General features: G+C 46.0%; 2 protein-coding genes, 1 long non-coding RNA gene, 1 other non-coding gene and 1 pseudogene across 7 annotated transcripts; 2 read left to right on the forward strand and 3 right to left on the reverse strand.

Annotated features, from left to right (window-relative positions):
* Positions 1-11,148: 11,148 nt before the first annotated feature.
* LOC116895009 lies at positions 11,149-11,291 on the reverse strand. The gene has a single exon (XR_004387197.1). It is a non-coding gene; the product is annotated as a small nucleolar RNA SNORA48 (small nucleolar RNA).
* A 9,776-nt stretch (positions 11,292-21,067) lies between these two features.
* On the forward strand, positions 21,068-125,397 carry Shtn1 (shootin 1). Of its 3 annotated transcripts, XM_032892230.1 has the most exons (17): positions 21,068-21,282; positions 36,521-36,573; positions 46,636-46,696; positions 55,423-55,517; positions 59,140-59,308; positions 62,699-62,796; positions 65,136-65,217; positions 68,883-68,977; positions 75,030-75,176; positions 77,927-78,080; positions 81,590-81,689; positions 86,933-87,015; positions 94,999-95,108; positions 99,465-99,518; positions 104,526-104,646; positions 108,151-108,343; positions 123,688-125,397. In XM_032892230.1, exons 1-17 carry the CDS (start codon positions 21,225-21,227, stop codon positions 123,914-123,916), a joined length of 1,902 nt encoding a protein of 633 aa, XP_032748121.1. In that variant the 5' UTR covers positions 21,068-21,224; the 3' UTR covers positions 123,917-125,397. The 3 variants fall into 3 exon arrangements, with proteins under 3 accessions (XP_032748121.1, XP_032748124.1, XP_032748125.1); XM_032892233.1 differs by lacking the exons at positions 104,526-104,646; positions 123,688-125,397 and having other exon boundaries at positions 21,071-21,282; positions 108,151-108,289; XM_032892234.1 differs by lacking the exons at positions 104,526-104,646; positions 108,151-108,343 and having other exon boundaries at positions 21,073-21,282.
* Positions 125,398-128,044: 2,647 nt separating this feature from the next.
* Eno4 (enolase 4) lies at positions 128,045-150,923 on the reverse strand. 2 transcript variants are annotated; one of them, XM_032892236.1, is made up of 14 exons: positions 150,738-150,923; positions 148,904-149,032; positions 147,669-147,859; positions 143,332-143,474; positions 141,270-141,439; positions 141,044-141,175; positions 139,552-139,605; positions 138,472-138,528; positions 137,477-137,644; positions 135,123-135,248; positions 133,534-133,729; positions 130,433-130,500; positions 129,817-129,934; positions 128,045-128,400 (listed from the first exon to the last, which is right to left on the reverse strand). In XM_032892236.1, the coding sequence occupies exons 1-14, from the start codon at positions 150,900-150,902 to the stop codon at positions 128,309-128,311; spliced, it is 1,809 nt and encodes a 602-aa protein (XP_032748127.1). In that variant the 5' UTR covers positions 150,903-150,923; the 3' UTR covers positions 128,045-128,308. The 2 variants fall into 2 exon arrangements, with proteins under 2 accessions (XP_032748127.1, XP_032748126.1); XM_032892235.1 differs by having other exon boundaries at positions 128,119-128,436.
* Positions 150,801-165,093, forward strand: LOC116891319. The gene is made up of 3 exons (XR_004386828.1): positions 150,801-150,903; positions 161,944-162,031; positions 164,758-165,093. It is a non-coding gene; the product is annotated as an uncharacterized LOC116891319 (long non-coding RNA).
* Positions 165,094-207,797: 42,704 nt separating this feature from the next.
* On the reverse strand, positions 207,798-208,181 carry LOC116891317 (annotated as a pseudogene).
* Between the last annotated feature and the right edge of the window lie 23,409 nt (positions 208,182-231,590).

Consider the following 231,590-nt stretch of genomic DNA (forward strand, 5'->3'; position numbering starts at 1 on the left):
AACACTGCATAACATGCAGTAAGACCTCCACCTGCAGTTTTAAGGCTGTAGCTTGTCACTTACTAATTCTTAAAATACAGCTTGAATCTTCCTAACCTCACTCTTTTCTCTGGCATGTTCTGTTCCTTGCTTATGTTCCAATAAGCAGCAATTCTCTGTACCCACTTGCTGCTCACTGACTTGGGGGTGGGAGTAGAGTTTTCTTTAGTGTCTCAGTTTCCTGGTGTGACTACATTTTTTCCCAGTTTTTTCATACAGATAGATGAATAATTTTCAAGCTTCTTACATGCTAAATCCCAACATCTCTTTCATTGTGAAGGGACAGTTGTGTTGGGCACAAAATTCTTAGCTTTGGTTTGTTTTAGAGACAGGGTTTTCTAGCTTAGGCTGTTCTTGAACTTGCTGTATAGGAACAGGATGGTCCTGAATTTCTGATCCTCCTGCCTCTACCTCCCAAGTGCTGGGATTATACGTGTGCAACACCATAACTGCTTTATGCAATAGTAGCAGTCAAACCCAGGCTCTCATTTTCGCTAGGCAAGCATTCTAGCACCTGAGCGACATCCCCAGCCCTGGATGACAGTACTTAGTTCAGCAGTTTAAATGTACCTGGCCTTTAGGGTTCATAGAAAGAAATCAACTGTTAGTAACAATCTTTTCCCAGAACATAGTGCTTTTTTTTCTTGCTGGTCAAGATTCTCACTTTGTGTTTGAAGTTTCACCATCTGACTTTGACAACTCTGGGCCTAAATTTCCAAGTTTGTCTTACTAGGAATCTGTTGGACCTCTTGGATCTACAGACATCCATTTCATCAAATTTGGAGGCTTTTGCCTTTCCTTCCTTTCTTCCTTCTGTCTGTCTGTCCTCCTCCTCTTCCTCCTCCTCCTCTTCTTCTTCCTCCTCCTCCTCTTCCTCCTCCTCCTCATTTTTTGAGACAGGGTCTCACTATGTAGCCCTTGCTGGCCTAGCGCTCACTAAGTAATTGCCCCATGGCTTCTTTACTGAAAGATCAAAAACCAATTAGGGAACAGGACCTCAGTATCAGAAACACTCCTACACCTACATCATGCTGGCCTTGAACTCATAGAGATCTGTCTGCTGGAACCAAAGGTATGCACCACCAGGCCTGGCATTTTTTTCTGTAGTTCAAAGCCATGGTTTTTCTTGCTACTGTAGCTTAGTTTTCTTCAAACTAATACCCTAGAGTAACCTAAAGCATGCAGCAATCCTCCTGCCTCAGCCTCCCAAGTGCTCGGATCAAAGGCTTGCACCACCATGCCCAGCTCCCTCTAGGAGCTCACACAGACTCTCACACATGTGCACACACAAACATACATGTGCACAGACTCTGTGGTGTCCTACAGCAGCCTGATGTCTGTTTGTTTATATTCATTCCCATTTGAATACTGTACAAGCTCAGCACACATGTATTCATGCTCTCTAGTTTTTTCTTCTGTTATCCGAGACTTCAGTTTGAGCCTAACATTTAGATTTTTGTCACTGTGATTTTCAACTCCAGAATTTCTATTGGTCCCTTTTAATAATTCCTATCTCCTATTCAAATTTTGTACTTGGTGATACACGTGTCTTTAGACACCATGCTGCTGAGTTCTCTGAATAAGCTCTGAATTGACAACTAACAATCAACAATGGCTTTCTATGGGAACAGAACACCGACTGTTTCTGTACCTTGTGTGTGGTACTTTTGTGATTGGCTGTCTTGTAGCAGTCTCTTGAAGCTTGGGCATTTGAAATACGTGTGTGGGACTGGAGTTGTAACTGAGTAAGCAGAATATTTGTGTAGCTACGACACTATGCATCCCCACAACTATATAAAACCAGGAGTGTTGATACGTGCCTGTAATCCCAGCACCACAACAGAAGGATCACAAGTGTAAGGTCATTCTTGTACTATCTGAGATCCCGTTTCAAAGTAAATAAACATGAAGAATGAAATCGCTCACTATCATCTTAGGAAATTGAATGCTGTCTCTTCCGCCCCGGTTTATCGTTATCGCCACTCGTGGCTGTTGTTTATTCTCGATTTTAATCTGTGCAGGTTTCATTCTTTGTAGCGTGTGACTGGTGAAGGTGCTACTTGATTACTCACTGACCAGCTAATGATTGTAACGACTGCCTCACAGGACTAAAGCCAATAGGCCTCCCAGCCTCTGCAGGGAGGTTCTCCGTATACACGGAGCCATCAGCTCTGAACTTTCAAGCGGCTGTTTATAATGCTTTATCTTTCACTTCCTGCTACCCTGAGCCTGGAGGCTTTGCAGGAGCTTTCTACCTGGGGCCCTCTCCCAGTTTCCCCATACCTATACCTGGCTCTCTGCATTCCTAGGGATGTAATGAACTTTGTGTCACTTTGGACCTGTCAATTACTCGTTTGGGTGATGTTTACATGGTTGCTGATTGATTCTGAACATATATATATATATATATATATATATATATATATATATATATATATGGTTTCTGTGGTGATTGTTCAGAACTCTGGACAGGCCAACTAAAATTATCTCTGGGAAGGGTTGTGGAGGAGCTAGGACCCATCTCTGTTCTTTCTAGAGCAGCTGCTCTCACTGTGATTTAGGGCTTGTGGTTTTGAAGGGCCTTGGAGGCTACTGTGGGGCTAAGGAGAGGCCTGGGGGTGGTGTGAGTTAAACTGTGTCAAAGCACATTGCTCTTCCCAGGATGCAGGCAGTTCTCGTGAACACACACCTGCCATTGCTATACACTGTCGCTTGTTTCCCAGTATTCTACAGGGGGGAAATGTTTTACCACTTTCCCTGATGACCTTATTTTTCAAAAGGGAGGTTTCTGGGCTTGATCACTTTCATTTCTGCTGACGGTGTTCTGGATTGTCCTTATTAAGTGGCTACTGCTAAACTGCCATGCAGTTTGCAAATAATACAATTTCCTACTGAATTAAGACATGAAGACATTGTTCCGAGGTGTGGTTAAGGGGAAGGTTTACTGTAGGCATGAGGGAGAACACAGCCAGAGTTATCTGGAAGGGGTTAGACTGAACATGGCCAGCAGACTAAACAGGTCATTGGAGGAGAGAGAGAGTGGGGGTGCGATGGGGAAAAGGGCACAAGAGAAGAAAAGAGGAGAGAGAATGAAGCCAGGAGGGGAACCAGAAGTCAAGAGTAAGCCAGGAGACCAAGAGGCCTGGTAGCCAAAATGGCTCAGGTTATATAGGGATCAGAGGTTGTGGGGGGAGGGAAACCAATGCTCTGTGCTGGAGAGGTTTAGGGTATGCGCTGGGGTGAGAAGTGCTGAGAAGAATCACAGGTACTGAGACTTGTCCCAGGTTTCTTTGAGGCTGAACACCTATGCCGTCTCTTATAGAAATGCTTGGAACTAATAGTTCATCAAAAATATTGTTGCAAGCATCGGAAGTTGTCAATACATCCTGCTGATCTTCACCAATAATTGCTTATTGATTCTCTTTTCCTCTCCTTCTCCTTCTCCCTCCCCATTCTCTCTCTCTCCCTGCCTCCCTCCCCGCCTCCCCCCCCATCTCTCACACACACAGAGGAGGTGAGGGGGAGGGGAGAGGGAGAGAAGGAGAGATTTATGAAATAGCTCAAGGGTGTGGTTTGGTTTTGAGCCAGGATCCCACTACATGCACCGTGAACACCAGGCTGGTCTCAATCTCCAGAGTTCTGCCTTCCTCTGCCTCCTGAGTGCTAGGATTAAAGGATACACACACCACCATACCTACCTTATTTGTTTGTTTGTTTTGAGACAAGGTCTTACTCTGTAGTCGAGGCTAGCCAAAAACTTGCATACCCCAAGTTGCCCTCAGGTGCGTTGCAACCTTCCCACCTAAGCTTTCCAAGTGCTAGAGCGACAGGCGTGAGCCGCCACCCTCAGAATTCCGAGACAGAAATGGCCAGAGTCCCTCAGAAGCAACTTTCCTTCTTCCTTCCATGTGATTAAATGAAGAGTCCCACAGGTGGCTAGAGCGATGACTCAGCAGTAAAGAGCAATCATTGCTCCACCAGAGGACTCGGGTTTGCTTCCCAGCAACCGTGACCAGCTCACAACTGAGATTCTGGGTCTAGGAGAGTCAACCCTCTCTTCTGGACTCTTTGAGCGCATGGTGCACGGACACACACACAACTTAAAAATAAGTCAGTCTTTTTCAAAGGCATCTTATAAGGGAGCACTGAGACCCCGCTGTCTCCTCTTGTCCAGTTTTACCACAATAAACTTGGACTTCACTTTCACCTGTGCCCACATGTTTCGGACTCCTGTTCTCAGCTTTTTAAAGAGCATGGGAGGCAAGCGCTTCAATTCTGGTGTGTCCCACTCTGCTAGCTCAGAAAGATATCCTGAAGGTATAATGAGTTTGCGGTGTTGCTTCTAGGCTCCACACTAAATGACTTGTTTGATTTCAAATTCATAGAGAAAACGCCCAGCACACATTTTAAGAATGAGTGCTCCACACCGTGCTTACTACGGTTTTGAAAAGAAATCTGGTGTGGATTATCTTACTCAGACTCAGATTATTATCAAAGTAGCTTGTGGCATATTTTACTTGGTTTCAAGGTCTCTTTTTTTCAGTATCTAGATATAGGTAAGGTTTGTACATGAGTAGATTTTATATATTCATATATATATATATACATATATATATGACTCAGACTCAGATTATTATCAAAGTAGCTCGTGGCATATTTTACTTGGTTTCAAGGTCTCTTTTTTTCAGTATCTAGATATAGGTAAGGTTTGTACATGAGTAGATTTTATATATTCATATATATATACATATATATATATGAATATATAAAATTTCCAAGAAACTTTAAATAAGACAAATTAACATGAAAATAAGGGAAACCCACCAAGGTATGCTTTTTAAAAGGCCGATTATAGATTAATAGAAATGAACTGGGGATTAGAGAGGGTTGGGCAGTTAATAGCATGTGTTCCTTTCGCAGAGAATGGTAGGTTGTTTCTCAGTACCTTTAACTCCAGCTTCTGGGGATATCTGACCTGTCTTTCCACTTTCCACAGGCAATTGTACTCGTGTGTACATCACCTGCCCCCCACATATTCCAAATTAAAAACAGATTTAAAATGCCACTCCTCAGCTAGGTGTGTCCATTTCTTAGACAAAGTCTCATGTATCCAGGCTGGGCACAAGCTCATTGTGTGGCCGTAGAGGAACTTGAGGATTTGACCACCGCCTTCCACCTCCCAATGTGCTAGCATTACAGATGTGCAACACTGTGTCTGCTTTATAGTGGGGGTCGAACCTAGTGCCTAAGAGGCCAGCATCCTACCAACTGAGTCACATCCACTATTGCAGGATATCTGATCACACTGTGATCAGATATTGATATCTGATCACACTGTGAACCTTGAGATTGTGTTATTTACTGAAATAAAATTTCTAGTTGTGGTGTGGCTCAGACCCTAGCTCACACCTTTAATCCCTCTGGTTGAAATACAGACATGCACTTAGCACACACTCTATTCCTACACAATGAAGGTAAAGTTAGTTTGTGGAAGGACCCACCCATGTTTAAAAGTGATGTCTAATTGAGTGGCAAACAAGATGATGAATCAGAGAAAGATTTCACAGAATCGTATATGCCTCACTCTCATGAGAAGAGGGAAGAAAGGGAAACTACTTAAGAGGGAGCAAGGGAGAGAGAGGAAGAGGGAGAGAGAGAGAGAGAGAGAGAGAGAGAGAGAGAGAGAGAGAGAGAGAGAATGAATGAGTTGGAGCCCTGGGTCAATCCAGGTATAGTCTTTCGGTAGTGGTTTAGTCCCTGAAAGCTCTGGTTGGTTGGCATTGTTGTTTTTGTGGGGTTGCAAGCTCCTTCAACTCTTTCAATACTTCCTCCAGTTCCCTCAAAGGGGGTCCTGTTCTCAGTTCAGTGGTTTGCTGCTAGCATTGATCTCTGTATTGGACATGCTCTGGAGAGATCTATATCCGGTCCCTTTCAGCATGCATTTTTAGCTTCATCAATCTTATCTAGTTTTGGTGGCTGTACATATATATGTGCCACATGTGGGGCAGGCTCTGAATGGCCATTCCTTGAGCTTCTGCTCTAAACTTTGCTTCCATATACCCTCCTATGGATACTTTTTCCCCTTTTAAGAAGGAGTGGGAGCATCTGCATTTTGGTCATCCTTCTTCTTGAGCTTCCTGTGGTCTGTGGATTGCGTCTTGGTTAATTCAAGTTTTTTGGCTAATATCCACTTATCAGTGACTGCATACCAAGTGTGTTTTTCTGTGATTGAGTTAACTCACTCAGGATGATATTTTCTAGTTCATTCCATTTGTCTATGAATTTCATGAAGTCACTGTTTTTAATAGCTGAGTAATATTCCATTGTGTAGATGTACCACATTTTTGGAATCCATTCCTCTGTTGAAGGGCATCTGGGTTCTTTAGCTTCTGGCTATCATAAATAAGGCTGCTATGAACATAATGGAGCATGTGTCTTTGTTATATGTTGGGGCATCTTTTGGGAATATGCCCAAGAGAGGTATAGCTGGATCCTCAGGTAGTGCAATGTCCAATTTTCTGAGGAACCTCCAGACTGATTTCCAGAATGGTTGTACCAGTCTGCAATCCCACCAACAATGGAGGAGTGTTCCTCTTTCTCCACATCCTTGCCAGCATTTGCTGTCACCTGAGTTTTTTTTTTTTTTTTTTTTTTATCTTAGCCATTCTGACTGATGTGAGGTGGGATCTCAGGATTGTTTTGATTTGCATTTCCCTGATGACTAAGAATGTTGAACATTCCTTTAGGTGCTTTTGGGCCATTCGATAATCCTCAGTTGAGAATGCTTTATTTAGCTCTGTACCCCATTTTTAATAGGGTTATTTGGCTCTCTGGAGTCTAACTTCTTGAGTTCTTTGTATATTTTGGATATTAGCCCTCTATCAGATGTAGGATTGGTAAAGATCTTTTCCCAATCTGTTGGTTGCTGTTTTATCCTAATGACAGTGTCTTTTGCCTTACAGAAGCTTTGCAGTTTTATGAGGTCCCATTTATCGATTCTTGATCTTAGAGCATAAGCCATTGGTGTTTTGTTCAGGAAATTTTCCCCAGTGCCCATGTGTTCAAGACTCTTCCCTACTTTTTCATCTGTTAGTTTCAGTGTATCTGGTTTGATTTGGAGGTTCTTGATCCACTTGGACTTAAGCTTTGTACACAGTGATAAGCATGGATCGATCTGCATTCTTCTACATGCTGACCTCCAGTTGAACCAGCACCATTTATTGAAAATGCTATCTTTCTTCCATTGGATGGCTTTAGCTCCTTTGTCAAAGATCAAGTGACCATATGTGTGTGGGTTCATTTCTGGGTCTTCAATTCTGTTCCACTGATCTATCTGCCTGTCTCTGTACCAATACCATACAGTTTTTATGACTATTGCTCTGTAATACTGCTTGAAGTCAGGGATGGTGATTCCCCCAGAGGTCCTTTTATTGTTGAGTATAGTTTTCGATATCCTGGGTTTTTGTTATTCCAAATGAATTTGCAAATTGCTTTTTCTATCTCTATAAAGAATTGAGTAGGAATTTTGATGGGGATTGCATTGAATCTGTAGATTGCTTTTGGCAAAATGGCCATCTTTACTATATTAATCCTGCTAATCCATGAGCATGGAAGATCTTTCCATCTTCTGAGATTTTCCTCAATTTCTTTCTTCAGAGACTTGAAGTTCTTCTCATACAGATCTTTCACTTGCTTGGTTAAAGTCATACCGAGGTATTTTATGTTATTTGGGACTATTGTGAAGGGTGTCATTTCCCTAATTTCTTTCTCAGCCTGTTTATCCTTTGAGTAGAGGAAGGCTACTGATTTGTTTGAGTTAATTTTATACCCCAACCCTTTGCTAAAGTTGTTAATCAGGTTAAGTAGTTCTCTGGTGGAACTTTTGGGGTCACTTAAGTACACTATCATATCGTCTGCAAATAGTGAAATTTTGATTTCTTCCCTTCCAATTTGTATCCCTTTGACCTCCTTTCACTGTCTGATTGCTCTGGCTAGGACTTTGAGTACTATATTGAATAAATAGGGAGAGAGTGGGCAGCCTTGACTAGTCCCTGATTTTAATGGGATTGCTTCAAGTTTCTCTCCATTTAGTTTGATGTTAGCTACTGGTTTGCTGTATATTGCTTTTACTATGTTTAGATATGGGCCTTGAATTCCTGATCTTTCCAGGACTTTTATCATGAAGGGGTGTTGAATTTTGTCAAATGCTTTCTCAGCATCTAATGAAATAATCATGTGCTTCTTATCTTGGAGTTTGTTTATATAGTGGATTACATATGGATTTTCATATATTAAACCATCCCTGCATCCCTGGGATGAAGCCTACTTGATCATGATGGATGATCGTTTTGATGTGTTCTTGGATTTGGTTTGCAAGAATTTTATTGAGTATTTTTGCATGACTATTCATAAGGGAAATTGGTCTGAAGTTCTCTTTCTTTGTTGAGTCTTTGTGTGGTTTCGGTATAAAGGTAATTGTGGCTTCTTAGAAGGAATTCGGTAGTGCTCCATCTGTTTCTATTTTGTGGAATAGTTTGGATAGTATTGGTATGAGGTCTTCTATGAAGGTCTGATAGAATTCTGCACTGAACCCATCTGGACCTGGGCTCTTTTTGGTTGGCAGACTTTTAATGACTGCTTCTATTTCTTTAGGAGTTATGGGGTTGTAAGAAATTAAAGACTTCTTAGAATTTAATGAAAATAAAGATACAACATTCCCAAAATTATGGGACACAATGAAAGTGGTACTAAGAGGAAAACTCATAGCTCTGAGTCCCTGCAAAAAGAAATAGGAGAAAGTATATGTCAGCAGCTTGAAAGCACACCTTAAAGCTCTAGAACAAAAAGAAATAAATAAACCCAAGAGGAGTAGAAATCAAACTCAGGGCTGAAACCAACCAACTAGAAATGAAAAGGACTGTACAAAGAATCAACAAAACCAGGAGCTGATTCTTTGAGAAAATCAAGATAGATAAACCCTTAGTCAGACTAACCAGAGGTCACAGAGAGTGCATCCAAATTAACAAAATCAGAAATGAAAAGGGAGACATAACAACAGAATCTGAAGAAATTAAAAAAAAATCATCAGATCCTACTACAAAAGCCTATATGCAACAAAACTGGAAAATCTGGAGAAAATAGACAATTTTCTAGACAGATAGATACCAGGTACCAAAGTTAAATCAGGAACAAATAAACCATCTGAACAACACCAAATGACTTATAGCATCATAATATTAATTATAATAGTTTGGGGCCAGTGAAATGGCTTACCTGCTGGAGGTGTTTGCTGCCAAGCCTGACAACCCAAGATTGATCCCAGGACCCACACAATGGAAGGAGAGAACCAGCTCTTGTAAATTGACCTCTGACCTCACATGTACATTGCGCCCCTCCCGCTAAAATAATGCCACTTAAAACTTTAAAACAATACCCTGAGATCATTTAGTCTGAGCGAATCTGCTGTTTCCAAGGAGTTTTATCATGCCTAGTGTACTGTGGGGGATGTTTGGAGAGCTTACCTGCAACCTCATCCCCTGCCACCGCCACGGTATTTATTGTGCATGTCTGCACAGTGCAATTTTTTTTAAGGACACATAAAACCAGGCTGCAGCAGAGTTGGCTGTAGCTCACTCTCTGTGAGAAAGCAACTTCTGTTATTGGCAGCTTATTGATTTATTTATTCACCCCGACTACACCTGGAGGGTAGTGTTAGAACTGCAAATCCATATTCCCATGTGAGGTAAATTCATCAACTTGATTCACGTTTCCCTACAGTCTCTTCTGCCTTTAGCCTTACAGCATCCAGTCAAAATATCCTTTAAAAAAAAACTTTTTATTGATTCTTTGTGAGTTTCACATCATGTGCCCCAATCCTGCTCATCTCCCTGACCCTTCATATCTGCCTTTCACCCTTGAAATCTCTTCCCCAAAATAAAACACACAGGCAAGCGAGTGAGCAAGCAAAAGCAAGACAAAGCATAGAAAACAACTCATCATGGAAGCTGTAGTGTGCCACAGTGTGTCCCACGGTCTATCCCTGTCCCCACATCTTCCCTTGTAAATGTCCATTGCAATGTGTCATTGGATTCGAGATCTCTGGCTTCTGTGACACCATCAATATTGAATCCTCATCAGGACTCCTTCCAGCTATCCTCTTGTCGCCCTGTGTCATGGAGATCCTGCAGCTTTGGAACAGGATCCAACTGTTTGCAAATGATGTAGATTTTGGGATAGGCCAGTTCAGAGCCCTGGATCTGGGCCTGGGTGGTAGCTGAGCTGGTCATTGTGCTGGCTCTCCCTGATCTGCACCACCAGGGTGAGCTCTCCAGCACTGATCCGGCTAGGCCACCCAATGTCAACATCAGTAGGAGGCTGCTCTCCAGCTCTCTAGCTCTCAAACCCTCCAGGCTGGCTCACCCATGCCTTCACCATCAAGGCCAGCTCCGCTGTGCTGCCCAGGTGAGGTGCAGGGCCTGCTTTCCCAAGTGCTACCACCAAGTGCTACCACCGAAGAGAGATGGGGCCAGTTCTCCCAAGTACCACTGCATCCAGGGAGGGCGGGGCCTTTATGCACAGCTCCTCGATGGCTACCACGCTACCACGTGCCAGCTCCCTCCCCGATCCCCTGCAGCTGCCCCGACCAGGTACATCCCCATGTTCTCTAGTGATAATATGAGCTAGGGATATTTACATCAAATCCTACCACGGCATAGGCATGGACTCAGACATGGCCCTCAGTGGCAGCTCAGGCTGGGACCTCACCGTGGCCCCAGGTAATGGAGCTGACCACTCACAACAGGTCACTCCTCTCCACCCCAAGTCTCCAGCTCCACCTCTCCTCATGAAGCTCAAGATGCTCCATTTCTCTTTCTCTCCCATCTGACCACCATATACTCCCACATTGTGGTGGCTCCCGCTGTAGGCTGGCCACGCCCCTGGGCAACATCCTACATCCACGCACGCATCATGGAGTGGCGGGAAGTGGGTGTCTACGGCCTGCCTGTGCCATGTGCTGGACGGCGAGTCTGTGGTTGGCATGGAATCCCCAGGTCTCTGTGTATCTTCCTCCTCTTGTGCTGTGTGTGTTTGATTTGATTTATTTGATTTTCATGAGTCCTAGGCATAAAACGGCATTGGCTACCAAGCCAGGCGTCAAGCTAGGATGAACAAACGGCTACCATCTGCGCTGCCCGTGACGATATAAGAACACCACCATCAGCAAGGTGACTCTTTGCCCATTCTCAGGGGGGTCAAAATATTGTTATTCTGAGTTACTTAGATCAAGTCTTTTTTGTCGCTTCCCTTGTTTTATTTTTACTTTTATTTGATTATTTCATTGCATGGGCATGAATGTTTTGCCTGCATGTATGTCTGTGCACTATGTATATGCCGTGGATTCGCGAAGAGGATTTCAGATCTCCGGGAACTGGAGTTACAGATAGTTGTGAACTGCCGTGTGGGTGCTGGGAACAGAACCTAGGTACTCTGGAAAAGCAGCAAGTGCTCTTAATGGCGGAATCATCTCTCTAGTATCCCCTTTAACACAGTAACGTGATGCATTATCAATATATTTGGGACTTGTGGTTATTTTATGCATTCCTTTCTGGGATTTCTCTATCACCACTGAATGTTTTTTAAATTAAATTTCTATTTGATAAAGTCCATTTTTATTGGTACTCATGCCCCTGGATTTTGCCCAGTATATACAGCCATTTATCTACCACCCTAAACTTCTCCACTGTAGCTGGGTATGGTAGCCCATGCCTTCAACCCCAGCATTTAGGAGGCAGAAATAGGCAGATCTTGAACCCAAGGCCAGTCTGGTTATCATAAAGAGTTCCAGGTAAGTCGGGGTTGCACAGTGCAACCCTGGCTAAACAGAACAAAAGTCTGCAATACAGTCCCTTTGTGGCCGGCCTCTTCCTCTGCCTCAGCACCAAGGGAACAATTTATAGGCTGTTTCTCACTCTGAAGTTTTGGATTTTTTCCAGGATGCTGCATAAAGTTGAGCCAGTCTGGGTTGTCGAGCTTAGTGAAGTACATTTCAAACCTGTGTGTTTGGGGCTGTGGAGATGGGAGTGTATAAAGTATTTCCTGTACAATGTAGGGATCTGACTTTGGTTCCCCAGTGCTCATACAAAAGCTGGGTGCAGCAGTAAGTCTTCTGTAACCCGAGAGAAGATTCTAGGAGCTTAGACAGTCAATCTATTTGAGAAGATGAGCTCCGGACTGAGTGAGAGGTGATATCAGCAACAGCATCTGACCCTCACACATGGGCATGCACGTAATACACACACAGGCACATGGCACAGGGCACATGCATGCACAAATACATGCACACACACACATGCATGCACACAGAGGTGTGCACATGCCTGCACACACAAACACACATGCATGCATACACATGCACACACATGCACACACACATTCACAAATACACACACTCACATGCACATACATGCACAAATATACACACAGAGGCACACACAAACACACATGCATGCACACATACACATGCACAAGCATACACAATGCAGAAATACACACATGCATGCCCCCACACATACACACACAAACACAGTTATTCACACTTTCCACACATCAGTAGTTCAGTCTTTTTTATGATGAACATATTCACACATTCCATTCTGTGGCTATGCCACAATGCATTTATTCATTCACCTGTTGAGGGACATCTTATTTCCAGTCACTAATGATTAGGAATAAAGCTTTGGAAACATTTACATGTAAGTTTTTCTGTGAACATTCATTTTTTGTTCACTTTGGCAAGTATGTAGGCATGAGTCTGCTGGCTTGTAGGGGAAATATATGTGTAATATAACAAAGAACTGCTAAGTTGTTTCCCAAAGTGTCTGTGCTTTTAAATTACTCCAACAATTCAGAATTCCTGTTGCTCTGCTTCCTTGTGTGCACTTAGTTCATTCTTGTTTAAATTTAGCCATTCTAATGGACTTGTAATATTTCACTGTTGCTTTCTTGCTGGGACCCAGGGACTTGACTCAGAGGGTAAAAGCACTTAGTGCACCAGTACGAGGACTTGTGTTCAGATCCCAGCATCCATGTAAGAAGTTGGACAAAGACACACTTGCTTTTAACCCCAGAACTGGGTGCAGAGGCAGAAGAATGGCCGAGGAAGACCCTGTCTCAAGGGAATAAAGGAGAGAGTAATAGGCAGCCCACTAGATATCTTCCCACGGCTCCATGATGCACAGTTATGTGAAATCACACATACACGTGCACATATAACACACAGAAGCTTAGAAGCAAATGAAAAGGAAATTTGTAAAAGCTTTTAGGGGTCCGGTGACATCACTCAGTGCTAGATGGCTGCCTGTTATACATGAGACCCTGGGTTCAATGTTCCACACCACAATTTTAAACAAATGAATTTAAGAGGAGCAAGGAATATGTTAATATTTTTTTGTAAGTGAATAAATTTGTTTTAAAAATTGTTGAGTTTTGAGAGGTTTCTTCTATGTTTAAGGTACGGATATTTCATCACCAAGTATGTGACTTCTAAATATTTTCTAATACATGACAAGTCTCTGCAAGCTTCTATTGCCTTTAATCTTGATCAAACCTAAACTACACACACACACACACACACACACACACACACACACACACACATTAATAATATTTTGGGAGCTGTATTTAAGAATTCTTAGACCTAAGATTATACAGATTTTCATTTCTTTTTAAAAGTTTTTTTTAAGTTTCACTGTTTTGAGGTTTAACTTTAAAAAGTATCAAATTTGTGTGAGTACATTGTCTTAGGGTTTCTATTGATTCAAAGAAACACCATGATTAAAGAGCAAGTTGGGGAGGAAAGGGTTTATTTTGCTTATATTTCCATATTGGTATGCATCATCTGGGTAAGTCAGGACAGGAACTCAAGCAGGGCAGGAACCTGGAGGCAGGGGCTGGTGCAGAGGTCATGGAGGGTGCTGCTTACTGGCTTGCTCCCCTGCTTTCTTATAGAATCTAGAACCACCTGCCCAGGGATGGCACCACCCACAAAGGGCTGGGTCCTCCTTCCTTGATCACTAATTGAAAAGCACCTTACAGCTGAATCTCATGAAGACATTTCCTCATGAGGCTCCTTCCTTTATGATGACTCCAGTTTGTTTCAAGGTGAGCCACAAAATCAGCCACTGCATACATGGTATGCATGTGTGTTTGTGTTTATGTATGTATGTACATGTGTTTTTGCGTGTGTATGTGTGTTTATATGTATATATGTATATGTGTGTGTCTTTTATATGTGTGCATGTGTGTTTATGTGTATGTGTATATATGTGTGTATGCGTTTCTTTATGTGTGTTTATATGTGTGTTTATATGTTTGCACTTATGTGTGTATATGTGTGTGTGTTTATGTGTGCGTGTTTGTGTTTATGTGTGTGTTTTTTTTTCTTTTCTATTTTTCAGAGCTGGGGACCGAACCCAGGGCCTTGCGCTTGCTAGGCAAGCGCTCTACCACTGAGCTAAATCCCCAACCCCTATGTGTGGTTTATATGTGTATATTTATGTGTGGAAGTGTGTGTGTTTATGTGTGTGTACATGCACATGTAGAGGTTAGAATGGTTCTGGTCTTCCTCCTCTACTGGGTTCCAGGGTGTGCTGCTTAGTTCTTTTGCTGCTGTTGTTGTTGCTGTTGTTTGACACTAACGAGTCGAGTCGTCTGGAGGAAGGACTCTCTATGGGGGAATTTCCTCCATTGCATCGGCCTGCAAGCCAGCCTGTGGGACAATTTCTTTTTTTTTTTTTTTTTTTTTTTTTTGGTTCTTTTTTCAGAGCTGGGGACCGAACCCAGGGCCTTGCGCTTCCTAGGCAAGCGCCCCACCACTGAGCTAAATCCCCAACCCCGACAATTTCTTGATTAATGACTGATGAAGGGGTGCCCAGTCCACTGTGGGTGTTTCCAGCCCTGGGCAGGTGATCCTGGGCTGTATGGAAAGAAGGCTGAGCAAGCCGTGGGCACACAGGCCAGCAAATGAATCCCATGCTCTCTCTGCTTCAGGTTTTGCCTTGGCTCCCTCCGTGGTGGATGGAGGCTGGAGTTTACATCAGGTAAACTCCTTCCTTCCCCAGCTGCCTTCATGGGTGTTTATCTTGGCAACGGGAAAGCTAACTAGGATCTGAGAACTGAGCTTGGGCCACCGGGCTTGCGTAGCTTGCCATCTCATCAGCCCTTATTTTTGGTGTTATAGATCAGTTCTTTCCTCATCTACAGAGCCGATGTTGACGCTTGCTGGTTTTGCATGTGAGTTTCCCCATGTTCTGGAGCCATTTGTTGAAAAGGCTACAGCCTTTTCTCATTCAGTTGCTCTTAAAAAGTTTACTCTGTGTATGGCATGTGTATGTGTCTATGTGTGTCAGTGTGTGTGTGTGTCAGTGTGTATCTCTGTGTGTGTGTGTGTATGTGTGTGTGTGTGTGTCAGTGTGTATCTCTCTCTATGTATGTGTGTGTCTGTGTGTGTGTGTGTTGTGCGCACTTGCATGTGTGCATGGGTTTGGAGGTAGGGGCTGACACCTGTGTTTTTTTTCGTCCGTTGCTTTCCACTTTATTACTTTCTTGTTTTGAGACAGCCTCTCACTGACCCCTGAAGTCCACCTACTGACTAACTCGCTGTCAGTGAGATCTAGGAATCTACCTGTCTCCACCAACCCGGCTTTTAGGTGGGAGCTGAGGATTAGAACTTAAGTACTCATGCTTACACAGAGTAAGCACTTTATCTACTGGGCCATCCCATGCCCCTTCTGAATATTGCTTTTGAGTAACTTTGAAACAGCTCAACTATTTTCACAGAATATTCTTCTGGGATGTTCACTGTGTTCAGTGTCTGTCTAGTGCATCCTTCTTTCTGTCTATCCTACGTTGCCTTGGTTTCCATAGCTTTACAGTTAGTTTTGGAAATGTTCTGGGTTTTTTTTTTTGTTGTTGTTGGGTTGTTTTTGTTTTTGTTTTTGTTTTCAGAATTGTCTTGACTTTTCCAGCTCTTTTGGATTTGACTTAAATTTTGGAATTAGCTGATTGATCTTTATAGACTCAAGGGTATTTCAGGCAGTGATTGCGTGAAATCTACAGAACAAATTAGGGGAATGGACATTTTGGAGTGTTCTAGTTCATGAACATGGTATAGCTATTCATTTAAATCTTTGCTCTCATCAATGCTTTGCACTTTATAGCATCCAGGCCTTCCAGAAACTTTGCTAGATTTACACCAAAGCTTCTCATTCCGCAGTGCTGTTAAAAGCATATGCAGCGTGTCTTCTGCCTTTGTTAACTGGAGGGAAAGGAGGGAGGACTACTGGGGAGCCAATCAGGATGCACGCATGCACCGAGCAGGTGCCTGTGAGACCGCCGTACCCTCAGCCCTCTTTGGTTACTTTGAAGATATGAATGTCATATTTAGTTTAGCACTGGAACTGTGATATGCCCAGATGTGGTCCATATAATCCAGACAGCATCATTTATAAATAGAAATGTACTAATAACAGCACAACTAAGAATTCAAGAATTGCTAATTATTCATTGATATGCTGGAATGATGTAGAATAGATATTAAACTGAGATAGATCAAGCATACATGAAGTGCTGTTTAGTATAAGTTTTCTTCCTCTGGAAATTGTTGGTTTTGAATATATATATATATATATATATATATATATAGAGAGAGAGAGAGAGAGAGAGAGAGAGAGAGAGAGAGACAAAGACAGAGAGGCAGAGAGAGAGATGAGAGAGAGAAGAGAGAGACAGAGAGACAGAGACAGAGAGACAGAGACAGAGAGACAGAGACAGAGACAGAGAGCATCTCTTTATGTATTTCTGACATTCTCTGTGCAACCAGCCTGGCCTTGAACTCAGGGAGCTCTGTCTATCTCTGCCTCCCAAGTGCTGAGATTTAAAGGTCTGTACCACCACATCTATCCTGTTTTGGAACAGGGTGTTTCTTTGTATTTCTGGCTGGGTGAGAAATATGTAACTCAAGCTGGCCTGGAGTTTAACGCTGATAAAACTGCCTCTCTGCCTCCCAGATCCTGGAGTTGCAGGTGTGTGACAATACAGCTGGCTCTATGAATCTTTAAAAACAAAACAAAACAGAAACGTGGGGCTGCAAAGATAGATGTTTAATGGTTTAATAGATGTTTAATGTCTAATGGTTAAGAGCTCTTTCTGCTCCTGTAGAAGACCTGGGTTCATTTCCCAGCACCTACTTTGGGTGGCTCACAATCACCTGTAACTCTAGTTCCAGGGGATCTGATACCATCATGGGTCCCAGGTCACCTGCAAATACATGTGTCCCCCCCCCCCCGCCACAGTATACATATCATCAAAAATAAAACAAATCTTAAAAATTAACAGCTTTATTGAACTGTATTTCACCTGCCATCAAACCCTGGATGCTAACAAGGTATACAGCGTCACCGATGAAAACGATCAAAGACTTTACTAAATGGGTGGAATGTACTATTCTACTTTTGAGGCTATCCATAGTTATGCAACCTGAAATACAAGATATTTAGTTTAGTTTATTTAATGCACATGCCTGTCAGGAGCCATTCCCTACTTTTTCCTCCTCTTTATCCCCAGTTCTATACAAATCATTAATCAACTTTCTTTATGTGTTTGCTTGTTGTGAGCATTTTATATAAAGGCAATCACACACTAGTTAGGTTTTTCTGACTGCCTTCTTGCACTTAGGAAAAGCTTTTCAAAGTTTGCCCACAGTGGGTCATGTATCACAACTTTGTTTCTTTGCACTGCCAAGTAATATTCAAATGTTACCATTTTTATAATACTGTTAACTTTATGGTTAAAAAAAAACCCTGCAGGCCAGTCTTTAAGGATTGACTCCCTAACACAGAATGAATGGATTAAAGAGGACAAATCTCTACTTCACAATTTTATCTGCAGAGTCCAGAAGATTACATACATTGTAATTACCAAAAAGCAAACAAGTACTAAATAGCCTCACTGTGCTTTGATCTCTTTCCCTTGAGTCAGTTTTTTCTGCATTCTATCCCTAGAGACAGCCATAATCCCATGTTTGTTACAAGTCTTTTAGTTCATCTTTAGGAGGTACCTCCTGGCCTCATATATGTAAATACAAACATTTTAAGATGTTTTAAATTTGATGTTGTTTGATGGTTACTAACAGCATCAACACAATGAAACACAAATCCCCATATGTATTATTAAGCAGAACAAAAACTAATTATATAGCTCTATCCTTTCTATCAATATTCATGTCATATAAATAAGTCATTGTAACAGAAGCTCTGTATTCCAAGAAGTAAATCTAATAGGCAGCCTAATAATTCATTGCGTGCCCTCAGGATAATAGGGCATCGTTTTCCAGGTCGCTATTTTAATTCAAAGAGGATACATGGGATTCATTTCAATGAGCTACAGATTCAGTGTGAGGTCAAAACATTTCAGTTTGAGACTCTCAAACTCCCCAAACATCATATCCGGTCCTTGGAGCTGACAATTCTATCAGCCATTTAAAAGAGTGGGCATTTGTAAACCAATCTAAACATCAAGGGGGCATCCTGCTTTCATGTGGTGGAGCTGGAGAAGATACTTCTGGTTCCTTGGGTGTCAAAGGCTGGTCCCCTGGCTCTAACAAGTTCCATGGCTGCCCTACATGGCTGCCCTACAAGAGATAGGTAGCTATTGTTGGTCACTCGAATCTCCCGTGTGTGCGTGCATGCATGCGTGTGTATGCGTGTGTGTGTGTGTGTGTGTGTGTGTGTGTGTGTGTGTATGTTTGGAAAAAAATTATCATTCATTTCACGAAACACCTGGTGGCAGCCCATCCTCACATGGTCACATTTAGCAATTGGTTTAAAAACTCTCAGATCTCCTACCTTTCAAGTCTGAAAATGGCAGCCTCGGGAGGAAGACCAAGCGGTTATCTTTCGGGATCACTGAAGGGACTGTAGCTAGCCTGGGCATGTCAAGCACGGCTCTGGCAGACCTTACTCTGCTCCTTCAGTCCTTCTGTCTTGCTAAAAACCATTGAATTACATTTACATTCCTAAAGATAACCATCAAGAGCTATTCCCTTATTTGGCCACTTCCTCCTCTTGAGGCTGACGATCAAGGTTCAGGTATCTAAGTATCGAAGTCCAATAATTGAAAACCCCTTTGGCTCACCTAATTAACATGCCCAATTAAAATTAAACACCTCATCCTAACACAGGGTTTCCCTTTTACCTTTATAAACCACCATTTTCCTATGGGCCATACCTGACTCCTATCCAGAGTCTGTCCGTCCTTTGTCTCTCTGGGGCAAATACCCCTTCTCCCTCTCCCTTGATCCCTTCCCCTTCTCCCTCATCCTCTATCTCCTGTCTTTGTCTCTTAGTCCCTGCCCTTTGTCTTTGTGCAGAGAACGTGGTCCTGGGTGTCCTAAGCCTATACCAATCTTTATGACCATCACTGTAGCTGATTGAAAAATATTCTTTTTTAACAGTCTTATAAAACATTACAGGAAGGACTGAATAGCAAAATCCATCCCCACACTGAAATAAATTTCATAAAATTCCATTTTTCATTCTTTTTTATTTAGAAATTCACATTGCCACCTCAGACCACCCGACCAATTAAACTATGCATTCTAAAATGTGGCATTGCCATTTATTAAAAGGGAAAAGCCGTTTCCAATTTTTCAAAGGTCATCACGAGGTGCTATGTATAACGGGTACCAGAAAGGTACTGGTAACAGGATCTATGGGAATATCAAACACGTCTCCATCTCCTGGCCAGGGCCACTACCAGCCGAGTTGGGGCGTTTGCCTAAACTGTGGCATGAGGAATGAAGTCCTGCACTGGTGTTCTACCTGAGTTTAGAGATGATGAAGAAGACGAAGAATGTGCAGAAGGCTTACTTAACCTGGATTTATCTTGAGTGCTTAATGATTGGAATAAAGAAACGTGCTTTTCTCAGCTTGTAATTAGCAACCATAACGCCTGTAATCATAAAAACAAAAGTCCCTCGGCGCAAAGCAGGCGGCATACCTAGCCATCTGGTCCACCTTATTGAGGTGGACCGATGGATTGTGGGGCCTTAGTGCATGCTAGACAAACACTTCTATTCTTTAGTCTGGATTTGATGTTGTGGTCAAATTCCTCTCCCTGTTCAATTTTTTAAATTCTAAAAGAGTACGCATTATTATTTCCATTCTTTAGACTGATTCCAGAGTGCGGGAGATTCAAGCAAATGTTAGTAGAACTAGAGTTGGAGAAAGCAAGCCTTCCTGGATATGTTTGCCCGGGTCTACCCCAGAGTTGGGTGTAAACACCACCGAGGGTCCTTCAGAAGAGCAAGGACTGTGTTCCGTCGGTCCTTTCACACTAGGCTCCTGCCATGCAACAAAGTGACCTTGGGCATTCAGAGTGCAGTGCCAGCCTCCCCAAGATGGAAGATCGTCCCACCGGAACCAGATGATCTTCAGGCCTGGTGAGGCACGTGAGGCAGGGCCCAGGTTCTGACACAGCCTCTTCACGCGCTCTGGAACTGAGACCATACTACCACGCCCCAATCACCTCCCCTTTACCTCCCCAAGACTGTGCCGTGACTCAATTAGCTAGACAGCCCTCAACATGCACTCGCTTGGTGGGCAGGTGCTTGGTGTAGAACAGTGGGTTTTCCAGCCCTGGCTCCAGAGAGCAGTGCGTGAGAGCTGGGACAGGAACCTGATGCTCTGGGGTCTGACCGCTCCTGCTCAGATCCGCTGTCCAGCTCTGGGGTGGAACCCCGGGAACCCGGGGTTAGTCTTCTTGGTGCGCGCCTCCGGGGTGGGAAACCGGGCGCAGCAGCGGCCTTATTAGGGCCGCTTACCACAGGGAGGATCGCAGGCGCCCCAGGGCCCCGACACCTGACCCGCCTCCAGCGGCCCACGCCCCTCCCGGGCTCCGCGCCCAGGCCCGCCCGCCGCAGGTGGGGCGGCCGGGGCCCGCGAGTAGGTGCGTGGGATGATCTCACCGCGTGCGGCGCGCCAGGAGGAGGAGGAGGAGCGGGAGCGATCCCAACTTCCGGGTAGTGCAGCCGCACGCCGCGCCACCGGCATCTTGCTTTCTGCTCCCCCTCCCCCGTGTCCCCCTCGCCTCTCCCTCCTTGCCTTTTATCCCCAGCCCCACCCGCCAAAATGAACAGCTCGGACGAGGAGAAGCAGCTGCAGCTCATCACCAGCTTGAAGGAACAAGGTAGGTGGGCCGGCTGGCACAGGTGCGGGGCAGCGGCCTCAGGCGGGACAGCTTTGGGTGCAGCCGCAGGTGCCAGCCGCGGCCGGGGACCGTGAGGCCGCCGTGGTCACCTCGCAGCTCCACGCGCCATGCAGCGCCCTGGGCGGAGGAGCTGCAGGGTCTTCCCGCAGTGGGATCCCACGCCCCGCAGGAGTAGGGCGCCCGATCAGGGCGAAGGAACACGCGTCGGGCGTGGACAGGGTCACGGCACGCACCCAAGTCCACTCGGGAGTAGCGAGAAGGGCAGAATCGCTGGGCTCGGGGTAGTCGCTCAGCTGACCTAGCTCCTAGCTGAGGCCCCACCCTTGCACACTTTGGTGTTTCTGGGCCTGCAGCTTTCCCTTCTTTTGGGTTCGGTCTAGTTCCTTTTTTTTCACCCAGATGGAATTTTCGGGGGCACCGACGCGTTCTCATCACTTCCCATTTTTAGCAATTTATTAGTCAGTGAGTCGACACCCTGCCTGTGTGGGGCTTAATGAGGGAGGGGGAGCTGGAGCTGGAAAGCCAGGCCGTTTTGCATGCTTCTCTCTACTGCTTGGTAGCTAATGATTGTCATCAGCACATTTGTGAACAAAGCAAGATCCTAGAGACAGTTAACTCGACACACTTTTAAAAAATCACAATTAACAACGATCCTGCTCAAAGGGTGGTTTGAGAATACGGGTCAAGAAAGAGGAACTGCCCTGGTTTGGGAAGTAAAAGTGTGCAGGTCATGCACTTTGCTGTGGGACTTGCTGACACTGGAAAGGCCTTGCATAATGGTCCTTTCCCTCTTCTTGACTGGCTCTCCAAGAAGTTGGTGTCTGCCCATCGTTGGGTCTTGTGACTAAGCCAGATGGCTTAAGAGGTCCTACAAGAACTAGAGATGCTTGCTGTTCTTCAAATCCATCAGCCATACACTTCTGTGGAGAGGTCTCAGCAGTCCTGTACTGTGTGACCTCAGGGGAGTTACCTAACCTCGCTGAAATGGATGTAGCACTTTTCCCTAGGTGGCATCTAGTAACCGGGAATGGGTGTTAATTGCTTTCTTTCCCCCTCTCATCCACAATTAGCCTGAAGTCAGCCCACGTTGTTGCACCTGTGATTCAGTGGATGGACAGAATGCCTTATTTGGAATCCCTCAAGTATTTTTATGGAGAATTGCATTCACTAGAATTAACTTTTAATAACACTTTCCTGTGTCTCACCCCTGAAGACCTGATTCACTACTCTGGACTTGTGAAACTTTCCATATTAGTTAATACCAGATCTTTTGATGGATGGTCATTTTGCAAATGACTATAACACAAAATAAAATATTTATTTCCTTTTATTATTATTATTATTATTGTTGTTGTTGTTGTTGTTGTTGTAATCCTCGGAGTGCACTAACAGTGACCACATCCACATGCATCTTCTTGGCCCCTTTGCTGGACTGATGTTTGATGAAGGGAGGGTTCCAAAGGGTCTAGCTTTTTCTGTTGTGTTGTATTTGAAAGCAAATGCATGGCCTCGGTATTTCCAAAGGTTCCATCTTCCCGATGAAGGGCATTCGAGGAGTAATTGAGTTTAAGTTTGTGTTTCTTGAGAGTTCTTTTGGCATTGTCTGGTCACATAGGCATTGTTTGTTCAGACGTTCCTGTCTTAAAACCAGACTGCGTTAAAGACTTATTTAAGAGTGTTTAATGGCTGTTTTACCTGCCGAATTAGTTGGGAAGTAGGGATATGATGTGTAAACATGGCAACAAGGTCCTTGGGTACACCAGTATTAAGGTCCTTGGGTACACCAGTATTAAGGTCCTTGGGTACACCAGTATTAAGGTCTTTGGGTACACCAGTATTATGGTCCTTGGGCACACCAGTATTATGGTCCTTGGGCACAACAGTATTATGGTCCTTGGGTACATCAGTATTATGGTCCTTGGGCACACCAGTATTATGGTCCTTGGGCACATCAGTATTATGGTCCTTGGGCACACCAGTATTATGGTCCTTGGGCACACCAGTATTATGGTCCTTGGGCACACCAGTATTATGGTCCTTGGGTACACCAGTATTATGGTCCTTGGGTACACCAGTATTATGGTCCTTGGGTACACCAGTATTATGGTCCTTGGGTACGCCAGTATTATGGTAGTCTTTTATGGTGATGGTGGGCTGTTTCCATGGTGGATCATAATTTCAATCTCCCAATTTAATGTGAACAAGAAGAACATTTTTTGGTTGGATGTTCTGTTTCCCTTGTTTACTGCTAACATGTTGATGTTTTTGCTCCTTTAACAACTACTGGTTACTTAACCATGCATGAGGCCCCAGTTCTAGATAGATCATCCTGGCTCTTAGGAAGTTTCTCGTCTGGTAGACAGTCATTGATTAAAGAGGCGAGCAAGTCAATAGACTATTACTGTTTCTAAGATGGGTTCCTAGGAATGGACTGTTGGATTTGGTGGCATGCATGTTATGATGTTATGTCATTCAGTACGAAGCACCCCTCTGTTGATAACTGTGCCAGTTTCTGTTCTCCCAGCAAAGCCCTCCTCCTCATAACGATAGTTAACACTGGCTGACAGTTGTCATCAGCTGGACAGCCTGAATTTTTGGCATCGGAACTGGCAACGGTCCTCCTTTAAAACGTGCATTGCCATGGCTACTAGTGAAGTTTGAATCTTCACCTATTTATTGGCCATTTCAGTCTCCTCGTGCGGTTGCCCCCTTGATGAGTTTTAAGTCTAAAACTCGAACCCATTCCTCAGGAAGGGTGTTCAGGAGGGAGGCTGCTGTGTGTACCGCAGAGCTGACAACAGCCTTCTCTACTGGGAGCCTTCAGTGTTGAGAACAACGTGCTTGACAAACGTTGTGAAATGCAATGACGGAGCCTGTCATAATACGCATATGCGCAATCTCTAATTTATGTGCCCCATTCCCCGGGCTCTGTGTCTTATAAGTCACACCCACTTCTGAATTACTCCACAACATTGTATGTTCCTGTCTACTGAATGCTATAATTAGGTATATTATGTCTTTCTAGAAAGTTATATTATGTCCCTTAAAAAAAAATTAGCCAGTGTGTGATTTTTTTTTATGTTCTAGCAGATGCTGAGGTAATGAGGTAATTCTCCTTTTGTCTCCCCCCCCCCTCAGGCTTTTATTTTATTGGGCTGATTGACGTTGTTAATGCATGGAGAAATGGCAACTTGGGATACTATTTCCCAGCTATCAAAGTGGACATTTCCCTTACAAAACATCGTACAATTTTCTCTCTCTGTAGAACTCTTTTGGAAAATGATAGACTTAGCTCAGCGTTTGTTGAAGGTGCATGGCTTTCTGGGTGATTCATTCGACATGCACACACTGAATATTCATAGCCAGGCACGGGGCTAGGCAGCCGAGACCAGCGGATAAGACCCGGTCCCTGATGGTGATGACTTCTGGCTCTGGAGACAATATTTAAATCTAGGAAGTGTGTCTGATTGGCTTATATGGGTCATGGGTGCTGGTCTTTCGGTCAGGGAGCAGCTTGAGGAGAGTCCTCCACACAACACACACACACACACACACACACACACACACACACACACACACGCACACACACACTCCATGGATTACCAATGCTGTGCAAAGCAGAATGGGCCACCAGCATTGAAGGGCCTGATCCAAACAGCAGGTACCTATTAGACTATTAGACAACGTAGCAAGGTAGTGCTGTTTGGAACTTGGTGATGTGTGGTTGTCATTTCACAGTATGGTTGTGCCTTTTTTCCATCTCTTCCTTCCTTCCTTCCTCCCTTCCTTCCTTCCTTCCTTCCCTCTTTGCCTCTTCCCTTTCTTCCTTCTCAGGGCTAGGGATGGGATCTAAATATGTTAGGTGAGGATTCCACCCTTCACCCTAATAACAACACTCTCAGAAAGGACCGATGACCACAAGAACCGAAAGCTATGGCTTGGGTAAATATTACTTCAAACAATTGTTCTACGGTAAGGTTTTTATTTTCACGTAGGCCTCAGACCCTGTGTAGCAGATGACGACCCTGAACTTTCCCTTCCAAGTTCTGGGACTGTAATACAAGCCCGTAGGCTCGCATCACCACATCCCAGTACAGGTGGTTGGTTAACACAGAGCTGCTTCCTCTTAAGGTTCAGCTTCTTCCTAGAGCAAGCTGGTGACGCTTGAATGCCTTCTCCCGGGTTCCTTTGGCTTCTGGGGGAGACGTCTAAGTGGGTATTTATTTAATTCTCATGGTCGGCTGCATGTGTAAGTGAAGCTGAGGTCCTGATACCCAGAGTCCCCCAGCAGAAGACATTTGGAAATGGCATGGGCGCCTTGGCTTAATTCATAAACTTGGTTTTTTAGTGATGTTTTCTGAGTATGGTCCAAGAGTTGCCTGTTTTTGAGTCACCAGGTGGCTATTAAGATCATAGTTTACTCCCAAATCTGTGAGCTCTGCTAAGGAGTGGGCTACTAGGCCCTCGGGAGATGGACCTTCAGGGGCTGGAGATCAGAGCCTCCCCCTCACCCCTCCCCAGGACTGGACCCATGGCTGCTGCTCAGAGCTCCCCTCTCCATTAACACTCCCAGGAAATGGGATCCTGCTTTTGTTTATAAAATATTAGCTTATAAACTAAAAGTGAAATGTATAGCATTATTTTTCTTCCAACCTGTTGTTTCCCATTCTGTGTTATTTTTAACTATCTCTCTAAAGAGAAGGAGTTATTGTATATACCATGACCTTGGGAGAGCTGAGACTTTTTCCTATTGAAAATAAAGCCTTTGGTAATGGACTAGAATTAAAGGCATGTATATCAATTTGTATTAGCTTATGGTAGACATAGATCGTTACATGTAGAAATAGGTATATATAGAAAGTATATATTCTGAATTTATTTATTTATTTATTTATTTATTTATTTATTTATTCATTCAGAACAAGGGTGCTAATAATGCCCTCTGATAAAAGAAACAGGGTCAGTCCCCAAGAGATGGCTGGTTTTCGGGATATCCAAATATGCCAGATGCGCCCAGAACATGCTTTAGTTCCCAAATCTAAGGAAGTGCTCCAACTAAATAGCTCACATGATAGGACTGTGTCCAAGAGTCACAGGAGCCACTGGGAGAGTTGTCCACTGGCCAAAGCTGGAACAGTTAAAAGTAAGCAAGATAATAACGCAGAGCACAAAGCGCTGTGTGTGGCAAATTGATGAGTACAGGATATGATAAAAAATGACATCTCCAGATTTCCCTTAAAAATCTTGAAGTCTCATGTACTCTTAAGGAAAACATCGGATTCCATAAAACTGTCTGGTATCCACCTAGGGAAAGGCAGCAATCTGGGTGTGGCCATGTCAAAGGGTCATACAGGGCCAGAGTCAACCTCAGCTACAGAGTGACTTTGAGGCAAGCCGGGGCTACTTGAGACTGTATCCCTCTCATCTTACTGACCAAAGAGAAAGAAAGAAAGAAAGAAAGAAAGAAAGAAAGAAAGAAAGAAAGAAAGAAAGAAAGAAAGAACCCAAATGAAACAATCCAAACTTCCAAACCAAAAATACTTACTATACCAAGAGGAACTTGTCAAGGTCATAAAAGTAGGGAGGAGCAGTGCCTAAGGATATAGCACATTTAAATGGAGTGAGATATCTTAGCAAGATACTAGGATACAAAAAGAGACAAAGATAAAACTAAGGGAATCTGAATAAAAGTGGGCTTTGCCTTATCAAGTGTGTCCATAACACAAAATTTTAACAAATTTTAGAGCAAAATGCATTGAGGGGGTATGTAGGCACTCTCTCCATTTGCCTACAGTCTCCATGGAGTTCACATGTATTCATCAATACAATCAACTTCCGACTGAAAATATCCGATGTTGTTGTCTGGCTTCTGTGGGCATCAGGTACAAATCCAGTGCACATACACACATGCAAGCTAAACTTACGTGTACATGAAAGTAATAATATAGAAATTTAAATAGAAAATACTTGAAAAATGAGCATGTACAGATACTTTTCCATATAATTTGTCTCGAATAATGTAATATAATGACTATTGCATAGGCCTCACACAGAACTGGGTGCTCTAAGTAATCTATATGTAATATCTATTACATAGACTTCACACTGAACTGGGTGTTTTAAGTAATCTAGATATAATGTAACCACTGTTGCATAGACTTCACACTGAATCAGGTGCTCTAAGCACTCCAGATATAATGTAACAACTGCTGCGTAGACTTCACACTGAATTAGGTGCTTTAATTAATCTAGATGTTTTATGTATTATGTAGACTTCACGTTGAACTGGGTGCTCTAAGTAATCTAGAGATGACAAAGGATGCAGGAGGATAATTGCTGGTTATAAGAAGATAGCAGGTCATTTTGTGTTCTCTCTCTCTCTTTCTCTCTCTCTCTCTCTTTTTCCCCCTCTTTCCTTCCCCCTCCCCCTCTCTTTCCCCTTTCCTCTTCCTCCCCTATCATTTCCTCTTGTTCTTTCTTTCTCTGATAACAGGGTCTTACACTATAAACTAGGCTAGACCAGTACTCAGTGTGAAAACCAGGTTGACCTCATATCTGCTGTGACTCTCCTGCCTCTGCCTCTCCCACAGTAGAATTGACAACAACAGTTGTTGAGTGACAATAACCAACTACAAAAGGTATTTTGGGATCTGAGTGTTCATAGTGATCGATCCTAGAGCAAATCGCCTGCTGCCTTTGTGGGTTTTTTATGTATCTAAATTTTGTGTGTGTGTATGTGCATGCAGGTATGCATATGCAGGTGTGCGTGTGTAGTTGTGTGTGTTTGCAGCTGTGTGGGTATATTGTGTGTGTGTATTTGTAGATGGAAGTGTGTAGGTATATTGTACAGATGTATATATAGATACAGGATGCAGGTATCTGTGTGCAGGTGTCTGTGTTTATGTTTGGGTGTGTTTGTAGCTGCAGGTGTGTAGGTATACATGTGCAGGTGTGTAGGTGCATGTGCACAGGTATGTATAAATGCAGGTGTGTAGGTGTACATGTAGCTATAGGTGTATAGGTATATTTTGTAGGTGTGTGTGTGTGTGTGTGTAAATGCAGCCATGAAGATATATGTGTGCAAGTGGGTAGGTATGTGTGTGCATGCATGTGTGTGTGTGTGTGTGTGTGTGTGTGTGTGTGTGTGTGCAGGGGAACATGCAGAGGACAGAGAGGTATCCTGATCTATAACTCTGCTCTATTCTCTTGAGACTGGAGCTAGGGTAGTGGCTAGCAAGCTCCAGAGGTCCTCGTGTCTCTGCTTACACCCTCACAGTACTGGGTCAGAAGGATATGGGTAACCAGACTTGGCTTTTTTTTTTCATAGGTTCTGGGGATTTGAACTCATGTCTTCCTGCTATAAGCATGCTTACCCACTGAGCTATTTCTCTAGCTTTATAGCTAAAGTGTATAAAATTCAAATTTACATTCTTATATACATTTCTGTATTCGTGTAGCTGTAGAAAAAAACTGTTTTTAAACTTACAAATAACTGTTTAAATATTATGGGGTACAAGAAAAATTCGAGGTAGATTTGAGAGATCTAAAAAGGATGTGAATCTTGAACCTTGTGCTTTAGACTTCATTATTTTTTTTTTTTTTTTTGGTTCTTTTTTTGGAGCTGGGGACCGAACCCAGGGCCTTGCGCTTCCTAGGCAAGCGCTCTACCACTGAGCTAAATCCCCAACCCCTAGACTTCATTATTTAAGTAAACATTAATGCATCAATGTTGATCAATGTCCATAGTTTGCAATAGGGTACACTATTTCTAAAAGAAATATTTTTATGGTGTGTGCGTATATGTGTATATATGTATATATGTCTATGTGCATGTGTGTATGAAGTGTGGGTATGTGTGGGCCGTGGAGTACACGTAGAGGTCAGAGGACAGCTTGGTGGATTTGGATCTCTATTTTCACCTTTACCTGGGTTCTGGGGATCAAACTCATGTCGCCAGACACCTTTACAAGCTGGTCCATCTTGCTGGCCCAGCGTTCACTTTTCATAGAGGATCTAAATAGTATATGACTGTACCCACCACTACCGATGCCACACAGAATAGTTTCCCTGATCCCTGATCCCTGATCTCTGATCCCAATATATTCTAGCCACTCATTGCTCATGTCTCTCCTGCTGACTACCACAGATCCAGAGCGTAGTTGGAATCATGCCATGGATGTGGCCATCCATATTGACTCTGTCACTTAGCAGTACGTAGGTCTTTTTGTGGCTTGGTAGTGCCCATCTCTTCCCTGAATGATACTCCACTGCATGGATGTACTACAGGTTGTTTATTGTTTATTTATCCACTTATGGAAGAACATCTTGGGTGCTCCTAAACTTTTAAGTGATTAGTAAATCTGCTGTGAACATTTGTGGTGATAAGGCCTGGCTGTCTCTATGTTCTGTGACTACATCATTGCCCTGGGATTGGGAGTTAGTGAACCTGCCCAGGGCTGTGATCTCACAAGTTCTCGGTTTTGTTTTTGTATCATGCACCCCACCCCTGACCCTCAGGGGAGCAGGAAGAACATGGGGTGGGGGTGTGAGGTGGAGGTATTTCCCTCCTACAGTCTGTTAGGCTCTGGTATTTTCTCTTGAGATCAGGTTTTAAGAGTAGAGTGGCAACCTGGGCCTGGTGGCCACGCCTTTAATCCCAGGACGGGAGGCAGAGACAGGCAGATTAACTGTGAGTTTGAGGACAGCCTGGTCTACATAGTGAGCTCCACAGCAGCCAGGAGTATATAGTAAAAGACCTTGCCTCAACACACACACACGAGCACATGTACACGCACATGCTCACATGCACACAAAACTAAAACTAAAAGCAAAAAATGAACAAAGCCAGGAACAGACTCTCTGAGCAGCATTTGTAGAGCGGCTGTTTCATCATTCATTGAAAATAGCAGGAACCTCTTAGCAGTCTAGAACGTCAAACAAACAAACAAACAAACAAAAAACCCCTTTCCCTACCTAACCTGCCTTTCCACCTCCCCAACCCCAGAGCATTTTAAACTCAAACCTATACAAACCAAGCACTTGGGCAAATACAGCCTAGATCTTCCTGTCTGGATAATAATTCTCCAGCAGCAGGGGTTTCTTGTAGGTGTTCACAGTGATAAGGTGTATTCCTCTGTTCTGTCCTTGTCTCCAGTGGTCGGCAGCATGGTGGGGCTTGCCCTGTGACCTCAGTTCTCTGGTGGATCAAGAAGATTGTTGCTGTGCCATTCATTTGCTTTTTGTTGTTGTTATGGAGAATGTGTGACAGACAAGCCTACCTGCTAGGCAAGACACCAGACATACACACACACACACACACACACACACACACACACACACACACACAGGGTATATATTAATATAGATGTACCATATGCTTATACATAATAGATATATGTACATGCCATGAAGCTATTCAGTTTCCTGTCTTCTTGATTTTAATTTGAAGCCGTTTATGTGGTTTGCTGAGAATACTTGTTCAGCATTATTCTTTATTAGCACTGAACTCTGCTTCACCTGGTGTTGACGAAGCTCAGGTTTACCATAATTTCTTTCCTGATAGGAAATCTGTCATCTTTGTTTTGTTTTTTTTTTTTCTCATCAGCTTTCCCAGTGGTTTCACTCCCCCCCCCACTTTTATAATGATTTAATTAACAAGCGATGTATAAATGGATTCCCTCTCAACTCTGGCTCTAAGTGGAGGATCCACTGGGGACATGAACAGAAGGGGAGCCTGTCCTAATTGAGCAACTCCTTCATGACTAGTCCTCACCTCCCATTAGTAAGGTTTCAAGGCTCCCTGAGTCTGAGACTCAGCCCATGCGTATGAATCTGCATTAGGAAATGTCAGGAAATGGTGACGTGGTGCTTTTTCTTTCTAGATACATTTGATTATTCTTTAAGGCTTCGTTTTTTTATTGCGTCTAGGTGTGAGAGACCCTGGGTGGTGAGGAGAGTGCTTGGCTGTTCAGCCTTTCTCCTCAGTGCAAAGTTTACTGGATGCAGGAATAAACACGGGTTGCCCTGCAAGGCTATCTAGTTGCTGTCAGCTTACGCACAGTAACTCTTAGCAATATCAGCTGCCGTGACTGACTCTGGGAGTCAGGACCGGTTCTGCCTTCAGTTCCTGCTCCTGACTTGATTCCCCTTTGCATCTGCATCTTCACGTCTAAAGCGCAGATGTTGATGTTTGACTCGTTTAGTTCGCACACAGTATCTCTGTCTGAACCTTTTTGTTTATTTCCTCTGCCTAGGCCTAGGCTCTGTGCCTGTATTCTGCTGGCATAAGGCAGGGTACAGACAATTGAGTTGAGGAGGAGGCAGATAGACAAACATGCGTGCAGATAGAAATGCATGCAGACAGACATGCGTCACGTTATACACCAGGACTTGAGCAGAGGTTTAGGATCTCTCACCTTAGCTCCTTTTGGATTTTGGAATATTTGTGTAGTCTTTACCATTTAAGCATCCCTGATTGAGAAATGTTGTCTCAAATGCTCCAAAGTCTGGAACTGTGCCCTGGAAAAGGTTTCAGAGTTGGACCTTCCACACCCTAGACTTTGGTATTCAGGATGCTTAGCCTCTAATGAGTAAGCATCTTAAGATGTAAGTGCTGGTTTTGCCCGAGACATACAAGAAGAGCTCCGTAGGAGAAATGACAGCTGAGTTGCTGTTGCAAAGGGAGAGGTTGGGGAGATTCCCACAGCAGAAAACTTTCCCAGAGACACAAGGGAGGGCTGAGTGATAGGAAGAAGAGTGGGGTTTAAGAAAGCCATGGTAAAGCCTTTGGAGACTTTTAAGTAAGAAAATAAAATTTCAATGGATAAAAAGAACAAGAATCAACTGGGAATGGAAGGGCACTAGAGGTAGATCAGCGGGTGTCACCGTGGAAAGTCTGATGCTGGCTGCTGAGGAAGAACATGTAGGTGAGGCACTCCTCCCAGACTGGAGGAGTTTGATGGGCCCTAGAAGGTAGTTAGGGCGGTCTTCCAAGGAGTAGTTTGATGCTGGACAAATAGTAGGAAACTGAATACAGGCCACAGGAGGTTTCTATGAAGGGGAAGTACTAAGTTTACAATTATAGCAGATCAGAGTTGCTCACGGGGCATCCAAACAGAGATGCCAAGAACAGTATTGGCCCATGGAAGCTGATGATGTGTTGGTGAGATTCTGTGTCCAGTGTGGTACCCAGTGGCTACCTGTCCGATGTGGCTAATGCACAACCTTTACACTTTATTATAATTGATTAAAACTCAAGTAGCTGCTTGTGGCTAAGGGCTGCCATGCTGGACCATGCAGTTACAGAAAGCGTTGTTGAAAGCTCTGATCTGGGAACAGTGCTAGAGAGGGGTAGGGTAAGTGGCCTGCCTGGTCCCCAGAGGCTTGCTGGATCTAGAGGGCTAAAGCAGGCAGTTCTGGGGTAGCCGTGATGGTGGTTGACCTTGTCCGAGGGTGGTGTGGCAGCTAATCATTAGGAAGTTGAGTTGTCACGTTTCTGAGACAGCTATGACTACCTAGTTTCTTCCTGGGCCGCCTGTGTTGTATTTGCGGCTTTGGAAGAAATGGCTTCCTTCAGCATTAAGGGTTTAGAAAATGGAAAACCAGCGTGATTCTCGAAGCACATGCTCTGCTCGACATTCTCCTTGTTTTCTCCAGCATCCCCGCTTTCTGTCTAGGTCATACTGTTAAGCGGTCGTTCCTCACACCGACTGCACATTAGGGAGCTCACTTCTTTAAAAACATAACAGTAAAGATGCCCAAATTCCACCTCGGACTTGGTAAATCAGCCTGGGGTGGGAGAGGGTTCGGGGCCCCGTGATTGCCAAGCTCCCCGGCTGGCTCAAGTGTGCTTCTAGGATTGAAATGTCTGGTTCTCAGGCATGCTTCCACACTCTTGCCAGGATTCTTCACAACAAAGGGTTTCTATCGAATTAGCTTGCCTCACCTCTCTTACTTGGTGGAGGATAGTAGTCTCCCGTTTTCAGGGATTTTTTTTTTCCAGCCAGCCATTTTTGGGGGTAAGATGTGGGGTGCAAAAGTAAGCTTGAAACCTAGGGCATTCTTGTGTTATGCACATTAACTCATTTACTCCCCAGGATAAGATTACTAAGTTCATATACTAGGAAGGCGAGGTTCAGGGAGCTGGACCGACTTGCACAGGGGTGTTCCCAGCCAGTATGTCCTCATTTAATGACTGTCTTGTCTGGCACAGTGGCATTCGTGGAGCTGGTAAACCGAGGTGTGAAGTCTTTCCACGCTGTGAGGCTCTTCCCATAGAAAGGCACTCATCACATTTGTTTGAGCCATTGCTTCAAAAAGACTCCTTCTGCCAAATTGAGCTCTGCACACTTATTTTAAACGTTTCAAGCTGCTAGCCAGTTCCGAAGCGATAAAAAAAAAAGGCTTTCTGTGAAGCCTCTTAACAAACCATTAAAGAAGTAGTTGATCAAGCTGCAGAAATGGCTCTGAGGTAATGGCCTTTGCTGCTGTCATGGAGGACCTGAGTTTGGTTTCCAGCACCCACATCAGGTGGCTTACAACCACCCCTAAGGTGACATAGTGCCCCCTCTGGCCTCTCAATGGAAACTGCACTCATTTAGACACACACACACACACACACTCTCTCTCTCTCTCTCTCTCTCTCTCTCTCTCTCTCTCTCTCTCTCTCTCTAAAATTCAGTACCCAAAACGAAGGTCACTTCATTGATGATGATGGGTTACTCCTCTACCAGGATGATACATGTTCGTGTGTATGCACTTGTGTGTGTGCACGAACACTGTTTGGGGAGTGAGCTTTGTTTCTTAACTTCAAAGAAATAAGCATTTTTATTTCCACCTGTGCCTCATCCCCCATTACTCCCAACTGTGACCAAGGTCATTAAACTATGTCTGTATTTTCCCTTAAGCACCTGCTTTTTTTGTTGTTGTTGTTACAGTCTTACATGGTTATAAGAAAGCATCTTTTCCGTGGTTTCTATTAAAGTACGATAAGTGAAGAGTTCTTAATTAACGCTTTTAATAAGAGCCAGCAATTAGGAGTTTACCATGTTTTGTCCGAGTCTGTTGGCAGTATAATGGGCACACGATGTGAATAGTTTAGAAAAGCTTCCTAAGACGTTATTTGATGTTGTAAATAGGAAAAAAAAAACCTTATTTCTTAATGTCAGTACCAGATTATATTTTTATAAGCCACTATTGCGTATGTGTCTGTCTGTAAAGTGGGTCACTAATAATAGTGTAAAATTAGTGTGTGTGTGTGTGTGTGTGTGTGTGTGTGTGTGTGTGTGTGTGTGTGAGAGAGAGAGAGAGAGAGAGAGTGGCCCTAATTTTGATTTTTAAATTGTGTGTGGGTATGATGTATATGTGAATGAATTCAGGCACATAGAGCAGTTGAACATAACATATTGGGAAAACCTTGGGTGTTGGTCCCCACCGTCTACCTGGTCAGACATGTGCCAGCTTAGCTAGCTGTCCCTCAGGCTCCCAGGGAGTCTCCTGTCTCTGCAGGAATACAGGGTTAGAGATGCGTGCTGCTTCTGTGCCCATCCTTCTGTGGAGCCTAGGGGTTCCAGCTGAATTCGTGTGCCCGTGCTGTCAGGAGAGCCACCTACCTGACTCTGCAGATACGTTCAAATGCTAAGTCATGGAGTCAAAGCCTCCCAATAAGATCTTTTTATCTCCATGTTGTTGAGGCAATATTAGGTACAGCAGTGATGTTTGGGGTCATGGCCTTAAGCTTCTTCCCAACGGCATCCATCTCTTCCTTAGCTTTTTTTTTTTTTTTCTTTTTTTTTTTTTTTTTTTCCGAGCTGGGGACCGAACCCAGGGCCTTGTGCTTCCTAGGCAAGCGCCTACCACTGAGCTAAACCTGCAACCCCTTCCTTAGCTTTTTTTAGGATTCTTCCTTAGCTTTTTGCTAAAGGGAGACACATTTCGATGATTTTCTAGGTCCTAGGGCAATCTAGCTCATACTCAGTTGTTGGGATGGGCACAGTGAGCGCTGATGAGGAACCTAGGCTTGGAGGGCTTCATTTTGTGCTTCATCAAGTCCTTCCCCCAGAAGGTGTCATAGTTTTCTAAAGGCCTCTCTCTTACCGTGTGTCCAGAGCTGCTTCACCAGTGGCCTAATTCTCGGAGCATCGTGTGGGTGGGTATGTGGCTTCTGCAGTGCGGTTTGAGCATTACCATAGCAGCATGTGTCCCAAGTCCTGTGGTTCATTGCTGGAGGGAGTGAAGCTTGTCTCTTACCATGTTGCTGGGGCATTCTCTGCGCATGTGGTAAGCATACATTTCTAGAGCTGATGGCCGGGTTATCTGGAATGTTCTTTTTATTTTTAGGTGGGAGGGAAGGTTGACACCAGGTTGTTGTAGGCCAGGGTGGATTGTCCTGCCTGGATCTTCCTAATAATGGAATTACAGGCTTGTGTCACCATGCCTGGAGACCATCTGGGATGCCATTGAAGTTATTGGCTTCAGGTTTTTATTTCTATCTTCAGATTAATAATGATAATAAAAATAATAATAAAGCAGGACATGTTTTTAAAAAGAAATCTGAGCTACTTTTAAAAGGTAAATCCCAGTTAAAATTTTTTTTTTTTTACAAAGGTGAATGTGTAGCCCAGTGATTTCCTAGCTCTCTGTGTCAGTCTTGCCCAGTGCCTGGTGGACTAGGCTGGCCCCAGAGGCTCTGCTCACTGTCAGTCTTAGGTCATGGGTTCAAGCTTCGTAGTCTCAACTCTTAGGGAATTCACGTTCCCACTTTACCAAAATGAAGAGTGCAGGGTTCTGGCCTGGCAGGGCCCATTGCCCATGTCGCCTGGAAGCAGATACCCTAAGCCAGACAGCCGTCGAATGAACGCTCAACTCTAAATAACGTAGACAAGCGATGTGGGGTGGAGCATGCAAGCCAACTTTATTTTCTGAGTATACTTCTGGTGTGAGTGCTGCAGGAACAGCGTCTACGAGGACTGCAGGGGCTTGACTGCTTCACAGGGAAGTGCTGAGCATCAAGAGGGCTTTTCGGTGGTCACTTCTGGGTCTTCCCGGTGGCCTAGTGTGGTGGGCTCACATCTGAGACCTGAAAGTAGGTCTTTGATAGCCCTTCCACTCCCCCAAACTTAAGGAACAGTCGCTGGGGGTTCAGCTGAGGTCACATGCTTTCCCACAGTGGACTTTCGAGACTTGTAATGTTGCTTTTTTCTCTCTCTCTCTCTTTCAGCCATAGACGAATATGAAGACCTTCGAGCAGAGAACCAGAAAACAAAGGAGACGGTTCGTATAGTACCCCTCCCTTTTCTTACAAGTGTGAATGTCTAGGCGGCACAGCGCATTGTTCAGCCACCAATTTCAGTTAAACGTGAATGAGAGAGGGTCCCCCAACCCCCCGACCCCCTTTTCTTTTCTCTTGCATGTGTGTTTCAAGCTAATATCAGCTCCAGGCTCCAGATGGTAAAGAATAGCAGACTTGCTACAGTAGGGAGATTGGGGACGCAGCTAAGTGTGTAGCAAGGCGCCAGCCAGAACAGGCCGGGCCATGCAAGTGCTCATGGATTGTACTTTCCTCCAATGGTCAGACTCAGGATGCTGGAGGGAGCTAGGGATCGGTGTTGAGCTAACCGCCTCCATACACCTTTTTTGCGTGTTTGCTTCTGTTATCTGTGTCAATGAGAAGCACGCATCGTGACTACAGAGGGAATAATAAACGCACAACGTGACTGTAGAGGGAGCACGACAAATATTTTCACAGGATCTGCAAGTTCTGTTTTGAGCTATTCAATAAACGAATTCCGTTTCCCTTTGTATGCTGCCCCCCCCTTTTTTGTCTCCTAAGATCTTAAGATTTGTGAGTGTTCTGCTGTGTGTGAGAGCTTCATGATTGTGTAATCCTAGCCCTTGGGAGGCTAAGGCAGGAGGATTCCCGTGAGTTTGAGGCTAGCCTGGGCTACAGACCTGAGATCCTCTATCAAAAAGCAAATGGAGATTTGTGAATGTCTGTGTGTGTGCGTAAGCACTCTTTCCTCCTGTCTACTGAGGTGGGAAACGGAAAAATAGAAACACCAGATAGAAAACAAAATGGGGGGAAGGAGAACAAGAATGAAGGGTTTGCCTTTAAAGTTCTATGAAAATTTAAAATGTCATTTTTTAAATTCAAAAATCACTAAATAACCTGACCTCACCAAATAAGATAGGCAAAATATTTTAAAACGGTATCCGTAGCAGAGGGACGGATAAAGAAGTCTGCAGTAGTTTTTAAATAAGAAGAGGACTATGATTGCTGTAATCGTGGTGCCTCATCTTTAAATTTCAGAGCAAGGGTTAGGGCAGCAGTTAAGAGTCGCCTAAATGGTTGTGAAATCTGTGGCGTATCCAGACTTAATTTATTGGTCCCTTAAGGGTTATATTAGACCTTTCCGATCATTAATTCACCAGTCGCCTAGATACAGTTTGGCCGATGATAGTAATAGTAAGTGCTTTAAGTCAGTTGCTACTGTATTTGATTTCAAGATTCTTATTTTAAATCTGGTTTTCAAGGCTCTCTTGCTTCTAACAGTATTTATTTTATCTTGGTTGTCTGTATGGCTGAATCTGTTATGAAGGTGCGTGCACATGAATGCAGGTGTTGGAGATGACTAGTGGCCACTCCACCCATCGAGTGTGCTGGGAACTGAACTTGGGTCCTCTGTAAGAGGAGCAAACCCCTTCAAACACTGTGCCACTTCTGAGCCCTCCCTCGTGCCTTGTCTCTGAGATCTCGTCTCCCTTCCTCTCTTCAACTACCGAGGGAATGGTTAGAAGTGGGGTAATGGAGAAAAAAATGCAAGTGGAAAGGGAACTAATATCTTTCTTTTTAAAGCAAGAAAGCCATGGAGAATAACTCCCCCAAACATAGAAGTCCGAGGGATGTCAAGTAGTTGAGAGGGTGTGCCCACACCCTGGGTCCTGGCGTCTCATCATTTTAGAGTGAATGTCCTCAGGGTAGGTAGTTCACTACCCTCTGTTCAGTCTAACCAGTCTTCAGCTCCACAAGGAGGTTGACGGAGTGCTGCTCTTGGGCAAACAGCAGCCAAGGAGGTCGGAGGGGCAAGATGGCTCAGCAGGTTAAAAACCCTTGCTGCAGAAACCAAAGGTCCCAACTCTGATTCCCCAGAACCCATGGTAGAAGGCAAGGACCGTCTTCCCAAAGTTATCTTCTGGTCTTCACTGTGGCACATGCAAGCATGTGCACATACGTGTGTCACACATACATACCTCATATACTCAATAATAATAAATAAAACATGTGTTTAAATAGGAAGAGGGATAGCTAACTGGTATTGCCAGAGAAAGGAAGGGACAGAAAACCCTGCAACAGAAGAGGGAGGAGATTGCCTGGTTTGTTTCGTTTTCTCTTTTCTGTTTCTTAATCCATGATTATCTGTGGACCCTGAAATGCTCTAAAACAGTGGTCTGTAACACCTGCTCTCCCACTTGGCGTGGCCGCAGCTGTTTAACCCAGAGCCGCTTTCTCTGGTGAGGTCCGCAGTGAACTGCCTGTTGTGCACACGGGATTACAGGTTGGTTAAAAGAAGGACTGGCCCAGTAAACCGCTTGCTTGCTCTTTGAGCAGAGGACAGCCTGACAGGCTTGCAGCATCTGTAGGCGTTATTGACCTGTTTCTGTCCTAATTCTTTAAAAATAACTATTAACAGAAAGGAGAAGAAAAGAACTGAAAGCAATATGGAATGCTGTGTGTTGGGTAAGACAAAGGAGACTGAGTGGTTTTAAGTCTACCCTACTCTGTTTACCTTCTATTAACAGACGGGCTTGCTTATTACTGCAGATTTTTCCCCAAGGGGGGGGGGTCGTTACAAAGGAGAGAAGTGTATAATAAAAGCCTTTTATACGACATAGAATGAGTAAAAGCAGCTTTAGTTCCGGAGGCCGTAAATGGAGACATCGTTTTCTCTGGGAAAGCACTTTCTTGTGCCTGGCTGTGTGAGCTTTATCCTGTCTACATCAACAAATACAGGCGGCCATCTTTCCTCTGTGGGGTCCCAGCCCACAGTTGAATTAAATCCATTGTGGGAAGTCATCAGAAGGATTTTTTTTTTTTTATCATAGTTGATTCAATGTAGGGAAATTTGGCAAAGTAAAGGGAAGGGGAAAATGGCAAGGTATGACTCCCGGCTGTGCTTCTGAAGTCTAGTTGTCGTCCTCGTTAGGCCAGAAACCTTGCCGATAAGAGACAGCAGATCTGCTTCCCCTTCATCAGACCTTGGTGACTGCTGCAGCCTCCTCAAAGGATACAAGTTCTGTACAGGAGGCAGCAACTCAAAAGGCCCTGTTTACTTAGAGAGCAGTACGGGGCATCTGCACCCTCTGACCTCTGTCACAATTGGTTCAGACAGTTTCAGCCTCATTTTACACAGGCAGAAATAAGAGCTTAAGAAAGTGAGGTTCCCGGGAACCCACAGGAGACTCCAGTGGCAGTCTGGATTCGTACCTGGGTCTTACGAAACTCTGTGCTCTTTTACAAGCAGGTAAACTTAAGAGAGTAAACTGACTCTACAAAGGCCCTAATTTTGTTTTAATAATAGTGTGTGTGTGTGTGTGTGAGTGTATGTGTGTGAGTGTGTGTATGTGTATGTGTACATGTGTGTGTGTACATGTGTGTATGTGTGTGTGTGTTTGAGTGTATGTGTGTGAGTATGTGCATGTGTGTGTGCATGTGTGTATGTGAGTGTGTGTGTGAGGTGTGTATGCGTACATGTGTGTGAGTATGTATGTGTGTGTTTGAGTGTATATGTGTGAGTATGTGCATGTGTGTGTGCATGTGGGAGTGTGTGCATCTGCATGTGTGTGTGAGTATGTGTGTGCATGTGTGTGTGCATGTGTGTGTGCATCTGCATGTGTGTGTGAGTATGTGTGTGCATGTGTGTGTGCATGTGTGTGTGCATCTGCATGTGTGTGTGCATCTGCATGTGTGTGCATCTGCATGTGTGTGTGAATGTGTGTATGTGTGTGTGTGTGTGCGTGTGTGTGTGTGTGTGTGTGAGTCATTTGCACATGCATATGTAAGAGGGTCAGAGGACAATCTCAGGTATCTATTATTCCTTTGGTATTGTTTTGTTTGAGTCATGTCCTCTCATTGGCTTAGAACTCCACTACTTGACAAGGCCAGCTGGTAGCAGACCCAGAGGGATGCACTAGCCTCCTCAGTTCCAGGACCTGTATATGTATGTGCCGCCATACCCAGGTATCTTGTGTGGGATGAGACTCAGGGCCTCATGCTGGGCAGCAAGCACTTTACAGGCTGAACACCTCTATCTTTTTAATGTTAATGTACGAATTTTCCACAGCAAATTTATCAGAACCAATACTTTTCCAGGTCACAGTCGTACCCTGGTTAGTTTATATAGAATAACTGAAATTTAAGTATCAAATTAATCTCTTATTAGGAAAATTCATGTATGTACATATACATATGTAAGTTATGGCACAACACTGGAAGAATAGGAATGCGAGGCTTAGGGGTGGACTGATGGGTTTTTTCTTGTTTATATTTATTTGGTGTATGTGTATGTATGTATATGTATGTCAGTGTATGTATGTGTATGCATGTCAGTGTGCATGCTGCAGTACATATGTGGAGGTCAGGTGATAACTTGCTGGAGCCAGTCAGGGCTCTCCTACCATTTGGGTCCAGGGATCTACCTCAGGTCATCAGGCTAGGAGGCATTCTCCATAACCCATCTCGCCAACTCTGGGCCACTGTTTTATCTGATCTCTTCCTCTGCAGCCCTTTCTCCTGCCCCAACAATGGATGTTGGTCATTTTGTGATTTTCTTTGAAGTCTTTGAAGATGGAATCAGAATCTATTTGAGTTTAGAAGGAAGGTGATTGAAGGGAAATCCATTGGTTGAATGCCTTCTGACCACCAAAGTTTGAAAGAAAATATATGAAAGTTTTGCCTTTTGGTAAATCCACTAACGAAGGGACACAGACCAGTTGACAAAGAGCTGTGATATCATTGTTGCGTGAGTCTCTACAGTTTATATGGGACAAGCAAAGACAAGGTGACCCGACCCCTGCTTTCCCCCACCATGTGCAAACTTTTAGTCTCTTTTAACGATGGATTCATGAATCACTTATCTCTAAGCCTCCCCGAGCTCTCTTACAAGTAGGGAAATATTTTTTAATAAACCATCTGTATATTCCTTATGTGCTTGTCACATCAACCAAGAAGATTTATTATTATCTCAACATTAAACAGGAAAGAGGCACGTACTGTGGGTCCTGTTAAAACATTAAAAAAAAACCTGAGGTGTGTTCTCTGGTCTTTTAGCAGGAGGATAAAGCAGAGGCTGTGGAATGGCCCCTTCCGTCCGTTATTTCTGCCCATTTTCCAAATCACACAGATGAGCAGTGTGCGAGAAGGGCAGAGGCCCTGTTGCATCCATGTTAACAAACTCTTCTAAGTCTGTGGGGGCAGGCGTTCAAACATAGACTGCTGCGTGTTTCAGAATCAGCAGAACAAAACATGCTTCTCTGCTGCGTCTCCATCACCGTGTTCAACGGTCAGTCGCCCTTTCACAGTCGAAGAGCCTGTTCTTGTGACTTGCTCGAAATCTTTGTCACAATCTGTTAGGGCTGGGTTTTTTCTCCTTCTTTCCTATGTTAGGGAAGTCTTATTGAGCTTTGAATGGAGTGGCATTCACATTTTTCTCAGGGGTTGTTGTTGTTGTTGTTGTTGGTGGTGGTGGTGGTGGTGAGGGTGGGGGTGGGGTGTGTGTGTGTGTATGTGTGTATGTGTGTGTGTGTGTGTGTATGCGCGTGCACACACACACGCATGCGCATGCACAGTGTGTAGAAGAAGAGAATCCATATAATAGAAGAATGTCTACCATTAAATGGTATTTATGCTTAATGTTATGTTCAGAGATTGAGTTTTGAAATGCATAAATGTTTAAGTGGCTGATTAGAAGTCCTTTGGGTGAGTTACTGTCACAGTGCATCAGGCAGTTCTGTCAGCCTGCCAGGGACAATGAATGAAAGAGAGAGAGAGAGACAGACACTTCCCAAGACTTGTTTCAAGAAGCAAGACATGTGATAGTGTTTGCATCTTGGCTCAGTTGCCCATTGTTATGGCTCCATCCTCTTGTGTGATATTCAGAGGTGAAGGTCCCAAGTCTATTACTTTTTTTAAAAAAAAAAAAATCAATAAAGAAGCCACTCTAAAGAGCAAGATCTGCTCCCATTATGTTAACTGTTCATGCATAATACATCCACATACATGCGGCTTCTTTGAGATGGAGTGGCAAGTGGTTGTGCCAGAGAAAAAGTAATTACTTAGCAGTTTGAAAGTGAAAATGAGTCTCTCATTAACAGCAATCTATCCAGAAACAAAGAGCGAGGGTCTCAGCTCTGATGACATGTGCTTCCATCTCACTCACAATACCTAGAGTTTGGAGACCGCAGCATGACAGCTTGGGTGGGGGAGTGGGGGTGGCTGCTCCTCCTTTATCGCCTGTGAGAATTGGAGGGAAAGGATTTTCAGTTGGAAGAAAGAAGAAACTCTAAAGGAGAAAGGGAGCAACAGGATTCCACGTAGAGGGAATGGCTGACTGTACTCGGTGATAAGACTGTTCAGATCCAGAAAGCACGGGCCAGCGGAGCCACGCTCACCTCGATGGAAGACAGACTCAACGGCCCTCTCTCTGTGCCACCAAAGACCGTAAAGCAGGCCCCAGTGTCTGGTTCTGATGCTGTGAGCTTTCTCATTTTCAAATAGCGTCACTAGGATAGTAAAGGAATAAACTAAGAAAGATCACGGTGCGGGGCTAAACCTTTCAGGCCGCATGATTGTCTGAATAGAGCTCTGCCTCTACAGTCCTTCAGTCTTTCCATAGTTGTAGCCCACATCATTGGTCCTTAGATCTTGTTCTTCTCATTGTTGGCATTTTTTGGTGGATCCTAAGTTTTGTGAGACTACAGAATCTAGCACGATCCCCACCAAGTCCCTGTCAGCATTGAATTCAGTGCCCAGCATTAGAGAAGCGATTTTCAACATGTGGGTCATGACCCCTTCGCGGTGGTCGAACGACCCTTTCACAGGGGTCACCTGAGACCATTGTAAAACACAGACATTTACTCTGTGATTCATAACAGTAGCAAAATTACGGTTATGAAGTAGCAGTGAAGGAATTTTATGGTTGGTGATCAGCACAACATAAGCTGTATCAAAGTGTTGCAGCGTTAGGAAGGTTGAGAACTACGGCTCTGAAGGTGGGTCAGTACACAGAGGAAGGCAGTAGAGGCATTCAGTGGTTCTAGGAGATAACTGTTCAGAATTCCACTTCAATCTCCATAAGATGTTTGCCTACTCGGCGTCAACTTTTGTCCTGTGGGTGTGTGGAGACAGCGTATGAGGACATCTTTTGGGCTCCAAACTGTCCTTTCGATTACTTGGCACTTCTTTGTGGCATGCATGTGCTGGGGATGATAAGCTATTAGTGGAAATTGGACACAATTTGGAATGTTGAAGTTTTGCTGCATAAATCACGCACACAGCAGATTATAAATCTTGTCTACATCTTCCCAGGACTTCTGATGAACCCAGAAAAAGAGACATTTATGTTGACAGTGTTGGCTGATAGGTAGAGGGGGAGCAGGGAAAATACCAGCTCCTGCCATCCCACCCCAGCCCAGCCTCCTATGCTCTCAGATAAGCCAGGAAAGCTTTTCACAGGCCTAGGTGAGCATTAATGATGATATCTGGAAAATACCCTGGGCCTCTCATACAAAGGGCTTTAAAAACCACCAAGACCAACCTCTAGTCAATCTACCACTTTCTAAAGAGTCAAACTGAGTCTGCAGACTAGCTGGAATGTTATTCATTTTCCTTAAAGCTGGCAGCACTCAGGCCGCTGGGGTCGACTCCAGCCCTGAGCTGTATAGAGCATTGTTGAGCTTTCCCGATTAAATGATGTAGTCCAAAGAACATCTGTTGCTATTACAAAGTTTTCATGAGCAATTCTCAACACAAAAAGAGACAGTCTTTACAGATGGTACAGCTGCCTAGGCAGAGTAGAGGAGAGAGTAGGAAGGGTACAGGCGTCTGTGGCACAAAGCTAAAGCAGTGCTGCATGCCGGTGCTCCCTGTAATGTCTCTGCGTTGGTTGGTAGAGAGGGAGAAGAGCTGGAGGACGTCTCTTCCTTTACCTGAGACGGTGTTGTAAATGGATGTCTGCATTCTTGCTCGGTGAGTGGGTACATCCTTCCTATCTGATTAGTTCCGGTGTGGAATCAGTAAGCTGCATTTGCAGCATGTGTAGCCCCCCTCCCACCCTTTCAGCCTTTCAGCATAGCAGATGGCAGATTCAGTGGCTGCCAGTTCTATCCTAATGTGGTTGCAGAAAATAGAAATCAAAGCAACATGAAAACCCCTGAGAGAGCACAGCTGGGATTGGGAGACAGCTTGTGACTGTGTCGGTAACTAGAGGTTAGTGTGTGCTGGGCGCTATAGAACTGATTCCCTGCGCCTCGAACTAAAATCTGTTACTAATCAGAGTGTCCACCTGGGTCTTCAGAGCAGAGAGCACCGGCATCAAGTCTCCCCTCTGGGCAGCAGGAACGGGCCTGCCTGTGAAAGCCAGGTACTAGTCCTGACAGAGAAATGTGAGTCTGAGCTGGTGGTTGGTGTGTGAAGGAACCGAGTGCCTTTTCCAGTCTGACGAGGTAGAGCGCTGAGGCCCATGTCTGTTTGCATTCTCATTGTGCAAAGTTTTAATGAAAACCGGCTACGTAAGCGGGAACTGGATACCCTGTTAATTCCTTTAAATGGAATCTTGAGAGGCACAGCGAGACACTCAAGTGATCGATGTCATACGTCATCCTTTAAGACCATCTCCTGATGGAGATGTGTCTACAGAGGGCAGACACCTCATGCTTGCAGAAATGCTGGCTGGAGAAGCAGCGCTTTGTTGTACTGGACGGTCATGACTCAAGTCTTCTGGTCTCGTCAGAAATTTGGATTCTGTTTGAGCCTCCAGCTCCATTGTGTATTGTTGGAGTGGGGTGAACAGCCTGGCAGAAGTTTGGGGGAGGTCCAAAGTAAACAGGAACCAGTTTCAGAAAATAAGAAGAACATTCAGAAGCAGCTGGCCAGCAGTGTCATGGTTACAGGTGTTGTGTGGTCTAGCACTGCCTACCCAGGTGTGACAAGTTGATTTGAGAATCCAGAACTCTGAAGAGAATTTTTAATACCCCCCCCCACAAACAACAGTAAGTGTAGTCTGTGTGTTAAATTGGAGCTAGGAACACTATAAGACAGGGTGTGTGTGTGTGTGTGTGTGTGTGTGTGTGTGTGTGTGTGTGTGTGTGTGTGTGTGTGTGTGTGTTTCATGCACGTGAGCGTATGAGCGCCCACATATTCACATCGAAGCTAGGGAAGAATTATCAAGTGTCATTCTTTGTCACTCTACACCAGCTCTCTTGCAATCTGTTTCCCTCCATCCTCCAAAGCTAGAAAAAAAGCACGTGTGGCCATGCCGGCTTTTGCATGGCTGCTGAGAATGTGAACTGGGATTCTCATGCTTGCCCCACAATCTCATCCAACACTAAGGCATCTCACTCTCCCTTGAGATGGGCTTTGATAGCCCAGTGGTTCTTTAGTGTAGCAGGCCAAACATATTCCCTTAAAGAAGGAATGCATTTTAATTCAAGGGTAGTCAATATTACCAACCTAAAGAAGGAATATATTTTAACTCAAGGATAGTTAATCAGTTACCAGCTTAGAAGGAATAAAATTTAACTCAAGGATAGTCAATGTTACCAACTTAAGGAATACATTTTAGCTCAAGGATAGTCAGTTACCAACCAAAGAGATAATGAGCAGTGAATGACTCCTTATCTCAGGAACTCAGCTGGGTAAAATGAATATGTATCAGTCTAGGCCACTTGTACTGACACCTGGTACTAATGAGGCTGTGGAAAGATTTTTTTTTAAGATTAATTTTATTTTTAATTATGCATCTGCATGTGTGCATCTATGCGAGTATATATGCACCCTAGTACAGTTCCCTTGGAAACCAGAAGGGGCTATCAGGCTTCCCTGGAGCTGGAGTCAGTCACTTGTGAGCTGCATGGCCTGGGTGCTTGCAGGAAGCTGAGCTGGCGTCCTCTGTGAGAGTGGCACATACTCTTAGCTGCTGAGCGAATTCTCCAGCCACCGAGAGGGATCATGTCTGAGAGAGAAAGGAAAAGTGTGGCCGCAGTGAGTTTATTCTTGCTTCTGGCCTTGTCAACGTTACGTTTCACCATGAGTTTAACATCTCTTTCTCTTTTCCATTTCAGTGTGACAAGATTAGGCAAGAACGAGATGAAGCTGTTAAGAAACTGGAAGAGTTTCAGAAAAGTATGTAAGCGTTTCAGTGGAGTGATAATCACATGGCTTTGGGGAGTGTGTGAGTAGACCCAGTGACTGCAGGTGTCCTGATCATATTAAACAGTCTCCATTTGCGAAAAATAAAAATGCCGTGGCATCATTGTGATTTTGAAAGAAACAGAATGAGCATTAATATCCTATAAATGTCTTAAAAATATTAAGTTTGTAATAAGAAAAGTTTGCTATGGGAAAAATCAAAGGAAAACAAAATTAATTGGTTATCTTCACTCCCTAAGAAAAGCCAAAATTTGTGTGATCTTTCATGTATGCAATATGTATTTCTATAAAAAGTGTATATCTTACATACCAACCATTTTATAGCCGTGTTCTTTCAGTAAACAGCATGTGTATTTTGGCATTTGAAATATAGATTGGCTCTAATTATTATCTTTTATATTCTATATTATATAATCTACACATATATGATAGATAATAGTATATACATTATAATATTGTAGTTATTTGCTCTCTATCCTTCCCGCCTTCTAAGCGCTAACCCCTACTACAGATATATACGCAGTCTGTCATTTCATGGCCTTATATTTTTGTTTACACTATATGGATAATGAAATATATGTATAAGGTAACTATATAAAATATTTTTTGGTGCTAAAGGTATAATTTGTCACATAGTTATAGTGACACATATCTAGAATTCATTTTAATTGCATAATAGTATATGAATATACTGTGATTTTTTAAATTATTAGACACTACATATTTTTGTTCAGCACGTCTTACACTACTGGTGATTATATATAATATGTCCTCTATGCAGTAACATGGTGATGTAACTTTGTTCTTTCAATGCCTGGCAGGTATTCATGTGTTTATAGAATCTGATGAGTATCTTGGGTTAGTTCAAGGAAAAGGAATTATGTCAGAGCACATAGCTACTGAAATGTCACTGCATATTTATAAATGTACTCTCAACAGGAGAGATCTTATTTCAAGAGTTCTACATGCAGGATGGGAATGCACAGGGTAGGGGTGGGGGACTGGGGTTCAGCCCCTGCCTTATACATGTGAGGGGGCCCTAGATCAAGTCCCAGCACTCCAGTCAATCAATCTGTGGAAACAGACTTTGGGAGGCAATGAATGTGTCTGTGGCCTCCACAGTGAATGGTTTCACGAGGGAATATTTATCCTCTTAATTAAGCTATGCATATTAACTATGTAAGCTACTTAACCACTTAGTCTTTAGCACAGTGGTTAAGGAAGGAGCAAAAGCAGTTGCCATTTTTATGGAGTTGGAGTGTTTAAAATCACTCTTGCTAAGTTATGTCCTTAGAAAAGCAATAGTAATTTTCTTCTAAATTTTTACTAGGTTATTATTTTTTTTTAATGTGACATAAATCTGTTGTTTATCCTCTAAGTCAGAACATAGCTGATCGGATCCAAAAATGTCATATGGGAATATGTCATGGGCAAAGAACCAGACATTGCAAGAAAATAACACCCTCTCCCTTGCAAGTTGGACCTTTCTAGATCATTCTGCAGGGGTTCTGAAGTCGGACAGCACGTACTGATAGTCCCACACAGCGAATCATTCTACCCTTCTGAAAAATGAAACAGTTAAAATTCAAACAAAGAACACCACAGGGTAACCTTGTTGGTATTACCGTCTGTGGAGGACCAGAGACATGATTAGAGATACTGCTTGCTTGGGAATGGATGAACGGTGGCTGCTTTGGGCGACGTCATTCTCTAGTGTAGGACTGATGGAATCCAAGTGTATTCCCCTGGAAAGAGCAAGCCTTGCTAGCGCCTGAGCTTCAGTTATTGAGAGGGGGTTGCTGTGCCGCGTGCAGTGGGCTGGTTCAGGCTTCTTAAGGTTCAGTTTACAACAGTGTGTTTTGATACAGGTAGGTGGCAGGCAGGGATTTGCCTCCTATATTCATCAAGAATGGGAACAACTCTTCCGCATTGCTTCTCTCCACCATGCCCCTTCAAAAGTGACTTTTCTTCTGAATATGCTGATCACTCTATGAGCAACTCAGATTACAACCTGAAAGGACTCATTGAAACGGTCGCACAATAGCGGCTATTGTTGGATGTGGTTAATTTTTACTTTTATTAAGCCCGGTTAAAGTCCGGGTGGCAGGGAGTCAGAATGTGAACTCTTTAAAGAATGTTTTTGTACATTAATAGTGAGTGTGTGTGCACATGTGAAGGTCAGAGGACAACCTGTAGGAATCAGTTCCATCTACTTTGAGGGTTCTGGGGATCAAAATCAGGTCATCAAGATTGGTGGCAAGTACCTTGACCCACCGAGCAATCCTGCTGGCCCTGGGATGGCTCTTTTGTCAGTCTGAAAAAGAGAGAATGGGGAATAATAGGGTTTAATTTCTTGGGGCTAGGGATGTATCTCAGTCGGTAGGGTGCTTGCCTAGTATGTGCAAAGTTGTAGGTGTGTTTCCCTAGTGCCATATAAAACTAGGCATGGCTGTGTATACCTGTATTTGCGATAAAGAGTTCTTGGCTTTGAACAGAGAGCACAGAATCTGAGATTTGGAAGAGAGCATTGCTGATATCTCTCGTGCAAGCTCTATCAGCATGAGCCCACATAGCCGGAACAAGTTTCCACACTGGGAAACCTTGCTGCTTTAGTCTGCCTAGGATAGCGAGAGAATTTCTGCATTAAAAGAGCTCACTCACTCACACTTGGGATGAGGTGAAGTCCCAAGTGGGCCTCCCATGGGAGCCTGCACATTTGAATGGCTTTAGGGACTTGCTTGGCTGCTCTCAAGTTTCCTTCATGCTTATCCAATATAGTTCTACCTCTCAAAATGTGAGGAGAACTTCAAGTGGGGCTCAGACCTTGCTTGCCCTGGCTCGGTCTTCCTCTCCTAAGGTAAATGCATCTCTGGCCACAGCTCTATGCTGTGTCATTGTTGGCTCTCTGCCAGCTCTCCCTCAGCCTGTCTCGTATGGAGTTTCTCCACACAAAGAACACTACCCCAGAGGTAAGCCATGCGCCCACATTAAGTCCCATGTGTGTTTGAGGCTCCCCCTGGTAGATCCTGGATTATGTTTGAGTTTACTCCAGTTTTCCCACAATCTTGTCTACGTCTTGGTTCTATTTGTCCCACTTGAAAGCCTCTGTGGAAGCTGGGAGTGTAGCTTGGTTACGAAAATACTGGGCTTGATCCCTAGAACCAACTCTATGAATTGGGTGTGGTGTGCAGATCTGTAATCTCAGATTTACTCATGAAGTGGAGGTAGAGGTTTCAGTTCATCTCTGGCTATGTAGTAAGTTTACATCAACAACAACAAAAAACCCACTGCTAATAGCAACAACCACAACAACCCTTTTAAACAATCTGGTATTGAAGAATAGAGTTTGTTATGCTCAGGGCCTGTGCTTCAAAGATCCCGGTGATCCCCTATTGCGGGAGGTGGGTTGTAGACAGGGCTTGCTGAAGCGGCAAGATTCTTGGCATTGACGGTGTCAACTGTAACAAGTTTTAAAAGGACCGCAGGAAACTGGAGTGTCCTAGATATGGGTTTGGCTTTATCATTCAGAGTTGTGCTTGGAATGTGGTACTTTACCGCTCTGTGCCCCCTCCCCAACCCACCCTCCATGTCTTCAGATAAAATACCAGTTACTTTGTAGGATTGTTTCTGAGAATTCCTGGGACCACAAACTTAGGACAAACAAAGACACAGGCAGGCTCAGTACATGATGAGCGGTTCTGTACCACAGAGAACATTCTCGAAGAGTGTTCACAAACTCAAACCTGGTACCTTCTTCAGCTTTTCAAGCAAAAGACCTACTTGGTAGGTAGTGTTGTTCTGGAGTGTAAGAGAACCAGACAAATGTGAGACAGAATTCATGTTTTACAGCTGGGTGTGGTGGCACATGCCTGTAATTCCAGCACCCACAAGCAGAGACAAGAGGAGAACCACAAGAGTAAAACCAATCCGGTCTACAGAGCAAGTTCTAGGGCTTTATAAAGACTGACATGATCTGGTATTGAGTGGGGGGAAAGGACTGAAGCCCTGAGGGCCAGCAGAAAGAATGGAAACAGGCGACCTTGGGAGGTAGGAGGTTAGGAGGGCCCTCCAGAATGTACCAGAGACCTGGGAGGTGAGAGACTCTCAGGGCTCAAGGGAGGGGCAGGCTTAGATGAAATGCCCTACAGTGGGGAGAGGGAACTTAATTGAACCCACCTCCAGCAGAAAGACAGGGCATCAAGTGAGAGATGGGGTTGCTATCTCACAGTCAAAACTCTGACCCATAATTGTTCCTGTCTGAAAGAACGGCAGGGATGGGAATGGAGGGGAAAATATCCCGTCTTAATAAAGGGCACATTTATTTAAGTCCCTCATGTGTTTGAGGCTCCCCTGGTAGATCCTGGGTTCTGTTTAAGTTTACACACGTTTTCCTGCAAACCCATCTACTTAGTTCTGTGTGTAGGAGACAAAAATTTGTCACGTGAAACCTCAGTACTATGTGTCTTCTCCAGGCCTGTATTTAAAAATTCAAGATTTGCCAATTTAACCCAAGTGGTAGAGATATCAGTCGATATTCTTTTCTTGCACGTGGGAGTTTCCAAAGCCTTGATTTTATTGAATTTGTCTTTTGAAATGAGGCCTAAGGCATCTCAATCTGGCCTTGATCTCCTTGTAGCTGAGAGAGACCTTGAACCTGATCTTTCACGTGAGTGTTAGAGTGGTCGTGTACCTCGTCTCCTGGATCAGGCCGTGCTGGATGGCAGGGATGGCACCCAGGGCATCCCGCATGCTAGGCAATCACTCTACCCATGGCTCTACATTCCCATCCCCGTTTTCTTACTATGATAAATTGGAAGTTGGTACCGTGACCCCATGATCTAATACTCATCAATACGCACCATGTTGCTCACATGTTCCCCTGACTGACCTGACAAAGCTAATGTTAGCCTTGGATTGCTATAAAATTTACTGGTGATAAATATAATTATGAATTTTCGTTTGTTTCAAAAGTGTAACTACAGTCTTATGACCCTTTTCTTAAAGTTTATTTATATCCATCCATCCCTCTTTCTTTTTTTCCTTCCCTCCTCCTTCCTTCCTTTATTTTCCTTCCTTCCTTCCTTTATTTTCCTTCCTTCCTTCCTTCCTTCCTTCCTTCCTTCCTTCCTTCCTTCCTTCTGAGACATGCTCTCACTATATAGTCCTAGCTGGTCTGGAACTTACTGTGTAGACTAGACTGTCCTCAAACTCACAGAGATCTATCTGTCTGCCTCTGCCTCCTAAGTGCTGGAGTTAAAGGGGTGTGTGTGTGTGTGTGTGTGTGTGTGTGTGTGTGTGTGTGTGTGTAACTGTGCTCTACCAGCCTACCTTTTCTACCAGCCTACCTTTTCTTGATAAACATTGTATCAAATAAAAATAGACTATCATAGGTAAAGTGTCCAGGGGTCATAGATATGAGAAAAATGAATAGTTCAAAGTTTTTTTACAATCTGGATTCCCTGAAAAGGACAAATAAGGCCTGGCCAGATTGCACAGTGGGTGAAGGTACTCTAAACCCAATGTCCTGAGTTCTATCACCAGGACCTACATATGGTGAAGGAGAACCAACTCCAGCAAGTTGTCCTCTGACCCCCCCACAGTGCATTGTGGTTACACACACACACACACACACACACACACACACACACACACACACACACACACGAAAACAAAAGGACAAATAAATTGGTATTTCAGAATGAGTTTTGTTCTCTGTCCCTGTGACCTGACTTCTGAGTTAGGAAATGACTTAACTCCTAACAGATACAAGCAGCCCTTGTAGATTCTTCTTCTGAACCCAGGAATGAGCAGGTCTCCATGCTGTCGGTTTGGCATTGGGTGAGTTTCTGAAACTAAAAATCACAACACAGCTTACAATGTTCTGCTGTTTCTCTTTCTGAGAGTAAGGGGGGGGGAGAGACAGACAGAGAGACAGAGAGAGACAGAGAGACAGAGAGACAGACGACAGAGAGGCCCCTCCCCCCATCCGGCAGAGCATGCTCAACGCCTGGAGAAACAAGTTAAACCACAGGACAGCTTTTTACAAAATGTTCAGAAAATAAGGGCTCCTCTTTTTTATTATTATCTTTTTTTTTTTTTTTTTTTGGCTAGGCCTAAGCCTCTCGACTACAGAATGATTTTCCCCCCTTACTTTCATGAGCAAGAATGTTATTGAATAAAAAGTCAAATTCCTATGAAAATGCAGAGTGTTTATGTTTTTGTTATGAGAGTAGAAATACCAGATTGTGGCAGAAGATGTCAAGTAGTTAAGGCTAAAAAAAAAAAAGAAAGAAAGAAAAATTCAAAGTAATATTTGATGTTGTAAAAAAATTGTATAGGTTTCTTTTCTCTTTTCCTTCACATTTTTGAAGAGCCTACCTTGTAAACATAGTGATAAAATGCCAGGAATATTAGGATTTTAAGGAAATAATAGAGCCCATTATTTAAACTACAATATAAAAGGCAATTACATTGATGAAGAGCTACATGGGCTTTGTGTGTGTGAATAAACTTGGCCCGCGTTCAGCTTTTATTTGTTTCTCCGGTATAAACACATATTGTGTGTGATTCCAGTTTAATGGGGACCCGTTTGTATGCCAAGCAGCTGCATTTTAGGACCTATGGCGTGATTTCATAGCTCTCTGAAAATTGGTTCTATTCAGAACAGGAGATAGAAGAGGACAAGGGGGGGTGGTGGTGTGTGTAGGGGGGGCTTCAACACACAATCATTTCTTTTCAATTGGAGCCAGAAAGGTTGATGACAACATGACCATTGTGTTATAATGATAAGACCACTAAGGCCTCTGTACCTCTCATCACGGCTTTCACTCCACAGCAGATACAATTTAATTCACTGCTCCGTCAGCAATGCTGACACCATTATGCCGTCTGTCTCCACAGTTATAATCACTGTCCTCTGAGAAATGCAGTTGAAATGATCTTGAACAGTCAAAGAAACTCTCAATTAAGGCTGCCACTTCCAATGTGTCAGATTGTGTCTTATGCACTTGGTACAATTTTCCCTTCCAATCCTGTTTATTTACAATGTCTACCAGTAATTACGCTTAACGTGTCATTTAGTGAGGGGGGCCCCTGCCAAGCCGATTGTTGGGTGCTGCTGTACCATTGAGTGGGAGTTTCCCGAAGTCAATGCCATCAGCAGCTTTTAGGCCTTGATGGGACGCGGTAGTCACGTTGATAATGCGAGTATCGGGCCTCATCAAGTCATAATTAGATGCCACTCAAACGTGCCACTTGTAATAACAGTGTTGATTCATGTTTTTCTCGGTGACTGCAACTACTAATTAGTTAAGTGGTTTTTGGTTGGCCCGCATTTGCAACAGATTATTACCCCTGGAAAAAATGTCAAGGTTAGAGATGTTTCTGGCCACTTAGTTCTGCTTTATGAATTTGAATATTGACATAATAAGAACTTCGGACAGACTTGGGAAGTAATACATATTTTTTTTTTGTATTTAATTTAGAGAGAAAAAATTCCCCTCCTGAGTTTAATCATAATTGCAGGTTAATTAAGCTTAAATGAAGCAAAAGTAATCTGTCTTTGTGTTATGTGAGCCCGGTGCTTTTTCTAACTTTGTTAGGTTTCACATTCGGTTGTCCTTTAATTTTTTTTCCTCCCTTATACCCAACAAATGAAAGTCAGTCTACATACACAGAGTTCACGTTTGAGAGTCTGAGACTTTTCTTCTGGCTAGAAGTGTAGGTGGGAAAACTTCACTATCTTTTTTATTTTTTTATTTTTTGAAACCTAAGCTTCAAAGTATCAGTACGGGTCAGAAGTATCACATTTTTTAAATCTCAATTTACATAAAACAGCTACCAAAAAAAAATCTACAGGTTAAACAGTTTTTCAAGTGTTGGTAAAATAACAAATAAAATTTAATTTTTTTCCTTCCCCCAATAATACTGTATGTTGCAATAAATAACTTAGGAGCACCTGTTTACCTCTCCCACGGCTTGTAAGTTTGGTGCTACCCTGTCCTGACCTTCGGTTCTTGAAATAACAGAACTGGCTTGTCGCTGCCGAAGATGAGTGTCACAGACTTAGCTAACCTCATTGTTAAACGACTGCAAGATCAACTTAAGATTCGTTTTTCCTTCATTTCTTATGAGCTCATTTTCCATATTGGATTCACGAATTATGTCTAGGCTAATCAAAAGCTGATCAAAATATTGTCACTATTTATGCATAGCTTTTGAGGAAGGAAATCCAAGGTGACCAGTGACTTCCAAATGCACAGATACAGGCGTGTATGCATGCTCGTAGTGTCCGTGCACACACACACACACACACACACACACACACACACACACACACACAGAAAAGAGACAGAGACAGAGAGAGAGAGACAGAGAGAGACAGAGACAGAGAGAGACAGAGACACACACACACACACAGAGAAAAGAGACAGAGACAGAGAGAGAGAGAGACTTTTAAACTATTACGAATGTAATAGTTGAGAAGGTTTGTAGTTTGTGTGTGTGCGTTTTTCTTTCTGCATGCATACATTAGCTGAGATTTAGTCAAAGGCAACTTCTGAGGAGCGTTTTAGTCATGGCCAAAGGTCTAGCTGTAGGAAGAATTGAAGCATTCTTCTTGGTCATGGGGCAGTGTGTGGGCTTCTGGAATACTTGACTAATTCTTGAATGCTGACCCTCTTTTTCCTCTTCATTTCTAGTTTCTCATATGGTTATAGAGGAAGTGAATTTCATGCAGAACCACCTTGAGATAGAGAAGACATGCCGAGAGAGTGCTGAGGCCTTGGCGACAAAGGTGAGCCTGGGCTTCTGTGTGCGCTAGCCATGGGGTTGAGCCTGGGCTTCTGTGCAACTTGGTCTTCTAAGGAGTAGCTGCTCTGTTCTAATTCTTTGCCCACTTGTCTGCTCTGATAAGGAGGTGTAAGGTTCCAAATCCTGGGATATGATCTGTAAGTGTCTGCTTGTGTACAAAGTCCATTTCTAATTATGAAAGTGCTCTCTCTCCCTCCCTCCCCCCTTCTCTCTCCCCCTCTCCCTCTCTCATGTGTGTGTGTGTGTGTGTGTCTGTATGTGTGTCTGTGAGTGTGTATCTGTGTGTGTGTCTCTGTGTGTGTCTGTGTGTATATTTGTGAGTATGTACATGTGTGTGTATGTGTGTGTCTGTGTCTGTGTCTGTGTGTATGTGTGTGTTTCCAACATTTGCACCCATATGACCTGGAGAAATAGTCCCCAGGGTAGATGCTACACTAGTTTCCCACAAGAACATGGACATTGTCTGCTGGGGACTGATGAAAGACTCAGCCTGAGCCCTGCGTTTCAGGTGGTTATTTATGAAAGCAGAGGAGGGCATGTGGAAGGTGACCTCCAGCGCGCTGCTGATTGCCTCTAGCTGATGATTTTACCAAGTGTGTAATTTTCTATATTCTGTCTCATCAGAATTACATTATTATTAAAGAATGTTTTTAGCCCTGTCTTATGTATTTTGGGTAAAAAGCGTCCATCAGAAAATGGATTACAGCAATTTCCAGCCAAATTTCATTAGTAATGCTGGTTGTGTTTGCCCCTACTCTTCATATCACCCACCTCCAAAGTATTTCTTTGGACGTGGCTGAAGTTCTACTATCAACAAATAGACAAATAAATAAATGTGTTTAATTCGTATGCATTAGCAGTGCACTTGCTAATGGTATGCGCTAAATTGTTTGCATAATGACACTGCACTAAAGTTCATAAGATACTGAATCAGAGCCTAAGTAGGAATACGAATTTCCACGTGAACTTCTTTCCTCCTACTTGTCTGATGCATGCATAGCATTATGGGGTTGCCATTTCGATAGAGGTGTGTACACACTGCCTGCCCTGCCTACTCATCCCTGAAGTTTTTCAGTCAGGTATACTGGATGCTCCTTTCCTTCCCTTTCCTTCTTCTGGGACAAGCAGAGAAACAATGTATTTGGTCCAGGTCGGTTTCACTGAATCTAGTGCCCAAGACGGTGTCAACATTATATCCATTCAGATGAAGATACCCCTGCCTTTCAGGATTGGCAGTTTAGGGAAAGCAAGGGCTTAGGGTTAGCACTTGCACATTTGCACACTTTATTTCTAATTGTGTCATTGGGAGCATACATGACTCTGAGCACATTGGTTCTGTTTTCCTGTCAACTCAGGTGACAGGTGGACAATAGTTAAAGAATGGTTTGTGGGGGCGACACTTCATGATACTTTGTAACTGTTGGTCCAAACATTGCCTTCTTTAAAAGTTATTTTATCTCCTCTACTCTTTTGTAGTGTGTGTGTGTGTGTATGTGTGTGTGTATTTGTGTTTGTCTATATGTGTATGTAGCCCAGAGGTCACCTCAACTTTGAGCATCTCCCTCTATCACTTTCTACCTAATATTTAGGAACAGGGCTCTCACTGAACCTGCAGCATGGGGATTTCAACTAAGCTAGCTGGCCAGCTCCAACTTGTCTCTACATCTCCAGGACTGGGGTCACAGTCACGTTCTATTCCTGGTGTTTTACACAGGTGCTGAGGATCCAAATTCAGGTCTTTATGCTTTTATCACGAGCACTTTACCCACCAATCTATCTATCCCACAGCCACAGTGTGGTGTAAGTATTAGTATGTTGTAAAACTTCCGGTGATGGATGGATTTATTTCTGTTCATCAATCACTGTGCTATCCCCTAAACCCATTCTTATAATGGGATCCTTAGTACACACCATTTGTCTCCCGATCTGTGAGAAGTCTTTTGTAAAGTAGACATAGAGTTTTTTTGTTTTTTGTTTGTTTTTTGAGGATGTATATAATGAACTCTTGGGGGCTTGAAAAAAAAAACAGACTAAAAAAAAAAGTGAAATTGAGGAAACTGGAGAGATGGTTTGGTGGTTAAGAGTGCTGCTGCTCTTGCAGAGGACCTGAGTTCAGTTCCCAGCACCCACCTTCAGCAGCTCACGTAGAACCTCAGCTGCAGAGCATCAGATACCTTGTTCTGGCCTTTGTGGGGACATTTGCTCATGTACATCCCCTATACAGATACACACAAATGAAAGTTTAAAAAATAAAATGGGAATGGTACATTTTTTTTTAAATTATTTTTAACTTGAGTATTTCTTATATACATTTTGAGTGTTATTCCCTTTCCCGGTTTCCGGGCAAACATCCCCTCCCCCCTCCCCTTCTTTATGGGTGTTCCCCTCCCCATCCTCCCCCCATTGCCGCCCTCCCCCCAACAATCTAGTTCACTGGGGGTTCAGTCTTAGCAGGACCCAGGGCTTCCCCTTCCACTGGTGCTCTTACTAGGATTGAATGGTACATTCTTATGCTATGATTTGACCGCATCACTTTCTTGCAGCTCCTCTGTTTCGCTAAAATGTGCAGGTTAAACTGATAAGTGGCCATGTTTTTGAGGCCGTACTGTCCAAAGCTGTCTAGCCTACTCCTTTCTTCAGAATGCTGCACTGTGTATATGAAATGAGTTCAGCTAGTGTAGGGAGAATGTGGGTTTGCCTCTGCCTTATGATTGAGAGACATTTCAGAGGAGCAGCACAGGATTAAATCCCTTAACAAGACAACAGTAAATGAAGTCCCTTCTCTAACATTTTAGGAATTTAAAGCCTAACATAGGCTCTACAAAAATGCCTATGTAAAATGCACTGACACTTCATTTGTATAAACCTTGTAATTTTCTTTCAACAGATGAGAATGGTCTGGAGTTCTGTGCTCTTTTCTCTGTTGCTTCTGCCTCTCTCTGTGTGTCACTTGCTTTGGGTTTTTACTGCAGGATCCCTTCTACTCTCAGTCCGGTAGCGGAAGGTGATGACATCACCTCTCATGGCTAAACATGTGGAAACTCTTTCTTCCAGCATCCACCTTTCTAGAGAAGAGATCTGATTGGCTCAATGTGGGCATATTCACTAGCTCTGATTAGCTGTAGCCAATGGCTACAGGGTGTGTGTGTGTGTGTGTGTGTGTGCGTGTGTGTGTGTGTGTGTGTGCGTGTGTGCGTGTGTGTGCACTCATGCTATGAATGTGAATGTATTTGTGCCACAGCCTGTATGGGTATGCATGACTTTTGGGTTCTTTGTTTTGTTCCACCATGAGTTCTGGGGAACTCATGTCCTCAGGTTTAAACTGTCTTGCCAGCCCCAGAATTCCTTATATTTCTTAAAGTTTATAACCAGCATTTCTACTTGCTGCTGCTATAATTCAGGATGAGGCAAACTTAAAGTAATAAACTTAATATTAAACACATGAGTAGTTTATTTATTGAGACTAAGTCTACCTATTACATCCTACCGTGAATGTTAATGAGTATGTAAGACTAAAATACACTTAACTCATTCATTGTTTTAAAATTCAAGATACTCATTTGACTGGTTGATAAAATAACCATTATTTTCTGTGTTACTTTCAGCTAAATAAAGAAAATAAAACCCTGAAAAGAATCAGTATGCTATACATGGCCAAACTGGGGCCAGACGTAATAACAGAGGAGATAAACATTGATGATGATGACCCAGGCACCGACACAGACGCTGCGGCAGAGACCTGTGTGTCCGTCCAGTGTCAGAAGCAAATCAAAGGTGGGATTCCAGTGTTACAACTGAGCGTGGTTTCTGCCAGCACAGGGTTTCCTGTCTCTGATGGAACATCAGAATTCCGTGAGGAGTTTTGAAAATACATGGGACCTGGGGAGACGGTTGAGAGAGTAAGAGCACTTGCTGAGCAATGATGAGGAACTGAATTCAAATCCTCAGCACCTACAGCAATGCCTGCACAGTTGGACATGCCTGTAATACCAGAATGGGGTTGGGGGATGGGGGCTCAGCCACAGGAAGGCCTGGGCTTGCTACAGCCACTTCAGGAAGAAAACCAGCAAGCTCTAGGTCTAGAAGATCCCCCCTCTCAAGGACGGAAGGTGCAGAATGACAGAGCAGTACAACTGCTTTCTTCCTTGGGCCTTTACACATGTGTGTGCACACACATGTACCTATACACATGTGTACATGTACACCACATGCACACACACTGAATTTTTGACAATACTAATGACTGGGTCCTAGCAGCAACATTTCTTTACACATGCATGTGCATGTACATGTACACATATGTATCTATACATAGATGTGTACACATACACCATGTACACACAGTAGAAGAATTTTGAGAATACTGATGACTGGGTCGTAGCAGCAACATTTCTTTACACATGCATGTGCATGTACATGTACACACATGTATCTATACATAGATGTGTACACATACACCATGTACACACAGTAGAAGAATTTTGAGAATACTGATGACTGGGTCCTAGGAGCAACACTTTTGACTTCATTAGCCAGGGCAGTCAGGGGAAACTGAGTCTCAGTGAGAATCACAGGGGCGTCTCTTTCTTGCTTTGTGGGTTGCTTTCTTGTTTGGAATTAGGCCTGGCTAGAAATGGGAAGTTACCATAATGTTAAGAGTTCATATCATCATTTATCTTTTTTATTGTTTAGATTTGTTTTATTTTATATGTATGAGTGTCTTGCCTGCGTGTATGTGTGCACACCACATATGTGCAGTGTTAAGATACTTTTGCTGAGGGAAAGATAACTGTAGTCAAAACTATCTCTGTCTTGGCTGCACAGTAGAGCCAGGTATAAAGAGAGTTTATCATATGAAAAGCCCAAGATTCAATCCCCAGCACAAAAACTGTGTATGTGTTCAGCCAACACCCTGTATTTATTTGGGTCTCTGTTATAGGTTCAATAACACGTGCAACTTAGTTCATGTAGAAAAGTCATGCTCATTGCTTTGCCTGGGAGATAAGATTTCAGGCAGAAGGTGCTCCCTGACCTCACTCCTCAACCCCTTCTGTTAAGACAAAATAGAGGGCGCTGGTTGGGAGCGATGGGGGCATCAAGGTCCTCCCTCTCTTCACTGTTCTCCCTTCTATGCGGCCTTGGACGATATGGCCTCGTGCTCCTCCTCCTGGAATTAGTCAGCTGGTGGAGCAAGTGACTTAGAGCCAAGTCTCAGAACTTCAAGCTGAGTTTATGAAAAAAAAAATCCAACTTATAATGATGCCATGGGTTTTTTTCCTTGCCCTTGGAGAAGGGTAGGAATTGGAAAGCATTTCAAAGCAAAACCCGGCAGAGCAGGAGGCTGAGCAGAGGCGTAAGAAGCCTGTGCTAGTCAGTGGGTACTTTAAACACCACAGTCACACGGCCCCTTTTCAGCCTGGTAACAAACTTTCCTTGAGTCATGATGGTAAGTAATAAAAATAAACGAGTAAACAGAACACCCACAACTATGGAGAGGAAATGGCTTCTTTACGTTTTCAAGTCAACATTTTGGTTTTCTTAAACTCGGAATCTCCAGGTTATTAACTATCGCCACTGGTCTGTGCCGTGTTGTGCTGAGCGCTTGTGGCCATCATGAAAGAGAAATGGGTTCCACACCTTCACTGTCTCTGCTGAAAACCTATGAATTCTTTTCTAAATGCCAGGCAGTTTCTCTAGAGTGTGGTTTTTTTGATAGACTGCAAAGAAAATTCAGTTTAGTCCCTTTAACATAGTGATATTATTGAGCCCGCACGGTGTCAGTTTCTATGTGGCTGGGGTGGGCCTTCATGTGACGTTGCCGTTGTCCTCTGTTTTGGTTTGCTTTTCTCTCTGTCAGATAACATCAACCACGAACTGTATTTTTAGTTCTTTTGACCAGATCCATGTTTCCTTTTAAAAATAAATTTATTTCAGGTGCTACCATCATGGAAATCAGCGCAGAGTACAGTATAGTTTTTGTTTTCCAAAATAAAATTAGAACTACCAGGTAGGGGGCTGGAGAGATGGCTCAGTGGTTAAGAACACTGCCTGCTCTTCCAGAGGTCCTGAGTTCAATTCCCAGCAACTACATGGTGACTCACAACCATCTGTAATGGAATCTGACACCCTCTTCTGGAGTGTCTGAAGATATAGAGAGTGTACTCACATACATTAAATAAATAAATTTTTAAATACATACATATATACATACACACACACATACTACCAAGTGACCCAGTTACACACAAACCAAAGAGCCCTGCATCCACGACAGAGACTTGCATATCCATGTGTACTGCTGCTGCTGTAATTCACAACAGGAAGGAGATGGAATTAGCTGTTCATCAAAGACAACAGATAATAGCAATGTGATATATACTCAGTGGAATTTTATTCAACTGTAAAGGAAATTTTACTTATTGGCTGAGGAGATGGCTGGAGGGTAACACGCTTGCTGTGCAAGTATGAGGACCTGAGTTTGGATCTCCAAACTCATGCCAAGATGGATAGGGTAGCATATTTCTGTAACCCCAGCACTCCTAGGACATCATTAGAGTCAGAGACAGGTGAATTCCCAGAAGCTCACGGGCCAACTAGCCTGGTCTACTCAGGTGAGCAGCAGTAAGCATCGGCTCAAACAGGTTGGAAGGTAAGAACCTACACGCAGTTATATCTGATGTGTACATGTATACTGACACACACATATCTGCAGTCACCTACATGAGCATGTGCACACAGTACGCACAGCAAAGGAAAGGAAAACAAAATTATTGAAATTTGCAGGGAAAAGAATGGAACTGGCAATATTACTTTACATGAGGTAAGGCTCAGAAAGGCAAATACCACGTGTTCTGTCTCATTGGCAGATCCCAGAATCTTGTTTTTATCTTGGTGAATTTGTAGAGGAATGAGTATAATGGGCATAAAGTTATAAGAAAGGTCCATGAATAGGGAAACTGAGGTTTTCAGGAAGAGGAGGGAGGCTGAAAGCCTCAGGGGGAGGGCTGGGGACTGAAAAGTTCAAGTGAGGAGTGGGGAAAGGAGGGGAAGGATGGGAGGATCTATCAAAACAAAACAAGGAAAACACTGTAAGGAAACCTGTCATTTTGTTTCATAATTAAAAAGCAAAACGTTGACTTTCATTCTCTTCCTTTAAAATTACAGAACTTCGAGATCAAATTGTGTCTGTTCAGGAAGAAAAGAAGGTGTTAGCCATTGAGCTGGAAAGCCTCAAGGGCAAACTCGGGGAGGTGATGGAGGAGGTAGGCATCTTAGGCCTGAAGGGCTGAGACTTTGGCATTTAAACGTACAGCTTGTTTGGGTTGGCTAAGTTACACAGATGGTATTAAAAGCTATCTTTTGATACTAGCATCTGTTAGCATTTTTTAACTATTTTATTGGGTTCTTATACATCTCCTTCCCTTCCAAACCTTGTTCCACCCTAATCCCTTCTTACCCCCCAACACTAGGTAGGAGAAAGGTTAATGGGGAAGGAAGCCTATACCTCTTTGGACTACTTCCTGCTGATTCAGGGCATTGGGTTCCTTGGGTCCAGTCCAGTCTTTGTCATCAGGATATCTCCAACTTCTTTTCTCTTTGTTCATACTTGACAAACCACAACAACAGCCTCCAGGAGCAGCAGGCGGGAACAGCAGCTGCCTCCTCTTTCTTAGGATCTCACCCATTTATGTCCTCTTCAGAGTTCTCAGAATTAAACAATCTGCAGCTGGCAAAAATCACACCCCTGCTAGTGCGTGAGACAAACCATAATCACCTGCTATGAAGTGGCCTCTTACCCCGCACCTGGGATTAAAATAAAAACATCTGTATAACATAGTTGGGTTTTTAAAGACACCAGAATTCTCACTGCAAGCATCATGTGTCAGCTGTCATTTTGCCCCTCCCTCTGTATTTCAGTCATTCGGAAAACATACGCATACGGAGCAGCAAGATGTGAACATGCATCACTCCCTAGCTTAGCTGACCAGACATCACTGGTGTAAGGGGTCCATGCTGTCATCCACCTACTGACTCCTGTTTCAGGTCACACACTCTATTGCCCTGGTGAAGAAAAAACTGAGAGTAGCTAGCCTTCAGTGGACAGGCAGCTCAATTGGGGGTGGGGGTGGGCTATTACTGTGTGTCCCTCTGCATAACAGAAAGGAGAAGTGGAGGAAAGGTTCAAGGGGTGATGTGGGAGAATCTTCTTCTCATGAGTTGTCTGTAAGCACAGGGCTACTCTGTTAACTTTTCTTTGCAACAAAGTTTCAAGAATCTGTCTTCATAGCTTCTTTTTAACTTGTGTCCATTGGTCTCAGATTCTGTAGCCCAGAGTTTCCCAACCATTGTCTGTCCCAACTGCTATTGCTTTGTTTCACCCAAACGTAGTAATAATGGGGAAAAGGAGGCAACCTTGGTGGGACTTCTTCCCTCTTGGACTTTGTTTGCGACTTACTAATGTCAGCCAAAACAAAAAGCAGAAAAGAAAAAAGAAAAAGAAAAAAGAAAAAAAAAATCTATGTGAAGAGAAACAAGTTTGTGGACTCTCTGGAGGTGGATCTAGGGCTGTGTTCAGAACTACCAGAAGTAGTTTTCTTCTTGAATGAAAGTACAGGAGAGGAGAAGGGGACATTCCATGTTACCATTCACCAAGCCTTAGGAGTACTGCTGGAAGATAATTCAGGTGTTGTTTTTATTGTTAACATTTTAAACATTTAGAGAAGAATCAAGCAGGAAAAGTGAGCTTATAGACATTGCTCAGTTGAACTCACAGCTGGCCAACACAGCCATGGTAAACCTCAGGGTACCACCCACAGCTGCCTCCTCACATAGTGCCCAGCTCCTTAAGCAGCTGTTGTTCTGAACGTGGTGTTTATCATTCCTGTGTGTGCTTTTGCATGCTTAGATCAGTACGGGTTCTTTCGAGTGTTTTTAGTAACTGACAGTTTAACTGTCTCTTCTTTCGAGTGTTTTTAGTAACTGTCAGTTTAAGTAACTGTCTCTTAAAGTCCAGCACAATGCATTTGAGACTTACCCATCTTTATGTGGGTAGCTTTGCATTTTTAAAAGACTGCTGTGTGGGATTCTTTTCTACTGGTAGGTGTTAAAAAGTTATTTCAGAAATTTAAGTCTGGGAAAGAATATCACAGGTACACTTTACTAAGTTGAAAGTCATCAAAATTTAAAGTTATCTTAAAAAGAAATCAATATATTCATCTTGTCAACATAAAATCAAAGTTCAAACTGGAGCCTAAAGTTGAGTACTTGCTGTCCTGTTAAGTAATAGGTGTATTTTGTGAGTGGTCACAACTTGGATTTTTAGCATTAAAAATATGAGTGAATGACTAGAACACTATCCAGTGTAGGGAGGGCCCAATGCCAATTGTATTATGTAAATGAACTACGATGTGGTGTGGCCTGAAGTCCCAGATGACCTCAGAGTTTCACAGAAGAGCTTTTACACTCTAGTGGAGAAGCCAATGGGTACTCTTTACACTGCAACTTGATGTCGAAGCCAAACAGCCATTTGAAGGTCCTGTGTCACCTTACATCTCATTTACAATTTTTTATTTTTTTTCTCCTTCACATTTTACATATGTAGGTAAATAAAGTTAAGCAAGAAAAAGCTGTCTTGAATTCAGAAGTTCTTGAGCAGAGGAAAGTCTTAGAAAAATGCAACAGAGGTAAGTCTCTGCGGTCTTCGTTTTCTCCAGCACATTTTGCTTACATATGTCTGGTGCTTCTTTATGAGTGTGCCCAGATGTGTCTTTTTCCAAGGTTGTGTTTTGTTCAGCAGTGACTTTATCTCACATCCGTCATTTCACCACTGAGGAAATTTAAAAGGGATTTCCACACAAGTATGGTGGTCGCATAGCTTTAACCCCAGCACTTGGGAGGCATATCTTTTGTGAGTGTGAGACCAACCTGGTCTGCATAGTGAACTTCAGTCCTGTCTGGTCTTCATAGTGAAACCCTATCAAACACACTCTCAAATAGATAGATAGATGGATGGATGGATGGATGGATAGATAGATAGATAGATAGATAGATAGATAGATAGATAGATAGTACCAGAGTATTCCTGTAATCCTAGCACTGGGGAAAGAAGACACAGAAGGATCTCTGAAGCTTATCATCCTGCCAGCCTCAGTGAATTGATGTGGTCCAGACCCAGTGAGAGACCCTGCCTCAAAACAGACATACAGATGACAGACAGATGGGCAGACAGGCAGGCAGATAGACATAGATAGATGGTAGATAGATAGATAGATAGATAGATAGATAGATAGTGATAGATAATAGATAGAGAGATAGAAGATAGATAGATAGATAGATAGAGATATTGATAGATGATAGATAGATAGAGATATTGATAGATGATAGATACATAGAGATATTGATAGATGATAGATACATAGATAGATAGAGCGAGCAGTAGACAGACAGAGGATACCCAGAGTTGACCTCAGGTTTCCATACACATACACACACACACACACACACACACACACACACACACACACAAGTGTATGCACAGTACACACACTTCAAGTTCACATAACGCATACATTGCATTAAAAAAATTCAGTAAAAGCCATTTCCTTTAGGAGACTTGAACTAATGAACTCATTTTGAAACTTCGAACATGTGCACGTCTGTCCTCCATGTATCGTGGGACCATAATCATTTTTGCCCCCTTAGCACTTGATGGACTTGCTAGGAAATCAGAATCTAGGAGAGGTTCGGAAAGCTTCAGAAACATGATAATATTTTAATTGAAGAGAATGTAGACAATGGGCCAGTGGGAAAAATGAGCATCAAGACCGGCGTACCAGCCAGGGGTGGCAGCGTGCACTTTAAATCCCAGCACGGCGGAGGCAGAGGCAAGTGGATCTTTGTGAGTTTGGAGGACAGTTCGTCTACCTAACATAGTGTGGTCCTGGCCAACCAGGGATGCATACCGAGACTCTGTTTTAAACAAGATTAGCATGCCAAGTGTCCCCTTGCTCTGATGTCTTTTGTAATTCTTCTTTGTGTCTGAAATATGACTCTGAGCCTCTAGTGGCCAGCACAGCAAGGGATCTATAACCATTTAGACAAGTTACCTAAAAACATATCTAGTGGTGCAGAGAATGGGACCCGTCTATGTAGGAGATGGCTTCCAACCAATACTTCAAAAGAAGATGCCACATTGTTTGGTCAGCATCTCATTCTGACTGTGAAACAGGACACGAGCCTCATGGGGGCTGGTTATAATGTTGCAGCTTAGCGCACGGAGCAATACTGAAGTCTCTCAAAAGTCTTTCTGGGGAGAAGGACTTAGTCTGTTTTTTGTTGCTCTCATAAACTACCTGGGCACTTTAAAATGAATCTAGGTTTCTAGCTTCAGGTGTCATCCAGGAGAACAGCTCCACCATGTGCTTGGCTCTCAGAGGGTCTCCTTGATGGGGTCCCACCACAGTGTTGGCATCACATCACAGTGGGAGTGCAGGATTCCAGAGAGAGATCCCACGGCAAGAGAGGGCCTGGTCTGCCTGGCAGTAAGCTCCTCTCTTAAAGTCCCTCCACCTCTTACTACTAACATTCTGGGGACCAAACTTGCAACATGTGTATCTTTGGAGGCCACACCACAACTAAACCACAGCAGAGAATTAATACATTTCTTGTTCTCCCTTTGGTCTGTCCCCAAGCCACCCAGTGTCCTAGTTTAGAAGACAGGACACAAACAGGACTTTTCAGGCTTCCCCTGTGATGGTTCTAATCCTTTGTGTCGCTTATTGGCTGGAGTTTTTGAAGAAAGGGCCTGGAAGGTAAGCCAGGGAGAAGGGTGAGATGGTAGGTTTTCTTCAGGTCCCACTTCAGTTTATACAAACTGCACTCTCTGTCTACGGTGCAGACTGTGAGTCACCACGCGGGTCTTGTCTCCAGGAAGCTCCTGTCTAGAAAGAAGTGGGGATACACGAACTTGCCACCAGGACCAGGGAGAGTTCCATTCAGAATCCAGGTCAAAGGAACCTAGACATGGGGAAATTCACTTTTTATTACAGTATTCTGGATAGAGAAAAAGAGAGCCTATCGTCCTGCCTGGGGCTTTAGATACTCATGGTCTTCATTGTTCTCTTCGTGGAATTTCTTTCTTTTTTTTTTTTTTTTAAATAGGTTTGAAAGTCATTTAGTCCTTGGGGACCTGTAATTCCCAGTGCAAACCGCCACTTACATTACTTTCCTTGAGTTAGACTGTTCTGCTTCTGTCTGAGGAGGCAGTATTTTGCGAAGAACAGAGTTTGAAATTCTATGTCATTACACAGCAAACCCGTCCTTAGTCAGTTAGGATTGAAGTGCCCCGGTGGAACAGAGTGTGAAAGCAGCCATTAAGAGTGTCTTGGCGGGGAGTTTATTGATACAACTCGGCTCAGAGTGAGGCTCTTCAGACGCTGTCTGCTTGCATTGTGCTGGCTTCCTAATGGCGTCACAGCTCCCTGCATCCTACCCGCATCATTATTAACAAAGTAGGCCACAAAATGTCAAAAGCAGAAATGACTGTGTGTTGCTTTTCTTTAGGACCTTTCCTATAGTAATTCTTTTTGGTTGAGGAAGGGGGGCGGGGTCTCACTAAGTAGCCCTGACCGCATCTTGCACACATCTATTGACCTGTCATATGTACCTGCTCTGGGAAATGCCTAGGATATGTTGTTGGGTTGGGTTTTTTGTTGTTATTATTATTGTTGTTGTTGTCATGAGGGTGCTGGAGAATGACTGTGCAGAGGACCCAGGAGGTTCAGTTCCCAGCGGCTCAGAACCATTTATAACTCCAATTCCAGGGGATCTGACACTTTCTGACCTCAGTGGATACCAGGCACGCATGTGGCACACAGACAAACATTTTTATACACACAAAATAAAATCTAAACAACAACAACAACAACAAAAAGCCCCAGAAATGTATTCATTTTGTACTGACTTTTACAGTACAATTTATTTGAAAGCATATAACACGTCATTCCTTATATTTTCTCTCATAATAAGATTTGATGGCAGAGTAGTATTTCTCATGCTGTATTTTACAAACCCTTTGGTATTTCCCCATTTCTACGAAGAACACGCTTGCAAGCACCTCTCTGTATGGTTTCCCGATCCGCTCTTTTAGGATGTGCATAGTTGAGTCTAGGAGTGTGACTGGTTTTAAGTTGTCCACTCACATGGCTAAACTATCCTTCATAAAGCTCCTCACTCTGCACCCGCCACAGACAGATGACAGCCCCCCTGTGCAGAACCTTTTCCACACAAGCCGCTGGTAATTTTGCACAGCCCGTTGTCTCTGTTCTCTTTTTTCTTTTGTCTCCCTCAGTGTCCATGTTAGCCGTTGAGGAGTATGAGGAGCTACAGGTGAACCTGGAGCTGGAGAAAGACCTTCGCAAGAAAGCAGAGTCTTTTGCACAAGAGGTGGGTAAGCTGCTGAGAACGGGGGAGGGGAGGGGTCTTCGCAGAACACCGGTGGGCAAAACAGGTTGAATGCTGTCAGATACGTAGGGCCATAGATTCCACCGTTCCTAGCATGGTAGGTGGACTTACTTATGACTTGTTTACAGGAGTTATTATATAGTTCGTAGGGACCTACAAGAGAACCAGGTGACACTTCCACCACCAATGACAGATGTTTGAGGAGATGGCGATGCGAGGACTTAGATCTGAGTATCACAGCTTATACACATACATCAGACTTCCCTGGTGCACCCCATAACTATGCACAGCCGTTAGGTATTGACTGAAGATTTTAGAAGGTGTTTGAATAGAACTTGGAAGTCTTAAGCACCCTAGCTAAGTGGGAGCTGCCGCGTCGTAACTTTAAGTCTACTGACATTGGGGGATGGGGGGGGGCGGTTAGATGGAAGCTGCATTGTGACTTTAAGTCTACTCACATTCGTGGGGAAGACATGGGTTGAAATTTGCTGCGTCTGTCACTGTACACAACCTCCAAGCTGTCCCTGACCTCTTAATGCTGCACTTCCAATGTCTGTAAAATAGAGGTCCATGTGAATGGAAACCGGGAGACTTTAGAATGCAGTGGAACGTGTGTGTGTGTGTGTGTGTGCATGTATGTGCACACACATAGAGGCCAGAGATCAATGTCAGGGGTCTTCCTCAGTCACTGTCCATAGCATCTCTGACTGACATGGGGATTGCTCCTATGGTAGGCTAGCAGTGAGTTCCAGGAATCCACTTGTCTGCTTTTACAGCTCTGAGATTATGAGCATTTGCCACTGCACCCCCAATTTTTGCAGGGGTTCTGGGGAATTGAGCTTAATTCCTCATACTTGTACTGCAGACACTCTGTAAATTGAGCTATCCTCTCAGCCAAAATAGAGTAACCGTTGAGAGTACTTTGTAGGCAATAAAATGCTACACAGGAGAAAGGCTTTTCATGGAGACTGTAACATGTGGTGACTAGCCAGCTCGAGTGCAGAATGCCTAACGGATACCCTTGAGAATCTGGGCTGTGTGTCACTGTCATCTTAGATGACGGTGTCATATAATCCACCTTTCTCTCCTGGCCATTGTCTGGTGCTCTCATTCTGTGAGTTGGTTCTTTCATTGCTAATGGAAGCTCGCCATGTTGTACACCCATTACCTCAGCCACTCGCCAGTGTAATGATTTACCTCTCAGGCTAGAGATAAGCTTTGAGCTTCTCTGGTTCTACCTGACCTTGTTGACATTCGAGTATTGGGTATTCCGTGGCTCTGCAGCTGGTTTCCAGGGGAATGACCTGTCGCCAGGTAGCTGAACTCAAACATCGAGCTTCATTGAGCAAGAGCTCCGTCTCTATTGGAATTTTGAGCCTGGGTGTAAAGAACCTGGTGTTGAGGGAGGCAGCTCAGAAACTGAGAGTGGTCCAGAAAGAGGTATCCAAGGTGGAGGAAAAAAAAAAACACAGGATGTTGCAAGGATGACATTTGAAAATTGGATTATGTTTCTGTTTTGTTATCATATCATATTTTGTTTTTGTGTTTTTGTGCCTAAGCATAGCAGGGTTAACATTGAAAATCTGATCTAGGCTTATCTGATTCGAAATCATTGTGATTAATTTTATTCAGAGAGTCTGAAGAAAGGTAGATGAATATTGTTCTCTGTTGACTTGTAAGAAAGGAAAAGGAATTGCAGTGTGTCCAAGCCCTCGGGAACAAAATCTGTGTGATTATAAATGGTGCAGGTAAATTGACCATGGGGAGGACAGGTGGAGAAGATGTGGAGACCTCAGTTGTGAAGCTGACAAGGTTGATTGAGGGTGACCCGACCCGCAGGGTCCTACCAAGATGTCTTCATTTCCTGCGTGTTGTTTGCATGATGTCAGAATACAAAAGTGCAATGCAGCTCAAAGGGCAACTTGGAGGCCTCACGGTAGCAGAGAAGATAAGAGAAGTGAGATTCTAGTAGGAAGGCACACATGGGAAGGATTTCTGCAGGGTCAGCTGACCAGGTGGGAGCCCTTAAGATGTGGGGACAGTGTAGGCACCATGTTGAACCAGCATGAGGAGGGAAGGCAGCTTGGGAGGCCTCTGTGACATGAATGTGTGCAGCAGTGCCCAACATCTAGATTTAAACTCCATCCCGAGGTTTAAACCTCATTACTGAGAAGGAAATCTTTGACACATGACTATGGCTAATGGCTTGAGACTTGTTTCACAGGAGGCCCACTTTTCAATGTTGTGCTCAGCACCGGATTGGTATGAGAGGCAGTTGTGTGTTGAAGATGAGGAACTTAACTGTCTACAGTTTTAGGAATAAACATCCAAGTTCACTTGCTTTATGAATTTCACTACAACAGGAATTCATGTGCTTATTTAAAAAATCACACAGTTACTTGTAAACACGTAGAACAGAAGCTGAGAACTTTCCTTGTTTTCATATTCACTTATTTAAAACAAAACTAAAGCCTGTTCCTTCTTAACAAGAGGAGTCAGTTGTCTCCAGAGCCATGTTCCTAAATTTTTTATCTACATAGTACAGTCTTTAAAAAATTTACTTATTTATGGTGTGTGTATGCGATTGTGTCTGTGATTGTGTGTGTTGTGTGTGTTCTCTATGGTGTGTGTATGTGATTGTGTGTGCTCCGTGTGTTTTCTATGGTGTGTATATGTGATTGTGTGTGTTGTGTGTGTTCTCTATGGTGTGTGTATGTGATTGTGTGTGTTGTGTGTGTTCTCTATGGTGTGTGTATGTGATTGTGTGTGTTGTGTGTGTTCTCTATGGTGTGTGTATGTGATTGTGTGTGTGATATGTATATGTGGTTGTGTGTGTTATATGTGTTTTTTATGGTGTGTATAAGTGATTGTGTATGTAGTATGTGTTCTCTATAGTGTGTGTATGTGATTGTGTCTGTTGCGTGTGTTCTCTGTGATTGTGTGTGTTGTGTGTATTCTCTATGGTGTGTATGTGGTATGTATATCTGATGTATGTATATGTATGATGTGTGTATAAGTGATTGTGTATGTTGTGTGTGTTCTCTATGGTATGTGTATGTGATTGTGTGTGCTCTGTGTGTTTTCTATGGTGTGTATATGTGATTGTGTGTGTTGTGTTTGTTCTCTATGGTGTGTATGTGGTATGTATATCTGATTGTATGTGTTGTGTGTGTTCTCTATGGTGTGTGTATGTGATTGTGTGTGTTGTATATGTCCTCTTCCTTTACCCACATGGGCTCTAGGGCTTGAACTCAGGTCTTCAGGGTCATGTAGCCTCACCTTCACTGACCGAGACATCTTGCCAACCATATTTTACGTTTTAATACAAATCTTCCTAAATAATTTGGACAACATTGGGGTATTGCTGTGAATTCTGTATTAGCATAAGATTTTTGTTCTCACTCTTATTCTTCTAATAGACATGAGAGATTTCTTAGAAATTCCAAGATCTGTGGTGTTCTTCCTCTGGTAAGAGACCAACTCTTTGACTCTAATTGAGGTGTTCTTGCCACAGCAAAACCAAACTCATTAGTGTTTGGTGACCGAACCTTCTAGCAGAGGACTCAATTTGCACTTTAAAGTTTGGGAAAGGTAGTTTTTGATTTTGTTTTCTCTCTTGTCCCATGTAGCCTAGACTGTCATCAGACTTGATAGGTAGCTAAAGATAACCTCGAAATCCTCCATATCTACCAGTCTCTGCCTCTCTGAGTACTGGGATTACAGACACATGCCATTGTTCCCAGTTTTTGTGGTACCAGGGACTGAACTCAGGAGTGTGCATATGCTAGGCAAGCGCTCTACCAACTAGGTTGCTACTGGTTGGGGCGTGCTACAGGGGTTTTGAGAAAGAAATTCACACTAGGAGGGTTTTCTAGATGTATTTTTTCTTGTTTGCCTTCAAAGAATCTACTCGAGTGGTGTTGAGCAAGTTTTCCAGAATGTTCCTCTTTCCCAAGAAAAGCAAATCTGGAGAGTCACACAGTAAGGATGGTGCCATGTCCTGGCTCATGAGTTGGTGATGAGGAGTGGGTGTCCCTGCCTGGGCTCCCAACTCTGTGGCTGTAGCCACTTTGCCAGGAACACATGCAGCAGAAAAGAACCTGGAGCTCTGCCTCAGCCACTATTTGTGATGACTCCTGAGGTATTGAGATGCCAGTGAGGGAGCCTGGCTAGCTACGTTCTAACAGAGGGGGAAATGTATCAAAATTATTGCAACAATGTAACCAAAGTAATTCATTTCAGCTAGACCCTGTTCAAATAGTCAAGACACTGTGTCAATCTTTAATTACCCTGTTGGCTGGAGTCTTAGCCTCCTATGTAGGACACTTTGGCTGTCTCTGTGCCTTTAACTCTTTCAAAGAGGAGGTGATGCTGAAGGAGTGTGGATACCATGTACAATGCAGAATTGTGTCTCACAAGGCTGGAGAGATAGCTTGGCAGGTGTCTCAAAACCACCAGTGTGACTTTAGTCCCAAGGAAATTTGTCACCCTTTTTTGCCCTGTGCAGATACCCTCATACACACACACACACACACACATAGACACACACACACACACACACACACACACACTGTACATACAAGTAATAAAAGTAAATCTTTAAAAACTGTGTTCTACCTGTTTGAGCTGTTGTGTATCTTAATTTTGCACAGCTCTGAGGCTGCATCCTGGACTTTTCACAGACTCTGTACAAGAAAAGAATGAAAGCTCAGTGGTGTGTGTGTGTGTGTGTGTGTGTGTGTGTGTGTGTGTGTGTGTGTGTGTGTAAATGGGGGGCACATTTGTGTGTAGCTCATACATGTTTCTAGGTCAGAGGTCAACACTGGGTATGTTTCCACCTTGTTTCTTGAGGGTCTCTCAATCAGAACTCACTGATTGGCTGGACTGACTGGCCACCAACCCTAACCCCCTTCTAGCCATTTTTTCCTCCTTCTGGGAAGACATTGGGAAGAAAACGTGAATGTGTTTGTATTACACAATCTGTGGTGAATTTGACAGACTGGGACTAATCTTGCAGACTGTGTAAATCGCTATCATGTGGAAATTTTATTTTGTCCAGAGTTGCATTTGCTGGCATTTGTGTTACACAACAGATGAAGTTGTGTGTGTGCTCCATGGCAAGCTGTCTTACTGTGCACACCTTACATACAGTTAAGCTATAATGTCAATATAAGAAGCCAGTAAGATCCGGACAGTGTAATGCTTTTCTGGTCTAAGACTTATAGTCTGTGAAATAGCTCGTGCTTTGAGTTGTCCACCATCCCACTTGATGTGGCGATGGAGAAAATAAGTAACAGGCAAATAGAAAATAATGCTGTTATCAATCATGTTAACATGGGAGAATTAGCTGAGTCCCAGTCATAAGCAACTTGATAAATCATTCAATAGATGTTAATATTGTCTCTTCTCCTTGGACCTCCTCTTGTGAACTGTTTCATCACTGAAGAAAACTAACTGGTCTAAAATAGTCTAATAAAGAGCAGAGGGGGTGAGTCCGGTGGTCAAGGGGTTTGGCTTGCCAATGAGCTTAAGCTCTGATCTTGATACTCGAGCATCCTTGGGGGAATCTTTGTCCTCTCAGAGCCTTGGCTCCTTTATCAGGACAATGTGATGGTCACGGTACCTACTTAGGTGTTAACCAGATACAGAGTGATATCAACCATGTTGCACAGTGATTGGTGAAGGTTTCCTAGACATATGAGAGAAGTCAGTTGAAAGTAAAGCACAAAGAGAACCCTCGGGGCATCGCTGGCACAGACATGTCACTTTTAGTACAAATGTATTTTAAACCAGTAGAAGAGCATTTAAAATCGAGGTATAGAACTATATTGTTGTACCACACCTTGCTTGGGGTAACAACTTGGATCTTGAAGTTCATGTGAACTCAGGGGACTGTATCATGGCTGCTCCAGGAGCTCCTACCTTGGGCATTTCCTTCAGTGTCCTCAAGGGCCCCACCCACGGCCATTCAAGCTGCACTGAGGAACCGCATGGGCTGGATTGGTGTCTACATTTTTGTAATTGACTTTCACAGATGTTCATTGAACAAAACAAGCTGAAGAGACAAAGCCACCTTCTGCTGCAGAGCTCCCTTCCTGACCAGCAGCTTCTGAAAGCTTTAGATGAAAACGCAAAACTTATCCAGCAGCTTGAAGAAGAGAGGATCCAGCATCAGCAAAAGGTAACTGATTTTATTCTGCAGCTGTAGACACACACACACACACACACACACACACACACACACACACACATTTATATACATATGCATGCATACACACATTGTATGTACACACCATACATGCACACACATGTACACACAGACACACGCACCCATATGCATGCACACACCACACATGCCCACACCACACTGTACATAACACACACGCACACATACATGTACACACATTTACATACACATGCATGCATATACACATTGTGTGTACACACCATACATGCACACACATATACACACAGGTACACACACTCACATGCATGCACATACCACACATACCCACATCACACACACCCCCACACACACTCACATGCACACACACGCACACACACATGCAGACAACGTGTGAGTGAGCGTACAATCTGTACAATCACACATTAAAATAATTGGTGCCACTGTGGTCTTCTAGAGTTTCAAACCTTGCCTGGCTTACTAAGTCCTAATCATCTTTGAGAAAACAATAGCTACCAAGTAAATTTCATGTCCTGCTCAGCTAAAGTTTATAGACCACCGACATGGAGTCTTTAAAATGAGTTTGAAGAAGCAAAGGCAACAATGGTAGCCTCAAAGTCTCTTCGGAAATGTATGGTTTGCAGAGATGATTGAACATACATAGGAAAGTGTAACGGTCTCACGGAGCTTGTTGGAGGGACACGGGCCTTATTCTGAGAAGGAAGGAAAGAAAAACCTGTCAGTAGTCATTGCTTTCTTAGTAACAATTTCTGACCATGCAGACTTGTCTAGATATCTGTAGGGCTTCTTAGCTCTTTATTCAGTTTCCAGTCAACACAGCCCAGGTTCCTCTGTGCCCTTGTAATAGTGGAAAGGAAAGGGAAGAGGTAGAAGAAAGACTCATAGGAGTCACCTCAGAATGATGACATCAATATTTATAGACCTTTACATCAGAGCAAAGGTCCCGACACATCTCCAGGTATTGTCACATCTAGCAGTGAGGTCAGGCTGGATTTCTGCTTCCTCAGTGGGAAGTGCTGGCAGATTTCTAGAAAGCTCTGCTCCCCAAGGTGAAAGATGAAGAATGTATTTTTCTGCTTCCATGTGCAGGAATCACCTTTCCAGAAAGAAAGGATGTGTGCATGTATGTACATGTACGTGCATGTGTGTACATGTACATGCATGTGTGTACATGTACATGTATGTTCATGTGTACATGTGTGTGCATATGTGTGCACATGTACATGTCTGTGCACATGTGTGCGTGTGCACACGTGTGTCTAGCTTATGTTAAAATCTAACTTTTGGTCCTAAGAAGACAGATTATATTTGTTGTCAACTTGGCTGGTAGATAATACATGCTCAGGGCTCACTAAATTGAGCTGGACTCTAGGCATGAGTTGTTTTCTGCCTGGCCAAGGAGTGGAGGTCATTGTGGGTGGAGCTGTAGCCATTGCCAGTTCTGCAGATGTTACTCTGTCCTAATCATTCATCCTGCATACTCTCTCCTGTGTGTGGTGCAGAATATCTCCCACCTTAACATAGATCCCCACGTAGGTTCAGCACTTATACAAATAATATCCCTTCCTTAGAGTAAACAAACTTTCTTTGAAATGTAAAAAGAATAAATGAAAATTAAAATTACCCGAGAATCTAAGACTTTATGTAAATAGATAGTTTCAGGACAAGTATATGGTCTGTGTCAGTGGAGTTATGGGATGCATGTCCTTCTTTAACCATTTTTAATTGGTAATGTATCTTCTCACCTAAGTGTGTATTGAACTACATGGTTTCCTATGGCTCGTAGTCTGCAAAGTGATAATGTTGGTAGATATATAGGTAATTCTTAGGTATTCAAAAGTCTTAGTGAGGTGTTTTTGCTTTTGCCTGAGACTCACTGATGTTGCTGGTTGGCTGGTTTTTGTGTTAGGGATTAAATTCAGGGCCTTGGATGTACTAAGCAAGCATTTGAACACTGCGTCACAAATACTGGGACTAGAGAGATGCCTCAGCAGATAAGAACATTCGCTGCTGACCCAGAGGACCTGGGTTCGATTCCCAGCACCCACACAACAACTTACAACAGTCTGTAGCTCCAGTTCCAGGGAACCCAATGTCCTCTTCCAGCCTCTGAGGAAATTGCATGAAAATGGTGCACATACATAATTGCAGGCAAACACATAAAAAAGATCGTTTTAACAAGTGCCATTTCTGATCAAAAGGTCTCTCCTTTTTGCCCTGTTTCTTCTCCATGGGATCTTTCTAAAACATTATCAAAAAATTTCCATTGGAAAAGAATATGGAAATAACACAACTGTTTTAAAATAAGTATTAGATGCTACTTTACTTTTCTCATTCATGTTTTTTTTTTATAAAAAAGTCAGTGTTTTTAGATTTTTACTATAACTGCTCAGGAAAAATAATAGGAAGTGAGATACTGATTTGCAAGTGTCAGGGTTATCTAGACACAGAATTTGTGTGACTTTAAGGTAGACTAGACTAGAATCTTCCTGATATATATATATATGTGTGTGTGTGTGTGTGTGTGTGTGTGTGTGTGTGTGTGTGTGTGTATGTCTGTGTGTATGTCTGTGTTCTGTGTGTGTATGTGTGTGTATATATGTGTGTGTGTCTGTGTGTCTGTCTGTCTGTGTGTGTGTGTCAAATGAGAATATTCATTCTCCTCCCCATTCCCATTGACAAAGGGAAACATGGCAGCCCTATTAAAGCTGTGTAAAATTTTCCAGGTCAAAGAGTTAGAGGAACGGCTAGAGAATGAAGCACTTCACAAAGAGATCCACAACCTCAGACAACAGCTGGAGCTTCTGGAGGATGACAAGAGAGAGCTGGAGCAGAAATACCAGAGCTCGGAGGAGAAGGCCCGGAACCTGAAGCATTCAGGTGAAAGCCCTGAGGCAGCACCTGTGTCCTTTGCTGTGCCTACCAGAGAGTGTGTCTGCAGCTCTAACCGCTGTAGGGAAAATAACCCCTGTTTGTTTGTTTGTTTGTTTGTTTGTTTGTTTGTGTTACTCTATGTGTGTGCATGCATCTGCATGTGGACGATAGAGACGGGCGTCAGGAACTGTCCCTTTGGTTCTTCTTTTTGAAAACATGCATTTTTATTTCATGTGTATGTGTGTCTGTGCACCATCTGTGTGCCTGGTATGTACCATGTGTGTGCCTGCCTGGTTCCCGTGGAAGCCAGAAGATCCTCTGATCTGAAATTATTGGCAGTTCTGAATTACCATGTGTGTGGTGGGAACTGAACCTGGGTCCTCTGTAAGAACAGCAAGTGCTTTTCACTGCCAAGCCCCCTCTCCGGGCCCAAATCTTGTTTTCATTTGTTTTTCTTTTGTTGTCGTTGTTGTTGTTCTTTTATTTTTTTTTTAAGGTAAGATAGCACTCACTAGTGTCTCAAGCTCACCAGTAAGCTCGGCTTGCTGACCAGGGAGCCCCATAGATACACCTGTTTGCGCTTTCACAGCACTTGGATTAGAACATATACCACCATATGCAGCTCTCTTCGTGGGCTCTAGGGAGTTGAGTGCAAGTCCTCATGCTTGTTTGCACCGTGAGTCACAAATACCCAAGTACTGCAACATTTTAACATCTCCCCTCTCCCTCTCCTTCTCTCTCTCTCTCTCCCTCTTCCCCCCCTCTGTGTGTGTGTGTGTGTGTGTGTGTGTGTGTGTGTGTGTGTGTGTGTGTATAGAGCCCTTGTGGTGAGCTTCCTGCAGAAACCAAGTCCCAGTGGTGCCATTGGCACGGAAGGTGCAAACTGTCAGCATCTCCGGGCCTTTAGAAAGGAAGGCTTACCAAACACTTACTTTGCTCTGTTTGTTTCTAAGTGCTTTCCCCAAAAGAATTAAACTCTCCTCTCTTTCTTTTTAAAAGTAATACCCTCATCTCTGGTATTTGTGTCCCCTTCATCTTTGGGGTTTAATTATACATATGAAATATTACTTTCTATGCCACACCTAACAATGAAATAGGCAACAATATATATATTAAATGGAAAAACTTTTAAAACACCAGGGATTCTGAAATCAAGGGATTTATTCATTTCAGTGCTACAAGGCTCACAAAAATGTATGAGTTGGATTACTACACAGTTATAAGTCTCTGTGAGAAGGTGGGTAATTTATGACGGGTACATTTCTCTTTATAATAGCCTCAATATTCACTTCACATATTTTCCATTAATTTTATAATAGAAATTTGAAATCCATGCAGAAGAACCATGTAGGCTTTTTATTTCCTTTTTTTTGAAACATTCGGTGCTTTTTAAATTTTCACAGTAAAATGTGATTACAATTTACTTTTTAAAAAAAAAATCAACCCAAAATTAGTAAAGTTTCTATCCTCCTTAGTAAGTCTCAGAGTAGCCTATAGGCAAAGCTATCTTTACAGTAAATGGAGGTGGCATTTGAACTAATTTAGAATCTTCTCTGTTGGCAGCCAGACCTAACAGGGGCACAGGGATCTACCCAGAAGGGGCCAGAACAATGGCTCAGGGGTTAAGAGCACTTGCTGCTCCTGCAGAGGACACTGGTTCAAATATTCCATCCACATATAGCCTCACAAACATCTAGGAGACCTGACACCTTCTTCTGACCTCCAAGGGCACTGGATACATGCAGTGAACACGGATAGATGCAGGCAAAACTACTCATAAACATCAAATAAACAAAATCTGAAAACAGAAGAAACACGGAAGAAAGGAGGCTGTGCTTTCTTACGGGGTATGGTGGCACGTGGATGTTTTTCCATCTCGAGGGAGGGAGTATGAGTCTGGGTTCTCCAAAGGAATAGAACTGATAGAATGATCGTGTACATGAGATTCACTAGGGGGTTTACAGGCTGGATTACAGGCTGTGGTCCAGATAACCTAACGAAGGCTGTTTCTCTACAGAAACGGTGAAGAATCAATTAGTGGTTCAGTCCGTGAGGCTGGATGTCTCAGCACTCGCAGTCTGGGGCTGGAGTTGAAGAAATAGTTTATAACACCCGTGCCGCGAGCCTCGGCATCCGGATAGATGAGCTTGCCTATGAAAGCAGGGCAAGTAGGCAAAAAACAGCTCCTTTCTTCCATGTTCTTTCACTGGGACTGGCTCCAGAGGGTGTAGGCCAGATTCAGGATGTGTTTTCCCATGTCAAATAATCCTGATGTTGAACTTTGACCTATACACACTCACACACACACATACACACTCATTCATACGCTTACACACACATACACACATTCACACACACATATACACTCACACACAATCATACTTACATACACTCACACACACTCACATAATCACATACTCACACTCACACACATATACTTATACACATACATAGACATACTCTCACACACACACTACACACTCACATACATACTTACACACATACTCATACACATACATTCACACACTCGCACACATACACACTCACATACACACACCATAACACACACTCATTCACACTCACACACACGTACACACTCACACACATACACACTCACACACATACATACACACACATATTCACACACATACACTCACACGCATTCACACACACCCCCACACACCCCCACACACATACAGTCACACATTTGCTGTGGAGAGTGTAACCCCTAGCTCCATACTGCCTGCTTAAGGATGGACAGGGAAAACACGACTATTGAAGGGCAGTGTGTGGTACACATCACCTATTAGGCTGTAATATATATTTCTTTCCTTTTGTGATATGGAGCCAGAGATTAAACCCAGCACTTTGTACTTGCTAGGCAAGAGCTCTAGAAAGGAGCTATACCTCTAGCCTTATGATACAAACTTACATAGAGCCCCTGGAATTCAAGAACTGAACATTAACATTGTTGGTGCCTATATTTTTGTGGCTTGAAAGAATATATAACATTTCTTCAAAACAGCCAAAGTCGGAAAGTTACAGGCATTCAGGAATTCGAAACCAGTTAAAACACCAGCGTTTGCTGGTTTCTAAGGAAATTAAGTATAGGGGAGAAAAATGCAATTACTAGACTGCATTGCAAATGTCACCTTAGTAGCCCTCGGTCTGTGTACTTTTAAAGTCCAGCCTGAATAATTTCTTGGTGTTTGAGGAGTGATCTCTGTTGTTACCTACACTCCTTCAGCCTAGTCTGCTGTTACTCTCCACTCATTAGCCACATTCCTTGGCAGTTGCTTTAACAGATGAAGGCTTAGATATTAGAGATGTTAGTGAAGGAGGAGATGACACAAAGTTGCAAGTCTGCAGTTTCCTCTGGAAACGTCTAGGTACGTTCCAATCTTAGATCTGAGAGAGGCTGGGTTTTTCTGTTATTGTCATGAACAGTGTGTAGTGAAGAGTATGGAGTTATTTATCTCAGCTCTCTCTGAATGCTTTGCTTGCTCCCTGTACAGTGGACGAACTCCAGAAGCGAGTGAATCAGTCGGAGAATTCGGTGCCTCCCCCGCCTCCTCCTCCTCCACCTCTTCCCCCTCCGCCTCCCAATCCAATCCGGTAAGTACCATTGAGGACCTTCCTGCTAGATACCGATGTTACTCCGTGTCCTTGACCCCGCTAGTCACCATTGTCTGTTTTGTTTTTCTTTACTGAGACAGTCTCATGTATCCCAGGCTGGTCTCGAACTCACTCTATAGCTGAGAATGATCTAGGATGACCTTGAATCCAATCCTCCTACATCTGCCTCCTAGTTCAGGGGCTTATAGACCTGTGCCTCCAGTCCCAGCTTCTGTAGTGTAGGGAATCAAACCCAGGGCTTCAAGTCTGCTGGGCAGGTGGTTCACCAGCTCAGTTACATCCTCAGCCCTGCGTTCATCGTTAGGGAGACAGCAGGAAGGACTATTCCCTAAAGACCAATGTTTTTCCTGCTTCTTGTATATCCTTGGGTTTTAAAATCACCTTTCAAAGAAATCCTCAGGACCCACACATCCCCTTGTGGGACTTGGATTCGGTGGCAGTGTTCCAAACTCCAAGAAGTAGATGTTTATCTTTCAACTCAGATACTTCCAGTTTTAAAATTCCAACCCTAGCAGTAGGATTTCCTTCACCGGCGAGACCGAGGAGTTTCGAGTGTGTCCAAACTGTTTCACTCTTTCCCCGTCATGATTTGAATCTGAAGACTCTAGCCTTCATACATTTCTTTTAAAGGTCATGAGCTAAAACTTAAACTTACCAACTGTTACAACTACTGATTAATCTAAAAGTCCTAAATATCTCTTATCTCCTTCTTGATAGTTAAGCCTTTTAGTAATTCTGAAAGTAGAACCTTGCACAAGAAAAATTAGCGTTTAAGATCTTGGCGAAGGAATCCTATACTCAGGCAGGGATCCGCTTTTTCCTGAAACCTGGCTGGTTTTCATCATTACCTCCTCCTGACGTACATTCTAGAGAGACTACCCACCACCATCCAGAGTTAGAGGAGTCAGGCTACTTGTCCTGGTGACTGCCTACCTCCTCATGAGGTTAGTTAGCTGCCTTCGGATAATTTATTCTTGAACAAATGGCATTTAAACTTCTGCTGGATGTTTTAGCTTTCATTAACTCGTGTGATTTGTTTAATCCTTTCACACAGAGCAGCCCTTTATCCCCGCTTTGCACCTTAGCTGATCCAGCTGAATAGAACGTGTAGCGTGTTCCTCCCACACGACCATGGAAATGGGACTTTGCTTTTGAAAACGAGTCTCATTACTTTGCCTTGCCGAGTTGGGTATGACATAATCTACTTTAAGCCATTGAAGTAGTTGAGGTTAAATAATCTTTACAAGTGATCGAGTCCAAGAGTCAATTGAAAGAATTTCAGGTATTTTAAATTCTCTCTCTCCTGGGTAGCGAAACCTGTAGGAGATATTACAAAGGTGACATTTAAAATGGGAAATGCGTCACTCTGATCTTTCTCTGGGTCTAGAATTTTGAGCTGATAAGAAAGGTCACTTCTATGAGAAGGGAGAACTATTAAAAAGCAATTACAGTCTTGCTGTCGGCCTTTGATTTTTTAGCCTTAGAAATGCCGAGAGCCCCTAGAATTTAAAGTGTAATCAAAATAGAATTTCCTCTACAGAACTCTTTACAGCTATACCGAGAAGTGAATACAAGAATCAAGACTATATGTGCCTCAACCACTGACTCTTTTGTAAGAACCTTAAAAGAAAAATTTCATTGAATACTAGGAATAACTTTTAAGATAAATTTAAATAGTATGGGCTATAACTTTTCAGAAAAAAAATCTGCGAAAAATGCTTTCTTGTCAAAGATTTTTTTTTGCATACATGTTGATTTCTCAAGGGTACTGAAGCCCTCTATGGTTTCCAACTTTGTTCTTGAGCCATTTATTTCTTTTATCCTGATTTAGATCATGGATAGAGTGACCATGGTAGGGATGGGGAAGGGACTCAGATCATCACTTTCTCAGTAGCTTTCTGGCTTCTCTTAGTCTCCTCCAGCTCCTTTGACCTAAAGGATAGATACCTTAAAGGAAGAACAGTAGGATAGGTCCTGGACAAACATGTCTCATGGGCAGAGGGGTGGAGGACAGGAGAGGGTCTTCCAGCATGAACAAGCCCCCCAGGATATATATGTAGACAAAGAAGCACATGAAACATAGGGATACTTCTAAGAAATGGGTTGACTGTTTCATCATGTGCACACCATACTTGCACAAACAAAGATGGCCGTCTACTTACTAGGCAACCTTCTCTTCCCTATTATATATGTGGCCTCTTGTTGACTGAGAGGTGACATGTGATTCTATAGATTCATTACAGGGAATAGATTCATGTGATTATAGAGGGCTAAAAAGTCCCAAGACCTGTAGGGCAATTGGCAAACTGAGTACGTAAGACATCTGCTAGGTGTTCTTCAAGGCTGAGTCCAAAGCCTGATAACCCATGGTAGAGTACTTCCCTGAAGGTTGACAGACTTGAGAGCCAGGAGGCGGTGTTGTAGTGATCCAGGTTCAAAAGCAGGAAAATACAGTGTTCCTGTTAGAAGGCAGAATGGATTCTATCTCATTGGTGACAAGAGCTGCCAATCTTTGTTCAACTCTGGCTTTCGGTGATTGGATGAGGCCAACATCTGGGACAGCACCATGCATCTCTCAGCCTACTAGGTTAATCGGGGGTAGGTGAAAGCTTGGATTGTTGGGTGAGTCATTTTACCTGAGGAGTAGCTCCCATCCTGTATATTTTCTTTTGAGTATGAGTTCTCTCTTGATTGCTCGTCACTGGTCAATATCATTGATTCTCCTCTGAGTGCCTCAGGTCTCCAGCTTGGGCTTCAACAGTACACTGACATTTTTCTCATCCACATAGGTTGATGGGCAATAAAGAACATGTGTCCTTATTCCATACATGCAAATGTATGCCAATAGTATTATTCTATACATGTAAATGTATCAAAAAAACCCCTCTGTTTTGTCAGCTCTGTGTAGAATAACGCTCAGTGTACCCAGATACGAGGTTGTTAAAGAGTCAGATATCAAGTGAGACTGAGACCACTTCTGGCAGGCAAAGACCTCCCGGTCTACCCTGGCATGGGCTCACACATGGACATCGAATCCTTTTGGGGGTGGGGATAAAAACCATTGTTTTATTCCTTATAACACCAGAGATAAAAATGTGATATTTTAAAGTCAAAATTCTATACAAATTAAAAGTCTAATTAAAAAAATGGTTCTATTTGGGATCTTCATGAGCCCACAGAAAAATAAAACAAATGGGTCTGACATTCTGAAGTAGTATCAAGACTGTCAAAGAGGGAGTGAGTGGCCGTTACACTTTTAACTGTGCTCTGTGAGGATGTTGCCCAGGGTGCTTGGTAATTTTAAGGACAGGCAACTCAAAAGGAGATTAATTAATATGGCCATCTGCAGAAGTAAAAAGAAAAAGTAAAGATTGAATAAGGAACAGTGGGAGCTGAGGATGTGTCCGAGTGTGAATAAACCTGGGCATGTGAGGTCCGAGTTAGATGCCCAGCATTATAAACAGACAGCAGATGGGGTTGTCTTCTCAGCCGGGCTTTCACTGAGCAGGGCTTCACCTGCATGTCCACTCATCCCTTTCCTACATGCTTGTTTAGAGCCTTATTTGTTAGAATTTACCACACGGGGCATTAATAACGACATTGAAAAAAATTAAAACATTTCCTTGTAAAATTTTATTTTTTCATTGTGTGTGCATATGTGTGTGCACATGCATGTTATGGTATACGTGTAAAGGCCAGAGGGAAACTATTGGGAATTGGTTCTACCCTTCTGCCTTGGGCTCTGGTATCAAGGGATTGGGTTTATGAGGCAAATGCTTTTAACTACCGAGCCAGCTCACTGGCCCTTTGTAAACATTTTGTGAAGAAAGTCTATACAAAAAATGTATAGACTTACATTCAATTTTTAAATAGTATGGGATGGGAGTCCATACTGTAAACCAAGAAGGCTTTTTTTTTCTTTTTAACTTTCTATGAGTGACTTTTTTCCATATCCATTGTTTTTCCTCTCAGTCTACTTTCTTCTGGAATGTTCTCCGTGTTATACTGTGTGGTCAGAACAGAATACAGTTCATCTTCTGCTCATCTCAAGATGTATTTACCCAGTGCTATGCTGACAAAGCCTTGTTCTCTTTGCAGGCTAGGGAAACTGTAGAGGGTCTGTGTGAGACTTCTTGCACACATGTCCGGTACACACACTTGTGTCTCTGTGACGTGGTTAGTAGTGTAGCCATGACTACAGATGTCTTAGCTCTGTGAGACAATACCAGACAGTTTCCCATGGTGGTGCTGATGACTGAGGTGCCTGCCTCAGCTGGGGATCTCTCGGCCCCCATTCTCAATGTTTTCACACTAGAATTTTTTTTTTTTTTGCAGATGTGATAAGTGAATAATGTCTGTCTTTAAAACCATGTTCCCCTAGCAATGATGAAAACCGAACACTCTTGTCTGTGTTGTTGGAAACTTGAACGTCAACTTTCATAATTTTTTTAGTTTTTTTTTTTTATCCATTTTTAAACTGGGCTGTATTCTGTGTTAAGATTTATTCCCTTTATCTGTTTGCTAATTTGTCTTTTTACCGTTCATAATGCATTTTAAAGGCACACAGGCTTCTAAATTTTAATGCGGTCCAGTTTGTCAGTTTATGTTTTATGTGTACTTTTAAAAACCCAGGCTGGAGAGACAGCGGTAGAGATCTGCTCTGTCCCAAGTGCCTGGCTTACACTGTGCAAGATAGATAATCTACATTCCTGTTTTGTGTTTATTGATGGCATACCCTGTTCTCTTGGGGTTGAACGTAGGTGCCCACAGGCTAGGGCAACCACCACTGGGCCCTAATCCCTGCTCCACACTGTTCTTTTGTTTCAAACCCACACTAAATTTTCATACTTCCTTGTGTCTGGAAAGTACTTCATAGGGAACCAGTATTTCTTGGATAACTAGTTCTGTATCTTATATACACATGATGAAAGTTCCCTCATCCGTTTCCTTCCATAAAACTGTGTTCACCGATGTTGGCAGCCAGTCCCATCCCTCTAGTGATCAGATTAGTTTTATACAGGAAATATAAGACATTTCTCCTTGTCTGTAACCTGATGAAGACCATAATATTGACCAAAGCAGAAAGCAGCTGCTTTAATTCTAGTTGAGAATTCCTGCAAGTATAGGAGAATTGGTTTTCACTGAGCTCTTAGACCAATCCATTTGGCCAGTTGGACAGCGAGGCAGCCACTAATTTCTCTGGAATCTTTTTCTTCCCAAAGGTCCCTCATGTCAATGATCCGGAAGCGATCCCACCCCAGTGGCGGTAGCGCTAAGAAGGAAAAGGCAACTCAGCCAGAGACAGGTAAGCTTCGCGTCTGTTCGGTTTCCCTCAAGCGGGTGATGGTGGGGCGGCTTATCAGTAATCAACGTGTTTGCCCAGCTCTTTGAACAGATCGTTGGACCTGTGAAAAACCACCACCAGAAGGATGGGCATTGACTTCTGCCTTAGTTAGGGTTTTACTGCTGTGAACAGACACCATGACCAAGGCAACTCTTATAAAGGACAACATTTAATTGGGGCTGGCTTACAGGTTCAGAGGTTCAGTCCATTATCATCAAGGCGGGAACATGGCAGCATTCAGGCAGGCATGGTGCAGGAGGAGCTGAGAGTTCTACCTCTTCATCTGAAGGCTGCTAGCAGAATATTGGCTTTCAGGCAGCTAGGATGAGTCTTTTTTTTTTTTTTTTTTTTTTTTTTACTTGAGCCACCAATGGTTGGCTCAAGGGCCTCCTCTTTTTCTTTTTCAAAATTTATTTATTTTTATGTGTATGAGTGCTCTATCTGCATATACTGCGTACATGCTAGAAAGAGGACATTGAATTCCATTACAGATGGTTGTGAGCCACCATGTGGTTGCTGGGAATTGAACTCAAAACCTCTGGAAGAACAGACAGTGCTCTTAACTGCTGAACCATTCCTCCAGCCCCACAGGAACCTTATTTTCAAGAAGCAACAGGACTCACTGGGAATATGTGAATGATAAATGTCCTCTGAGGATATTCATGTGACTCTATGCTAAGTATTGTTTGGAGATGGTACCAGCTCCCAGCACTGAAAGTAGCTCTAAATGTTAGCTGTGGCCAAATGATTTTCTCCACACGAACCTCCCTACTCATAGGTACAGAGATAGAGCATATTACCATGTGTGATGATACATCCTATCTCATGTGTCCCGTGGGGTGTGTGTGTGTGTGTGTGTGTGTGTGTGTGTGTGTGTGTGTTAAAGAACTACAACTAAACAACAGTGAAAAATGAAACAAATCATATAGAACCTCACAGAGCATTATAATAAATGAAGCAGAGAACCCAACAGTTCTCCTTTCTGAGGAAAGCAACACTGGCAATGACCAGACAATGCTTGTGTTTTTCCATTCCTCATACCATTTCCTTGCAGGGCTGTTATTCTGTCTCAAGGTATTCAGTGACCTTAGAAGTCAATGCCAAATCATTGTTTGCCCATTAAACCAGATAACAAAATATAGAAAAGTACTCTTAGTCGAGGAGCTTGAGATGTCGAATGACTTAGACTTAAATTGTGGATTATGTTGAATATGAAAAATGTTTAAAGAAAATACCCAATCCAGGAGATCTGCACAAATTCCAAGGTAGATAAAGCATCCTAGAATTTCACGGGTCCTGGGTTCTTCTGCAATCTCTTAGGATGAGTCTTAAAGCCCATACCCACAGAGCCACACCCACTCCAACAGAGCCACACCCACTCCAACAGAGCCACACCCACTCCAACAGAGCCACACCCACTCCAACAGAGCCACACCCACTCCAACAGAGCCATACCCACTCCAACAGAGCCATACCTTCTGATAATGCCATTCCCTGGGTCAAGCATATTCAAACCATCCCACAGCTTCTCGTCTAGAGTAGATCAAGGGAGGATACAGAACTATGCTTTCTCTGGGAATGGTCGTTTGGGACACAATGGAAAGGGGTAATCCCAAAGGAGATTTGGAGAAAGACTTCTTATCCTTATCAGTGTCAAGGGGGTTGGGATCTTTCCATGTATCTTACCAGCTGTACACTACTATCTCACACTGAACTGATAACATGCTGAAGTCACATGCTGGTGTAATTAAACATGGTGTAATAAACAAGTGGCCATGCACATAAATGCGATGTCATTTAATGCAGTGAGGGTTTGGGAAGTACCATGGGAAGAAGCATGTGTCTCTGAGACCCTGTGACGGCAGACTGCTGGTTTCACTGGGCAGCATTCAAGTTGATTTGGAGCATCAGTGACCAGCTGTTTGGGGTGAAGGATACCCAGACAGCATAGTGGTATGTTCAAAGGTCTGAAGCTGGAAAGGAGCTTCGTGTGTCAGAAAACCAACGGACTATTCGGAAGCTGCTTTGACCCAGGAGCCAGGGAGGAAGGTTGAGATGCAGATGGGAGCCACGTTCTCAGAGCAGTGGCCCAGATGCCAATGTTTTGCCTCAGAATAGAAGTTTGAAGTAGGAATGCAGTGAGATCCATTCTCTAAAGCAGTCACTCTGCCTGAAGTTTGGGAAGGGCAAAGAAGGGAAGGCCAGGTGAGCAGGTAGACAGGTGGGCATGGCAGACAGGCAGGTAGGCAGACAAGCAGATAGGGAGGCAGACGGGGAGACAGGCAGGCAGGCAGACAGGGAGGCAAACAGGTAGACAGGGAGGCAGGCAGACAAGGAGGCAGACAGGCAGGCAGGCAGGCAAACAGGGAGGCAGACAGGCAGACAGACGGATGGACAGCAGACAGACAGATGGAGAGGCAGACAGACAGACAGGTGGAGAGGCAGGCAGGCAGGCAGGCAGACAGGGAAGTAAACAGGTAGATAGACAGAGGGGCAGACAGAGAGGCAAACAGGTAGACAGGGAGGCAGGCAGACAGGGAGGCAGGGAGGCAGACAAGCAGACAGGCAGGTAGGCAGACAGGCAGATAGGGAGGCAGACAGGAAGACAGGGAGGCAGGCAGACAAGGAGGCAGACAGGCAGGCAGGGAAGCAGACAGGCAGACAGACAGATGGACAGGCAGACAGACAGACAGAGAGGCAGGCAGGCAGACAGGGAGGCAAACAGATAATAGACAGAGGGGCAGACAGAGAGGCAGACAGGCAGGCAGGCAGGCAGGAAGGCAGACATAGCAGAAGAATGTCAATGCCTTAGACTAGCAGACTCAGACCAGGTGATGGCTGTCCAGATAGAGAGACACTTGGATTCAGGATCTAATTATCTAGTGATCTAGCTAGGGAGGTAGATCGAGAGGAGCAAGTGAGGAGATGGGCTGGAGACACCACTGGCGGGTTTAGAGTCCATGCACAGAGCTCACAAGGTAGCGGCCATGAGAGCACCCTCTGGAACTGGGTTAGATCTCAGTCCGTCGCGCCTCACAGTGTTAAACTCAAATTAGAACCAACGAGCTTGCTCTGCACCTGTTACAAAGCTCTCCAGGACTTGCCAGCTGCAAATCCAGATCTGTGTAAGATTCTTTTTGATCCCTCCTTCTTGCCTTCCCCCATCTAGTTGCATACCCATTAGCAGTGTGACGTTCCGAGGTTGTCCTAGGTGTCCCTCCAGGTCTTAGGACATGTCAGTGCTTTGCATAGTGTCAGTCTGGAACCCAAAGTCTGCATTGTGCTGACCAACAGCCCTCTGATTTTGCTTCCTCCTTGCTCCTCATATGCATGCCCCACTGGGCCTGCCCTGCTCTCTGGCTGGATCACTAACTCCACCCTGGTAAACACTGGCCTCAGCAAGATGCTGATTCCACATCCCCTTTGCTTTGTCCCAGGCTCCTCCTCAGCCATGGGGAATGGTTCTACCCACAGTGGACTGGACTGGATCAATTAATAATCCAGACAACCCACCACAGGCTAATCTGATCTGGGTCATCAGTTGAGACTCCCTTCTCAGGCAGTGCTAGGTTGTGTCAGGTTGGCAGTTAAAGCTAATCTCTGTGTTGTTATAGCCCTTCCCAATCCATTGCCGAAGGATTGAAGGATTGATTGGCCCATTCCCAGCTCCTGAGTCAGTCTGTCCTCTGAGCAACATGGATAAGTATGTGTGTGTGTGTGTGTGTGTGTGTGTGTGTGATGGTGGTGTCTGCACGTGTGTGGATGCAGATGTGCAGGCCTATGTATGTGCAGAGACCAGAGGAGAACATCAGGTATCCTGCTATATCACCCCTTACACTGTTGAGACAGCATCTCTAATTGAACCTGGAGCTAGATTGGTACTCAACAACCCCCCTTGATGCTCCTTTCTCTGTCCAATACAGTGTTGGGGTCACAGACATCCTTAGCCATACTCAGTTTTGTTTTTTTTTAACATGGACTCTAGGGCTTTGAACTTAATTCCTCCTGTAGTCAAGAAATTTCCTTAAATTTATAATCCGTAGGTCAATTCTAAACTGACTCAAACATAATGTACCCTTTTGGTAGTTTTTACCATCATGATGATATATGGTGGCTTGGATTTTAAGGCCTTTTCAAATAAAAATATTAGCAGAACAGGGAAGCAAAAAGAGACTTCATTTCTTCTTGGTAATAACCAGAGATTTTCTTGAGTAACAACGTGATGGTTTCTTCCATCGTCAGCCTCTCTCTCCCTTTCCTCCCTCCCTCTCTCTCTCTCTCTCTCTCTCTCTCTCTCTCTCTCTCTCTCTCTCTCTCTCTCCTTTTAAGATCTAACTTATTTTCCAAGTGGGTCTAAAAATTTAAGCCCCAATTAATTACACGTAGCATTCTGATCCAAGACTGACCTTGAAGCCCTAACTCAAAGAACCTTTGGTTTTTGTTTTGTTGGTTTTTTTTTTCCTTTCTGCCCATGGCAGTTCGGTAACATTAGACCTGTTGTCCTCATTAGCCTCTTTCTCTAATCTCCAGCATCCTGCATATTTCTATTGTCCCCCTGATTACATGCTTTTGTGAGACAATTACCAACTGCGCGATTGCGGAAGGAATTACAAAACATACCACGAGCTCTCCGTAGGTGATTCATGCCGGTTTATTAGAACCGCTTAATAGTTCAGAAGTTCATATAGATTGCTTTTTTGCCATTTCAAAAACAGGTCGGTGAGAGGAAGAAAGCCTGTGCGACTAGCTTAGCGCTGCCCTTGTATTGCGCCTGAGTAGGGAATCTGATAAGAGTGATTTCTTTTCCTTAAGACCAATTAAGCCTTTATATTTGGGGGAAAAAGGCTGAGAAATTAAAGCTTGGTTTATAATCTGTACACAATGCAGATAGTGGTACTTCTCTGAATTATCACTATAATTTTGGCAAGCAAATATAAGGAACTACTTTAAATTCCTGCTGGTAGATGCTGTAGCAGATTTGAATGGTGTGGCCCGTAATTCTCCATCTGTCTGCCTTAATTAGTTTCTGTATGGTGTATTTAATTGGGTTGCGGTCTCTCCTTGCAGAGTGCTAATCTGTTTGTAGGCGGTGTTCCCTTTGCCTTGTGGCTCTTCCTAGTCTCTCTCAAAATGGCAGCCTTTCTGAAAAATAAAACAAAACCAAGAGGGGGAAAAATAGGTTTAAAACTGGTCTCTGAGTTCCCAGGACTAAACCACATCCCATGCCGGGTGCTTGTGTACAAGACCTGGCTCGGGTTGTGTTCTTCGCTCTCTCTCTCTCTCTCTCTCTCTCTCTCTCTCTCTCTCTCTCTCTCTCTCTCTCCTCTTTTAATTTCCTTTTGAGCAGGGTCAGGAAAGCATGTGTATGTACAGCTATTTGGACGTCAAGGGAGACAGTGGATGAGTGAGCGGATTTCTTGTTTGCCTCCTTGTAGATATTTATAGGCCATTCAAATAAGTACCTACCCCCAAATTCTATTTAGGGGCATATAATTGATCAACCCAAAGCATAAGACCTTTCTTTCCCTCTGTTTCTTTTTTTCCCCCCTAACATTTTCCTTTGTTGGTGAGTTCTAACTTTGATACTTGTGTTTCCTATGTTGCACTGTGTGATATTTGATACTGATTGTCAACTCTACAAGATCCAGAATCACTCAGGAGCCAAACCTCTGGGCATTCCCATGAGAACATTTCTGTAGTAGGTTAGTGGAGGTAAGAAGACCCATTCTAAATGTGGGCAGCTATCACAGGCCCTGGCAGTGGGCTAAGAAGAACACAAGAGCCTATCATCAGCTGAGGCCTCACTCCCCAGCAGCCTGACTCCCCTCCCCATAGTGATAGATTTACTCTTGCATTGAGCTAAAACAAACCCTGCCCTCCTTACGTGGCCCTTTTCCCCTTATTGCAACAATGAGGAGAGTAACTACAAAGTAACTAAGACACCTGTAGAAAGATGACTCTTGGACCTGAATCCTGTTCCACATTGACACATTTTAATTCTTAGTTTTTTAATAGCCTCCTAGGACAGACTTGTCTTGGAAGTCAGATTATACTTATGAATCTAGCAGTGATTCAGCCATTTGGTGCTACAGAGTTGAGGATCATAGACAGGTGTTCATTCTGGTGTTCCCTTAGGGATTCAGAGATGAGGAATGGCTACCCAGGTCCACATGAAGTCTCCTCAGGAAAGAAGCCACGAGTTAGACCTGAAACTAGCACTAATTAATTTTGGGTATACTGTGGTCCCCATCATCTAGAAGGCAGTTTTTGTGGGCTTAGCTGTCTCTCTCCAAAAGTATAAACATCATATCTGTTTAAAAGCCAGAGTTCAGAACTGATCAGACAGACAGTCTACCATGCAGCCTAGGTCTCAAGTGGGCCCTTAGCTTCTGTGAGTTCACTAGAAATCCATTAATGGTGATATGTTCCAAAGTGATTCCATACTTTGGTCAAGCAATTCTTTGAGAAAAACCAAATCAACTTTGGTCAATAGGTTTAATTCATTTGTAATCCTCCACTGTACATGCAGCAAATAAGAAAAGTCAGACACTAAGGGCGGGGTAGGTGGCTCAGTCAAGAATGCTCACTCCACAAGTTTGAGGAACTGAGTTCAAATCCATTTAAAAGTTTTTTCATGTGTCTAGCCCCACCCAGCATTTGGGGACAGAGATAGGCGGATTCCAAGAGCCACCTGACTGGCTGGCCTGGCCCAAAGAGCAAGCTTCAAATTCAGCGAGAGACCCTGTCTCAAGTCGATAAGTCAGAGAACAGTATAAGAAGACACCTGATCTCCTATTCTGACCTCCACATGTGTGCAACACACACACACACACACACACACACACACATACATACACACACACACTCACGCACACACACACTGAACAATAGGTGGTTTTGTTTTATCATACATTGTAGGGAAGCATTTTGCTCCTGAGTCACACCCCAAGCCCATGAAAGCTGAAGTTTACAGGCACATTTAATGATTTCATTTAAGTCATTGCTGGATGCATGTTTGATATTTTAAAAACACGGATAGTTTAAGTAGATTTGAAAAAAAAAAAGGGTTTGCTTAAATGTTTCCCATTTACACAATTCCTAAACAAATCGCGTTTGTCTTCTTGCTGTTCATTTCTTGCCTGGACTACTTTCCCATAAAGAAGAGATCTCTTTGATCTCCTCTTTTAGGTAGGCTTTAGTCCACTTTCTTTGACGTACAGGATGTAATAACTTCTAAAAAAAAAATCTTTGAGGCAAAGATGGATTATCTGGGAAAGGAACAGAGGATGGATAGATGGCTCAGTGGGTAAGAACACTTGGCATGAAGGCAGAGGTTCAAATCCCCAGCAACCCCTTGAAAAACGGCTTGGCTACACAAAGGTGGAGGAGGAGGTAAAGACGGTGCTGGGGTTTGCAGGCCACCAGCCCAGCCCCAGGTTTAGTGAGAGACCATGTCTCAAAGGAATAATGTGGAGAGAAATGAAGTATGACACCCAGTGCGCTTCGACACACGAGGGAGGGAGGGAGGGAAGGAGGGAGGGGAAGGAGAGAGAGAGAGAGAGAGAGAGAGAGAGAGAGAGAGAGAGAGAGAGAAGGAAGAAAGACCTGGAGATATCCCAGTCTCCAAGTTTAATCTTGTATTGTGTTTCTCTTAGGTGAAACACTATTGATTTCCATGCTACAAACTTGACTTTGATTGTTATAATGCTAAGTGTTCTGATTAGAAATTTTTCTTAATTTAAAAAGTATATTGTTTGAAGCATTGCCACAGAGTAGCTGTTACCCACAGTGAATTATTGGTGCTCTGCCACGGCCTGAAATGAAAATTTAAAAAAAAAAAAAAAAAAGACTTCTGTTATCACACAGCACAATGTCACCAGCAAGAGGAACTCGACATTTCTTACATCCGTCCTAGGATGATTTCTGTCTGTGTTCTTCACACAGCTGAGGAAGTCACAGACCTGAAGAGGCAAGCAGTGGAAGAGATGATGGACAGAATTAAAAAGGGAGTTCATCTTAGACCAGTTAACCAGACAGCCAGACCCAAGGCAAAGGTATGTGCCGCTATATACTCTATCCTCCGCTCTGCGTGTGTGTGCGTGCATGCCTGCGTGCATGCCTGCGTGCATGTGTGTGTGTGTGTGTGTGTATGTCTGTGTACTGTATTCTTATCTGCTATCCAAGGAACCCAGAAGAGGGCATCAGATTCCTTAGACTTGGAGTTATAGGTGGTTGCCAGCTGCCATATAGGTGCTGTAAGTCAAACCCTGGTCCTCTGAAAGAGCAGCCAGAACAGCTACTGAGCCATCTTTCCCTCAGTCCCTCTCCCCTCCCCCTCCCCCCTCCCATTTCCCCTTCCTCCCCTCCCTCTCCCCTCCCCTCCTTCCCCTTCCTCCCCTCCCCCCCTCCCCTCTCTCCCCTTCCTCCCCTTCCCCTTCCTCCCTTTCCCTCCCCCCTCTCCCCTTCCCTCCCCTCCCATTTCCCCTGTCCCTCCCCTCCCCTCCTTCCCCTTCCTCCCCCTCCCTTCCCCTATTCCTCTCCTCCCCTCCTTCCCCTTCCTCCCCCTTCCTTCCTTCCCCCCCCCCCCTCCCTCTCTTTCTCCCTCTCCTTCCTCTTCCTCCTCCTCCTCCTCCTTTTCAATGAGAAAGTTTGGGATTTGATGAAAGCTATATCAACACAGACTGCCAAGGCTTGGAAGGTAACGTGTCCAAGAAGTTTTCAGTTCTGTGTGAGCCTGTTTTGAGAGGGCTCTGAACTCAGGTGAGCCTGAACTGGTTCGTGCATGATCATGCATGTTATTGCCCAGTGTTGTCTTCTCTTCCAGAGGAGCATTGATGAGGGTCACCATGTCAGACAACTAGCAGTTGCTATCCCCTCCCTTTTCTTTGATCCGTTGTTCTCTTGTGGGTTTCTGAGCATCCTCTCTGTATCATACTGTTGTGGGCACTGGGGGTAAGGCAGTAAGGGACACAGATGTACCTCCCTGACGCTTCAGTCTGTGTGTAGCGGTGGGGAGACCACATGGTAATAGTGGAAGAGACCTAGCGGTAGACTAAGCTGGTTTGCCTGCATACCAGCAGTTGCCTCCCAAGTAGCACAGATGCATGCTGGGAGCCCACACAGGCCTCCTTCATCCCTTGTGTGTCTCTGTCACATTCAAACAGGCCCAATAACAGTTTTTGAGGTTTCTCTTGAAAAAAAAAAAATCCTTTCTTTCCTCGCTCTAATGAGATGTGGGCAGCCGTCTTTTCCTTCTTTGTTCAATGTACTCCATGGCTTGCTTCTGTTTTCCTTTCAAGACTGCTCCTCCTTTGTGAGGGAGCGAGTGTGGGCATGAAGGCACATCTGTGCCTTTGTGTCTGTGCGGGTTCACGCAGATACATCCATGTCTGTGTCGGGCACGTTCATGTGTGTGGGGAGAGGCTAGGGAAACCTGAGGAGTGGCCCCTCAGGATGACTCTTGCCTCTCTCTTCGCTGGTCTGGAGTCTGCTGACTAGGCCAGGCTGGCTGGCTAGTGAGCCCCAGGGGTTTTCTTAACATCCATCTCCCCAGTCAGGGCTGGGATTATAGGCATATGCTACCCACACCAAACTCTTTTCAAACGTGTTCAAATCCAAGTCCACGTGTTGGCAAGACAGGTAGTTTACCAGTGAAGCCAGCTCCTCAGCCCCAAGGCTACTCCCCGCTAAGCTAACTTTGTGAACTCCTGTGGAATAACTACTGAATAGAAGTTCTAAGGTACCTCTAAAGTTGCCACTTTGTAGCCAGCAGGCAAGACAGACGGGCAAGGTAGGAGTGTTCATGGTAACCCGATTCAGAAAGAAGGAAGTCTTACCTCACCCCTAGGCAGACAGGAATTTCAGCCAACTGCTCCTCCTACTTGTGAGCCAGTGCTCTGGAAGCAGGGTTCTAACTAGGGGAGGAAGAGATGGAAGGAAGCTGGGTGGAATAATCCTGTAATAGTTGTGGTGCTGCTGCTGGCCAGCCCCTGCTAGATGTGACTCGGAGAGGCTGTTGTAAGGATCAACTGAATTGAAATATGAAAGCATTTTAAAATGAAGGGTCTGGATGCCACCTTGCAAAGCAAATATTTTCCTGTCTTTTACACCACAACCACTATGGAAATAATAGTAAGTGAGAGCAAACTATTTCTAGAGAAAAATATAGTATCATAATAAAACCGAGCTAGTTTAGAGTAAAATATGTTGAGCTTGCTGTGATGGTTCATGCCTGCCATCCCAGCACTGGGGAGGTCAGGGAAGGGGTACCATGAGTTAGAAGCCAGCCTGGGAAAAACTCTGTCTCACAAACAAACAAACAAGCAAAGCAATGGGTGCTGAGTCTGCTCTCAGCCTCGGGATATTCCTTCTGCTTTTCTTCTCTTGCAACAATTGGCCCTTATTTCCTGGGGGCTCAAAGTCGCAAAAACACCTCAGTGAGGATCTGTGGACAGCTGGGCTTTTCGCTGGCTGCCATCAGACTGTGTCGGTGCAGCACTGAGTGACCAGGCCAATAACCTCCGTTATACATGGTCAGTGTGCACTTGAATCCAAACCTTTTTTCCAGAACCACAAGTCCCAGAATGTCACAGTCTGATAGTGTATGGTCCAGGCTTTAGAAGGCTTCAGGAGCCAGGACCACGCAAGGCATAGCAGCTCTTTTGACTATGCCTTTAGGTGGGACATTGATCCAAAAGACATGGTTGTCTTGTCAGTTTTCCTAAGAGCTAAGCCTGTATTGTGGACAATTCTTTGCTGGCCTATTTTCCAAATCTCTTGATATTCCAGGTAGGTAGAACTGACCTGGTTAGAATTGGTGGCTTAACACTTATGTCTGATACTGAAGAAATTTTTTTTTTTTTTTTTTTCAGAAACCTGGGCTGGGAAGGTTGAACATCCTAGCCTGGTTTTGTCTTTATTTTTGAAAAATGGAAAGGGGATCATTTAAAAAAAAAAAAACACAGATTTTATGATTGCATTTGTTTTGTGTGCATGCACACGTGTGTGCATGTGTGTGTGTGTGTGTGTGTGTGTGTGTGTGTGTGTGTGTGTACAGAGTCAGAGGACAACTTGGGGGACTCAGTTCTTTCCTTTCACCAGATGGGCCCAGAATTGAACCCAGCCAGGGGTGCTAAGATTCTCTGTTGGTTGTTGTCCTTTCCTCCTGATTTGGTCTTACAGATAGGAAAGGCCTATCTCCTGTCCATCAGCCTTTCTGGAACTAAGAGAGCCATAGGAAGTCTTTGCCCAGCGCCTGTTTTCTGCTCTCACAGTTCTCTAGCCCACCTTCCCTTGCTGGCAAAAGCCTAAGCTATGTCTAAGAACAGTTTACTACTAAAACATCTAATGACTTGGAACCAGATCTTTAAAATCTAGTATTTACCAAAACCTTCTGTAGCTAGGATGATACCCGCCAGGCTATGTACTATTTAGAAGAAGATAGCTGGAGTCTTTTGCCTTTAAATATAAATAGAATATCCTTCTAAGTTTTTATTCAGGGGCCATCTGGTAGCTTTGAAATAACTAACATGGGGTTGGGAATTTAGCTCAGTGATAGAGCTTGCCTAGCAAGCACAAGGCCCTGGGTTGGTCCCCAGCTCTGAAAAAAAAAAAAAAAAAGAGAGAAAAAAAAAAAAGGAAATAACTAACGTGTTCCTTCAAATCTGGAGTTGAAAAAAAAAAAACCTCAATAACAAAACTGTTGTGAAGCACAGGGCTTGCTGTGCAGTAGTGAGGACCTGGGTTCAGGTCCCCAGCACCCAGCTGAGCATGGCCACATCATACCACCTGCATAGCGTGGGGGGGAGTTGGGAGTAGAGCAGATCCAGGAGGATCAGGGGCCTTGCTGACTGTCCATTTGGTAAGAGGCCTGTCTCACAGGAGCAAGGTACAGAACAATGAAGGAGGACACTTGCATCTTCCTCCGTGCCTATGGTGTGTACACTTGTGCACAGCGTGAACATACTCACACAACCTTCCCGCCTCTACAAGGGCCACCAACAACTTAGCATGGAAAAATCTTTATATGGGGCCAGCAAGACAACTTGGTGTGTTAAAAAACTTGCCACCAGACCTGGTGATCCATTTCTGGGACCCCCGTGGTGGAAGAAAACCCTCACAGGTTGCTCTCCCGCACCACACATTCATTAAAAAGTTTTTAAATATCTACTATTTAAAAATCAATTCATGGGCTAGAGAGATGGCTCAGCAGTTAAGAGGGCTGACTGCTCTTCCAGAGGTCCCGAGTTCAAATCCCAGCAACCACCTAGTGGCTCAACAATCATCTGAAATGGGATCTTGTGTGTCTGAAGACAGCTACAGTGTACTCAGATACATAAAATAAATAAATAATTAAAAAATTCCGTTCGCACAGTAATTTCTTCTTTCTTTCTTTTCCTTTTGAATTACAGCCAGACTCTCTAAAGGGCTCAGAAAGTGCAGTGGATGAACTGAAGGGAATCCTGGTAAGAGTCACTGTCTGTGTTATGGTGAAGTGGAAGACCATTTTCTCCTCTGGCTTTTCATGAATAGTGGTTTTGGGTGTGTTTTATCTCCGCTATTAGGCTACTTTCTTTGCACCATGGCTTCCTCCAACACATGTGTCAGATGCCTTGTTGACTGTGTTCTATAAGGGTGGCCACACACTGAGCAAGGCCTTGTTTAGTATAAGAGGACTCCAGTCCCAACAGTGTAGCAGGAAGCTCAGGGCTTTGCCTTGTGAGGGAGGAAAGTGGAATTCCTGGCACCTACCTGTAAATCTTAGCTTACAGCCAAATATAATTAATGGTCTAGTACTGGAGGCTGTGGGTTCCCTTTTCCTCATATGCAGCTCTGTCTGACTTGGGACTTGAAATGCTCTTCCTGCCTTTGCCTCCCAAGGACTGGGGTTATAGGTGTACACCACTATAGCCATTTTTTATGGTGCTGGGGGTCCATCCAAAGACTTCCCCAAGGTTTCACGCCTTCTAGGCAAGCACTAGATCAGCCTGACTCCGTTTCCAGCTCCATGAAAGTCTTCACGTCACCAAGTTCATTCTCTTCATTACTTCCTGCCTGCTGGAAAATGTGTCTACTGCCCTCCTCTAGCCCCGCCTCTCTTTTCCAAGTGGGATCTGGGGCCCGTAGAATCCACAGAGTCACTTTGCTACAAACTAGCCTCTCACAGGAAGTGCTTCAGACTGAGCTCTATTTCAGACCCCATTCCAGCCCGACCCGAGTTATTATGCACAGTTAGTCAGCAGACGTGGGGCGGAGGTGCGGGAATAACCCCTCCTGTTTGTTGTTACTGTGCTAATTAAGCATCTCGTGTAGACATCCGCGTAATGACAGTAAACAACATTATTTTCATCAAGAAGGACTTTAAACAGTAGACCTCACAGAATGGCTTAATTAGTTTGCTTTAGTTTTAAGTGAGTGGGATTAGCCCTGAAGAGTGGTGTATCACTGGCTAACAGTGGTGGTCTACCTACAGAATGAAGGATTAGACGGGGCCCTGACAAAGGACTTGGCTCTTACCCTACCGATCCTATGATGGAAGATTTTGTCATCCAGGGCTCTGCCCCTGTGACAGCCCCTTTTGTTGTTTCTTTATTTGAATGCTAATTCCTGTGGTTGAAGAAGTCCCTGGGGCCTTAAGAGAGAGAAGAGCAGCTCTAATGTCAACTAGACTCAGTTTGACTTGTTAAAATTTTGGTTTATTAAGAAAATCAGATGCTACTTAATTTTGCAGGGAATTATGTCAGTGGCAGATCATGCTGAATGGTAGCAGGTTTAATGAATGTAGCATTATCATGTATGTGTGTAAACTTGTGCTTGCGTGTGTGCGTGCACATGCTAAGCTTGGGGTCAACTGTCAGTGTGTATTCACAGCACAAGTATTACTTTTCAGTATAACAATCACTGCAATTTTATATTAATTCATGCAGATTAATTTGTGAAATTATTTATGATTTTTGAAAACTGTTTTTAATAGTTCTTTCTTTCTTAGATCTCTGAGATTCATGTATCAGCAGGAATAATAATTCCAGAATTAATATTTCTTTGTACTAAGGTTTTTTTTCTTTTCTAAGCGTGGACCCCCGTGGCCCTATCCCTGCTCTTCTTTGCCAAATCCAACTTTCTTTTACCCCAGCAGGAGTTTGAGGGATGGCCCCAGTGTCTGGGGCCAAGAACCACGTTCATTCTTACGTGGGAGAAAGTGGGACTCCAGCTCAGTGTATTTCCAGGGTTTCCTTTCATCTGGAGTCCACACTATAAGAATTACCAAAGTTAGCTCCGAGGAGATCACATGACACCATCCCGGTAACCACCACATGTGACAAAGCAGATGTTAAGAGCTGTGGTGAGCCTCAAGCCTTACAGCAAGGTGGGAAAGGAACATCTATACCAGGGAGCACAGCAGATAGGTGTTCTGATGTCCCAGAGTACAAGAAACAGGAAGAACTTTGTGAGGACATTTCGGCTAAAAATGACCGTAACCCATGGTATTTTACTTTGGGCTTTGGAGTAATGGGAGAAATTAGATACAAATCTCTGGTCGAGGAGAGCTGGAAACCTTACTCCATTTTTTTGTTTTGTTTTGTTTTGTTTTTTGAGGTATACAGTTTTCAAGCCAATTTTTAAAGCATTGGTCTTAACAACTCATCTTTCCAACCTCACATCACTCAATATTTCAAACCGAACAGTTTGTATGTACAACGTACACCAGACATTTCTTGTGTTCATATAGAACTTCTAAGGTTAGGAAGTAGAGACTGTGGAAACACATTGCCATTTAAAAGCTACCATATGAACAGATATGAAGGAATCCCCACGTTTGCTCTGTACATCAGAGGGAAAGCTGCCGCCTCACCATTCTCAACAGGTGTAGCAGTGGTGGACCAGTTTTTATTTAATGCAGGAAAGTTAGTGTGGTGATGTTTGTAACAGTTGGGACATTTGTAACATTTGAAGCACAGTGGTGATTTGGAATAGTAGGATAACTATTGTGGGGGTGGGGCTGGAGAGATGGCTCAGTGGTTAAGAGCATCGACTGCTCTCCCAGAGGTCCTGAGTTCAATTCCCAGCAACCACATGGTAACTCACAACCATCTGTAATACGATATGATGCCCTCTTCTGGTGTGTCTGAAGATAGCTACAGTGTACTCACATAAGTAAAATAAATAAATAAATCTTTAAAAAATATATTTGGGGTTCTGATCTACAACTAAAACCCAGGCTTATCTCTGACTTACCGTGGTACCCGATGGTGGTCATGAGCCTCTCTGGGTTCCAGTTCCTTGTAGAGTAAAGTAGTTGTGTGTACAGCATGCACCACATGGCTGCTGAGCCGTCTTCTGACTGGTATATTTTACAAGTCCAATAGAGAAGTAAGATATAGAGGTAGAATAATCTCAGGAATAGATTATTCTATTAAGATGGAATTAATAGATGATACGGTTAAGATAGAATAATCTTAATTAGCCAAGTCCATCCTCGTTTCATCCGAGGGTCCTCCAGTTGCCAGTGTCACTGAACTTTACTGAACATTAGTGGCATTAACCACATCGGGGGGCGAGCAAACAAAAATGGGGAGGGGATCTCACAGGTCAGAACTTGGAAAATAGATTCTGCAGCTTCACAGCCAGGATTTGAGGGGAACTAACGTTTATCCAAAGACAGAGCTGAAAGACCACGCAAAAGATGAATTTAACAACAGTAGATAGCATGTCGTTTTCTTTCCAGCAGCCATTTCCATTGGGGGAAATCATACAGTGACCTTGAGAGTCAAACAATGTGACTGCTCTGTAAGTTATTTTCACGGTGAGAACCGTACAGTTTTTAAATAGCTGCTCGAAAGTGATTCAAATGGTAAGTTTCCTAGAAGCTGAAATAGAAATGACATGAGGATACTTGTTCTTTACATTCTTTTCAAGTGAGTGGAAAGTGGCCATTCATTCTCTTTAATTTCCAGGAACAATCATGCCTCACTGTGTTTTTCATCAACAAGTAGATAGAGACCTACAACCCAGTGAACCAAGTCATCTCACTTCTGAACTAGAATAAGCTGTTAAATCCCACGTGGCATGTTCCTTCTGGATATTTTTTTTAACAAATCTTTGCAACAAATGAAAAACAAAATGTCTCATTTCCAGGGGTAAAAGTATCACATGCTGGGATAAAATACCAGCCTTCTTCAAGTATGTCAATTGATCAGGCAGCTGGCAACAGCCACAGTCTCCTAACCTAGTTGGTCAGAGCCCCACCCCCCACCTTCTATATCTTTAAGCAGGTGTGGTCTCTGCGAGGACATTGTAACAACTTTTCCTGTGTGAGATTTGCAACCTTCTGATTTTCGAAAGGAACTTTTTTGCTGTCTTATGGTCTAGAGAATCACCATTTCTAAACAATAGGACCCTGAGTATCCTTCCAGAAGCTGGAAGCTAGAAGGGAATGGAAGTAAAAGCCCTTAGCAAGTTTGCAAACCTTGCTGAACAAAAGCTGCTTACAGATCCAGAAGGTTGTTCTTTATTTCCACTGACTAGATCTTAGGTCTCTTGATTGCCCCGTCCCCTCACTGATGGTACAGCTGAGGAGGAGTTCTTCAGAGGAGGGAGGGGTGGGCTATGGTCATGGAAGTCTTGTTACTGATCAACTACATGCTCACCTCTGAGTGAGGAGCACATCAGATGCTGCTCTGTTTAGACGCTCCAGTAGTAAAGGAAATAGGAAGGTATTCTCCCTCAGTCATACCTTTCAAGAGGGGCCTGGATGGGAAACCATGGCATTGGTCTTTGTCTTCTTAGAAGCCAAGGCCAGTTTCAGGAGTCCAGCTTGATAGCCTCTGGTTGTGTACAGTGTCTTCTGGGCACTGGAAAGGCATGTATCTATGTTCTCGCCTGTTAGGACGATGGAAGTCAGTCCATCTCTGTAGGACCACGGTGTTCCTCTCCCACACTGATGCCAAGGTAGCTCAGCCTGCTCCTTCTTCAGGTAGACACTGGGGACCCTTATGTTGCTTCTCAACCATAGCATTGCCCCCTGGTATGCAGCCAGGGCTACTCAGTCAGTAACAAGACCACACAGTTTCTTTAGCAGCTGAGGGCTTGTGCTGTATAGTCCATGCTGCCATATGAAGATGTTCTTCCAAGGTGAGTGGGACATACCCATCGTTCATGGATAGATATCTGCATCACCAGTGTGCAAGGATCTCCCTATGGTTTGACCTGCACAGTCAGCTCCCTGAGAGCTATTCTTGTATGACTTGCTCTACTGAGACGAAGCTGCCGTCTCCTCTATCAGCAGTGTCTTCCTGAAAAAATCCAGGACTCTGTGTCAATGAGGGTGCGTGTGCAAGTTTGAGAAACTCACATATATATCTGTTTGTAATTTGTCTTGTTTCTTAATTTCATTTTGATTTTCACAGTGTTTTATTGGTTTGCATTTTCTGTTCTTTTGCGTATTATATTAACCTTTTTTGTTTTTGTTTTAGGGGACACTTAACAAATCCACTAGTTCGAGAAGCTTAAAATCCCTTGGCCCTGAGAACAGTGAAACTGAGTTAGAGAGGATTTTACGCCGCAGAAAGCTGACAGCAGAAGCAGATAGCAGTAGTAAGCCTCTTCCAGCCCTCCACGCTCCTTCTCTTCTTCCTCTAAGCCTCTTCCAGCCCTCCACTCTCTTTCTCTTCTTCCTCTAAGTCCCTTCATCATGAAATCATCTTTCAAAAATTAATATTAAATGTTTAGCTTTTAAAAATGTGAGTGAGAAGTCCTAGCTGGGTAGAGTGTCTGCGGTACCTCAGAAGATGCTTGCATAGCCATCACCATCTTTATTTGTAGGTAACCAAGCCTTTGTAGATCAGCCCTGTTCAGTGTGAGGTACCCCAGACAAAGGCCTATGCGACGACATTTGGGTGGGTTTTCTCAGACACATATACAGAGTACCTTGATCATATTCACCCCAGTTACCCACTCTTGTTCTCTCTCCCTCACTGGTCTTCCATTTTCTAGCTAGTCACCTTTCTAAGTTCATGAAGTTTTATTTGTTTTGTAGTTTGGATATATATGTACATACATACACACACACACACACCACATACACACACACACACGCGTTTTGTTATTATATGCATAGGAGCATCTGTGAGGGTTAGTTACAGGAACATGGGCAGTTTACCAGTGACTGTACCACCCAAGGATATGTCTCCCTCTTCCCTGTTGCCTTTAGATGACAACAGCTCCTTAGGGAAGGATGGTCCTTAAGCCTTTCTCCCATAAGGATGCTCTTAGTTCAGTCTGCGAATTCTACTGATAAAATCCCACACAAGGACTCTTCCCACTCAGTAAACAACCTCAGAGGCATTCTGAGACATTTTATTGCATTAACAGCACTCAAGCACCTCCCTCATCCATTTGGTGACTTGGTGCCTTCCCAGAGTCCACCTGAAGGTGCTCCTGTAGGCCCCTCTGCTTCAGGCTTTGCTCAAGTCTTACTACTGACAAGTACGTTGTGTGCTTTGCCTCTCACCTTCTCAATCCTCCAGAAACATTCTCCACTCCTGGATTTAGCCAGACATGCACAGCGGCCACAGCTTTCTAGCTCGTTGCCAGTGGACTTCGGGAGGCACTTTGGTTTCAGTCAGTATGAAAACAGGAGTCCTTCCAGGCATGAGAGAGGAACACATTTTTCAGACACTATGAGAATATTTTTGTTTGGTTTAGTTTTCAGCAGTGTGTTCAGTGTTCCAGTCAAGGGAAGTTAGAGTAAAACATAAGAATCCAGTAGGTTTGGGGTCTAGGAATGTAGCTCAGTTGGTAGAGTGCTTGCCTAGAGCGCATAGAGACCTGGGTTTGATCCTGGGAACCACATAGACAGCATGGTGGCACACACCCATAATCCCTCTTGAGAGGTAGACGGGAGGATTAGGAATTCACAGTCATCTTCAAGTACATAGCAAGCCTGGGCTGTGTTCGGTCCTGTTTTCATTTCTTTTTCGGTAGATCCGTTAGTTAGTACATGGACAAAGAAGTATGATCTGCCATCAGAAAACTACTCCCAGTCAGAATATTCTGAGGGGGTGACTCACAATTGAGCAGACATTCGTGGGCGCGTGGGCTCGTGGCATGTGGGCCTGTGACACTGCTCTTGTACACTAATAAGACTTATAGGGAGTAGGGGAGGGAACAGGTAGAGGAAGGCAACCTCAGGAAGCAGCCAGGCTTTGGAGACCTGACCCCAGGCTCCTGCATGGTCTTGCTCAGTTTTCCTTCTGAGTCTGGCTGCCGCTCCCTTTCTCTGCCCAGCCTGGTGGCCTGCCAAACTGACATGTCGGAGATCAGCAAGAGGCTCTCAGGAAGCACAGGCTGCAGCAGTCACCATTGCAAACATTCTGCCTTCTTCATTTCCTTCTGCACGTAAGGGAAGCAGAAGCCCTGCCTGAGCCCTCTGCCCTCCTCTCTAAGTGGCTTCGGCTGCAGAAATAAGCAGTAGGCGTGGGTGTATTCAGAAAGAGATCTTCCCACAAGGACAGGCATGCTTGACGCTGTCTAGTGCTGCTGTCAAGTTACCAAGGACAAAACAGAGCGGAGGTGAGGGCAAATCCTGGATTCGACTTGATATCCCTGTTTTCCAGAAGCTTTTCGCCCTTCTTGCTGTCTTCCACATCCCCCATGTAACCTAAGGCTAAGTGTAGCTGGAAGGGAAAGGCCTTTCCGAACAAAGCACTCAGGCAACACACCACCTCTTTGTGCAGCTGGTACAGATGAAGTCAAGTCAGACCTGTCACCAGACCTGGGGGGTCTGCACCATGGAGTCGGGCTAAGGGAAGAGTCCAGTAGAATTGAGCAAATTTTCAGTTCCTCTGAGATAGATATTCCAGCCATAGTCATAGCCACAGAGAAGAATGTATCTCCTGAGCTGTTACTATTAGGGATCCGCTAGCATTTTGGATTGTATAATACCAATTTATATTATTTCCTTCCTTCCTTCCTTCCTTCCTTCCTTCCTTCCTTCCTTTCCTTCTTTCTTTCTTTCTTTCTTTCTTCTTTCCTTTCTTCCTTCCTTCCTTCCTTTCTTTCTCTCAACACTGTATGTAGTCAAGAATAACCTTGAACTTTTGATCTTCATGCCTCCATCTTCCAAGTGCTAGGGTTGTAGGTAAGCACCACCACGTCTAGTTTACGCAGTGCTGTAGATGGAAGCTAAGGCTCCATGCCTGCCGTGCAAGCACTTCCCCCACCAGAGCCACGGGACATCTTTAATCTCCCAGGTCTCTCCTCAGTGATGTCCTTCAAGCTTGTGTTCTTAACTTCATTTTGACGTTATATGATTTGCATATTTGTGAGTTGTTTAGTCGGCCTCTCTGTTAAAAGTGTTCCTTCCAAAGTTTTAATACAGATATCCTTTGAGGTATGCTACCTAGTTTCCACTCGGTGCGAGGCTTAGCGGTAGCCCAGGAGAGCTAGAGTGCTGTGCCAATAATTTCAGTAGCAAGCCTTGCTGTAGTCATTAAGTCCTGTCCCAAAGAACAGCAGAGACCAGAAGGTAAACAGCCCAAACTCTTTGCCACTTAATTTTTATAATCTTGTGTCCGAATTTCTTTAAGAGGCAATAAATCCACTTACTGCTCATTCACATTAAAATGAAAATGGTCATAAACGCTGTTTAATGCTCAAGAAGTCTTCATGAGCCTTTTAGAGAGAACCTTTTGACGTCAGTCCATTTTCTGTTTAAAACGCAGAGCTGAGTTTTTGGAAGAATTAACTCTTGAGAGGCAAAATGGTTCAAGCAGGGCAGTCAGAAAGCCCTATTCGGAAGAAGAAGAAAGTTTCCACAATTGTGGTGTTGCCCAGCACCTGTCAATGAAGCAGGGTGGCTAGGGACTTTGTGACCTCTTGTGACAATTTCCCAGTGTGATCCAGGTGCCTTTAAAAGTAGAGTTACCTCAAAGCAAAGCAGACTTCCAGTAGGGACCTTTCCTTTTTCTTTTCGTGTGTGCTAAAACTTTTTGACCAACTTGGCCTTTTTGCTTCCCGTGGGCTTTTCAGCTAATCTTTCATACCGTTGATAAGCATCACACAGAATTATTAAACTTGAGGTATGTGTTTGGTTTTAAGGTCCTACCGGGATATTAGCCACCTCAGAGTCCAAGTCCATGCCAGTGTTGGGTTCTGTATCCAGTGTAACAAAATCAGCCTTGAACAAGAAAACTCTGGAGGCAGAATTCAACAATCCGTGTCCCCTAACACCTGAGCCAGGTGAAGGGCCCCGTAAATTGGAAGGATGCACGAATTCCAAGGTTACCTTTCAGTAAGTAACAATGTTCTTCATTAAGTAGAATGTAGACGAATGAATGCTGCCTTCCTTTGACTGTCGCTCTTCCGAAAGACCTCCGTGCGGCCTGCCAATACCCCGTCTCCCTCCTGTGAGCCAGCTTCTGCTTCTAGGCTCCCATCTTGGTGATTTCCTCCAGCTCCATAGTAAATGCCACACACCCTGAACTGGTTGGTGGAGTCATTGGGTTCTCCTAGATAAAGACTTGACCTGGACGGTATTTCCGCCCCAGAGACACCCGTCTTTTACACATGAAATGCTTAGGTTCTTAGCAGCTCCCTAACACTGGAGAAACCACGCCATCTTTCAGACTCCTTTGGAGCCTGTGTTTGTCCAGACTCTTTTTCTGGCCCTTGAAAGATGTCCCCTCATCCCGTTCTTTCCAGAGACCGACTGTGTACCACATACAGGGTTCCCTCTAGAGACCGATTTCCAAGTGGCACCTTGTTAGGTATAAGCCTGCTGTTGAACTTGTTTCAGGCCGGTGCAGAAGAGGATCAATTTGTTTTATAACAATGGCAAGCTCCATTTGAAATTGGTCTACACTCGGGCACTAATTCTCTTGCCAGAATGTCAACTAGACTGTCACTTAATGAAAAGGAAGAGGTGAGGCCAATCAGATCAGCCGAATCTTGTAATCACAGTTAATTAAACCTCTGATTTCCTGTTCTGTCAGAGAAAGAGTTGCCCCCCACCATCCACCCCCTCCTTTTGTAGTTTTTCACTGTCTTGGCTTAAAAGGTGAAACCTGGACAAACGAAGTTGAAATTCATTGTGGATCTATTTTTGCCGACTGGTATTTTCTTCCTCCCGTGGGGCTATTGAGATCCTATCTCCTTTGGAATGAATAGCCATCTTTGCTGATCTACGTGTTATCTAATTTCACTGTGGGTTTTAAAGCGCATAGTCTCACAGCTCTGTCTCCTTCCTTTGCTGGGAGGTGTTTGCACCTCCCAGAAAGATGATCTGTATTCATTCTTCGCCTTTGCTATTAAATTTGTTTGAACACTAATTCGACGTCGGCAATCTGGCAGCATTCGAACCAATATCCAGCACAAAAGCAATTTGGCAGAGACAAGTTAGTTTCTGAGAAATGCTTCAGTATGTGCGTATAGATTTTCACCCCCCACCCCACCGTTTTCCACAGATAATCTTAATCAGAAAATACTGCTGCTCCTTCCCCCTTTGTCTGCCTTTTATTCTCCAAAAGTAAGTGGAAATTACATTTCCAAGAAAGGAAATGAAATAATTGCAGGCCCAAGGTCTGCAAAATGTGTGTTGAATTGACGGTGAAAGGGATCCGTGTGCTGACAGAGAAGAGAATCGCTAGATGCCAGAAAGGCTGACGTGGAACTCAATTTATGTCCCATCTTGTTCGTTCAATGACTGCTTAAGAGACACATTGCAACTTAATTTATCTACTTAAAGCACTAATCTAAGTACTGCGTGCAGCTGTATTAACTTTTAAACTTGGTAACCCAATGCTCGCGTCTTCCGTTACTCCATTGTTTGGCTGAGATCTCTAGTGCCGTGTGTTTTCACATTAACAGTCATTTAGAAATAAGAAAAAATAAATAAATCCCTTACGCACGGGCTGGACCTAGGCCTCCCCGCACATATGTAGCAGATGTGCGGCTTGGTCTTCACATGGATCCCAGACAAATGGAGCAGGGCTATCCCAAAAGCTGTTGCCTGTCCGTGGAATGTGTTCTTCTAGCTGGGCTGCCTTCCCTGCCTCAGTGGAGAGGATGCGCCTAGCCCTGCAGAGACTTATGTGTCAGAGTGGGGGGATACCCAGGGGCCCCCACTCACTCAGAGGAGAAAGGGAGGGGAGAAGATGGAAGGACTGTGAGAGAAGATAACCTGGAGGGGGGTAATGAGTGAGATATAGATTGAATAAATTAAATAAATCCAAAAGGAAAAGGGAAAGAATCCTTTCAGTAGAGCTTAGACGGGATCTGAGAACTCTGTGCATACTCAGGCTAATTATTGACTTCCCTTCACTTACATTGGAACTTAGCTTCGTGATAACTGACAGATTTAGCTTCAGGTCCTACAAGTAAAAATTCCACGTTATCAGCCAGGAACCCAGAAACTTCTAGGAACCAAAGGGGTTGTTTTTAAGAGTCATTTGGGGTTGGCTTTGACTAATAGATCCATTCAATTAGACTAACCACCGAGGTGGGCACAAACACCTTGCCCTATCTCCTAGACTTGGGCAAGTGGAACACTTAGAAATGAGGTTGTGGTAGAGGGATGGGGGAGGGCACAAGTGATAGAGAGTAAGAGAGAGAGTGAGCAGGAGAGAGAGCTAGAGAGAGAATGAGCAAGAGCAAGAGAGAGCAAGCTAGAGAGAGTGAGCATGTCACAGTATATGTGTAGAGGTAAGAGGACAAGCTCAGATGTCAGACGTCACCTTCCACCTTGTTTGAAGTGGGATCTCTGTTCATTGCTATGTCCACCAGGCTGGCTGGTCTGCAAGTTCTCTACCTTGAGTCTCACCACAGAGTGCTGGGATTACAGATACACACACACAAACACACACACACACACACACACACACACACACACACATACACAAACTACAGAGTACAGCTTTTCACACAACAAGCATTTTACCCACGGATCCATCTACCCAGCCCTTCACTGTTTTTCAGTGGACTTTTGAGGTTAGAGTCCAGAGTGACGGCTTTTCTCATGACATCTTCCTACATATGTGCCACTGTACTTGTCCCCGTTAGTTAATGTGTTTTTGCACTCTAGTAACCAACCCTTCATTTTGGTTTGTGGCAATAGCACCATGATGTTTCTCGGATGAGTGGCATTCTCCACCCTTGACAGGAATCAAGGTCAAGGGGAGGGTACCAGTCTTCATGTCCTGTAATGCATACGATTATCCCAGCTTGCATGGGTGTGCACAACATGCACACATGCACACACATGTGCACACGCACATGTCTTGCTGTAGTCCCTGCTGTCCTGTCCTCAACGCCACCCCCACCCCCTGCTCTACCCCTCTTTTACTCTTTTCGTCCAAGTACCATTGCTCTTGGGGCCTGGTGTCTGCTGTGCCTGCTTTGCCGAGAATGTCCTTCCTTCCCATGTCCTGCAAGGCAAGGTCCAGGAAACCTGATGTGGGGTAATGAAGTAGCGGAGAAAGGAAAGACACACAGACAGACTGGCTGGCCTGGGCTGTGTAAGGCTGACAGAGGCACCGATTACTCACAGCCTGGAACCCTGCTCATTTATTGTTGTGTGTGTGCAGCACGGGGGAGAGGTTGGCCAGTATCCATAGGAGTCTCTCTAGGCAGCAGTCTCAGGCTGTAAACACTCGGGAGGAGGGAACCCCAATTGATAGATCCTTAACATGGTCATGTGCATAGTAACAACATATATCCACACGGGACTTCATGTTCTTTAAACATCACTTAAGGCTTCCTTGGCTCCCACACCCCACCACGGACAGCATCTCCCACTCTCACATCCCCCCACAATACAAAGGTAGCATCCCCATTCCCATCCCCCACTCCCACACACACCCCTCCCCCTCAGGTACAAGGCTACCATCCCCCACTCCTACACCCCCCATGGGTACAAGGCTAAATGCCCCATTCACACACACCCCCACACAGGTACCAGGCTAGCATCCCCCTCAAACCCTCAGTTTTCCCCTCAGGAACCAACATCAAAGGTAGCCTCCTTGAGTGCTTCAAAGTTGTAACCCCACATATCCCCACTACACTCTACTCCATTTCCCCCACACTGGTTACTGTGTACCATACCGTATGGGTTATTTTTCTCCTTCTACGGGAATGTAAACCTTAACGAGGGTAAAATTTTTACTTTTGTCTGTTTTCCATATTTGTGATATTTCACACATCAGAAATCGTGCCTGCCACGGGGTAGGATCTCAATAAATGACTGGGTGAGCAAGTATCTTCCCTAGGACACACTCAGTCTTCTCATCGATCAGCATTGGTACTCACAGACCGCAGCCTTTCTTGGGGCTTGTTTGGTTGGACTCTTTGGTTCAGGAAAACATCCTTTTATAGGATGAGGGATTGTTTGAATTTAGCTCAGTACCACACATCTTCGCCATTGTGTCTGCTCATCAGCCTCTAAGATACACAAAGACCTCAAGATGCTCACCTGATTGGTTCAGTGGGGCTGTGCTGGCTAGCTTACCAGTGACTAAGTTAGAAGGCAAAAGTAGAAGCCTCGAGATTTCCGCACAGGAAAATGGAAACCTTCATGCTATCTCGGAAAAAACACAAGTCAACATGTGGATTTTAGGTAGTCGAACAAGCCCTTGTCTAAAGATTGTAAAATCAGAATCTATTCGTTTGTGTCCTGGGTACCTATCAAGAAAGTAGGCGCTAGTTTCAGTCTTTAATACAAGAATTCATTGAAATGAATGGCACTAGCCTATACTGTTGAGGGGCTTAAGGGGAAAAAAGAAAGGAAAAGAGCTTGGGGGAAGAGATTCTAATTGATTCTGCTTCTATTTTAACGATAGTTGTAAAAAAACAAATCTCTTGTGTTGTTTCTGATGGGCATCTTCTATCAGCTTCTGTTACCTGTAACTGGAAGAGTATAAAGAAATTTCCTTTTACGTTGAGAAAGGTAAAGAACTGATTCAGCAATTGCCAGTGTCTACCTGGTTTCTACCCCCATGTCCCTTTCTGCTGATCTGGATTAACCTTACACAGCGTAGCCGGAGTAAGCTTCCTCGACTCAACCGGATCAGCAGGTAGGACTCTCAGTACTAAAGAGAAAAAAAGGAGTTTAGTAAAAAAAAAACTAGCTTCTCACTTTCAGGCAGCTATATATGATTCCTAGAAACAGGCTAACCAAGTAGGTAAAGTCAGAAAAACTGCCGGGTGTGTTTCTGCCCTTGTTTGCAGTTTACGCCTGCAAAGGGCAAGAGAAGACTGGACACAAACAAGTGATTACTTTCCTAACCCAGGCCTTCCCCATACCTGTCTGTAGTGGCCAACAATGCCCTGTCATTTCCGAGACCTGAGCTCTGTGTCAACCAGCCAAGGGTCCCGAGGGTCTTCGATCTGCTTATTCCTTACTGACCACTGTCATTATGATTTTGGCAAGCGACAATCTGTGACAAACGTTTCCTTTTGTAAGTTGAGTGTGGTGACACCTCTTTTGTAGGGCCAACATGTAGATTAGCTGGTTTATGGAATATACAATTCCTCCCTATCTCATATTAAAATTATGTCGCTGGGATAATAGATAATCGAGGACAAAAGTGGACCTGGAAGCCGAGTTTGTAGCTTTGATCGTCGGATGGGCACCTCAAACCATGTGACTTCTCTGGGTTGGCTTTCTGTTTGGTTCATTTAAATTAAACCTGAAGCCAGTGTAATAGACATGCCCCCTGAATCTTCTCCATCTCCAACACCTCAATCATCCCTAACAAACATGGTCCCTCCTTACGTGTTTACCTTTAAGATAAGGAACCAAAAATACATACCTGTTTTCTAGCCATGACAGGCTCAATCATGCATTATAGACTTATCCTAATGTACAAACCCAAAGGTCTACAATAATGGATTCTTTTAAACACTTCTTCCGAACTTACACGTCCAAGTGAAAATGGTTTGTCTTTAACTACTGAGACTCTTAGGGCCATCTACTCAGTCCAGTTCTGTCACTATTGCCTCAAATATGTTTAGATCCACTTGGGTTAGAGATACCTGGCCACAGAGGCAACTTTTTCTGACTTTATTTCCGGTTAGAGAAAGGAGGGGAGAGGTAGGCACTGCCTCAGAGACCAGCTACTGGTCCAGTAAGAGAGTTAACATCAGTTTCATCAACAGAAAAAAATGATCTCTGTTTCAATTACCACTATGTATTTAACACATGTTTACAAAACTTTGGCTTTGGAAATCGGATCAGGCTTCTTAAAATAACCATCACGTGTATACCGGCACTGGCATATGCATGTCCAGGAGAGCACTGCGCTCTACAGTTAGACTGCAGCCTTTATTCACCACCTAGGGTTCCTCATTCCACAGGGCATGGATAGTGAAAGGTGGGCAATCTATCAGTATTTCAGAAATAGGAGCATAAGCTAAGCCAGTGACTAAGAGATTCCAAAATACCTGTTTGGGTGGCCATGTCATCTATCTGAATCCTGGTGCGGGGTGTCCCAGACATTTCAACTCTGTTGTCAACACATATAAATTCCACGTTCTCAATGGATACATGTGGACTGAACTGGGAAAACATTGTTTTGGGGAAAGCCCACACCACTCCATCATGTACGTGTAACCTCTTCATCAGTAGGCATTCGCACTAGAATAGCACCCATGGAGAGGAATGTGCCCAAACCTTAGCCGGCAGGACGTTTGTGTGGACAGGTGGCGACTGTGGGTGCTGAAACCATTTCCCAGGGGGGACTAAGGATTCTGGGATTTCCTTCTGCAGTGTTTAGTCACTGATACTGTGCCTCACTGACAGTCATTAGCCGGTTATTCATATATGTTCTTTTTAGTCATCCCAAACCTATAGGCTGGGCATTGTTCCCGTTTAGTACAGGAGAAAACAGAGGCTCAGTGGACCAGACAGACTGACCAGAATTATACTTCTGATGGATAGTTGGGTCAGATAACTTTAGACTCAATTCTTTCTGCAAAGCTCATGTCTCTCAAACCCTAGTTGACTACACTTAGTGTGGTAACGGTTAGGGAAAGGCTGAGAGGAGGTTGACAAGAGTGCGCACTGAAGCTGTGCTGCTCCTTGGGACCTGTTCTGTGCACATCCGGTCACATTGACCATACACACTCAGATAGCATCAGCTGTTCAGTATTTTACTGTCTTCCTAAGTCTATCCTGAGCACGAAGCACTTGGAAACAGCCAATTTGGTTAGCAAGCAGTCTTAGATTATAAGAGGGGAGAGATTGTTTTAATTTTTTCCATTCCTCCAATAAAAGGGCATTCGTGTGTGTGTGTGTGTGTGTGTGTGTGTGTGTGTGTGTGTGTGTGTGTTAGTGTGCGTGTGTTTGGCACATGTACCTGGAGAGGCCAGAGAAGGATATTGAATATCTTCTATCACTTCCTACCTCATTACTTTAAGATCTAGTTCCTCACTGAATCAGAAGAAGCTCACCGTTTTGCCCAGGCTGGCTGGCCAGCAAAGACCTGGAGTTCTTCCTGTCTCTGCTCTCCAGTGCTGAGTCACAGGCACATACAGTATCTACAGCCTCAGGATTTGAACTGGGATCCTCATGCTTGCACAGTAAACACCTACCGAGCCATTTCCCCAACCCGCCTTTACACATTTTATTTATTTGTTATTTATTATTTATATTTATTTGTTTGTTTATTTATTTATTTATTCACTTACTTGCTATTGTAGGTGTTTCAGACTTGCTTCATTCTTTTAAGTCAAATACATTATACACTGAGTATATCTGACTCTGAGCAGTGGGCCAGAAAGGAGCGTTAGTTAGGACATGGTAACACACTGTGGCAATCTGAAGGCAAACTGCTGTGTGTGATGTTGCTTGTTTTGTTAGTGAAGAGGGAGGACGAATGGGTCTTTTGCATGGGGGACAAACTGGGTGGACGCCATAGGCCTCTGTCCCACAAACCAAGCAGAGGTGTGAGGACCCTGCCGCTGGCCCCATTTTGCTTTGCCTTTGCCCTCGTCTGGAAATGGCTCTGCTGGTTTGAAGTGGGCTTTGTTCACGGCTTCCACTAATTACTTTCCAGAGGGTGAGTGTCCTCCACTGAGTTATGGTAAACGGTAGTCAACCCCTACAGCGGCTTTTCATTTGAAACTTTGCACTGAAGATAAGAACTGAGGAAGGATTCACTCCCATGACAATGGAGTGAGAGGTAGCAATTTCCCAGGGTGCCCTTCTTCTCTTGGTCATTTCTACCCAACACATTTCCAGTGCACCCTGCTCTTGGAGGCCCCAGACTGGAAGCTTCAGGTTCTTTTAAATATCCCTTTGAAGCACCAGGCCGGCAGTTAGCTTGCTTTTTTTTTTGTTTGGGAGGTTCAGCACAGGTCACTTTGTGCCCTTGGAGAATTAAAAACAAAAAAGAAAACCACAAACCCATGTAGCAATTACAGGACTTTGCTTTCAATAGAAAAGTGTTCCTTTCTATTGAAGCCATTTTTTGAAATTTTAATTTACATTTAATTTCCAGATCTGTGGTATCTCTAAATACCTGTAACATTTGGCCCCATGCAGATTTATTCCAGCAAGAGTTCATCTTGTCTGAGCCATCTTTTGAATACTAGAGTGTAGCTGATAAAAGAGAAATTTTAGGCACATCTTGGTTGGTGTGACCAGTCAAACGTTTCCATGACAGGGAAAAGAAATCTAAATGCCTTTCAAGTTTTTAATTAAAAATAGAATTGAGTTTTTAAATCATTGTTTGACCTCTAACTCACCTCTTCAATTTTATTTATTCTAGTGTGAATCTAATGTTTGAAAAATGAAATGGAAAAGTGGGGTCTGTATCAACTTTGCATAAAATCTTCCTCTCTAGCAGCGATCTCTGTAGGACGTGGATTTGTCTTGTTGGCCAAGTAAACATTTCTTCAGAAAGGCTCGGGTCAACCTTTTATCCAAATGGAAGCCAGGGAAGTTTCCAGACCCTGTGGTAAAAGGAGTATGCTTTTTTCTGGTCACTTTCTGTCCTCCATTTCTTCCTCACCCCCTTCTCCTTTTTCTTTCTGGGATGTGAGTATGTGAGTGTGTGTGTGTGGGGGGGTGTGTGGTGGTGGTGGTTGGGGGGGTGTGGTGTTGGGGTGTTGTTGTGTGTGTGTGTGTGTGTGTGTGTTTGGGGTGTTTGTGTGTGTGGTGTGTGTGTGCTATGTATGTGTGTGTATGTGTGTTTTTATTTGTGTGTGTGGGTGGTGTGTATGTGGTGTGTGTGGGTGGTGTGTATGTGTGTATGTGTGTCTGTGGTATGTGTGTGTGGTGTGTGTGTGGTGTGTGTGTGTATTTGTGTGTGTGTTTGTGTGTGTAGTGTGGGGTGTGTGTGTGTGTGTGTGTGTGTGGTGTGTGTGTGTGTGTGTGTGTGTGTGTGTGTGTGTGTGTGTGTGTGTGTGTATTGGGAGAATGCATTGGGAAAAGGGCAGCTCCGGTACTTAGTAAACATTTAAACATTTATTTCCGAGAAGAGTCTACTAGCAGAATGAGCTGCATGGACGTTCCTGCCTAATCTGATGCTCTTATACAATTAAAGGATTTGCTGGGCGCTCAGCTGTAATCTTAGCACTGCTGAATTGTGTACGGACACTGCAGGAAACGGCTCTGTTCCACAGAGCAGGACCACAATGGAGCCCCGTGTGTGCCGGTACATGGACAATTAAGTTTTAACAACAAAATTAGCTGAACAACTGGATGCTCTGGAAGCTGAGATTCCCCCCACTTGGTCTTTTCTTCTCCCCCCCAAGGAGTTATCCTGTGGACTGCCGGAAAGCTCAGCAGTCAGTATTGTCTCTGTGTTCCGAGGGGCTGTACAGACAGCAACTTCTTCCAGATTAATTGTTCAGGATGTATTACACCTTGTGAAACAAAATGACTGGTAAAATACCGTTGAGTAAATCTCAAAATTACTGCTAAAGGACTACCAAGTAATTCTCCATTCTCTTGAAGAATTAATTGCCTCTTAATGTTTGCTTTCAGTTACAAGGACTGGAATTTTATAGAACTTTGTCTAAAATGTATCATTTCTGCAAATTGCCCTTGGTACTTTGTAGAGTTTTTTTTTTTTTAACATTTCTTAGCAGTATTTATGTTTCCTTTTATTTGTGTTTCATAGGGTAGAGTGAAGTTTTGTTTTGTTTTAATTGAAAGGAAAGTAACTTCCAAGAGACTGGGAACGCAATTTCAGATCCTGAGATAAGCCAACCGAACTTTTTAACACAGATGAAAGACATTTCACTTGAAATATACTTTATCATGTCATGGAAGTATACAAAAGGTAACAGACTGGATTCCTGTGATTCCTGTCTTAAAAGTTTAATGTATAAAATATAGTAAATTGAAAGGAGAACTTAAAATACATACCTGTGAAAATGCACGTTGTCCACCCCTGATTTTAAAGGAGCCAGTGTTATCTCTGGAGACTTCTGTGGAAGACTGTATGTCTTTTGACATATTTCTTGTAAGTGGCACTCCATTTTTAAATACCTGTGGTCTAAATGAATTTTTATAAAGACTAAAATCTATATATACATACATACACACTCACGCATATACATAAATATATATATATATATATATATATATATATTTTTTTTTTTTTTTTTAAACAGCCCAGCCACCAAAAAGAAAGTGTCATGAGTGTTTTGTAGTGGGATCATGGGCTGCCTACATGGCCTTACCAGTGAAGGCTGTCCAGGATCAGAGTCTATCAATCGTCTTTGGTCTAGCTGACACTAGTCGAACAAACACGCTGGCCCAGCCTTGAAAGGGACCACCATGGTCTATGATGTAAACGGCATAGCTGCTAAAACACTAAAGTAAATTTCCTGAATGTGGGCCCAGGGTCTTTCCTCAGCTATTGTTACCTGTGACAAAAGGGACTCTGGCTAATCCGGACGTACGGAACACTTTCTGTACTTTAAGTCTGTCTTCCCACAAATCAAAGCAGAGTCAGACTGACGGAACCGATATAGTCCTTTGGCTGAAACGCAGTTTTTAAAAAGTAAGTACACAAAGCCAGAGCCACCGAGCTGTGTCCTGACTCCAGTGGCACGAGTATGAGACTTGGTAGTGACTAGAAATTCTCAGCTTAGGTCTGGAATGTAACGTTTTTGAAGTTTTGGACTGGCCGCATGGAAAGCTCTGGGAAAAAAAAATCAAGAGTTTCTGAAAGAAACAATGACCATCAACTTCAGTAAGGCCAATTCCCTTCAACACTGCTCTCTGTAGGGATTGGAAGGCAAAGCAAGACTCTTTTTTTTTTTTTTTTTTTACACTAGGGAAATAGAAACTGACTTCCTCTTTGGAGTTTTCCCAGAAAACTACTTTACAAAGACAAATTTAAATCTTTTCCATTTTCCGTCCTTGAAGGTGGCAAATACGATTGTGGTTTTATCCGTTTTCATTGTAAATGAAACAGAGTTCAGGCCGGCCACTGTACGTCATTTGTTGGATGGCTGCCACAGACTAATGCAGACGTCCCACTGGGAGACCAGAGAAGCGCTACACTGTGATTCACCAGATTGTGTTAAATAGTCCAGCTGTTGCGATTTGAAAGATAGTTACCTCAGAAGTGAAATAGAAATGAACTTGGCATTTATGCCTCAAACCGTTTTTATACTGTTTGGCAATCAGCTTTTCAGAGGTAGCATTTTATAAAATAACTCTCACCGCTTAAAGGTTTCATTCTCTGTAATGTTCAAAATGTCCCACCTTTATATTATCAGTAAAATTAAGCTTGAGCGATATTCAGAATTTGCATGAAATAAGCATCCCCCCCCCTTCATTTCCTGAGCTTTGATTGTATTCAATTGAGCTCAGAACCGTGTCGATTAGGGGCTCTTTGGGGCATTAGTTAATTTGAATCGCAGCCGAAATGTTAGCTAGAATGTTGTCGAATATAATTGAGATGTGGAAAGTTGATTTTGAAAGGAACTTCATTGAATGCAAACAATGACCGGGGTTTTTTTTTTTTGGGGGGGGGGTGCTTTGCTTCTGTCCCCTGGGACACAGTCTGAGAAATAACAAATCCCTTTACCAACTTCGGCTTTGGTGAAACGGCAACACTTCCGATCCTTCTTACACCGATTCGGTTTGGAGTCAGGTCTTTTCTTTTACCAGCAAGGGAAGCCCACCTACCAGAGTCCCTTGTTCTGGTTCTCCTGCAGTTGAGGGAAAGTAGCTGTCAGTTGTAATAGAGTTGTAGATTAAGGTCTCAAATTCTAGCTTTTAATCGGCTTGCTCTGGCAGGGGTGGTGGAGTAGGGGAGTTTCCTTGAAACAACCTTTCAGCACGTGATCCAGAATGATCCATGAAGAAGGTCTATTATAATGGATCTCGGATAACTACAAGATTCTGCTGTTTGGACCCGGAGACTACTGATGCAGGTTCTATCTATGTTGGTAGATGGTGGATTGTTTCACTTGTCCTCCCCAAGTCTGCATCTGACAGGGAGGGACTGACCGTGCATAGCCTTCCTCTCCCCCCTCCCCCCCCTCTCCCTGTGACTCAGCAGTTTTGCTTTACAGATTCTGCTGCATCAGGAGAAAGGCCGCCGTGGCTGTGGCTCCTTCATGAGTGTGAACTTTAATTGCTTATTGGCAGTTACTGTCCTTAGATGCTGAATTGAAGAAGAAGGTGCCACTGTGGACCTGGCCCCTGGGGTACAACTGCTTGAGCTTTCTTTGGGTTCAAACCTCTAGACCCACATGGCTTCCTTGAACAGTGGCCTAGGTTCTCAGCACTGTCCCCAAAGGATGTGGGATTGGGAATGTATTAGTTACCTTTTCCATTGTTCTGATAAAATACTCTGACACAGGCATCTTAAGGGGGAAAGGGTTAATTTTGGGTGATGAGTGTGATTGTGTATTAGTTCATTGTGTCAGCGGTGACCTGATAGCTGGAGGTCAAGGCAGCTGTGTACATTGTATCCATAGTCAGGAATTGGAGGACAATGAATGCTACAAGTCAGCTCTTTCTACTATTCAGTCCGGGATACAAGCCTAGGGAATGGTGCTGCCCACATTCAGGGTGGGTCTTCCCACATTAATTAACTTAGTCTAAATAATTGCATTGCTGCCACAGGATGCTGAAAGCAATTCCTGGAGAGCTCTAATTCCCAGCTGACGAAGACAGCTTTTGCTAGGAGATGTTAACCACCCTTGGCCTGCAGATACACGGGGGGCATGAAAACGCCCACAGTAGTCCACGGGAGCAGCAGAGGTTTGTATGGACCTATGGCAATTGCTCACTCCAAACGGCAGAGTGAGATTCTCTCCTTTGCATGTTTCCAACATGCTGGCTAGCAACAGCAGCAGGCTCACGAGCAAGCTAACGGGAGCTGACCTGCAGACTTCCATGTGGCTAAGCTAAGCTGCAGCTTCACCTCCTGGGACTCCCCGTATGCTTGTTTCCAGGCCATGAGAAAAGTGTCCCAAGCATACGTGAGGTGATGATGCTTTAATAACGTTTTTCTTTGAACCATGAGAAGGTTCATGTGTAGCTTATCTGGGATAGCTTATGAAGGGTATAATGTGCGGACTCACATGTTAACAGTGGCTGGCCTGTGGATCGGTTCTGTCGTTCCTCCCAGCTTTCTCTCCAGCTTGCCCGCTTTCCAGCTCAGATGCATGTGCAGGTTCCGCGTGGTAGGGCTCGGCTTGTCCTGTGGGGTAGGTGCGTCAGCCTGATGGGCCCTTGTCACAGGAAGATGCATCTCTAGTTTGTCCTCAGTCTCTGCCAGTTTACAGCCAGCTTGCCTTGGTGGCTGCCAGAACGCCGAGCTTCATGCATAGACATGGCCGACTCGCACCGTGTCCTCTGTTGCCCTGAATCTAATTCCCGTTAACAGCTCTTTTAGGTGGCTCTGCTTTTCTGATAAGCTATAAGATGTTGCCTGGACCAGAGAAAGTTGAAACAGGTACTACCAAGGAAATGACACCCCAACCTGCCCTCTAGGACATAGTAGTGGGTGCTTTGAGAAATGTTTCCTGGACTAAGGTAGACGGACAGCAACGTCATGGTCTCTGGCATGTCCATTCCTGAGGATCTCCTTCCTTCTGCTCCTCTCCCGTGTCTTTAACATGGCCTGCCAGCCAGAGAATGTCTTGCAGGCATTTGGTTAGAGCTTGTAGAAAACTGTGGTTTTCTGGTTCAGGCTTTTGTGCCTTGCAAGCAGGTCATGCATGTCATCTTCTGAAATAGATGTCTCGTTCTGTTTCCATGTACGGATGAGACCTCCAGCTCTACTCTCACCCAAGCTTTCACTCAGGCTCTTCTCTAGTCTGCTATTAATTATTCGTTCATTTGATTACTTTATACATGATCTATGTGGATGCTGGGGGTGGGGGTGGGGTAGAGTCTTAGACAAAACTCAACAGTCCCTGTCCCTTATGTTATCAGAGTCAAACAAACACCTAATTAACCGTGTTGAATTCAGAAAAGGAGAAACACTGCATGTAAGAGAGGAACTGTCACACGATCTGACCTGCTCAAGAAGGCAGGCCAGTGGAAGTCAGTGTCTGACAAAGGTCGGGGCAGGTAGATCAGTGAGCAGGCGCTAGGCAGTACCTCTCCATCACATATCAGGTGCGGCTGCCGTGTCCCGACTCACAGCTCTGACTCACAGTTGGTTCTCTAGGGTGAAAGTCTCAACCTGGAATGGGCCATTGGCTGGGAAGACCAGAATCATCTTGAGAGCCTTGGCCCTGCCCACTGCAGCTGCTGTGTTCCCTCTAGGCAAGCCCAGCAGCCTGAAACCTTCCCAGGGTGTGCCCACCATTACTTCTGAGAGGATTTGGGAACCACAGTTTAACACTTGGCAACAGAGTATATTTGAAGAACACCTCTGTTCCCACAAGGAAACTTTGTTGCCTACCTGGCATGAAAAACAATAGCTTCTTACATCAGAAGGGAGGCAACTTCTGAGGGAAAGAAAACCACTCTAGAAAATTCTGAAAGAAACTTCTCAAGAACCAAGTTCTCCTGGTTAGGGAAGCTTCTGGACACTTTGGCGTCGGACCCCATTCCCTGAGTGCTCTCCTCAGCCCTTTCTCCACCCACCTCCTGAGGTCAGGTCTCCCTCCTGGGTGGTAATGGCTGTGGTGGGCACAGCTGGTTGCCACTCTCTGTCTGTCCATCACTGAGCCAGGATGATCCCCAACCCTCTCCATGCAACCTCTTCTCAGCTAAGCTGCAAACAGCTGTACTGGGAGCAAGAGGTAGTGGGGGGTCTGGGCTGGCTCCTTGTTGCTGAGCTAGGCTGGTGGGACAGAGGCAGCGTGGGCAGTGTTTGGGATTGCAGAGTGGAGCCAGGGGCTGTGTACTTCCTAGAGGCGCGAGCAATTAAGCAGGTAGGTACAGTTGACGTTTTCTACTTCCGTAATTAATTGCTTTGACTCTATCTGCTTTCTCTTTCCTGGCCCTCTGTGCCTATTATATAATCAGATTATCTGCTGCTGCCTTTTTTTTTTTTTTTTTTTTTAATGGCTGGCATCCCAAAGACTTACATGTTGTGCATGTCGGTTAGACTTAGGACCATTTCTGTTGTCATTTTTCTGAATCCGGGAATCTGAAAATCAAGTGTTTTCTTTTCTTCTGCTTAGTTATCTTTCTATTTAACTGTCTTCTCACAGGCCTCCCAGTAAAGGTGGATACAGGAGAAAATGTGTGGGCAGTGAAAACCAAGCTGAGCCGGTTGTAGTTTTAGATCCTGTTTCCACACATGAACCCCAAACCAAAGACCAGGCTGCTGAGAAAGACCCAACCCAAGGCAAGGAGGAGGAGAGAGGCGAAACACAACCAGAATTCAAAGAAGACAGCAGTGGTGGGAAAACGGGAGAGACGGACAGTTCCAACTGCTGATCTGAAACCAGAGGCTGGCGTGTTTGCGGGGCCTTCTCGATGAGCACGTGGTTCATCTGTGTGTACTGTCAAGAACTGTTGGACATTCCTTTGCTCCACACACTTCTTTGCTGGTATCACTTTGTAAGTAGCAATTATGAACATAAGTAAGCCGTTTAGCAAAACGCATCTTCTGGGTAGTTTTTAATCTTTACAGGGGTAAGGGTTCTTTCTAGTTTCTATATGAAGTATGACTTTCTTGAGACTGTGGCAGAACTCAGATGTTGGTGTCTTTACAGGGAACGTGCTTACCACTCATCAAATTATTCATGGGAAAATTAAAGGTGGTTGCTGGTAACTGGATAAACAGAGACCACCAAACTTAACAATTATCTTAAGGGGCACCCTCTAATCCAAGCCCAGCACACGGGGAGACTAAGGCAAGAGGATCACTTGAGCCTGAGCTTGAGTTCGGGTCACATAGCAAGACTCCATATAAAGAAAAGGCCTGGAAGAGTCTCTTGTTTGAGTCTGGTCTTCTGATGGGAAACTGCAGCAGTCAGGACATTAGTGGGTCCTGTAGAGTCTCCATTTTGTAGGGTACACGAGACCGGCCAGCTCTGAGCTCAGGAGGTGGCATCATGGTCTCTTAGGTCTGAGTTGAGCACAGTTGACTATTGTGTGGAAAACGTGACCCTGTGTCCCAGGCTTACAGAGTCCTTCAGGGGTGATATCCTGGCAGCCTCAACAGAGACTTGGACAGATGCTCAAACCTTGAATTTAACAGGGATGCCTCAGTAAACTACCCGTTCTGTTCCATGAGTTAACTGTGTTTTCCCACACATTCACAGGGCACAAGTACCATATGTAATGCCCGTTCTTATGCACAGGGAAGATACGTAACAAGCACACATTGTTTTTCTTCCTTCACTGAGGACCTATACTACATGGGTCTTTTCTTGTTTTGTTTTTTCGTTTGTTTGTTTGTTTTTAGGGGAAATTAAGTGGTAGTTTCTAAAAATACAATGTTTCAGACTACCATGGTGAATAAATAGAAATGTAATCAGGGATTTAAGAAAAAAAAACTTATGCAGGTTTTCAAAGTTGATTGTTTCAAAATTGGTGTTTATTTAAAATAAGTGGTAATGTACTTGAGTGCACTTTTTATGATAATGATTCAGTAATGGTAATTTTACTATTAAGGAAATCGAAAGGCTTAGTTTTGTTAGCATGACTCGGCATGTAGCTGTCAGGTGCTCCCCACCTGAGGGCAAAAGAAAATGATAGTAACAATTGCAGTAGTTGTATCCTATTGTATTTTTGCACGTGTGCTACTAGTGGGCCTGGGGAGGTGGGAAGGCAGGTGAGGATACTTCCTCGGCGTGGTGACAATTCTCTTTCTGTAGGTTCACTGGGCTTGACTATTTCCCCTGTCTGTCAGTGCTGATTTTATATCCCTGTCAGTTTACTCATGGGGAATTAAAACGTGATTTTTTTTTCAACCGTGTGCTTCCCTGACTGACTAATACCGCTAGACGATATGCTAACTGCAGACAGATTGATTTGTTTAGATGGGTTCTCTTATGCTGTGATTTGAACTCTCCTCAACATCACACATTAAAAGAGACACATGGCGGTTTTTTATTAAGGGTGGGCTGTGGTTATTGACAGGTTGAAGGTCTGCAGCCTAGAGAGATACTTTGTTTGTTTTCTGGTTTCCTGTGATGGGCATGGGATTCTGTCAAGCCTCCTGCCCCTGAGCTACCTCCCGGCACACACAGCCAGCCTTGCCTCTTCCGATGGAAAAGCAGTGTGAGTGGTAGCACCAAGCAGCTTTCTTCTACACTTCTTAAATCTTCCACCAGGTCACTGCTGTGTGTCATACACTTCTAGGACAGTGAAAACAGGTGCACCAGGGTTCCATGTTACATCATCACACATATGGGCATACTAACGTGGTTTGAAAGCAGACGTTAACCGTTGGGTGAGGTGTGCTGGCTGGACTGGGTCATCTACCTGTACCTGGTATTTTGAAAGCATCTTTGCCTTTCATCAGTTAAAAATGCTCTTTCCTTCCCTGTGACCACAAAGCTTTGCAAAGGACTGTGGGATGTAAGTATTTGATGTGGACTTTTGCTCACCTTTTCCATACAGTTTTCCTGTTTTCACCTAAGCTTTAAGGTTCTGCCCTTTGCCGGGATGACTTGTTAACCCCAAGGTAAGCTTAGCTGTGTGTCTCCTGTGTGCCCGACTCATGTGCCATTGTAGTTGGGAGGGGCTACACATTTTCTTTTCTCTAGCAGGACATTAATTCTGTTTTGCAAGTGTGGGTTAGGTCTCTTTGCTCTAGCGCTCTTGACTACTTCTGACACTTGTATAACCATAGTGAGCAGAGGCATGCAGACCCTCTGTGCTGTTTACTAAAGGAGGGTGTCTCTCCTCTCTTCTGGGAGAGTAAGAACTTCATTAACATGTTCGCAGCCCTTCTGTCCGAGTGAGTTCTACACAAGCCCCCATGATGGTCCTGAGTAGTTCTCCAGCTCTGGGATGTCGGCTGACAGGGAGTTGCCAGGGCTGCTAGCACCCTACTGGGTTGCTCTGAGTTAAATGGGGCTCTTATGACTTGGCCACATAACTCCTTCCTTACTTCATGGACAATGAAAGGATTGTCACCTGTAAGTTAAGCATGATTTCCAGACCACTGTCGGTTATATGTTGGGCAAATGATAGCCTGTATCACAGTCCTAAACTCATCTGGGAGTGCTTCCGCAGAGGCCACCATGCATGGATCGCTTCTGCCAGTGAGCAACTCCAGTGTTTGTGGAGGGTAGGTAATCCACTTGTCATAGGTGTGCAAGCCCTGAAACAGCTTCACGTCCATATCACATCCCACAGTCATTTCTCATCTCCGTATAGATGATACTAAGTATTTTCTAAGCAAGGGAAGGTAGGATGGAGGGAGGGAGAGAGTGCACGAATATGAGAATGAATGAATAAGGAAAGCCCTCTAAGAAAAATCCCTACCCATTGGTGAGCACAGTCCTCGGGTGAACCACTATGACCAGAGTGCATTCTGGGCTGGCATTAGGGTGCTTACCTGGTCAGTTATTTTGCTGTGGCTTCATCACTTAAGAGTTATGTCTATCCCAAGGCACATTCGTAGCACTTGTGTGAGAGAGAAACACTGCTAAGGCCAGGTGAACATCTTGTCTTAGCCGGCCTGCCTTTAAAACAGATGCTCCTTTCCGTTTCCTCTGCCCCGCTGTTTGTCCTTAAGTGACTGGAGAGACGGGGAGCCGCCACAGACTGGGACATGTTTCCCCAAGCTTGTAGTAACATTGACCACCCAGTTCCCCATGCCATGCTCCGACTAGTCTGCTACCGGGCCGATCTCAAATCGCAGTTTTGAGGGGAAGCTGGTCTCCCTTTGCCTTTCTCTTCAAACAGACCGAGCCCCAACTGGAACAATTCTACTGCAGGCCAGGCCAGTGTAACTTACCCCGTCTCTATTACAGATAGTTGTTGTTACAGCTCACCTAACAAACAGCAGGATGATGTAAAGGACTTCGCTGTTCTCTCTGTTTGGATATTTATCCGAATGCCCTGATACAAGCCCAGCACTGGCTCACAGAGGACGAGTATCTGTCAACACGGATTTGTCTGTCATAGGTGCTGACCACTTGCTGCTTGTTTCTTGGTGCTGTGGTGTAAGAGGGCATTGCATGGTGGTAAGAGCATTCATTTATGAGTGGTTTTATTAAGTTAATCCCACTTTCATTCCAAAAGGGGTCTAAGGAAAAAATAATACAAGGATGAGAACGTCAGAGGGGTGCGGAAAGGCAGTCAGGTGCCAGTGGCTGAAATGGAGGTATCAACACAGACACAGGTAATCGTGTCGGGGAGCTGGGAAGGAAGTACAGCTGCAGACAAGGCAGTCCTTGATGCCCGGTGCTCATGAGTTGCCAGGCAAAGCACCGGTGATTAGCACAGATGTCCAAGAGAAACAAAATCAAAGGATGCCTGTGTGGCACCGCAAGCTACTCAGGCAAACAGTCTTTTGGTTGTAGAGGCTCTGACTTGTGAGGGGTAAGGCGCGTCTGTCTGGGCGTGGACCTGGCATCGAAATACATTAGCCTCTAATGAAGTTAGGTCGTGACCTTCAGAAGGAGACAGTGCAGCTAGTGTCCCCATGGCAATATAGCTGTGAACTAAAACTCACGAACTGCACGGAAAACCACCATGTATATTTTTTATCTGACGGTGAAACTGAAAAAATAGAAACCATGCACAAGTAGTAATTATGCTCGTTTACATATATAAGTGGAGTTAAGAGCAGAGCCACTGTGGAGACACTTCCCACCAGCTAGCCCACACTTGTGAAGTGACTGTCCTGGGAGGCCAGTGCCGTGAGGCTCATGCTTTGGCTGATTCTTCTATAACCTCTGTGGGGAAAATGGAGTCCAGGGGCTCAAGAGTTTCCTCAGCCGTTGTGGTAGTAGCATCCTCTTGAAATAAAGAAAAATTGTGTTCCTCACTGAAGCCTATTTTAAAAAAATAAATAAAGTTTACCATCCTGGCCCAGCTGATTCTGGTTTTGCCTATCTCGGGATCTGAAGATCATCAGACCTTTGCAGAAATGATCCAGACCTCTCAAAACAGCCTGACCCTTGCCCTGTTCTGCTTGGGTGTCACCTACTGTGGTGACAGTTGGAGGCATCTGATGCACACCAGCCCTGCATGTGAATGCAAACCACCCACTCTAAGGGGAACCACAGCAGACAGGGACCTGCTAGGAGGAACCAAGTAAAGTAAGCACCACACTTGGCAGCCGACATCTTGCCAAGATTGCCTCCTCAGAGGTGGGAGAGGAGCTATTTGTTTTGCTAATTTGGGGCATTCTTCCCTTCTCACGGCTTTAGAAAAATTCTCAGTAATCACTTAATCCATTCTAGGATGCCGGGGGCAGAGAGCTAGCACCTAAGAAGGGGTGGGTCTCTGGTCTCCCAGGTTCTTTTTGATGTTCCAAAGTAGCTGACTTTCTTAGGAACTGGAAGACTGGAGAGGTCTTTGAAGGCCGTACAAGTCAGCGGGACAAAAGATGAGATAATGTCATAATGTCGCCTATGGAGGTGCCGGGACAGTACGGCCTAACTTCGGACTGCCTTCATACAACTCAGAAACCATCTTCTAACTATACCTTTACTCCTCCAGAATCTTAGGGTGTGTTTGAAGATCACCTTTTTAGTTAAACATGACACTTTTGTTGTTTTATAAAGATAGGGTTTCTCTGTGTAGCCCTATGACACTTTCTTAAGTCACAATTTTATCAGTCTCTCTTTATCTCTCTGCTGGTCACGGCCACCGTTGGGCCAGTGGGTAGTATTAAAAATTAAAGATGAATATTTCGTAAGCTTTCCCCCAACAGGGATGCAAGCAGCTCCACATGCAGACAAAGTTTGGGTCTCATAAACCATCAGTTTCTTTCTTGAGGGACCTTAGCTCTCTGTGAGACCATGCTAGAATCAACATGCCGCCTACTTATTTGAAGTAAAACAAGTTGTTTCCAGAAGGAACACATCTGCCTTTAACTTTCAGGGGCTGTGCAGAGAAACCTTAAGTATAATTTGGGCCATAACAAAAGGCAGGCTTGGAGATTCCAATCAATTAATTCTATTGAACACCACCAAGCAGCCTATTCAGCAAGGAGTAGGGTGGCGAGAGTCTTAACCATTCAGGTAAATAGATAATCCATTAAGCCAACAATGGACATTGTGGCGAGTGCTATCCTGCTCTTGTGAGCGTTGATTTATAGTCTTTGGGTTGTCCCGCCCTCCTGCCGAGGGACTTCTATTCCCTCCCTTCCAATCTTTGTTCGCTTATTCACGGCTACTGGGAAAACAAAGCAGAAAAGCTGCACATACCCCATGCTCCACTCTGGATGAGTTCTTCCTCTATAGCAAGAAGGCGGTTGTATTTGGTCATCCGTTCACCCCGAGAAAGACCCCCCAGCTTGATAAACCGGGCACCGAGTCCAACAGCCTGAAGCGGGGGAGGAGGAGGGGGCATAACTTATTTTAAACAGTGGAGTTCTGGTTTGAAGCAGTCCTTTAGAACTGCTCCTGTGAGGGGATCCTGTGAGGGGGTTTTCTCTTCCAGAAGCAAAGTGGCTGCTGGCAGGCTGAGCTCGGCTGGCGTGAACAGATGGAGTGCCTGACAGTCCATCAGGCACTTTACCAGGCCCGAGAGTGCGCCGATTTCATCGGGGCATGGCCTGGCCTTTTGCACCCCGTTTTAGGAGGAAGATTGCAAGTGTGCACCCCCAGTCATTTTATTGCGTCCATCATTTTCCCTGGACTTCAATTTTGCCTCTTTTAAAAAGTTCGAAGATTAGTGCTTTGCAAAAGGGAGCTGTCTAGGAGGAAGCAAGTCTATTTCATAAAAGGTTACTCGACTTTCTCCACCGAAGACTGCATTTCCCTGAACATCATAAAAGCTGCGTTTTGGCAATTCTGCAATTGACCATCGTTCTGCACTTACCAAATCGACAAGGCTGTCATCAGAGGACTCCGAGTCCGTGCTTCCAAAGACTGCAAGGTGCTTCTTTCCTGCAAGAGCAGCTACTGTCACTCCTGTGTGGTTTACAAGCAATTCACGTTTGTGGAGGACTCTGATCACAGCTAGAAATGTCCTAGATTTAAGGGTTTCTGGGGATGGATTGACTATCTGACCACTTGGGCATTTCCATCCAAAATGTGCACTTTTATTACCCCAGGTCTGTTTGGTTCTTTTCCAGTACCCTGTATGCTATTTAAAAGCGAAGGGTAAGGCAGTGGGCAAGAGAGACGCTCAGTGGGTAAAAGCACTTTCTGCACAGGCATAAGGACCTGAGTTTGAATCCCTGGGGCTCCTGTAAAAGCTGTGTGCAACACCACTAACATCTGTAACCCCAGTATTTCCAAAGGGAGAGGAGACTGGAGAAACCCAGGAGACACTCAGAATGGCCAGTCTGGTCTATATGGCTGAGGTACCAACAAGGTGGTCGGAGGGGACCAGTGCCTGAGGCTGTCCTCTGACCGACACTCACAAGTGAACAGCCATACAAAAGCATGAAGACAATCCTCACTGCCCTTAAGATCCGTTGAATGTAAGATACAGGTTATCAGTACTAAAAGAGCAGATGACCTTACACGATCATAGCTGTGACACTCAACCCATTGCACATCAAGGGTATCAGGTATGGAATCCACACCTGGTATAGTGACTTTCTCAATGTATCATGGGGAAATTTATTCAAAGGAATGCTTTTCTGGATACTTGGAGTTGCTAGCCTTTATACATTTAAGGGTTTCAACGCCTCCCCCGAAACTTGCCAAAGTCTGTAAAGGGCAGAATCCCACAGTGACAATGCAACATCTGTGTTTTCCAGGCAGGAGCCTGCTAGGTGGCCAGCCTGAGGAAACAGGCCAGGCAGGGACTCTGCAGCAGGCACCTCTTAGCCAGTTTCGTTTTGGGTGAACAGCCCATGTACTGGTGCCTGGCCCATCCCCTGGCTGCCACACTGTCTCTGAGCCCTGCTCCAGGTCTGAGACTGGCCTTCTGTCTAGCTCACAACCCTGACGGGGTGGTCTCTCTGTGTCAGCACTGTACATAAGTGTACATAGAGGGCAGCTAGGACCTTGCTATGCACAGGTGTGTATCGCAGCTAGGACCTCACTGTGCACAGGTGGTCAGGGCAGCTAGGACCTTGCTGTGCACAGGTGTATAGCGCAGCTAGGACCTTGCTGTGCACAGGTGGTCAGGGCAGCTAGGACCTCACTGTGCACAGGTGGACAGGGCAGCTATGACCTCACTGTGCACATGTGGACAGGGCAGCTATGGCCTCTCTGGATCTACACTGCATTTGGGATATGGACCATTAAGTGCACAAATCTTCACAGGCATCACTGTAGAAGTTGCTGTGATAAAAGTTCAAAGCAGCACCATTAGGGACACAGATTGTGTGGACATCAGCATACAGTTCATTTAAGTCAAAACTTGAAGGACAAGGATCTGACTGATTGACAAGGCAAAGTGCATGTCTAGACTTGGAAACACGGAACTGAAGATGAGCAAGTGTGGGCAACGGGGAGCTCAAAGGGGGGGGTCTAGCCTGGGAGCACCGAGGCAAAATCTAGCCTCTGCAAGCCTCAGTTCCTCATTAGGAAATGGAGAGGGCAATGTGTCCGACTTCTGTTGGGAGCTGGAATGGCTGCCACTGCTACTACACAGAGCTGCTTCTTCTAGATCCCCTGCTAGGGACTGGCATCCAATGCCTCCTGGATGCTGATCAGTTTCGCCGTCCTCCTTCCTGCTCCAGGTCTCTGTCCTGACAGAAGAGCTGCTTCTCCTAAACGGAATCTTAACTGTTGAGATAACATCGATTCCCTTCTAAGGGTGGTCTGGTTCCTACCTCCAGACGTTCCCAAGCCAGCATGAAGTAAGATGGCTCCAGTGGGGGTGTGTGTGCGGTATCTGAATATAGTAGGGACAGTCAAGTTTCAACCAAGTTATTTACCACATTCTTACTTGGGCTGTGCCTATGTAGAAGAATGGAACTCACTCTTCCTCCTACGTTTGTGGAGGAAATGATTCTATAATTAAATTGTGTGTGTTCACATGGGGCATGTGTGTGTCTAGGTGAGCATATATGTGTGTATATTTGGGAGGAGATATATATATACACATATATATATATATATATATATATATATATACACATAGACATACATACACATACACATTTGGAAGTCAGAGGACATACTCAGGTCTTGATCCTCAGGAAGCCTTCTCTTCCTTCCTTCCTTCCTTCCTTCCTTCCTTCCTTCCTTCCTTCCTTCCTTCATTCATTGAGGTAGGGTGTCTCATTATCTTAGAATTTCACCAGGCAGGCTAGACCAGCCAGCCAGCAAGTTCAGGGATCGTCCTGTCTAGCTCAGATCACACCATCAACTCCATCACTGGGGTTATAAGCCTATACTAGGTCCTTGAAAGCCCATGCACACTGGTTGTGGTGTGGAGGGACATTTGCATGGCCTTACCCAGGTGTGGCAGACTAACATAGATGGTCCTTCTGCTCCCTGGTGGAGCTTGGTACCTTCTCTTTATGAATGCCTAGTTGTTTCTCTAAGTCTAAGCACGTCACTGTTTCTGGTGACCAGACGAAGGTAGCAGCTGTTTCCCAGGGTAGAATTCAAAGCTTTAGGCCTCTCCTGTGGCAGTAAGGGCTGGGTATCCCTTCTGAGGGGCTCTGGTATTCCTCTGTACCCCAAACTACCCGCCTAAAGCAAACAGATGGGTGTGCTCAGGTGGCTCTGCCTCTGGAAGGAAACCAGGCTTTCGTCCCTGTCAGGGGCAGAAAGCCCAGCCTGCTGTGAGGCTACGGTGGTGGCCATCAGTGAAGGGTCTGACCTTGTGGGCTAAGGCTGCCACGGAACATCACTGTGCCATCCCTAAGTCGCACTCAGTCCCACACAATGGCTGAACTTTTCTTTGCTTTCAAGATTTAATCCTCGATTTTCGTCAGCTTGGACATACTGTGTGGGTTTGGCTCCTTGCATAACCAAGCCATTACAGGTCTCACAGATCAATAATGTACTCACCATTGATGAGATGGGTTATTTCCACCAAGTCGGACATCGTGGTTTGGTTTGTGTGCTTTATGATCAGTCCGTGGTATTTCAGGGGGCTTATATTTCTGTCCTCTAGGAGCTTAGGCACACTTCTGGAAGCAGCGCCTGCAATCAGGTAACACCTGGAAGCCACAGCAGCATAGAGGCTGTCCCACTGCTCGGAGTCCTGGGCAGACATTTAAGAGTTGATCGTTATAGTGCCTTGAACGCCATCACAAAACAACAGGGAGAGCAGCACATAATCAAGTCACACACTTCTTCTGAAACATAAAATATTTTTCTTGACATCTGTGCCCTAAGGATCTCCATGTCACTGTCGGACAAATTAAAAGCCTTGTGGAGAGAAGCTTCAAGTAATTTGATTTGAGCCTAAAGATCTTGTGGGAAAAAATAAAGACAAAATCCAAAAACATTCGTGCCTCAAGTATTATCCCCACTCTGACTGTGGAGTTCTTTAAGCCCCAGGTATCACCACTCAGGTTTGTCCACGGTGCGGTTAAACACCGACTGGCTAGACGACTCTTCAGTTATTTCTAGGAAACAAAAGAACACCTAAATAAAAGGCTTGAAAGAGCCTTACCCATCTTAACCAAGTCAGGGACGGTGAGACCACCGTATGGCAGGAAATGTATAGTCAGGTACCTGTGTGTGCGTGTGTGCATGTGTGTGTGTGTGTGTGTGTATGTGTATACCTACATGCACATGACCAGATTTCAAGCCATCCCATATTTGCTGACTGTGAAGGTAGGAATTATCCTATTGACAGAGCTGTCATTACAAGGGCCAGTGAGGCCCTGAGTTCTGCTATATTTTCTGAGAGAGAGAGCGAGAGAGAGTGAGAGACAGACAGACAGACAGAGACAGAGACAGAGAAGGAGGAGTTGGGAAGCTTCAAAACTCCAAGTTAGCTCTGTGTGGCTTTCCTATTATGTAGAATGTGATTAGTTGTCTTAGATGTGTGTTCAATACACAGATGGCTCTCAAATGCATAAAATCAAGAACTGCACTACTTTGAATGGGACCTTCCGTGGGCTGTAGATGACCCTGGTTCGATGCGTTCATTTGAATACACTGCAAAGCCTCAGGGTCTCAAACCTTCTAAGAATGTAGCTGTTACTTTTATGCATACATAGTAAATGGCCTGAGGCTGAGAAAGATCTGGCCTCACAAAAGTCCTATTTCCATGAGCACGTGAAAATGATATATGATTAACCTATCGAAGTGCCGGCTGGCACAGCAGGGATGGCTTCCATCAGCCAGGCTGCTTGTAAATACACAGGTACTCCTGAAGGGATTGCGAATGGCTCGTTTCACTTCACAGACGGGCAAGCTCCTAGGTAATTGTGTTCCTGCTATTCATTTGCTTAGTAAGTGCCTTTTCATAAATGCCAAAACAAAGTAGCCCAGCCCCAGCCCAAATTACAACACATTCCCAATAACAGAGGCCCAGAAGAATGGGGTTTTTATTCTGCCTTGTTATAAAATGTGGAAGGTGAGAACGCGTACTTTATCCCGTGTAAAATATATGTTCTGAGACAGAAAAGGTGGGCCCTGCTTACCTCCTTCCTGAAAGGATCAATTAAGGCAATTATGGAAGGATACTTGTTGATCAGATCCACGTATAGTTCCACCATCTCAGCTGCGCTTTTGTAAGTGCCCACCATCACTTCGTACTTCCCTTTACTCTGAGGTGTAAGGAAGGCAGTGAAGCATAAGGGGCGGGTTCTCCAGGAGCTGCCACCCACACTCCGGCTCATACCAACAATTATAAACTAGTTCTTTCAGAGCACGTTCCCCTGCACCATCTATGTGCTTTAACTTTCGTGTGGTTTGTAACCTGGGGAAATCAAGTCACCGTTGTTCCTGATGCCCCAGGGAGCTCTTCGCACAGATCCTGGATGAAGTCTTCTGTACTACACACCGTTGTTGCCAGAGTGGGAGGAGAAAGGCTTTCTATTTAGGTTTATGACATGGTTGTGCAGGCCCCCAGTTGCCTAGGTAGGTGCACAATAGCCCACATCTACAAACTGTGTCAGAGCGGCAATGCAGACCTGCCCACTCTGGAACCCACCTTGGCTTTCAACTCTCAGGGATCAAGTCTCTCACTTCCCTTTCTGTAAACATCGTAAACAGTGAAATCAGCTGAAGCTTTTGCATACTAATATCCAACATGAGAATCAAGTGGGCCTGGGAAGGTGTTGCAGGGGGGCCACACACTGCCCTGGAAGGGAAGGTTCTGTTGCAAGCCTACTGGTGTGACTTCTGCAGAGACTCTTAGCATTAGGTATGGAAGTAAATGGGGTTGCAGCTTAGTCCTGTAAGACAGAGCAGCTTGGTTCAAGTTTGTGGTAAGGGGTGGCACTGGGGACGCTTAAGTTAGGGAGGGAGGTGGGCTAGGAAGCAGGGGTGGGGTTGGGGGAGCAGTCCGCTTTGCTAATCCACTCCTGCAGTTCCAACTTATAGACTTCACTGGAACTAAACAGGTTCCTAAGAAGTCTACAGTTCAATGAATTTCTACCTTTTCCCATTAAAAAGTAATAAGTTTTACCTTCTATAATGAGAAGCTTAAAATCCTATCTTGTCAGTGAAGAAATGCTAATGACTTATTGTAAGAATCACCTGATATCAACCTAATACATTTTACTGAATATAAGCAATAAATACCCATTCTAGTTAGCACTAGCAGTCAGTGTGTTCACAGTCCTTGGTATACATTGCTGATGAAAACAGCCAATTATTTTTCTTAATGGTATGTTCAGGAACCAATCATTACAGGAAGAATAGGAAATTACTTTAAACATCCCTCTGTGCGCTTAGTTTCTTTAGAAGTAAAATAACTTCTAGAAATCAGCCAAAACTTGGGATTCTTCTACACTGCTCAATTTTTTCTTTGTAGTGAAAGTTAAATTCACAGTGAAGTGAAATCCTGTGTGCCCTGCCTCCTGAACCTGACATTAATTACCAAGTTAGCACTCGTGTGCCTCAACACGACGGCAGTTTATAAAACCAAGACTTGGCACGGAATGGGAAGCATAGGTAAAGCAGGAAACTGACTACACTCTCTCACAGATCCCCAGGTACAGACCGGAGCCGCTCCTGTAGCCTGGGAGTGGGGGAAGGGTGGGAGGTGGGGCGGTGGGGGGGGAGCAGTTTGCATTTCCTTTTAAAATGTTTCCCTCTGTAGGTGACACGACTGCAGGTGATGGTCCAGGCTGGAGACGATTATGTATTTAGTTGAAATAAACCCACGTTCCTCGTAAACTTAGTAACTTAGGAGTGCAGCTGAGTGGTATAATGCTCCTAGCATGTGTGAAGCCCTAGGGTTTGGGTTGCAATGCCTAACAAATTCAGCATTTCCAACCAAATGATTTATACTCACAAAACATACCAGACTGTTAAATTATCTCTCAACAGCTTTCATGATTACACTATAAATTATGCAACTAAATAGGTTCCGCAGAAGTCCATAATGAAGGAATTTAAACTTTTTTCACTTAAAAAAGATTTATTTATTATTACTTTATGTATATGCATACACTGTAGCTATCTTCAGACACACCAGAAGAGGGCATCGGGTCCCCATTACAGATGGTTGTGAGCCACCATGTGGTTGCTGGGAATTGAACTCAGGACCTCTGGAAGAGCAGTCAGTGCTATTAACCTCTGAGCCATCTCTCCAGCCCCAACTCTTTTCACTTTTAAAACCATTTTATGTGTCCATTTTAATTGCAGAATTTCTGTATATAATCATGATATTTTAATGTTACTTTAAAAAATGAACAGTGTGTTGTAATTTGGCCTCTGGACTCCATTCTTATTTATGCACACAGGATCCAACTGTCCTGAAAATAGGTGAGTTCTAGTATAAAATCCCGTCCTGTGAACCCGGTGGCTGCTCAGAGGGGAGACTTACGTAGTCCATCAGCTCATGCCCAGCACAGTTGATGGCGAGATGGAAGTTCACTCCCAGTTCTAACCCCAGGTTCGAACAGATCCCCTGGAGAAGCAGCAGCGGCTGTTCTATGGTGTCGTAGTTGATGGTTAAACAGCCAAGATGAGACGCCCTGCCAGTGATCGGCGGCTGCAAAATCAAAAGGAAATGGCACAAGTCACCATGGTGTGCTGAGGTACTTGGAGCGTCCTGTGATGGAACACGGATCTCCAGAGATCTACTTTTCCCATTTTGGGATGATTTCTAAACCCGTCCCACACCCACCCTGGGCTGGGCACACAATCCCCAACACCCCCTGGCTTTTCTTTCTTCAGTGTGCCTACCTGACTGGCTCTGCCCTTGAACACTGGGCTAACCTGAGCCACAACCACTAGGCTCTCCCTGTAAACATCCATAGTTCTCTAACTCGGTCAATCCTCCTCTTTGAAACCTACTTTTTAAGTTCAGTTTTCATCTAGGTGAGCATCAATTACTGTGACACTTTTTTAATTGGGGCAGCGAGATATCTTGGTGGATAAAGGCATCAAGCCTGGCATCTGAGGGCCACATGGGGGGGGGGAGAGAACAGAACTCTCAGAGCTGTTCTCTGACCTCCAGTCCAGGAGCTTGAACTTTGCCCTTTTCTTTCTTCCTCTGTGATACAATGAATATCTACGCTGTCCCGTGCCCATCTGTCATTTATAAAGACAGTCTCTTGCCTATGTCTTTCACCTATAGGGTCACATGCAGTCCTGCTGCTCCTAAAGGCTGCCTGTGTCCTTAAGATCTCAGCTGGCTGGGCTGATGGTGGCTCCTAGGAACCCACAGCCAGGAAGAGGGAGACTGAGGCCTCTGCATTAGACAGAACTCCATAGCAGCACTCTTGCACTTGGAACAAACCCCTCCTCGTTGACTTAGGCCTGGTCTTGGAAGCCCAACCCTAAGGAGGAGAGAGGGCCCGCCCAGCGCCGGCTCACCTGAGATCTTTTGCCCCCATTGTGCCCTTTTTTGGTCTCTGGTTTTGGAGGTGGGAGCTATGGGAAGAGAAGATAAAGAACCGTGTTGCTTGGTATTTTCAGACATCCCTGTGGCTGAGCAGAGCTGTGGGCCTGCGACTGGCTATTCTTAGGGGACTGGTCATTCTACTGTGAATTTTACTCCTATAGCATGTGTATGAAGTTTGGCCAAAAATTCACACGTGCAGGTCATTCCAGTCATGTCCCCCTCAACGTCCCCAACTATTTCTCAAGCTCAAACGGCTTTAGCTCGTCCTCTCCTGCCTTCGCACTTCACATTCATGTTACCAAAGCATACACAGGCCACACTGGGAACTCCTGGTGTGTGCACAGACTCCTGGAGTGCACAGACTCCTCGAGTGTGCACACACTCCTTTAGGGCAGGCGGAGACCTAATCCTCTCCCCACCACTCGCCAGTGTGGGAGTTGCTTTCTTAGGCCCAATATTCTCAGCAGAATCAAGGTGGATTTGATCTTTCTCAACAGCCAAATGTCATGAAATACTTTGCAAATCCTAACGGATGATCTTACCAAAGAACCTGTTGTCTCAGAGAGTAAAAGGGGGCAGTTGGATATCCTCAGGAGACAGGAGTGCTGCCAGTGAGCAGTGTGTGCATGTGCATCACAGGAAGCCTCAGCTGTCAGCTTGACACAAACCCAGGGGTGCCTAGGAGCCCTCAACAACTGAAGAACTGCCCACATTAGACCAAGCTAGGAAGCAGTGTCCCCATGGTTACGGTTTCACTGTCCTGTTTGAGTTCTTGCCCTGACTCAGTGATGGATTGTTACCTGGAAGTGGAAACCAGACAAACCCTCCCCTCCCAGGCTGCTCTCCTGGCCTTGGTTGTCTGTCAAAGCAGCAGGAGAGAAGATTAGGACCAACTTGGTTTGCATGAGAAATCCAAAACAAATATGTTCTCCATAGCAACGATACCGGTTTAATTCCAAACTGAACTGCAAGCTGGATTTGAGTGTCAGCATCTGCCACAGCCCCCTTTACATACCGTCTCCATCGCTCTGTTAACTTGTTTCTTTACATACCGTCTCCATCGCTCTGTTAACTTGTTTCTGAATTTCCAGAAGCAACTCGATACCCTGTAAGCAGAACAGCCAGGGTGTACAACTGTACAGTTTTAGCTTTCAGACATGAACACCATACCCTGATGGCCAGTGTTTCCTGGGACTACTCATGGACTCCCTGTGGAGGGCTGCCAGTCTACACAGTAAGAGAGACAAATGTTAATCTTGGGCCCCCTGTTGGGCTAAGTGTGAGTGACAGGCTATGCATGGTGTCTTCACTGTGAAAACTGGCTAAGTGGTCTTATCCTCTCTTGACCAAGACGGACAATGGTGCAATGCATGGCACAGGTCACCGAGGAGGGCTGGCTAAGTTAGCTTGAATCCACAGTCAATTAAGGAATAGAACATGGTGGGGGTCGGGGAGAGTGGGCAGGGGGCTGGAGGGAATGTTCATCTAGAAGGCACTTGTTTTCTGCAGGGGACATGGGTTCAGTTCCCAGCATGCACACGGTGGCTAACGGTTGTCTATAATTCGACTCCCTTGTCTGGTCTCCTCAGGCACTGTAAACGCATGGTGCACAGGCACACATGCAGCTAAAACAGCTGTATGCAAAAAATGGAAACAAATTAATCTTTGAAAGGAGGAAGAGGAGGTGTGCTGTGATAGTGAGGGCTGCACAGGGGAATGATGATGACGGGGGACATGCAGAGCATTCTGGGGCCCCTCTCAGCACAGCGGATAGTGACTCAGGATCCTGCTGTCCAGTCTGACTATGACCAGACAGAATCTGGCAGCTAGTGTGCTGCATATAAACTCTAGTCACCTGAAATTTGTAAAGTGTGAGGTAATAATTTTGTTTAAAAAGGGCTCTTCTTCACAGAGAAAGCAAGTGAAGCTTTTATAAAACTTATCTCTGCTAACATGGGAAAATTTTGCTCCTTGCAAGAGGCATTGAGAAGGGGTCTCCTCTGCTTTTTCTGAAAGCGTTTGCCACAGTGTGACCCTTATGCAGTCATTCCTACTGCAGAGCAATGTAAGAGAGCTCCACCCCAGAGAACTAATCCACCCCGAGAGCTAAAGCTTTGACACAGGATGCATTCACTTCACGCATAGGCACTGACCTCCCCATAGGTGCTAGGCTGTAGGTACTGACCGCCCATGGGTGTTGGGCCACCTGCCGGCCTGAGTTCTTCCTAACAGAGCAGGTTGTAAGAAAGCAGGTTACGGCTTGCCACAGCCCAGAAGCAAGCAAAGGTCCTCCTCTTGGCACCTTAGAGGCTGGCTTTTCCACACAGACAAGACCTTGCTCCTGGGAATCACTTGAGTGAACCAAGGCCTCTAAGAGGGTCCGCTTCCTTTCTTCCTTTCAGTTAGTCCTTGCTGTCTTCCTACTTACTTGATTCCCTAAAATACCATTTAATTCACTTTCCCTTGATCTACATTAAAATTCACCAGAGATGGAAGTGGGGGGGGGGAGCAAGTGGGAAAATGGTCTGGGTGGTTATCCGGTACTTGTTTGGTTGTTAATCCAGGACTGGGGATACACATCACTTCTTTCATTAAATGTAGCTTCCCAGGTGACGACTTCCCACAGCTCAGCACAGATCCCATCAGCAAAGGCATAGAGAATGTCGAAGGCTGCTCCTGAAACGGGGGACAGTGAGGGCAGGGGAGGATGACAGCTCCTCTGACCACCCGGTTCCTGGTTCCATCCGTGATGGGATGTAACATCACTAACCTGATCATGCTTCAGTAGTGCAAGGGTTAAGTACAGAGGCGTGCCCGCCAAGGTCGCACTGGTTTTGGCTACTGCCAGAGACACAGCTCCTATGGCCATGCTGCCACGGAGGACTGGTTCAGGCGGTTCTGGGGGGATGATGGGCTTCTCCAAAAGAGTGTCCCTCCGTCCTGGAGAGGAGAGCATAGAGGAAGGATTCTTTTCTAGAAATCTCACTAGAATAAAACTACATTTTAATGCTGTACTCATGGGTGACCCGGCACAGAGGAAAGGGTGAAGGCCAAGGCTGGGTCTTCTTAGCTCCTGAGGATTTTCGACTTGCTGACTTAGCAGTATTCGGTCATCCTCAGCCTTGGATTCTACCTGATGACTTTTAGGCCAATCACTGTAAACTTGGCCCATAACCCTGTGAGGTAGATACAGCTACTCCCACACTTGCTTGTAAGTAAACTGGGGTTTGTTGTGGTCGAGAGACATCGATTGCCTAATATGTTACAGGAGGTAGATGCGAACTTGGTTTAGAGTCTGAACTCCAAACCCTGCCCTTCTGTTTGTCACCGAAGTCCCCATGTACCTAACACTGAGGACCTCTTCATATCTTTGCCTAATCTGCTGTCTTTCTCTCTAACCCCAGAGAGAGCCATGGTTTGTTCCGAGTTTGTGTACTATCTCTAATCAAGCCCGACAGCCTACCTGGAATCCTCAGCTGTCTTTACTCAGCCCAAGAACAGAGTCCCTCCTAAGCCCCAGTCTCCTGTTCTTCCCCACAGCTACCCCAGGTCCTCAGCAGAGCTAAGGTGCACCAGCACCCAACACATGGTTAGAACTGAGCAAACCCCTGCCTCCACCTAGTTTCTCTTCCCTGAAGCTCTCAGTTCTGTGAGTCAAAGGCAACTGCCAAATGAAGGGAGGCCATGGGCCCCTCTCTCAATCGTGTCCACCATAGCCTCTGAGAGAAGACTGGTCTACTGTGACTCCCTGGTCAGTTGTGCTCCCCTCTCTGAACTTCAGCCGCAGAAACAATGAGATAAAGGATCTCCTTCCCCGTCACCTTAGTTCCCTCCTGGTCTAGAGCTTTCCCACTAATGAAACCCACTTTCTGACTGGGTGTTCACATGTGCCTGGGGCCATGTTAGCTCTGATTCAACCGATACAGAGTGCTCCTGATTCCAGGGGCAGGCCTCGAGTTAGCAGACTGGAGGGGCTGCTGTTAGCACTCTGTTGGAAGTATGGAGCCGGGTCAGACGGAAGCAAAGCTTCAAAAACAAATGCTGATCGATAATGTGGGCCCAGGCAGAAAAAGATGGTACCTTGCAGGTTAAGGTTTCTGTTTGCATCTAAGACAGTTAAGTTTCTGCTTGCCTTATGCAGGCTAAGGTCTCTGCTTATAATTAAGGATAGTTCCTGTTTCTTAGACCTGATGTGACCGGCCTGCGACCCCATTCACACCATGTAATCCTTACTTGTCTCTTCCCTTTCCTTGTATCTACCTAACGAAGTACAACAGTGGGTTCCCTCGCCCTTGTGGATGCCTTCTCTCTCCTATAAAAAGGACTTCAAGAGCCCACAAGGGGGCGATCTCTCAAATCTCAATTTAGGGTGTGACAGCTGGCTGGCCAGTCCTGGGTGACCCCAAAGTACAGCTTGCTTTAACTGGACAAACGTGGATGTGGTCGTTTCTCCCCAAGATTCTCAGGTTTAACAGATATGCAAATAGAGTTCACCTCTGGCAAAGCAGACTCTTTATTGTGGGCTTTTTTAATTGCTTCATGGAAACTTTAGGGAGGTGCAGATTCCCTCCTCCCACCTCCTTTGTGCCCCTCCTCCGCTGCCACTGTTTAGGGAATTTTATTCAGTAAGTGCTCACCTGTGAATAAGAGCACAATCCTTTTGTTTCTCAAAAAAAAAAAAAAAAAAAAAAAAATGGAGGTAGGGTGGGATAAAACCTTGTCCACCTAGCACAGCAGCTGCAAAGGAGGTGAATGGAACTTGGCAGGGCATGGCCTGCCCCTCTCCCCCAACCCCTGCACCTAAAATTGTTAGAAGATAACAAGCCACTCACCTGCCTTCTGCCCTTTCTTTTTGGAGGGAGGTGGGGGAGGTGGTGGCAGAATTACTGGTAGAGTTATGGGAACCGGCTCCTCCTGGCTCCTCTCCAACTCTTTTCTGTCTTTATCTGCTCGCACTTTGTGTTCAAAGAAGATCCTGAATGGCAAGACGTATAAGCCTTTACCATGGGATGTCGTGTTTTACAGCTGACCCTGCTAATGTTACAACAATATGATTTTTGTAAGCTAATGAGGAGCAAATTAGCTTTAATTTCTAAGGTTAATAAAAGTAACGACAGTGTCAAAACCACTTTTCTTTTCAAGAATCAAAATTCATTTTGCCTAGAAAGCAATGCTTTATAGGTGCTCACCACTGAAATTATCTGAGCTCTTTTTATGCTCTCAAAATAAAACTTGAAGACATAATTTGATTAAGGGTGACTGGATTTTTCTTTTTATATAAATGACATTCGGGAGCCAAATTATTCAGGAATCCTTGGTGAAAATGGTATTGTAAAGATGTATTTCCCTTTCCTCTTACCGGGTGTGTGTGTGTGTGTGTGTGTGTGTGTGTGTGTGTGTGTGTGTGTGTGTGTGTGTGTGAAGGCAAGAGGTGTTCAAACTCTCTGAGAGCCAGGCTTATGGGTGAGCTGCCCGGTGTGAGTGCTGGGAACTCACCTTGGATATTCTGTAAGAGCAGGATGGAGTCCTAACTGCTGATCACCTCTCCAGCCTCCCTTTTTCCTTTTGATGAGGGGCAGGCGTGTGTGACTTAAAATGATTATGTAAAACACTGAGGAAACTCTAGTAGGCACAACTGCCCAACAGCTCACCACCCCTCCCCCATCCTCGAATAAAAAGATGATAGTTTCCTCAGACAAAAAAGGAAAATAAAAACATCCCATAGAAACATGAATCAGATCAGCTTTGAACAAGACTCTAGCCTTATTAATAATCCTGTGGGAGTTCTGTATCAGCTTAGGACTCCCAAGACCATGTTCTCAGCACAAAGGAGATGCCTTTGCACCAGAGGATGGGGAGGGGGTGGATAAGGGACACAGACAGACAGAGGACTAATGGAGGGGGAGCAGGTGAGAGAGAGGGGACAGGGCTGTTTGCCCCACATCAGGGGACAAAGGTCTGCTTCTGGATAGAGAGGAGACAGATATGCCCCAGAGGCAAATGGTGGTTTATAAAAAAGGGACCTTCAGTTAGGATGCGGTGTTTAGTTTTAATTGGGCATGTTAATTAGGTGAGCTGAGCCCAAAGAGGCCTTTGAGAGCTGGACCTCGGTAGTCAGCCTCAGGAGAAGGAAGTGGCCCAATAAGGAAATAGACCTTGATGGCTAGCTTTAGAAATTTAATCATTTTTTAGCAAGGCAGAGGGAAGTAGGGAGAAGGGCAAGGCCTGCAAAGCCACGGATGCGATGCTTGAGCTGGGTAGAGCCCCTTCCTTCCCAGCTTTTGTTTTATTATGGAGTCGCTGGATATTGGGTAAGTGGCATCATTCTCTCTGGCTGCTTCCTGCTGCCTGGTTGTTAGGGGACCCAAGGAAGCTGGGTTGTTGGTCAAGGCTGGGTTGGTCACTGTACAGGTTCAGCAGGATCATCTGAGGCTAGGGAAGTACAGTCTGTGAGGCTGTCCCCGGATGCAGATTTTGAGAAGACAGCTGGGGTTGGCACTGGGGTTGCCGTAGCAATCTGTAGTTGGTTTGAAATCTGCTGGACCAGACAGACTAGACACTCTCCGTGTAAGAACTCAAAGATACTGCAGTCACAAACTTTCTCATCCCTTTCAAAAGAGCTCTTCCTCCTCCTTTCCTCCATCTTTCCCTCTCTCTCCCCTCCTTCTGTCTTCCTCCCTTCCCTCTCTCTGTCTCTCCCTCCCTTTCTCCCCCTCCCCCATCTCCACTGGTCTCTCCCCCACCTATGGAGGAAAAAGAGATCAAGATCAAGGAAAAAAAAAAAAAAGATCCAGAAACAGAAGAACATGAATCAGTCCAGATCTGGTTTGGGGGTTGGGGGAGTGGGAGGTGGGGAACTCCAGGAGAAGAAAGGACACAGTGAAGTAGAAGCTGTGGCCAAAAAAAAATCCAAAACAACAACAAAAAAACAACAACAACAAAAAAAGAAACAAAAACAAACCAAAAGTAAGGGTGTTTTATTTAGACTCAAGAAGACCTCCAAAATAAAATTAATTAATTAATTTATTAATTTAAAAAAAGCAGCTTTTCAAGGGTCCCTACTCAAGGTCATCATCCATCTCTAAGGCAAAAAACCAGGATGGCACTGCTCGTGACTGAGTAATAAAACTGAAGCGGCTACGGTTGCCTTTGCCTCAGCAAAGGTGTGTCCAGTTGCACAAAGACAAGGGAATTCTAACCCACTTCTGAGTGTGGTGTTGAGTAACAAGCACTCAGCCCTACTTGGCTCTCTGATTTTAGAAGTTAAAAAAAATCAAAAAACCCTAGTCCAGGGCTAAAGGTCTCAGACTTGGTTGTGGCTGGGGTGGAATGTAAGCCAGCAGCCACTGTGACCACAGGGAAAGGTCTAGCTCAAAGGTGGCCTCAAACAGAGGAAAAGGATGTTCTCTCCATTAGTAACCTGATCTTTATCCTAAGAAAGTTCTCTGATGAGCTCAGGAAGTTCTGTGCAGCAGAGACCGGGGGCCCTTCATAACCTTACACAGGGAGAGTGTGTAGTGGCGACCTTTCAGGAGGGAGCTAGACTTCAGGAACCTCTGGCTGCTTAAACTATCTGCCTCCTCAACTCCGCAGTCTATAGCCCAGCTTCTTAATCTGTGGGTCACAAGTCCCTATAAATGAGAGCTGGGGGTTGCAAACTATTGGGTGAAAGCAAAAAGGTTCCTGAACAGGTTATGACTGAAAATGAATCCCAAATTAAACACATAATGAAGTTTTGTTACACTGTGTGACTTTGGGTCTGAACCCTCATGTGCACTTTGCACGGCCCCTTCAACTGTCCGGCTCACAACACCAATAAACGCAGCCTGAAACACCTCAGATTTAACACTACTTGCTGTACATTACACACAGTAGTGTTTTATTGATGAACAAGCTTCTGCATCTTGCGGAAACATCGTGGTTTAATTCTGCAAAACATTAGCCTTTACTACCTTCCCCATCAGGTAAATATGGAATCAGTGTATCTTCAGGTTGCACTGTTAGAATGTTTGAGTTTCATGAGGGTTAGGGTTGGGCTGAAGGCACGGCTCAGCAGTTAAGAGAAAATGCTGCTCTTGCAGAGAAGCCTAGAAGGGTCTTGTGACCCTTTTACCCAAGACCACTGGAAAACAGAGATGACTCCTGACAGTACCAAAACTACAGTGATGAATTGGCAATGGAAGTAATTTTATGGTTTGGGGTCACAGCCTTAGGAAGGTTGAAAACCACTGACTGGCACAGTGGTTCCCAGTCACCACCTATAGCTCTGCTTCCAGGAGATCCAGTGCCCTTCTCCGGTTCCTCTGGACACCAGGCATGTCTGTGATACACATACATATGTGAGGGCAAACGCTCAAACACATACATGAAAATAAATACAATTTTAAAGGATTTTAAAAGTCAGAGATGTTGGTAAATGAATTTTAGCTTGGGATTAGGACAGAATTTCCAACAATTTCTGATATGCTTATAAACATAATTCTGTTGTTTGAACTGTGTTCGGTGTATTTATACAAAGCAGCATTCTCAACTTTAACTATTATAAAATCAAATATTGATCAACTCTGAAAAAAGTCGAAGGCACTCTGTGTCCTTAGGTATCAACTGTCCGGCCAAGAGTTAATTCTAAATGTAAAAAACACATCTCATTAGGATGCAAACATGCTTTAGTATTTAACGAATGGTAAAAGTATACACCAAAGAATCGCCGCTATTAGTAAATGTTTGATTTGTATACCAATCTTATCTATCTGTGAGTAGAAATCTCTTGGGGTGGCCAAGCAAGCACAAGACCCCAAGCTCAGTGTCCAGCACCCATGTGAGAGGCCAGGCATGGTGAGGAATGCCTGTCACCTTAGCACCGGGCAGGCAGAGACAAAGGGGCTTACTGGCCAGCCCGTCCAGCCGAATGTGTGAGTTCCAGGTTAAAGTAGGATCCCTTGTCTCAAAATACAAAGGGGAGAGGGGCCAAGGAAGCCAGTTGGTGTTGAACTCTGACCTTCACAAGCTTGTGCACATTCGTATGCAGTCTCAGACCTCTTGTGTAAAACAGGACAGTGAGTGGTCTGTCTGGGTAACACTGTTCCGAGGGGCTATTGTATGACAGTGGAACATAAAGACAACGGGGTGTTTATAGCCAGCTGTTATTATTTTGAAATGGAAGCTGTACCTGAGCCTGCGGTCCACCTCTGCCTGGTTGGAGGGGATCAGACCCCAGAGCTCCTCTGTGATGAACTGATTGATCCACTTCACAGCTTTGCTCACTGCCTGCTGCCTTTCTGCCTCATCTGCATCCACCATCTCTGGCAAAGCGTTCTCCATGACTTCGGAGTGAGTAGGTATCGCCACGGAACAGATGTACTGACAAGGGCACAAACGTATTCTGCATTTTCTCTACCTCTCCCAGAAGGTGGGAGATTGAATTAATCTATCGCTTAACATTGGTAGTATTTATTTTATCATCAACTTCAAGGGGGGAAACAATACATATTTTTTTTTTTTGCGCTGATGCACGCCTGTTGAAACATTGAAGAAACTTGATTTTGTGAAACATTTCTAATCACTCTCTTGTTAAAATGCAGGTGCAAAGTTCCCATGGCAAGCTTTACCTAACACTACTTCTCCAAGAAATAGCTACAGATTTAATCATGATTAGTCTCCCCTCAGAGGCTGTGACAATCTTATTTGTAACAAGTATGTAACAACAAATTAAAATGTTAAGTTGTTTTTAATTCTACAGATTTAATCATGATTATTCTCCCCCTCAGAAGCTGTAACAATCTTATTTGTAGCAGGTATGTAACAACATGAATTAAACTGTTAAATTGTTTTTAATTTTTAAATTTACTTTTGTTTTCCTGCCACAGAGTATGCTGTAGCCCAGGCTGACCTTAAACTCAGTATGACTGACAGAAAGTTTCCTGAGATAGAGTATCCTGTAGCCCAGGCTGGCTTTAAACTGACTATGAATAACAAACCATAACTTGATGACTGATACTCTTGGCCTCCAGCTGCAGAGTGCTGGAGTTACAGGAGGGTAACACTACTTCCAGCTGTTAAAATTATCTAAACAAATGGTTTAAATTGTTACTCTTCATCTCTCAAACACATAAACCCAAATGTAACTCACTGTATCATAATGTCGGAATATTAAAGGTATTTCTGTCTCATTTCCTTCTTCCCCCTAAGATTATTTTCAGGCCAGCACACAGAAACAGAGCACACTGCATTGCTGATTGCTTGATTCAAGCCTTTATGAATGCCTATGAGTAAATACATACGTACAGATACACACAGCACAAATATTGAATTTCAAAACTAACTTTCTGCAATATAGACAACTTTTGCTAACTGGTACAGAGATGGACAGGGCACACTAAAGAACAAATTTTAGCTGCCTCATACCTTGGGGAAATTTTGAATGGTGCAGGAGATTTCCACCTGTAGAGTAGGAAGTCCCAGTCCATCCAGTATGGTTTTTCCCACTATTTTGCATATGGAGGGAGGCTTCGCAAGTTTGGAAAAGTAGTTTGCCTTCAACACATACACGAAAGCAAAAATCAGAAAACCACGCTGAATTTATCTACAAGGCCAGACATGTTGAATTTCCTACAAAACATCTCCACAAGTGTCCTTCCTAGATCTGAGTTAGCCCCATGGCATGTCTCAGCAGGAGCTCAGAGACCTGTCTCAATCCAGGGACTTGGTGTCTCTCTTGAGCAAACCTTTCTGTGGCAAGCCAACAAACTCCCTGATCCTTTTTTCCAAGTTGTGGAAGTCATTGGTCTCTACACTGTGACATAGTCAGATTTAAAAAATCTGAAGGGGATTATTTTTATCCCCGCCCACGCCCAGGCAGATACCTGGCTTTCAACAGTGAAGACAGAGATCCCCTCACCAACTGTCAGCTGATGCACAGTGCCACCTAACTCAGACAGGCCTCTTGGGAATCTTAGTAATTGCAATTTCCTTTAAGTAGCAGAGCAGAAGTCGCTTGGAAGAGATCCAAGACGGACATCTGAGGGCTCGGACCATTATGGGCGGTGTCACTGTTGAGCAGGTTGGCCAGGGTTGTCAGAGAAAGCAGGCTGAAAAAGCCATGGGGAACAAACCACTAAGCAGCGTTTTCCCATCGCCTCTGCTGCATTTCTCATTCCTGCCCAGGCTTCCCTTTGTGATGGACCGTGACATGGAAATGTAAACCAAATAAACACGTTCCTAAGTCGCTTTTGGTCAGAACGTCGTAGCAAAGGATAAAAGTAAACGGAGCCGCCCCTAACTAAGGTATGGGAGTTTCCAAAGAACTGTACAAAGCTGTGCCAGGCTGCTTAACAGACTGGGAAGAGACACTAAGTACCCGGGAGACAGGATGAGGTGTCCTTTTAAAGTTGGGAGTAAACAAGACGTTAACAGTTCTGATCAAAATCTTTATCAGGCCTCCACTCACCCGTTCCACAAATAGTGTGAGGGTGTCCGTATGTCCCACTGTGTGGGGTAAGGGTAGGGGTAGGGGTAGGGGTAGGGGTAGGGGTAGGGGTGGGGGATCACTTAAATCCCCAGGCACAAGTTCTTCATTTAGAAAAGGGAGATTGTTTTTGTTTTAATCACGGAGATAACAAAGAGTGGTACCCCAACTCCTTTCCCCCAAGCCAAATCTGATGCACTGGGCTCCCCTCCTCATCAGAACGTCAGCTAAGGACGTCCTAGGCGAGCTCAAGGACGCTCAGTTAACAGCCAAGTGGGAAGGGCCTCCAAGTGAAATCTGCATTTAGGCACTCACTGGCCCGAGAAGTTGGGTACCTAGCTAATGCAGGGTACGTGAGGCTTGCACACCCGGCTGCTTAGGCTTAGAATCTGAGACATCTGGTGGAAGCCAGTGGAATGGGGCCCGGGGTGGGCTGAGATCAAGACCCCCGCGTTCGTTATGGGATCCAGCTTGCTTCCCTGCCTGCAGGCGAGGTGAGTTCGGCGTCAGGTCTGTGGCTTAGAAAAACAACGGCAGGTGGATTAATTGGATAGTAAAGAAGCTCGCCAGACTCGGTGCAGACCCAAGCTACAGAACCATCAAGAGTCCTCTCGTCAACTCTCCGCATCCTCCCCGCGCCACAAGCTCGCCCAGCGCTTAGCTGGGCCCCTACGCCCAGCAGCGCGCAGGCGCGACTCCGTGGCGCAGGCGCAGACGCAGCGCGCTGCCGCAGCGTGGGTCTGAGGGAGGAGGGAGCTCGCCGCGGGTCCCTACCAGGTGCCCGTAGACGTCCGCAGGCTGGAGGTAGAAGGTAGAGTTGAGCAGCTCTTCCAGCTTGCGCGGGACGTCGTTCTCCTGGTAGTACGCCATCGCCTGCTGCTTCAGCTTCAGCAGGTCCCTAGAGATCCCGCCGCTGCGGCCGCCGCCTTCGTCCCCCATGGTAGGAGACTTAGGGCTACAGCGGGGTTTCGCCAGGGGGCCCGCTAGCGTCCTTTGGTCGCTAGGCAACGCAACGAGATCACGACCCCTAGATCTCGCGAGGCTTCCTGCCCTCGGTGGAAGGAACCTCAGCTTTCTGTTCAGGACCCATCATCTTCCCGCCCGCTCTTCGTCTTTCCTCGGTGCATGGTTCCTAGTGCTCTCTCGGCCCCGTTTGTCCCTGTTCCTTAGACAGTTTTGCAGACGCGGAGGCATTTAACAACTGTTTGAATTCATTTTGCAGAAGCTGGGGAGCGGTACCCGCCACTTCAACTCTAGAAATTAAGAGGGAGAGGGATGCAAGAGCCCAGGGTGCCCTTCCTGAGCCGTGGAGGTCCTGGGCACTCATCCACTCCAACCCACGCAGTGTGCTTGCTGCACGCCTCGTGATGCTCTCTCAGAAAGCTCCCTGAGGGTGAAACCCAGTGTAGGCAGTAAGGCTGATGGTGCTTTGGAGAGACCCAGGGCAGGGTGGAGGGCCATGCAGAAGCAGCACGTGAGAAGGTCTTGGGTCATGCCTGGTCTGCGAGGAGGGCTCCCTGTTTACTGTGACTGACAGGTACCAGACGCAATGATAGAACTTATTTCTGTGCTCTAGAGACTTGGATGGTGCAGGAGTGGGCCGAGACGGACAGGGTGTTCTCATCTTACTGTTGCCTGTTTTATGTTCCCAACAGAAAGCAGGTTGCTTAAAAGACTTGTTCCTCCATTGCTCATCTGGAAAACGTAATCTCACCTGCTCTGCCCATAAATGTACTGTTGGATGTAGGTGAATAAAATACCTGATTCTGTAAGTACGGTTATATAACCGAGACCCACTCCTCCCGGGTCTGCACTCGCCAGAGTCCAGGCGGGTTTTTTTTCCTCTCCTCTGCTCTGTCTCTTTTGAGGACGATTTCCTTTCTGTGGTGTGATGGGTCATCACGCACTTGTCCTACCCTACTGGCTGGCTGCAAGTCCTTTGATGGTGGAAGCCGAGGCTTAGTCATTCGTCTTCATGTCCACTGCAGAGCTGACTGCTCACAGCTGGGTTTTTAGAGAACCTTTGTTCAAAATGAGCCCACAATGTTGCCATTGCTTTCATTCCCGTGTGTGCCCTTTCCTCATACCCACCCACCTCCAGTGGAAGGCACCTCCTTCGACCATCCTGGTTTGTGTAGGTTGTGTCCTGTGTCTTAAGGAAAGCTGTGCTTCTCATGCTCGCCCCCAGTAGCTCGCTCTTTTTTCTGATCTCTGCCGGCTTGGAACCTGGACCACAGATGTGAGCCCTTTGCCTCTTAGGGCTGACCCATTTGACTCTCTTCTTTCCATTCTTCTGTGTCCAGCGTGGATCTCTGAGCCCTACCACCTGGATACAGCCAGTGAACTGTATCCCCAGACCTCATTTAATTTTTTTTTTTTTTTTTTTTTTTAATTTGAGTTTTGGTTTTACGTATCTTAGGATGGCCTCAGACTGGCTGTGTAGGGGAAGATGACCTTGACCCTGTAATCCTTCTGCCTCTACCTCCCGAGTTCTGGGATGACAGGCAGGAGTCACCATGCCTGGTTAATGCAGTGTTAGGGACAGAACCCTGGTCTTAGTGCATGTCAGGCAAAGTGTTCTACCAGCCGAGCTATAGCCCCCAGCCCTCTGTTAAGATTTTAATGGAAGGCTGGAAGTGTTTGGGCTGAGACCACTATGTAATGGGTCTTTCTCTCTAACCCGGCCTCTATGACCCATGAGGGCAGGGCTTGTTTTTCTTATTGAGTGCTGCACGTAGGACATCAGTATACTCCCTCATAGATTGCACGATCAGTAAACAGTTACCGGACGAGTGAGTGGAGTTTGCACACAATAAATCATGAACACGTAACTGGCAAATGCTTTGGGGTTAGGTGCATAATAAGTCCTTCCTTTCAGAAGTGAGAAACAGGGGTGGACATTTAGCCCAGAGGGAAATGGTGAGAGCATCAGAATACCATTCCGCAAGAGCGGGGCGTTTCTAAAAACACAGGACTGGCAAGACAGAAGTGGTTGGCTGGCTACGGTGGTGGGACTGATAGTATGTTCGGTGGTTCAGGAAGCAGTAAATCCAGGGGGAGAATGATGAAGAAAGGTCAGAGGGTAAAGGTCAACTGGGAAGAGACAGATAAAAAAGAGTATAAAGGGTGGCCAGGCCTAGGTAACCGATGAAGGGTGAAGAGCCAAGAAGACTGGAGGGCAGTGTAGAGGTCTCTTAAAGTTGTAAAGAGAAACACACCTACGGCCTGATTTAGGGGACAAATGCATGGGGATATACACCTGCTGGCCTCAAGTTCGGGTACCCCAGAACAGAAGGGAAGACTGGAGATACAGAGGATTTCTTCACAGCCTAACAACCTGAAGAACAGAGACGCCTGCAGAGGGAAATGGGGACAGAGTTGTCTTGAAATAGGAGCGAGGCACGGCAGAAGGAATGGATTGAGGACATGGGGGGAGGGCAGGAGCTACAAGAGGAAACAGACAATGGGCTTAGAACAACAATAAGGAAGTCCAGTCCCAAAGGCAAGGGTAGAAACTATCATCCTGTGTCAGGTGTGTGTACCCGGCGCACAGGGCTGTCTGAAAGGATGTGCGTGTGCCAGCGGGTTGGTTAATCATGCTGTCCTCAGGAGGGGCGGCCTCAGTAATTTTGTCTTCATATATGCTAGCAGTATCTAATCTTCAAAGGAATTGCCTTTATGACTAAAAACTACAGTGTGTTAGAGGAAAGGATATTTATGTCAGAGCTTAGAGAAGAGTTGACCACGAAAGGGTCATTAGTGACTCAGTTGCTTTCTTAGAGACTCTGTGTCCTCTAAAGTGACACCGTGAAGTCAAGGAAGCGCAGGTACCTCTCTCTCTGCTTCCACCGTTCAGTTCACAAAGATGTCTTGACCGTTCGCCCTGTGCCAGGCACTATTGCAGAGCACAGAAGTTAAATCTCAGTTGCACTCCCACCCATGAGTCATCAGTGCACTGAAATCAGAGATGGGAAAACTCACTTGAAATGTCCCTATGCTCTAGACTCAGTAACAGCCTGTGAGTGTGAAATAGTGCAGCCAGATTCCAGCCACAGGGTTATTCATGAATACTCCCAATTTCATTTTCCACAAATATTAGAAACAGTGGGGATTTTACTGGAAAGTATACCCAGATGTATGCAGATTGCACACAAACCTCACATAATTTGTTTTAACATCTGGTGTTTCTACTGAGATTAAATGTTGACAATGCTTCAACAGCATCAGAGCATGAGAAGGAGTTGGTGCGAGGCTAGAAATACCGAGCAGGAGAGCTGGGAATGGGAGAGGAGAGAAGGTACAGAGAGGCTCAGGAGATTGTCAGAGTGCCTGGCACATGCACACAGCATAAGGGTGGGAACGTGCTCACTAGAGAGGACGCGTACACCTACCACTGAAGTCCCAGGGGTCTGCATGGAGTGGGAGGCAAGGGCAGTTTTGAAATGAGTATACTGGGGTTGGGGATTTAGCTCAGTGGTAGAGCACTTGCCTAGCAAGCACAAGGCCCTGGGTTTGGTCCCAGCTCGGGGAAGAACTCTATGTTGCCTCTTGCTACATAGAGTGGTTTGGATTGATGCTCTTCTCCAAGTGTTTGCATATGAATACCCCACAACAATAATAATGATGGAGTGCCAGCCACCCCACAGGTAATAAATAGTAGATGTAAACACAGCAGGGCCAAGCCTTTACTCTCCTGGGTATGTGCTTGGTGGTGTACATTTAGAATTGGGAGCCCCTTGCATAGAGTTTCATGGGCCTTCTGGTGACCTTGATTGAGAACCAGAGTGGCTGCTTCCCTCCTAGACCCTCTCTACTCTGTAGTTGTGATCCAAGAGAAAATATAAGGGGCACATCAGATTTTCTCAAACTGCTAGTTAGAGGCCCTTCATGGGAGAAATGAAATGTCCTCAGTTCACATTCAGAAAGAAATCTTCAACCCATGTCAGTCATCTCTTAAATGGAGGAGGTTGAAAACAAATATATTTGTTCACTTTTTCCCTCAGTCCTGTCCTGTATTTAGATTGGAACCTATTTGCCACAACTTTTAATGTTCAAAAGTGATTGTTTAGAAGTTACCTGGGGGCTGCTATCAAGTGCTTGTTAATACTTCCCTGCATTTGACATCTGTGTTGAAACTCATTTTCACAGGGAACGAACGAACGAGCTTGCAGGTGTCTTTAATCACAGATGCCCAGAAACTGGAGACTGAATGGATGGGAAGTGGGAAGAGTGGTGCTCACCTCCCTTAGCTGTCAGGGCTGAGAAGCAGAATTGCCCAGCTAATGGCAAATGTGAACACCTCATGCTAAGTGATTAAAGTAGGAAAGATGGCGGACAGAAAAGCTTTTTACATTTTTTATCTATCAGTGCTCCCTGACACTAATCATTATCCCTCTCATAACAACAATACAGCTCCCAGCAGCAGATGCCATTGTCTTCCTCCTTTCATAGGTCTCTACCCATCCCTCTTGAGTCTGCTGGCCAGTGAATGTCAAAAGGGCCTAGGTTCACACAGTTCCTGAGGAGCAGGCATGCTGTCTGAACTCAGGCCTTGTGGACTCCAGTACCTGATCAGTCCCAGCATGCACCCTTTCCAGTGTCATAGGTTTTGGTGTCTCACGCTAGCTCTGTGGGTCTTGGTGCCCCCTCTGTGGCCTGGTCAGTTGAGTGGCTTTCCTTGAAGTCTTAGTAAAATCATGCGGCTCTCTTTGACGACCAGTTCCTGTGGTGACTGTCACACTGGAGCCACCTGTGGATTCTCCTGGTCTAGAGTCTACTCATCTAAGCAGCATTAGAATTGAGTCACCCCGAAGAGGCCTGTTGTCTTTTTCAAGTCACCGCTACACTGACTAGTGCTAACCCTCATGCTCTTCCTGAGCCTGTTTAAATCACATTCACACTTAGTATGGGGCTCATGCTGAAGTATTTTTACATTAGTAAGTCCACAGCCAAGGTTATGAACCCCTGCTCTGAATCAGACCAGAGAGTGACCGAGACTCCCGGCAGGAAGGACTGAAGGAAACAGGTGTAGCAAGGAAGCTTGGACACATTGAATCTTGGAATCAGAACTCAAGGCTTCAACTGCATGGCCTTGCATACATCACATAACCTCTCTATGTCTGTTTCCTCATCGACTAGTAACTTGGTGAGGCTCACTGAGGATCTGCAGAAACTTTACCTCTCATGCCCCCCATGGAGAAGCTGATGTTCACGGAGATCAGGGGGAGGGGAAAGGGCAGATTTTGCTGCGGTTCTTACTATTCTATTGAAAAACCATTCTTTAGCTTCGTTCAGAAATCTAGATCAAATAGACTAGAAGGGGAGACCCCTTCCTTTTAAGACAATGTTAGTGACCTTTGAAAGTAATTAGCCTCCCGGAAAAGCATCACTTTTACCGTAACCTTTAGCATTTGTGCAACATCACGAAGTTGACGTGCTGTTTCTCTCTCTTGCTTCTGGCAAAGCAGAAAGCTTAAGCTGAAGTAAAGTGTGAGTGTTGAGAGTTGGCGGCCCCATCAGAGGCTGCTTCAGAGAGCCTTCCGGCCATTTGTTCTAAGGCCTTTGACACCAAAGACCAACAGATACCGTAGGAGATGCTGCGATGGCAGTTTAATTGGTGTTTTTCAGGAAATAGATGTGCAGTTTCTGTATAGCCAGAAGCAAGGCAATTACCCACCGAGTTCAGAACATAAAGAGAAGAGGAAAAGATCAGGCCAGAGAAATCCTTTAAACAACCTATTTTGCCATTTTTAAAATAGATTATAATTTTTAAAGCATTACAGAAGTTAAATGCAACTTCATGGTATTCCGTGGCGTACGTGCAAGTCTAATAAAGCCAAGGAATGCTGAGAAAGTATTCTGCAAAGCCAGATGTTCTCATCTGAACTTCTTTTCTTGATACAAATAGCAAAATAAGGCAATTGCTTTTATTTGAGCAAAGAGAATGTTATCTTGTATGTTTTTCACAAAGCGGGCAGCAAAGAAGGGAAAGAGGTTTCCAGTGCAGAGGACCAGCTAGGTGGGTGTTTGCTTTTCTTGTTTTCTGCTGATTTTATTTGTAACTGTGTATACTGGTGCCTGAGAAGGCCAGGAAAAAAAAAAAAAAGACTTGGACACCCGAAGCTGGAGTGAGCACCTCAGTGTTGTGCAGCACGGCTTGCCTTCAGTCACCAAGCTCTCCGCAGCCTCCCAACTAAATGTTGACTCTTGTGATTCAGCCTAAGGCCCTGACTGGAGGGGTTTAACCCCCCTGAAGCTGCACTTTAGTCTAAGAGGAGTAATCTGTTTCTTATTAGAAAATCAACAGACCATGTCTGTTTTCATCATTTAACTGCTGGGGCCGCAGCTAGGCTGGGAGTCAGACAGTCACATCAAAGCTTGGGAGAGTGGAACCATTTCATTGTCAGAAGTTTGGGACTTAAGTCTTTGTATGTACTACCACGTGTTGGGTGTGTCATCGCTGTTGCTGTTATATCTTTCTGGCTGGACTTGTCTTCGTATTGTCCTTTTCAATACACAGGCACAGAGAAACACACAGACACACTGAGAGACAGAGACAGACACACAGGTATACAGACACAGAGACATATTGACATGGGTCGGGGAGAAAGGGAGGGAAGCAGCCTGTTCTGGACTTTTTAGTCTTTCTAAACTATTCGTCACAGTTGCAGAGCAAGAGTTATTTTCCGAGAATTGTGCTTTGGAGAAGTGAACTCTAGGACTTGCGGTGAATGAAATCATTTGAGGCTATTTCTTAGTAGTGATTTAATCGTGTTTTTCAAACACGCCAGTCATAGGTGAATGAATGAGCACCAGAGCCCTTCGCAGTTTTGGAGTTGAGGTAATGCACTAGATGAGAATCCTGCTCCAAAGCTAACACAGTGCATGGGACTGCAGGCCGGCAGAGGATGTGGGAATCGTACCTGTGAAGCAGGCATAATGGTCAGGACTGTGCACTCAGGAAAACAATGTTTCCGCTAATCCTCCAGGAGAAACACTGACTGAGGGTGAGAGACCAAATGTTATTTCTAAAAAGTTCGCAAAAAATGAGCTCACAAGGTGTCAGCTAGCCTCAGCTCTCTGAACCTACTAAAGAAGTTTTCCATCTTTAGAGTAAGCCTGTTTGAGAGACCAAGAACCCACCCACCCCATCTGTGTGTGTCTGTGTATGTGTGTACATGTCTCTGTGTGTGTGTCTACGTGTGTGTGTGTTTGTGTGTGTGTGTGTGTGTGTGTGTGTGTGTGTGTGTGTGTGACATCACTCCATGCTAGCACTTGCCGGGATTTATCTGACTCTGTAGATCTGACCTAAATGTTGCTTGTAAATATTTTCACTTTTTTGTACCAAACTGACAAGAACATAAGGTTTTTGAGAGTGCAAAAATCAAAGACTAATTTCTTGGGTAAAGCCAAGGGATTCTAACCATCTCTTTCTTTTAAAGAATGATGTTTAGAAGTTTTAGGATATGTGTAATCACATACTGCTCTGCTGAAGAATTTTGAATTCACAACCGAGACCTTTGTCAGAAAAGTATTATATATCCAATTAAAACGTTTGTGTATTTCTAATAAACTCAATAATAATGGAAAATTATTTTTTGTTATGGGAGACAAATCCAAATCTGCGGAAGCAGGAGATGCCATCAGCATGAGTAATGTAATATAAAATTATAACTCTTTGAAATTCGCCACCAAATAATATTTGGTAAATGAATAACTTGTGTGTGTGTGCTTCTGTAGGTACGTGTGCTTGTTTGTGTGTGTGTGCCTGTGTGTGCCTGCATATGTGTGTGTGTGTGTGTGTGTGAGTGTGTGAGTGTGTGAGTGTGTGTGTGCCTGTGTGTGTATGGAAGCCATGTCTATCCGTGTCCATGTTCCCCTTCCCTTATGAATGTTCTCTGGGTTCAGCTGAGACTCATGGATGATGGCGTGGAACTTTTCATACTCTTGTTCAAGCCCATTGTCCAGAAAATCATTGGTGTCCTTGGTGCCAGTTAGACCCTCTGTGGTGTGTTGGCTAGGCCATGCTTTCTTGACCCATCTGGGAAAAGGTTCACATGCCACATCTGGGTTTGTCAGTCCTCTGCCGCATTGTTGACAGAAACACTGTGCTTTCCAAAAGTAGAAAAGGATTTTTACCCCTTACGGCACCCTGTGTCACCTACAGCTTGTCATGTGCATTGGTAAGTCATTCCAACGAGTCATTCACACTGGTGTCTGTAACTAAGTGTGTGCCCTTTTCAGTTAGATAGTTTAAATAATCTTTAACTCTGGAAGAAAATCCCTAGTGGAAGGAGGCTGGGGTTTGTATCAAACTAAAAGGAAAAAGGACCAAACAGGACACTCCTGGTTAGTCAGGCCTGACGTCTGGAGGAAGGGAGATTGCTGCAGACTTTCCCTGGAGGAGGAAGTGAGGTTGGCTCCTATGGCACAGTCTGACTTCACCATGCACACTCTGGTCCATCCACTCATAATGCTCTCTTGCATCCCACAAAGGCCCAACAGGCCTTTCCTCCCTTAGGAATCGATTCTGCATTGACTCAGGTTCAAGCAGGACCACTAACTGGAAAACACAGGGCCTTCAGCATCTTCTGCCAGATTTGAATTTGTAAGTTGTCTTCTCACAACTTGGGTTGCTGGACTGTCAGCAAGATGGCAGGAGTTCTGCCTATAAAGAAACAAAAAGTAACCTATGACCGTGTCAACTGCCTTAGCTCCTGGGCTGCAGAAGAACCTTCAGTGTCTGGTGATGAAGGGGATTCACCCAAAGCTGTTGACAGACACATCACAGGGCACTTGTAGCCAGTGAAGAAGGAAACAAGCTCTTCTCTTGTTTACACACAAACCTCAGAGGGAAGAAACCATCACTAACAAGTTTCCTGTTTATTTAGCTGGGAGGTTCGAGCCTAGAAAAGTCACCCCATCCCAGGTGAATTCTTCCTGCTTCTCAGCAAGGCCATGCTTAGAAAGCTGTTTATGAAAACTACTCAAGTGTGTGGTCCCCATCCCCAGAGTGAGTCACTGCTGCCGCCAAGTGACAAGTCTGAAACATCAGCAAGCCCGTCCATCCTTCCTTCCCCAACCAGGCCCTACTGTCTCTGAGGGGAAGGTATTGCCTTGCCTCCTCCCTCCTAAATCAGGCTGCCCCGGTGGGGTGTCCTTTGAATACAAGGGTTCTAAGAAAAGAATATCATGAACCGTTAGGAAAATAACTTCTCCCGTTGTACCCAATTTTAGGGTTAAAGATGTTTGGGTTTTATTTCATAATGTGTTTGTTCTGTCCCAGAGTCTTATGCAAAAATCATGGCAGGCCACAAGAGGGAAATTCCCTGTCACATGTCCAAACTCTAGGAACACAGGCCTACTTGGGGTTCTATACACAGACACAACACACACACACACACACACACACACACACACACACACACACACACACACACATCCAGTGTCTTCAGCCACCCCATTCTTAAACTGGGCTAAGAGCTTTTCAATTGCCATGACATTTCCAGCCAGGGATGCTGTAGCGCTCTCTCACTCGCTCGCTGCAGTGCAATGTTTTACAGGCAATTACTTTATATGATCAATGGAGCAATTCCCTTTCCAGAAAGGAACCAAAGCGATCAAGTTAAATCATTAAAGAGAGAAAGAGTGAGTGGGGAGACAGGGTTCATCTCATTAGCAGGGACCAGAGCCTCAGGCCCTGCTGGTAGTGACACACAATGTCACTGGCCCTTTAAGACAATGACTGCACTCCCTTGCTATTGCCCGCCTCTCTTCCCAGTAGCTGTTGACGAGTCTAAACCTCCAAGCAGTCCATTGTAGCCACAGTAGGAGGCACTTGCAGAAATTGTGCCAAAACCAGGCAGGGGCTAGAGGCTTTCAATAAGCCCCACAGCTGGAGAGGAGCCACTCTTCTAAACAGCCGGGCCGGGACCAGGCACGTGATGGGAAAGGGGTCAAACCCCGCACCACCTCCTACAGGCTTTCTGAGCTCAGTGTGGTTCACTTGGATGGCATCTTCTAGCTGGCTTTTCTCTATCTGCTTAATATGCTGAGGTATTTAGCTTAAAAGCACTAAATGCAGCACAGCAAGGGGGGGGTTCCCTCCCTCCCGTCCTCCCCACTAAATTTCATTAAGAGCAGTCCCTAGTACTTTCTCCTTCTGCCCTCAAACTAAGACCTGTTTCTTCCTGCTCCTGTCTCATGGGTCATCACTGGCATTTCTCCTTCTACCACACACCTTTTGATTGACTCTACTTATCGTTAATAATAAACAAGCACGAGTCTCCTGCCCAGGCACCCAGGTAGTACCAGTCCCCATCCTGGGAGCTAGACCCACATGGTGTACCCACGCTGGTTCTCAGGGTTCCCTAACACCCGGAAGTAGGTGTGGTCTGCTTCCCGTTTATACTATGTGCGGTCTACAAGAGGGAGTAAATAACTAGTCTACCCATGGTTCTGCAGGAGTCATTTTACATCCGTGTACCCTCTTGAGAATAATAAGCAGGGTTGGGTGGCCAAGAAGGGACTTCTTGAGGATACACTGGTTGCTGTGTCCAATGTGCCTTGAGAACAAGGACAAGGTTTTTACTTTGTCCACCAAGAGAAGTGAAGGCTGAGAAGCCCCTGTGACTCCTGGCTTGGGCAGCTCACACCCACCGTAACTCCTGACCCTCAGGTAGCAGTTTCCCCGAATTCGCAGCGCTTTCTTCCTCTTGTTTCTTACTTTATATAGTGAGGCATTTTCTGTCTTACAGATGAAAACAGTGGAGACTCAGGGTTAAGAACACCACCCAAGGCCACACAACAAGGAGGTAGTAGGTGCCAAGGGATGTCCCCACACCAGGAGCCAGGCGCCTCTGCCACTCACCTCCCAACTTTAACTTCCCTTCCGTGTCAGCCAGCACTGAGTGTGTGTCTTACGAGTCACAAGGGAACAAAGCCAAGTGTTCACAGTGAAACTCTCCTCTTCCCCCCACAGATGGAGAGTGTCGGGGTGTACGGCTTCTGTGGCTGCAAAGGGAAGAGCAAAGTGAAGTGCGACTCCAGGTGGGAAATAGCAGCAGCAGGTAGGACATGAGCTCGCTGTGTAAGTATTGGCATCCGCGGTGAGGGACCAGGCACACGGACACTGTGTACCCCAGCAGCATCAGCCTGACAGCACAGTCGGACCCCCGGAAGAACTTTAGAAGAAAGTGCTTAGAGCGTGGACGGCCACGCTCACTGGTCATGGCTTGTGGAGTGGGGCCTGGCATCTGTCAGCCCTGTTTGGCTCTTGCTGTCTTCTAGCTCTGTCCTGGTGGCCCTGGAGCCCGGCCACATTCAGTGCCATATGCAGGCCAGAAGAGATGGTCTCTCTGGTGTTAGGAGCTTGTTTATGCTTTAACATAGTCTGTCTGCTCAGAGGATGGCCTTCTTACCCCTCCTTCCTCACGCCTCCCTCCAATACCAGAGAAAACAAGTGGGCTATTCATGCAAGAAGAGAAAGAGCGAGAAGGGAGGGGGTACCACCGGCCAACTCCATTGAAAGCCACTGGCTGTTCATTTACATTCACACTTTTTAAACATGTTAGCTAATGGTGTTAACTGGTCCGCCAAAGGTCCTGGCAGGTCAGTTGTAGAAGTGTCATTTCTGCCTAATTAGGGCTCTTGTGGCTGCCCCAGGCCTTCCAGTGCAAGTGGTGACAAGCAAGAGCTGACAGCTTCAATTGCTGCCAGTAGGAAGGTTGGGCTGGTTCTGTTTTCCAACTTAGCCAGGTGTTAGCTGAATGGGGGAGGGGCCTGGGGAGATCTGAGCTAGCGTCCAGGATCCTTTTCTTTCACTCTGCCCTCCCAAGTCCTTCCCCTTTGCTTGCCTTGTCCTGTGTCAAGGTCAAGAATGGGCTTTGCTAAATCAGCCCTTTGGATTATCTCTGGGAGGTCGTTAGCAGCCCCAGCCCCATTGCAGGGATCCCAGATTCCAGATGCTGGATTTCCCCCCTCTTCCTTAAAAATCAGAAAGAAGGGTAAGGGGGGTGGTGGTGGTGGTGGTGGTGGTGGTGGTGGTGATGATGATGATGGTGGTTGGATTGTACCTGCCACATAGTAGGTGCCTGCTTGGTTGTTTCTTGGTTTGATTTTTCAAGAGCAAAACAGCAGGTTGATAGACAAAAAACTGAGGAGCTTTAAGAAGCTTCTGGTTTTCATGCCCACCTGTCTTGTTCCAGGCAGAACTCGTTCTGACTTTCTCAGTTGCTTTTAAAGTAAACTTGTAGGTTAGTATGATGATCTTGATTCTTTTTTTTATCTTGATATGGTAAAACGAGCTAAATTTCATTGGTGCCAGGCACCCATGACTGCAGCAACTGCTACCCAAGGAGATGGTCCCACAGCACTGGCAGGACATCTGGGTGTGAGACTGTCATGAATTGAACACAGACGCACCTGAGGACACATGAGCACACATGCACACACATGCATATGTGAAGCACATTATTCAGTCTGTGACATAACAGCAGGATAATACATGGGGACAATGCTGTGTTACAGGGAGAAACTGAAAACCAATGCTCTATGAAAGGCCAGGACTAAATGCACAGGTCGGAAGAGGTGAGGGATGTTGGAGGATAGTGCCTACACTCCAGGCCTCCAGCCCGTTTTCTTGCCTCTCCGTTCCTAGTTGCTGTTTCTGTTCATTCTCACACTGGACAGTGAGAGTTGGGGCCTGGAAAACAGACCCCGTGCCTGGTGTTAAGTTACTAAGGTTAAACAGGATGGCATACGTTAGCGCATCTAGGCCACCTTGGCACCTACCAGGCGCCCAATACCCGTGGCCTAAACTCTGCCTTCCCAAGTCCTCCGTGACTGGAGAATGCATGTCCTTCTGCAACACTAAGCTGTTTAATTCTCGGCCTGTAGTCAGTGAACCAACTAAGTGGAGATGGAGACTGGCCACTCTGAACTATGCTTCTTCAGAGCCTGTCATAGAAGGTCCTTGGGGCATCTTGGAACAAGAAAGCTGACAGGATTGGCTATGCTCAGGAAGGAAGCATGGAGAAACTGACCTGGGCTTATCTAGCAGTTTCGTTTACCCTGCTACTCCTCCATCATTAACCAAAGGTCTCTTCCTATGCTGGTTCCTCTCCACCCCACCATGCCACAGCATATCTTTCTCCTCCTCTTGGGTGACCTTTTTCTAGGCTTCTCATTGTTCTGGGGGGCTATTGTTTACTTCTAGTGCCTTTTCCAGTGATGCGCAACTTTAGCTCCCAAGAACAGTTATAGCCTTTTCTGGGCTCTGCCTCCCACACTCACCTCCATCTCAGAGTCTTGGTCCTTGATGCCACTGCTACAGTCAGCCTCCTCTGAGGAAGAGAGGTTGTTGTGTGGCTCTCGCAAGTGTGAGGAAAGCAGCCACCTAAGAGTCTTCTTGTGGATAGGAAGTCAGGTGTTTAAAAATCCCTGGGAAAGGGTTAGTGGTAAAGAAAACCTTCTGTAGCATTTAAGTCAGAATGGAAAAAATAAGCTAATTAGCTACAGAAACTAAAACAAGCAAGACACTTGTAAAGATCTTGGACCAAGCAAGGGCTGTGTGGCTGGCAGCAGTGGAGTTTGCAGTAACCAGTCACCACAGCGGCGACCCTGGGAAGGTGACACCATGTTCAGTTAATTTTATTCTCTGAAAGGCAAACCTGGTTTGTGTTACTACATCGCTCAGGCCTTGAGCATCTTCTCCTTGAGTGACGTTGGCTGTTACATTATGTAAGCTTGACACCCCAATGAGAAGGTACTATGTAGACATTCGATTTAATAACAGGGCTCTGCAGCTCAAGTTGGATGCTGGATATCACATGGCTTCCACGGAGTGAAGCTAAGACCTGAGCCCTTGTAGCATGGGTCAAGTCCACCACTGGCTGCTCTCAGTTAGACCTCCAGAAGACGTCCCGCCTCCTCTTATGAACAGCCACCACGCTGATGGGCTGTGGATTGGGCTTTCAGTCTGTGTCCTCTCTGAATGGTGAGCTCCTTGGTCCAGGTGACACTCATTTCCCCGTGTGTTCTCAAGGACTGAAATACCACAGAGACTCCTACTGTTAGTTGAATTTAATAAAGTTCAAGCTAAATGTTTATGCACATGCATGCGTATATTTTTCTCCTTGTCTTCTTGTGTATATATAACATCCATGTTATATATACCATATGCCAGTATGCATACATACATGCATATGTATGTAAACATACCCTGCATCTATATAAGAGTGTTTGGAGTGGAAGAAAGGCTCCATTGCAATCTGGAAACAAAAGTATGGTAGATTGTCTCATTGACTTTGAATTCTGCATTCAGCTTGCTGCCCTGAGGAATGAATGGGACTGTGTGCATCTTGGCCTGTGTGTTCCTTGAGAGATGCCTGCAAACTCTCCAGTGTCTGCCACGGTAATCGTGCTATGTTTAGACCAGAAGCCTACTAGAGGATGGAGCTCAGGGAGATGGTATTAAGCTTAACCCTGAGATTCCTTCCCACTGTGGGTGGCACCATCCCCTGGGCAGCTGCTCCTCAAGCATGAACTTGATCAAGTCAGCAAGCCATGTTCCTCTGTGGTTTGGGCTTCACATGCCCAGTTGGGTCTCTGCCCTGAGTTTTCTTGGTGATGACTGACTAATTAGATGGAATAAAGCATTTCTCCCCAACATGTCTTTGGGTCAGAGTATTTCTCACAACAGCAGAGGTTAAGCTAAAATGGAGGTTCAGGATGGCACGGGCCAGACGAATGATGACCATGGTGAAGGACAGCCTTCACACCACAGCTTGCTGGACTTTGAAACAGCAGTGGATTGGGAGAGTTAATGGTTGGGTGACATCCAGTTTCGGAGCAGCAAGCCCTTCTTATTCTATGATTATCTCTTGCCTCATAATACCTCTGGCATATGGACCACATCTGTGTGCCAGTCACCCAGGATGCCTTAGCACCCACCATGCTGGTCTGTGCCATGCCCCATCTTGCAGCCTCTCCCATGCTTCTCCCTGACATGCAGAACCCCAGCAGGATGTGGAGCTCTGATGAAAACAAAAGCATGCTGGCTCTCCCTGCACTTTGACCCTTCCACAGCTGTAGGGTGCACACGATGGCTTATCTGTTCGTGACGTGTTGAGTCAGCTGTGCAAGGTAGCTCACCTGTCTGTGATGTTTCCTATTTTGGTTTGAAAATACTTGCAAATTTTTAGCATTCTTTCATAGAAATCAGAAATATAAAATGGCTTTCTAAAGTCTTTTTTTTTTTTTTTTTTTACGTCCTGCTGCAGGGACAGCTTAGATGTGAGGCTGTCACACAAACCTCTGCATGAGATCTAGCACTGTAGTAGTTCCACCGTGAGCTGATCTCAGCCCCAAACACAGTTTTTACCTGGGGTCTCTTGCATGCTGGGCAGTCACTCTAGCACTGAGCTCGATCTCAGCCCTGTTCCTTTGGAATTCCTAATGTCCTGAATGGGAAGCTCTGCATTTTTAGTTTGCTCTCATGCCTCTCTGACTGCCAGGCATGGACTTAAAGCCTTACACTTTAACGTGGATCGGTCTGTCCAGCCCACCCAGGTGGCACGAGGGACTGGGTGCTCTATAAGAGAGGAGCCTGGGGCCAGTGAAATGGCTCAAAGGGTAAAAGTACTTGCCACCAAGCCCAGCAGGTTCCAACATGGCTCCCACTATCAGCTCTGGTAGATGCTGAGATGTCTTAGAAGTAAGTTGAGGTTTTCAAGGATGTTTGATTGAGAGACTATGTAATCTCTTTGAGGAAAATCCAAAATTGGTCCAGAGTGAGGGGTAATCTCGAGGGCAGTGGCCCTTTGAATCCTCAGACTCCACCTTCACAGATTTACCCATGTATGTGTGGAAATAAATGCATGTGTGCCCAACATGTATAGACTTCTGTCCTTGTCATTGCCCCTAAGCACAGAGGTGTAAGAAAGGACCTAGCATATTGATGTTGTAGTAATGGATAAAGTAATCTACAGATGACTTGAAGTACTCAGGAGACCTGTGGGTTCTGTGCAAGGACCATTCTACTTTATGCCATGGACTTGAACATCTGCAAATGTTGGTACCCCTGGAGTTCCTGGAATGAACACCCCCAGATTTGAAAGACATCTGCTTTCCTTTTGCCTATAAGCCAGTGGGACCCAAGTACACAGTACACAAAAGATATATGCTGCTTCTTCTGACATAGCAGCAGCAGCTGTGAGCAGCAGCAGCTGTGAGCCTGACAGTGACAGTGTTGGTGGCACTTGTACTGTAGCTGTGGCACCAGCTCTCAAAGGACCTGTGTCAGCAGAACAGGCAGCTCTCATCTTCAAACTGGACGCAGTGGCAGAGCAGTTGCATCAAGTGTGAGAGGCCCCTGTGACCCCTGCCAGCAATGGCAGATCCTGGGGGGTATCTCTGGCGATCAGAGACCTTGGAAGGCCTGGAGTGTGATGGAAGGATGATCTTTAGGCTTCCCCTCATGGAATATACCACCAATAGCTGTGAAAAGTAGAAGCTGAGAAAATACCATTTACGTCATTTAAGACTAGTGACCCGTGAAGGTAGGTGTGGCCAGGCCCACAGCATTTCTAAGATCACAGCGGGCAAGCTGGCTGACAGACATGTTTGAGCCCACAGCTCGTTCACTGGCTCACCCACATACATCTGGGGGAGCCCTGCTAGGTTCTGCAGTCAGTGGATGGATTTGAAATATGGCTGTACCATCACTACTCTCCGACCTTGATGTTACACGATTTCCTCAACCTCCACTACCCATCTCTGTCCCGAGAAATGTGAGTAGTTTTAAGTATCTACCTCTTGGGTTTTAGGAGAGTCAGATGCTTGTGAGGTATCTGGCACAGTGCCCATCACAAGTTAAACAGCTAGTTAATGTGAGTTATGATCAGAGTCACATTAAAGCATTTTGTGTGTGTATGTGAGGCCCAGAAGGAAACGGTGTTGACCGTGCTATCATTTGGTAGCAAGATTATAAGTGATTTGATCAAATCACACCCCCCAGGCTATATAAACTACTTAGAGATTTGAAAACAGAAGGGAAAGTAATCTCCTCTGACCATCTCTGGTGCCCCATTTCCTGGACAATTGTAGAGCAGAAAGAAATAGTGTGCCCAGGATGGCCCATTTGTGACATCCACAGAGGGTTCTTCCATGAGCTGTCAGCTTGAAACTTTCAGCATTTGTATTTCATTCACCAAACACGCATTAAGCACCTTCTGTGGTCAGGCAATGACAGGAAGTTCTGAGGAGCTGCTGTAAATGAGACGAAGCCACTGGGTTCTCTGTGGAACTGACCGTTTAGAGAGGGGCTCAGTGCATCATCTGATAGATGATGCATTGCATGAGGGCATTGCAGATTTCAGGAGCAACTTGAACCATCAAGTGTACAACAGCTGTGTGGGGGTTGAGCTCTCAACACACCCAGGTACCTTGTCCTCTTCTGTCTCTGAAACTACTCTTTAATGAATGCTGACTTTATGATGAGGGTTTGCTCACTACAGAGAAAGCCTGTCAAGTGGGGGAAAGGTCTCAGGTCTACACACACACACACACACACACGTTTCATTATGTAGCCTTGGCTGACCTGGAACTTGTATATAGACCACACTGTCCTTGAACTCCTAGAGATACGCCTGTCTCTGCTTCCCAAGTGCTTGGAATGAAAGCAAGTACTACTAAACTCAACTCAAAAATCATAAATGTCCAAGCTTTGGGCTTCCCTGGGCCACACATAAAATCTTAGGAATACCCAATCCACAGCCAGCAATTGCCAGAGCACACAGAGGTTTATGGAATACTCAACCCACAGCCACTGGTTGCTAGAGCACACATAGGTTTATTTCGCTTGGCATTGAGTCATGACATTGACAGCATCCACATGCAAGAACCGTGTGTGTGTGTGTGTGAGTGTGTGTGTGTGTGTGTGTGTGTGTGTGTGTGTGTGTGTGATCTTGACATTCTAATTAAGTGTACAGTTTGATTCCTGGTCACATTCATAGCTATCCTTGGAGACATGCAACTCCAGGGGTCATGTGTTAGCCTTGAAAACTGAAAAGCTGGGAAAGAAGTCATAGCTTCCAATAAGTCAGAAGCTGGCAATAAAAACTCCAGTGCCATTTCCCTGGTGGGGGAATGAGTTTTCCCTTTGCTCACTGAAAAGAAAATTAATGCGAGGTAACTCTGGTTTGGTGGAAAGGAAGAACGGGCCACCTGTGGAATAGAGTCTAGAGTTAATGATCCAAATTATTCTGGCAAATTTAAGATGGAGCTGTCACAGTACATATGGAGAAGGGAAAAGACAGCATGGACATCACAACTTGCTGGGCTTGACTTCAACTCAGTTTTCCTTATGTAACTAGATGGTTTCAGTCTCACTGACCAGTTTGTAGACTGTTTCTAACACAGCTCAGGGATCTGTCCCCATCAGAGAAAACAGGCTCCATCACAATGCAACACTGACCATATGTGTACTTGAGAATCTCCTCCCCTCCCCACAACATGGAAAAGGGCGTCTTGAACCATAGTCCCATCTGGTCGTTTGAATGACAAGAGCCCCACAGACTCATATGTTTAAATGCTTGGTCCCCAGTTGATGGAACTATTTGGGAAGGATTAGAAGGTGTGGCCTTATTGGAGGAGGTATGTCATTGGTTGCCACCTTTGAGGTTTCAAAAGACATGCCATTCCCAGGATGCTCTCTGCCTCACGCTTGTGGTTTGAGATGATTACTCTCAGCCATTCCTGCTGCCGTGCCTTCCCTCTGCCATCATGGGCCCTAAACGCTCCGGAACTATAAGCCCAGCTAAATGCTTTCTTTTATAAGCTGCCTCATCACAGTGTTTTATTGCAGTGAAAGTAACTAAGGCATCCTCCAAGCTGCACTGAAAACTCCAAGCAACAGTGAACATGGTTTTTCAATATTACGAACTTGTATCATTCCAAAGAAGAGAAGAACAGCCCACCCCAGGAGCCTGGGGCAGTTTGGATCCTTCAAATTCAGTGTTAGCAGCAGTTCACACGTGCAGATGTTTTCTGTAGCAGCACTTAATGCCAGATGGGGTTCAGGAGTGTGAGTCACTTCATTGCTCTTTCCTTGGAATCATTCAGATGCTGTCAAGCCAGGCAGCCATAGGAACTGTTGAAAAGTTCAGGCCCTCCAAGGAAAGGACTCAAGCACATTGATTAAACTGTATTTGGAACATCGTCAGCTTGGCACTTGGACAGCATTAATTGATTTCGTGTTGGGCTGTAGAAACTCACTGAGCACCCCTACCTCTGGAAATGGCAGCTGAGCAGTGAGCACAAAGATTGGGGGAAGTCGGGGGAATCTGTGGTCATCCTATGGGAGGGGCTAGGATGACGGCAAATGAAAACTCAAGGATTTGGAGGAAGGGGCCACAGAGATGGTTCAAGCAGGGAAGACCAGTGGCTGGGACTCATGCTGGGATATGACTCATGTAATCAGTCAGCAGCTTCCTCGATACCTTTAAGCCTTAGTGTCATCATCCATAGAGCAAGGAAGTAATGTCTTAGCCTGTGCTATGAGTCTGTGTCACAGAGAGCAGCTGAAGGAAGAGGATTTACCTTGAATTGTTGAAAAGGATACAGTTCACAGAGGTGGGAAGGCAAGGCAGGACCCTTCACGTCCAGGAAGAACAGGAAGCAGAGAACTGGGTTCCCTAGCTCTCCTCCCCTCTTATCTATCCAGTCCGAGACCTCAGCTCATGGGATGATGTTACGCACATTCAGAGTGAGGCTTCTGACCTCAGTCAGACCTCTCCTAAACACCCACATGGCATATCTGCCAGGAGACTCCAAATCCAGTCAGCTTGACACTGAATCTAGCCGTCACACTCCCTGAGGAGATACACAGAAAGGTTGACTAAGATTCCAAAGCTGCAGAGCTCAGCACAGTATTGACCCCCACCAAGAGCTCATTTAGAGGGTCAGCTCCCTCTTTGAAGGATCAGAAACAAAATCCTTCAGGGATACAGAGGAGTCACACAGATGTGCTGCTTAGGGACACAGCCCTTCCAGCCACAGCTGTGGTCTCGAGCCTCATTAACAGTCAGGGTTATCAAGCAGCCAGTAGCATACATTCAAAAGGAGAGTTTGTTTATTTGGTTGGTTGGTTTTGATTTTTCAAGACAGGGTTTTCTGGTTGTCCTGGAGCTCACTCTGCAGACCAGGCTGGCCTTGAACTCAGGGACCTGTCAGCTTCTGCCTCCTGAGCTCTGGAATTAAAGGTATGTGCCACCACTGCCTGGCTGAAAAGAGAATTTGTAACTGGCAGTGTGGGTGTGAGTAGGAGTATTCCTAAGGAAACTGAGGGGAGTGGTGTCACCAATCACCCAATTCTCCCCCACGATTTTATTTACATGTGAAAACCTGTTGGACTTGTGGCAAAGGAAATTCACTGAATTGGGCCAGACTTACGTTATTCTGAGTTGACATGGCTGATGCGGACTGACTGGGTAGGTGCAGTGGAGCATTCCCGCAATTCCAATACCCAAAAGGCTAGAGCAGGAGGGTGGAAATACACAGCGAGTTCAAGGTCAGCCCGAACAGCCTGTCGAGACTGTCTCAAACAAACAGAACTACCCAGCACAAAACCACAGCATCCCGGGTGTACTATACTTAGTTTGGTTCACCTGCTAACTACAGAGCTGAGGAGATGACTTGGCTGGTAAGACTGCTCAGTATGCAGTGATGAGGGTCTGGGTTTAGATTCCTAGGACCTGAGGCAAGGGGAGCAGGAGTGGGTACATGTACCCCTTACCCTGGTGATGTTGGCCATTGCTGGGACTTGGTGGGTGCCATCCTACTCCAGTGGGGGAGAAAAAAACACCGTTTTAAGTAAGATAGAGAATGATAGATGAGAAGCTTGACGTCCTCCTGTAGAATCTGCATACGTGCACCTGTGCAAACTCGTAAATCAAGTTGCACAGCCACAGAACGAGGGTGGGGGAATGGCTCAGTTCACTGAAGAGGTAAGACTGGCTATGCCTTGTGGCCCTCCCCCACATCTGATGGCTCTTTAGGAAATCATGTCTTAGCTCTGGTCACACAGTCCTTATCCCCCATCCCCTCAGCAAGTCTGTATTCTAAACAAATTAACAGTCGATTGCATTCACAGTGGAGGAGAAGAGGGTTACTAGACTTAAGGAAGGTGCTGGTAGTAAGAAATGAAAAGGGAGTTCTGTGGTGGTCTCCTCACAGGAGACCTGTGCAGGGTCCCCTTCCCCTTTGTCCCTAAGATGTCTCTGCTCTAACTCCTGACTGTGACACAGATAGCCAAGCTGTCCTACTGTGTGTTAGGGATGTGGTCAACAGAGACGTTCCAGTTCAGTCGCTACAAAGTCAAGTGGAACAACCTGCCAATGGCTTTTATTTGGGATGAAAGCCAGAGCTTTTGGCTAAGATGTCCCGTCAGGTAAAGGGAAAATACTAGATCCCCACAAAGCTTCTCTGCAGCTACTTCCGTTTTCAGAAATTCTGAAATTCTGAAATGAAAGGTCTCTACTTAGATTCTATACACCTTGCAATCTTTTCTGTATATTTTTTCCTCTCTGTGCATATTTTCTATTGATGCATTCTCACATTCAATGATCCTCCCTTCTGAGGGGTCTAACCTGCACTAAAACCCTCTGTTGGCTTCTTGGTTTTATTTAACTAGGTTTTCAATCCTAGACACCAACTCCTCTTGCCCATAGGGCCAGCACCTGCTATCCTGCCCATCCAGGTGAGCTTTCCCTCCCTCAGCCATCCACCCCAGGAGCTCTTTCCCCAGGGCTCCAGGAAGCTTCCCAGCTCCTCTCAGCCTTGTCATCCCCAAGGTTGTTTTCTTAGTGTCACTAACAACTTCCAGCCACCATTTTTCTCAGTTCCCTTGTTTGTTAAAAGTGACTTCATGAGGGCAAGCCCACTATCCAACTTGTCTGTTATCTAAATATTCTTGTTTTTTTAAGATTTATTATGTACACAGTGTTCTGCCTGCATGTACACCTGCATTCCAGAAGAGGGCATTGGATCCCATTACAGATGGCTGTGAGTCACCATGTGGTTGCTGGGAACTGAACTCAGGACCTCTGGAAGAACGGTCAATGCTCTCAACCTCTGAGCCATCTCTCCAGCCCCAGTAATACATGCTTAACTCCTGTGACCCTGCTGCGTTCCAGTTCAGCGGCTACGTGAACGACCTTGTCCTTGGCCACATCACCACGGGTGCCCAGTTTTCCTGTCTGTTAAAGGGAAGGAGGCACACACACAATGGAGCTTTGATTACTGTGGAGACTTCCAAGCTTGGTTGAGTTTGTGTCAGAGTCACCAAGAGGCAATGCCGGAGCAGACTGGTGAAATTTCTGCCAGTTATCTGGAGAGAAGCTGACATTTTTCCTTCTCGAGTGTTTCTGGGCCATTTTGCTGCTGCTGTTCTGGGGCCCTACTTAGAGACCCACTAGAGAAGATCATCCGTAGGGCCCCTGAGACAGGCAGCTCTATTTACCTCATAATTGGCATACTGAATGTGAAAGTATTCTATTTAGAAAGACTATATACAGGAGCGAAGTCTTCTGAAGCATAACTTTGCCAACGAAGGGAAAAAGATGAGGAGAGGGGTTAACACCTACCCATGAAGATTATGAGGGCAAAGGTTAGTTGAACGGAGGTGCCCGTGATGGGGCTGAACTGGTCCACAGAGCAACGCCGAACAAAGCTGCAGAATGAAGCCAGTGACTACAGCTGGGGGTTTGGAGCGTGCTTCCTGCCAGCCGAACACTTAATATCCTTTCCAGAGGAAAAGCAAAGAATCAAAGTTAAAGGGAAGTTTGGAGTCTAGACCAGAGGGAGACAAGAAGAAACACCTGTAATGAGGGCCTGGTGCAGTGTGTCCATTAGTTCTGAGCAACCCTGAGGTCACATTCTTCACAGCAGGCCTCAGTTGTCTTTCACATCCCTAGTCCACACAGCCTTCCACAGAATAAACTGTCCCTTCCCACTGTGAACCTTCTGCAATTAGAGTTTAAGGTTGAAACCATGTAAGCTTTACACGTGCTCCCACCCCCACAGTTCTCCCTTTGTCTATTGAACCCAGGAGGGAACAACTCTCCAACCATGGCCTTGTTTGAAGGGTGAAACTCTTCCAGAGCAGATGGCAGGACCAGGCCTTCCGAGGCACCAGAAAGCAAACACTAGTCAAGCTTTATGAAGGAACCATCCGCCACATCGAATCCCAGGTGTCTCCTGCTGTCTTAATCACTGTTCAATTATGAGGAGACACCACGACCAAAGCAACTTTTTTTTTTTTTTTGGTTCTTTTTTTCGAGCTGGGGACCGAACCCAGGGCCTTGTGCTTCCTAGGTAAGCGCTCTACCACTGAGCTAAATCCCCACCACTGAGCTAAATCCCCAGCCCCCCAAAGCAACTTATTAAAGAAATGTTTAATAGGGGGGGGGGAAGCTTGCAACATTTTCAGAGGATTAGTCCAGGATCATTGTGGGAAACACGGAGGTAGGCAGGTACGCTGCTGGAGATGTAACTGGGAGCTAACGTTTGTTCTGTAAGTCTCAAGCAGAAAGAAGAAACACTGGGGCTGCCCTGGGCTTTTGAAATCTCAAAGCCCACCCTCAAAGCCACACTTCCTCCAACAATGCCACACCTCCTGATCCTTTCAAACATGTGAGCTGATGGGGCCCTTGCCATTCAAGCCATCATACCTGACAACAGGCCTCTGAATTGTTAAAATACACTGTCATGGTCATCGTCAGCACCACCATTGTCACCACCACCATCATCATCATCAATCATTGTCAGCAGCAGTAGCAGCAGCCATGCTGACATCAACCCAGGCAATGTGTTCACTTCACTGAACTCTTCCGTTTAACCATTTATTCTCAAAATGCTGTTTTAAGAAGAGGGGAAATTAAGACTTCAACAACGTTGATCAAACTCAGGCAGGAAGAACAAGACCTGGTGTCGAGTCTCAGAGCTTCTGTCTTCTAGAAGGTCTAAGGGGTGTGCCAGGGCAATACCACTAAGATAACCCAGTGGCAGTCTGTGCCGGTGTCCCCCTCCCGCCCCCCAAAATACTCGCCTGGTAGCTGTGTGGAAAAAGCGCCCATTGGGTTTTAAGCACAGCCTGTTAAGTTGTACCGTGATGGATTTTACTGTCTGGCTTTCCAGGGAGCTATGTTGACAAAGACAAGTCTGAGCTCAGTTGGAAGGAGCGCCATGATTGGTCATTGATGTTAATCCCAGCCCTGAAGTCCAGAGATCTGCCATTCTTTTCCTTACATCTAGGAAAGAGCCCGGAGTGGAAGTTAAAGGCTACACTGAGATCCCTGATCCCTCCAAACGTGCAGCTAAACTTTCTAGAAAGATAAAGTCACCCTGGGATCCTCACTTCATGTACTAGGCTCCTGGTGGCCACGCCCACCTCCCTCACTTCATACGGAAACTGGAATGATCACTGAGGCTTGGAATGAAGGACTGAGAATTCGTTAAGTAATCAGATGTGTAGGTAGAGTAAACCAGGCCATAAAACAGATATGAGGTGCCATAAAGCACAAGTTTCATTGCTTCTATAAACCGTGGCAACCTGGTTCTTCACAAGATAACACAAGACACACAGTGTTGCAGCTCACCAGATCCCATTACAGATGGTTGTGAGTCACCATGTAGTTGCTGGGAATTGAACTCAGGACCTCTGGAAGAGCAGTCAGTGCGCTTAACCTCTGTCCGAGCCATCTCTCCAGCCAAGAGTTTCCTGATGAGTGGATTGTCTCCCAAAGTGAGAGATGGCATTGCGTTGGGTGGACTTATCAGTGGAGCCTGCAGGCTGTCCTCCCAGGCTCTGGCGCTGAGCCCTCTTGGACACACCCCCAAGCCTGTAGGGTCGGGAGTTCATAGAGCCTACTGGTGAAGTTCAAAGTCAGGGTGTTTATGGATTTCTGCTGGATCATTCAGTCTCTGTATCTGCCTCCACACACTCCCCTCTATGTCCCTGCATTGCTACACATGTTCTTGATGAAGACATTTGTCATTGATCTTAGGATCAGGTATCCCAAGATGTTCTCCTCACTTCAAGTTTCCTAACATAATTACATCTACAGACACCCTTTCCTGAATACAGTGATATCAGCAAGACATCTTCTTGGCAGCCAGTGCCCCACTGACTCACTGGAACCTACCACCTTGGCTGATTGGTATAAAATTGGGAGGGACCCGCCTGTGTCTGAAACAGGCCCTTCACACTTCCGCTCTGTGGCTCCTTCATCTAGGAGAGTCCCTGGGGCAGGGTCCTTTGTTCTTTGTTTCACAAACAGGTAAACATTATGTCCGACAAACTGAGTATCTTCTATGGCTCGTGTCTTACATCTTTAAAATGAAGCTAGGAGCCCACTGTTGTCTGAAATAGTCGATACCCCTGGAATTCACTGTGCTGTAATTCCACAGCAAGGTAGATCTTTCTGGCAGCTTTGTGCCTACCACTTCTGGTCCTTGCCACATTTGCTGGCACTTGGATTCTAAGTCAAAACCACAGGTATCTCTGTGTACCCCCGGATCTCCCTCTGGTTTTCATCTTCCACCCTCAGTGGATCACAGGGATGACAAATCACTTAGGGCCAAAAGTGCACGGCCCAGATAACCTCCTGGGGCTCCCATGGGGCACTCACACTTAGGCTTCCTGGGTGAGTCCCGGGTGAGTGCAGACTTCCAGTCCAGCAGTTCTTAAACACTACAAAGTGTGTAGCGGTAACACCATGACACCTTTTCTAATTGTGTTTTAATTGAAAGGGCTTGATTTGATTACAGAAGCCCACACTGTGGTTGAAGGGCTTGTTAAAACACACATTAAATGGGAACGACTGCACTGTTTGCCTGTGTAATTATGTAAACACTCGCGTCAATGGGGCTGTTGGCTGTCAGCAGGAGTGCTTTCTCAGTAGCCTGGTGGCAGACTGGCATTGCTGATCAGTGACAGGTGAATTTGCTTTTTACTTTATGATTGTTATTATTATTTTATTTCAAGGACAATCACTATCTCCCCAACCCTACATCAGCCAGGCCAGCTTTTTTTTTTCCCCCCCGTTTCTCCTTTATGTCCATTTTTCTTTGAAAACAGCTTCTGTGTTCCCATCTCTGTGGAGTAAAGAAAACAGCTGCCTAGTTAAATGTTTAGGCTTCTGGGCAGCAGAACCTACCCAGGAATTAAAGGAGAGAAATCCTCCTCAACCATAGTTCTAAAATAGGCGTAGAACTCGCTTAAGATTCCCTGTGACTTTAATGAAAATGCCTACTAAATGGACTGGGGATAAAAGAGCGATTTACCACAAAACATACTGTCTGCGCCTTCCTGAAGACCGACGGTGCCTGCCGATCTTTGCTGAAGTTCAGGGCAAATGAAACATTGATCAGAGCTGTCATGGAGACACTACTTCTCTTACCTGACAGTTGTCCCACACCAGCCTCTTCAGAGGAAACAGAACTCTCAGTCACTGTTTCCTCCTGTCCCCAAGGAAATAGGAGTTGAAAATGGGCAGGCAAATTATGCACTTCCAGTGGTTTGAAAGGGAAGCATTTACTGAGGAGAAAATTGTTTTAATCTTATAACAACCAAGGAGGGGAGTTTGTAAAACACAGAACACCTACACACACACACACACACACACACACACACACACACACACACACACACACACTCAATTTTGTTGCATAGGAACACACAGAATGCCACCCCCCAACCCCCACTCCCCTGCAGCTGTGCCTGATGCCTCTCCTGGTTGGGGGAGGGGGAGTCTTGCTGTAGCTTGAGGGTGTGGGGAGGGAAAGGGAGTTGAGGATTGTGGGAAGTGAGGCTGAAGTGGAGTTTCTGGAACCCTGGGGACCCAGAGAGACCACAGCTCAAGTGCGAGATGAAGCTCTCTAGCCCCATCTGGAAGCACAGAATAGATGAATTGTCCCAAGATTTGCTTTTTAAAGATCCAACCTCTTAGATCACAGGGCACCAGGGAAGCCTGGCAGCCCTTATACAAAAAAAGACTTTAATTTTATGTGTACGTGTGTTTAAGTGCATGCGTGTGTGGTGTGTGTGTGCACATGCATATGTGCGTGTCCATGGGGAGGATGGCTAAACCGGCTAACCAGAAAGTCCTAGGGACCCTCCTAGCTCAGCCGCCTAGTGCTGTGATTACAGGTACTCTGTAGTGCATTCAGCTTTTATATGGGTACTAGGGATTATACAGGTCCTCATGTTTGCTAAGCAAGTATGTTATTAGCAAAGCCCCCCCACACACACACACACACCAGCCAAAATCCTCCTTACCATAGGGATGGATGCCCAGCAGAACTCAGCCCATCAAGTCGTTTGCTGAGATTAGTACCTACAGCAGTCTAACTAGCTTACAAGTCAAGAAATATACCCAAAGCTTCAGGAAAACAGTCCGGGAGATGGCAGGCAGAGAGAGGACAATAAAAATAGTCAGTGGTTTGAAAGGAACGCCCATCCACTCCACTTTCTGAGCGAGCAGAAAGAAGAATGGGCAGGAAGGTAACTAAAGGCTACAATGTAGGCTTCCTTCAGCTTCCTGTGTGTTCAGGAACCACGCAGGCCATGCACAAGCTCATGAACTGTTGGGGGCAGGGGATGACAGAGAGACCAGACAGTTTGCTCCACGGGCTTACTTGCTGGTCTGGATCTTTTTCTGGGGGGATTTCCAGGTGCTTTGCTTGTGTCTTTTTGGAAAGGGTGGCAGGGTGGCAGTAGGTGAAAGTCGAAGCAGTCAAGTGCCAGGATTAGGAGGACAAATGGCCTGTTTGTGTGACAACATGCAAAGACCGGGTGCTTGATCCTCCCCAGAGTTTGCTGCCTACACAAAGACACACCTCATTCTAAAGAGAAACATCTAGTTTCTGGAAACATAGTAACACTCCAATCATTTTAAGACCCTGAGCATATCATCCAAGAAGGGTTCTTGACTGGTACAAAGGGCTACCTACCTGGAGACAAAAGAACAGACCCTGTACAGAACCCCCAGATGCTGGGGGTGTCCCTGGAAACTTCTACTTGAAGGGAGGTGTGGTCTTAAACAATTGGGGATTGCGTCTGTGCTTTATTAGAATGTTCTTACATAGCCCAGCAGAAGCCTTGGGCATTAGATGCCAACACAGAGCGTAGAGCCTGGGTCCAGGCTGTGGGGTCCTTCCCTTTCACAGAACTCACTCTTCAAGCCACCTCTCATTCTCTCAGGATCCCAGAGTCTAGGAGTGGGTTGGCGTATACAGAGCTGAGTGTTGAACGCTCTCTCCTCTCTTCGAGGAATTACTTAGCCACCTGCTCGTTCTTTCTGCTGACCGTACCGCCCCACCTTGACCGTGTAGCCTTTGTACAGTGTCCCACTGACACGTGTGCCCAGCAGCATGTCCTGGAACCCTCTGCTTAGAGCTGCTGTGTTCATTCCATCATCGTGCACCTGTGGGCACAGCATAACACGTGAACCTTTAACTCCTCGTCTTGTGGAAACGGGAGTTTGTGCCCGAATGTTTTCTCCGAGATGGAAAAGAATTGACTAAACATGTGTGTCCAAGTAGTTGTGTAAGCCAGCTTCCTAGATGTGAAATGCGTGGTTTGGTAGATTTTACACGTGGACGGATATTGCCTGATTGGTGCCCCGAAAGACAGGGCCTGCCAGTGTGCACCCCACTCAGGATGCCAGTGTGCACCCCACTCAGGATGCCAGTGTGCACCCGGGTGAGCACGCCTGTCTCTGTTTGTCCCAGTCCTACAAACCCTTAAGAGGTTTTCATCACATGCTCTATTGTAACAGGTTTTCTCTTGTGCTTCTTAACTAGACAGGCGTTGCACAGGACCACTGTTGATGTCACAGGAGTGGCGGCATCTGTAGACTGCAGCCAAGAAGAGCTCTATGATAGCTCCAGAACGTTCTCTAGTAGTGTCCCGTCTCTTGGGTGATCCTGGCAGTCCCATTAAAAGCACCATTTCAGGGGCTGGCAAGAAGACTCTGGGTAAAGGCGCTGTCTCGGTTAGGGTTTTACTGCTGTGAAGAGACACCATGACCAAGGCAACTCTTATAACTGGGGATGGCTTACAGGTTCAGAGGATCAGTCCATCGTCATCAAGGCAGGAACATGGCAGCATCTAGGCAGGCATGGTGCAGAAAGAGCTGAGAGTTCTACATCTTCATGTGAAGGCTGCTAGGAGGAGACTGGCTTTCAGGCAGCTAGGATGATGGTCTTAAAGTGACATGCCCACTGTGACAGACACACCTACTCCAACAAGGCCACACCTCCAAATAGTGCCACTCCCTGGGCCAAACCTATTCAAGCCACAGGGATCTTCCACCAAGTATGCTGACCTGAGTTCAATCCCAAGGTCCTAAGTGGTAGAATGAGAAGAGTGAGTCTGGCTGAATGTCTCTCCCTCCACATCCTGTGGCACGTGTACTCTCCCCACCCAAAACAAATAGATGAAAATGTGACTTTACAGTTTTAAATGGTATTCTTGTGACTTCGTAGGCAGAAGGCCTCTCCCCCATGTGGGCTCTTCTGAATTGCTAGTTATACCGTTGTGCTACGACCCTTCCAGTTACTGGTTGTCTTGGTGATGACACCACCAGCATGTCCTGGAGACAGACAACCCTGGCTAGTCTTGGGGCCAGCATAGATGTGACTCTGCACTTCAGGGCTACAACTTTGAGCAGTTGTACTTTGAACAGAAAGGTGGGAACTAATCTTTCTTTCGAGGAAGCTCTTACTATGCAGCCCAGGCTGGCTTCCAGCTCTTGATCCTCCCAATTCAGCTGCCTGGATGGCAGGATTATAGTCTGTACTACCACACCTGGACGGATATATATATATATATATATATATATATATATAAACACAACATATATGCACACATATACACACACGTATGTACACACATACATATATATGTATTACTATAAAGATGCCTTTTTACTTTGAAGTATTTATACAGGTTGCTGGCGTAGAGCAACCAGAGGCTGCACACTTTGTCTTGTGGAAAGTAATAATCATCAATGCTCCCTTCACCCCAGCGAGATCTTTGCAAAACCACAGCGGTGGTCAGAAGCCGCTCACTTGCCACAGGAGAAGCAACCACCCTGTATTTGGCTTTTTATAGGTTTCTGTATCCACCTTTATTCTTCCCAGTTTGCTTTTTATTAAATCTCATTACTGTTTGCCTGTTTGTTTCGCTTCTCATGATGCTGGGCTGGGGTGGGGGTGGGGAGAGCTGGCCCAGGGCTTCCTGTGTGCCAGGCAAATGCTCTGCTGCTGATCTGCCGTTCCCAGCTCGCCCATGGTGAACGATATTTTAGCACAATCCCATGACGTTTTCCACAGAACTTTCACACTCAATGCAGACTAGATTCCTCTGAGAAATACACTTTTCCTCCATGCCGTTCATTTCTGCGGTGGTTGTGTCCTTCAGAGCTCGTGCCATCCTGAGACAAGCGGCCTGTTGGCTTTTGAGTGGGCGTTCACATGCTCAGGGTTCACTCACCAACCTTCTGTTGAGCTTTACACCCAAGATGCCTTTTGGTCTCTGCAGGTTGTTGGGGGGTGAAATGGATGCCCTGGGGCTGAAGTTGAAGCTGGGCCTGGGCCTGGGGCAGGGGCAGGGGTAGGGGCTGGGGCTGAGGCTGGAACTGAGGTTGGGGCAGAGGCTGGGGCTCAGGTTGGGGCAGGGGCTGGGGCTGAGACAGGAGCTGGGGCTGGGACAGCAGCAGAAGGAGGGACTGGGGCTGGGGCAGGGGCAAGGGCTGGGGCTGAGGCTGGGGCAGCAGTAGAGGGAGGTACTGAGGCTGGGGCAGGGGCTGGGGCAGGGGATGGGGCAGGGGCTGGGGCTGGGGCTGGGGCCGGGGGAGGGGCAGGGACGGGGACCGGGGCTGGGGCAGGGGGTGGGGCGGGGAGTGGGGCAGGGGCTGGGGCAGGGGCAGGGACTGGGGCTGGGCTGGGCAGGGGCTGGGGCAGCAGCAGAAGCAGAGGCTGGGGCTGGGGTTGGGGCTGAGGCTGGGGCAGCAGTAGAGGGAGGTACTGAGGCTGGCACAGGGCTGGGGCTGAGGTTGGAGCGGGGCCTGGGGCTGAGGCTGGCACAGGCCTGAGCCTGGGGCTGGGGCTGAAGCTGGGGCTGGGGCTGGGGCTGGGGCTGGGGCTGAGGCAAAGGCAGGGACAGGGACCGGGGAAGGGCCAGGGGCAGGGACTGGGGCTGGGGCTGGGGCAGGGACTGGGGCTGGGGCTGGGGCAGGGACTGGGGCTGGGGCTGGGGCAGGCAGGGGGACTGGGGCTGAGGCTGGGGCTGGGCAGGGACTGGGGCTGGGGCTGGGGCTGGGCAGGCTGGGGCTGGGCAGGGGCTGGGGCTGGGGCTGGGGCTGGGGCTGGGGCTGGGCAGGGACTGGGGCTGGGGCTGGGGCAGGGGCAGGGACTGGGGCTGAGGCTGGGGCTGGGCAGGGACTGGGGCTGGGGCTGGGGCTGGGCTGGGGCTGGGGGCTGGGCAGGGGCTGGGGCTGGGGCTGGGGGCTGGGGCAGGGGCTGGGGCTGGGGCTGGGGCTGGGGCTGGGGTTTAGAAGGTAAAGCCAGCTGGTGAGCGAGTATAGGAGTTGGGGGTTCGATCCTCCGAAGTCATGGGCATGCTGGGAGGTAGGTGTACAACCTTCCTGTCTAGCCTCAAAAGGCGAAGACTGATCTCCCGAGTAAGCTGTCGAGTAGACTAGCCATTTGGAGAGGTCTGGGTTTGCTGGTGAGACCCCGTCTTAATGAATACGGTGAAAGGATGATCAAGGATGATTCCCAGCATCAACCTGAGTCTCATGCACACAGGAAAAATAGGAAGAGGGAAACAAAACAAAGCAAACCATCACCACCTGAGCTTTCCGGGTGCCGGATGACTATTTAACATATGAAAGCCTTACCCTGGCACACTATAAAACTCTGTGGGAAATTAATCTTTGAAAAGTAAAACACCCCATATTTTCTTATCTTAAAAAGAAAAAGAAAGTTAATCTGGACGCCTGTGCTTCCTGTGTGTTTACACCGAGTCTATTCAGGCAGAGTGAGGCCATCATGAGGAGGAGGACATTTGTTCTTGCTCAAAGGAGCCCAGCATTAGACCAGAAATGGGACGCGTTGAAATCAATTTAGTGTCAACCACATCAGCCTTCCCAAAATTGTAGGTTTTACAGAACCTGAAAACGGAGCTTGTTTATTTGGTTGAATTTAACTGTGAATCATATGCTTCTGCAACACAGAGAGAAAAGTCAAAACAGATTGCAGGCGGGTCGCAAAAAGCTCCTCGGCAGGCTCACCTCGCCTCTCACCCAGCCCCCGCTCGGTTATAGAGCACTGGAGGGGAGGGGAGAAATTATAAGGGTGCCGTCTTTGGACACCACCTTTGCTGTTTGCATTTAGAAAGGCTGCTGATGAGAGCTTTCGTTTGAATGGAGAAAATATTGGCACAGACCAGAGACCTGTAAGGTGACAGCATCACGGAGCCCAGAGAACCCAGGGTCGCCAACAAGACTTGCTCTGAAATTGTCCCATTTCCTCTAGCTGAGAGAGACTCTGTCTGGGGGACACAGCACAAGGCACCTCAGGGTAACTGTTGGCATCCAAATGGGGGGAGAGAGAGAGAGAGAGAGAGAGAGAGAGAGAGAGAGAGAGAGAGACAGAGACAGACAGAGAGAGACAGAGAATGAATGAATGAATGAATGAATGAATTCGGAATGCTCCCAGGTACCTATGGGCACTGGATGCTTTTCATAAAGCCAGAAAGAGTTGGGCAGCTCAGTTCTCAAATAAGGGTTGCCACGGCTTCGTGCCAAGCTGAGACTTCTGTTCCTGGGACTCAGCAGGGCTTAAGCACTGAGTGAGACGGAAGAGCCCATTACACCTAATCCATTTGTGACAGCCTTGGTCGGTGACAGCCTTGGTGACGTACTTAAGTCTCTTTGAGTTGTCCCACAAGTCTAGGAAAACTGCTGGCTGTCAGCTCCCAGAACCGGGGTGAGTAGGTGGGAAGGCTGAGGCTGGCACAGAAAGCTTTTGTTTCTCTCTTAAGGCCACCTCATCACTGGGGAGAATGTACTTGGCTAGCACTGACGCCAGGGGCAGCTGTAGCTACAGCCCACACCACTGTGAGAAGAAATCCAGTCAGCCCCAGGGCTGGCTTTCCTTTCCCCATGGTGGGCTCGTGGAGGGAGAGCTGTAGCAGGAAGTGGAGTTCGTAAGGGGCCGAACTTTCATTTCTCTGGCTTCGTTGGGGGAAACCAAGCCAGAGAAATGAAAGATCATCCCCCACCATTGTTGTATCTCCCAATAGATTCTAAATACCAAGTGGTTCAGGTTCTAGTAAGTTCTCATGTCTTTCAGAAAGGAAGGAGAAAACTAACTCATCTGCAAGCTGACTCTGTGACCGTGCTCCATGGGAAGCACTCAGACCATCCTGCCACTCCCTTCTGGAACTTGTAGTCCATTGTCATAACGAGACAGGGAAGCACAGGAGGGTTCACCAGGTGTAGAGCCAGGGTGGGTGAGGAGGGCTCATCAGTACTCTCAGTGTGAGCATTTCTCAGAGGTGAGAGGCTGATATGTTGAGAGGCCTCTTGTTCCTCTCCCTGTAAATCAAACTTTGTAAGGGCAGAGGAACAATGTGTGTGTGTGTGTGTGTGTGTGTGTGTGTGTGTGTGTGTGTGTGTGTGTGTGTGTGTCCATGTGCGTTTGCTCACGTCATGCAGCTGGATGTGGAAAGGTTGAATTTGAATCCATACCTCTTGCCATCCACCTAATGAGCTATTTAATGTTCAAGCTAATTCTGTAAGTTTCTGTCCCAGTGGATTAAATGACAGAAGCCTATTTTTGGGGACTACCCCAGACTGGAGGGTGAGCTGAGAGCTGTTTGTCTCTGGTGTGTGTGTGTGTGTGTGTGTGTGTGTGTGTGTGTGTGTGTGTGTGCACATTGTGCACATTGGGGGCAGTGGGGCACAGAGATGACCCTTGCCTGGGGTTCATTCAGGGCAAAGCCAGTCAAGTAAGTCCATGTTCAGTAGTTGAAGATGCCTTTGAACCTAGCAGGGCAAAACGAGCTGTCTGTCCAGGCTGTAGGAGGAGACAAGCAGACCCCCAAAGGAGCACGGGTTCCTCGAGTACCAGTAATAACCATCTGGCCAGCTAGCCATAGCTCTCCTCCCTGATTGTGGTTGAGGAGCTTGGTTCTGGATGAGGCTGTCCAAGCAGGAACTCAAGCGGAAGGAAGTGGCTGTTCAGGTCAAGGTCATTTTATAGGAGGATTAGATTTTATTCAGAGACAATAATATGAGACACAGTGTGGCTTTAATCCCAGTTCAAAGAGAGCCCAGTTTTTGAGTTTCAGCATAATACATGTTGTCTTGAAGCTGGGCAGGACCTCCCACCTTCCAAGCGTTCCAGCAGCTGGCTGTCCCCTTGGTCATCTCAGAAGCTGTCCCCAAAACCAGTCCCACTTGTTACAGGGAATATTAATTTTCCATTGCTGTGATGAAACGCCATGACTAAGGCAAGTTAAAGTGTTTAATTTGTCTTATGTTTCCGGATGGTTAGAGTCCACCATGGCAGAGCAGGTAGGAATAGGTAAAACACGTAAGCAAACAGGAAGTAGGGGAAGCTAACTAGTCTCTTGAAACTTATGGCTCACCCTCAGTGGCCACACCCACTAACTGGGGACCAAGCGTCCGCATGCCCGAGACAGAGAACATCTCAAAGCACCGCACACACTGTGTGTGCTCCAGTTACAGTTGTGTGTTCCAGTTACAGTTTTGACTCAGAGCGGTGTGTTCAGCATAGTTGGCCTCTTAGGTTCTAGGAGACAGCAGCATGCGTGTTCAGTCATAACGCACAGTTGAGAACCTGAGGCATCCTAGTGCCTGAGTCTTGGACTGTGAATCCTTCTGCCGTCCCACACTTAGACTGTAGGCCCATTGGGGTCAAGACACTGACCTTTCCAATGGGGAAGCGGCCCTCAGCCAGACCCGTAGAAGTGGGGAGGACTTCCACAGAGATTTTATTTAGCAAGACATAGATGGCTCCATAGAGAAAGCTGGGGCTCCGCCTGGTGGCCGACTGCAGAAAAACAGCCGCTGTCGGAAACAGGAAAAGCATTATGCTCTGGCAGGTTTTACTTTCCTGGGAGGAACCCCTGAAGAGCCACCAAGAGCAGACACATCCTGGGAAAATAAAATAAAAACGTCTCCGTGGCGAAGACCCTGAGTACCTTTGCTAATCATCTTTAAGGGGGAGGGCTTGAATTGACAGATTGGTGACCAAATACCGTTCTGCTCAAGCTGTACGGGGGTCGGGGGATTACCCCTTGAATTGTTTCCGAATCCTGTTAGTCCTCGCAACAGAGGGTGGGCTGGACTGAGTATCTTAGTTCTTGGGGATGTCCCGGGACTAGATGCCTTGTCTCCAAATCTCTGCCCTTTAGCTTAGCTGGGACATTGCAAAAGCCACCTTAGGGGTGGAGGTTCATTTCCTGTCCTGGGTTAAGTGAGGCTTTGGGGCAAAGGGGCAGTTTTGTAAGCCCAGGCAGTCAGCCCCGTGTTCCCTACTGTGGATATGTTTGTCTACCTTGAGGTGCCTATGCTGATGTAGGTGAGGCACAGGGAGAGTTGGGGGAGGGGAGAGGACAGAGAGTGAAGGGGCGTCCAATGCATCAAGAGGCTGGGTGTGGGAAGAGAGAGGTAGCTTTGAAGCCTGCTCTACCTCACTCCACCGGGTTAGTCATTTACCTCAGGGTTATTTTTAGAGCCCTAATCTGAATTATGTTTCTTATATCTTAATTATTAAAGTATTATTACTAATCATGATCTTGATAATAGCCGACCTTTGCTAAGTTCTAAGCACCCAGGACGTGAGTTTGTAAAACCAGATCTTGAGTTGTGTATAATTCTTCAATTTGCATAACGACAGGACAAGACAAAGACACAATGACTCCCGGTGTAAACATACTTTTTTTGCCACACAAAACCACAGTATTATTTCATATTTCCCTTTGAATTCTGTCTTCTTCCCTAATACAGTTTAAAAGTAAACTGTATTTCACTGCTATAAGTGGAAAACTAGCAGTTCCTGTCTTGAGTAAGCAGAATCTGTTGTTTAATTGAAGAGCCATGTGTCAAAGTACCATTGGAACTCAGTGTTTGAGCTGCCTGCAGTGTGGGTGGGTGGGCCTTCCCCACCAGAAACCCTGCAGGGAAGAAGGAAGCCATTTTGCATTTTGCAAACTAGGCTCTGTGAAGGTCTACCTGGAGATCTTTTCCATTTATTTTGCTTTATTCAAATTCTGAGATGGATGCTTGACTTGGTAAATCTTTAGCTTTTCTTATTTTCTTTTTTTTAGTGCAGGCCTTGAAGTCCTGGTATAGCAGAGGATAACCTTGAAGTCTCGATCCTTCAGCCTTCACCTCCCCAGTGCTAGGGTTATAGGTGTATGTCCCTGCCCCTGCTCTAGGATTTCTTTAAACACACACACACACACACACACACACACACACAAATACACACATGCACACACTCACATACATGGGCACACATACACACACATAGGCACATATATATATATACATACACAGAAATACACATATACACATACATTCATATATATACACACACACATACAAACACATATATACATACACACATATACACATACTCATACATGAGTGCACATACACATACAGAGACAAACACACAGGCACAGACAAACACACAGTCACACACATATACACACACAAACATACATACATACAAGCACACACAAACACACATACAAAGACACACATGCACACACATGGGCACACATACACATAAACACATAGGTACACACAAATACACACACAGAAATGCACATATACACATACATGCATATATACACACATATACACATATACACATACACACATATACCCATACACACATATACACATACATACATGGGCGCATATACACATACATAGACACACAGGCACACACATATACACACACAAACACACACATATACACACAGGCACACATATATGCACACATACACACACATACAAACAAACACATACATATGTACATATATACATACACAAAACACAGGCACACACACAGTACACATACAGAAGCACACACACTCTCCATTGCTCTGCTCCCTGTAGACTTTAATACAAAGTATTTTCAGCATTGCCCAATCACCCTTGTTTAATGTTGAAATGCACATACCCAGAGTCCACCTTGTTCCCACACGTGCTGTCACGGAGGGTGCAAACATCTTGACACACATGTGTTCCTCTCATTTCTGTCCAGCAGTCTTCCTGAAAACTTCCAGAGAAAAGCCTTCTGACCACACTTAAAGTCTCCTATGTCTGTGGTGCTCAGCAGCTGCGATATGATAGGTCAAACATGGACTCCTTTTCATTCCCCTTGTAGTTTTGGACCAAGGACTTGACAGCCTTGGTAAGTTCTAGAAGGTTGCTAGCCACACCACTGCCATGCAGTTTCCCCTGGTCCACACCCTCTGCCTCTCACATCCTCTCACGTCCTGTGGGTTTTATTCTTTAATGGACAGTTCCTTTGCACAGACTGCCCAGAAATGGACTCTCTTGTCTGCGGACTGACCATTACTCTTTCCAGTTCTGGAAGCAATAAGTTCCTTCCTCTCCATTCTCAAGTAGCCCAGGCTACCCTCTCAGGTAGACAAGGCTGTCCTTTAAGTCCCGATCTTCCTGCCTCCACCTCCTGCATTCTGGGATTACAGGCGTTCACCACCGTAGCCAGCCATCTTGTTCTTTTTAAAATATGGCTGGACTCCTGACAGTTTCTTGTTTCCTGGACATATATCCAAACTTGCCGTGAGGTGAACACCATTTATACTCTATGACTGTCAATCCCACACAAGTGGGGGACAGATAGAGAGACTCACAGGAAGTGGGAGGGCGGGACATTCGGTTTGAGAGGTTTTCAAGACAGGCGTGTGAAAGGAGAACTTTCGAGGACATCAGCTGAGGAGGAAGGTCAGCTGGATGCTCTCTGCCTCTCTGAGCTAGTAGGCTTTCACCCCAGCATCTGGATCCCGAGCCTTAATTGGCAAAATCGAACATCTGAGATTTTGTTAAGAGCAACATTTTGGTTCCTAAGAGTCTAGCTGAAAAGGGACAAGGGTTCTCAAGCTTCCAGGGCACCTGGCAGACCCTTAGGAACTGGTGATGCCTTGGTGGGAACTGGTGGAGGACGCACCCTCCCACAGGCTAGGCCACCCAGAGCCAAGTCGAGGCTGTGCCTGGACCTGCCCTGCAGGAGAGCGCAGTGGTCAGTGCACATGACCAAGCATGGCTTTGTGTGGACCCAAGCATGTATGGAAACCCCTCTGCACTGTGCCAGGACATGAAAGTGTTTAAAAAGCACATTATCGCTATCATTCTTGCCGCGGTTACCGTGTTCCCAGGGAATGCTGGTCTACTGAGCCGGTCATGTCCTGAGTGCCAAGGGAGAGGTCTTTTCAAAAGAACAAGACCTTCCAAGCCAGAAGAATCTGCGTCTTGGGCCCAACTAATAGATAATCAAAGAGCAGTTCCTGGGCCACGGTCAAAGCTGAGGACTGAGGAGGAGGGTAAAGCCAGAGGCTGAGATAAAAGAACAAGCAGTCAGGGAAACCATGCCCAGGAAGAGAAGAGGTGAAAGTGGGGGTTGCCAGTGGGAGCGGGAGGTGGCAGCGGGGGGGGGGGGGCGGGAGGACAGGAGGTGCCAAGTTCTCAAACAGTCTTGTTCTATCTTGGGAGGGGGAGATAAGGGCTGAGGAGGCCCTATGGTGACAGCCTGCATTGGGCAAAATTTGAGGATAAGGAATTACTAATTAGTAATAAGGCGGAATACTTAAGTGTATGAAATGAATAATATGTAGCTAAAAAAATAATGATATAGCATTAGGCGTTCGAGACGTGTGGACTCCAAGCAATTAACCTCCATTCTTCTTCGGAACTGCAGTTGTACTAATTGGCTCCTTTGCTCTGACGGGGCCGTATTAACCTTTCTGCCTCTCTCTGAAGAAGTAAGTACAGTGGGTAGGGTGTACTGCTCCCCCTGAATAATAAGCTATTTGCAAATCCCCTCCCCAATTGTAACACTGAAAAGGTTCTGTCGGGTTTTCTTTATAATGCTCGGTCTGTGGAAAAGACGGTTTACTTCTCCCCGTGGCCATTAGGAGAACCCAACTTGCAGCGGCAAGCCCTGTCCCTGGGTGCTGCGGTCACAGCACAGGCAAGACACTGCCCATGGTTTATAGCTTGTGGACCGCGGAAGTGCTCGGACATGTCGGTGTGGCGTGCCTTCTCGGGCTGTGCGAGGTGGGCTAGCCTCCTGCAAGGAAGAGTCCCTACAGAATAGGGTGGGGGCTACTCCTCCGCGGTGGGGATGTTCGAACTGAGATGTAGGCGCACCGGAAAGAGACCTCTGGCTTTGGAGAGAATCAAAACTCTGAGTAATGGGGACGAACAGTACAAAGGCCCTGGGCCTGGACTGTCATTGGAGCAGCAGGCTGGCCAACACTCGGCCTTGGCCGAGATAAGGAGATAGGAGATAGGAGACATGAAGATACAGTCAAGGGCCAGACGGCACAGCCCTGCAGACCACAACTGGGGTTGGGTTGATTTGCAGCATGTAGCAGAGCCCCTGGTCGGATGTGAGCAGGGACTGTGGGGAAAGGCTCGCACTGTTTGCTATGGAGAGACCAGACTGACAAGAATGGGAATAACAGGAATAGAGGGGTGGCCAAAAGCGTTGGGAAAGAGACACCCGGATGTGGAGAGTCTGACGAGCCTGGCCAAGAGTGTCGAAGGTGAAGCTGCTTGGGAGGCATGTGGCACAGCCCTGTTACCTACCTCCCCAGTTAGACTCAGAGCCCGGGCACTTCAGAAACGCAGCGGGACAACTCCTCTCACCCATTGGCCACGTGCTGGTGGTCACTGCCATGCATAGTGTGTGCGCTTATAAACTGAGTTGGACCACGGACATGCCTCAGGGTCAGAGTGCTTGCCCCGCGCAAGCTCTGGGTCCCACCCTCAACACTACCAGGTCCCGCCCACAAAGAACTGACCTGGTGGTTTCCCACGGGAGTCCTACTTAGATACAGACTCAGGTCCAAGGCGGCTGTGAAGGTTTGGGTGTGGAATGGCGTTCGTGGGCTCATGCTGTGCAATCTCGTGCCCCAGATAACGGGCCTGTTTCTTGAGGGTGAAGAATATGTAGGTGGGGCCTCACTGAAGGAAGCGGGTCGCTAGGGGGCAGGCCTTTGAAGGCTCTATCTATGTATATGTAGTATATATGTATATTATATATAATTAATACTATATATAGTCTGTGTGAACACCAGAGAATTCACCAACAGAGGCTAGTTACATAAGTCACAGTGCAGGTACACATATATGTATATGTATATGTAGTATATATGTATATTATATATAATAAATACTATATGTATAGTCTGTGTGTCAACACTCGAGTCTTCATCAACAGAGGCTAATTACATAAGTCACAATGCAGATGTATATATTACACATATACACACATACGTGTATGTGTGTGTGTGTGTGTGTGTGTGTGTGTGTGGCTGGAGTATTCGTGAAGAAACATTTTCTCTTCAGGAACATGTGTGTGTATTCTTCTTCATATATAATGTAAAGATAAGACACATGAAACATGGATTGTGTATTGTAAAGCAGGACAGTCTGCATGTATAATTTAGTGACTCTTTGCTTCGTTACGTGACCCTCCCTGCATGTTGCTGTGTGCGTGACTGGAATAATGGGTTTGTACTATTCCACTGGGCAAACCCCATGTGTCACACTTAGCCAGTTCCCCTTGTGTTTTTGTCAAGATCACAAAGCCATTTTTATGTGTCTGCTCCTCAACAATTTAAGTAGTTGACAGGTACCCCATCATACCATTTCCATGTAGGCTGACCCTAGCAGGAATTGTCTCATACCACTGTCGATGTATACACAGTTAACTTCTGCAATTAAAACAAGTGGGTGTGGTGGCACATCTGTAATTCCGTCCACACAGGAGGCCGAGGCAGGAGGATTTTAGTTCAGGGCTACAGAGTGAGTTCAAAGCTAGCCTAAGTCACTTAATGGGACAATATCGAAATTATTTAAAAAGTAAGGGCCAGGCTGTGGCTTGGTGGAGGACTTGCCTAGCCTGTGTGAGGCCCTGGGTTTGATCCCTAGCATCACAAAACCAAAAAGCAAAAAGCAACAGCAACATCTGGACATGGCGCAGCCCTTAATCCCAGGTCTCAGAAAGAGGAGGCAGGTGAGTCTCTGAATTTGAGGCCAGCCTGGTCCATATGAGTTCCAAGACAACCAAGGATACATAAAGAAACCCTGTCCCAAAAAAAGCAGAAAAGGGCAGCAAAACAACCCCCAAATGTTAAAAAACGACGACGTTTTTACAACGTACCGCGTGTTTACTGTGCAGATGTCTGACCACACCATATTATTGAGGCAGAAAACAAGGACAAAGAATGAAACTCGGGCTAATTGGCTTTGGTAGCCCCACTTCTGTGTGTTTTCACATACCCGTGGACACATGGATTCACTGAATCTGGAGAGGATACCAAAGTCTACTAGGCTTTTCCACATACTATCCCTTCCGTCCTTTTTAGCACTATCAAGTTTTAAGTATTTTGGAGGGAAAGCTGTTTGACTCTGTGGGGGAGGTTTACTTGGGAGAAAGCTCACAAATTACGGTCCAGGGATAGACTTTTGCGGTGGGGTCTGCCCTCTTTTTACAGAGCGCTTCTTTTCACTTCATGATTAAATTGTATTAAGTTTCAAATCGCTGCAATTACGGTGTGGAGCTGTATGTAGTTACCAAGTACACCACAAGAGGGCGGTGTTGGAAGGACATTGTGAGCCCGCTGCTGCCTCTTTATCAGGGACTCGAATTTTGCATGGGGAACCTTGATTGGCTAGACTAGGGCCGACTCAGGATGCGTCCCCTGGTTTCCGTGTTTGCACCACCGCACAGTTGTTTTTCTTACTGTTTTTTCCTATCCTCTTGGAATGTTCCTTACAATGTACTTCATCAGCAGCATGGCAGAAGGATTTGGTTGCAGCCTCTGCCCCTCCTACCTCCTGCTCGGGTCTCAGCAGCCCAGTGTCTTTCTTTGGCTCAAGGACTTGCAGCTCCAGGGCCTGAGCAGGGAACTTGAGGGTGTCTGCTTCTCTCCTTGTCCCATCCACTCAGCTACACGACCCTCCTCGTCTCCCCATCTTAGTTTCTGTGCCACGTAGCTCTCTGTCTCCCTGTTCCTTCTTCTTTTCCGGCCTATGATTTTTTTTTTTTTGTCACTTTTCACCACCCCTTCCCCAATTACATCCCGATCGTATATCCCCATCCCTCCTCTATTCCCAATCTCACCCTCCCACCCCTATCTCCCTTCTCCCCCTTTCCTCCTGGGTACCACCCTGCCCTGGGCCATCCAGTCTTCCACTGAGGCCCCACAAGGCAGTCCCGCTAGTGGAAAGGGATCCAAAGACAGGCAATAGAGGCAGAGACAGCCACTGCTATAATTGTTAGGGGACCCATGTGAAGACTGAGCTGCACATCTGCTACAAATGTGTAGGGGCCTACGTCCAGTCCACACACATTCTTCGGTTGGTGGTTCAGTCTCTGTGAGTCCCCATAGTCCCATAGTTGGCTCTGTAGGTCTTTTTGTGGTGTCCTTAACCCCTCTGGCTCCCTCAATCCTTCCCCCCACTCCTCCACAAGATTCCCGGAGCTTTGCCTAACGTTTGGCTATGGGTCTCATGTGAGTGTGCACATGGGTGTATCTGTATGACCCTGTGTGAGTGTGCATACTAGTATAAGAGTTTGAGTGTGTGAAAGAAATGTGTTAGTGTAGTAGTGTTCACCTGTGTGAGTACACAAATTCAGGGGAGTGTGTGGCTACGTACATGTTGGTGTGACACGTGTGCGTGTGACCTGCGAGTTTGAATGGATGGTGTGTGAGAGAATAGGTAGGAGTGTGTGTGTGTGTGTGTAAGTGTGATGGCAAATGCCTTGTGTGCATTTTGTATGGTCATATGCTGGTGTTAAAGTGTGAATGTGTAAATGCCTTCGAGTGAGACAGTGAGAATGGGTGTGCCAGAGTATTCCTGGATGTGAGTGTGATAATGTTTGCGCTTAGGTGTTATTGTGTAGGTGCCAGTACCTGAATGTACATGCAGGTACAAGTGTGAGAGTTTGTGCGTGTATGAGTGTGAATGACTGAAGGAGTAGACACAGTGTGTGAGTGTGTTAGATTGTATACTGCTGTGTGCACGTGTATAGGTGTGCATGAGTGTGTGTGAGTATTCAGGTTTGTGAGAACCTTGCTACTGGGAGTGCACAAGAGAATGTGTAAGTATATGTGGCTGGCTGTGTTGCATGGGGAGGGGAGAGGAGCCCGCATTAGCATTTTCCCAGGAGATCGGAACGGTCAGACACAAATGATCACTGTCAAGACAGATGAAAAATACCCCATTGATTTAAATTTACATTTCTTCAATTATAAATGAAGACGGAACATTTTTCTTTGAGAAGGGTGGTTTAGATCTTGTTTGAATCCTGGCCCCAACTGTACAAGAGCTCTGCGTCCTAGCTAAGAAATGTGTCAGGCACAACGTGGACATCCTGGGAAATGGTCCTAATGCCCTGTGCTCCTCCTTAGTTCTCCAGGGCCCAAGACCCAGGCGAGAGCAAGGCTGAGTTGTTGTACAGGTCCGTTTCCCTCATGGCATCGGGCCCAGAGAGTCTCCTGGGCCCCGCCTGGACCCGGCTCACCTAGAGCCCCCACAGTTGAGATTTCTTCTCTAGAGCCCCCTTTGTCACTGCAGAATGAATGTTGTTGTTGTTGTTGTTTTCCTGATGTCAGGATGGACAGCACATAGGTGGGGGTGTTACAGAGGCATCTCTGGGCGTTAGAAGAAGGAAGGCAGGGGAGAAGGCTAGGACCCTGTGGCAGAGCTGGGCTAGTAGCCCATGTGGGTGGGAAGGACATGGAAGAAACAGGCTGATTCTTGGGTGGGGATTTAGGTCTGTGTCCACAGGGCACAGAAGGGGAGAATAGAATAGGGTCAGGTGTCTACACCTGGACTGCAGGGAGGAAGAGAGAGAATGGCAGAGAGCAGTCTCTCTCTCTCTCTCCCCTCTCTCTCTCTCTCTCTCTCTCTCTCTCTCTCTCCCCTGTGTGTGTGTGTGTGTGTGTGTGTGTGTGTGTGTGTGTGTGTGTGTGTGTGTGTGTGTGTGTAGGAGGGAGGGAAAGGGGGAGCGTGCACCTGTCAAACACCTCCATGAAGAGGAGGTTCTGAGGGAGAGCCAGATGGCAGCTTTGGCCTGAAGCCAGGCAGCAATTCTCCCTGAAGGAAGGGAGCAGGACAGAGCCACCTCACTGGCTCTCCCTGGTGCCAGGTACTGCTGGAAGGCGGGACTGGCCCAGGGTCTAAGGTTGCTCCATTGTCCTTGCTACCGTTTGCTGGAGGCCTGAGACTGACCTTGTCTCCCCCAGCCGCAGAGGTGATCCAGGGGGAAGGGCTCAGCCCACTGTGGGTGGAGCCATTCCCTGGGCTGGTGGTCCTGGGCTCCATAAGAGACCAAACTGAGGAAGCCATGAGGAGCAAGCCAGTAAGCAGCACCCCTCCATGGCCTCTGCATTGTTCACTTCCAGCTCTGGGGAGGGCAAGAGAGATCAAGGGCTCCTGAAGGAGGGGCCGGCACAGAGAGACAGATGAAAGTAGTCATGACTCCAACCAAACCTCGAGGAAAACCGAGAAGCATAACTCCCTATGTCCAGGGCTTGGCATGGCGTACATGGCCAGTCTGTGGTGGACTCCTCTGCACGATTCGTTAAGAGCCAACCACTGTAACCAGCTCTATGGCTTTCTAGAAAGATCCCATACAAATATTTATGTGTTTCCTTATGTATACACATGATAAAAATAAACTGTAAATGACGTGTATCACACCCACTATTCTCTACCTTTTTTCTCTTTCCAAGACAAAGCTTTATGAAATTTTCAAAAGAAAAAAAACTTCTGAAATTATCACCAAGTTAGTTTTGTGTTGGCCGTCTACTGATGAGCACACATACCTGCCCTTACATGGGGTTTGTATACCCAGTAGACTCTGCTGTAGCAAGCTGGTTTTCCCCCCTTTGTGTGCAGTATCAGTTGGAGATAGCAGGACCCCCATGGTGCAGGCCCTGGGCATGCTGCCTCAGTCCCTGTTCCGTGTGAATCAGTCCCACTGTGCCTAGAACTCTTTGCTTCCTTGGTGACTTTCACCCCTCCGGCTCTCAGAATCTTCCCACTTCCTCTACCGCAGAGTTCCCTGAGCCCCGAGGAGAGGATTCGATGAAGACATCCCAGGTCTCACTCATGAGTCTCCGCACTGTTCTCGGCTACTGCAGAAAGGGCCTTCTGCGATGATGTCAGAGCAAGATTGTTTATTCTACACCTTGATGGGCTATTCTGTGGCTTGTTTGTGTGTTTGTTTACTTAATATATTATGAACACTATCGGGGACTTTAGGATTTATTTTTATTATTTCTAGTTCCGTGTGTATGTCTGTGTGGGCGTGCGCACGGTGAGCACAGAGGCATTGGATTCCCTGAAGCTTGACTTAACAGGCATTTGTGAGGCAGTGGGTATGGGTGGTGGAAAGTGAACCCAGGTCCTCTGCAGGAGCAGCACACCCTCTTCACCACCGAGCCATCTCTCCAGCCCGTCATTCGAGAGTTTTAATCTCCAGGAAGGCATGCTCCAGTTTCTACTCCACAAAGCTCTCCCTGGCTGGCGGGGGAGAGTGGATTAGAGTGTGTGGTGGATTCACGCGTACGCGTATGGGGATAGCATGCTCAGGAGGCTGCTGCAGCTGCCCGACTTGAGTTAGAACTACCCTGAAGAGAGGCCTCTTTCTCCACATGCAGCCAAGTCCGCCTGCCTGTCTATGCATCAGCCATCCAGGGCAGACCCTGGGTCCCCTGAGTCAGACCAGATCCCTGCTGCCACATACAGTGTCCTGAACCACACTGCTGCCTGCTGCTTGGGGACCAAGGCGTGCTTTCCCCAACAGATCTCCTCTTCCAGCTAATTCCTGAGTATCATCCTAACCCTGTGTCAAAAGCCACCCCAATCGCCAGTTCGTCCCAATCCTCACACTGTGCAGGTGACATCTCAGCCCCAGTGGTGCTTCCTTCAGGGATGACTCACCTCTCAGAACTTCTGCTTGTCCCCGCACTGGATATGCCCAGTTCCCACTCTATATATGCTCCTGGGTTACACAGCAAGCGTGATGACTAATCTCAATTAGCAACTCGACGTCTAGGAGAAAGGCGCTTCTGGAAGGGTCCTTTGATTAGGTGAATTGATGCGGGAAGACCTGCCTGCTGTGGGTGGCACCATTCCCTAGGCTGGGTTCTCAGAGTACAGAAAGGAGAAAGTGAGTAGAGCGCAGACATGGGTTGCTTTCCTCTTCCTGAAAGCAAACACAACGTGACCCAGCTGTTTGCAGCTCCTGCTGCCTCAACCTCCCCACCGTGGACTGTACCTTGAACTGTACAGCCAAAATAAACCCACCTTACCTTAAGCTGCTTCTGTCAGGATGTTTTCCAGAGAGGAAACTAAGATAGGAGAAGTCACACATGGCACCTGCCATTCCCTTCCCACTCTTGGAGCATCTCACACTTGCTGACCCAGGGTTGCGTCCGTGTCTTCCAGTACCAGCACCAGGAGGATGATCCCCTGTCCTCTACGACTATACAGGTTGCCTGGCACCACGTACTCTGTTGAAATAAGGATCATAGTCTACCATGCAACCTATGAAGAGGGACATTATTACTACCAGTGAATCTGTGTCTAAGACTCCCTCATCAGGCAGCCGCCATCTTGAATGAAGAGCTCTTTATTACTCCCCACCCCCTTTCTAAAAAGTTGCTGGTGTGTTTATGAGCCTCCCCTGACAGTCTGGCTTCCCTTGGCTTTGGGCATCACCTATGATGTCCCCCTCAGCCGAGTTGCCGTCTCTGTTGCTCATGGCCTGTATTACTTGTTGATGTCACACTTAAAAAGCAACTGAGGGAGGAAAGGGTTGGTTTGGGCTTCTGTTTTCGGGGAGGTAGCCCATCACAGAGGAGAAGGCATGGCAGCAAGAGCCAGGCGGCTGGTCATACCGCATCCTCCTGGAGTAGAAAGCAATGAACCCTCCGGTGTATGCAGCTCTCTCGCTGTGTGCAGGGCCCCAGCCTGTGAAATGGCGCTGGCCGCCTTAATTAACCTAACCCAGGCAGTCCCTCAAGGCATGCAGAGAGGCTTGTCACCATTACAGTCCTGCCATCATTGCTGACACATCTGCAGCATGATTCCTTACGGAGCTATATGATACGTCCTGTGCAGACGGTGCCCAAATACTCTATCCACTGTCCCACGTGAGGCACATCTTGTCTTTTTCCGAGTATTGGCTGTTAGGCTGTTAAGCGCTGTCTTGGTCTTCAGTAGGATGCCCAGGTGTGTGGTGTGTCAAAGGTCACACATCTTAGACATTTCGGAGACTTGTGACTCCCTTTCCAAGACAATCAGGAATCTGCGTCAAGATTCCTGAGGCTCACCCCTGTGCCCACCACTGTGGGACTCACGTTCCTTCCTTTATGACCATCCACTGGGTATAAAGCTGCACCTTACTGTGGCTCCTTTTGCTTTCCTTCTTCCACAGCAGAGATCCGGTTGGCCCACAAAATCAGTCTGCCCTGACTGTGCCTTGGTGGAATGTGTGGCTGTTCTCTTTCTCCACAGGTTGGTTTTTTATTTTGTTTTGCTTTTGAGGCAGGTTTCACTCTGCAGTCCAGGCTGGCCTCAAACCTGACACATTTCCCCTCAGCCTCCACAGGGTGGGCAGGTCAGGCGAACACCACTGTCCTGGCTCCCCTCCGGTTTGAAATGCATCGTCTGCTGGCATTTGCAGATGTTTGTATCCTTCCTGGTCCTTTGTCTCCAACTGTGCCCATCTCCTGGTTTGGTCTTTTACTGCTCCTGGAGAACGCTGTGCTCACTTCAACCTGTCAAGACGACCTGTCTGTCCTCTCTCCGTGGTTTGCATACTCTGAGTCTCCTTTTGAGAATTCCTTTTCTGTGTTGACACAGATTTAATAACTGCAGCCCAGGGCCCACATGCAGGCCCAGCTCTATGAGGAGGACTATGGGAAGGCAGGGCCTGAGGCCATCTCTGGGGCTCCTGGTCCTCTGACAGCCCTGTCACAGATTAAAAGCTGGAGTGAGTGGAGAGAGTGACAGTCAGGAGAGACTGAGTGCTTTGAATCTGATCCTTTTAGTAACAATTAAACCATCACTAGGATGGTAAGGCAAACAAGTGAATAAGAGATGGGCAAAGCAAGGCTATCCTTGGCTTCACCTTGGCCCTGGGGCTCATCGCCCCTGCCACCCCCCACCCTTCCCCATCCCTCTGTCACCACCCCTCCCCCATCTCCCTACCCCTCTGCTACCCTCCCCCACTCCTCTGGCACCCCTCTCCCACCCCTCTGCAGAGCCTGTATTGGGTCATTTCATTGAGACATCACTTCTCTCCTGGGAAGGACAAAGCATAAAACACCGGGAGAGATCTGCACAGGTGTGCTGTGGCATCACTCAGGGCTGGTGGAGTAACGTTAATAATAGTCTGGGTTTCCTGAAGTACAGATGGGGTACGGAGAGAGCTAGCCACAGGCAGCTGAGCCCAGGGAGAAGCTCTTACCAGAGCTGCAAGTTAAGTTCTCAGTGGACTTGTGGAAGAAACATGGACATTTTTTTATTTTTGGGACTGTGTGGCTGAAATTTAGTGTGACCTTCAACAAAGAACAAAGGTGAGGAGACCAACGAATTGGCAATAGGACCTGTCACTCAAGAGATGCCTGCCGCAGGACTTCTTACCCCACCCCTCCCCCTCCTGCTGTCCTTCTCTCCTTCCTCCTCCTCCCCCTAGTCCTTCTCTTCCCCCTTCAGCTTTTCCTCCTCTCCCACTCCTCCCCCTAGTCCTCTTCCTCCTGCTCTTCCCTCTTCCCTCTCACTCCTTCCTTTTCCTCCCCCTCCTCCTCCTCTTTGGTAGATATTTCAAAATACTGACTTCAAAATTATGGGTGTCACACACTTCAACTAGATTTTCATCATCTAATGTGTTAATGAAGAAGAACCTAACACGATTTGTTTTTTTAAAGGTACTTGATCGACAAATGAGTTTCCTGGATGACGCCTTGTAATTAAACATCTTGGAAACCTCATTTAGAGATGGGATGCATAGGTTTACTTCAGGTGGCCAAATTGTGTGTGTGTGTGTGTGTGTGTGTGTGTGTGTGTGTGTGTGTGTGTGTAACAAGGTTAGGGTGGGGCCCATCTCCTGCTTGTATCCTCAGGAAGGTTGGAAGTCCTGCTCAGGGGTGAGGATGTACTTCTAGCAAGGAGGCTCCCTAGTTTCTTAAACTCGCTAAGTAGGGGAGGGTAAGGTTCACCTCAGTTCGCAGCTCCCAGTGACAGTCACATCTGGAACGCCGTCATGGCACATCCGCAGTGAAGCAGAAACAGGGGCATGCATGTTTCACCTGCTTGCTTGCTTGCGCTGCCTGAGGCTGAGGGTTGCCTAGGAAACAGCGCTGCCTACAGTGGGTTGGGCCTTCTCATATCAGTTAGCTTAGTGGAAACAATCAGTGATAGGCAGACCCAGTGTAAGCAGTTCCTCCTGACTCTCTCTCACCAGGTGACTCTGGGTGCGTCCAGTTTACCGTTGACGCTGACCACCACAGAGCTCCTCAGTCGTGTGTCTTCAGGACTGCAAGTCAGCCTCTGGGATGAGGGCCTGTTACTTGCAGGAGAGCCTGAAGTCTTCTGTCATAAGGCAGTTCGGACATGACAGCGGGTGGAGGAGACAACAGTGTCCACTAATTCATGAATAACTGCTGTCCCTAGTTTCCCCATGATAGACAACCACTATGGGAGACCTCGATCTCTGGAGAGATGGATTGCTCCTGACACGGTTTGCCTTGGGTAATTAGTGACCTCTAGTTAGCCTGGGCATCTGTCTAGTCTTGAGAGCAAGTTGGCACGCTTCGTGTTCTAGGGAGAAAGTGAACTGTTGCAGTTCCTGGAGGTGGCATGTGAGGAGCGGGGCTATGCGGATGCAGGGGCGCTGTGAGGCTGCAGGGCCAAAGCCTTTCAGAACAGGTCATTCATTGCTCTATGTTCCTGGCCTCATCTCTCCTCTTTCTCCCTGGTTACATAAACGTCCCCATTTCCAGTTCCCCCTCCCCCAGTAAAGCCTGCAGCGTCTCCCTGTTGAACTTCACCATGCCTGTTGGACTAGGATAGACTAAAAGAGCTTGGGGGGGGGGAGGCAGAAATCCCACCTCTAGTCCCACTGTGAACAAGGGCCACTCTGCTCCAGGACACCCTCAACCAGCACTTTCCCTGTCTCCCTGTGGGAGAAGGCCATGACCTTGAGGTGGTACCACACCCTCACTGTTCCCTTCAAAGAAAGTCTGCCTGCCCTTTAAGGCTCACCTGAGATAGTCCGTGCTGGTTCCTCAGTGGGATTTGTCCTTCTGTCCCATGCTTGATTTGAGTACACAAGCACACTTCATCCTAAACCGTCTGTCTCCTAGGTGTGGGCAGGAGGCCCTGCAAGCTCTCCTTACCATGGAGCTCCCATGATGTAATGATGTCACCATAAAGTGAAGCTATGTCCGAGGATTGGGAACCCTGACCCCTGAGTGATGGTGGTTGGCTTGAGAACTTGGAGGAAAACGTTCGATCGATAGCTCCTCATTTGAAAGGAGCCATCATAGTTCAGTGTCTGTGCGCCTTTTATTGGCAAATTGACAATCGAGAGTACCGGGAAGGAGGGTCCTCAGTTGAGGAATTGATTTGATCAGGCAGGCTTGTGGCCATGTCTGTGCGAGGCTATCTTGATTGATGACTGATGTGGGAGGGCCCCACCCCTGCAGGTGGCGCCACTGAGCACAAGGCAGGGAGCATCCTATGATTGCTGCTCCAGGTTCCTGCCCTTGGTGATTGTGACCCGGAAGTGTAAGATGAAGCGAACCCTTCCCAGATGATTTTGGGTTAAAGTGTCTCACCACAGCAATGAGGGAACTAGAAGAGCGTCTCTGTCACTTTGGGGCAAGTAAAGCCATCTATTCTGCTGCGATCGAAGCCGGGACAGGGTTACTAGAAAGAAGAACCCTCGGGCAGCCCAGCACAGGTTCAGGGTTGGGGAGCCGCTGAGCTTTGGTAGACATTCAACGGCTGCTGTTAGAGCGCCCCCTTGAGGTTGCAGCACTGGTGCATCTGTCTGGGGGAGTCTGCTGCATTAACCACCTCACCAGCATTTGAGGGGCAAAAACCCCCAACTACTTACCAGCAAAACCAGTCGAGTAAATAAAACGTGCACAGTTGAAGGTTATGTTTTTTGAAAATTCGGTTGTGTCTGGCGGCAGGGGCACTCTCTCCTCCTCCTTGCCTTCCGAAGCATGCCCAGGGTTTGTTGAAACCATTCTGAGCAGGTAATGAGTGATACTAATCTACAGCGATCTTGAGAGGCAACTGTTGGATATAACCACGATAAAAAATGAAATGAGACAATATTAGAGTTGATTGGATTTTTATTAAAACTGAAGCTAGTAACAAAAACTTGGCGCTGACGAATTTAGTATGTTTTATCATCTATGCACTTCCATTTAATTATATCAGTTGTAGCTAACGGTATTTATTAGCAGAGCATTAATTATCTGGTGCGAGTAGCCTGAAGTTGACTGAGGTGGGAATATGTACGAACCTCATATAGAAGATACCCATTAGACAGGCAGCTGGTGAACATGCCTGGACCCCGTGGGTGGCCTATCCTGTGGCAGAATTCCCTGTCCTTTCCGGTGGGGAAGGTGTGGTTATTGAGTTCCTTGGAGGAAGGCCCAGCATTCAGTCCCCTGGGAAAGGTCTGTGGTGACCAGTCTAGCAGGAAGGCACGGGAGCTTAGAGAGCCACCCCTAGCCTGAGGGGAGCACCTGAGTGTATAAGCACTGAACAAGCACTCCAGGTCACCTGTCATGAGACCTGCCTGTGTCCTACAGCATACCCAAGAGAGGATCACAAAATCGGAGGGGGGGGCACTAACAACAGGGGATAGGGACCAGAGAACTGGAAGCAATGACACTTACCTCTTCATTCTGGGGACCCTCTAAGGCTGAGAGTTGGGTGGATGTGAGAAAGGTCACTTAAGTGGAGAACCTGGATCCACTCAGCCACCACCGCCCAGTAGCCACATTAACAGCCTTTATAGCACTCAAGTACCCTAGGCCAGGACTCTGTGGAGTCAGCACATGGTGTCTGTCCAGGCTGGCTTTACTCTTGAGCCACACTGTTCCCAGCCCCACACAGAGCTCAGTGAATCCTCTCTTCAGCAGCTCCCTCCATCGATGTCATAGACACGGAGGCTGGCACCCCAGGGTCACAGGCTGCTCCACGACCTGGTTTCAACTTCCTGACTTTTTCTACACTGTGGCTGGGGTCGGCCTGAACCTCTTCGAGTGAGCGTCCCAGGGACATCCCGACTGGCTTGTCTTAAGTAGAACCACGGTCATCATACCCTGACTCCGGCATCCATCTCTTTGCCCAGGCACCGACCCCAGCCTCTCCCTGATACTTGACCCTTAGTCACACAGTCCATTGCTGACTTCATTGACTGACACTCACCTGCAAAGGCAGAAGAAGGCACACATGGGGAGTTTAAATGTTGTCTGGGCAGGGCAGAGGTGGCCCTGCGGCAGCCTTCCTGACTTGGAATTGGTATCAGAGTGATGGACAGCTGCTCACTTCCTAGCTTCTCAGCTCTGAGTGCCTCTGGGGCACCTTGCTCCCCTCCCGTGAGGCAGTTGCCCCAGGACCTGATCTCAGGCCCCTGGGGAACTGACAGGCCCACTCCATGTGGAGACAGGCAGGCAGGACGGGAGTCCTCATGTGGGACTTTGCAGCTGCTGCCCCATCCTTCCAGACTTATTCATTCTGGAAACATCCTCCCTGGGGCCCTGGGTCCAAGCCAGGGAAGTGATTCAGACCCAGCTCGGCCTGGCCTCTTACAGAGCTTAAAATAGCACGGTGGTTCGCTTCCTCCCTCAGACCCTGTTCAATTCCCAGTGGGGCAGCCCCCAGCGGACCCGTCCCGACTTAATGCCCATGAGGTTCACTGTTAGGCTTCTGGTTCTGGTCCCTGTCATCAGGCATTTGGTCCTCCTCTCCCTTCCTCTCCTCTCCTCTCCTCTCCTTTCTCCTTTCCTCTCCTCCCACCTCTTCTCTCTCCTTCCCTCTCCTCCCCTATCGGATGCTTGATTGTTTTATGTCTAGGCAGAGACTACTAAGGGTTCCAGGAATCAGCTAGCCTTATCTTACTTCCTCTGGGGCTGAGCCTATACTTAGAGCTGGCCAAGGTCAATGGGGCAACCCACCCATGTCCTGAGCAGGGACAGAATTGATGGGGTCTTTGAACTATGGAAGGGGGAGGTCTCAAGGTCTTTGGATTGTTCTGAGCCTGGGATAAGGCTGCCTGCATTTATCTGAAGAGTGGTCCTGCTCATTCTGATTTACCTCTCTTTCTAGGAACCCTCCCCAGGATATACAGGCAGACCCCAAGAGCATACTTGGGAATGCCTCACCTGAACATCTTGGGCTGTACCTTAATGTAGAGGGATGGCTGGAGGGACCATAGGGGCACTGTGGGATTTTCTAGGAGAGTTGGTTCTCAGGGAGAACTTGAGTGGAAGATAAGAGTTGTAAGCACAGGAAGCCAAGGTGTGTACTTGTGAGGAGTCATCTCTAGCCTACACTTCCCCCAAAGAACTGAATCACTGTGAAGACCAAGGCACCCCAGGAGTGGCTTCTGAGGATCTAGCTTGCTTCTCTGCATTGGGTTTGAGAACGGCGAGTCTCTAGGGCAGCCGATAACTGAATCAGCTGCTGTTTTGCTTTAATTCATTGAGCTCAATTGCATAAACCTAATTAGCAGGCTTCCCAGCCACTAGAGCCTCAATGTACATATTCCATGTACATGTCTGGGCTACAGGTGGCAGTGGTGGTCAGGACAGATGGACTAATCGTAATGGCAGCACCATACCAAAAGTTTGGCCAGACAAAAAGACATGGCTCCTAAAGGCAAGCTCATGGTATCCTGGTGGCTTCAGGCTCTGGACTCCATGCTTCAGGCTGGCAATGCGATTCTAGGAGAATCTATGCGAGGGACCAGATTCTCCCCCTCCCATTACATTGCCTCAGCTCAGCAGGGGAGGGAGAGAGGGTATTTGTGGGTGTCCAGGGAGTGTAAGGCTTGTCCGACTACAAAGTCCTCAAGACGTAGCCTGTAAGGTATCTGTGGTTTATGTCACCCCTTCTCTCCACACACCCTGTATCATCCACTCTCCATGGTAGGAACGTGGGGGCAGGGTGGACAGGACCCAACTCTGTGGGTCAGAGCAGAGGGATAAGAGTAGCCAGAGGCAGCTGACAGCACAAAGCAGGGTGAGGCAGGGAAGCAGATCCTTGGAGCTAAAGATGACACAGATGAAGGAGGTCATCCTTCCTGAGCAGGCAGGGCTGTGCTGGGGTCAGCCTTCCTGAGCAGGCAGGGCTGTGCTGGGGTCAACATCAGGGATGCAGGGCTGTGCTGGGGTCAACACCAGGGGTGCAGGGCTGTGCTGGGGTCAGCACCAGGGGTGCAGGGCTGTGCTGGGGTCAACACCAGGGGTGCAGGGCTGTGCTGGGGTCAACATCAGGGGTGCAGGGCTGTGCTGGGGTCAACATCAGGGATGCAGGGCTGTGCTGGGGTCAACATCAGGGGTGCAGGGCTGTGCTGGGGTCAACATCAGGGGTGCAGGGCTGTGCTGGGGTCAACATCAGAGATGCAGGGCTGTGCTGGGGTCAACATGAGGGATACAGGGCTGTGCTGGGGTCAACATGAGGGATGCAGGGCTGTGCTGGGGTCAACATCAGAGATGCAGGGCTGTGCTGGGGTCAACATCAGGGGTGCAGGGCTGTGCTGGGGTCAACATCAGGGGTGCAGGGCTGTGCTGGGGTCAACATCAGGGTGCAGGGCTGTGCTGGGGTCAACATCAGGGGTGCAGGGCTGTGCTGGGGTCAACATCAGGGGTGCAGGGCTGTGCTGGGGTCAACATCAGGGGTGCAGGGCTGTGCTGGGGTCAACATCAGGGGTGCAGGGCTGTGCTGGGGTCAACATCAGGGGTGCAGGGCTGTGCTGGGGTCAACATCAGGGGTGCAGGGCTGTGCTGGGGTCAACATCAGGGGTGCAGGGCTGTGCTGGGGTCAACATCAGGGGTGCAGGGCTGTGCTGGGGTCAACATCAGAGATGCAGGGCTGTGCTGGGGTCAACATCAGGGGTGCAGGGCTGTGCTGGGGTCAACATCAGGGGTGCAGGGCTGTGCTGGGGTCAACATCAGGGGTGCAGGGCTGTGCTGGGGTCAACATCAGGGATGCGCTGTGCTGGGGTCAACATCAGGGGTGCAGGGCTGTGCTGGGGTCAACATGAGGGATGCAGGGCTGTGCTGGGGTCAACATCAGAGATGCAGGGCTGTGCTGGGGTCAACATCAGAGATGCAGGGCTGTGCTGGGGTCAACATCAGGGGTGCAGGGCTGTGCTGGGGTCAACATCAGGGGTGCAGGGCTGTGCTGGGTCAACATCAGGGGTGCAGGGCTGTGCTGGGGTCAACATCAGGGGTGCAGGGCTGTGCTGGGGTCAACATCAGGGACATAGAGGCTCTATCTACCAAGGAACTTCTCAGACAGTTGAGACACACGCATGCACATTATGCATTTGCTGGTGCAGAGGTACCACATGCACATGGAGGCCAGAGTCAACCTTGAATCATGTCCCTTGGGTACCATCTACCTTGCTGCCTTGAGATAGCATCTCTCATTGGCTTGAGGTTTACCAATTATGCCAGATTGGCTGGCCAGTGAGCTTCAGAAATCTACCTGTCTTGGACTTCCTAACCCTGGGATTGCAAAGTGTTCACCACTTTACATGGCTTGTTTTAAATATGGGTTTGGGGACTTGCCTGCATACATAACACACACACACACACACACACACACACACACACACACACACACACACACACATTAGGTAATTCAGTGAGGTTTGTACGCTCTTTTGGCAAATGTCACCACTATCTAATTTCAGGACATTTCCATTGGCTCCCAGAGAAAGTTTATATTAATTCTCCATTTTATTCATAGTATTCATTCCCTGGCAATGTTAATTTGTTTTCTGCATCTGTGGATCTGTCTGTGAGATCATATTAAATGTGGTCTCCGTGCCTGGCCATTGTCTTAGCCAGCATACTTCTTTTCAGAGCTCATTCTTGTAGTAGTCCGTGCCAGCACAGTATTTTTCTTTCTTTCTTTCTTTTTTAAAAGTATGTTCCAAAGGTTTGTTTTATTGGCATTTGAACCAAAGTCCTGCCCATGGACAAAGGCAAAACCCTGAGCAGAGGTGGGAAATCAGCATCTTACTCTCCTGATGCAGCCTCTGAGAATCCACCCAGACACTCCCACTTCACCGGTAGTCAGAGAAAGTGAGATGACTTAAGGCCGGATGTGCTGCTTTCACGGAGTCTGCTGATCTTGAGCTGGAGGGCCGGGAGTCTTTGGGGTCCCACCTTTTAGTTCTATAAGAAAACAAGTACAGAAGTAGAGAACAAGACGCTATGGCCTGCACCTAGCTAGGTCTTTATTGCTGTGTCTCTCGATTTGTAGGCCACTCCTCGACTTTTCAGCTCCCGCACGATTCCTTGGGGCAGACGACCAGTGACTGACACAGCATATACACCTGGCTTAAAGTTACTGACGCGCTGCCACTTGGAGACCCAGCTGCCCTCTGGACTCATCATCGCGATGATTCCATCAAATGAAGAGCTGGTGCAGTCATACACCATCTCTCTGTTGCCCCTCATTTGTAGGTATGCATCGCAATTGTCACACCCATCACATTCAAACTGGTCTATAGTCTTGACTAAGGAGCACAGCAAACAAGTCGCAGATGCTGCAGGTCCTTTGGTACTGTCTCCAGGGCCATCCTCGCCGTATACGATTATCACAGTATTTCTTTTTACATATGAATAACACTGTGTTGTATGGATATACTGACCGAGTTACCTGTCACCTCCCAACGGCCACGCAGGCTGTACAAACCTTGTGACTACTGTGCATACACTTTACACTGTGCTTGTGTAAAGTTAGATATTTTTTCAGGTTTCTTAGGTGCTTTAGTGTGATGTTTTGGGATTACTTGGTAACTTTAACTTCTGAAGAATTGCCAAGATGTTTTCATAGTGTACTTATGGTGAGATTAGGGACTAGGAGACTGGAAGAGGTGATTATTCTCTATTGAAAGGGTACAGAGAGTCTTCAGAGTCCAGGGGGCAGCCCTGTTACCAGCTCGGCTGTATTCAATCCAAAGCTGAAGCTGCAGTCAGAACTGGAGGGTAACACGGGAGAAAGCAGCAGCCGGGGGTCTTCACATGGACAGAAGCCTGGGCTTCAGAGGCAGAAAGGTCTCCCCTGAGACTTGGATAAGCCTTCTTCGTGGCCCGGAAGTGAGTCTGGACTTCCTCCTCTCTGCAGTGACCTAACTCACTGTCAAAGGTCAAAGGTTCTTAGAGCCTCCCCTCCCTTGCCCTAGAACTCTGTTCTAAGAACTGTGCCCAACCCAGGCTGTCTGCAGCAGGACTGTGGCACTGCCCTGGCTGAGGGGTCTGAGTGGACAGGTTGTGGCGGCATTCTTCTTGTTCACCCTACCTGAGGAGAGTCTCTGCCAGAGCCAAGCTGCTAGACCCTTCCCAGAGAATTGTCCCAGCGTCTGAACCAAGGACACCAAAAGGAGGAGTGAAGGGTCACCCTTTCATGTGTGCTGTGCTCCATCCAGCCTGTTGTCACAGCCTGGGGTCACAGGTCCTTGTCCTTGGGTTAACCTTGCTTCTTTCTCCTCTCAGCCCTGGCCCAGGATTCCTGCAGCAGGCCTGCTTGAACCAGACTGGGACCTTCTTGCTCAGCCCTGGGGCCTGCAGCCCTGTCCTGCCTATCTGATCATCTGAAGGTCATGAAAGGCACAGCAGACACAGGCTTCCAGCCTCAGGACCCTCAGCCCTCCACACTTGCATAGCCTGGCCTGGCTGTCAGTCTGATGGATCCTTCAGAGGGTGACTGGAGACACAAACCCAGTCCCTGGGGCCCTGCATGTGCCCATGTTAACTTTTTCTTTATAAATCCATGGCATTCTGTTGAGAAGTCTTATGAAATGGTTAGTTTATTGAATCAGGAGGAGGCCAGAATAGATAGAAGATGACTTGAACCACAGACACAGGAGCAGTGCTCCTTGCTCCTAGCAAGAAAGATTTTTGAAGAAAAACGTGATTTAAAAAGAAAGGTATCCCCCTGAGCCAGGCCAAGCCGATTGAATCACGGGGAAGAAAATGACAATCCGAGTTACAGTTTTATATCATTTTCAGCCACTAATGCCCCAGGGGAGCCGAGAACATTTTTCTGGATGCTCCTGAGAGGAGAGTCAGCTACCACAGGATACGGGAGGCTGGTGCTGGGGCCTGGGTGGGCATGTATCTTGGAGACCTTCCCTGAGAGTAACTAAGGCCACCCAGGAACTCATTTTGGCTCCTCTCCAAGCCAGCCGCACTTCCCTCTGGTCAGCCAGGCTACAACCACCGCCGCCTCCCATCCCCCTTAGCTCGAATTGCAGTTTGTTCTATGTAGTAGTTGAGGGAGCTGATGTTGGCAACCTGGCAGCACCTAGACTCACCTAGGAGGTTAGGTTAGTTGGGATGGGAAGGCAGACCCATTCTGTGCAGGAGCAACACCATTCTGCAGGCTGACCCACTCTGTGCACGGGTGGCACCATCCTGCAGGCTGGGGTCCTGCACTGTGTAAAACAGAAACTGAGTCAAGCACCAGCATTCATTCGCCTGTGCCCTTCCTGACTGTGGATTCAACGTGACTGGATGTTCGCACTCCTGATGCTGTGACTCCCCAAGTGACGGGCGGTACCCTGGATCCATGAGCCCAGTTTATTGGGTATTTCGATACCACAATACGGCATGTGACTGATGCAAGGATGTGGGTCCTAGGAACCCAGGAATGACAGTCCACAGGATTGTCCTAGTCTCTCTCTGGACACAGAGAATCACAGCCAACGAACTCTCTAGACTTACATTCCATTTGTCCCCAAATGCTGTTTCCAACACTTTGAAGCAGTTGCCCATCACACGACGACATTTTACGTTAATGCTCACGTCCATGTGTTGATTGCTGCCACCGGGTGCTACAGACTCGTGAGGTTTCTCCAGTATGAGGGTTAAAGGAGCTGAAGGGATGTGGCTCGGCGTGTGAGGTTCTTGCTGTGGGAGATCAGGGTCTGAATTTGGATCCTCAACATGCAGAGTGAAGCCAGGCATAGTAGTTTACATCAGTAACCTCAAGGCTTGGGGCCCAGAGGATCCTTGGCGCTCAGCGGCCAATCAGTGACTCGAGCGATAGGTCCTATCTCAAAACACGAAGTGGGAAGTTGAGAGAAGAACTGATGCCAACCTCTGGCCTCCACGTGCTCTTGCATGGATGGGTGCCTGTGTACATGCACATGCTTGTGCACGCACACACAAGATTGACACACAACATTAAAGGAGCTCAATATAACAAAGTGCCACCTCTTTGGTCCTGTAAGACGCATCCCTGGCCACAAGCAATTCTTGACACTAATTCTCCTGTGGCTCCAGTCCCAGATTGGGAGCACTCAGCCCTACCTAAAAATGTAGGAAGTGAGAGGCTCCCTGCTGGAACACAGAGGTCCTCTTGGCATCGGGATCTCACCCATGCCCTTCCTTCTTCCACAAAAGCCCACTGTCTACTCGGCTTCTAGACAATGGCCTTCATAATTCACAGTTATTGTGGATGGAAATAAAGCTTTCATCTGAGCAGTTCCTAACCCTGAATTTCTTGGGAAACTTCAGATAGTCTCTTCCTACTGAGTTGAGTTTTATAAGCCCAGAAAAATACTCAGTTCAGAGCACATTCTGTACATGAGGGAGAGGAAAATGACCTCTTTGTGCCTGCTTGAACATAGCTTCAAGTTGGAACAGTGGCCAGCTATGGGTTTGGCCTGGGCCAAGATCCCTGCTAGAGGGTCCTCCAGCCCCACCCTACAGAAGCCAGCTCCACCCTGATTCTGGAAAGCTGGTAGCCTGTGGTTGTGGAGAGACTGGATCATACCATGCCACTGAGACAAAAGTAATATATGCAAGGGAGCGATGTTGGCACAGCCATCGGAATGTCACCGTGCCCTCTCTGGGTGGCCGATTCACTGTGTTTTTGTTTCTTCTTTGACCAACTGTGATTTTGCTGTTGCCGTCGGAGAATGATAAGTTTTCACTGACAAAATCAGAAAACAGTCGATTAAAAATATTCTTATTTTACGTTTATTTTTGTAGCGTGTATACATGTAGATGTCAGAGGACAACCTGGGGAGTTGGGTCTGTCCTGCTACCATGATTGTCAGGTGTGGCGGTAAGGAAGCACCTTTCCTTGCTGGCCCAAATAGTTCATTTTATAAAACCATAGTGTCCTCAACTTAACACAAGCTAGAGTCCTCAGAGGGGAGGGAACAGCGACTAAGAAGATGCCTCCATAAGATTGGGCTGCAGGGCATTTTCTTAATTGGTGGTTGAAGGGGGAGGGTCCAGCCAATATGGGTGGTGCCATCCCTGGGCTGGTGGTCCTGGGTTCCATAAGAAAGAAGGCTGAGCAAGCCATGGAGAACAAGCAGCGCCCCTCCATGGCCTCTGCATCAGCTCCTACCTGCGGGTTGCTGCCCTGTGTGAATTCCTGTTCCGGCTTCCTTCAATGATGGACCATAGAGATATGCAAGAGTAAGCTAGATAAACTCATTCCCGCCCAAGTTGCTTTCAGTCACGGTGTTTTGTCACATCTGTAGAAACCTCGACTCAGAGAAGCTAGGGTTACTTACCTTCTCTTGGCTCTTGTGGGCCAGGAGGGTAGAATGAAGTGGAAACTTATAGGCTCTTTGGAAAGTCAGTTTGTGCCAAATGGTGTTTTGCTGGGGCAAACACGTGAAGACGTGTTTCCTTGAGGCAAACACAAGTGAAAGGACATTTTGCTAAAGCAGACACGTGAAGCAAAGCCTTGCTGAAGCAGACCCAGGTGAAAGGCTAAGGCAGACTCATGAAGAAACGTTTTGCTGGAGCAGACACAGGAGAGAGGACGTTCTGCTAAAGCAAGCAGGCGAAAGGACATGTGGTGAAGGATTCTTTGCTAAGGACACGAACGTATTAGTCCACCTTGCATTGCATATTTGAGCTCCGTTTGCCGTGCACTCTGAGAAGTGCATGGAAAGAAACAAACGTCTGGTGGTGCGCTGCAGCCTCTTGTCACTTCAGTGGATGAGGGCTGATGGGCAGAGTGATGTCAGCTGAGATAGATTCACGAGGACTCACGCTAAGACTCTTGTGCTGAGGTAAGACACATTGAGACAAGACCCATGGAGGGCGTGTGATGTTTGGAGGGAGTATAGAATGGACTCAACGGACAGTGATGGGGGTTTGACTTGGCTGGGCTGGGCTGGGCTGGGCTTTCTGGTAGAGCTAGCTGTGCAATGCTCATTGTACTCACATCTTCAATGATCTTCACTTCACCGAGAGAGGCACAGCTGAGAACTCCTGGAGTTCCTGGTGATGCAAATCCCTCCTGACTCGTGCCGATTCGGCTGAGGCCTGGCTGTCTGCTAGGCCATGGCACCAGTGCCGCTGTCCCGGCTCTACCAAACCGGACTGCTGATATATCAGTAAAATGTTTGAGAGTGGATCAAGCTGCCACTGCTGACCTGCGAACTGCTGATTTCCTGACAACACAGATGGGAGCTGCTCCAAAGAACCTTTCTAAACAGGTCCACTAACCCTGTATCCTTTCTTTTCCACTACCTCTGGTGGACGGTAGGCTAGAGGGGAGGTCAAAGCCTTTAAGAACCATCATTAAAAGTGGGCTTTGAAAAAAAAAAAAACAACTAAAGTTACAGTAGAAGAAAACCAATGGGTTCCGAAGCTCCAGTTTTCTTCCAGGCATGAGTTCCAGATGACTACAGAATTGGTGGTCTCATTCCACCCACTGCCTTAAACAGGATGTGTGTCACCACACCCTGTCATCTCTGTCACATGTGCAACAAGGTATTCTTTATGTCTGCCTGTGAAGAATTGTGTTAGAGGTAAGCACCATGCAGTTATTGCCCCTAAAGGTGGTGACCGTTGGTGACTGTTGGTGACAATGACAGTTGGTGACAACTGGTGACAGTTGGGGACAGTTGAGTGACAGGTAAGGGAATCATTAACGAGAAGAGACGTGTGCTTTAGACGGGAGAGCTGGCTCTGCTGGGTGCAGGGCGAAGGTGAACAACTTCCAGAGAAGGTTTCCAAAAGGGAGTCAGTGATGCCAGCTAATTTTTGATGAACAACAGAAAAAGAAGTTTCAAGAGTATTGCATGAGAGAGAGAGAGAGAGAGAGAGAGAGAGAGAGAGAGAGAGACAGAGACAGAGAGAGAGACAGAGACAGAGACAGAGACAGAATGAATGAATGGGAACTGGGAGATCTCTTAGCCAGCCACATATTCACTGCTAGACACAGAACCCAAGTTTGATCCCCAGAACCCACGTTTAAAAAAGCCAGGGCAGTGGTGGGTGTTTATAACCCCAGTGCGAGGGAGCTTGAGATTCTGTGGTGAGCCAGCCTGGCCTACTCAGTGAGCTTCAGGCCAGTGAGAACCTGTCTCAAAAAACAAACCATACACAAAAGCTTATGGCACTGGAGGAACAGTGCCCAAGCTTGCCTCCGAGCCTCCCATTCGGGCACAATCAGAATCACCCCCAAGAATGATTTCCAGGCTGTGAAAATGGAGGCACTGAGGTGCAGAGGCGTTAGTGAGGAAGAGAGGTCAGGCTAAGGAGGCTGGTGTCGAGGAGTAGGGAGCAAACGGTGATTGGATTCCATTTCTTACTAAAAGACACTTGGGCTGCAGGGTTTCAAAAAGAGGCAGGGGTGGGGCTTGTGAGCCTGGGAGACCAGATGAGAGGCACCAGGCAGAAATGACAGCACTCAGTGGAGGAAATGCTCGTGGGGCTGAGGAGTTGACAAGAAGAGAGATACAGACAGCCCTCGACCACTGGGAATGCAGGGATGGCGGCTGCGTCGTTGGGAGTCCAATCGACATCATGCCTGTAGTGAGTATTTGTATATGACCTTCAAAGACGAGCTACAATGTAATGTCAAACAGGCATTAGCAGGGCATCCCAAGATGGCGGCGGAAGTCAGTCCTTTATCCAGAAAATACAAGGGGTGAGGGTTGGGGGCTGGAGATGGCTCAGAGGTTCAAAGCCTTTGCTACTCAGATCCAAGTCTGGTTCCCAGTGCTAATGTCAGGTGGCTCATAACCTCCTATAGTCCCAGCCCCAGGGGATCCAACGTGCTCTTCTGGCTTCTGCAGCCATGCGCATGCACTCGCTAAATAAAAATAAACATTAAAAAAATAGAAAGTGGCAGAGGGAGCTATGAGAGTGCCCCATCCCCACCCCTCAAAGGCTCCCTGTCTCTACCTCTCAAGTACAGGAATTACGGTGTGTGCCACCCAACCCAGTGTCCCTCTCTTCCTCTCATTGGCTGTCCCCAGATCCAGCCTTTTCTTGTATCCATGGAAGCTGTCTTTGCCATCCCCTTAGCTGTCTCTGGATCTGCTGCTCCCTCCTTAGGGTTTCGTTTTAATCTCTACTTTTACTTCCCTCTCATGGGTGATTTTAAATATTTATTTTCGTTTTCTCTCTTAACACACCCAAGAACTAATAGTCCCTCTGTGTTCCGCAGACCCCGTGCATATGTAGCCTCTGGCTTCTCCCTTTGCACATGTTTGTGCGTTTGGTCCTTTCTCTGTGTTACTGCCACAGAGACCTAAGCACCCGATATTCTCACAGACCTTCCTCAGAAGCAGAGAGTGAAAGGCTACAACATACGTTTGTCACAGGGTGTCACTTATTTTTTGTTATGTTGTGAACACACAAGACAGTGTCTCCCCTCCTCCCACACTAGGGACACGGATTCTGTGGATTTTGTGACCCTGAGAGTAGAGAATGTCTGAAAGGCCCTGTGGTGATCACAGTATCCTCTTTTAATAAAAGAGAAATGGAAATCCATAGCTGTGTGTGATTTGAACTTTGATACTTCATTGAGCAAGTTTATGATGGCTTATGGCCGTGACATCTAGCGACATCTCTTAAGAAAGGACACATTCTTGTACTTGTCTGTCAGCCCTGGCAGGAGCAAGGGCATTCTGCCCAGTGACTTTCTAAGGTTGTGGAGATAGTCAGAAGATGGTTGACAAGGTATACTCTCCCTTGATCCTGGGTTCTAATCTCCAGGGCTGCATACTGACTGTCTTAGGCATCATCACCAAGGAAGTGGGGTTCTCGATGTCCCTGAATCTGATAAATTGGTTGAAGTTATTTGAGTATAAGTGACAGAGACCAGATCTATCAAACCTATAAAAGGGAGTGTGCTAGGCACTGATGGGCTGGCTGGCTCAGTGGGCCTCACTTGTCCCATAGCCTGTTCAATCCCTGGGACCCATGTGAAAATGAAAGAACCATCTCCACAAAGGTGTTCTCTGACTTCTGCATGCACACTGTGGCATGTGTTTTCCATACATGTGTCGCACACACACACACACACACACACACACACACACTCACGCACGTATGCCCACATATATATATATATATATATATATATATATATATATATATATATATATACATATAGCCTCAGTGGAGTGGCAATCACCCATCCTGGAGAAGACAGCCTCCATGTGGCTTCACAGGGATGACTCCTCTGGTCACATCAGGTGCTGTGGCAGCAGAAGAGGGGACGGATCGTGGGGAACAGCAGCCACCGTAAGGCTGAGGAGATAACTTCCTCTGAAAACCCAGGCTCAGGGGCGTCAAAGGGCGCTCATTCACTCTTCACTTCTTATTTGTTGCTGAAAAGGACCTATAACCCCACATCCAGCTCAGGGGCAAAAGCGGAGTCCACCTGAGCGTGTTCCAAGAATTCCGCTGTCTTTCTTCATGACTGAGTCCAGCTGTACAGGAATGTGACCTAGTTTCATCTAGTGAAAAGGGAGCCAAGGTTCCCTGGGGTATCTGGGAAGATACACTGTCTTCTTCCCCCGAACATCTACAGAATCTACAGAAAATGCGGCTCTGTAGCAGCCATATTGCTGGCCGTGGAATTGGGCAGAGACAGAGAGTGGGAGACAGAGGGTAGGAGACAGTTCCTGGCTGTTGAGTTGCGTGTTTTAGCAGCAGCAGCAGCAGCAGCTGCTGCAGGTATCCTCAAGGCTGCAGCAGCATTCCTGTGTGGAAGGGCGACTTACTTCCCTGTGTAGAGAATGGAGCTAAGACCACTGGGAAGAGGGCTTTGGGAGGAAGCATTGCTGATGTCACCCCTGAGAGAGACAGGGCTGCAGATTCTGAAATAAGCTTGCTTGCAGAACTGGTAGGATTTCAGCATAGACCCAAAGGTTTAACAACATCATCCCCGAGGCCTTGAACTTTCAGGATTCTGAGGTAAGAACAAGAACCTACCCAGGCCTACACTCTCCCATCTTCTACCCTTCTAGGTCCATCCTCTTCCTCCTCCCCCTCCTCTTCTTCCTCTCTTCCTCCTCTTCCTCCTTCTCCTCCTCCTTCTTGTTAAACTTTAAAATCAGTTTCTATAATCCTTTGAAAAACTTGAACAAGTTTCATGAGCCGATATTTGCCCTTGGCTTAGGAATCACATTTTATGAATATATTCCCTCTCACCCCTCCAATACACAACCATACGTGCGTGCACACAAACACACATCTGTTAACACCCAGACCCTACCTCACAAGGCCCTAGACCATATCGTTGTAAACTGTTCATGCCTGTATTCTGGAGCTGACCAGTAAGATGCACTGTGGACTAAGAATTCCAGCTATGCTGCCCCTGGCTGGGTGGTCCTCAGCAAGTAATTTGTTCTCACGACCTCGGCCCAGAGGCCACACAAACAGATAGTTATTTTAGAGCTTGGTATGAAATAGATGATCCACAGAAGGTAGCCAGAGGTTGCAAGGCATTGCCTAGAGGAGGCTGGGATACAGGCAGGGAGGAAGGGACTGGGTATGGGGCATGGGCAAGCACTCAGAGGTAGGCGTTGATTGGAAGGGTGATTCAGAGGGTTTAGGAATGACTGAAATCTACACAGTGAGGCCCCATCTCTAGACAGTGTTGGGTACCAGGCATAGAAACGGGCCTTTCAGATGCCATCCTTGTCTCTACGCAAGCTACTGTTCCTGCTTTGCTGATTCCGTGTCGAAAAAATTATTTGTTGGTTTGGCTTCCCTTAGGAAAGAAAAACAACACAGTCTGTTGAAAATGAAAGATGAAGAAAAAAATATCAACTTCATTATGTAGAGATAACATGGTGGCCCAGGGTCTCACTATGTAGTCCTAGATGGCTTGGAACTTACTCTGTAGACTAGTCTGGCCTCAAACTCACAGAGATCCCTCTCTGCCTCTGCCTTCTGGCCTCTGCCTTCTGCCCTCTGCCCTCTGCCCTCTGCCCTCTGGCCTCTGGCCTCTGCCTTCTACCTCTGCCTCTGCTACTGTTCTTAATTTGTTAGTACATTTGGTATGTTAGTCTATTTCCTTACAGGCATTTCTGTTCTTTTTTTAAGAGCTAAGGGCAGTTTCTCACTAAAGTTGCTCAGGGTGTTCTCTGACTCTCCTATGCAGCTGTATCGCTGTAGCCATGAGATGCTTTCAGAGTCTAAAGCTGGATCTTCAGCCCTGAGGTCAAGGTTCACTCATCCCTGTAGACAACACACTATTAAAGCAACTCATAGGATACCGGTGTGCCAGTCCACACACCATGTAATCTGATTTGGGTTGTTAACACAATACCATAGACTGGGTAACTTACTTATAAATAGGTTTACTCTACATCTCATTTCTGGCTGGAGGGGAAGTGACTTCATGGGAGCACATGATCTTCATCTCGTAGTAAGAGCCAACAAGTGAACGAGAGCGTCAGAGGCCACGGTCAGATTAAGGTACCAGGTTAACTCTCTATGTGAGTTATGGTTACTATTGCTGTGGTGAAACAAAAGCAAGTGAGGAAGAAAGGCCTTGTTTGGCTTACACTTTCTCATTATAGTCCATCACTGGACCGGCAGAGGGACTCAAGTAGGGCAGCTGCTGGTCCCACAGGCTCTTGGGGAGGTAGAACTGAGGGAGTTTGACTGCACCTAACCCCATGGAAGGCACCACTATCTCCTGGGGTGGGAAAACACAGTCTGGCTCAGAGGTCCCTGGACCTGCGACGAGGCCAGTGGGGGAGTGGGGTCCTCAGACTCTTGGACATCCAGGCGCTGATGGGAGTCGCAGAAGAGCCAAAATGGAGTCTGGCTCAAGGGCTGGGGACAGTGTCTACCCAGGGCTAGGGATGGGGCGAAGAGGGAAGCTCCAGCTTATCTTGTCCCAGGGGTGATTGTCCTTCTATGGGTGAATTAAGCCACAGCTCTGTAAGTCAAATTCCTTCTCCGTGGCTCCTCATGGCGGATCTTGATGAAAGAGACAGTCCATGGTTCTAAACAGTTTATTGTCATGGAGGAAAGTGGATGCATAACCATACCCACTTGAGATCAAATACCTTTACAGAGAGGAATGTCTGGGAAGCTTATTGGCTAAGCCCTCCAGGACTACAGGTACCTCATTAGCATGGAGAACTATGTTTGGAACCTACGTGACCATAGGACATGCTGCTTTTGTGTGGGCAGGGCACACGTTCCACGTCAGGAGTCTGGCAGGGAGTGGGGAGTCACCCAAGTCTCAGGCGTGTGCCCACTGAGTCTCTGGGTCTCAACCCGCTCTGCCTTACCCAACGTGCTGGCATGGTTTTACGTCCCACAGGAAGGAACCGGGAATCAGGAGCCGATGCAGAGGCCATGGAAGATTGCTGCTAACTGGTTGTTCACCGTGGCTTGCTCAGCCTGCTTTCTTATAGAACCCAGGAGCACTAGCCCAGGGACGGCCCCACCCACAATGGTCTGGGCTCCACCCACCAGTATTAATTAAGAAAGTGCCCTACAGTCAGACCTTAAGGAAATGTTTTCTCAACTGAGGTCACTGTGCTTCAGATTACTTTAGCTTGTGTCAAGCTGACGTAAGTCTAGCCTGCACCATCTCTCCCCCTTCTTACAAAGCCATCGAAATTCAACTAGGAGGCTTTCCCCAGGTGTCAGTATCCTAACCATCCCCAAGTGTCCCGAGTCTAAGAATCACAGTCAGATTAAGTTACCAGGTTAAGTTTCTGGCTTTGTAATGCCTCCTGGTAGGAAGTAACCATCAAACATTTTAGAAGGGACAGATAAAGTTTAAATCTAGTCTACACAGAACCCCTGGAGTGCTGGGTCCTCTTCCCATTCGCCAGTGGCCCCTTCTGCATCATGACTGAAGCCACGGTTCCCAGCATGAGCACTGGAGTGCACAGAGAGGCCCGGCCAGAATCCGAGGCCTCACACGTGGCTAACCAACCTTCAGTGAGTCATGCCAGAGCCTCTGTGCCCTGCCTGTAACATGAGAATGCCGTCATCTTTCTCTAGGGCTATCAGGAGAGCAGTATCCCAATTAGCCCAAACTCAACTCATGGCAAGTCATGCTGTCTTATTTTCTGTTTCTCTTTGGACACGGATCTTTTTCAGACAGAGACCATGATATTTAACCCGATGGTCTGGTTACTATCTAACCCTAACACTTGCTTATGTTAGTATGTGAATGAGTCACTGCCTTCCAAGTGGTTGGCCATGCCTGAGCATCTGTGAGGTTCTTCAGGGATTGAAGACCCAGACAAGGATGAGAGGTGGCCACAGGTTTAGGGAGATGAGGAAGAATACATTTACCTCGTGTGGGCCTGTGCCTTGAAAAACAAGGTCTGAACAAGGCAGCCATTCTGAGGTCACTTCAGGAGTCCCAGAAGGCCTGTGACACCGTCCATGTCCAAGTGTGAAATCAATCCCCCGGCCCCATCAGTCAGTGCAGTGTTTACCCTGCTCACATTTTTGATGAAGAATTCATCTCTGATCTCTCACAAGCCAGGGCCAGTTTGTTTCAAGCTTAAGTTTTGAGAGACAGAGAGTATCATTAGGAACCAAATCAAACAGCTAGAACCAGAGCTGTGCTAGAACAGGATACAGTTCAGTCCTGCCTGGAAGTGAGAGGTTTCTATGCAGAGCCCAGAGAAAGAGGGAGGTAGGAACCATTGATAAAGCTCTAAGGGGAGTCCAAACAGGACAGAGCAGCCCATATTATTCTCTTCCTGGTGGGCTTTTTGGTTTCTGTGCAGTGCTGCCCACTCCTAGATGGGTGTGGCCTTAACATGGCCAATTTCTTCCCATTTCATAGTAAGTGGCATTTCCCCACGTTGCTAAACCACCTCCCTATTCATACTTTCGTTCCGTTGTTCACATGTAACGCCACACAATAGTCTTCTTTTGGCCTGGAATGAATTCTAAGGGAAGGATTTAGTGGAACGAGTCTTCAATTAGGAATAAGTCCTTGTTCCATGACCCAAGTTGGACTTGAATTCCAAATCCTCCTGCCTCAGCTTCTTGGATTCTGGGATCCCAGGTGTGTACCCCACTCAAGCCCTGGTGTGTTTAAAACACTAGAAACGGCACAGTTTACAGTGATCTGAAAACAGACTTTGCAGGGTCCTCGTCACCATTACATGTCGTAAACTTTGCTTTTTCTACCACGTGTGCAGCTGTGTGTACCTACAGGCCAACTGCTGACGGGCATTGACCACACTTTCACACACGTGTTTAACTGTTCATTTTCTTCTTGGGAACACCTCCTTGTGTCTGCTGAGCTGGGGTCAGGGAAGGTTCAGATGGGCCACGAGACAGGGTAGAGTGCCGCTGCTGATTGGGATAAAATCTGTCTCATCAATTTTCTTCCAGTCTCTGATCTTACTTTCCAAAACTGCAGGCTTGAGGTTTAAATTTAATTTGCTAAGACTGAGTTTTCTCCTTCTTCTGTAATCTTAGAGCTTCATTTGGATATGAAGCCAGATATAAAATAAAGAATATTTATGGAGTAGAGTCTTCTCACCTTCATCCAGACCTTAGCTATGACCTTCCCAGCCTCGTGCTATGAGCTGGTCAGTGGACAGTGCATTTTCCCTGTCCTGGATGAGGACTGTTAAGTGTAGGCTGGGTGGGGGTGGGGGCTCCTCTCTTCTCTTCCTCCCTGCCACCTGCCAGCTTGGGAGGACATTGGTGGACTCTAGAATACTAGGTTGCATAGTCATTAGTGAAATTGTAATAACGGACCCTGAAATGTGGTGCAGGAAAGGGCTGAGCCCACGTAGCCCCAAAAGGCTGCCTTCCCGTTGTGCAAGGGGCTTGATTTCTTGGGAAGGTACGTTCTGTGTATTTGGCTTAGCACCCAGCACAAAACAAAGAAGATGTCAATGGATTCTTTGAACCATATTGGTCTTAAAATCGGAATGTATTGATCATCTACCATGGGATATCTGTTATCCTTCATCCTTCATCCAACCCTTACTCTATGGCATCCTATGTGCATGGCCCTGTGAAGGTCTTCACAACAGTCTTGGGAAGTGACTGCAATGTTTCTATTCTACAGGAGAGGAGACAAAGACTGAGTTGTGGAAATCACACGTCCTGGGGTGCTAAAGCTGATTCTGCCTCAGGTCTGCGACAGGTAGGATGAGGCAGGAGAGTAAGCGTGATTGTTATCTTTGTTGTACAGTAAAGGGAAGTGGGGAAGCCTGGGCATCAGCTAGGCTTAGAACCTGCCCAAGACCACACAGCAAGCATGTGGCCGAGACTGATCTTGGAGGTCAGATGCTCTCTTGATGAGTTAGTGGAGTGCTAGCTACCCATAGCACTCGTGTCACTGTGACCTCCGTGCTTGCGGGTTTGCAGCACCATGGAGTGTGTGCCAGTGTGCCCTGGTGCTGAGCCGGTGAACAACAGGGTGTCTTTGGCCTGACTCCACTGACTGGAAGATTGTTCAGTTTCCATATGGAAATTTAGCCAAGAAGAATTTTTATTTTTAATTTAATTTAATTTCCAAATTTCTAGATGTTCCAAGCAGAACATTTGATTTAAAACACCACCACCACTGTAGGACTGAGGATGTATCTCAATGGTAGAGCACCTTCCTAGCAGGTCTGAGGATTTGGGTTTGACTCCCAACGCTGCAAAGTAAAACAACCCACCCCTCCATCAAACATCCTTACGGGCCTCTAAGTGCATACACTGTTACCTCGCTCAGGCAAAGTGGGACTCATTACTGAGCGCTAGTTATGCATAGTAGCCAGTTACAGAGGCCAGTGTTGATGGAGAACTTCCTCTGTTGCAGAAGCAGGGTTAGGCATTATCTAATAGAATACTCTATAGAATTTAGTGTCTGGAGCCTTTATCAACCTTCTTTTAGGAATGGATCAGAGAGTGTTGGTGACTCACTTAAGGATACACAGCTAAGGAAGGATACAACTGAATTCAAATCCACATATACCTATGTCCTCTTTGTCCCTGGCTCCCCTGGCCTTCCTGATTGGGGAGGATAAGGGCAGGAAGACCTAAAACAGTTTACTCAAAAGTTTTCATTCTGGGGTGCTATCAAGATCTGCTAAGACTTTTGGCCATATCTGTCTGTCTCTTTTTTTCTTCCAAGGTTCATGTGCTCACACATTGGGTCCATGTCTGGGTAGATTCTGGGTGTGTCTCAACACAGTGTAGGGTCCTGAAAGTGTCTAGGAGAGGATTGGGGATGGAGAATGGTTGACTTGAATAGGGCACTCCTAAAAACCATGTGATCTTAATGTACACTGAAGGCTTTAAACGTGGAGGGCCTGGGGACATGGCTCAGTGAGTAAAGATGGCTCATGAGGACCCAAGTTCTCGCCTGTACCTGTAACCCCAGCAACCGGGGCACAGACAGACAGATCTGGGGCTCAATGGCCTGGCAATGCAGTCAACATGGTGAACTTCAGGTTCTGTGAAAGATTTAGTCCCCCAAAAGAAGATAGGTAAATAAAGAGAAAGAGTGACTTCTGGCCTCTACCTGTACCCATGTGGGTGTGTGCACTCATATACAAGAATGCATGCACGCACGCACACACACACACACACACACACACACACACACACATACACACACACCGTAAAAGCAAGAGACTATGGAATCAATGTATTTTAGTGCCATTGCCTCTAGGTGTGTGTGATGACTAAGCAGGTCAGCTCTCGGTAACTCCAGGCCACACCCTTTCTGTATCCGTGACACTTTACTAGAGAATCAATCTCACTTGTGACCTTCAGTGTCTTTTGATGGAAATGTGCATAGCGGCAGGAACAGTAGAGATGGCAGCTGCTGTGTGCCCTTTCTGAGTAAGCTGTTTCCTCACAGCGTTGGCTTTCTAACTAATTTGGCTGATGGGTGCCTGAGAAGTCATTGCCGCACCCCTACTATTGTGAATGCCTCATTTTTTTTTTTTTACTACAATACATCTTAAAAGTATATTTAATAGATTCTGAGATGTTGACTTTGTTTAAGAGACTATCACAGAGAGTTCAGAGAATAGAATGAGAAATGTATAAGTCACTTTTGTTTCTTTTCTTTTTCTTTTTTTAATTGGATATTTTTTATTTACATTTCAAATGTTATTCCCTTCCCTGGTTTCCCTTCCATAAGCCCCCTATCCCCTCCCCCTCCCCTTCTTCTATGAGGGTGTTCCCCCTCCCCAACCACCCCCCCTTCCCATCCCCTGACATTCCCCTGCATTGGGGGTCCAGCCTTGGCAGGACCAAGGGCTTCTCCTCCCATTGGTGCCCAACAAAGCCATCCTCTGCTGCATATGCAGCTGGAGCCATGGGTCTGTCCATGTGTAATCTTTAGGTGGTGGTTTAGTCCCTGGGAGCTCTGGTTGGTTGGTGGTGTTGTTCTTATGGGGTTGAAAGCCCCTTCAGCTCTTTCAATCCTTTCTCTAACTCCTCCAATGGGAACCCCGTTTTCAGTTCAATGGTTTGTTGCTAGCATTAGCTTCTGTATTTGACATGCTCTGACAGAGCCTCTCAGGAGACAGCTATATCAGGCTCCTGTCAGCATGCATTTCTTGGCTTCACCAATATTATCTAGTTTTGGTGGCTGTATATAAATGGGCTGTATACCCAGGTGGGGAAGACTCTGAGTGGCCATGCCTTAAGTCTCTGCTCCAAACTTTGTCTCCATATCCCCTCCTATGGATATTTTTGTTCCCCCTTTTAAGAAGGACTGAAGCATCCTCACTTTGGTCATCCTTCTTCTTGAGCTTCATGTGGTCTGTGGATTTTATCTTGGGAAATTTGAGCTTTTGGGCTAATATCCACATATCACTCAGTGCAAACCATGTGCAGTTTTTTTGTTTGTTTGTTTTGTTTTTTTTGTTTTTTTGTTTTTTTTGTGACTGGGTTATCTCACTCAGGATGATATTTTCTAGTTCAATCCATTTGTCTATGAATTTCATGAAGTCATTGTTTTTGATAGCTGAGTAGTACTCCATTGTGTAGATGTACTACATTTTCTGTATCCATTCCTCTGTTGAAGGACATCTGGGTTCTTTCCAGCTTCTGGCAATTATAAATAAGGCTGCTATGAACATAGTGGAGCATGTGTCCTTGTTGTATGTTAGAGTATCATTTGGGTGTATGCCCAGGAATAAGTCACTTTTAAATAAAGCACCTGCACAGAATGGTAGCCAGCTGTCCACAGTCTCGTGAGGCTTCCACTTTCCCATTCTAACAAAGCCATGAATAGCAATGTATCCCTCTCCATCTGAGATACTATCAGAAAGACAGGAGCACTGGGAGGGCTTGGTAAACTGTTACTCTGTCTCTAAATTGCGTTGTTTGTTCAGTCATTGGACACATTCCTGGAGATCTTGCTGTAGGCATAACTTTTTCCAACCTACTTTAATAAAAGTTCAACCTCCCCTCCGGCTCACCACCCACCAGAGGTAGCGGAAGAGAAAAGTCATTAGGACATGAGGGAAGTAGACCTGTTTAGAAATAACTCTAACTCAATGAAGAGTCCCATCTTCATTGTCAGGATATCAGCTGCAATCCAGTCCAGTTGGCAGTCAACACACAAACCAGCAAGGGCAGTTCAATCCAGAAGGAATTGCCAGAGGCCATTGAAGTGGAAAGAGCTGCAGGAACTTCTTTGGCAAATTTCTTTCTGTGGCGTCATCACAAGTGGATCTCAGCAACTCAACATAAGGCAAACCAATACATGAGTGTTGTTAGCCAAGAATAGAGGCAGGGCAAAGCAGACCAATGCTCCACCTCCCTCATCTGTGAGTCATATTTATTCCTTCTGAACATCAGTGTCACATGTCTGCTATAGCAAAACATCCTCTCACCTGTGTCAGCTTCAGCAAAACATCCTCTCACCTGTGTGCCCCAGCACGCCATCATTTGACATAAGTGACTTTCCAAAGAAACCACAAGTTTCCCCTTCACCTTGCCCTGCGGCATGTGCCAGGCTCTACACTGAAGGCTGGACAGGAGAGACCTGGGTGTTCCATCATGACCAGACTACCCAAGTGTTCCTCTTCTTCATCTCTTTCAGTAAACATGGCTATGGCACAAACTGTCTCCCACTTGGCACTAGGCAAAGGGAAGAGTGAAGGTGGAGCTAGCAGGGAGGTGGAGATGGGGGGGGAGGTGGAGAGGGGGGCGGGACAGAGACGGGGGGGGGGGATGGAAACAAGGAGGTGGAGACGGAGAAGAGAGAAGAAGGGGAAGTGGATAGAGTCTGGTGCTAGCTGTTTCCTCAATGTGTGACTTGACCAAAAGTTTAGCTCTCTGGGATCTGATTTCACACCACACCCTGGGCTATCAGTTCATTTCTTCCACAAATGTTTCCTGAGCCTGTATTGAGAGCTGGCGTGGAGTAAGAGGGAAGGGAAGAAGCCACACAGGGTGAAACCTTTGGCACTTTTGTCAGTGCTTCCTTGAGCGACGGTTTATTTCAGTCCTCTGAACCTTGTCCACACCTGGTACTGTCCCTCCTGAGACATAGCTTCTGGTTGCCTCGTGCTGTTGTGAGCCAGGACTTCTGCAGGGTCAGGGTCTGCACAGTTCTGAGAAGGCCGCTGAGAAAGCGACCATAGATCCTTCTGCTGTTTGAAATACTTGTGAAAAATATTTGGATAACCCTTCATTACCTGAGCAGGCATTTCTAAAGTTTACATTGCAGGCCTGGGTGACTCTGATATTTGGAGACAGCGTTTCCTCCCACCCTCGAAATTTTGCCCTGGAAAAGTCCTCCAGTGGCTCATCCTGTGTGTGTGAAGTGTGTTTGGAATGTTAACGGAGAGGCTGATTCATACCAGATGGGGATGGGAAGCAATCGGGAAGGACATATCCACTGGTCACTCAGTCAGGTGTCTAGAGTGACACAGGTCAGGAAGCGATACATGCCCAGGGTTTCCCTCTGTGTATTATGTCCTCTCTGCACATTGAAGTCTTGGTCCTGCTGCACAAACATCACCGTTTTTTGAGACAGGCTGTCACAGTTGGGGCTTAGCACAGGTGACAACGTCCCTGGCTGCCTGGTGAAGTTGGTTAGTCCCATTTCTTGTCTCTGGCTTCTGTGTGCCTGGGTTCATACTAGAGCTGAGGTGTCCTTTTTAGGGATGAAGGACAGAGAGGGGATCTGCAGGCAGAGAAAGTGCCCATGAGCTGGTGGATGGAGGAGTCCAGAGAGAAAGGAGAAGCCCTGGAGTCAAGGAGCCTATCGGCTCCACATTGAACATTTTGGGTCGGGTACTACACAAGGGCCTGGAGCTGCTGATGTGAACATGGCTGATGTCCCACCCCCAGCCCTGGGGAGATTGCAAATGGAGAGGTGGGAAAGGAGATGGTACCCAAGGTTAAGTCCCGGCTTCTGCTTTATGACTCCTGAGCTCAGTGATCTTTTTTGTGTAAAGGGGTCCACAGCAGTCTTGATCTCAGAGTTCTGGTAAGTACTACTGCACAGATCACGGGGTCTTGGAAAGCAAAATGGCATCTCAGTGTAGAGAACGTCCAAGCTGAAACTTATAGAGGGGGGTGTCGATACCAGCACAGCGAGAACAGGTTCTCTCTGGAGCCAAGAGCAATGCATGAGGCTGATGTGACCGGGTTAGCTGGGGACAGATGGGGAGATGGTCACTTGGCTATGCACTGGATAACCTCAGACACTCCTATGGCCAGTGGAAATGTGTTCTTGTTGAGGAACTCTTCCAGTGTCTCCTCTGTAGGCTACTCCTGGGCCGGAGTTCCTTCAAGGTGGAGAAGAGATGTGTGGATTGCTGCAGGAAACATGAGGGGGGAGAGGAGGAATCTCTGAGGGGCCAGAAGGAACCAGCCTCAGGCAAGCATCCCACAGGGCTGGGCAGGCTTGAGGAACTGGAGATTTGGAGGAGCACATGAAGTCCCAGCATCAGCCTAGTGTTTGTGTGTCCTCCCATCAGGGCTAAAGCCTCCTGCCCCTGCTGCATCATTGATTCCGTCCCTCTGGCTTTAGGCATTTGGTCACAGTCCGTGGCACACATCACAGCCTGGGATGCTATGCAGTGGGGCTTCTCTCCTAAGGGGTGAGGGAGCAATTTTTATAAAGACATCCAAGAAGGGGTGACTTCATGAAGCTTCAGAAAAAGCGTGTGTGCCACGATTCTCCTGGGAGATGTGTCTTCAGTGAGGGGAAGATGTTTTGATGCTGCGTGTGTACCTTTGGAAGTGAGAGTGAGTGAGAGGGAACGGAAGCCATCGAGGTATCAGGAGCTAAACCATGTAGGCCCTGTCTGTTGGTTCCTTTAGCATCATGGAGAGCAGGATGCATCCAGAAGCCTCAGGAGGAAAGGCTTGATTTGGTTCACAGCCTCAGTCTGTCAGCAGTGGGAGGGGAAGCCACCGCAGAGACACTTACCCAGATCAGGCAGCAGAAATGGGTGGTGGAGGGTGCTCACATCACATAGAATTGGGAAGCAGGTGCAAGACAGGAGGTGTGCAGAGACACCTTGCTGTGATGTACTTCTGGCAGCTAGGACCCCTGAAATTCTGTAGTCTCCCCAAATAGCCTTACAGCTGGAGAAGTCAGCTGAGATTCAAGCCACAACCCAGAGGCAGAAGAAGGACATGATCCTCTTCTGGCTGATGACGGGTCACAGAGGAAGGTGGGAGCCCACTTGTGATGTTGAAAAAAGTGGAAATGGGCCTGCATATCTCAGCCTCTGCATGGCCCCATCTCTTCTCTTGCAGAATGGGCAGGAGCAGGGCCATCAGGAGGAGGAGATGAGCTCGTAATGGCACCTGTTTGGCAGAGCAGTGCTCACCAGATCACTTCTTCCATTCCACATTTTATTTATGTTGAGCGGGAACGTACACACACCGTGGAGGTCAGAGGACAATTTGCAGAAATCTGTCCTCTTCTTTGAACCTGTGAGTCTTGAGGGGGTAAACTCAGGTTATTAGACCTGACCATGCCTTAGCTTGCCCAGTCCGGGGCACTAATTCTTCTTTTTAAAAATTATTTTATGTGTATGAGCATCTTGTCTGAATATATGTATGTGCACCACATGTCTTCAGAGACCCCAACAGGTCATTGGATCCCTTAAAATTGGAGTTCTGAGTCACTATGTAGTTTCTAGAATTTCACGATGCAAACATTGACAGGGCATAGCTCACACTGCATTTTAATCTCCCTTGAAAATAAAAACCGCTCTCTGCCCCAAGCGCTGGGCCCTGCATGTCATCTCCTGTGCTGCTCACATGCCCTTGTGTGTCTGTGGCTAGGATTGTCAGTGAGGGCACATGGTGCCCAAGGCCTTTCCACAGCAGGAGGCAGATGTGGGTTCCTTCTGGTTCTGACAGACTGCCAAGGCCTATGTCCCGATGCCAGGGTCAGGTTCCTGATGTGGAAAGACAGGGTACAGTAGAGACTCTGGAGAGGGACCCCAGTCAGCATGGGGAATTGGGAAGTCCATGTTTGCAAAAAGTTGTTATCTGAGTGGCCAATGGTGCCCGGACGAGGAAGTCAGCAACCCAGGCTTGAAGCACCTCTCTGCAGGTGTCAGGAAGGGATGGAGGAGGTGGAAGGAAGGAGGTCAGTGGTAGGGAGTTAGTTATGGAGTAAGGGAAGGTGGGGACACTGACTGAATTGTAGGACAGGACAGGAGGCCGGGTGGCTGTGAGGTTGCCGCCACAGACTCACAAGGCACAAGGCAGCTGGATGGTGGCACAGCGGACAGAGAACAGGCACCAGAAGGCACTGATCCACATTTGACTTGCAGATGCTGAACTTGGACAGACAATGAAGGATGAGTGTTGGAGAGGATGCCCAGGTGTCTGGCTTAGACCATGGTGGGCAGTCCATTCTAGCCCCTAAGGGAGTGGGGAGGAGGGGAGGGTTGGATTTTAGTCAAGTGTGAGAGACTAGGAGCCACCCTGGGAGATGTTCATTAGCACAGGTGTCTTGGAGGAAGGTCCAGTCCTGGGTGTGGAGGGGGAGGGGGAAATGCAGAGTTGCTGAGGCAAAGCAGAGAGGGCCGGGCAGTAAATACAGGCATGTGGGTATGGAGCATTGAGAGGTGTTTTAGCTTCACTCTGGCTGCCGTAATAAAACAAAAAGCAACTTCAGGAAGAAGGGATTTATTATTTCAGCTCACACATTCAGCTCATAACCCATTATTGTGGGAAAACCAAGGTGCCCAGAACTTGAGACTGCTGGTCACTTCCTGTGACCCGTTGAAGGCAGACAGAAATGAGCGCATATGTGCTCGTGGGCCTGCTTGCTTATGCTCAGCTTGATGTCCCCACTCTCACATAGTTCAGGACCCCCCCCACCCTCAGCCTAGGGAATCGTGCTACCCACAGTGGGCTGGGCCCTCCCACACCAATTAGTATACATAGACATACCACAGATATACCTACAGGCCAGCCCAGTGTAGACAGTCCCCCATTCAGACCCTTTTCCTAAATGAGTCTGGGTTGTGTCAAGTTGACAAGCTGCCCATCACCACAGGCAGTGGGTAGCAGCAGAGAATTGTGGCCCTGATGGAAGCGCAGGTGTGGCTGGTAGAGAAAGAACTCAAAAGAGTAAAATACCACGGAGACAGAGGCAGTTCGTGATGGCCCTTTATTGGGAGAGAGCTTAGACAAAGATGGCGGCTGCTCACTAGTGTCTAAAATACTGAATACAGGCTGGGGAGGTGTCTCAGTGGTCAAGAGCGCTTGCTGCCGCTCTTCCAGAGGGCCTGAGTTCAGTTCCCAGCACCCATGTCAGGCAGCTCACAGACTTCTGCAACCCTCTTTGCACACACACACACACACACACACACACACACACACACACACACACACACACACACACACAATTAAAGTATGAGTGTTGCACTAAGGAATTAGTTTGGCTGGGAATGGTGAGTGGCACATTGTTGCTGTAAAATTATAAAAAATAAAATGCTGTCTTTTAACCCCCACTAAGTCCGGCACCGCAGTGCCCCAAGATATCTGCTAGACATCTTAAATCTCAGTCAGCAAAGCCTCTCACCTGCTTTGCTCCATCCCATATGACACTGCCAGTGGCCTCTCTCTGAGCCTGGCAGCAATCTCTCTACCCATCTAGTTCCCAAGGCAGGTTGCCACTGTGCCAGAAATATACATCCCAATTCCGGGTGGCCTAGTGTCTCCAGCCACTGCATATTCTCTTAAACCTAAATCGCTACATGAAAGAACACACAACACAATGACCTCTGATCCAACTGATAAGATATAGTTGCCCACCTAAACATACAAAGCCCTGTACACATCTATCTCTTAGGAATATTCATAACAACCTGTAAAGGTACAGAGAGGAATCTTAACACCAGCCTCCATGTTCTCTCAGTGGCTTTTCCTCCCATCTTTTGTGTTCCAGTCCCTCCTCTTCCCTCAAACTTTTCTCCCACCCAACTTTCCTTCTCGTCCAATGACAGGCCTCATCTTGTCTTGTATCTGCCTTCACCTACATAATGACATCATCCCACAGCACATGCCTGTAATAACGTCACTTAGGTTGAAGCAGAAGGATAGAAAGTCTAAGGCCAGCCTGGGTTACACAGCAAAACCTCATCTCAACAAAACAAAACAAATATTCAAACTCAGGAATGAAGTACAGCATGATTTGAACACTAACCCCAGCAGACGCGGCTGACACAGCCAACTCCGTATCCAGGTCCAGGCACACGTCTCCAGGACACTAGTGGACAGTGCAGTGGTTATTCCCGCCTTTTTATATTATGGCACACCCCATCCCA

This window comes from Rattus rattus, chromosome 2, assembly GCF_011064425.1.
Source record: "Rattus rattus isolate New Zealand chromosome 2, Rrattus_CSIRO_v1, whole genome shotgun sequence".
NCBI lineage: Eukaryota > Metazoa > Chordata > Mammalia > Rodentia > Muridae > Rattus > Rattus rattus.

Excerpts from the sequence above, each read along its gene's own strand:
- Shtn1 (XM_032892230.1), top strand. The coding sequence starts at position 21,225 with ATGAACAGCTCGGACGAGGAGAAGCAGCTGCAGCTCATCACCAGCTTG. Across the intron at positions 21,283-36,520 it reads CACCAGCTTGAAGGAACAAG|CCATAGACGAATATGAAGAC; the intron begins GTAGGTGGGCCG and ends TCTCTCTTTCAG. Across the intron at positions 62,797-65,135 it reads TCGGGGAGGTGATGGAGGAG|GTAAATAAAGTTAAGCAAGA; the intron begins GTAGGCATCTTA and ends TTACATATGTAG.
- Eno4 (XM_032892235.1), bottom strand. The coding sequence starts at position 150,902 with ATGGGGGACGAAGGCGGCGGCCGCAGCGGCGGGATCTCTAGGGACCTG. Across the intron at positions 149,033-150,737 it reads CGGACGTCTACGGGCACCTG|GCAAACTACTTTTCCAAACT; the intron begins GTAGGGACCCGC and ends TATGTGTTGAAG. Across the intron at positions 133,730-135,122 it reads TTGATCCTTTCAGGAAGGAG|GACTCCGAGCAGTGGGACAG; the intron begins GTAAGCAGGGCC and ends ATGTCTGCCCAG.